The sequence below is a fragment of the Hyperolius riggenbachi genome, chromosome 4 (genome assembly GCF_040937935.1).
Source record: "Hyperolius riggenbachi isolate aHypRig1 chromosome 4, aHypRig1.pri, whole genome shotgun sequence".
NCBI lineage: Eukaryota > Metazoa > Chordata > Amphibia > Anura > Hyperoliidae > Hyperolius > Hyperolius riggenbachi.
The window spans coordinates 316,053,579-316,341,936 of record NC_090649.1 but is presented as its reverse complement, the minus strand read 5'-3'; the positions used below and the strand labels follow the sequence as shown (position 1 = coordinate 316,341,936).

At 43.5% G+C, this 288,358-nt stretch overlaps 2 protein-coding genes across 2 annotated transcripts; one reads left to right on the top strand and one right to left on the bottom strand.

Moving 5' to 3' along the window:
• Positions 1–64,858: 64,858 nt before the first annotated feature.
• EZR (ezrin) lies at positions 64,859–188,106 on the top strand. The gene is made up of 14 exons (XM_068231690.1): positions 64,859–64,967; positions 74,228–74,311; positions 129,706–129,789; positions 140,211–140,306; positions 144,586–144,860; positions 146,584–146,667; positions 149,065–149,211; positions 166,122–166,218; positions 168,710–168,873; positions 171,222–171,352; positions 173,624–173,784; positions 179,776–179,868; positions 184,166–184,408; positions 187,399–188,106. The coding sequence occupies exons 2-14, from the start codon at positions 74,300–74,302 to the stop codon at positions 187,561–187,563; spliced, it is 1,752 nt and encodes a 583-aa protein (XP_068087791.1). The 5' UTR covers positions 64,859–64,967; positions 74,228–74,299; the 3' UTR covers positions 187,564–188,106.
• A 16,433-nt stretch (positions 188,107–204,539) lies between these two features.
• On the bottom strand, positions 204,540–287,158 carry SYTL3 (synaptotagmin like 3). The gene is made up of 16 exons (XM_068279505.1): positions 287,080–287,158; positions 286,016–286,238; positions 260,522–260,737; positions 258,819–258,883; positions 255,358–255,409; positions 254,415–254,481; positions 247,946–248,018; positions 234,283–234,410; positions 232,811–232,948; positions 229,698–229,876; positions 228,301–228,403; positions 225,412–225,582; positions 219,189–219,294; positions 219,001–219,106; positions 218,706–218,902; positions 204,540–205,532 (listed from the first exon to the last, which is right to left on the bottom strand). Exons 2-16 carry the CDS (start codon positions 286,123–286,125, stop codon positions 205,402–205,404), a joined length of 1,842 nt encoding a protein of 613 aa, XP_068135606.1. The 5' UTR covers positions 286,126–286,238; positions 287,080–287,158; the 3' UTR covers positions 204,540–205,401.
• Between the last annotated feature and the right edge of the window lie 1,200 nt (positions 287,159–288,358).

Genomic DNA, 288,358 nt, shown 5'->3' with positions numbered 1-288,358 from the left:
GGCCAGTTGAGCCATCTACCAAGGAATTAATTCTCATGGTAAATAAGGTAAAGGAGGCAGAGGAGATCATCTTAGTAAACAGAAACCAGTACAACAAACATTTGATCTGGTCCACCTGTAGGGCCAGATTTACCAGAAAACACTGTAGACACGTGCCTACAGGCGCCTAATGATTAAAAGGCAGCTCACTCCCCTCCCCGTATGCCTTTTGTCCTCCTTCCCTATGCAGTGTCCTGATGAGAGTGTAAATGAGAGGTTACTCACCCAGCTCTTTGCACCTCTGGCTACTTAATATTGAGGTTCCTCTAGCAACAGAATACTTGGGAGCACCTCTAGCTACTTAATATTGAGAGTACTTCTAGCTACCTAATACTAACGGACACCTGTAGCTACCTATGACGGGTAAGGGAACTAAGGGTGAAGTGACAGCTGGGACAGCCAGCACACTTGCATTGCAGTTTGGTGGGGGTTTATAGGTTCATGGAGGGTGAAGACTAAGGTGCCAGGATATCTGTGCCTATAGGCTCCTGTGAGGTAAATCCGGGCCTGGCCACCTGGATCAATTTCTATTCGTCCCCTGAATACACTGAGCTTTAATCAGACACTGTCCGATTCCCCCTCACTAAGTTGCTACCTGAACACTCTTAAGATCTGCCCAAATTGTTTTTCAATGTTCTTTTATGATGTAAAATTTGATTTAATTGTATATCTATCTATAAAAATATAAGTATGTCATATGCTGTTTCCCATGCCATGAACAAGTATGCCACGCACAAGCTATTATGCAAATTAAGCGTGGATGTCCTTATGCCAGCATGTTTCAGGTTCAGCATTTCTTTCTGCTTAATGGCTGTTCATAAGGATGAAGACCACTATCATATACAGTTGCTTGAGCTTGGATTGGTCCAACATAGTGGATCGCAGCCACCGGAAATGGCAAGGGGATCTGTGTGAGGTTTTAGCCTACTCCTTTGACCCCAGGTGCTATGGGGAGTTTCCTGATCCTTTCTTCTCATCTCCCTATATAGGGTAGTACGTGATGCTCAGCCAGACTTATGAAGCATCAATCACTGCCAGACTGACACAATTGTGCGTGGATGTGGTTTTAGAGGATACACAGCATGCATATGATATGGACAATTGAGAAAATACCTCTATTCTTTCTTTAGAAAAAAAAGTCATGGGCTAAGAAGGTGCAGAGTGGTAGATTTGCCTAATGAGATGCTGTGTCATGTTTATCACTACAGGACACAGTGGCTGTTGTTGTTTTAAATGATTTTTTAAGCAATTACATGCTCAGGAGCTGAGGACAACTAAGGACAGGTAAAGCACCTCATATAAATAGACAGGAGACAATTTAGGTATCCCTCCACTTCAGCATGGATGGATTAGTTGAGATATTTCTGACTGGGCAAAGCTTTTAATCCTATCACTACTTCTAGTACACAGATGTGGAGTAATAGGAACAGACATGACCTCTGATTCGCCAACAGAGCAAGAGAAGCATATTAGATCACTAGAGCATCGCTGGCAGATGCTTCCTAATAGGCATTGGATGAAATCCACATTAACTGCTTTGATCTAATAATCAGTAACTTACTGGTTTGGCCAGTCATATTTCAGCACAAAATGTTTTTACTTGCTCTTTCATGGTGCAAAGAATGATTTAATGTATGATTATAGTTGGTTGACGCTTATTTAAATGCAATCCTGAATACAAACTGATGGAGGATGAGGATGGAGTATTCTGTGACCTGTGAGTGGATATTTTTGGAACTGGGACTATCTCATTAGATCACATTTCAGATAACTTGTGTGTAAGTATGGACTGATGCAGCTGGAAAACTTACAAAATAATTTGAAGGGAAACACTGGCTTTGGGGGTTAAAAGCTATCAAGATGTCATTACTTGATCATTTTAGGTATTTCATAGTTTGAAGATGTAGATAAACAAACATTTCTACAAAATATACCATGTACCATATACCCTTGACAAAAGTTGAAAAATGTAGGTCTGACTTACTAAACTGAAATATTGGGGTGACATCATGAAAAAGTCTTATCTAAATTTCTTGCTCTCCCACTATGTGAATTTGTAGAGCGGCCACAAAGGAGCACTTTTATACATTGCCTCCACATACAGTACGGGAACAAATCACTAAAATTCAAAGAAAACAATCAATAGCACACAGTTTTTTTCCTATTTGCAATGAAACCAGGCCCCATATGAAGAAGAAACCAAGGTGAAGAGGGTGAGCACTGTCCCCTCAGCAGCTCTACTGACAGGCATGGAGTATAGCAGTAGATATTGAAGAGAGCATTTTCCCCACAAGTAATATTTTACTCTTATGTACTAAGGGAGCAATGGAAAGCCAGCTGCGCTGTCTGCAACACACATAAGCATCAGCTTCTTGGTAAAATATTGCAAAACACCGCACAATTTATGACCCAATTTATCACATGCGGTAAATTATGTGGCAAATTATGACTAAAGTTGGGGGGAAAGGCTGCGCGTCCCTAAACACATGTTGCAATTGAATAGTTAATCGCACAGGCATACACCGCCTCTGTCAGACTGAAAAATGCATGCCCTGCATCCAAGACAAGTGCTAACATTTATTAAACAAGCAGGAACTTTAGCTTCCAATATGGTTTGCAAGCAAAGTGTATTATACTAGACACTTGCGCCACGGTGAGGCAAACCTCCGGGCAAGTGACCTAACCTAAATTTAAAACTTTGGGAGCAGGGGGGGCGTGGCTAGCGGCTGCTCGTGATGGATGTTCTCTGAGCGAGCTCCGCACTCCCCGGCTGCATTAGCGCATTTTCAACCGCTCCCACACCCACAAAAGTAGCTCGACTGCTGCCCAATTGACCCCGCAGCGCCCCGGTAACAGATGGGTGGCAAGAAAGGCCGTCAAGAGGAGGATTCCGCCGAGTCCTCACGACAAAAGACGCGCGCACGGAAATCCAAGATGGCGCCCGGCTCCAGCCAGCAGAGTCAGCAGAGAGAGCCGGAGCACGGATAGCGATTCGGATAGAGAAAGCAGGGCCACCAGCCTCAGCGTGTCACAGGCTACAGGTCGCCAGAGCGAGGTAGGATCCAGAGCACCTAAGCAGCTTACAGCCAGGGACCAGGCACTCCTTGATATGTTCCAGGCGATTTTGCAGAGAGAGCTAGAGGAGGCCTCAAGTAAACTAGCCACTCGCCTCTCTAAGGAGATAAGGGACCTAGGCTCCAGAACAAACGAGCTAGAGCGCCGCATGGACAATGTCGATGTCGTGCTAGACGAACATGAGAAGGATCAGGAGGCAACCCAGACAGACCTCCAGGCCGTACACCTACGCATGGAAGATTTTGAAAACAGGGCCCGCAGAGGCAATTTGCGAGTAAGAGGCCTACCAGAGAGCATAGTCGATCTAACCTCTACAGCCACCGCCCTGTTCCAGGAGCTGGTCCCCGGCTTGCCCATTGACAGACTAGAATTCGACAGAATCCACAGGGCCTTAGGCCCTGCTAAACCCAACGGCCTCCCCCGAGACATTGTTATCAAGTTCACTTATTACAGGTCCAAAGAAACCATTTTAAAAGCTGCACGGGATAAAGAGGACCTGGAGTTCCAGGGCCACCGCTACCAAATTTTCGCGGATCTCGTACCTGCTACAATCCAAAGACGGAGGGAGATGAAACCCTATATCCGAATCCTCCAGGCACATGATATAAAATACAGCTGGGGATTCCCCTTTAAAATGATGTTCTCATACAACAACCGAGTCCATGTGGTTTCTAATCCAGAGGAGGCTCAACGAAAGCTGGAAAGGCTAAAACTCTCTCTGCCGGCCTCCTCCCCACCTCGCAGCTCCGGTTCTCCCCGATCACAGCCTCTGTGGGAAAGAGCAAAGTCCCAGCACCAGCCCAAGCATCGAGACAAGGAAGCTCCAGCACCAAGCACCCACTCAGACCCTGGATGAGACATATTGTTTGTTTTTTCCTTTTGGCTACTTCTTCTGCTGATCTTCGTGTGTTGCCCGCACTAGCTGCCCGCACTAACTGATGCAGACATCACCTCAATACTGACCCTGGACCTGAACTGGTACTTCATGGGTCTAACTAGTTTTTCTTTTTTTGTTGTTGTTGTTTTTTTTGTTGTTTTTTCACTTTTTTGCTGAATATAATCTTGTTTCAGTATAACTGCGGCCTTCAGCGGCCTTCCAAACGCTGAGGCCTAGCGCTTGCCTAGAGGTCTCAAGAACGCACCCTGCCATTTATATTTCTTAATTGGGATTTTTTCTTCCATTTATATAATATACCTATGTCTTTCACATGCTCTTATGTTAATTATGCTTATCACTGCTTAATGCTCCTCTAGAGTAAGTTGCTTACAATTGATATTGCTATGGCAATAGGAGGTTGAAACGGGTTGGCGGGCTGTATGTTTAATTCAGTTTCTGTTGCAAAGTTTTTTTTAGTACAAAGGCCCACGGCCATATATCTGTGGGATAGTGTTATTGTTGTATTTGAAGTTTAAGCGGCCATGCAGCCGGGGCGGGTTCATTTTCCCCCCGACAAGCGAAAAACTGTTCGCTTGTGTGCCAGCACCGAGCCTGGTCATACTTGCCCAGACCCGGGCTGAGTTAGGCCATTACTCCGCCGTGTCTCCCTGCGTTGGGGAAGCATGGCGGAACGACCTTAGGTTCTTAACTGTCCTCTTTTTCTTTTCTCTTTTCTTTCTTCTCGCCTCTCCCCTTCCTTTCTCCTGTCCTGAGCCCTCCCTGTGCATGCAATTGTATTTACTGCCTATGGTCAAACGGACCTATGTGATCATGTGGTTGCCACTCTCATGGGCCTTCTCTCTAGACACCGGATATGGTTAACACATTATTGAAAATAGTTTCACACAATGTCCAAGGCTTCAATTCGCCTCATAAGAGAGGCAAAGCATTCCACTATTATAAATCTACTCACACAGACATTATATGCTTACAGGAGACGAGGTTCTCCAGAACAAGCCATCCCTCATATCTAAGTAGGCATTTTCCATTGGCTTTCCATTCATGTGCTAGAGAGAAGGTCCGTGGTGTCTCCATAGCTTTCAGGAGAGGCCTCCCCTTCAAATGTGATTACACACTCGCGGATCCTACAGGGAGATACTTATTACTAAAAGGGACTTTATATGACTCTAGGGTCACCTTGGTTTCATATTATGCCCCCAACCAGTTCCAAGACCGTTTTTTGTCACACCTTCTCCAGGTTGTGTCTCAGCATGGAGAGGGAATGATAATAATGTGCGGGGATACAAACGTGGCCTTGGATGTGGAGTTGGATAAGGCCTCTAAACCTGGTTCTGCAGCAGCTCCCCTCCCCTATACTCGAACTCAAGCGCAAACAGTTTCTCGCCTATTTAGAGGTAGAGGCCTGTTAGATGTCTGGCGCGAACTCAACCCAGTAAAAAGAGATTACACCTTCTATTCAAATCCCCACGGGAGCTTCTGCAGAATCGACCATTTCTTCATGCAAGCCCCATACCTAGATAATGTTACCACAGCTAAAATACTTTCAGCTACTTGGTCGGACCACGACCCTGTGCAAATTCAGCTGTCTTCCCTGATTCCAAGAGGCAGGGACTTCAAGTGGCGACTTAATGACTCCCTGCTCACCAAACAAGAGTGCCTAGGAAAAATACATTCATTCCTTACTGATTATTTGGAAACCAATAGAGGCTCTGTCACCTCCACAGTATCCCTTTGGGAAGCTTTGAAAGCCACAGTTAGAGGGAGAATAATTAGTTACGCCTCCTACCTTAAAAAACAGAAATCCCAAAAAATCTCAGATCTGACTAAACAGTTTGAAGAAGCTGAACGAGCCTGGAAGAATTCCCCAACTACCTCTTCCAGACTTTCTAGAGATAGGCTACGGTCCCAACTAGACGCATTACTTAGCGACGAAGTTGAAAAACAACTTCGGTGGCGGAAAAACTTCTATTACAGATGGGCCAATAAGCCTCATACCCTGCTAGCAAACCGATTGAAAAATCATAGATATAAGCCACCCACACTGCGAATAAAAGATCACTCCCATCCCCCTACCACAAACCCATGCAAAATAGTCCAATATTTCCATAACTTCCTACAGAAGCTATACAAGTCAGAAAAAGCAATTGACAGAGCCCGTCTTGAAACATTCTTCGCCTCAGTACATCTCCCATCTCCCCAAGCGACAGATATAGAATATTTAAACGCTGATATCACGTCTGAGGAAGTTCTAGCGGCCATAAAATCACTAAAAACTACAAAATCTCCAGGCCCAGACGGTTACTCCCCTCTCTTCTATAAGAAATTCGGTCCCTTAGTAGCTCCTCTCCTATCCCAAATGTTCAATGAATACAACAAAAACAAACCCCCAGGCCAAGATACCCTTCAAGCTAACATAGCTATGCTACCAAAAACAGATATAGAGCCCATAGAAATAGTCAATTTCCGCCCCATCTCACTGCTCAATGTGGACATTAAACTCTTAAGCAAGATTTTAGCTACCCGGATTAACCAGTTTCTCCCCCAATTGATCCACAAGGACCAAGTGGGCTTCGTCCCAGGGCGCCAAGCCCCAGACGCAGTCTACAGAGCAATCCAAGTATTCGAGAGCTTGCACTATAGGAAAATCCCAGGTGTCTGTTTAAGCTTGGACATTTACAAGGCGTTCGATACGCTCTCATGGGAATATCTGTATTTCGTATTACAGCACTGGGGGTTTGGGTCCTCCTTTATAGCTTGGCTACAAGCGCTCTATTCCTCCCCAACAGCAAAAATTAATTATGCGGGTTATCTATCCCCCAGCTTTGCAATTGAGAGAGGCACCCGCCAGGGGTGTCCTCTCTCACCAATCTTATTCATTATAGCTATGGAACCTCTAGCCTGTATCATCAGAGACGCAGACAGAGTCCAAGGTTTCCAAATAGCAGGAACTCAACATAAGCTTAATCTGTTTGCGGATGATATGCTAGTGTTTCTGTCAAATCCACAATCCTCTATCCCAGCCTTGATGGAAATAGTGGATGAGTTTGCACAGGTGTCTGGCCTTACTATTAACCCAAATAAGTCCTCCCTTATGAATATAACTTTAGCCAAGCCTGAATGGATGGAATTGACCAACAAAGTCCCCTTCCAGACAGTCAATAACCAGATCTCCTATCTAGGAATCAAATTAACTTCGAGATATAGTTCTCTCTTTCAGGCAAATTACTATGCACTATCCAAACAAATCACCCAATATATCTCCAATTGGTCTGAGATGCATTTGTCCTGGCTTGGTCGTGTACATTCTGTCAAAATGACGTTACTGCCCAAAATTTTATACCATTTCAGACTGCTCCCGGTCTGGGTTCCCCCACACTTTCTTAGATTGTTTCAGCTCAAAATCAACAAATTTATTTGGGGTAACTCCAGACCGAGAGTAGCTAAAGCCTCCTTATACCTACCTAAATATTCAGGGGGCCTAGGCTTTCCAGATTTGCATGCATACTACCAAGCCTCACAAATCGCTCCAATGGTTGGATTGTACAGAGGTCCAGAGATGCCGCAATGGACATATTTTGATATAGCTTTGGCGGCCCCTCTATCGGTGCAGTCCCCAATTTGGCTCCCTCCCAAATCTCGGCCCCCCTTGCTAAGTTGTATTTTCACACATTGTCTAGGGGTATGGGACTCTTCTAAATATACCCGGAAATTGATATCCCTATTTCTTCCATTATTGCCCATCACCGACAATCCCCTCTTCCCTCCAGCATACGATGATCCAGCAGCATTTCGCTGGTGGACTACTAAAAACCTATTAATAGTTTACCATTTGATAAAAGACTCAAAGGTCGTCAGCTGGGACGTTTTAAGGGAAAAATTCCAGATCCCAGGGTCAGAATACTTCCGGTTCCTACAGCTGAGGCACTGGATCAACTCACTGTTAAGAAACACCTCAAATGCAGATGTGTCTTTATCATTGTTTGAAAATGTTTGTTTACATGACACCAAGGGGAATGGGCTAATAAGCAAGCTATATCTAAATTCAATAAGTCCAGCCCCCACCTTTGCACACGGGTACGTTAAGGCTTGGGAGCTCGACCTGAAGAACTCTAGACCTATAGAAGAATGGTCACACGCATGGAATAGCCTTTTTCACCTCTCTATAAACCTAGGCCTAATAGAAGCCTCCCTTAAAGTAATGATGAGGTGGTACTGGGTGCCTTCTAGATTGGCACACGTTGGAGGGGATGGGATGTGTTTCAGGGGTTGCCAGTCCAGGGGAGACATGCTGCACACCTTTTGGTCCTGTTCGATGTTGTCTCGCTTCTGGTCCAAAGTCTACCGCCTAATACAAGCGGCGTTCCACACCCAATTACGTAGAGACCCGTGGTCAGCATTGCTGCATTTCCGCACAGGCTCCTTAAATAAAAACCAGGAGGCTGTGTATGCCTGTGCGATTAACCATTCAATACCCAACTTTTTTTAACTTTGTAACTGTCAGGTTAGCTGCTCCCAGCCCCTCCTCCTGAGTTTCCTGTTTGCATAATAAGTAGTAGCAGATTTGCATATGATTTGCATCTGAATTGAATGCAAAGTGTGCAGAAAATCTATTTAGGTGCTTCACACTGAGCTGGTGGTCATTTCAGATGCAGCCTTAGTAGTATGCGCTGGCGTTCTCCTCGCTGTTCAACAAAATAATAACTAAAACCTACCAGAATAGCAAACTGCTGTTACCGCATGTCGGAAAATATTGTGTATGCGTTAGAATGCATGCTAAGCCTACAAGAATTTTTATATACTGTATATAGTGGCTTGCAAAAGTATTCGGCCCCCTTGAAGTTTTCCACATTTTGTCACATTATGGCCACAAACATGAATCAATTGTATTGGACTTCCACGTGAAAGACCAATACAAAGTGGTGTACATGTGAGAAGTGGAATGGAAATCATACATGATTCCAAACATTTTTTACAAATAGATAACTGCAAAGTGGGGTGTGCGTAATTATTCAGCCCCCTTTGGTCTGAGTGCAGTCAGTTGCCCATAGACATTGTCTGATGAGTGCTAATGACTAAATAGAGTGCACCTGTGTGTAATCTAATGTCAGTACAAATACAGCTGCTCTGTGACGGCCTGAGAGGTTGTCTAAGAGAATATTGGGAGTTACAACACCATGAAGTCCAAAGAACACACCAGACAGGTCAGGGATAAAGTTATTGAGAAATTTAAAGCAGGCTTAGGCTACAAAAATATTTCAAAAGCCTGGAACATGAAGCACTGTTCAAGCGATCATTCAGAAATGGAAGGAGTATGGCACAACTGTAAACCTACCAAGACAAGGCCGTCCACCTAAACTCACAGGCCAAACAATGAGAGCGCTGATCAGAAATGCAGTCAAGAGGCCCATGGTGACTCTGGATGAGCTGCAGAGATCTACAGCTCAGGTGGGGGAATCTGTCCATAGGACAACTATTAGTCGTGCGCTGCACAAAGTTGGCCTTTATGGAAGAGTGGCAAGGAGAAAGCCATTGTTAACAGAAAAGCATAAAACGTCCCATTTGCAGTTTGCAACAAGCCATGTGGGGGACACAGCAAACATGTGGAAGAAGGTGCTCTGGTCAGATGAGACCAAAATGGAACTTTTTGGCCAAAATGCAAAACTCTATGTGTGGCGGAAAACTAACACTGCACATCACTCTGAACACACCATCCCCATTGTCAAATATGGTGGTGGCAGCATCATGCCCTGGGGTGCTTCTCTTCAGCAGGGACAGGGAAGCTGGTCAGAGTTGATGGGAAGATGAATGGAGCCAAATACAGGGCAATCTTTCAAGAAAACCTATTGGAGTCTGCAAAAGACTTGAGACTGGGGCGGAGGTTCACCTTCCAGCAGGACAACGACCCTAAACATAAAGCCAGGGCCGCAATGGAATGGTTTAAAACAAAACATATCCATGCGTTAGAATGGCCCAGTCAAAGTCCAGATCTAAATCCAATCAAGAATCTGTGGCAAGATCTGAAAACTGCTGTTCACAAATGCTGTCCATCTAATCTGACTGAGCTGGACCTGTTTTGCAAAGAAGAATGGGCAAGGATTTCAGTCTCTAGATGTTCAAAGCTGATAGAGACATACCCTAAAAGACTGGCAGCTGTAATTGCAGCAAGAGGTGGTTCTACAAAGTATTGACTCAGGGGGCTGAATAATTATGCACACCCCACTTAGCAGTTATTTGTAAAAAATGTTTGAATTAATGTATGATTTTCGTTCCACTTCTCATGTGTACACCACTTTGTATTGGTCTTTCACGTGGAATTCCATTAAAATTGATTCATGTTTGTGGCAGTAATGTGACAAAATGTGGATGTACAGGGGTTGGACAAAATAATGGAAACACCTAACATTTTGGCATCATAATTCTTGAACATGTTTTAAGCAATCAAAACTTGACATATGTTAAATTTTTTTGTTTATTATTTTTTTATTTGATATGTTTAATTTAAATCATTGTTTTTACAGATATTCAGACCAAAGTTGGTTATAATTTATAAAAATGGCAGATCTCTTAGACTTTTAAAGAGGCCAAATTGTTGGTGCTTGTATGGCAGGCGCTACTGTAACAGAAACTGCCTGAATGTTTGGCATTTCAAGAGGTACTGTCTCAAAAGTAATGACTGCCTTTGAAAGAGAAGGAAAAACGTCTTTAGCAAAGCACAGTTGTGGCCAAAAGTCGAAGTCGTCTGAGAGAGACCGTCGGACTCTAAATCGAATTTTTAGAAAAGCTCGCAAGACCACTGCTCCTAAAATCACTGCAGAGCTGAATGAACACCCACAGAACCCAGTTTCCACAAAAACTGTTCTGCGGGAGCTGCACAAATCTGGATTCCACGAAAGAACTGAAATTAGAAAACCTCTGCTCTCAAAGACAAATGTTTCAAAGCGTTTAGAGTGCTGTAGAAACCACCAGAATTGGTCCTTCGAGCAGTGGAAAAATGTGATTTTCTCTGACGAATCATCGTTTACCTTATTTCCAACCTCCGGCCGAGTGTACGTTTGAAGACAGCCGAAAGAAGCATTTCATCCAGACTGCCTTCTCCCAACCGTAAAACATGGCGGGGGTTCTATGATGATCTGGGGTGCTATTTCTTGGAAATGCGCCGGGCCAATGATTTACCTTCATGGAAGAACTAACAGCCGAGACTATTTAGGAATTTTGGGCGACCAAGTTCATCCTATGGTTCAAGAACTGTTTCCGGAGGGGAATGCCACCTTTCAAGGTGATAATGCCCTTAATCCATACAGCTAGAATTATTAAAGAATGGCACGAGAAACATTCTAATGAAGTTGAGCATCTCATCTGGCCACCACATTCCCCAGAACTCAACATTATTGAGCATTTATGGTCGTTATTAGAGATTCAAGTAAAAAGTCGATTAGTCTCTAAAAGAACTGGAGGGTGTTTTAACTGAAGAATGGGCTAAAATTCCTCTGGAAACAATTCACAATTAATATGAATCAATACCTCAGAGAATTGAGGCTGTAATTGCCGCAAAAGGTGGACCTACACCATATTAAAATATATTTTGTTGATTTTCAAGGTGTTTCTATTATTTTGTCCAACACCTGTATATATATATATATATATATATATATATATATATATATATGTATATATATATATATATATATATATATATATATATATATATATATATATATATATATATCATATTAAAATATATTTTGTTGATTTTCAAGGTGTTTCTATTATTTTGTCCAACACCTGTATATATATATATATATATATATATATATATATATATATACATACATATATATATATATATATATATATATATATATATATATACAGTGGTGTGAAAAACTATTTGCCCCCTTCCTAATTCCTTGTTCTTTTGCATGTTTGTCACACTTAATTGTTTCTGCTCATCAAAAACCGTTAACTATTAGTCAAAGATAACATAATTGAACACAAAATGCAGTTTTAAATGATGGTTTTTATTATTTAGTGAGAAAAATAACTCAAAACCTACATGGCCCTGTGTGAAAAAGAAATTGCCCTGTGAACCTAATAACTGGTTTGGCCACCCTTAGCAGCAATAACTGCAATCAAGCGTTTGCGATAACTTGCAACGAGTCTTTTACAGCGCTCTGGAGGAATTTTGGCCCAGTCATCTTTGCAGAATTGTTGTAATTCAGCTTTATTTGAGGGTTTTCTAGCATGAACCGCCTTTTTAAGGTCATGCCACAACATCTCAATAGGATTCAGGTCAGGACTTTGACTAGGCCACTCCAAAGTCTTCATTTTGTTTTTCTTCAGCCATTCAGAGGTGGATTTGCTGGTGTGTTTTGGGTCATTGTCCTGCTGCAGCACCTAAGATCGCTTCAGCTTGAGTTGACGAACAGATGGCCGGGCATTCTCCTTCAGGATTTTTTGGTAGACAGTAGAATTCATGGTTCCATCTATCACAGCAAGCCTTCCAGGTCCTGAAGCAGCAAAACAACCCCAGACCATCACACTACCACCACCATATTTTACTGTTGGTATGATGTTCTTTTGCTGAAATGCTGTGTTACTTCTACGCCAGATGTAACGGGACACACACTTTCCAAAAAGTTCAACTTTTGTCTCGTCGGTCCACAAGGTATTTTCCCAAAAGTCTTGCCAATCATTGAGATTTTTTTTAGCAAAATTGAGATGAGCCTTAATGTTCTTTTTGCTTAAAAGTGGTTTGCGCCTTGGATATCTGCCATGCAGACCCTTTTTGCCCAGTCTCTTTCTTATGGTGGAGTCGTGAACAATGACCTTAATTGAGGCAATTGAGGCCTGCAGATGTTGTCCTGGGGTCTTTTGTGGCCTCTCGGATGAGTTTTCTCTGCGCTCTTGGGGTAATTTTGGTCGGCCGGCCACTCCTGGGAAGGTTCATCACTGTTCCATGTATTTGCCATTTGTGGATAATGGCTCTCACTGTGGTTCGCTGGAGTCCCAAAGCTTTAGAAATGGCTTTATAATCCTTCCGCCATGGATATGTGCAAAGATGGGAATCTGATCTGGGTAGTATAAAAACTAAAGAGGAGTGGGGAAAGATATGGGACATAACTCCTAAACTCCCTCTTAATCTAGCACTGGTCGAATCAGCCTATAAAGTGATGCTACGATGGTACTGGGTACCCTCCAGACTCCGACATCTCTCCCAATCTAACACTGGTAACTGTTTTCGAGGCTGTGATACTAAAGGTGACATGTTACACACCTTTTGGCAATGCCCCATTCTCTCAAGGTTCTGGTCTCGGGTGTACAGATTGCTCAGATCACTATTCAACAAATCAATTGCTAAAGATCCATGGTCTGCTCTCTTGCACTCCAGACTAGAAACACTTAATAAACCTCAAAACATTCTGGCTAACTTTATTTTCGTGGCAGCTTCTCAAGTAATAGCACGAGCATGGAGGACCCAGTTTGTTTCATTTGAGGAACTGAAGAATAGAGTAACAAATTTTATGATTCAAGAGCAGATGGCTGGAGTACTGGAAGATAAGGTGGAGAGACATTACAAAACATGGAATCCTTGGCGCTCATATATAGGCTTGCCTCAAATTACATAGGCAATCACTGATTACCCTTATGCACATTGCTCTCTTGCAATGGATAGGAAGTTAAAAGAGGGCCCCAGATACCCTCATGTCTTCTTTCTTCTTTTCTACTTTCTTTCCTACTTTTCTGTTTTCTCTTTTCTTCTACTTTGAAGGGACCCTTCCTCTTCAATCTTTATCTGTGCGTTTTAGCGCACGATTTAAAAGTTAAATTTAAAAGTCGATGGAAAACAGCACCTTGTCAGACGATGCTACTTTGGTGTAGATGTGAGCCTTAGGCTAGACTGTTGTGCTGGTCCACCAACTTATAATATGTACATCATTATGTTCAGTTTGTTCTGTGCTAAGTCTGCAACAGACGACATATTGTATTGTGAAAAATTTCAATAAAAATTTTGAAAGAGAAATGGCTTTATAACCTTTACCAGACTGATAGATTTCAATTACAGTACTTTTGTTCTCATTTGTTCCTGAATTTCTTTGGATCTTGGCATGATGTCTAGCTTTTGAGGTGCTTTTGGTCTACTTCTCTGTGTCAGATAGCTCCTATTTAAGTGATTTCTTGATTGAAACAGGTGTGGCAGTAATAAGGCCTGGGGTGACTACAGAAATTGAACTCAGGTGTAATAAACCACCTTTAAGTTATTTTTTAACAAGGGGGGGCAATCACTTTTTCACACTGGGCCATGTAGATTTGGAGGTTTTTTTTCTCACTAAATAATAAAAACCATCATTTAAAACTGCATTTTGTGTTCAATTATGTTATCTTTGACTAATAGTTAACGGTTTTTGATGAGCAGAAACATTTAAGTGTGACAAACATGCAAAAGAATAAGAAATCAGGAAGGGGGCAAATAGTTTTTCACACCACTGTATATATATATATATATATATATATATATATATATATATATATATATATATTTTTTTTTTTTTTTTACAGAATAGGCATTAGACTCAGTATAAAAAAGAAATCTAACAGAAGTATATTAAAACGGTGGCATTTGGGGCTAGGGGGAGGGAAGTTGTGGGGGGTACAGGAATGATACACAATTGACATTTGCAAAGCTGTGGGACTGCAGGAGATAGCTGACAGAACACAAGCAGCTGGACTGGCGGGGACAAGGGTGGGGGCAGGACCAATGAAGAAGCCAATGTGTTGGAAGGAGAGACAGTATGGGAATAAAGGTCTCCTCCTCAGTTTATAACCAAAACCATTTTTACTAATACACTCATAAAAGTGGATGGTTGGTTTATAATATGTACATACAGCAATCGGGATGCCATTCCTGGATAAAACTGTCCTTTTATTTCACAGGTACAGTCTTTGTTGCATATCATGACGTATTGGGCCCAATCCAATTCATTTTTTTCCAAAGTTTTCTCCTAGGTCAGTGATGGTTAACCTTTTAGACAACAAGTGCCTGAACCCAAAACCCACTTATTTACCGCAAAGTGCAACCATGGCAATTTAACCCCAATACTGAAGTTTTACTTTGGTTAGTCATACTTAGATTCTAGTGGGGGTATATAGTGATTGATAGATTAATGGCAGACTGGTGATTGCAATTGCAGGTGATAGGTGATAGGTAATTAGGAAACAAGCAGTTACAGAAAGTGGGTTGACAAGTAGCAGATACTGGATATTATGCCATAAACTATGTTGAAGGACCTCTGTCACAAAAATCTTAAAATTTAAAATACAAATAAACATATACAATTAAGAAGTACTTTTCTTCCACAGTAAAATGAGCCATACATTACTTTTCTCCTGTGTTGCTGCCACTTACATAAACCCTCTGGGCGATACAATTATATCGCCCAGGAGGTGGCGCAGCACTATTTTTTAAATTTTTTTATTTTTTAAATCATGTAGCGAGCCCAGGGCTCGCTACATGATAGCCGCAGCGCAGCGGCATCCCCCCACCCACTCCGATCGCCTTCGGCGATCAGAGTAAGCAGGAAATCCCGTTCAGAACGGGATTTCCTGCTGGGCTTCCCTGGTCGCCATGGCGACGGGGCGGGATGACGTCACCGACGTCATGGACGTCGTGACGTCGTAGGGAGTTCCGATCCACCCCTCAGCGCTGCCTGGCACTGATTGGCCAGGCTGCGCAAGGGGTTGGGGAGGGGGGGGGGCTGCGCGGAACGGCGGGTAGCGGCGGATCGGCGGCGAGCGGCGGCGATCGGAAGTTACACGCAGCTAGCAAAGTGCTAGCTGCGTGTAACAAAAAAAAAATTATGCAAATCGGCCCAGCGGGGCCTGAGAAATCCTCCTGCGCGACATACCCCGAGCTCAGCTCGGGATTATCGCTCAGGAGGTTAAGTAGTAGAACATTACCGACAGATTTTGGACTAGCCTATCTTCTCATGGGGGGTTCTCTGGGTTTTCTTTATTTTTAAAAGCACTTAGTGAATGGCAGTTGCTCCTTCCAACTGCCAAAAAAGTGTGCAGCTAGCAGGGAGGCTGGTCAGCATCTTTGTATAAATCTTTTTTAGAGAATGTCTTTATAAAGAATAAAGGCCATGTTGAGAATCTCCCATGATGAAATGGACCAACCCAAAACCTGTCAGGAATGTCAGATTTCTACTACCTACTGTAAGTAACAGCAACATAGGAGAAAAGTAATGTATTGCTCATTTTACCCTGGAAGAAATGTACTTCTTATTTGTATGTGTTTTAAATTTTAAGATTTTCGCGACAGTTCCTCATTAAGCAGAACTATGTGCTTAAAGTTTTACGTATGATAAGTAGAGCATAATTTATTGTATGTAATGTTATGCATTCTGCTCAACACATTGTGCGGTAAGAATTTACGCACGTAATTCTGTTTAACACAGTTTATTGCATACTCCTGAGTGTTTGATAAGTAGTGGGTAGTGGACCAGTAGTTAGTGGTGAGTAGTGGTGGGTGATAACCAGCAGTGTATGCCAAGTTGCTGTGGTTGCTAAGGTGCAGTGGGAGAGAAATTCCAGTGAGTGCTAAGTCATTGTGGGTAATTAGGAGTGGTTGCCAATTTGCTGTGGGTACAAAACCATTGTAGGTGCCAAGGTAATGTGGATGTAAAGATGCAGGAGTGCCCTAGATTCAGAGTGTACTAAGTTGTGAATGCTACGCAAAACTGTGTACAAAGGTGCAGCACTGGATGCCAAGCTGCAGTGAGTACTAAGTAGCACTGGCTGCTAAGTCGCAGGATTGGTAAATGTTAATCATCCCAAAAAACGGGTGAGCACAATATACCAAAGCACAACCCTAAATGGAGAGCTCAGATTAAATCAATAATTGAAAAATTATGGTACTCATATATGCCACTGCCAGGCTTGAATTTTCACAAGAGCCTATAGGCACAGATGTCCTGGCACCCAAGACTTTGCCCTCCATGAACCTACACAGCCCCACTAAACTGCGCCACAAGTATGCTGGCTGGCCCAGCTGTCACTTCTCCCTTACTTCCCTGCCCATCATAGGTAGCTACAGGTGTCTGTCAACATTGGGTAGCCAAAGGTACTCTCAGTACTAAGTAGCTAGTGGTGCCCCCGAGTGAAGTAAGTTCTCGTCAGTGTAATGCTGAGGGAAGGGTGAGTAACCTCTCATTTACACTCTGCTCAGGACTGCATAGGGAAGGAGGTAGGGAGGCACTAGGGGAGGGGAGTGAGCCACCTTTCCATCATCAGGCGTCGATAGGCACATGTCTACGGTGCCTTATGGTAAATCCAGCCCTGGCCACTGCAGTGTGCTAAATACAACTTGATAAATAATACCAGAGTGTGACTACAAAAAGTAGGGGCAACAAGAACCCTACCACATTCAAAATCAATTAACAAGCTTGTCTTTATTAACCGCTTGCCGCCCGCGTCACGCCACTGGGCGTGGCCGCGGCGGCAGCCCCAGGACCAGCTAACGCCAATTGGCGGAAAGTCCTGGGGCAGCAGTTTACGGGAGATCGCGCGCACGGTGAGCGCGCATCTCCCGCTTGGTGGGCGGAGCTGAGCTCCGCCTTCAGTCTCCGAGCGGCGATCGCCGTGTATTTACATGTGCAGCGCTGCGATCAGCAGCAGCGCTGCACTGGGGACAGCTGTGTGACACGGCTGTTCCTCTGGGGGACAAGAGAGCGATCGGCTCTCATAGGCAGAAGCCTATGACAGCCGATTGCCGTGATTGGCCGGCTGGGAGGAGGGAGGGGATTTAGAAAAAAAAAAAAAAGAAAATAGTAAAAAATATTTTTAAAAAAACAGGGGGGGCCATCAGACCTCACCAACAGAGAGCTCTGTTGGTGGGGAGAAAAGGGGGGGGGGATCACTTGTGTGCAGAGGTATACGGCCCTGCAGCTTGGCCTTAAAGCTGCAGTGGACAATTAAGGAAAAATTAGGCTGGTCACTAGGGGGGTTTACCACCAATTATCCTCAAGAGGTTAAAGTAGGATGAAACTCACTTTATAAAACTCTTGTACCTGTTGCATTCACGGAAGGAGAGACGGGCTATCTCGAACCAACCACCTATATATGTGATAAGGACGGTGCACTTGATGTTACTCAGTGCAGAAATCTTATAAGCGAGTTTATGCAGTACGGGTCCAATTTGCATGGACCATCAATGTAAGTTATTTGTTTTTAATGTATGAAGATTGTGGAATAAAATTGTAACCCCTTGTTGCTGAAATCTACTAAGCCTGGCCTATGGTTTGTCCTTTGGTGGTGGACACTGTGTAGTGTATACCTATTGAGCACTGGGTGACTGCAGGCTGTAGCAGCAGGAGTGGGTGAGGCATCAGCGCTGAGGATTGCATTTACAGTTAACTTAGATTACCCTTCAACCCTTTTACCTTTCATCCAACTTTAACCCTTTGTACCTCCAACCTCCACCGGGACTGCAAGATATTTACAGGAGCAGCAGGCTGCAAGTCGCTGGCCAGTGCACAGAAAGTGTGTCTGTATTGTGTCCAGGGCCGGATTCACCAAAAGGCACTGTAGGCACGTGCTTATGGGCGCCTGATGATGGAACCCTCCCCTAGTGCATCCCTCTCTTCTTTCCCAGTGCAGAGGCCCAAGTTGAGTTTAATGAAGAGGCTACTAACCTGACACTCAGCATTCCACTGATGAGATCTATCTTCAACTGGGGGAGAAACCTCTAGCTACCTAATACGTTGGGTCACCTCTAGCTACTTAATACAGAGAGAACCTCTGGTTACCTAATACTAAATGGCACCTGTAGCCACCTATGACAGGCAAGGAAAGCAAGGGAGATGTGACAGCTGGGCCAGCCAGCACACTTGCGGTGCAGTTCGGTGGGGGTTTGTAGGTTCATGGAGGGCAAAGTCTAGGGTGCCAGGACATCTGTGCCTATAGGCTCCTGTGATGGGAATCCGAGCCTGATTGTGTCAGCCTCTTTGTGAGGTACAATCCTGCTGTCCTGGCTGCTGTTTGCTGGCTCACTGACTAATTTTGGCTGGATTTATGTGTCCTGATCCCGATATGGCGCACACTCGGATACTTCTGTATACCACTGCGAATGTCTGTCTGGTGCTGATATACAAGACGTGCGCCCATTGCCCAGTAGAAAAGAGAAGATGTGTGCACGTTGACCAATGGGGAGGAGAGGGGATGGGCCATGACCTTGGTGCTGTGCACTATGTTCCAACAACTCTCTACTCCAAAATAGCTTGGGGCTTCTCCTGAGATAGCTATGGCAACGGCGGGCGTGACTTGGAGACGGCTCAGAGTGCCACCTCTGGCTTCGCCACCACTGTCCTATGTGATATTTTAATGCAATGTAAGACGTACCTGCCGGCCACAGAGGGTGCTTTATGTCATACGGGGAGTCCAGTGCGGTGAGAGGCCCATCACACCTCACAAACAAAGTCCAATCTGTAGTAGCAATCCACATAGGACTCAACCCTTCAAGGAATGATTTCCATCAAAACATTTATTTGTGCATAGCGATCCTACAGCATATAGATATGCACGTGCGTATCTATATGCTGTAGGACCGCTATGCACAAATAAATGTTTTGATGGAAATCATTCCTTGAAGGGTTGAGTCCTATGTGGATTGCTACTACAGACTATGTGATATTTTCACATGATAAATAAAATGCCTTTTAAACCATCAGCAACCAAGCAAATAATTTTGGCAGTACTTTTTCACCTATTCTTTGGTGCTTTTTCAATTGCAAAGTGTAAAGGTTATTTTAAACAGAAGATGAAAAAATATCTCAGAGGAGAAAACTTAGGAGAAAAGGTGAATTTGATAAGGCCCGTTAGATCTCATCCTCTTTTTTTCAGAGATCTTTTCTGATCTAGTAAACAGTCATGTTTGAATCTCCAAATAGTAAACCACATGATACATATTATTTGTTTGAATTTAGGCTGGTTTCAAAGTGGGACGTTAAAGTCCCACGTTACAGCAGCCAGTAACGCAGCCTAACTCACAGCACTGTAAAATCAATTTGCTGTTTACAGTGCCCACGTTGCGTTACATAGTAACACAGCACGTTTAACCTTCCTGTCGGTTCGGGGTAAGCCGCGCAGGAGGTTTTCTCAGGCCTTTCTGGGCCGATTTGCTTACTTTTTTTTTTGCAGCACACCGATTGCCGCTGCCGCACGCTCGATCACCGCTATCCGTCACGCCACGCCGCCCCCCCCCCCCCCCCAGACCCCGTGCGCTGCCTGGCCAATTAGTGCCAGGCAGCGCTGAGGGGTGGATCGGGACTCCCAATGACGTCGCTGACGTCGGTGACGTCATCCCGCCCCATCGCCATGGCGACGGGGGAAGCCCTCCAGGAAATCCCGTTCTTTGAACGGGAGTTCCTGATCGGATATCGCCGAAGGCGATCGAGGCGGGCGGGGGATGAGCAGCGGCTATCATGTAGCGAGCCCTGGGCTCGCTACATAATTAAAAAAAAAAAACTGCTGCGCTCCCACCTGGCGAAATTAATTAGACCGCCAGGAGGGTTAAACAAAGTGCTGCATGCTGTACGTTATACTGGGCTAAGCCACGTTAGACTGTTTGCACATGCTCAGTAATGTTGGAGGAGGAGGTCTCCCCTCCTCCTCCGCGGCCAGCCACATGGCTAATTAATATTCACTGCACTGTGGTGACTCATGGTGGGACTGTAGTCCTTCATTTGATCCGGATCTTTTTTGTGAGTCCAATCATCCGGATCATCACAATGAAAGATTCGGTTCACAGTGGATGTCTGTCTGGAAGAAACAGGAACATACGGAATGTACAGTGCAGGGAAAGTCCTGTCCTGCTAGTCATTTCACCCAGTCTGCTTCCCTATTAAAATGTTTCAAATGATTTGGTTCAAAGATTCGGATCTTTTCAGTGATCTGATTCAAATGATCCGAATCCTTAAAAAGATCCGGACTTCCTATCACTAACCTAGAGCGGCTGCTTTGAGAGCTGCATAACGCAGCTCAATCTGACGTCCAACTTCAACACCACCATGCATTGCGTTAGGGGCACGTTATGCAACCATAACGTCCCCTAAAACGCAACGTCTTGGTGGGAAAGTAGCCTTAAACACAACCACAATTAGCAAGTTTTTAAATACCTTTTAAATGTTGCCTTTTAAACAGTTCATCAAACATGCAAACATCAAAGCACTTCATTGAGGCCTCGTTTATATTGCGTTCCATTTACTTTAGCGTTCAAATTTGTTGTTTTTGGAGGAGTTTTTTTTTTCTCCTCTCGGTGCTCGGGTGGGTGCAGCGATTTTTGTACAGCGCTTCAATAAGCGCTTTTCAGAGTGATTGCAATTTTTCACTCCTGACGTAAGTCAGGAAGTGAACGCTTTGACCCGGAAAAGAATAAATACAGTGTATTTATTCTTAAAAACGCAAATCGCTGCACAAATCGATTTTGTGAACATTTTGCATTTCTCCTATACCTTTCATTGAGCAGAATCACCTCAAAAATGGTCCACGCACCACTTTGCTGCCCGCACAGCGTACAACTCGCGTGTGAAAAAAGGCCGAAAATGAATCCAGTGTGAATGAGCCCTGAAAGAGAATTCCTAACACTAAATAAACACAATGCTAACTGAATTCAAAGCCAACAATTGTATTACTTAAAGGAAACTTTTGAATTTTTGTATTATTTAGTTCTAAAAATACTTGTAAAGTTATTATACAGTATATATATTTCCTTTGTAAACTCATTCCAAACACTTGTATACTGCATATACATACAGTATATTTTCTATTTTACTCTCTGCAAATAAAGTTCTTCTTGGCCACACACCATGCGAACTGACTGTACAATCAATCATCAATTTGACCACTATCATGTAGTATAAAAGAGACTAACTGAAATATATATCTCAGTCATAGTGAATCTATGAATGTTGGTAAGATTGTATGAAAATTGTACGGTCAGATTGCATAGTGTGTGGCAAAGTGTGATGAGTACTAGATTGAATTCCAGACTAGAAGACCTGTTTGTCCAACTTGCAAAACAAGTGACAACATTATATCGACCCACTTTCTTATTACTGCTTGTGAGCTGCAGGCTTTTTCAGTTTCAGGAACATAAATGCCTGAAACATGTTCAATCCCATCTTCTTGCCCTAAGGCCTGGTGCACACCAAAAAACGCTAGTAGATCCGCAAAATGCTAGCAGATTTTGAAACGCTTTTTCTTCTTTTTCTGTAGCGTTTCAGCTAGCATTTTGCGGTTTTGTGAAGCGTTTTTGGTGTAGTAGATTTCATGTATTGTTACAGTAAAGCTGTTACTGAACAGCTACTGTAACAAAAAACGCCTGGCAAACCGCTCTGAAGTGCCGTTTTTCAGAGCGTTTTTCGTTTTTCCTATAATTAACACTGAGGCGGGAAACGCATCCGCAATCCAAAATCTGCAGCAGCCCGGGAGTATGAGTTTCTGCAAAACGCCTCCTGCTCTGGTGTGCACCAGCCCATTGAAATACATTACCCTAGAGGATCCGCACCCGCAAGCGGATCGCAAACCGCAGCAGAACCGCTCTGGTGTGCACTAGGCCTTACTGAGATAAAAGGTAGGGCTTTATTTCCATTCAGACGAATAGCCAAGATACAGGTAGCTCATGCACTTTCATAACCTATGGAGAGAATGAGGAAGCATACCTCTGATCAATGGGTTTTTTTTTAGCTCTTTTGACCCATAAAGACTGAAATTTCATCCATAGCAATCTTGTTGGAGAACTGGTATTTTGAAAAGTCGTTACCGTCAACAAAGGACTTGACCTGGCCATTGCTTTTGGGGTGCGATGCTCCGCCCCATCGCATTGCACCACAACGCAAAAAACTTAATTCATATGACTCGGTGGCAGAGTGCACAGGGTCATATGCATTGCACCCTCCCCCCCTCTCCACACAACCTTCGCTGACACTCTCCACCCCTCGCCACTCTCCACTCCTCGACGCTTGATGTACTCCCTGCTGTACAAGAAGTACGTCACTGTGATTCCTGAGTTTTCCCCTCCTCCCGTGCAAGCGCACTGCAACACCAACATATTTTAAATTCCTGTGTCACCCATTAACTTCCATTACTTCTGCTTGGCGGCCGTTCGGGCACTTCCGGTACATCGCGACGTGTTAATTGCCTTGCCTTGATTGTCATTGCGATACCCTGCGGTAAAACAGGGTAACGCAATACTCAATTGCAAGGCAGGTGTAAAAGGGGTCTGAAGGCAAATGCATGTTTAATAATTTCCAGTGTTGTTGACCTTCTCAAAGACAGTTTGTTTTGCTGAAGAAAGCCATCCATCCAGTGTTGCGATGCTTTAAATCCTGGGGATGGGGATATTTCTAATTTTGCACTCATGTCACACAGTTACATTAGTTTTGCAATGTATGGTAAATAGCACACTAAGGGCTTGATTCACAAAAGAGTGCTAACTGTTAGCACGGCCGTTTTCGCGTGAATTTTCGCATTGCGCGCGATCGCGAATTTTCGTGCGAAGCGATAACGGTTTCGCGCGCAAATGCGAATTTTCGCGCGAAAACGATATCGATTTCACAGTAAAATTCGCGTTTGCGCGCGAAAACGTTATCGTTTTGCGCGAAAATTCGCGATCGCGCGCTATGCGAAAATTTGCGCGCAAACGGCCGTGCTAACAGTTAGCACTCTTTTGTGAATCAAGCCCTAATTGTGCCTGGGGCTTATTTTTGAGGCAGGTCTTATATTATGATCATAATGAAAAAAATCATGCTAGGGCTTATTTTATGGGTAGGTCTTATTTTCAGGGGAAACACGGTACATGTCTCTCAATTTATACTCAGGAGCTCGGCCAACTGTTTTCAAGCTGCACACATAAACCTTAATTTAATAAAAAAAATATTAACAACAATTTTAAACAATTTTCAGTAATGAAAGAAGAAAAATAAAAAAAACAATATATTCTCACATGTAATGGTTCCCTGAAACGCTAATAGACATAAACTGATTTCTCTGATTGTTTTTAGAAGTTAAAATGTATCTAAATAGATGTCACAAAGTAGTCACTGGAAGTAGCAGCTTAGTTTAATCAGTTGTTTATATAAAAACACATCTAAGCAGGTGATATCCCTTATAGTACTACCTGTAGGTATGGAAGTGGATCCAAACTCTTGCACAGGACAGAAAGAAAACATAAAGAAATGCACCCTCTATGTATTTAAAGAGTTTAGCCTGTCTAATTCACCCTCCTCTGTGTCTGTGTCATAAGTTGTATTTTCAGAATCAGAATCATTTATTTATTCAGAATCAGAATCAGCTGAATTTGATCCTTCAGCTGCCATGGCAGAGAGGCTAATTTGAAAGCACAGGATATTAACAAAATGTCTGCTTCCATGAAAGCAGGAAGTAGATATACTGCAGATTTATTGCAGGATTTGTATCAGCTGTAACAAATAAATGTTTTTCTTTAAAGGTCATTATATGTTGCATATCTTTTATAGCAGAGGAGAAGATCTTGTGTAAACTATATAAGAAAATTCAACAAGCCCCTGCACCTGATAAAGCACACCTGAGGAGCATAGTGTGGGCCTTTGTGTCTTTGTGGAACCCAGCTGATATGTGGATGCGGTGAATCTTATTATACAGACGACATGCTGGGGCACTCACCTTGACAATGACAGGCCGGGATGGCTGACAGGGTAGAGTGTCAGCTTCCTGGCAAGGAGCTTATTGTTCCCAAAAGAAATGCCTTTTATGCTACATACTTTCAATCAGTAAGACTGTTATATGGAAATTAGAAGAGCTGGAGTCAGAGGAATCATAAACTGAGTAGTTGGAGTCAGAGGATTTTGTACTGACTCCACAGCCCTGCTCCTGCTCCTACTGCTTAACACTAATCCCCCTCCTTCCTAATATCTGACACTAACACCCCTCCTAGTGCCTAACAATAACCTTCCCTCCTACGCGTGCATCCAATAAAGGCACCTGGAAATGTGGGCGCCCAGTTATGCCGATAGTAAAATATCGGCGTTAAAAACCTATATTTCACTATAGAAGTGTAAAAAAATCGGTATTAAATACTAATATTTTACTATGACCAAACCTAACCCTACTCTCACACAGAACCTTACCCCTAATGATTAACCCTTAACCCCCCCCCCCCCCCCCCCACACACACACACACACACACACAATACCTACCTAGGCCTAACCCTTAAACCCCTGCCCCCGCGCACACACACACACATACTACCTACCTAACACCTAACCCATAACCCTTCCCCGCCCCCGCACAAACTACCTACCTAATGCCTAACCCTTAAACCCCCCTACACACACAAACTTCCTACCTAACGCCTAACTCTTAAACCCCCCACAAACTACCTACCTAATACTTAACTCTTAAACCTTCCCCGCACCAACTACCTACCTAATGCCTAACCCTTAACCACTCTGCGACCGCCTAACGCAGGATGGCGGCCGCAGAGTGGCTCTCTCGTTCCTCCATGACGCCATATGGCATCATCTCCCGAGACGTGAGATTAGATGGGAGACAGGAGCTTGCACGAGCGTGCTCTCCCATCAATAAGCACAGCAGGGTATGGCAATCAGCCTGCCAGTGGCTGATCAGCCCTGGCAGGCTGCGATCGTTTTATACACAAGAAAATGTATGTATATAGTGCTGCCATCTAAGTATGTGCTTGTCATTTAACTGACCCTCTGATGGGTTCACATTCTAATCCCTATCATAGACATATGCCTAAGTATGTAATGTGTAGTGTATGGATCGTAGTGTAGGGCTAATTTAGGGGGGGGGATACAAAAAAAAGAAAAAAAAATCGCTTTTTTTAATTGAAAAAAAAAAAAAAAAAGAATCGCAGCAGCAATCAGATACCAGCAAAAGAAAGCACTATTTGTGGGAAGAAAAGGAGTTCAAATTCATTTGGGTGCTCAGTTGTATGACTGAGCAATAAACCGTTGCGAAGTGCAGAATTGTAAAAAGTGGCCTGGTCACTAGGGGAGTATAAACCTTTGGTCTTCAAGTAGTTAACCCCCCCCCCACACACACACACACACTACCTGCCTAATGAATAAACTCCCCCACACTAGCTATCTAAGGGCCCGTTTTCTCTAGCCGCGGTGCGATAATGCTTCCAGTAGCTGCAGTGATGATCACACTGCGGCAAAAAAAAGAGAAAATTCAAATTCTCGTGCGCCATCATAGGTCCCTTAAAATATAGGCATTTGGGTGCTCGCAGTTCCCGACATATAGCAGGCGCCCAAATTTCCACATACCGTGCCCAATTACCGATATTTTGCATTGGCGCCTATTAGTCCACTCGCCGCATGCACCCAGATTTGCTGCTTCGCCCTCCTACTGCCAAACACTAACGACCTGGCGCCTGAATAACTGCAAGTAGTAGTTATTAGGCAACTGTAAGTACTAGCCAATCATCTTAAAGTAGCCAATCAGCTATTGTAAATGAACCTTATGTAGTAGCCTTTAAGCTGCTACTGTTGCCAATTGGCTACTAGTACCCGCATCAAGCTCCCAACTTAACCCCTGGCTGCCCAAATACTGACAATTTACATTAGGGTGTTTAAAACACCCGCTGAACCCTGAATCCAAATGAGCTAATTATGTCCTGAATTTTATCTTCTTTTATTTATTCTAATTTTTTTTCCAATCATTGTTAATTTTTTGTTGGTGTGAGATGACTAGGATAGATTTCTGGGGTGCAGATTTTTCTCTACTAAAGGGAGTACCGCAAATATCTGTAAAATGCATAAGCATTTTATGCGTGTATTGCTTTTAACTCTTAGACTGCCGCCAATGTCCTAAGACATTTCCGAAAGTTTTTCCACATATGCCACGGACATCTAAAAACTTTTTTCAGCAAAACTTAATTTGCCTGCCATGAACGTCTTTAGGCATTTACAAAATTTGTATCCCTACATATCTAAAGGCATCTCTGGCGCAGGAAAGTAGCTTTTTTTAAAAAATGGTGCAATCTAAGGGTTAAAAAGTGTTTTATAATTGCAGGAAGTTGTCAGTCTCCATAACAGTGATGTGTAAGCGGCAATGAGAGGAGACAAGTATCATGGGCACCAGACACAATTCGTCAATCCCCTCCTTTTGCACATTTGGATAAACATTGTAATCAGAGACACACATTGGGACCTTACTTTTTGTAAGCTTTACTTGAAACCTGAACTTAACACTTAACAGTAGGTATAGTCTATACAGATAACCTGGTTTTGACAAAGCAGAATGCCAACAATCTCTGTCACATTTCCATAGATCTTGCTCTGCAAGTTGCCATACCCGGAAGTTATTGGTGCCAAAACACACATTCCCTCTGACAGAATAGTTGAATACTTGTCATGCTAAAGAAATGACATAATCTAAATGGCAAACAATACCAGCAGTTTCAAATTGATTATTGACCTGCAGGGCAGCCACTCATCCAGGGAAGTAAATGGAAGGAACACTTGTGTGTGCACATAAATAACTGAAAGTGTAGCTGTAAGGCCTGGTGGATCTCCTGCCTTCTGTAACGATTGGTTTTAGCAAAACCAGATTTTCTGATTATTGGTGATCTGCAGTATCACCAATAATACAGATGTTATACCTGATTATGTGATGATCTGCAGAATCACCAATAATACAAGTATAGCAAGACACAGGACACACAGGTGTAAGATAGTGTTTGGTGCAACAGTAAATATTGATAGAGATACCCATTATCCCAGAGAGGCTGGTAGAAGGGGGTATCTCTAAAGAACACAGTAATCAGTACTCCCGCTGGCTGGAGACACAGAGGAATAGTGACAGTTTCACCCGAGGAGCGGGTGATGCCTGGTGAGACAATGTAGAGTGATCACTCGATGAGCGAGTGATTCAGACTGTACTGCAGTAGGTGATTCCCTGAGGGGCAGGATATCTTAGACAGTATGATATTAGCTAGTCACCTGAGGAGCAGGTGATTAAGACTATACTGCAGCTATCAACCTGAGGAGCAGGTGATGAAGACTGTACTGCAGCTATCAACCTGAGGAGCAGGTGATTAAGACTGTACTGCAGCTATCAACCTGAGGAGCAGGTGATGAGGACTGTGCTGCAACTATCAACCTGCGGAGCAGGTGATTCAGACTATACTGCAGCTATCTACCTGAGGAGCAGGTGATCCCTAAACTGAGAGTCCCTCACCAGGACTAAGCTCCCTGGTGAGGACAGAAGAGTCAGACAAGCAGGTTCGGCAACACACGGACAGATACGGTACAGAGACAGGAAGCTAAAGCAGAGTAGTAGTTCAGGCAGAGTCGGCAACTTATCAGATAGGCAAAGGTACCGAATCAGAGAGAAGAAGAATAGTCAAACTAGCAGAAGGTCATAACAAATAATACAATTCAATTAGTACTTTAAGTTATCAATAGAATCTGGCTAAGTGTGGATCCCCAGCTCCAGCTGGTTCTAGCACACTTTGGGATCTGACTAGGTCTGAGTGCTAACACGTAGCATATGCAACAGCAGACGCGGAACAACTGACAGTCAGGTCCTATATATACTAAACGTGCTCTATAGCGCCACCCTGATCACTCAGCCAATCCAGAGCATAGCTGGAGTCAGCTGACCGAATGATCAGCTGACTCCCCTTCTAGATGCATAAAGGTCCTTTCGCTCGGCGCGCGCGCGTAGCCCTTAGTCTATGAGCGATAGAAGGACCAGGCAAAGCACCAGCATGTAACTGTGCGGCGGAAACCGCCGGCTGTGACGCGGAGATAGCCGCCATGCCGCTTGCTGTTGCGGCGGTATCTCCGCTATCCATTACACCTTCTCTTCAATTCCTTTAGTGTGTCCCAATCTCCATTGTAGTCTTTGCCACGAACGAACCGTGAAAAATGCAATTGCAATCGGTTTTCCGCACTGATTGTGATTCACAGAATTATTGCATCCACCAGGTTGGATGGTCTGTGGGTTGAAACAGATCGGAAGGCATTGAGCAGTCTGGCCACTAGGCAGCATGTGACAGTCTTCAACCTATGTGGCACATCCCCTCTCAGCCTCTGGTGACTATGCATTATCCCAGAATTCAGTTAGAACCAGCCCTTCAGTACGAAAGGTATAGGAACTGAAGATGTGAAGGCTGAAGTACTGCCAGAAGCTCACTAGGCAGGAAGGGTAGTCAAATAGTCTAAATCAGCAACAAATCTTGGAGAAAGTGCAGTACAGATCCATAGAGCAAGTGAGTAATCCAACAAGCCAACGTCATAAATAAACTTGAAGTCAGAGGTTCACAGTATTCAAGGAGCTAGACAAGAGAAGGTATACAATCAAGGGTAGTTTCAAGCGGCAATCAAACTTGAGTACAAAGGTCAGTTTAAGCGGACCCAAACCAATCACTTTTTTAAATTAAAAATATTTAGCTGCACCACTCTGACACATACAAAGATAAATAAACACTGATTCAAACCTATGATCATTTCAGTGCATGCTTTTCACCCTTCTCTTTTCATAACTAGGGTTATACTGGTGGCAGCCATTAGCAATTCCTCCATTGCCGGACACCATCTACTCCACCAGTTTGCAGGATTTTGTCCCGGCAATTTGAAAGGAAGGGAGGGGTTCCTCCAATTAATGTAAAATATTTTATATTTGTCATCATGCAGCTGAAAAAAGGCTGCTATTTATTATTATAATTTAGAAAATAGATTTTATTTCTGAAATCTTGTATTTTTAATTTGGGTCCACCTTAAGGTTGTAACTCAAGGCAATCCGATAATCATACCCTAGCAGTGAGCTAACAGATGCTAATGCCATCACAGGTGGGAATGCACTGAACAGGGTAGAATGTTAGTGGGGCACTGACCAATCAATGTGGGACTACAAGTTATAGCAGCTCATTGGCTGCCTGCAACAGTAAACAAGTGGCCACTCAATCTACATACAAATGAGGTTGATTTTCCCAGATGCGGCTGACTGTGGCACTAGAGAGAATAAGGTGGCCATGTGGCCATGCACACCTGTCAATGTGCCTGCTCGTGAACATGCCCACACTTGCAGGAATACTGGACAGTCCGGAAACAACCTGACCACACCCGACAGAAAAGGAAGGCAGCTGTTTGAGCCAGCTCTTGGAAGTGCTGGCATCATTGCAGGCATGCCAGTAAGGTATGTTTCTTACAAAAGCAGTTTATAATGACAAAACCAATTGGCTAAGGTCTAATCAATAATTAGAGCCATTTCTTCTGGAGATTCTTTTTTATGTAACTATGGCATCTGTTTATTGACTGACAACAATGGTGGCAGTACTGCAGACATCCTCTCCATTGCTGATGTGGTGCATGGCATTGGGGAACACTTTTCATTGGGAATACAATGGAATTTGATGTCCACCCATCAAGTTGCTCCAAGTTCATTCTTGGGGCACCTGCCACAGAAAGGAACATAGGCCCAGTTGTAATAATTTGTCAGCTGTACAGTGAAAGTAAGCACATAGTTAACCCTGCTACTCAGTAGGCCTCACAGTGAACAAATGGCAAAACACTGTCTCCGTTCATATGAAAAATGTCCCGCGCCAAAGTCCTGGCTGGTGCAGGCGCAGTATGTCTGCGGGAGTATGCGCGCACTCCCGCGGGAAGATGTAGCCCGCGCACGTGCCTGCTGACTCGGACCTACTGTGTGCACATGCGCAGTATGTCCGCTTGGGCACCTGGTGACCATGCTCCCCACCGACCTCTAGTCCAGTGCATGCAGTACTGGCTATGACTTACCGCAGGAGTGCACATTTAATCCCGCGGACATACTACGCCTGCGCGGATCCTGCTGATCACTACTTTGGACTGGGACATTTTTCGGATGAACAGAGACAGACGCAGGGCCACGGGAGGTGCGGTAAGCCTATGTGCATCTCCTCACACACACATGACGTCAATTACAGGGTTCTTTAAGGTCTAAGGTATCCTTTAAAGAGAACTTGTACTTACCTCGGAAGGAGGAAGCCTCTGGATCCTATCGAGGCTTCCCCCGTCCTCCTACGTCCCACGGTGGTCTCGCTGGGCCACTCCGAGCCTCGGGCATGTAAATATTTACCTTCTCGGCTCCAGCAAAAGGCGCAATAGCATCAGGTGAAAATAGCAGATCCCAGTCAGGTCCGCTCTACTGCGCAGCCGCAAGTCGCCTGCGCAGTAGAGCGGACCTGATTAGGATCAGCTATTTCAACCTTAGCCCATCGGGGAGCCACTACTGCGCCTGCGCCACAGCACAACAAATTGTCGGCTGTACTTTCGGAGGGGCCCATCAAGACCACCGTGGGACAGAGAAGGATGGGGGAAGCCTCGATAGGATACAGAGGCTTCCCCCTCTTGTGATAAGTACTCCCAGTGGCACTTTTTTTTGTTACAGAGTCTCTTTAAAGTGGATCCAAAATGAAAAACTAACTATAGCAAGTAACTTGTCTATATGTCTTATCTAAAGTTTAGATGCAAACAGCTTCAACAGTATATGATTATTTCTTCTTGTGATCAAAAGAGAGCAGCCATATTCAGCTTGTCATCACTACACAGGCAAGCTGCTCTGCATCTTCACCCCTCAGCCTGTGAAAACTCCACTCCCCACTCTGCCCCCTTGCCTCAAAAATCTCAGCAGCTCTGGTAACGCCTCCTCCTTCACCTTTGAGAAAAGCCTCCTCCTTACCAGATTGAGCTCTAAGGTCTAAAAGCGGTGCAATTTTTTTGTATGCTTTTTTGTGCTCACTCACCTCCCTGGGATCCAGTGCTGCAGTTTACCTCCGTCCTCCGGGTAGCATTGTAACCCTATAGTTAGACTGCCAGCTGTCATCATGACGGCTTCCAAGGGGAAGCAGAGCCTCGCAGTAGAAGAAGAAGAATGGCGGACGATGTTGGGATCCCCTGGGAGGTGAGTTAAAACGCTCGTTGCGAGCATTTCTCTGCATAGGCCTCCCGGCAGCTAACACAAGTTTAGCTTAGGATAACCACTCCAAGCTTGTTTTTTTTCCACCCCGAGCTGAACTTGTGATTACCGCTAAGGAGGTTAAAAAAAAAGTATTTGGCTTGAGGAATGCCTTATAAAATATATGTAAGGGGCACAATTATGAAATGTGTAAAAGTTTACCTCGGATCCACTTTAAAGGACTTCCGAGGTCAAATGCCGTTCCGCCGGGTCCCTGCCGCTCAATAGCCCCCCAGGCCGGCTCCCGACCCCACGGCCCGGGTCGGGCTCTCTCCTGCCTCTACAAACATGGCCGCATGAGCTGGCCGCCTGTAGCGTGGATCGGGGGGTTGGCCCTAGAGCTGCGCAGCCGAACTCGCGGCTATGAGGAATGTGCAGCCCCGGCCAGCTCATGCGGCCATGTTTGTAGAGGCAAGAGAGCCCGACCCGGGCCGTGAGGTAGGGAGCCGGCCCAGGGGGCTATTGAGCGGCGGGGACCCGGCGGAACGGCACGGAGGGCGCGGACGGCGTCCTCTGTGCCTTCAAATATGATGCAAGTATTTCACTTTTTTTTTATTTGGCCTCGGAAATCCTTTAAGGACATTTATATGAGATGTACATATAGGCTTTTAATATCGACATCGACTGGTATCCCAGGTATGGTAATAAATGGCAAACTGGGGTATAACAGTGAAGTCAAACTGATATTAAACTGATGTGAAACTAACATCAATTAAAGTCTAATGCCAAAGAAACAGAGAAATGGAATCTGAAATCAATCAATGGGCCCAATCCGATTCCCTTTTTTTCCTAAGTTTTTTCCTAGGTAATATTTTCACACTTATCAATAAAATGCCTTTTAAGCCACCATGAAGCATGCCAATACTATTAATAATTTTGACAGTGCTTTTTCACCTACTGTTTGGTACTTTTTCTATTGCAGAGTGCTATAAAAAAGGTATTTTAAACAGAAGAAAATAAAAAAACTCTATGAGAAAACTTAGGAGAAAAAGTGAATTGAATACGGGCCAATATTCTGGGCTATGATTAAACAGTAGATCCACTTCTGTTACATATACAGTGCTGCCCATAATTATTCATACCCCTTTGACTTTAAGTTACCTTTATTCAACCAGTAAGTAATTTTTTGACGGGAAATGACATAGGTGTCTCCCAAAAGATAATACGACAGTGTACAAGAGGCATTATTGTGTGTGTGTGGGGGGGGGGGGGGGGGGGGGACATATCTCTGCATTTATTTACATTTGAGCAAAAAGTGTCTAATCCAAAATTATTCATACCCTTCACAATAATCAATAGAATCAATCCCTTCTCAATAATCAATAGAAAATCCTTTATTGGCTATTACAGCAATCAAACGCTTCCAATAATTGTAGACCAGCTCTTTGCATGTCTCCACAGGTATTTTTGCCCATTCATCTTTAGCATTGAGCTCCAAATATTTCAGGTTGGAGGGGCTTCTTGGCATCACCCTGATCTTTAGCTTCCTCCACATATTCTCAATTGGATTCAAGTCAGGACTCTGGCTGGGCCCCTCCAAAATGTTAATGTTGCTGTCTGCTAACCATTTCTTCATTACTTTTGCTGTGTGTTTAGGGTCATTGTCATGCTGAAATGTCCACTGGTGCCCAAGGCCAAGTTTCTCTGCAGACTGCCTGATGTTGTCATTGAGAATCCTCACGTGTTGCTCTTTTTTCATGGTGCCGTTTACTGTGAGTAGATTCCATAGTCCATTGGCTGAAAAACACCTCCAAAACATTAGGTTCCCACCACCCTGTTTGACAGTGGGGATGGTGTTCTTTGGGTTGAAGGCTTCTCCTTTTTTACACCAAATGAAGGAAACTTCATTGTGACCAAGCAATTCAATTTTTTTTTTCATCTGAACATAACACAAAAGACCAGAAGTCTTCTTCTTTGTCCAGATGAGCATTTGCAAAGGCCAAGCCAGCTTTTGTGTTCCTTATCTGGAGAAGTGGCGTCCTCCTTGGTCTGCATCCGTGGAACCCAGCAGTGTACAGAGTACGTTGGATTGTCTGCCTTGAGCCATTGCCACCAGCAGATCCCAGATTTACCAGGATGGCATTGGTGGTGATCCTTGGATTCTTTTTCTCCTTTTGCACTTCCCTGGCCAGCATAGGTGTCACTTTTGGCTTCCAACCACATCCCTTGAGGTTTTTCACAGTGCAAAACATCTTGTATTTTTTTAATAATACGTTGCACTGTAGCCACTAGAACTTGAAAACATTTACAAATGGCCTTGTAGCCCTTTCCTAACTTGTGATCAGCCACAACGCACAGCCGCAGGTCCTCCTCATTGACCTTCTTTGTCTTAGCCATGACTGTCCACAAAGAAAGCTGCTGTTTTCCACCTGTTGAGTTGATTAAAACAACTGCTCACAATTAATCAGGGCAATTAGGATGCTTTAGAACAGCTTGGACTATTTGGAATGGAATAGAACTGTGGATTTTCCCACAGACTGTGACAGTTTGTGAAGGGTATGAATAATTTTTTACTGGACACTTTTTTCTCAAATGTAAATAAAAGCTGAAAAATGTTTTTTTTCCCACAATAATGCCTCCTACACGTCTTATTATCTTTTGGGAGACACTTATGTCATTTCCTGTCAAAAAATTACTTGCTGGTTGAATAAAAGTAACTTTAAGTCAAAATTTGCCAGGGGTATGAATAATTATGGGCAGCACTGTATATGTATACCTTGCCTCCCATTACTGCAGCTCACAGATATTAAGAAGAAAAATACATTATTTGTCAATTATTTTTGCAATAGACAAGCACTGCAGTGACGTACCGCCTCCGACTTCTAGGGAGAATACCCTGCTGCCTTTTTAAAGAAGTGGCTTTAATTGGTTGCTAGTGACCAGGGGTCCAACCCTCTAATTAAAGTAGCCTAAAAGACAACATACTGTAGCTATTCTTACTAACAATGTGCCTCATTGCATCTTCATAAATAGGATTCTGGTATTTTTCTAGTCTTAAAATGAAAAATGATCAGTAACATTAACCGTTACATTTTAAATTAGATGCAAAGTGATAATAAAAAAAATTAAAATATTATTTGTGTTTGAACACTTATGTTTGTGCATTTTTACAAACTGCATTGGAGGTTATGGCATGGCATGTACAGTATATTACAGTATTTGATGACAATGTTATATGACTTCATGTTTACTGAGAAAAAGGATGCTGAATTTAACAACAAAATATCTCTTTAAAGGGCCACTATGCGGAAAATTTTAAAATGTAAAATACATGAAAACACATAAATAAAAAGAACATTTCTCCTAGAGTAAAATGTGCTATAAATTACATTTCTCCCATGTTGCTATCACTTATAGTAGGTAGTAAAAATCTGACAGAACTGACAGGTTTTGGACTAACCCATGTCCTCATGGGGGATCCTCTGGGTTTTCTTTATCTTCAAAAGCACTTAGTGAATGACAGTTGCTCAGTCCATTTGCCAGAACAGTGTGCAAATGGGTAGGTAGGGCAGTCTGCATCTTTGTATAGATCTTTTCCAGGTAGTGATTTGTAAAGAATAAATGAAATACTGATAATCCCCCATGAAGAGATGGACTAGTTAAAAACCTTTCAGATCAATCAGATTTTTTACAAACTACTCTCAGGGCCCATTTCCACTATCGCGAATTCGCATGCGGTTTTCGCATGCAAATTCGCATAGCAATACAAGTGAATGGGACTGTTTCCACTTGTCAGGATTCCTTTGCGTTTTTCTGTGCAGAAAAAATTCGCATGGCAGAGCCATCAGAATTCGCATACCGCATACCGCTATGCGAATCGCATACAATGTATTTAATAGGAAATTCTCATGAGGTTTGGGTATGCGAATTTTCATGCGAATTCACATAGAAACAATGGAAAAAGCACACCAGCACTGCCATGGTTAAATTCGCATACATCGTCATCCATGCGAATTCGCATGAAAATTCGCATAGACACACAAGCGAAATTCGCATCTGCATGCGAATTTTTACCGCGGCGAATTCGCACCGCACAAGTGGAAGTGCAGCCTCAGTGTCAGCAACATAGGATAAAAGTAATTTATAGCTCATTTACTCTGGAAGAAAAATACTTATTATTTGTATGTGTTTACATGCGTTTTAAATTATAACATTTTTCGCTATACTGGTCCTTTAAAATGCTTTCAAGCGTAGACCTTCTTTTTTATAGTCTTGTATTCCTAACCTGTTACAAGGTATGGTAGTGCATGTGTAGAAAGACCAGCTTTTTTACCCAAACATGTAAGAACCTGGGGCTAATTAGGTAAACTAGATTTCTTTGAAGCTTAATGGTTGATTGCCAGTGGTCCTGAGAATTTCAAAAGAAGATTAATGATTGATTCTGTTTCTATAAATTCATTCCCAAGCCATACCTGTTTTCCCACCGCGCCATGTAGGGCAGCACCCCTTTAGGGGTTACAAAATTAGAATGGGATCTTACATCAAAGAGTAAATGGTTAAAAACAACAATATGTCATGAGTGTAGCTAAAAAAGGCAAAAAGATTTCTGGCCATCATGAACACTCATTAAGGCTCTGTTTATCTACAGACTCTATGTATCTGTAGAATCCACTCAAACATGTCCATTTTCAGTGTGTCCATTGTCTCTGTTGCAGTAACGGAATGCAAAAAGTCCCATCTTGTTTGACTTTCATGGACACAACATATGCCATGAATGCTGACTGATGCAATGAAAGTCTATAAGAACGGACTTCATCCATTCACATTTGTGATTGCAAAAGAAATCAGGCATGACTAATTTCCTGTCTGCACTCTGATACCAAGTATAATAAATTAAAATCAGTAGAGAAATCAACCCTATCCAGTAATTGTACAGGATTGATGTTGGTGGTAGAATAAAATAATACAAATATAAAAGAAACCCACCCCAAAAGTTAGGACTCCTCTGCCACAGCCACTCGTACGTCACTGTTGTGAGTGCATAGAGGTGAATTCACCCACAGCTTTCTTGTTGATACGGTCCTAGGTGGCAGACAGACTTTTTACCATTGAGCAATCTTGCCTTGATAAAAGAAACATCGGCTTTGATGTTCTAGTCTAGAAATAAAACTAAGGTTCATGAGAGGGTGCCAGTCTTTTGACAAATAATGTCTCCTTTGCTGTCCGTTGTAAAAAATGCAAAGTGCTTGCTACAGCGGACAACAATAGATACAAAACGTATCTATTGATGGAAACAATAAATCTGTTAATAACGTAGTGTACATCAGATTCGCTGTGACTCTACACATTGCCAATCTACCAAAATGTGGTCCTAACCCTAGTATTGTATCAAGCACCACTTTTAGGGCTTTTGGCTTTAGCCCTCAAAAGGAGGCCAGGCCAAAAGAGGTTGAATATTGTGAAACAGGCTAAAACAGTGCAGTGTCATTGGGTGCACCGCTCCACCAGTTATCATCAGTGCAGTGGTGGGTCTGGTATCAGAGATTAATCAGTAGAGGAAGGGTGGATAAGGCATTGGGGCAGAAAATAAAAATATGATGATTGGCAAGTGTAAGAAAGATGGAGTCAAACATAAATGTAAAGTATTAGGGTTAATGGATAAGGTTTCGGGAGGTACATTTTATCAGAATTAGGGGGTAATGTAATCATTTATAGGGATACATTAGAGTTAGGTGCCTTTTTTAGGGGAATTACCAAATGATAGCACTGGCAATGGCTTTTGCAAGGTTTGTAGCACATTTTTGTTTATCTTATTTTTGGGTGGTGGTGGTGGGTGGTAGTAGGTGGGGGGAATGTAAGGAAATGGATTTCTAGGTCATACACATCAATAATCAGGCCCTGTCAATTATTTGCATTGAAATGAAACAAATCTGACTGGATGTGGCTCCACCCCCTTTCTAAATTTGATCCCCAGTCACCCAATGACCAACTGTACCAGGTTTGAGGCTTGTGCCATTAACAGTGCAAGAATGGCAGCAATTAAATATCCCCCTTGAAATAGGTGAATTTTGACTGGCTTTTGTAGGCACCACCCACTTTTCTGAATATTAAAGGGGCACTATGGCTAAATTCTTCTTATATTATCATTTAATATAAAATATGTGCAATTGTAGCAATGTGTAAGACTTGTATTGTGGCTGAATAAAACTCTGCTTCAATATTGCTTTACCCTAAATCAGTGCTGGAGTCCCGTCGCCAGAGAAAGCTAAGCGACGCTGAACCAGCACATTCCATTCTGCAGGAGGAGGCTGCCTTATCAGTCGTTTCATCTGAAGTTGTAATCTCCCCCTTTGATGTATCGGGAGAGGTTTCACCCAACGTCTAACTGCCCATTAGTGCTGTTACAGCTTCTCTGATCTGCCGTACGTCTCAGGACAATGACTTACGGCTCTGATGAAAACAATGCTCCCCGCTGAGGCCCCCCTTCAGAGAAGCTGACACAGGCAGGGTCACCACTTGTTGTCAGTTGCCATGGAGACCAGCTTCTCTTATGCACAGGATTCCAGCGTCTTGATTCAGCACACGCAAGTGCTGTGTAGCCAGTGTCCTGCTTGTGTCTCTGAAAGGGGGCCTCAGCGGGGAGCATTTTTTTCATCAAAGCCATACGTCATTGTCCTGAGACCTATGGCAGATCAGAGGAGCTGTAACAGCACTAATGTGCAGTTAGACGTTGGGTGAAACCTCTCCCGATACATCAAAGGGGGAGATTACAACTTCAGATGAAACGACTGATAAGACAGCCTCCTCCTGCAGAATGGAATGTGCTGGTTCAGCGTCGCTTAGCTTTCTCTGGCGACGGGACTCCAGCACTGATTTAGGGTAAAGCAATTTTGAAGCAGAGTTTTATTCAGCCACAATACAAGTCTTACACATTGCTACAATTGCACATATTTTATATTAAATGATAATATAAGAAGAATTTAGCCATAGTGCCCCTTTAATCCCAGTCACCCAGTAACCAACTGTGCAATGTTTGAGAACCCTACCATAAACAGTGTAAGAATGGCTGGATTTACATTTTCCTAGTGAAATTTGTATTTGTCTCCGCCCACTGATGACCCAGCGTTGCCCAGGTATGTATTTGGCTGGTGTTGGCTGTGCCCACTTTTTCTAACTCTAACACACAATTACTCATTTACTCAATGACCAAGTTCGTTAGCTTTACAGTCTTTGGCATCAATAATTTGCATTGAATTGAAACAAATCTGATTGGCTGTTTGTGGCTCCACCCCCTTTTCTGAATTTGAACCCCAGTCACCCAATGACCAACTATACCAGGTTTGAGGCTTGTGCCATTAACAGTGTAAGAATTTTGGCTCATGGCAGCATAGGAGATGAGTTGGCACCCAAACTGCATCTATCTGATTCCGCTCATTTTCACCTAAGATGAACATTTGTAGTTTATTTTGTAGAAATGTGTAGAAAATAGGCTCACAAATATGAATTGTATTTTATTATACAGTGAAACCTTGTTTGAACAAAGGGTGTGAGCCATTACTAGGAACAATAATTGTTTCATTTAATCAACGTGCAAATGACTCATACAGGGAATGTTTCCAAGTCTTGCAGGGACAGCTCCAGTAAGACACTTTTTTCTTGCAGTTGTGCAAGGAAATCTCAGAATCTGGTTCTCTGAGCAAAATGACTGTACAACTCCCAATTACAAACGCCAAATGATACACTACAATGAAGACCTATAGGTAAAGTGTTAGTGGTCCAAAATGATTGAGTTGACCTGTATGTGACATCCTATGAAGATGGGAGGAGGAGGGGAGAAGCAGGAAGAACCCATTAGACAACTGGCCTTTTAATAGGCAAAAATACAGAAGATGCCAGTACAGACATCAGACTATCAGTAAGAATTCTAGAATAATTTAGCTATCAGATTTGGCTACCAATGGATCTGTTTCAAAATGACATTTGTGAATGTATCCTATTAATAACATAGGAGGACCCATTGACATGTCCATTTGCTGATCCATTATAACACACACAACAAGTGTTCGTTTTTCAGGCCTAGTGTGAACCAAAACTAATTCAAAAAAGTAATAAGGCTGTATAGGATCTCAGGTTATTAAGCCCTCATAAGATAGAGGGAGGGGCCAACCCTAACACACAATAATACTATAAACATTCAAAAATGGGTCATGAGGCCACCATAAGTATAACAACCAATCGATTTATTAAAGATGCTATAAAACCCAAAGCACATTCCACCAGATATAACCCTCAATATGATATTCCCACCCTCTAATTAAAACCAAAGAATGGTGGAGTAAGGAGCCATAACGTTATAAAACCACTTCAAAATGCAAAGTGATAATTTGTCTCTGGCCAGAGAATAATACCATCATACTAAGCATTTGTCCGCGCATGCATCCATCAATCACACTGCCACAATGTCTCTATTTTTCGGGGGCCCCTCCTTCCTCCTGCTACTCCTATATGGAGCTAAGGGATTCCCTGTATTAACAGCAAGTTGCAGTTCCAACAATGAGGATTTATAATAACCTGCAGTGATGTTCGTCCAGCATTTTATACATCTCACATAACATGGATGGGTCTCACCCGTGGACTGATCTCCTTCTGTGTCTCAGGTTATAGGTGATAAAGTGTCCATGCGTGTGGCAAGTCCAATAGCTATTGAAGCTGCCAGTTCGTATAGCCCCGCGTGTATTTCCGCGTGCACGCCAAACACGCTGGGTGCCTGCACAAGTCTCCCGTGGCTCCGGGATGCTGCGTCATAGGAAGTGACTGAACAACGTCAGCTACTGCTCTGCCCACTTTAATAAGTTGACTAGTGTGAACCAAGCATGACTGAATCCAAGCCTTTAAATACTGAAGAGCTGTAGCCATTCCTGATCACAATCCCTTGTTTGCTTTTCTAGGCATCTTGTTCTTAAGGTGCCCATTACAGGTATAATATTTTCCTCAGATGTGATCATTTGATCATATTTTTTATGATCAAATAGTACAGAAAACCACAGAAACTCGTTGTGAAATGATTCCATGGTGGAATGGAATACAGAATTTTGTCAATCAGAATGTTGGATTTTTATGATCTTATCTGAAGAGAAAAAGTGTCCTAATTGGCCCGTTTATGGGAACAATTGATAATTACCTTTTGATTACTTACTTATGCACATCTGATCAAGTGATTGCTTCTGAGGAAAATATTGTAGCATTAATGCGCATCTTTAAACATTACCCATGCCACATAATATATTTAAAATACATAATGCTGTATGCTTACCATCAGAAACGTTTTGGGTAAGTATTATTATTTTATTATCATTATTTAGTATTTAGCAGTGCTGTACAGAGTATATATTGTCTTGTCACTTAACTGTCCCTCAGAGAGGCTAACGATCTAATCCGAATCCCTAAGTATAAATTCTATGTAGTTACTAAAGCAGCAGCTGATAACAAAATAAAATAAAATATTTTGTAATTATGATAAAGTTCCTTCATATTTCAATATTTTGACATTACTCATTGAGTATTATTATTTTAATATTTAGAGTAGTGCAGTGAACTGATACAGGTTGTGTGGATGATGAAGGGAAGAGTCCAATGATCTGTGACAGTGGTGGCTTAGTACTCTGATTTGCGATTATCCTGTGTATTACTCTGGCTTGTCTTCTGGATCCTGCTGTTCATTCCGCTGCTGCCAGCTCTGTGCCTGACTTATTACTGCTCTCCCTGAATGACACCTGTGCTTAATACTTCTTTATAGACTTTAAAGCTGCAATAAGTGGCAATGAACAATAATTATGGCGCCCGATATATAGCAGGTACCCAGGTGTTCACTGACACTAATTGCAACTTTTACTTTTGCTGCCAGTGGAGGCAGCGGGTTAGTTTAGGGCACGGGTGTCAAACTCAAATACAAAGTGGACCGAAATTGTACACTGGAACCTAGTCGCGGGCCAACCTCTATGTCTACTGGCCACGTTCCTCCCTTATAAAGTTCCCAGGTGTATAATGGACCCCCTTCAGTCCCTATAAAGTTCCCTGTTTAGTGGTCCACTCCACTATACAGTTCCCTGGTGTCTAGAAGCCCCCACCCTCCCCTATACAGTTCCCTAGTATTTAGTTCAGGGATGCCCATTGGGTAGATCACATAGGACTTCATAGTAGATCTCAACCGCACTACATTTTCCATTCTGTATATACAATTCTGCTCCTAAAATTGTACATAGGTAGATCATTTTGACTTGCTAATTTGAAAAGTAGCTCACAAGTCGAAAAAGTGTGGGCACCTCTGGTTTAGTTATTTCCCCCGTATGGCTTCCCTGGTGTTCTAGCGCATCACCTCCTGTATAGTTTACCAGGTGGTCTAGAGTGGGCCAAACATAATGTAAAGTGGGGAAACCACTTGAGGGCCAAATTTTATGGCTTGGAGGGACAGATTTGGCGTGCGGGCCGGAGTTTGACATGTACGGTTTAGGGGGTTAAGGGTTAGGCACCACGGGAAGTTGGCTAAGGTTAGTCAGTGGGGTGGAGTGGTTCCATGTAAGGCACTGGGGGAGTGGTTAAGCTTGGCCAGTTGGGTAGAGTGATTCATAGGCACCGAGGGGGCGGTTGGTTAAGGCTTTACGGTGGGGGTGGAGTCAGTGGTCTTAGGGTTAATTAAAGTTAGACAGCGGGGTGGTGGTTCAGGGTTAGGTGGGGGGTGGTGGTTAAGGTTAGGCAGCGGAGTGGAGTTGTTTTAGGTTTAGGTGCGGGGAGGGGGGTCTTGGGCTTAGGCATAGGTAGAGGGTGGGTTCAGTGTGAAAATATTATAAAAACTTTAAAACATGGGGAGTTAGCAGTGGACTTACCGCCTCAAAGGTTGACACAAGATGCTGTTGTTATTTCAGCAAACAATTTATTTACATACTCCAGACAAGTGCAACGCGTTTCCCGGGCATATCCCACTTCATCAGGCCATAAAAAGGAGTAAAACAACTCATGCCATCTAGTAGCAAGCTTAGCACCTCTGTGCTACTAGATAGCATGAGTTGTTTTACACCTTTTTATGGCCTGATGAAGTGGGATATGCCCGTGAAACGCATTGCACTTGTCTGGTGTATGTAAATAAATTGTTTGCTGAAATAATAAAAGCATCTTGTGTCTACCTTTGGGGAGGTAAGTCCACTGCTAACCCCCACATGTTTTAAAATTTGTATAATATTTTTACACTTCTGGTGCCTCTGTACAACTGTAATACTACTGTGTCCACCCCTGGTGGAGGGGATTTGGTCCCTTTCTTCCGAACTACAGAGAGCAACTTCTTAATCCTGAGTGGGGACAGGTCTAATACTCTCCACCTGCCTATACAGTGGTTACCTGGACGGTAACCCAGATTTGTGAGTATAATCTTGTACTTACTCCTCCACTTCCACATTTCCAGTACATACTACACTATATTGGGCTCTCGGTGTCCCCTCTTCTCGGTGTGAAAATAGGCAGGGGCTTTATCATACATTACCTGCTTCCGGTGATCACATCTCCTCCACTTCCCGGTTAGTTTGCAAGTGTCATGCAGCCAGCCAATCACCATGCAGCTTCAGTCCCCACATGGTGAGTGGCTGGCTGCAGGACACCTGCAATCTAACCAGGACGTGGAGGAGATGTGATTATTATTATTATTATTTATTGTATTTATAAATCGTCAACATATTACGCAGCGCTGATCACCGGGAGCAGGTAATGTATAATAATGCTAGATGCCGGTAATGACATCTTGTTACTAACGTTGTTTAACATGTTACAAATGTCCTAAAACATTAAAATAACCTTGGTAACAAGATTGCATCACCATGCACCATAATTTTGTGGCACTATTTTTAAATATAGCTATTTATTTGCCTAAAGTTGCATTTTAAGTAAGAGAATTTGATGTAAAGGTAAAACCATTTATTGGCTAACTCTCTGGATTGACAAAGCTACTATATGCTTTTGAAATCTTTTAGATTTCTTCATCATGTATAATACATAACTGAATCAGAAGTGCACATATTTGTACCTTAACCACCCTGACGTTCTATTAAGATCGCCAGGGTGGCTGCGCAGCAGTATTTTTAGATTTTTTTTTTTTAAATCATGTAGCTAACCTAGCGCTAGCTACATGATTCCCCCCTCCCTGCTGAATCCCTCCCACCCTTCCGATCGCCGCCGGCAATCAAACCCATCAGGAAATCCTGTTCTGAAAGAGATTTCCTTTAGGGCTTCCCCGTCGTGACGTCAGAGGGAGTCCTGATCCACCCCATAGCGCAGCCTGGCGGTGATTGGCCAGCCTGCGCAAGGGGTCTGCAGGGGGGGCCCTCTTTCACGGCGGGTAGCAGCGCATCGGCGGCGGCGATTGCGTAAGACACGCAGCTAGCAAAGTGCTAGCTGCGTGTATAAAAAAAATAGTGAAAATCGGCCCACCAGGGCCTGAGCAGTCCACCGCGGCAGTCATGGACGAGCTGAGCTCGTCATTACCGCCAAGGTGGTCTTTCACAGGTGGGACGGTGAGTTTGATGCGACGTTAAAGTCGCACAACGTGTCCCTAACACAGCGCATGTAGGTTATGAAATTGGACGTTATTTTGCACTGCGTTATGTGTCTCTTGGTGCACCGTTTTTGTCGCATACTGATGGAATGAAAACAGCGCATGCGTTACATTTAAAAAAAAACAAACCATTACTCATCATGTGCAACACACATAACGCAGCAGATACATTGCTAAACGCACAGCATGCAGTACTGTTTAATAACGCTACACGTTACACACTAACACAACTGTGCACTGTGAATGTCGCACAGACTCTGCATTGCTGTGCGTTACTCTGCGTTAAAGTATTTTATAACGTGCGACTTAAACGCCGCACTGTGAAAGAGGCCTAAACATTAAAAGAAGCACAAAGGCCACATTACTGGTATGCTTGAGAGACTGTTCTTTGGAACTCTGTGATACATTTACTGTAGTTTTTCTTTCCAGTCTCTTCTACTGTGGATGAAAGCTTCTCCTCAGTACTGTAAGCCAGTATTAAAACAGGAACTGTAGTAAAAATAACGTAATGTGTAAAATTGCATATATTGTTTTTTTTTATAATATTTATTTAAAATTATTTATTCATTGCATGCCCATTATAGAATCTTTCTTCCCCCTGATTTACATTCTGAAATTTATCACAGGTGATGGAATCTTTACTCCTGTCAGGTGCATCTCTGCGGAATGTTCGCTTACTGAGAATTCCAAAGCCAGTACAACATATATCTGGTCTTCTAGAATGCTATGGAAGGAGAATGCGGCATAGTTAATCAGCCTAGGCTAAGCATCACTTGGAGGACAGCATTACATACTGTACCAATATACAGCAATATATAGATATAGGAAGTGTTTCTGATGCTAAAACCAGGAAAATTAATATAAAAGTGGCTATCCTGAATAGCTTACTACATTTTGGCCCCCTTGAACTTTACCACATTTTGTCATATTACTGCCACAAACATGAATTAATTTTATTGGAATTCCACGTGAAAGTCCAATACAAAGTGGTGTACACGTGAGAAGTGGAACGAAAATCATACGTGATTCCAAACATTAAAAAAAATAATAACTGCAAAGTGGGGTGTGCATAATTATTCAGCCCCCCGTGGCAATACTTTGTAGAACCACCTTTTGCTGCAATTACAGCTGCCAGTCTTTTAGGGTATGTCTCTGCCAGCTTTGCCCATTTAGAGACTGAAATCCTTGCCCATTCTTCTTTGCAAAACAGCTCCAGCTCAGTCAGATTAGATGGACAGCGTTTGTGAACAGCAGTTTTCAGATCTTGCCCCAGATTCTCGATTGGATTTAGATCTGGACTTTGACTGGGCCATTCTAACACATGGATATGTTTTGTTTTAAACCATTCCATTGTTGCCCTGGCTTTGTTTAGGGTCGTTGTCCTGCTGTAAAGTGAACCTCCGCCCCAGTCTCAAGTCTTTTGCAGACTCCAAGAGGTTTTCTTCCAAGTTTGCCCTGTATTTGGCTCCATCCATCTTCCCATCAACTCTGACCAGCTTCCCTGTCCCTGCTGAAGAGATGCACCCACCGAGCATGATGCTGCCACCACCATATTTGACGGTGGGGATGGTGTGTTCAGAGTGATGTGCAGTGTTAGTTTTCCGCCACACTTAGCTTTTTTGCATTTTTGCCCAAAAGTTCTATTTTAGTCTCATCTGAACAGAGCACCTTCTTCCACATGTTTGCTGTGTCCCCCACATGGCTTGTGGAAAACTGCAAATGGGACTTCTTATGCTTTTCTGTTAACGATGGCTTTCTTCTTGCCACTCTTCCATAAAGGCCAACTTTGTGCAGTGCATGACTAACTTAAACTGTAGATCTCTGCAGCTCGGGGCCTCTTGACTGCATTTCTGATCAGCGCTCTCCTTGTTCGGCCTGTGAGTTTAGGTGGACGGCCTTGTCTTGGTAGGTTTACAGTTGTGCCATACTCCTTCCATTTCTGAATGATCGCTTGAACAGTGCTCCGTGGGATGTTTAAGGCTTTCGAAATCTTTTTGTAGCCTAAGCCCGCTTTAAATTTCTCAATAACTTTATCCCTGACCTGTCTGGTATGTTCTTTGGACTTCATGGTGTTGTTGTTCCCAATATTCTCTTAGACAACCTCTGAGGCCGTCACAGAGCAGCTGTATTTGTACTGACATTAGATTACATGCACTCTATTGCACTCTATTTAGTCATTAGCACTTATCAGGCAATGTCTATTGGCAACTGACTGCACTCAGACCAAAGGGGGCTGAACAATTACGCACACCCCACTTTTCAGTTATTTATTTGTAAAAAATGTTTGGAATAATGTATGATTTTCGTTCTACTTCTCACATGTACACCACTTTGTGTTGGTCTTTCATGTGGAATTCCAATAAAATTGATTCAGGTTTGTGGCAGTAATATTACAAAATGTGGAAAACTTCAAGGGGGCCGAATACTTTTGCAAACCACTGTATATGTCACTACGGTACCTCTTTCCACTAACCAGTCATGGTTTCCTGAATCACTTATGATTTCTCTACTGGTGGTGATGTGTAAAAACCATAAGTAAATCAGGTCTGCGCTGTATTTGAAATGTTAAAATCTTTCACTATCTGAAATTCACTTCAAACTTGATTGCAACATCACACAGCAAGAGACTTTCCAGCAAGTCTGCCGGAGGGGTGATGTAATATTGCACTGCAGTCAGCTTCATAAGCCTACAAAAGGCTAAAGCATCATAAACAAGCTAGTTAGTTAACCCTCAGCTGAGATGATTGCTTTGGGCCATCTTGTCTAATGGTGGCCACCAATGATCCAATCTTTTTCATCCAATCTTACCAAATCTATGTAGTATAAGGGTAAATTGAGTGAATATACTGAATGGATACTTCAGGCAGTTACCTTATATTACATAAAAATGGTAAGATTGGATGAAAAAGATTGCATCATTAGTGGCCACCTTAAGACTCTAGCACTGGGGTCCCCAAACTTTTTTGGTCAAGGGCCAGGTAAACATACTTCACACTGCTGGGGGGCCGGAGTATACATCAAATGATGTAGAAAAACATTACATTGAGCCTACGTATTGTAGACAGTGCCTATTAACCACTTAAGTACCATCGGTCTCTGCCCCCTTAAGGACCAGAGACCGCTGGTACAAGAAACGGGGAAATCCTAACGGATAACGATGTATCGTCGCACTTACCCGTCGCAACCGCCGCACGTCAGCATTTTAGCCCACCCACTCTGCTGTCTCTATGAGGGCAGAGTTCCTTTGAGCTGGTCAGGAGCCACTTTCAATGGCTCCTGACCCTGTCTTTCAATTTAAGTCAATGGGAGCGACTTACATTTAAATGAAATCGGCTCCTCACCCGCTCACAGGGCTATTCCGTCATAGAGACAGGCAGAGCAAGTAAGCTGCGGTGAGAGACATCGGGGTTAAGCGGCGAGATCCGCCAGAGTGACGGAAACAAATTGCGCGCAGCGACGGCTAATTGAAATCTACGCCCTGCTTAAATAGTTCTAAAATAGTTAACATGGGCAGCCCTCATGTCTCCCATTTAACCAGAGCAGATGTTATGCCGCCCAATACAGCATGTGCAGACAGTATCCCTCCAACACAGCATGTGCAGACAGTATCCCTCCAACACAGCATGTGCAGACAGTATCCCTCCAACACAGCATGTGCAGACAGTATCCCTCCAACACAGTATGTGCAGATAGAATGCCCTCCAACTCAGCATGCGCAGATAGTATGCCCTCCAACACAGCATGTGCAGATAGTATGCCCTCCAACACAGCATGTGCAGATAGTATGCCCTCCAACACAGCATGTGCAGATAGTATGCCCTCCAACACAGCATGTGCAGATAGTATGCCCTCCAACACAGCATGTGCAGATAGTATGCCCTCCAACACAGCATGTGCAGATAGTATGCCCTCCAACACAGCATGTGCAGATAGTACGCCCTCCAACTCAGCATGTGCAGATATTATGCCCTCCAGAATCAGAATCAGAATCAATTTATTTTCGCCAAGTAAGTTTGCACCTACAAGGAATTTGTCTTGGCAGTTGCTTAACAAACACAAACAAAAAACAATACAAGGACAGACAGTGTGAATATTACAAGTTAAGGACATTATAAGTATAGTGGCAGTAAGCAATGTGAGAATTGTTCATGTTTAGTTCTGTGCTTATTACTTTCAGTCCTAGCAGCTCTAACGTGGTTCAGCATTAAGTATGGCTACTGCTTGAGGAAAAAAACTGTTCCTGTGTCTAGAGGTTTTGGTAGCGATTGACCGGAATCTTACTCCTGAAGGCATGCGCTGGAAGATGGAGTAAGCTGGGTGAGAGGGGTCAGAGGCAATTTTGGTCGCTCTCTTTCTGCACCTGCTAGTGTAAAGATCCTGCAGGGAAGGTAAGCTACAGCCAATTATCCTTTCCGCTGATCGGATGATGCGCTGCAGCCTCCCCTTTTCTAATGCTGAGCAGGAGCTGAACCATACAGTCATGGATGATGTTATGGTGGATTCGATAATTGCAGTGTAGAACTGCACCATTAGCTTTTGAGGTAGGCCAAACTTTTTCAGCTGCCGCAGATGGTACATTCTCTGTTGTGCTTTCTTGACAATAGTGGCAGTGTTGTTGTCCCATTTTAAGTCGTTTGAGATCGTGGACCCAAGAAACTTGAATGACTCTACTTGGGTTATTGTGGATCCATTTATGGTTAAGGGGAGGTGCTGGGGGGGAGATCTCCTAAAGTCTATTATCATCTCCATGGTTTTGAGAGCATTTAGTTCTAAGTTGTTGCTGCTGCACCAGGAGGAAAGCTGTCCCACCACATGCCTGTATGCAGACTCATCCCCGTTTTGAATGAGACCAACAACTGTTGTGTCGTCTGCAAACTTCAGAACCTTAACAGATGGATCTGTGGAGATGCAGTCATTGGTGTAAAGTGAGTACAGCAGTGGGGAAAGCACACAGCCCTGGGGTGCACCAGTACTGACTGTCAGAGAGCTTGATGTGAGTTTACCAAGTCTAACACGCTGTCTTCTGTCGGTTAAGAAGTCGGTTATCCATTTGCAGAGGGATTCAGGTATGTGTAGCTGGGAGATCTTGCTGTGCAGCAGTGATGGAATTATGGTATTAAATGCAGAGCTGAAATCTATAAATAAAATCCTGGTGTAGGTTCCTGGGTTATCTAAATGCTGTAGTACATAATGCATACACATGTTCACGGCATCGTCTGCGGATCTGTTAGGTCTGTAGGCAAATTGCAAAGAGTCCAGCAGGGGATCTGTGATGGATTTCAGATAAGTCATTATCAGTTTTTCAAATGCTTTCATGACCAGTGATGTCAGGGCAACCGGCCTGTAATCATTTAAACATGTAGGTTTTTTTTTTTTTTTAATTGGTACAATAGTTGCGCATTTAAAACAGGCAGGAACAATTGAGAGTTCTAGAGATGCTTTGAATATGTCTGTAAATACAGGCGCTAATTGGTCGGCACAGAGATTCAAGCATTTCGCAGACACAGCGTCTGGTCCCATTGCTTTCCTGGTGTTTTGTTTTTTAAAGAGTCTATTTACATCTGATTGGCATATTGTTAGAGCATGCACATCTGGGGACAGGTTAGCAGATTGTGTCTGGCCTCCTGTGTTGTGTAGTTGCTGAGGCACCGCAGGGGGTGGAGACATTGGCTGGCAGGAAGAGTGTTCAGTTTGCCTGTGGCAGAGATGCAAATTGACTTGTTGTGTTTGGCTTTTGTTAGTAGTGTCAAACCTGCAATAAAATGTATTCAGTTCATCTGCAAGTTGCAGGTTATGTAGTGAGGGGGGAGGAGATTTCTTCCTGTAGCTGGTAATTTCATGTAGAGATTTCCATATTGTGGATGAGTCTGCGTTAGAAAAATTTTCCTCAAGTTTTTGAGAATAATCTTTTTTTGCGGCGGTAATGGCTCTCTGAAGTTTGTATTTCGCAGCTTTGTAGAGGACTTTATCGCCTGTACGATATGCCCTTTCTTTATCGAGGCGCAGCTTCCTAAGATGTGATGTGAACCAGGGTTTATCGTTATTGTACCTGGTGCACTTTTTTGTGGGGATGCAGGACTCTTCACAAAAGGTAATATATGATGTCACAGCGTCAGTGTATTCATTTAGGTCACTGGAGGATTCTTTAAATAAATTCCAGTCAGTTAAATCAAAGCAACTCCAACACAGTATGTGCAGATAGTATGCCCTCCAACACAGCATGTACAGATAGTATGTCCTCCAACACAGCATGTGCAGATAGTATGTCCTCCAACACAGCATGTGCAGATAGTATGCCCTCCAACCCAGCATGTGCAGATAGTATGCCCTCCAACACATCATGTGCAGATAGTATGCCCTCCAACACAGCATGTGCTGATAGAATGCCCTCCAACTCAGCATGTGCAGATAGAATGCCCTCCAACACAGCATGTGCAGATAGTATACCCTCCAACACAGCATGTGCAGATAGTATGCCCTCCAACACAGCATGTGCAGATAGAATGCCCTCCAACACAGCATGTGCAGATAGAATGCCCTCCAACACAGCATGTGCAGATAGTATACCCTCCAACACAGCATGTGCAGATAGAATGCTCTCCAACACAGCATGTGCAGATAGAATGCCCTCCAACACAGCATGTGCAGATAGTATACCCTCCAACACAGCATGTGCAGATAGTATACCCTTCAACACAGCGTGTGCAAATAGAATGCCCTCCAACACAGCATGTGCAGATAGTATACCCTCCAACACAGCATGTGCAGATAGTATACCCTCCAACACAGCATGTGCAGATAGTATTCCCTTTAACACAGCATGTGCAGATAGAATGCCCTCCAACACAGCATGTGCAGATAGAATGCCCTCCAACACAGCATGTGCAGATAGTATGCCCTCCAACACAGCATGTGCAGATAGTATGCCCTCCAACACAGCATGTGCAGATAGTATGCCCTCCAACACAGCATGTGCAGATAGTATGCCCTACAACACAGCATGTGCAGATAGAATGCCCTCCAACACAGCATGTGCAGATAGAATGCCCTCCAACACAGCATGTGCAGATAGTATACCCTCCAACACGGCATGTGCAGATAGTATGCCCTCCAACACAGCATGTGCAGATAGAATGCCCTCCAACTCAGCATGTGCAGATATTATGCCCTCCAACACAGTATGTGCAGATAGTATGCCCTCCAACACAGCATGTGCAGATAGAATGCCCTCCAACACAGTATGTGCAGATAGTATGCCCTCCAACACAGCATGTGCAGATAGTATGCCCTCCAACACAGCATGTGCAGATAGTATGCCCTCCAACACAGCATGTGCAGATAATATGCCCTCCAACACAGCATGTGCAGATAGAATGCCCTCCAACACAGCATGTGCAGATAGAATGCCCTCCAACACAGCATGTGCAGATAGTATACCCTCCAACACAGCATGTGCAGATAGTATGCCCTCCAACACAGCATGTGCAGATAGAATGCCCTCCAACACAGCATGTGCAGATATTATGCCCTCCAACACAGCATGTGCAGATAGAATGCCCTCCAACACAGCATGTGCAGATAGTATGCCCTCCAACACAGCATGTGCAGATAGTATGCCCTCCAACACAGCATGTGCAGATAGTATGCCCTCCAACACAGCATGTGCAGATAGTATGCCCTCCAACACAGTATGTGCAGATAGTATGCCCTCCAACACAGCATGTGCAGATAGTATGCCCTCCAACACAGCATGTTCAGCTATTATGCCACCAACACAGTGCAGATATCGTGACCCTAGCCATAATGAGCCATAATGTCACCCAATGACCTACCAAAGCCTGCAGCACAATCTCACCCATACACACACGATCTCTGTGCAAACATATGCCGTGCAACCCTCCATTTCCCTTTCGCAAAGAAATCATAACATTTCTGCATAGCACTGACCAAAATATATTTGATTATGCTTGTTACAAATAATCCCATCCACCCAGTAACCCAGAAGCTAGTAAATGACTGCTTTCTGGCTTCCATGTGGAAGGGTGGTGCCAGAACTACTATTCTGTAAATGGACTACCAATATTTAAAGATGCAGCAGACCGCATCTATAAGTAATACATTTTGTGTGAGGGAGGGCTGGTAAAAAAGCCTCAGGGGGCCTCATTCGGTTAGTTTGAGGACCACTTTTCTAGCATATATATATAGCTGCACCATGGCACTATGAACGATTGTGTTACTTTGATCCTGTGCCGCAGGATGCTGCTCGCTCATAGGCAGCCCGTCGAACTTCCTCCCCTCTCCATAGAATAGTACATCCTGCTCAGATTTAAAGAGAACCAGAGAAGTAGAAGAAATAGATTTATACATACCTGGGGCTTCATCCAGCTCCATAAGCCTGGATTGCTCCCATGCCGCCATCCTCCGTTGCCTCTGTCCGCCGATACCGGGTCCCATAATTTCCGCCAGTGGACGCAAGCGCAGTGCGCTCCCTCCGTACAGCGCAGGCGCATGCGTACAAAGCCGGAGGGAGCCCCTGCGCATGCGTACAACTGGTCGCGTCCGGCGGAAGTAACGGGACCCGGGACCGGCGATAGAGGCAGCGGAAGATGGCGGCGTAGGACCGATCTAGGCTTATGGGGCTGGAGGAAGCCCCAGGTATGTATAAAATCTTTTTCCATTTTTTAGCTATGCTTTGTCTCTGGTTCCCTTTAACCAAGCAGTGATCATCCTCAGAATGGTTTCCCTAACAACTGAGTAATGATCATTAACCTCCCTGGCGGTAAGCCCGACACAGTGTCAGGCTAGCCGCCGCAGGGGATTGCATGGCCCAGGGAGGATTTTTTTAAATAGGAACACTGCTAACAAGCAGTTAAACCATTACACTAAACACCTGGTTATACAATACCGCAGCGATCCAGGAGATAATACTAATCTATTTTGTAACACAGATGACATGCACAGCAAATTAAACAGGTTAATATCTTTGCATGGAGTTCATCTTTGAATCACTCATTTTGTTTTAACTAAAATCTGTTCTAGCCATTCACTCATTACATATTTCACATAGCAAGGATACACATCAAGATTTCATAAATGCTCACAAAAAGTGAAAGAGAACATTTGTTTTTCATTACTAATAAAATTATCCATCAGGAAAATATTTTCAGTTTAGAAGCATCATCTCAAAACCCAAGGATTATTAACCATGGTTTGTAATTCTTTGACTGGACTGGTTAACTTGTGATTTCTTCTGAGCTCATGTCAGGTTAATAAGAAATATGGGTGCTGCTACATGTATGCTGTCTCTGTATCTGTATTATATTTGCAGCAGGGTGGACAGGTTAGACTAAGATGGTTGTATGGCCCATTCTGTGTAGAACAGTATACTGCAGTAACTTCCTGGACTTTTCATTTGTATGGTCATGCATTTTGTTAACCGTAGACTGGGCCAGGCTTGCCATTGAGGAGATTAACCTCCTGAGCATTTCATTTCTAAGTTTGGGCACCTTTTCTTTTAACCCAAGGCAGAGTCGGGCTTACCTTCCGATCGTTTTCCACGCTTGATTCTGAGGGTGATTCTCTTATCTTCGGCTCATTTTTCTTATCTTTTCCCATTGTCCTCCATGCAGAATCGAGCGTGGAAATGATCGGGCGCAAGATTGGACATGTCGCAAATTATCTTCCGAGCCATCTAAATGGCTCAGAATCGAGCCGTGCATAATTGTATTCCCAGCATAAGGTTCATATACAATGTACTTTACAATTCCATCATGTGGACAGGCATCCTTGTTAGATGCTTGTCATAAAATATGCACCTTCCTGAAAATCACAATGTTATCTCATTGCCAATAGGGCTGGATTTACCAATAGGAGCTCTAGGCATGTGCCTAGAGCACCTGCTGCTAAAGAGGCGGCTACATTTTGCTAGACTCGCTCTCCTCTTCCACTGTCTACAGCTGTCTGCTCTGTCACTTCCCAAATTAGAGTTTTTATATTGAAGCACACTGATTTGAGCACAATTACTTATTCCTGTGACTGCACATGTGATATGAGGCACATATGATGGTCTTTCTAAAGCACTGTTACCTCTTTTTCTTTAAAGTTAATTTTTTTCAGCATAAGCGTAAGTTCAAGCTTACCTAGAAATTTTGCACATATTTTCACACACCATGTGTGTTTGTATGCGAAAATACATTTGTGTTTGTCCACAGCAGCACAATGTAACAAGTAGCGAGCATTCTGTGCAATGTGCAAATAAAATGCAGGCTGTCCAAAATGTATCTGCATTTACAAAAAAACAAAACAAAAACAAAACAAAAAACACTCAAAATGTGAACTACTGAGAACCATCCATTAATTAACTTTGGGTGTTCAGCGACAGCGTCCAGCGACACGCGACAGTGTTTTACGTTTTAGGAACACCTTCCTGGTGCTCCCTAGGAATCTCACACCAATAAGAAAGCTTTTGATTATTTGTAATGTACACTGTGTTTGCCATTGTGATAGGGTCAAGTATCCTTTAATGTATCAATTTTCCTACAGGAAATAGTGACATTTTGCATGAAGTAATTTAGGTGCAGCAATAGTATGGGTGCACATATTTTTTTTATGGATATGGGTTATTATTATTTTATATTTATGTTGTACTGGCATATTTTCAATTACTTTACAGAGTGCACCGAATAGTTACATCACTACCTCCCTCCCACAATCTATTTTTTTAGGTTCTGAAATGTAAGAGAGCTGCTCATCTCTAAGGCCTCTTGCACACAGGGACGTTACAGGCGCACGTTAGTGCAGCCTGTAACGCTCCCCCAACGCACAGCAATGTAACACAAGTGGGCTGTTCACATTGCCCATGTTGCGTTACATTGTAACGCAGCAAAGTGCTGCATGCTGTGCGTTCTACGCGGCTAAGCCGCGTTAGACTGTTCGCACATGCTCAGTCATGTTGGGGAGGAGGGGAGAGCGGCCGGGCACATGGCTAATTAATATTCACTGCACTCAGTGGCGTGCAGTGTTTACTTCCTGGAGCGGCCGCTCTGTGCGGCGATTGGCCGGGCGGGACCACGTGATGCCGCATGCGTCCAAGAGTACGCATCACGTCATCACGGACGCCAGAGTGAGCTGCACAACGCGGCTCACTCCGACGTCCACACCAGAGAGCACCAGGAGTTGCGTTAGGGGCACGTTATGTGCCCTATAACGTCCCCTAAACGCAACGTCCTGGTGTGTAACTAGCCTTAAGGCATAAGCTGGGCTAAGTAAACACTGCACATGTTATAAAGGGCACTGTATGTACTGCATTGTGATACTTCTGCATTATAACACTTGTACATTCCAGTGTGCATAGTGTGAGCAAGGCCTAAGGGCACATTAATGTAAACCTTCTCAGGTGATGTTAGGTTAAAGTTAGGATTAGGCTAGGCTTTTTCAAGTTTTAGTTAATGTAAGTTTCAGGTTATGTTATGATATTAGAGATAGGTTAGGTTTAGGCATCACTTAAAAGGTGGAGGTTAGTGATAGGCATAGGCGAAAAGTAAGGCTAAGGATAGTGACTTAGCAAGAAAATTGGTTTTCCGGAAAGCAATAATCTATTTAAAAAAATCTGTAACCATCAATGGCAGGGCTGGACTTGAGGCACATGAGCCTAGAAGCACCAATGTTCAGCAAGGAGGTTGTCATGGGTTTGCAAACCTGTGCTTACCATCATGGAGCCAAGTTGAAATACCCTATCCTTCCTGCCCATTCAGCAGCTCTCTATGCTTCCATAATGACAGGCTGGTCACCACCGATGGCACTGCCCATCCAGCCCACTCAACTAGCTCTTTATGTTGCATGCATGGAGCCAGGTTGATCATTGCCATAATCTCTCCCTCTCTAGAGAGCTGGATGAGCAGGCTGGATGGGATTGCCCATCCAGCACGCCCATTCAGCTCTCTATGCTCCCATGGGAGGCTGATGACCACCGAGGGAGCATAGAGAGCTGGCTGAGTGGGATGCATGGGACTGCTCATCCAGCCCACCCATTCAGCTCTCTATGCGTCCATGGGAGGCTAGTCACCACCAAGGGACCATAGAGAGCTGTCTGAATGAGATGCATGGGACTGCTCATCCAGCCCACCCATTCAGCTCTCTATGCTCCCATGGGAGGCTAGTCATCACCGAGGGAGCTCTTTATGTTGCATGCATGGAGCCAGGTTGATCATTGCCATAATCTCTCCCTCTCTAGAGAGCTGGATGAGCTGGCTGGATGGGATTGCCCATCCAGCACACCCATTCAGCTCTCTATGCTCCCATGGGAGGCTGATGACCACCGAGGGAGCATAGAGAGCTGGCTGAGTGGGATACATGGGACTGCTCATTCAGCCCACCCATTCAGCTCTCTATGCTCCCATGGGAGGCTAGTCACCACCGAGGGAGCATAGAGTGCTGGCTGAGTGGGATTCATGGGACTGCACACCTTGCCCACCCAACCAGCTATTTATGCTGCATGTATGGAGCCAGTCTGATTACTGTGTAGGGAGCATAGAGAGTTGCATGTGTGGGCTAGATGAGGAGTCCGATGAGTACGGGCACGCCAAAAAGGGGAAGAGAGGGAGAGGTGATGACTGAGCCATCCAGGCTGCCAGCACACTTGCAGCACAGTTTGGTGGATGAATCCACATTTGTGTCAGAATTTCCAGGTATTCTGAGGTAGGAGTTTAGGGAGCTAAAACTTCTGTGCCTTTAGGCTCTCAAGATGTAAAACTGGCCTTTATTAACCGGCTTTGGACCGCCCATGCAGGAACCTATGCCGCTATTGTGTCTATCTCTGATTGTTCACTGTGGCAGCTTACTCTGCCGTCATGTGACAGCTGAAATTCTGCCTATCGGTAAGAAGCCGTGCAGGCTGAAATGGGTTAATGAAGTGAAAATGTATGTTTTATGATCCATCAATTGGTGTTTACATTCTACATTATTGTATTTTTTTTAAAGCAAACCTGAACTGAAAATAAACTACTGTAATAAGACAAACAATTGTTTCTATACACCTTCTCCTAAAAATGATGATTTTATTTTTTAGAAACACATAATTTTTTCTATATGAAAGCTAATAAAAATGGTTGTTTATTATCTCAGCTAAATGACAAAAAATCTTTTATGCTGGGTACACAGGATTCAATTTCCTGTCCAACTGACAGATAATCTGACGTGAAGTTCAGTGGCGGACACAGCCAGCAGTGGGCCCCTGTGCAAAATTGTAATTGTGGGCCCCCTATGACCTGCGGCGCGCTACGCGCGCCGCGGCAAAATATGGGCGTGGCTACAACCTGCGGCGGCAAAAATTAGTGGATAGATGGGCGTGGCAATGACCGGATGAGGGCAGAGCTAACTGTAACTTAAAGCGAACCCGGGGTGAGGGTTTATTTCCTTTTAAACAATACTAGTTGCCTGGCGGCCCTGCTGATCTATTTGGCTGCAGTAATAAACTGAATTACACCAGCAACAAGCATGCAGCTAATCTTCTCAGTTCTGACAATATTGTCAGAAACCCCTGACCTGCTGCATGCTTGTTCAGGGTCTATGGTTGAAAGAATAAGAGGCAGAGGACCAGCACGGCAGCCAGGCAACTGGTATTGCTTAAAAGGAGAGAAATATGGCAGCCTCAATATTATTCTCACCTCAGGTTCCCTTGAAAAGTGCAACGCAAAGACAGTGGGCCCAAGTTTTGGTGACCCTTTCCCCAGAAAATTCACATAATTGTGCAGGTTTTCTCAAGAAAATACACATATATGCCCAGAAAATACGTGCAATCATGTCGGCAGATATGCCCAGAAAATACGTGCAATCATGTCGGCAGATATGCCCAGAAAATATGTGCAATCAAGTCGGCAGATATGCCCAGAAAATACGTGCAATCAAGTCGGCAGATATGCCCAGAAAATACGTGCAATCAAGTCGGCAGATATGCCCAGAAAATACGTGCAAACAAGTCGGCAGATATGCCCAGAAAATACATGCAATCAAGTCGGCAGATATGCCCAGAAAATACGTGCAAACAAGTCGGCAGATATGCCCAGAAAATACGTGCAATCATGTCGGCAGATATGCCCAGAAAATACATGCAATCATGTCGGCAGATTTGCGAAGAAAATACATGCAATCATGTGGCAGACCTGCCCAGAACATACACCTGCTAATATAAATAAAACAAAAACATTTACTCACCTGCAGCAGCAGACCTCCTGTCCCAGCCTCCATCCGGCGCGCAGCTCCCATGGGTGGTTGGGTGGATAGGTAGCCTAGTGGGTGGGTGAGTGGGTGGGTGGGTTGGTAGCCTGGTGGGTGGGTGGGTGAGTGGGTGGGTTGGTAGCCTGGTGGGTGGGTGGGTAGGTAGCCTGGTGGGTGGGTGGGTAGGTAGCCGGGTGGGTAGGTAGCCTGGTGGGTGGGTGGGTAACTAGCCCGGTAGGTAGGTAGGTAGCCCGGTGGGTGGGTAGGTAGGTAGCCTGGTGGGTGCGTGGGTAGCCGGGTGGGTGGGTAGGTAGCCTGGTGGGTGGGTTGGTAACTAGCCCGGTAGGTAGCCGGGTGGGTGGTTAGGTAGGTAGCCGGGTGGGTGGTTAGGTAGGAAGCCTGGTGGGTGGGTAGCCGGGTGGGTGGGTAGGTAGGTAGCCGGGTGGGTGGTTAGGTAGGTAGCCGGGTGGGTAGGTAGGAAGCCTGGTGGGTGGGTAGGTAGCCTGGTGGGTGGGTAGGTAGGTAGCCTGGTGGGTGGGTAGGTAGCCTGGTGGGTAGGTAGGTAGCCGGGTGGGTAGGTAGGAAGCCTGGTGGGTGGGTAGGTAGCCTGGTGGGTGGGTAGGTAGGTAGCCTGGTGGGTGGGTAGGTAGCCTGGTGGGTGGGTTGGTAACTAGCCCGGTAGGTAGCCGGGTGGGTGGTTAGGTAGGTAGCCAGGTGGGTGGTTAGGTAGGTAGCCGGGTGGGTGGTTAGGTAGGTAGCCGGGTAGCCGGGTGGGCGGGTAGGTAGCCTGGTGGGTGGGTTGGTAACTAGCCCGGTAGGTAGCCGGGTGGGTGGTTAGGTAGGTAGCCGGGTGGGTGGTTAGGTAGGTAGCCGGGTGGGTGGTTAGGTAGGTAGCCGGGTAGGTAGGTAGGTAGCCGGGTGGGTAGGTAGCCGGGTGGGTAGGTAGCCGGGTGGGTGGTTAGGTAGTTGGGTGGGTGGTTAGGTAGGAAGCCTGGTGGGTGGGTAGGTAGCCGGGTGGGTAGGTAGCCGGGTGGGTGGTTAGGTAGTTGGGTGGGTGGTTAGGTAGGAAGCCTGGTGGGTGGGTAGGTAGCCGGGTGGGTAGGTAGGTAGGAAGCCTGGTGGGTGGTTAGGTAGTCGGGTGGGTAGGTAGGAAGCCTGGTGGGTGGGTAGGTAGGTAGCCGGGTGGGTAGGTGGTTAGGTAGCCGGGTGGGTGGCTATCCGGGTGGGGGGCCCGACTCCTATCCTCCCTCCCTCCCTTCCTTCCTCACCTCGGGGGGCCCTCTCCCGATATGCGCGGCGGGAGAGCGAGCGGCAAATGCAGGAAGTCTTCAGGGCTCTCCAGGCATCCGCTAGAGGCCCAGCCGCTGAGTCTCCAATATGTCTCCAACTGGAGACATATTGGAGACCAAGCGGCTGGGCCTCTAGCGGATGCCTGGAGAGCCCTTCCTGCATTTGCCGCTCGCTCGCTCTCCCGCCGCGCATATCGGGAGGGGGCCCCCCGAGGTGAGGGAGGGAGGGAGGATAGGAGTCGGGGGGCCCCCCGGGAATAAAATAATAAAAAAAAAAAAAATATTAAAAAAAAAAAAAATACTTAATGGGCCCCTGAAGAAAACGGAACTTCAGGGGCCCTCGTGCGGCGGCACGGCCTGCACGGCCGTATGTCCGCCCCTGGTGAAGTTGTATTGTGTGTACATGTCCAAACTGCTCTTGATCGATAATAGGATAGATTTTTCCATGATAAGTTCACAAAATCGATCCTGTTATTGAACGGGAACAGATCGGATATGTCGGTCTTGATTCCCATCAATCGGATGTGAAATTGCATGGTGGGTATTTGGCATTGGTGTCTGAGAGTTACAATCTATGATCTATTGACCCTTTTTAACCACTTCCCCTCCCCCGGGACGAGTAACTACTTCCCTACGAAATGCCATAACTGCTTGTAGGGGCGTAGCTACTATGTTCCTCTCCACCGCGTGTTCCCGCTTGCCCCCCCTCCCCTTGCGCTCGTTACCCCCGCCAATCATTGGCCGCTAGATCAATGAACGGGAACACAGTTCCCATTCAATGATCTAAGTCCCCATGTGAATGACTGCAGCTGTTTATGAGACGGCGAAGTCATTAACAAAACCCATCCACGCATTGCTTCCTGCTTGCGTAGTATTACTACGCATAAGGAAGTGAGCAGTGAGGACATCTTGTGGCCAAATAGTAAAATTACATCTATATTTTTTTTTCATGAAAAGACCTATTTTTAACTTATTTTTTACATGTTAAATTAACCCCTGACCCCCCCCCCCCCCCCAATAGTTACCTATATTTGTTTTTTTATATTTTACAAATAAAAAAAACATAAATAGTTACCTTAGGAACTGAACTTTTTTAATATGTATGTAAAGATGGTATATTACTATTACTATATAAATTATGGGCTTGTAATTAGGGATGGACGCAAAACTGAAAAAATGCAGCATTTTTTCCAAATAAAATATTGGCGCAATACATTGTACTAGGGACGCTCTTGTAGGAAACAAAAAAACACAGGGGGACCGGGAGACCGATCTGGCGTATTATCAAAAGGACACCAGAGTATATATGTAGCGGCAGAGAGATATACTCACAATGATGAGTTGCCAGATAAGCAACCTCTCTTAAAGCATGTGAGGAAGTACCGTCCTCACTCGGCCTTGGTTCAAATCAGAGGGGTAGGTCGCAGCTCCAAAAAAAGTAGGCCACTAGGAAACTTCCTAGTGTGCATACCCCTATGTAGGGGTGTGAAAAACTGGGAAAGCGAAGGAGGCGCCCGTGGACGTGTATCCGTGATTCAGATAGAAATTGTGGCAGTTTTAGTGAGGTGCTAAGTTCCTACCTTGTAGTAGTAAGACTCACACGTAAGGTAGTAGGTGTAACTTCTCAAATTTTATTAGGGCACATATGACAACGTGTTTCACGGCTCCAGCTGCTTCCTCAGGTCTGTAATAGTGCCTGATATGTCACGTCTCTCTCCTGAGCGCCAAAGCGTGCTGTGTCAGGAGGGACGCTGTAAAAAGTCGGTAGGGCGCGCTGGGAGAGGGGGCGTGGTGCCCCCTCTCCCAGCGCGCCCATTGTACTAAGGAAAATTTTTTAAAAATTCTTAGCAAAAAGTACCCCCCAAAGAAAGCCTAATTGGTGGCAAAAAAAACCAACAACAAGATATAGATTGTTTTGTTGTGATAAGTATCAATAAAGTTATAGGCAAATTAATGGAAGGAGTGCTGACAGGTGAAAATTGCTCTTTTTTTAAGGCGAAAAACCCTTCGAGGTGAAGTGGTTAATCAATTCCATACACTCAGAAGCTGTTCTCTTCCAGACAAGAGTGTTATGGCTGAAATTAGGTATCAGCATGATGGTGTAGTGGTTAGAGCCCTTGCCTTGCAGTGCTGGGTCCCCGGGTTAGCCTGAATGTTTCACCCTTTCAGTGAGAAAAAAGAAACTATAAGCACCTTCTAGTTATTTGTGGGAATAGCTCTGTACATACACATGTTTATCTCATCATGTCCCATGTCAGCTCAGGTACCCTGCTAGTTATGATATGTCTGATGCCAGTGCCACAGACACAACGGAGCAACTGTGAACAAGGGGGTTCATGCTGCAGAGCATGATGGAGCAGATCTGATGTCACCATCCATGGTACAACCTCATCCTTGTGTGAACCCAGCTAAACTAAATTTGATTGGCCCAGTTTCAAATTGTCTACAATCTGCATTAAATATTCATGCAAGCACGATTTCTATTACCATCTCATTGACCTTCTCTACCTGTCACCCCATTCAGTGAAAATGTACAACTGCAATAGATCATGTTTCCATTTAAACTGTCCAAAATTGATCATAAACTGATTGATTGGAAAGGTGGCAGATTCAGTCAGGCTAGGAACACACTATCCAGAAATGCTAGCGTTGTGGAAAACACCAGTGTTTTTGCCACTAATAAAAGTCTATGGACTGCATGTAAAAACGCATATATGCGCGTTTTACATTGTGCAATTTTGAAAATGCACAATTTGCTGCATATTTTTCAAAAATGAATGTAAAACGCACATAATGTACCTGAATAGGTACTGGCACGTACAGTGCAGAAAGTGCATGGTATTCTGCACTGCCTAGTGTGCTCCCAACCTCTAAGTACTGCAAACTGCTGGGATGCTGGGAAAATGTATGCATAAAGTTGCCCATACACGCATCAACTTTTCCATCTAGTTCCCTGCAGAGTCAATCACTCTGATCAAGTCGGATGGGAATTCATTCACAAAACACTACCAAAAAAGTTTTGGGATAGTGTTCTGTGACTGATGAAACAAAATTAGAACTGTTTGGGCCCATGGATCAACGCTATGTTTGGAGGAGGAAGAACAAGGCCTATGAAGAAAAGAACACCTTGCCTACTGTGAAGCATGGCGGGGGGTCAATCATGCTTTGGGGCTGTTTTGCTTCTGCAGGTACAGGGAAGCTTCAGCGTGTGCAAGGTACCATGAATTCTCTTCAGTACCAGGAGATATTGGATGAAAATGTGATGCAGTCCTTATCAAACCTGAGGCTTGGGAGACGTTGGACCTTTCAACAGGACAATGATCCCAAGCATACCTCCAAGTCCACTAGAGCATGGTTGCAGATTAAAGGCTGGAACATTTTGGAGTGGCCATCGCAGTCACCAGACTTAAATCCTATTGAGAACCTCTGGTGGGACTTATAGAAAGCAGTTGCAGCGCGCAAGCCTAAGAATGTGACTGAACTGGAGGATTTTGCCCATGAAGAATGGGCTAAGATACCCGTAGATCGCTGCAAGACATTTGTGTCAAGCTATGCTTCACGTTTAATAGCTGTTATAACTGGATAACTGGAAAAGGATGTTGTACTAAGTACTAAGAATGAATGTCACTTGGGGTTGAATAAAACTGATAATGGTGTGAGCACAGAAAAGACATTTGTGGTTATTTCATTATAAATGTTATGTTATATTTGTCTGACTTACAAGTGCCTCTTTGATTTAATTGTAAACAAGATGACTGAAATGATCAAAATCAATGCCAAACTGGCCAAAACACTCAATTTCGGTGGGGGTTGAATAATTTTGAACACAACACAACTGTACTTGAGAGAATTTCAATCACAAGTATCGATCAGACAAGATGGAAAATCCAGGTCAATTGAGGGCAGGGCAGGAGGGCAGGTAGGTCGACAACTCATAAGGTGGCCACACACGATACAATTAAAAGATCCAATTTTTCACCAATTCGATAATTTCGATCGGTTGTCCCGAAAAATCAAGAGCTTTTCTTTGTTTTCGATCTATAAATCTGATCGAATTTCCTGTTTTTTTTTCTAGATTTTTGGAGATTGGACATGTTGGAAATTTCACACCAACTTTATCAAGAATTGTATGGTGTGTTATGGATTGTCAATTACTTGATGTACAGTTTCAATCAATTTTTTTTGAGCTTTCAATTATTTTATTCATGATTGGGGAAAACTTGAACTATGTGTGTGGTACATTGGTCAGATTTTTGAATTGTTACAATCAGTCATACAAATGGATTGCTATTCATGAATTGAACAGATATTTAAACAATTGTATGGTGTGTGGCCACTTTATTGTTGCGTTGCATTGAATAGCGCAATGCTGCGCTTCAATCAACTTTCATTTAATTTCCAGCTCGAATGCATTAAAAAGCCATGTGCTGTGTGTGGTAGGAATCTATCCCTTCTAAAAGAACTGATCGTTTTGGAACATTGGCTAGAAATCTATATGAATATTGTCCTGGCTGTAATACTGACTTGCAAAAAAAAAAAACAAGCAAACCAGCGCCATAATCCTACAGTGATTTGCAGCTTCACTCCTCACTAGCCAAAAAAATTAAAACAAAATCCCCAGTTTGCAATGAATCCATGTAGCTGCTTGGTGCACTAGGCGTGCTGCCTGTCCTGGGATTGCTGCATTTTGCCTGTGTGATGTGCATCTCCCAGCAGTGACATGCTGTGGGAGTGGAGGGGATAGGCAGGTAACTTTCACAACAGGTCCCAGCAGAGGGAGTGGCAGGAGGGAGGGACCTGCTGCACTAAGTTGGCAAGTCAGCCATATTGCAGCCAGTGGGGAGTAGGAAGCACCCGGGGTGAGCTCAGCAAGGACAGGGCACCTTGGACAGTAGTTGGCAGGTGGAAGGGGTGAGTATGATGATTGTGTATGCGAAAGCTGCTCCCTCTCTGATGACTGCGTGCTGTGCTAATCTTCTGTATCCTCGGGATGGGGAAAGGGTGACAACAGGTGTCAGTAGGATTAGGCACTTATATTGCCTGTCTGCAGTGCCAGCTGCCAACCAGGGCACAGCTTAGCTGTGACTTGTAGAAACTCCTATTGCTGTTCCTTACAGAGCTCTGAGCAAGTTCCTCCTTTACACGCACTGAGACTGTCGTTAGTGGGTAGAAGTTCCACCTTTTGTGGAGGACGTGATTTGCTCTGTATCCAGTACCTGACAGCAGACATGGCTGTGTGCGACCTGGCCGGATTACAGAGGCTCCCATAGACTGTGCTGTGATTCTCCGTGCGGCTGGGATGTACCAGTCTGGCTCACTCTGCTGCATTCCTGGCCGGGAGAAATCTCCTTCCATATGCCCTGTGTGCTCATGACGGCAAAGAGGGAAGCAGGAGAGACGGCTATTCTTAAAAGTATCTGAAAGCAGCAGAAGTGGCAGAACTAGTTGGGAAGCCAGAGGTGGGGCTGCTGCTCTGTCATTATCACAGCGAGCTTCATTCCCAGCAGAGCTTTCCTCATGCTGAACTCTGAGGGTCATTCACCTGACTGCAGCATTACTATTGGGGAGAATTCTAGCTGTACCCTCGGTGAACTTGCTGTGCAGTAGGGATGTTACACACCAAGAACGTTTACAATGAAATTTTCTGATGGCCAGTGCTTTCTGGTGCTTTGAAAAGCACTTGGATCTTAAATAAAATAAAAGAAAGCAGTTTAACTTACCTGGGGCTTCTTGCAGCCCCCTGCAGTCATCCTGTGCCCGCGCCTTGTTTGGGCAACCCTCCAGTCAGCAGCAGTGACCCCCTCAAAGTTGGTCGGGCACGCGCTTCCTTGTTGCACTCATGTGCGTTCTGCGCATGAGCAGCGTAAAAAAATTGCTACTGTGCTCCTGGCCGCAGGAGTGGCTTACCAGTTTTGAGGGGGTCGCTGCTGATAACTGAAGGGTTGAGGAAGGATGGCACAGGCACAGAATAACTATGGGGGGCTGCAAGAAGCCCCAGGTTAGTTAAATGTTTTTTTTTTCTTTATACCCTTTTAAGTCCTATGGTCTATTTCACATAAGACAGAAGGGCTTTTATTAAAATCACAAATACTATTGCATGTAGCATTTTCGCCAGCGATTGCGATGCTGTAACAAATATAGAAAAGCAAAAGTGCTGTGAAAGGCGCCTGCTAATAATCGCTGTACTCCAGAATCGCTAATTGCAAAGTGCTTTTTGTAGTGAAGGTGTGTGAGGCCAGTGTTCTCCCCAGAAATTTTCTCCAGCCGGGTGGCATGAAAAAGTAGCTGGGTGGCATGAAAAGTAGCTGGGTTTGGCGAGATGAGAGAATGCAGGGCCTGCGCTTCTCTGCACAACCCTGCTTACAGCATAGGAAGAGGTGAGCCGATGACAGCCGGGTGCTCACCAAAGTTAGCCGAGTGGAGCACTCGGCTAAAAGAACCTTGGGAGAACACTGGAGGGTATTCCCACAGCAGCATTTGGATTGTTAGAAAATCATAATCTTGCTACACGTAACATTTTTAGGAGCGATTCTGCTGAAAGGAATGTTTCAAAAATGCTCATTCCTCTAAAAATCTCATTGCAAAACCGCAATTGTTAGGGATTGCGTTTTGCAGTGTGCAGAACTGATTCACACCATAAAGCTCAAGGCAATAAATGTATGGATATTCCCTAGGTTCACAGTCAGATTGCAAAATGCAATTGCCAAACATGGCACTTTTTCTACAATTTTCAGACAGTTGGGCTTTGTGATTCTTGCTTGCCCCCGAAATGCTGCATGCACAGCGTTTGATTGATACAAATCGCAAACACTGCAGTGAAAATGGTCCTATAAGGATACATTGTCACAGCGCATTGCTGAAACTTTCCTAAAAAAAGCCCTAGTGTGGACCTGCCCTAGAGATGTGTGGCACCAGCACGTCTAGTTACTGATAGTCAGTGGAACGGTTTCTCTAGTGAAAATGATTGTGAATGTCCTTTGTTTTGCAGTTGATCTACTGCATTTGTTACATTCTTCTCTTAACACACACTGGGCAGCAGGCTGGTAGTTTAGCACATTATAGTGTGGTACTTAACTGAAGAGCAGCAATTATGGTGGAATTTTGCCAAATACTTTTTTTTCGAGGGGAAGGGGTTAAGCCGGGTACAGACATGTATCCTTTCTTGGCGTAATTAATTGCTCATGATAACTTTGTGTAACAGACTGACCAACAGTCCCCATATACATTTGCATGCATGTCTTTGCCATCTGCTGTTCTGTGTAGAGAGGAGGGACGCAGAACAGTGGACCCCTCACTGCGAAACGTATAGTAGAAATACAAAAGGAATCCAATATGGCCAGTGGCAGAGGCACTCCTGTGAGGCTTTATAGTGTCACCAGACATCAGCATGAATGATTGTTTAGGCAGCAAGTGTTTAGTGCGCAAACCTTAGTTTATCACGCGGAGTAATACTTTGCATGCGCAAAGCAGATCTCGTGATAACTGCTGTGATAGCAGATATCACGCTTTAGTGAATCGAGTTCTATGAGTGCTTTGGGCGTTTGTGATTTTAAAAGGCGCTTTAAAAGACCTTGAGCAATGATGTGAGTGTTTTCACATGAGCGATGAGCTTTCTTTCCAATCGCAAACGTGGGTCGAGCACCATTTTCTGAGCGTTTGCGCTTCAATGGAAGGTAAAGGAAAATTGCTAAGTGCTTTAAAAAGCACTTGAATAAGCAATTTTTGAGTGCTGTTAAACAGAAATTACATTAACAAAATAAAAATGTCTGAGAGGGAAAAAAAGCGCTAATCATCAAACAAAAGCGCATGGCAAAATTGCAAATCGCTAGAAAAACACCTTAAAAATCCCTTTTAAAGGCGCTAACAAAAGCGCTCAGCGCATGCCATTGTGCCGGCGATTTATAATGTGAGAACTAGGCCTAACAGTGGGTGAGAGTTAGACGCTTTGGAAAGATGGCTGTACACTTGAAGTCCACTAGTGTTGATCATAATGAATAATTTTGGTTTCATAAAGTCTTGCATAAGTTACGCAATTATGATTGTGATCCCAATTACCATTTTGTGGATAATCTTGATTTTTGTGTAATTTTCACATAAATGCATAGAAGTCTATGGGGCATAAGAAAGCAAATGTTCGCACATGAGAAAACACCTTTTCGCATAAATGCATTAAAGTCTATGGGACATGGCATTGCAAAATTAGGGATCACAGTTAGGATTACATGTAAAAACTGAAATTTGCAATAGTCTGAATTTTTGCATTATGATATTTGCATTGTATATTAAAATTTCACTTCTAAACAACTATGTGACATTCCAGCTCATCACTAACGGCCACCAGATTGGAGTAACAGATAGATTCTTCTCTGATCAGAGAGGGATCTATTAAGGTAGCCATAGACCTGATGATTACGGGCAGATTTGACAAAGAGACAAATTTATCTCTAATCGAATGTGATTAGAGATAAATTTGTCTCTTTGTGAAGCTGCCCATATATTACAGGCCGATTCCCGTCCAATTTCAGCATGAAATCTTCAGGGAATCGGCTGAGCCCGCCCGCGTCCGCCCCGACACTGCCCCCCTAATGTATAAATGTGCCCCCCCCCAGTATGTGCATTTATACATTACCTGTCCGGTGTCAGCCTCCACGTGGTGTCCGTCCATCTTGCTGGGAGTCACCTTAGAAATATCTGCAACTGGAGCTTTAATTGCAGCTACTGCGCATGCCTGGTCCTTTCCGCACACCCTACGCGCCTCCTCAGTCATGCTTCCATCGCCAGGACTGTTCTGCATTTGTTCTGTTCTCAAAAGAATTGTACTGTGCATGTGCAAAATGTTACCAGTGACAGGAGAGCGAATGGGGAGGTGCGCGGCTAGGACTACACATGCACAGTACCCTCAACTAGAGCTCCAGATGCAGATCTTTTGGAGTGGAGAACGGCACATAGGAGGGAACACAGAGGACACCGAGGGACCTGACAGTCTACGGGGGGCTCAAGAGAGATGGAACAGCACCTCGGCAATCCTCTGTGGGTGTGCGGGAACCAACCCCTTGTACCAACAGGGTGAAGATCCATCTTGTTTGGAGATAATGGTCCACACCACATCCAAGTATAAATCAGCATTATTGAAGATCCATAAAATGCTGTGTAGCAGCTACAGCCCGCTGTTTCGGGTTACATGCCCTTTTACAAGCCGCTCTGCACAACATGTAACCCGAAACAGCGGGCTGTAGCTGCTACACAGCATTTTATGGATCTTCAATAATGCTGATTTACACTTGGATGTGGTGTGGACCATTGTCTCCAAACAAGAGTCTACAGGGGACTGGAAGCAGTCCCAGGTAAGTGAAATTCCATTTTTTGTCCAAGTTCAGGTGTGGTGTAATGACAGAATTATAGGGACTCCGAGCACCTCTCATGGGTATGCCTTTAAGACTCCGACCAGCACTGCAAAGTACTTAAATATGCATACCTTTCTGCTTGTGCTCTCCTCTTTTATTTGATGTATGAATCGCCGCTCTACACCAAATAGTTTTCGTTCGATTTCAATTAAAAAATCGCGGCTACCATCTTTGCTATGTTATAACTTCCGGGTCACCCCTGTCTTCTCTGTTAGAGAAGTACATCACTGAATGAAACAGGAAGAGGAAGTGACACACATGGCCATTGCAAGAGGATCCTCCACAGGGGTCATAGCACGACTTTGTTGGAAGTCGTCTGTCTTAGAGGCATGCCCATGAGAGGTGCTCGGAGTCCCTTTATATAATGCACAGTAACTGCTAATAATGGATTTCCCTCAGGTTGCCAAAATCCCATTAAGGGGGGGGGAGGGGGGGAAAGTACTGTGCCTTCTTACACAGTAACAAAAATTGCATCCTGTTTTTTATCATCCTACAAGTTCCAAAAGCTATTCCAATGTGTTCTGGCTTACTGCAGCACTTTGTACTATCACAGTCTCTGTAATAAATCAACTTATCTCTCTCTTGTCAGACTTGTCAGCCTGTGTCTGGAAGGCTGCCAAGTTCTTCAGTGTTGTGGTTCTGCTATGAACTTCCCCTTATAGGCCCCTCTATGCACACTGCCTGTGTGTTATTTAGATTAGAGCAGCTTCTCTCTTCTCTCTTATCTTTTACAAGCTGGATAAATCGTCCTCTGAGCTGGCTGGGCTTTCACATAGTGAGGAAATACAGACAAGGGCAAAGCTGTTTGCAGGAAGAAAAGCGCAGCCTGAAACTTCAGTGCATGAGAGATGCAGGGGGAAAGAAACACACAAATGATCTCTTGAGATTCAAAAGGAAGGCTGTATACAGCCTGCTTGTGTATGGATGTATTTTCTATGTGTGGACATACTGTACATCAACCTACTTCCTGTTTTGGTGGCCATTTTGTTTGTTTATAAACAAACTTTTTAAAACTGTTTTTAACCACTTTTAATGCGGCGGGGAGCGGCGAAATTGTGACAGAGGGTAATAGGAGATGTTCCTTAACGCACTGGTATGTTTACTTTTGTGTGATTTTAACAATACAGATTCTCTTTAAAACACATTAAAAAGCATATGCACATGTCAGCACTACAGCCCAAAAACCTACCCCACTCCACTCCTCCCAGATTCCCCCCAATATATCACCATACAACGCAATGAGCTCAAGATATCGAATATCCTAACAATGAAAATCCAGATTTCAACAGTTCAACATGGGGCTGCGCAGCTCAGTTTGCTTGGTGCAGCCAAAGCCACATTGGATGAAGTATGTTAGTATGCATTCAAAGATATAAGCATTAGTTGGTATAATCCAGTGTGTTCAATAAGATTGCTGGGGACAAAAATGAATTCTCCAGTTCATGCAGCAACAATAAGCAGTGATATTAGTGGCAGACAACATAAAGCAGACATATGGGGATGAATCTTTCCTCCCAGCCAGACAGAAGTCGTATATATAATGTTAAAAGTTCTAACAAAAATTATTATAAAAAAATTAAATTATCAATTTTTTTTCACCTTTGGTGTTTACGCTGGGAACTTGGAGTTATATGTAGAAAGACTGTAGGTCCTTTTTACATTTTTCGTTGACTGATAATTTCATTATTTATATGTTACAAATATGTTATGTTCGGCTTTATACTGTTGTTTTTTCCTCCAAGCTGTAATCATATTTAATCATGTGCTTAGAGACACCGTATAGGAATGTGTCCCTGGAAGATATTTTCAGATGCTGGCAGGAATGCATTTGTCAGTTACACTAATCTAAAATGTGTTGCTTTTTTGTAATGGGGCTGGGGAACATCTGAGAACTTAGTGATGATATAGTCCTGGCCTGAACTGAATTCCCTCTTAGATGGTAAAAGCTTGTAGCTTTGTCTGTGTCTTGTTGGACGCAGAGAAGGGTGCTGGCAGGTTAGTGAAGTAACATTGGTGCTGTTGCAGTTGCTGTCACACACTTTCAGCAGGAACTATTTATTTAATAAACCTGGGTCTACCTGCTCTTATCGGGGTCTACCAACTTCGTGTCTACCTGGGTCTACCTGCTACCGGCCTTAACACACTCTTATGTGTACTGGTACATTGTTGTGAATAGAAATTCCTCACATGGATGTTTTAAGGACTTATAACATTTAAAGGGACCCTGATCAGATGTTTAAAATGAAAAGCTGCACTTACCTGTGGCTTCCTCTAGCCCCCAATAGGCTGTGAAATCCCTCGGAATCCTTTGGGTCCCCTCAGTGGCCCCGCTGGTGGCCCTGTTAAGCTGGTGACTTCAGGCGAAGTCGTGCGCAACTGTGCATGAGCTGCCTGTTTGCGCACCTGACTCGATCATGTGCGCATCGCCGTAAGCCTACTGCGCATGTGCGGTTCTCGAAAGACTGAACCGCGCATTTGCAGGAGGCTTATGGTGATGGTCACATGATAGTGGCAGCGGCGGGGACAGGCCGCACAGTCGCAGTAGTCCCCAGCTTAATGGGTCCACCAGCAGGACCACGGAAGGGACGCAAAGGATGATGAGGGACTTCGTGGCCTATTGGGGGCTGGAGGAAGCCCTAGGTAGGTGCAGCTTTTCATTTCAAACATCAGCTCAGCGTGCCTTTAAACCCCTAAAAATATCCATGTGAACTTAGACAAGACAAGACAAATAACATTTATATCGCGCTTTTCTCCTGGCAGACTCAAAGCGCCAGAGCAGCAGCCACTAGGGCGCGCTCTATAGGCAGTAGCAGTGTTAGGGAGACTTGCCAAATGTCTCCTAATGAATAGGTGCTGGCTTACTGAACAGGCAGAGCTGAGATTCGAACCCTGGTCTCCTGTGTCAGAGGCAGAGCCCTTAACCATTACACCATCCAGCCACCATTGTCACACTATACAAGTTGCATATTCTGGAATGTAGTTTCGCAACGATGTTGAACAGTCACACACCGCATTACCAGGGCAATGCCACGCATACAGTGGAGTATACAGTCCATAGACGTCTACTTTACTGCACACAACGTCCAGTAACCCACAGCATGCTACTTGTTATGTAGATGCAATTTGTTGCACTGCACTGCTAACATATGACTCACGTTGCAATGTGATTATATTGTCTGTTGCACCAAACCACAATGGATGCAGTGTAAAAGGACCCTGTCAAGAACATTCCTGCCAGGAATTTTGCCCAATTGCAAAAGTGTTAACCGTCCAGCATGTCTTTCTATACGGTGTGATGGTGTAGTCAGCATGACCCCAGCTAAACTGCCTACACTCACCACTTAATAGCAGGCAATTTGTAAGGAGTCCAAGCCAGGTTTTTAAGCAGCAATTTTCTTAGATAGAATCAGATTGCGCCCTCTCTTTGCAATCTAATGATTCAATCAAAGCAGGGAGTATGAAACTAAACTGTAATTTTGGCCATGTGATTTTTAGGTGTAGCACATAAAAATGTCATTTGAGCTGGTTACTAAGTTGTTAGATCCTATTTTATATTTGTGCCCTGAGATGGGCTTTAATTGTGTATAGTATTTGCCATGAAGTAAAACAAAGGGGGAGTAATTGTGTTAGAAGAACTGCCATGGCCAGCAGCATCACATGGCAGTGGTCACTTATCGTAATGATGGTTGTGTTGTAAGACCATTTACAAAATAAATGTATACAGGGGATGGGTAGCATAACAAAAGAACATCCCCTCCCCCCGGGCTACTTCAGAGTGGGCGTTGCACTCCCTGTAAATGTAGGAACGTGTATTGCAACGGAATGGGAAAGTCGTGCCACAGGTTGTATGACCGCTGCATCACATACAGTGAAGCATACAGGCAATGAACAGTATGTTTCACCGTCTCTGCATGCAGTGTGTTTTGTAGTAACGCACTGCATGTAGTGTGTTGGGATGTCGCCATTAGATCGCACTGACCACACTGTAACATCTCACAGGGATGTCATTGCAGTACTACTTTCCGTGGTATGACGCTTCCATTAAGTTGCACCGCAATGCCACACTGTGAATGTAGCCTTATGGTATGGGAAAGATTCCTTGCCTATTCCTATCCAGAGTAATGTGAACTTGTATTATTGGGACTATTACTCCAGCGTATGATCTGGCATCGTATTATTACCTGTATTAGGTTGTTGTATCTTATTTCTTATTACCTGTATTGTGTTGACAGTCACCCCTGTTATCATTGTCTGTAATCTTATGTATTGTGCAGCTCTGTGCATCATTTTATAAATCCAATAAATAATAGTAATAATAATTGTTAGTGGAGCAGGTCAGGTATATCACTATATAACACTAATAAAAGCTACACTTATACATAACCTACCGTACTGTGTTGACTGTATTTTCACCTACTGTACATTAGTGTTTGTTATTTAAAATAAAAAAAGCACTTCATAAGTGTTCAGAACAAGGCCTATGCCATATCTGCAATAAGTTTGCAGGTGTAAAGCCTGCAGAATGATACAGAATATGTTTAGATTTGAGGGTGTGGTGTAAATGACCTTTTTAAAGGTTGCAATTGGACTTTCTGCCACTGGGTGAGACCTTTTTTCTTGATAGCTACTTGAAACTGCTTGTTTTAGCCATGATTCATCCAACTGACTCAAGAGGCTGAGATTAACTACACTTGTAGCATTTTCCAAGAAGCTCTGTGCTTTCCACGTGTCATATTTTAATTTAATTGTGGTCCATTTCTGTTTTAGGATCTGCGTTAAGTCTGGTCCTGGATTTTACATTATTTTTCAACTTGTGGCAGACGTCGGAGAGCAGCAAAGATGCCAAAGCCGGTAAGAGCTTGTATGGTAATTTAGTGTATTGTATTGTAAAGTATGTCAGAATGTATATTGTGTAATCAACTTGCAACATTTATTTGCTTCACTCGATACTCAATGCAGTTTGTTTACATTGTATTTGTTGCTTAGCTCTCCACACATTTCTGTCTTTAACTGCTAGCTTGTGGTTCATTTATTGAAACTGGGGATCACACATGAAGCAGCATAAAATATCTGGAGTTGTTAATGTGTTTGCTATAAGTTGGATTAGTTGGAATAGTTTGGAATTCTGGTCTGTGTCATATCAGAACAAAGACAGGTCTTCTGAAAAGTTTGTGTATTACATTTTGTACTGTTGCAGTCAGATGCAACCCACACAACAAGGGTGTATCTGAAATTAATTCAGGACTGCTTAGATTTATTGGAATACAATTCTAACTACAAATGTGTGCACATGACTGTAATTAAAACATGACTAATCCTTGAGCAATCCTTACCATGATCTGATATGAGGCAGGCAAGGGATGTGCAGACACTTGTCATGTAACCGCAGATATAATCCAGGCCAGGTTTGCTCCATCACTAGCATTCTGAGGTATATAATCCAGGCCAGGTTTGCTCCATCACTAGCATTCTGAAGTATATAATCCAGGCCAGGTTTGCTCCATCACTAGCATTCTGAGGTATATAATCCAGGCCAGGTTTGCTCCATCAGTATCATTCTGCAGTATCCCCACTGTTCTCCCGCCTAATCCATGCCGACATTGCTGGAAAATGTTTGAGTGGCTACTTTATTTCTGGATTAGTTTGGGATCATGTTGGGAAGGATGATTTGCATGTTTTGCTTTGTTTCATAGCATAGCTTTGGCCCACATGTCACACGAGGTGGGAAATCTTTATTTCGTGGAACTCCCACCAGAATTTGTTGTGTCTTGTTTTCGGATACATCATATTTTTCTTTATTGCAGTTGCTGCCCCTATTAGTGAGATGTCAGTCAACTTCCTGTCCTATAATCTGAGACAGGAAGCAAAGTAATCTGTCCCGTCACAGGGGACAAAAGGAATCAAAATCCTTGTTTATGAAGTGTAAAAAGGTTACTTCTTGGTCATGTTGTGACTGTGTATTCACTGAAGAGATTGCATTGTGCTTTGTCATGGGGGGGTCATAATAAAGGCTGACATGTAGACTAAGGGCTTATGCTGCATACACACTTGAGATAAAAGTCTCTGGAAAAGGCAAGATCACAGACCAATTATACCCCATTCCATGTAGTATGAGAGCCATACCTTCACAGTCTATTCTATGGAGCTGCACTCCCCATCAGATAAAATCTTTGCAAGATGCTGCACACAAAGATGCCCGTACACACTCAAAAGATCATTATCTGCAAAAGATCTCTTCCTGCAATAGATCCATTCCTTCAAAATGCATTCATAGTCTATGAGATCTGCAGATCATCATACACACCTTGTTTAGCAGGCAATCATCTGCATATCATCTGCAGATCAGATCCACCAGGATGGATTTTCAGATCTGCAGATGATTGCCAGATATGCAGATGAAGTCTGTTAAACAAGGTGTGTATGAGGATCTGCAGATCTCATAGACTATGCATGCATTTTGCAGGAATGGATCTATTGCAGGAAGAGATCTTTTGCAGATAATGATCTTTTGAATGTGTAAGGGCATCTTTGTGTGCAGCATCTTGCAAAGATTTTATCTGATGGGGAGTGCAGCTCCATAGAATAGACTGTGTAGAGTATGGCTCTCATACTACATGGAATGGGGTAAAATTGGTCTGTGATCTTGCCTTTTCCAGAGACTTTTATCTCAAGTGTGTATGCAGCATTAGTGTTCTTGCTTATCAATCCTGGTTACAGATACAAGATAAAGTTTATATGGTTTCCCTGTATATTTTGTAGTTTTCTGCAGATGTGTTATTCCAAAAGCATACTGGTAGGTTAATTGTCTTGTCCCTTGTCTAGAAAGCATAGGTTTGCTGGTTGAGCAATCATTCATGATTGGTTTAGCAGCTGATGCTCTACCTGAAGCCATTGTAAGGGGCAATGTGAGCAACTTTCATTTTGCTTGAGCTGGATATGCTTGTCTGGGGAGAGCAGGAGAAGAAGGAGGCTTGCTGCAGTACCTGGGGACAAAACAGCAGCTGGTTGAAGTTATCCAGCCTAGGTGATTTCTTGTCGCTCCTCTTAAAGTCCATTTATTTTGACATTAACCTGCGGTAGAAAACATTATACACACCATCCCCATGAGTACTCCCAGCTCCTGTCTCCCTCTTTTTCCTCTGTGTCACTGTCACCCTGGGTTGGGTGATAGAGAGTCTTCAGCTCTGTTCCCACACAGCTTCAAGATAAAAACGAAGAGATCACCTCACCTCGGGAATAACCAACAATAAGTCGGCCAGCCGGTGCTCAGTGTCATGCAGGTCCACCACACCTGCAAACAAACAGGCAAACACGAAAGGAAGACACGGCACTCAGGAGCTGTGTGCAGCAACCAGCTGTATTGAAGCAGGCAGTACACTAGTGTACTGCCTGCTTCAATACAGCTGGTTGCTGCACACAGCTCCTGAGTGCCGTGTCTTCCTTTCGTGTTTGCCAGCTTCAAGATAATAATAATTATCCCAAAATTTGTATAGTGGTTTTCTCCTGTTGGACTCAAAGCACTCAAGAGCTGCAGCCACTGGGACGCGCTCAAGAGGCCACCCTGCAGTGTTAGCGAATCTTGCCTTGAACTCCTTACTGAATAGGTACTGATCCGAACCCTGGTCTTCCTGGACCAAAGTTGGTGCCCTTAACCAGTACACTATCCAGCCACTGCACACTTTCCAGCCACTTGCCACATTGATAATTGGACAACTGCTTTGTCAATCTAGATCAAGGGTTTCAAACTCAAATACAAAGTGGGCTGAAATTCAACACTGGGACCTTGTTGCGGGCCAACCTCTATGTCTACTGGCCACCTTCCTCCCTTATAAAAGTTCCCTAATGTCTATTGGCTCCCCTCCAAACTCTATACAGTTCCCCATTATCTAGTGGTCCTCCTCTCTCCCCTATACAGTTCCCTGGGGTCTAGTGGCGCCCACCCTACTTTATACAGTTCCATGGTGTCTAGTGACCTCCACCCTCCCCTATACAGTTCCCTAGTGTTTAGTGCTTTCCCCCATATGGCTTCCCTGGTGTTCTAGGGCTTCACCTCCAATATAGCTTACTTGGTGGTCTCCATAATGGGCCAATCATAATGCAAAGTGGGGAAACCACTTCTGGGCCAAATTTAATGGCTCTGAGGGCCAGATTTGGCGCACGGGCCGGAGTATGACATATATGATCTAGATGCTGCAGCTTGTGGGCACAGTTAGTGATCTGACTGTATCAATTTTCTCTACAGAGAACATTGTTACTCATTGTTTCTTTGCCGTTCTAAAGAACTGCAGAGAAAACATGTCGGCACTATATACATTTATAGTGAGAATAATAGATAGCAATAAAAACCTTTGAAGAATTATAGACACTGCTAATTTGATCCAAAATGTAAGGGAAACTGAAGTGAGAGGAAAACTGAGGCTGCCATCTTCATTCTCTAATATGCAATGCCAGTTGCCTGATTCCTGTGCTGATGCTCTCCCTCTAATACTTCAAGTCAGTGGCCCAAAACAAGCATACATATCAGATGCCTTGACTCTGGTGTGACTCCACTGGCTGCATGCTTGTTGCAAGTGTGTGACTCAAGATCAACTAAAGCCAGAAGCTCAGCATGACAGCCAGCCACTAGCATTGGTTATACGGAAATGGAGATGGCAGTTTCCACATTCCTCTCACGTTATGTTCCCTTGAAAGAAAATAATGTTTTGGCTGGAGTTCCACAGCGAATAAAAGTGATTATACACTACCCAACAGTGACAAATGGATTTCAAAAGACTGTGCCTAAAATCCTTTATTTCCCTAACATCTGACTGATAATATTCAATTGATTTGGAAGGCAAAATGATTCAGTACAATGGTTGGCAGCACTGGATCATGTTGGCAGGGAGTGGAGTGGAAGAGCAGTGGTTTTGTATTTCAGCAGTAGATAGCTGTTTATGGTGGTTTGATAGAGAATCCTGCTGTAAGGGCTTGTTCACACCTAGGGCGTTTTTGCCCTTTTTTCAAGCCCCGGAGATTTTGAAAATCACCCTAAAAAGCTTGTGCAATGATTCCCTATGAGATTGTTCTCATCTGAGCGGTTTGTTTCCTTTCATTTTTTTGTCTGCCTGTACCATTTTCTGAGCATTTTTGCTCAATAGAAGGTATAGGGAAATCGCAAAGTGCTTGAAAAGGCGCTTTGTATAGCGAATTCCCCAGCGCTTTAATGAAAAATACATTGTATTTATTCATTTCCAGATCAAAGAGTTCATTTCCTGATTGCGTCAGGAAGTGAAAAAATCCGAATCGCTCAGCAAAAGCGCTTAAAAAAGCACTTTAAAAGAACCGCAGAGCCCTTCCCACCAACAAATGGCTTCCCGAGTGCCAGGAATGGGGAAAAAAAAATCACCCACAAAATCGAAAATCGCTGCCGTCAGCGATTTCGATTTTAGATGAGTACAAAGCCTTTGGGTCTATGAGCGTTTGATTTGTACTTATAAGTAGCAGAAAATCTATTTGTGTGTAGCATGCACTAACTTAAAGAAAATCTGTAATGAAAAAAACCTCCCCTGTGAGGTACTCACCTTGGGTGGGGGAAGCTTCCAGATCCTATTGAGGCTTTCCCTGTCCTCCTGTGTCCCACGGTGGCGGCGAAAATCCTCCCGGACCGGCGGTGATATAAATATTTACCTCCTTGGCTCCATTGCAGGCGCAGTATCCGCTCTTCCCACGGAGATAGGCGAAAATAGCCGAACTCCGTCGGGCCACTCTACTGCGCAGGCTCAAGTCGCCTGCGCACGTAGTAGAGTGGACGCGACGGAGATCGGCTATTTCCGCCTATCTCTGTCAGAAGAGCCATAACAGCGCCCCCGCTGGAGCCAGAAAATGTACATATTGCACAGGCCGACAAATTGTCTCCTGTGCGTTCCGTGGGCTGCAGCGAGACCGCCGTGGGACACAGGAGGACAGGGGAAGCTTCAATAGGGTCCAGAGGCTTCCCCCTACTGAGGCGAGTACCCCCCAGGGGAGGTTTTTTTCAGCACAGGTTTTCTTTAAGTAAACCACATAGAATGAGGTTTTGAATGCCTGGTGGGTCAGCTAAGCTGATTTGTAAGTAGCAGCAGTTGATAGATTACCCCCACACCCCTGTTCTTTGCACTGTGTTACTGAATAACCACGCTAAACCACAGAAAGTCAATCCCTCGCCGACCAGAGCTTCTCACCAACAAATGGCTTTTTTTCCCTTCGTATAATCTCTTAGCATTGGAAACACACCAGATTACTATGTATTCCGTCTTGTACACCATAGTTATTTATAAAAACAAGTCTAAAATCTTATGTACTTAAGGTCTTGGCTGCTATGGGCAGATATGCTTCAGTAACGTGATACATGCCCTGTACAATCAGGTGTGCAATGATTTACAGAGGGAAGGTGCTTTCTTCTCACTTTGCTGCAGTCTTTTCTCAGCACACAGTTTCTTCTCGCTCACTAATTAGACCATTATATTAAGGCATACTATGCACTGCTTGGTATGGAGTTGCCATATTTATTGCCATTTAAACAACACCAGTTGCCTGGCAGCCCTGCTGATCTATTTGGCTTCAGTAGTGGCTGAATAACACCAGAAACAAGCATGCAGCTAATCCAGTCAGTACTAACCATAATGTCAGAAACGCCTGAGCAGCAGGATAGCCAGGCAACTGGTATTGTGTAAAAGGAAATAAATATGGCAGTCTCCATATCCCTTTTGCTTCACTTGTCCGTTAAAGGACGACTGTAGTGAGAGGTATATGGAGGCTGCCATATTTATTTTCTTTTAAGCATTACCAGTTACCCTGCTCTCCTGCTTATGCTCTGCCTCTAATACTTTTAGCCATAGACATGAATGTCAGATCTGGCTAGGTTAGCTGCATGCTTGTTTCTGGTGTTAATCAGATACTACTGCAGCCAAATAGATCAACAGGACTACCAGGCAACTGGTATTTGTTTAAAAGGAAATTAATATGGCAGCCTAAAAACGGAAAACAGTAAAAATAAAACAAAAGAGCTTTCCTTTAGGTCCACTACAGGAAACAGAGGTAGTTCTGGTTTTCCATAACTTTATTGAGGCAGGGGTCACACTTGATGGTATAGCACGGGATGTGACAGCCCATGTAATTCCATGGGCTGGTTCACATTTACTGCAGTTCACTCATGCTGGGAAAAAACTTGCTGCCTGCACTACTTTTTGCACATTGCAGGCAGTCTTGCTGCTCTCAGTTTACTGTTGGCTGATGTGCGCAAAAAACATGCATTCAAAATGAAAAATAATCTGTGAAAAACCGGGGCCATTTTTGTGGATACAAGTGAGATCCCTCCCTGAGTGAAGGCCAGATCCTGAACAAGCTGACTGCAAGTCGTATGGCGTGTGTACAATTAGTAAGCTATAGTTGTGCTGTAAAGCGGAAGCTCTGCATGTATACCTGTCTGTCAGTTACATAATGGAATGATTTGCATATTCTACACACTGGCCTGAAATAATTTGTTATGGGTGTTGCCTCACCATCCTGTAAAGGTATTATTTGAGTATACTTTTTGTTCTGTGAAGATAAAACTGTCCTGTGCAAAAAGGACCCATCTTCAGTGTGTGCTATTCATGCAGGGCTAGGTTTTTGCTTCTCCCTTATTATATTCAGCTAAAAAGTATGGTACACGTGAGATGACAGGCCTTGGTTCCTGCAATCATCACACATTTATGGGCAGTCAGGGGTTAAGGTATGTACTGTACAGGATAGTTGTTTTTCCTCCTAGAAGATCCATTGATAAGAGGCTAGCCCACCCTTTTCCTCCTTCTCTAGGCAGAAGCATGTACACGATGCTAAGACAAGCTTACATGTAGTGTGTGCCAACAGGATACATCAAGCCCTTCTTGGTCTGTGGCCAGGATTTGTCCTTGTTCGTAGCCACATAGGGTTGAAAAAGCTGTTAATCTTTTAAATGCGGCTGGTATATTACGATCTTACAACTGCTAGGCACATAGACGTCGCATTTATGTCTGCCATACACTGGCAGACTTTATCCAGATGTGCCTAAAAAATTCCTGTCTGATCAACATCTGATCAGGGACAAATCTATCATTGCCACACACTGAGCCTGAAATCTATTAAAAAACAATCAATACCAGTCCCCCTGGTGTCCCCCCAGCTAATGTTGTTCTCCCTTGGGCACTATGCAGAGTACTAGCCCAGCTAAGCACTCTGGGCCAGATTTATCAAACCATTACCGACAGTTTTTTCTTCTAAAACTGTTCTAACCAGCAGAAGAACAGTTCTGCATGATAGTAAGAAACTTCCCAAAGCCTATGTAATAGCGGCAGTTTAGCGTGGATTTCTAGAGCTACACTACAGTTAAGAAAAGCGCAAATCCATTCCTTAACTGCTGCAGATTAAGAAGTGGTAATTTGCAGTTCTACAGTGTAGGCTAGATGTGATTTGTGAAGGGCTCCTCCCCTTCACTCAGAGCTTGTTGACAGCAGGTGTGTTTGTTACCTCAGCAACAGCAATTCCCCTCACACACTGCACTGCCTGAGAGACCTTCCTAGCTCCTTCTATTCCTTACAGTTTAAGAAGGAATCTGCACTATCTAGTGATTTCTTAGGATGTCGGAGACATTTCTGCACTGATTTCTAAAAACCTCCTAATATTTTGTCTCAGACACTCTTGATAAATCTGGCCCTCTGACACTCACCTCTCCAGTCGGCATGCTACTTCCTCTGTGCTGCATCATTTCCCAGTGCTTGTAGTGACCTGGCGGCATGTACACACTTACAAACACTGCCAGTTCACAGATGACAGAAGCGCAGAGGAAGAAGCACAGAGGAAGGAGTGCGCTAGCTGGAGAGGTGAATGCACTAATACTCAGCGTGGAGCCCCAGTGAAAGCAGCATTAGCAGGGAGGATGCGCCACTGACTCTGGGCCCCCACATAGACCGCCACACCATCCGTGCCCCTGATCGACCAGCCAAAAAATCATGTCTGATCGTTAATGCTGGTCAGATTCTGCTAGAAATCATTCTAAATTATGATTGGGCAGCTTGTTGAGGCAATAATCTTTGGCAGATTCAATCACAGTAATCCAATCTGCCAGAAAACGTCTCATAGTTAATAGGCACCTTTAGATAAACTGAGCAGCACAATCTTCTCACATGCTTGGCCAGTGGATGTCCACCTTAAAATACGTTTGTTTTTTATTTAACTACAGAAAAGTCAGCACCTAGCACTGTACATTGTACAATATTGTTAAATATTTACTAGCAGTGTAGGCTTTACTTATGACTACAAATTGTCAGGAAACTGTTAATAACTCTGTCTTGCATGCACATTTAATACAAATTTTATGCAGCGTGTCATCGTGTCAGTCAAAATCTTGAGGAAGTGCAATTGGTTAGCTCTGTTTTAAGCTGCATACAATTTGCATTACATTTGCATTGAAGCCAGAATTATCTCATTACCCATCTCTACATATGACAATTACATGATAATAAACACAATTCATCTATGACATTCATATGCTGTGTGTTAGATTTTTGTGTATGAATACACACACTAATGTCAGCCATAAGAAGTGCAGTGTTACAGAGTAGGCCTTTCTCGGAGCGCGTTTACATGTGTACATGCTCTGCAGGACATCAGTCACATACAATCCATGCAGAGGTGTATAGAATAGGCCTTTCTCGGAGCGCGTTTACATGTGTACATGCTCTGCAGGACATCAGTCACATACAATCCATGCAGAGGTATATATAGAATAGGCCCTCTCGGAGCATGTTTACATGTGTACATGCTCTGCAGGACATCAGTCACATATAATCCATGCAGAGGAATATAGAATAGATCTTCTCGGAGCGTGTTTACATGTGTACATGCTCTGCAGGACATCAGTCACATACAATCCATGCAGATCTATACAGAATAGGCCTTTCTCGGAGCGCGTTTTGCATGTGTACATGCTCTGCAGGACATCAGTCACATACAATCCATGCAGAGGTATATAGAAGAGGCCTTCTCTGAGCATGTTTACATGTGTACATTCTCTGCAGGACATCAGTCACATATAATCCATGCAGAGGTATATAGAATAGATCTTCTCGGAGCGTGTTTACATGTGTACATGCTCTGCAGGACATCAGTCACATACAATCCATGCAGAGGTATATAAAATTTGGCCTTCTCGGAGCGTTTTTACATGTGTACATGCTCTGCAGGACATCAGTCACATACAATCCATGCAGAGGTGTATAGAATAGGCCTTTCTCGGAGCGCGTTTACATGTGTACATGCTCTGCAGGACATCAGTCACGTACAATCCATGCAGAGGTATATAGAATAGGCCCTCTCGGAGCATGTTTACATGTGTACATGCTCTGCAGGACATCAGTCACATATAATACATGCAGAGGAATATAGAATAGATCTTCTCGGAGCGTGTTTACATGTGTACATGCTCTGCAGGACATCAGTTACATACAATCCATGCAGAGGTATATAGAATTTGGCCTTCTCGGAGCGTGTTTACATGTGTACATGCTCTGCAGGACATCAGTCACATACAGTCCATGCAGAGGTATATAGAATAGGCCTTCTCGGAGCGTATTTACATGTGTACATGCTCTGCATGACATCAGTCACATACAGTCCATGCAGAGGTATATAGAATAGGCCTTCTCGGAGTGTGTTTACATGTGTACATGCTCTGCAGGACATCAGTCACATATAATCCATGCAGAGGTATGTAGAATAGGCCTTCTCGGAGCATGTTTACATGTGTACATGCTCTGCAGGACATCAGTCGCATACAATCCATGCAGAGGCATATAGAATTTGGCCTTCTCGGAGCGTGTTTACATGTGTACATGCTCTGCAGGACATCAGTCACATACAATCCATGCAGAGGTATATAGAATTTGGCCTTCTCGGAGCGTGTTTACATGTGTACATGCTCTGCAGGACATCAGTCACATACAGTCCATGCAGAGGTATATAGAATAGGCCTTCTCGGAGCGTATTTACATGTGTACATGCTCTGCATGACATCAGTCACATACAGTCCATGCAGAGGTATATAGAATAGGCCTTCTCGGAGCGTGTTTACATGTGTACATGCTCTGCAGGACATCAGTCACATATAATCTATGCAGAGGTATGTAGAATAGGCCTTCTCGGAGCATGTTTACATGTGTACATGCTCTGCAGGACATCAGTCACATACAATCCATGCAGAGGTATATAGAATAGACCTTCTCGGAGCGTGTTTACATGTGTACATGCTCTCCAGGACATCAGTTACATACAATCCATGCAGAGGTATATAGAATAGGCCTTCTCGGAGTGTGTTTACATGAGTACATGCTCTGCAGGACATCGGTCACATACAGTCCATGCAGATGTATATAGAATAGGCCTTCTCGGGAGCGTGTTTACATGTGTACATGCTCTGAAGGACATCAGTCACATACAATCCATGCAGAGGTGTATAGAATAGGCCTTCTTGGACTGTGTTTACATGTGTACATGCTCTAAAGGACATCGGTCACATACAGTCCATGCAGATGTATACAGAATAGGCCTTCTCGGGAGCGTGTTTACATGCGTACATGCTCTGAAGAACATCAGTCACATACAATCCATGCAGAGGTGTATAGAATAGGCCTTCTCGGAGCGTGTTTACATGTGTAAATGCTTTGCAGGTCATCAGTCACATACAGTCCATGCAGAGGCATATAGAATAGGCCCTCTCGGAGCGTGTTTACATGTGTACATGCTCTGCAGGACATCAGTCACATACAGTCCATGCAGAGGTATATAGAATAGGCCTTCTCGGAGCGTGTTTACATGTGTACATGCTCTGCATGACATCAGTCACATACAATACATGCAGAGGTGTATAGAATAGGCCTTCTCGGAGCGTGTTTACATGTGTACATGCTCTGCAGGACATCAGTCACATACAATCCATGCAGAGGTGTATAGAATAGGCCTTCTCGGAGCGTGTTTACATGTGTACGTGCTCTCCAGGACATCAGTCACAAACAATCCATGCAGAGGTTTATAGAATAGGCCTTCTCGGAGCGTGTTTACATGTGTACATGCTCTGAAGGACATCAGTCACATACAGTCCATGCAGAGGTGTATAGAATAGGCCTTCTTGGAGCGTGCTTACATGTGTACATGCTCTGCAGGACATCAGTCACATACAGTCCATGCAGAGGTGTATAGAATATGCCTTCCTGGAGCGTATTTACATGTGTACATGTTCTCCAGGACATCGGTCACATACAATCCATGCAGAGGTATATAGAATAGGCCTTCTCCGAGCGCGTTTACATGTGTACATGCTCTGCAGGACATCAGTCACATACAATCCATGCAGAGGTGTATAGAATAGGCCTTCTCGGAGCGTGTTTACATGAGTACATGCTCTGCAGGACATCAGTCACATACAATCCATGCAGAGGTATATAGAATAGGCCTTCTCCGAGCGCGTTTACATGTGTACATGCTCTGCAGGACATCAGTCACATACAATCCATGCAGAGGTGTATAGAATAGGCCTTCTCGGAGCGTGTTTACATGTGTACATGCTCTGCAGGACATTAGTCACATACAATCCATGCAGAAGTGTATAGAATAGGCCTTCTCGGAGCGTGTTTACATGTGTACATGCTCTGAAGGACATCAGTCACATACAATCCATGCAGAGGTGTATAGAATAGGCCTTCTTGGACTGTGTTTACATGTGTACATGCTCTAAAGGACATCGGTCACATACAGTCCATGCAGATGTATACAGAATAGGCCTTCTCGGGAGCGTGTTTACATGCGTACATGCTCTGAAGAACATCAGTCACATACAGTCCATGCAGAGGCATATAGAATAGGCCCTCTCGGAGCGTGTTTACATGTGTACATGCTCTGCAGGACATCAGTCACATACAGTTTATGCAGAGGTATATAGAATAGGCCTTCTCGGAGCGTGTTTACATGTGTACATGCTCTGCATGACATCAGTCACATACAATCCATGCAGAGGTGTATAGAATAGGCCTTCTCGGAGCGTGTTTACATGTGTACATGCTCTGCAGGACATCAGTCACATACAATCCATGCAGAGGTGTATAGAATAGGCCTTCTCGGAGCGTGTTTACATGTGTACGTGCTCTCCAGGACATCAGTCACAAACAATCCATGCAGAGGTTTATAGAATAGGCCTTCTCGGAGCGTGTTTACATGTATACATGCTCTGAAGGACATCAGTCACATACAGTCCATGCAGAGGTGTATAGAATAGGCCTTCTTGGAGCGTGCTTACATGTGTACATGCTCTGCAGGACATCAGTCACATACAGTCCATGCAGAGGTGTATAGAATATGCCTTCCTGGAGCGTATTTACATGTGTACATGTTCTCCAGGACATCGGTCACATACAATCCATGCAGAGGTATATAGAATAGGCCTTCTCCGAGCGCGTTTACATGTGTACATGCTCTGCAGGACATCAGTCACATACAATCCATGCAGAGGTGTATAGAATAGGCCTTCTCGGAGCGTGTTTACATGAGTACATGCTCTGCAGGACATCAGTCACATACAATCCATGCAGAGGTATATAGAATAGGCCTTCTCCGAGCGCGTTTACATGTGTACATGCTCTGCAGGACATCAGTCACATACAATCCATGCAGAGGTGTATAGAATAGGCCTTCTCGGAGCGTGTTTACATGTGTACATGCTCTGCAGGACATTAGTCACATACAATCCATGCAGAAGTGTATAGAATAGGCCTTCTCGGAGCGTGTTTACATGTGTACATGCTCTGAAGGACATCAGTCACATACAATCCATGCAGAGGTGTATAGAATAGGCCTTCTTGGACTGTGTTTACATGTGTACATGCTCTAAAGGACATCGGTCACATACAGTCCATGCAGATGTATACAGAATAGGCCTTCTCGGGAGCGTGTTTACATGCGTACATGCTCTGAAGAACATCAGTCACATACAATCCATGCAGAGGTGTATAGAATAGGCCTTCTCGGAGCGTGTTTACATGTGTAAATGCTTTGCAGGTCATCAGTCACATACAGTCCATGCAGAGGCATATAGAATAGGCCCTCTCGGAGCGTGTTTACATGTGTACATGCTCTGCAGGACATCAGTCACATACAGTCCATGCAGAGGTATATAGAATAGGCCTTCTCGGAGCGTGTTTACATGTGTACATGCTCTGCATGACATCAGTCACATACAATCCATGCAGAGGTGTATAGAATAGGCCTTCTCGGAGCGTGTTTACATGTGTACATGCTCTGCAGGACATCAGTCACATACAATCCATGCAGAGGTGTATAGAATAGGCCTTCTCGGAGCGTGTTTACATGTGTACGTGCCCTCCAGGACATCAGTCACAAACAATCCATGCAGAGGTTTATAGAATAGGCCTTCTCGGAGCGTGTTTACATGTATACATGCTCTGAAGGACATCAGTCACATACAGTCCATGCAGAGGTGTATAGAATAGGCCTTCTTGGAGCGTGCTTACATGTGTACATGCTCTGCAGGACATCAGTCACATACAGTCCATGCAGAGGTGTATAGAATATGCCTTCCTGGAGCGTATTTACATGTGTACATGTTCTCCAGGACATCGGTCACATACAATCCATGCAGAGGTATATAGAATAGGCCTTCTCCGAGCGCGTTTACATGTGTACATGCTCTGCAGGACATCAGTCACATACAATCCATGCAGAGGTGTATAGAATAGGCCTTCTCGGAGCGTGTTTACATGAGTACATGCTCTGCAGGACATCAGTCACATACAATCCATGCAGAGGTATATAGAATAGGCCTTCTCCGAGCGCGTTTACATGTGTACATGCTCTGCAGGACATCAGTCACATACAATCCATGCAGAGGTGTATAGAATAGGCCTTCTCGGAGCGTGTTTACATGTGTACATGCTCTGCAGGACATTAGTCACATACAATCCATGCAGAAGTGTATAGAATAGGCCTTCTCGGAGCGTGTTTACATGTGTACGTGCTCTCCAGGACATCAGTCACATACAATCTATGCAGATGTATATAGAACAGGAGCGTGTTTACATGAGTACATGCTCTGCAGGACATCAGTCACATACAATCCATGCAGAGGTATATAGAATAGGCCTTCTCCGAGCGCGTTTACATGTGTACATGCTCTGCAGGACATCAGTCACATACAATCCATGCAGAGGTGTATAGAATAGGCCTTCTCGGAGCGTGTTTACATGTGTACATGCTCTGCAGGACATTAGTCACATACAATCCATGCAGATGTATATAGAATAGGCCTTCTCGGGAGCGTGTTTACATGTGTACATGCTCTGCAGGACATAAGTCACATACAATCCATGCAGATGTATATAGAACAGGAGCGTGTTTACATGTGTACATGCTCTGCAGGACATCAGTCACATACAATCCATGCAGATGTATATAGAACAGGAGCGTGTTTACATGTGTACATGCTCTGCAGGACATCAGTCACATACAATTAATGCAGAGGTATAACTCATTTCCTCAACAATGGGTTGAAACAGAGGTCTGAATGTTATCAGGGTTTGGAAGCTCACACAATGCACCTGTCATCAAAATAAGAGTTACGATTGCATGCTGACCAATGGAGAATGCGTTGTTTGTTCAAATAACTAAAGGGTTTTTAGACAATGACACAATCCGGCAATTACACCGAGTCACAAGACTTTGCCATAAAAAGTCATGTTCTAGTGCTGGGATTGAATCCAGTAACAGCATAGAAGTGACCCCCCAGATGCTGTCTCTGTACTTATGGGGGAAATGAATGCAGTTTTAGCATCTAGTTATGTGATTCTGTGAAAATGCTATCACTTTAGGTATTGCAAATGCTAAGAGCAATGATGTTTACTGATGACATGTACTGCACACCGCAAAGGACAGGCAAATGTTATCTGCTATACAATGTCATTTTATTGTCCCATCTATCATATGCAGGCAGACAGGGATCACCTGATGTCTGTATGTAGCTTAATGCCCAAGTTCATGTATACACCTCATGTATTGAATAGAGCAATATTTAAATATAGCAGAGAAAAAAAACGTGTAAGGGCTATTTCACAGTGCTCCGTTGCATTGCAGAATAATTCTGCATGTCAACTCGCTTCCCATACAATTCTATAAGCCTGTTCACAGTACTGTGTTGTAATGGATTGCTTTACATCCAACATCGCCTGAGTATCCGGGATGCCCCTGAGTGCATTCTTCTCCCACTCCCCACACTTGTGTTTCATCCCTTCTACCTGCTACATACGTTGTTGGCTTCTAAGCTACTGACACAACTGTTGTCTTGCGGGTGGCAGTGAATGGAAATTAGTACACAGCTTAAACTATTTGCGTTATCTGTGTGGCAGTAACAGGGAAATTACTCTGTAAACCCTATATAGGTACAAGACTGATGTGAATTGTTCAATACTCTCTGCATGTAACTAAGGAATGTTATCTCTTGCAAAAAGAATGTATTGATCTACTTATGCCTGACTGTCATAGATAAAGCTGGAAATGTATACATGTAGTCTCTGGTTAACTAACAAGATATGGATATAGGTTCATTCTTAACCTGAATCTGTCAAGATGCTGTGCTACCTCTGACCCTGTGCCTCCTCTGTGCCCCCCACTATCTCCAGTGTTTCCTCTCTGTGCCATCTCTATCCCCCCTATGTGCCATCTCTGACTCCCTGTGCCTCCAGTGTCCTCCTATTGTCCCCTTGTGCACCCTCTGTGCCACCTCCTAGCCTTCTGTGCCTCCTTTATACCTCCTGTCCCCCTCCTGTTCCCCTGTAACAAATCTGTGTATCTTCCTTTCGATAAAAAACAATTACATCTCCCTATACCCCTATGTACATCCTTTAGTCCCCCTGTCCCACTCTGTGCATCTTTCCATCTCTTTGTACCTCCTTCTGTACCCCCCATGCCTCCGTCTGTCCCCCCCTGTGGCTCCACCCATGCTCCCTATGCCTATCCCTTTATGCTTTCTTCCATCCCTCCTGTGATTCCTTCTTTCCACCCTGTTCCTCCATCCCTGTTCCTTGTGCCTCCATCCATCCCTTTGTGCCTTCTGCTGTCCCCCTTTTGCCTTCATCCATGCCACCTGTGCCTCCATCCACCCCTTTATGCTCCCTTTTGTCTGTGCTTCCATCCCTCCCCACTGTGCCTCAATCCATGCCCTCTAGTGTTGTCTCATGGTGCTCCAAGATTCTCTTTGTAGACTCTGTCCCTGTCACATGCATTGCGAAAGTGATGACATCGGGCCTGGTGCAGCGTTCGTATGTGAGTGGTTTCGATCGCGGAACTTACCTGTACTAATTAATTAAAATTACTGGTGAATCTGTGATCCTATCACATCATATGGCTTCCATTTTTGGGCTTCACTTACAAAAGGAAAGGTAGAGATATGCTTTGGCGCCTGAGCACAGTCCAATGTTGCTGAGTGGCTCAGCATGCAATACGTAAGGACAGAGTATAGACAGCACTGTCTGATAGACTCACTGATGTGCTGTGTAGCATTTTTTTCTGACAATTCACCCTCCCTCCATAGCAACAAAAAGTGTTGCAACCCCGCAATATTCTATCCTTTCAACCCTATATGAAGTCCTACTGTCCTAGTTTGGTCACCTCTCACTTTCAGGGCTTCTTAAGAGTTTCACCCCGACTTTGGAATTCTCTTCCACAACTTGTCCGACACACTTCAAACCATGAAATCTTCAAATGATGTGTAAAACACACCTCCTCTGGCATGCATATAATTTGTCCACCTTCAGAGAAATTGATATGTGCATCAGATGTCAATATTCACCTTGTCCATTAGTCTCTTCATCTCCATACCTATTGTCTCCACGCCACTACCCTTTGGATTGTAATCTTGCCCCAAGTTTCCCTGTATTGCTGGATGCTATTATACTGTACATTCGCTATGTAGTATTAGCTTAGTTTTATGCTTATGTTGCTTGATGTTCTGACTGTACTGTGGGTAAGCTCTTATTGTATTTATGAGCCCAACTCTTGTTTGTTTTTGGCTCTGTACAGTGCCACGGAATATGGTGCTATATATAAAAAAAATAATCACAATTATAGAAAATATGGACTTCTCATTGCTCTGTCTTAGGGGTTGTTGGTTCACTGACTTTCACTATTAAATGATTCATTATTAAATGATTGATCTAATGGTGCAAGCTAAATGAATATCCTGACCTTCATGCCTGTTGGGGGGCAGTGACTAAATAGGTTGTGAAGCTGTCATGATCGCTGCTGCAGCAGGTATTGCTGGAAGTAGTAGTGCTCAGGTAGTTCTGATCTCTTTCCATGCAAGCTGCATAGCTTTGTCTGCCTTTCCCTGCTGTCAGCTTGTGACTGATTATCATTCACCTGTGTGGGAATCTGCATGTCTGCTCCCATTGGATGACCTCAGTATAAAGATCTGCTTCCTGCAGGACTCCTCCGGTTTTCATAGCTTCAGTTTAAGCCTGTCTTGCTGTCGCTTCAGCCCCCGATCGTGTTTCTTGTTCTAAAGATACTTTGCTGGTTTTGCATCATATATTGGTTCATTGCCCATATATATGCATACCAGCACGTTTATTATTTTCCTTGTATTCGTGTTACGTTGATACATCAGTGTCGCTGATATATACGTACACGAACTGTTTATATCCTGTGTTCAGCTAGTCAGTTCTAGCACGTTGATCACCCGTGCTGAGCTAGTTATCCTGTTCCTGGTCCTGTTTGTGGATTGCGTTCATCTCTGCGAGGAGATAACGAATCCTTCTGAATCCTGTCCTGTTACCGTTTGTGGATTGCGTTCATCTCTGCGAAGAGATAGCGAATCCTTCTGAGTCCTGTTCCCTGTATCGTTCCAGTCCTAAGTCAGTGTTCCTGCTTATGTCATATATCGGTTCATTGCCGATATATACATATGTAAGTCAGACGTTACAAATAGTTTCATTGATAGCTGTAATTGTAATACGCTAGGAAATCATACTATTTGTATATTTATCTGTGTTACGTTCATCTATCTTGATCCTGCTAATTCCTGACTATCCTGTCCTGTCTTTGTGAGGCACGCCATTGCTGCAAACGCATTGGCTACCTCATTCCAGTCTGTTTTATTGTGGACGCTTGCTGTCACTAAGTAGTGGCTAGTTAAGCAAGCGTTCATTCTGTCTACCTGTCCTGATCTCCTCAGTCCTGGTTTATGCGCTCAGCGCTACTTTGCGCTGAGACGTTATAGCGAAAGCATTGTTTGTGGCTGTCGGATCTGCACCGGCTCTGTGCGCCACAATCTCCTTTTGGAGTCAGTCCTCCCCTCCACTATACTAGGGATAGCCTGTTTCCTTGTGCTAGTGTGTGTACCTTCTCCACGTCAGCTCATGCGTTGCATGCTGACTGTGGAGAATACACCACCAAGCCTTACAGAAGCCATGTCAGTTATAAATGCCAGTTATAAAACACAGCAATGGCAGCTCTCATATTTCGGCAATGATTTATTGGATTTTGTATTTGTTCTGTTGTCTTCAGTACCTGTTGTATGTGTACTACTGATTTTGGAGACTTTAGTGGAGGATCTAGTTCCATTTAGCTAAATGGAAGTATCCAGTCAAAACAGGAGATCACTGCACAATTTGCCTGGATTCAGACCTGGACAACAGCAATATAAAGATACAGTATGCATACATTTACTCAGCCATACTAAACTGTTGAATCAGACCTACAGGAATAGCTTTTGTTCAAGATTTAATTTATATAATAAAATATAAAGGGAACTAAGAAAAACTTGATAACCTAAAACCGTGATTTGTTGGCTGTGTTTACATAAGCTTGACTACAATAATTGCAGTTACCAGTACACAGCAAACACGCCTTTATTCCTCATGATCAAGTTACCCATAAATACCTCACATAGCTTTAGTAACATCATTCTCTTATCAGTTATGTGTGGCAGTGTGATGGATTCCAAGACAAAGGGCTTGTTGCTAATTAGCTGCGGGAATGCTGATTCATGAACTTGTAGGTGGGAAGCCTGCAGACTGACGCAGTTGTACCTGAGGTGACTTCATGCATAGATTATTCTTAGGACATGAATCACTGGGAGTATCAGGATGTGTCTGTGTGTACTGTACTCCATTAATCACACACCTTAGGTACACAAGAATCCAGCGAAAAAATGTGGGCAATGTCCACTAAGAAGCATTGCTGGAGCCAATTATAGACTTTTCTCAATATTTAAGGGTTCCATTGTTGAGTCAGACTAGACTCCTAGTATGTTCCTCTTGTAGGTACGTGTTGGTTAGTCTTCAGGGCAAAAAGTAAAATATGGTATGCTTTAGATTACAGTTTTTGTTATTTTTTAAATAAAACTTTAGTTTGCATAATTTGAAAAAAATATTGTATTATATGCATGTAAGAACTGGTGACGCTTTAATGGAGGCTGAGAGTTTACAGAAACTGCCATTACTTGACGCCTTCTGAAAAATATTTGCCTGTATGGTATGCTGATCCTCTGATATTACAGGAATATTCCATGAAGTCCTAATGCTGTTTGAATGAGTCTGAAATGTTCCTAGAGAAATGCATCCCTTGGTTGGCTTCAGAGATAAAACTGTTATCTGTAAAATCAATAGAATGGATGGGATCTCCCTGGAAGAGCTTGCACTGCTAGCACAGCAGGAGGCAGGAGGTGAACAGCTTTGTGTAGCCAGATGTCAGAAATCTTTTGGGCTAGTTCACAGTGCTCATTTGCATTGCAGAATAATTCTGCGTGTCCGCTTACTGCCCATACAATGCTATGGGGTTGTTCACAGTACTGCATTGTAACTGATCACATTATTCTAACTCGCTGCATGCAGGCTTTGTATTAAGGCCTGTTTCCACTACACGCAGATTCTGCATGCAGAAAACTGACTCCAACGCGATTTTTCTGATGCAGATTTCCCATAGGCATTAATTGGAGTTAGTTTTCTGCATGCAGAATCTGCGTGTAGTGGAAACAGGCCCTTAAAGTCTATGGTCAGTCTCCATTGCAGTTCACATTCATTAGAACGCATGCTTTAAGCAACTGACCACTACGAATCCAGCCTTTGGCTACATTCACAGTGGTCAGTTGCATTGCAGAATAATTCTGCATGTCAACTCTCTGCCTATACAATTCTATGGGCCTGTTCACAGTGACGGATAACGTTATTCTCATGCTGGGCATACACGGCTCGACGCAGGCTTATCAATCGAGCGGCTGATGGCTCGATTGATAATATCCGATGTGTCCAATCACCGGGGGGATCGATTCTGCGCTAGATACCCTCCTGTCTATCTCGCTGTGCTGTTTTTATTGACGGTTTATGTCATCATTCCCCACTTACATGATTAAACGCAGCAGTTCATTTTCTGATGCCTGAATCTGATCTCTCCACTAGTCCTATTTCTAGATTCCTAACCTCCTGCATTATAATGATGCCTAGACCTGATCCTTCCCCTTGAAACAATACAGCCCTGTTCACAATGGACGGTGTATTCTGATATAGTGCACTGCACATGGTCTGTGATCTGCAAGGAAATAATAAAAAACATAGCTGGCCAGAATAACATCAGTTCTGTGGACTGATTGCATTGCAGTCTCTTTGTACATAGGAGCGCTCAGTACCCAGCAAGGTTCACAATCCTGCTGTATGTGTTACAAAATCCACCACACGGTACAAGCTTAACTGCTATGTCAGACTAGTTCCATGTATTGCTTCTTTGCATGAATGATGCAACATACAGTAATTTAAAGTATCACAGCCATGAGCATAACCAGGCACAACATTGGGGATAGTTTCCCTTCAAAACACCAATGTTCACAAAAATGTATGCAAAATGTGTCCAGTGAGAATGAGCCCTGAAGACCATTCCACACAAACAACTCAATCATAGCAACTGACTTGCAGCAACTACTAGCTGCAACTGGACTTTAATACAATGTAGTAGAGTTGCCAGCAATTGCAACTAGATGTTAAGCACTAGTGACTAGTCACAGCAGCCAGGCACTTGGTAGTGCTCAGTACTGGCGATTGACAGACGGCACCCCCATAGAGTCATGTCCAAGGTATTCTGCACAGAGTACACCACCGCATGTCAAATGCTGCATTTAAATTGCACTCAAAAGGCACTCGTGGGCAGCGGATGGGACCCTGAACTGCTGGAAATGCAGTTCAGCCTCCCATCTGAAAGAGGCCTGACTCATAAATCTAGTTGACTCCATCCTTCCCCCAACAACCCACTTCCACCAGTAGAGATTTCTTGAGCTGCATTCTTTAACCTTCAAAGCTCAGTTTGTGGCCCCTTCTACCCTGAAAGGCAGGATGATGCCAAACAATAGGCAGCCACAATAAACCTGTTGCTAATTCTTTCAGATTGGTGGTTTGGGGTCACATGACTGCATTGTTTTTGAGTGGTAGTCTACTTACAGAGACCCAGCAGTAAACCTTATTGGGAAATTCCATTGATGTGATTGGGTGGACAGCACACTCTCAAACTTTTAGGTTTCAGATAGGTTGTTGCAAACTACACCCACACTATTCAGCCATTCACAACACTTTGTTCTGTAGAGGGTACTGTGATTGGAGAACCGTTCTTTGTGAGATTTCCTGCTGGGCCCCCTCAACTAGACTTTTTTTTTCCAAGAAAAGGTGATTGGGAACACCCCTTACTAATCTAATAGAAGATATTTAGAGCCATTCCTGCAATCTGGATTTAAAGAGAACCTTAATTGAAAGGTGGCTGCCATGTGTATTTCCTTTTAAATAATACCAGTCACCTGGCAGTCCTCTGGTTTCTTTGGCTGCAGTAGTATCTGAATCACACACCTGAAACAAGCATACAGCTAATCATTCAGACTTCAGCTAGAAACATCTGATCTGCATGCCTATTCAGGGTCTATGGCTAAGGCTGCTTACACACCAAGACGTTACAGGCGCACGTTAGTGCGCCTGTAACGCTCCCCCAACGCACAGCAATGTAACACAAGTGGGCTGTTCACACAGCCCACGTTGCGTTACATGTAACGCTGCACGTTCTGTGCAAAGTGCAGCATGCTACGGCGTTGGAGCGGCTATAGCCGCGTTAGACTGTTTGCACATGCGCAGTGGGGGGCGGAGAGGAGGCGGGGAGAGCCAGCTACAGTAGCCGCGCACATGGCTACTTAATATTCACTGCACTGGCGGGCGCTGATTGGCCGGCGGGACCACGTGATGCGGAGTGTCTCGCTCCGCATCACGTGGTCCCGCTGGCCAATTAGCGCCACTCTGGAAGACATTATAGGACTCGAGCCGCCTAACGCGGCTCACTCTACCGTCGGCTCTTGCAGCACCATACGTTGTGTTAGGTGCACGTTATGCGACCTTAACGTGCCACCTAATGCAACGTCTTGGTGTGCAAGAAGCCTAAAAGTATTAGAGGATCAGCGGACAGCTGGGCAATTTGCATTGTTCAAAAGCAAATAACTGTGTCAGTCTCCATATTTCTTTCAGGCTAGATTCACAGTGGGATGTTATTGTCCTGAGTTAATAAAGTCACATAATGCAGGTTATCGCACGGCAATGTTAACCCTACGCGAAGTTCACAGTGTGATGTTAAAGTCGTGTTGTAAATGTTGCGTTTATTGTGACACACTGCTGCAGTGCGTTACCTCCTAATGCAGGCGTTCACAGATACAGGGAAGCATACTTTTAATTGCCTGTATGCTCTACTGTATCTACTGTATGCAATAGTAACGCAGCATTAAGTTGTGTTGCGACTTTTTGGTGCGTTGCGCTGTAATTTTGCATTGCGACCTTAACATTGCATCATAACGCAACGTCCTCCTGTGAATCTAGCCTCACTTCAGATGTGCTTTAAGAAATCCACTGGGTCACAACTATGCTACATACCCATGTGTCAGGAACCTGACTGGTTATTTCAAATTAGCCAGGTTAACCTCCCAGTAACCTTTGCCCACCTGTGTATTTACAAGTTGTTGTAAAGGTAATGATTAGTGAATTATGTAAATACCGATATGTCCTAATTTGTGCATTACTACAGTTTTCAGCCCAAAGCTGTCATTTTGAGTAGAGAATTTGCTACCTCTATAACATTTGAAACAAACCTTAGCATCATTTACATAAAATGTACGCGTTAGAAAGGTTGATGTGAATATACTTTTATATTTGTAATGTACAGCATATTTTACTGTTAATTTGGGAAACAAGAAAGGTTATTAAGGACGTTATTCAGATGCTGCTTACCAAAATAATTAGGTATTGATTACGGTATGTTTAAATTTCTGTTCCAACATGTGTAATTACCGTACGTCCAACATACTAAATAAATGGCCAGCAGCACATAGAGACATAGAGTGTTTTTTTGAGCTTTTAGGGAGCGCTTTAAATCGCTAGTGATTTCCCTTAATGCTCTGCCAATGTAAATAGATGGGACAGATTCCACTAGAGCGATTGCGATTAGGGAAATTGCAATCGCAGGACATGCAGCATTTTGGGAGCATTTCCATTCTAATGGATAGGGGCAGGGAAATCGCTCCAAAAATCGCTTGCAAAACACTATCACAAATCGCTAGGGATTGCAACAGCACTTTGCGCTTTCTAGTGGGTTCCAGGCCTAAGGCCTTGTACAGACATGCCCATATTCACTGATTAATGTTCGATTCAGTCAAAATGATTGTCTGTTAATTGGAAGTGAATTCTTCTGGTGACTAATTGGAAATGATAGATACATTTTTTTTATCAGTCTTTAAGAATTCACCCTGGTAAATATTTATCTGTGGTGCATATGTCGCGATGTGCGGATATGCAAATGGATGATTAAAGTGGATCCGAGATAAACTTTTACTCATTGCATAATTGTGTTCATTTTCTTACATTCCTCATACCAAATACTTTTTTTGTTTTGTTTTAATACTCTAATTCCCTATAAACTAAACAAGCCTCGCCCACAGCTTCTCCAGAGAGCCTTGGCACTCTCAGCCTTAGTAGCAAGGGCTTATGGGAGCTCAGTCTGGGCAGGAGGAGGTTATTAGCCAGAGATTTCAGAGGCAGAGGGGAGGAGGAGAGGGGGGAGCGAAGTTTTCACAGGCTGAGGGCTGGAGATGCTATCAGCTTACCTGTGTGTAATGTAACAAACAGAACATGGCCGCTCTCATTGTATCACAGGAAGAAATAATCATAAACTGTTGAAGCTGTTTGCAGCTATATTTGCTGTGTAAACTATCTAAACTTTAGATAAGATATATAGACAAGTTACTTGTTAGAGTTAGTTTTTCATCTCGGATCCGCTTTAAGGCCACATTTCCAGTGGTGCATTGACGTGCACCACTTATGCGATGTTCACAGTGCGGCGGGATTGTTGCGGTATAACGGGTTGTGGCATTGTAATGCAGTGCGTTACCGCTAAATGCGCATGTTAACAGTAACAGCAAAGCATACTTTTCATTGACTGTACACTACACTGTACCTGACACAATGCAAACGTAATGTGTAATGCTGTTGTCCTGATTCGTTGCATTCCTGCTGTCAACAGGAATGAAATGGCCACTGTGAATGTGGCCTAATATAATGAATGCCACAGTAACAAAAGATTGGACAGAGCATGTGTGTACATTGTTTTGGCGATCCTATCTGTTTGAATACTAATAGGAAAGTGAAATTGGCATGATTAGTTGCCTATTTCCAGGTATCTTCCTGTGTGTTGGAAATGTCATGAAAAACACATGACCAACGACGCAGAAACGACTTTACTGGCGACGTGATTGAAATGAAAGATCTTTTCGACACACACATATAGCAAACGACCAACCCTTTTAAATACTGCACGCACATGTGGAAATGACAGTATGCACAACATGTCCGCATTCAGTAGAACAATGTCATTCAAATGACATTGTACACATGTGGCCAACTGCACAATATCTGCCCAACAGTCGTGTGAGTTGAGGTGCCAGACGAATTGGGCAAAATGCCTGATATTAATTGCTCGTCATGTCATTTGGCTACATTTTTGCACATGATTGCCATCCAACACTGTGAAATCTGTCATTTGTCAAACGTATCAAACGACTTTAGCTGAGCGTCTTAAGTGAAAAAAAAATTATGATATAATGATTTGTATGTGTAGTACTGCTAATAAATAAAACATTATTAGCACAGTTATGAGTCTCATATTGTTTCCAGTACAGGAAGAGTTAAGAAACTTCAATTGTTATCTAGACAAAAGAGCTTCACTGAGCTCTGCGACTTTATAAAGTCGTGGACAGCACTGTTTTTTGAAGCACTTATCTCAACTGTCTCTCATTGTTTCTTCTTTGTTTATGTTTTTTCTGCAGAGAAAAGTTCAAAGGGTTAGTAGCCTGCTCTGTGAAATCATTTAAAATGCTGAGGGTAGTGTGTAAACTATTATTAGAGAATGATGCAATGTTATTAAAAAGCTATACACCTGAAAATACAAATATGACACTATTTTCTTTGCTACTCGTGTTCTATTAATTATCCGTACTACACAACCAATTTATTATATCATGAGTTTTTTTTTCACTTCAATGTCACTTTAAGATCTGAAGCTTAGTACACACTTTCAACACTTGTCACCATGCTTTTTTGAGATAGTTTTGGATGCAGTTACAACACAGACGATATACAGACCTCAGTTTGCTCTGCTCTATGCATACTGTAGAAGAGAGGGAAGACATGTGAGCGGAACCACGCTGCAGGAACTTCTTTTGAAGGTCCAACAGGAAAAAAAAAAGACACTGGGCAAGGTGATCCATCCTAGAACATCTCTGATGCCAGAAGTGTCAAAGGATACCTCTTCACAGTTTTGGTTTCTGATTGTAATAATAAGGAGCAATTGTTTAACCAAGGAAAATATGTAGATGTAGACTGCAGCAAACTGAATTATGAATGATGGACTAGATCCAATTAATGTGATCTTCTAAGTACTAAAAGAGCAATGCAGGGAAGAGCAGCGGAGCTCCACAGTAATCATAGTGATTATTTTTTATTTTATTATTATTATTTAGTATTTATATAGCGCCGACATATTACGCAGCGCTGTACAGTGTATATATATGTATTGTATTGTCACTAACTGTCCCTCAAAGGAGCTCACAATCTAATCCCTACCATTGCCATATGTCTATATTATGTAGTGTAAGTACTGTAGTCTAGGGCCAATTTTTTAGGGGGGAGCCAATTAACTTATCCGTATGTTTTTGGAATGTGGGAGGAAACCGGAGTGCCCGGAGGAAACCCACGGAGAGAACATACAAACTCTTTGCAGATAGTGCCCTGGCTGGTATTCGAACCAGGGACCCAGCGCTGCAAGGCGAGAGAGCTAACCACTACGCCACCGTGCTGCCCAGTAATGATCCAATCATGTTTTTACAGCAGAGACTGCTATATCATTTCCCCTATAGTCAGAGGCATTTATCTTTAAAAAAATAAAAATGGAAGTGGCACATGATCAAGTGATTGACATATATATCTATGATTGTGCCTGTCACTTTCATTATATATACAGTATAATATAAATCAGGAAGAGCGATTGATACCTGATCACGTGAATGATTTATACATCTGATTGCCTGCTGTTAGTCACTTGATAATGCGTCTATTCAAATTTATTTTGCGTATTAAGCATATCATGTTGGAGAAATTGATAATCTCTAGTGCATAGACGTGCCTATATTTAAGTTACTGTGCACCCCTATCAATTTCTGAAATGACATACCTACATCTCCGTTAGTGAACTCGCCCAATGTTTCGCAAAACTCTTATCAGGTCTCATCAGCAGTGAATATTTTGTATGTAACCTCACATATGCACAGGTGGAGTCATTAGTGCGTTAGAAATGTGGTTTGACTACCTGCATGAATATCCACAAGACAGGAAGTGTTGGTTCAACTTGAGGACAGGTTTGAGAAGCGCTAGTCTACTATTTTCAGATTGTTCGGGTGTTTCTGTAGGGAAGATGGGATGACTTCATTTGGATTTTCGGAGGCATGATTTCCTAACAATACATATTCAGGAAGCACTTATCTTTACATTTATTGTTACTTATGAGTAGGGATGGTCAGTGTTATGGGAAAAAAAGTCTGAATTAATGCAGGATTATGCAAATTATGGACCCAAAACAAAACCTAATTGCTGGATGAAGGCCCCCCCCCCCCCCCCGCCTTCCTCTGATTGATTGTGGATTGGATCGTGTTGCATGCTGGGACTGCTATTATACAAGCTCCCAGATTCGAAAAGGGAAACAAAATGAAAAATTGCAAAAACAAAGCATATTTGATTTGTGTTTTTCATGCATTTGTGTTAAGGATGGTGGTAGCCTGAATTTGCTGCAGCAACCCACTTATCAAAGATTTTAATGCTGGAGGAGTAGCTAGGTAATATTGTTATATTTATATTGCTGTTATTCTAATATGGTCCTAGCTTTTTGTAGTATGGCTCCTCTTTAAACTTGGGTTTTGGTGACCATTTGTCATGTGTATGTGCCAGTGGGATGCAGTACTTCCTGTGAGAGAGCTTCTGGCATATCAGGATGCTGTGCACTGTATGAAAGAGTGTGACAGCCGGCCCATCAGTGACAGTCCATCAAAGCCAACTAGTTCATCTATCATAGCAGACCAGTAACCCACCTGACCATTCCATCAAGGGGCTTAATTCCCAAAACGGTGGAAACTGTTAGCACTTTGTGAAAAATGATGTGCGTGAAATTTCACGCGATAACAGTTATTGCGTGCAAAAAATTGCGTTTGTGCGTTGATGTGAATTTTTTGTGCATTAAGGGTCACATTTGCGCGATAAATTTGTGTTATCCCGTGAACGTGAATTTTAACGTGCAACAAAATTTGTGTTAACGCGCGAATGCGAAATTTTATGTGCGATAACCTAAAACGTGCACAAAGCCGTGCTAACAGTCGTGCTAACAGTTAGCACCGTTTTGTGAATCAAGCCCAAGGTCAGCTATCAAACCTACTGGCCAGCCATGGTGAGCCATTTGGCAAGTTCACCAACCAGTCTAATGCTGGGCATACATGGGTCGATCCGGCGGCCGATTCACCGCCGGATCGACCGCGTCCGCGCGTGTGCGCGGATAGATCCCTGCTCGTCTCCGCGGGCGCTCCTAATCAGCCAATTGATTCCCCGCTATTGTCCGCCGGCGGGGATCGAGCGGGGAATCTATCCGGCAGGTCATCGGACCTGTCGGATATTATCAATCGAGCCATCAGGCTCGATTGATAAGCCTGCCCAGTATGCCGTGTATGCCCAGCATAAGGCCACACTGCAAGTCCAGCACAGACCATCAGTTCCTGTCAGTGTTATCACTATTATGTTATCAATGGCAGACTGCAAGCATGCCCATCATACAGCACATCTGCATGTTGAACAGACAACAAAATTAGCAAAGTTATGGCCTTGTTTTACCTAAACACACACACTGTTTTTCAGCAATCCTTTTTCCCTGTGGTCTGCTGCACTAATAGCTTAGGGAAAGTCCTACGTTTTGCCATCACTAAGCTCACTGATGAGTGCAAGTTGCTGCCAGCCCCCTGCCCACATCCCCATTTTGCCTCTTTTTGCTAAACATGACCCATAGAATATACCTCAGAATACTTTTTGGTGTTGTACACTACATGCACTGTTTAAGCCCATCACCATACCTCCCCCTGGATAATTGTCCTAAGCTACCGTATATAGAGAGGATAGTCTAATTTATTCACACTGAAACCAAGGTAAGTTTTCTACACATTAAAAGTACTGCCTTGACGCAGGAGTCACACTTACAATTAGCATACGTTTTTATGCTGTGGTAAAGCGCACTTGCCTGCACAGCTTTGTTATCCTGTTGGCCGTTCCCCACCATTTACATTGTGCGTGTTTTTCTGTTCTCCTTCTAAAAACTGTCAGCTTGTTGCTTTTTCCCCCAAACACTATGCAATCACAGCTAATTACATTGTGCTGCTGAGAAAAGGACACACTTTGTCTGCATATAAAAGCACATGGTCTTACGGAGAAGCATGCACAGAAAAACACGTATGCTTTAATGCCTGCAAGTGTGAACCATGCCTCACTGCAGTCGCCATTTTGCAGGCAACAAATAAATAAGTTCTTTGACTGTCTGCATTATACGGCATCTATCAAAGGTCAGCACATTCCACGGTATATTTCTAGGTAACAGAAACAAACATTAAGACTAATTAAGTAACATTCTCTCTCAGACTGTAGACTTCAGTCATAAAGCTGCTTCTATTCTTATTTTCCTCTCAGTGGGAGCTAGTAATGTGTTGTTACTTGTATGCTTTGTTGCCGTACACGTGATTGTGACATGATAACTGGATTGTGTTCTTACAGTATTTAGTTATATGTAGAGTGAACCACAAATCATCATTTTAGTCTTCTGTAAAAGAAATATGAAATTTGGGAGGGGTTGTAGTGGTGTTAGAATCTGCTTGGATCCCCGTCTGTGGTAACCAATAGATAAATGTACTGTAATGATCCTGACCATTAGCACCAGGTCTTGACTTGATGCCATGGCCTCTGGTTACTAGGATGCTGACCTGAGAGGAGTCTTCAGTTGGAATAAAAACAGATGCCCACAGCCTAGGGCAGTAAGTTAAATACATTAATTTGGGGTTTTAAGTCATGGGACAAAGATTCAAGGTATTGATGCATCTCTTTTGAGCCCACTTATTCTCCCTAATTGTATAAACTAACATTAATGTTGAGTCTATAGTAAAATTGCTCAAGCTAAATTCAACTACTTTAGTCTATAGTAACTGCATGCTCGTAGATAATGTCAGCATAGTATGAATCACTTTACTGAGTTCATTGATCTATTCACATTGCTAAAGCAATCCTGAAGTCTAAAGGCTACTTTTCCACCAAGACGTTGCGTTTTAGGGGACGTTATTATGGTCGAATAACGTGCCCCTAACGCAACGCATGGTGGTGTTGAAGTTGGACATCAGATTGAGCTGCATTATGCATCTCTCAAAGCAGCCGCTCGAGGCTAGTGATAGGAAGTCCGGATCTTTTTAAGAATCCGGATCATTTGAATCGGATCATTGAAAAGATCAGGATCTTTGAACCAAATCATTTGAATCATTTTACTAGGGAAGCAGACTGGGTGAAATGACTAGCAGGACAGGACTTTCCCTGCACTGTACATTCTGTATGTTGCTGTTTCTTCCAGACAGACATCCACTGTGAACCGAATCTTTCATTGTTATGATCCGGATGATTAGACTCACAAAAAAGATCCGGATCAAATGAACAATTCGTTCATGATCCGGACAACACTACAGTCGCACCACGAGTCACCACAGTGCAGTGAATATTAATTAGCCATGTGGCTGGCCGCGGAGGAGGAGGGGAGACCTCCTCCTCCAACATTACTGAGCATGTGCAAACAGTCTAACGTGGCTTAGCCCAGTATAACGTACAGCATGCAGCATTTTGTTTGAACGTGCTGCGTTACTATGTAACGTAACGCGTGCACTGTGAACAGCACATTGATTTTACAGTGCTGTGAGTTAGGCTGCGTTACTGGCTGCTGTAACGTCCCACTATGAAACCAACCTAAATATACGCAACAGTTAAATACTTGCCTCGGTAGCGTGAAGCCTTTGGATGGTCCAGAGGCTGCCCAGATCCTTCTACATGCCATAATTGCAGTGCTGGGTCCTTCATTACCTTCTGGCCTCCAGCGTGGGCGGACACAACCGCATTGGGCATGCACGACTACAGTCCATGCATGCTCGGTAGAGGCAAATGCTTGTACATGAAGGAATTGTTCTCCCGCTGGGTCGAGTAGGTACAGGGGGACTCGGTGCTACTTCTGAGGCATGTAGAAGGACTTGGAAAGTCCAGAAACTTTCTACTACTGAAGTCTCTAACTTTGGCTGTTCAACAATACAAAACCTAATTGCAAATGTAGAAATCACGATTTTTACAATGAGATTCTCTGCATTTTGTCTGGGATTGCATTTTGCCATTGTCCCTGGATTCTAGAAACATAAGCACAAAGGCTCAAAAAGTACTGCAGGCAAAATGGGATCACCACTGGATCGCACTAGAGTAAAAGGGTTCCCATGATTTCCATTGTCGTCAATGTCATACAGGCATCCACAGGTAGGGAATTTGTATGCAAAGAGTAAAGGATTCTGGTACACACAGTGTGCCTTTACATATTTACCACAATGCCCTTGAAAAGTAGAACATGTGGGAGTAGCTGGAGCATATTATTGTCTCCTGGGTTATATGGGTCATGCTGGAAGAGATGGGATTTCTACTTTTGTGGCTTTTACTTCAGCCTATATTTCAAGAATGACTGCATTCTTTACAAATGCAAACATTTCCTGCAGACAGTCAGTCAGTCAGCATTGATCACAATGAGGGTAGACAAATAATGAAGGATTTTCCTTGTCAGTGGTATATAGATAGCTGTGGGACATCTTTGGGTTTATATGAATGCTTAGCATGCTTGCACCATTTTCCCCTGGTGCTGTGACAGTACTGTATGCTGTATGGTAATATTGCCATGTTTGAGGTCAAGTCACTGTATTGTAATGCCACTTTTTCACTGACAGACATTTAGGAAGCGTTCTTGTCCTAGCGGCTTATACATGCAATCTTCAACATTTTATATGCATTTGTATGAGGAATTTTGCATTGTGACTTTTCTGTGAATACCAACTAAGTACATTTACTTCAAAATCGCATCATTTTTGTGCAAAAACTTATTTATGCAAATTTTCTGCATTCCTATTGGCGGGCATTGAATCATGAATTGCACATTCTCATATGAATCCTAAAACAAAAAGAATGCAGTGCCATTGAAGAACATTACATGTGGGGTGATCACATTTTCAAAAATTTGCCAGTCATGTGTGATGCCTGCCTTAAAGCGGTCTAACACCCAGCATTTCAACTTTGCTTTAAAAGATTGCTTACAGCTTAGAAACTATTATGCCAGATTTTTTTTAAGCAGAAATTCACTGAATGGGTTAAACATGACATTTTAGTTTTGCATTTAGCTAGAAATCCGCATCCATGCTGAGGTTTAGATACAAATGTATCTTTGTTTGGAATGCAAATAGACCTCTGGGAAGCCCTCTGCGCTCTCTCAGGGAGGTGTTTGTTTATTTACATTGTAAATAGATACATTTGTATCTAAACCTCAGCACGGAGGTGGATTTCTAGCTAAATGCAACACTAAAATGTCATGTTTTACCCATTCAGTAAATTTCTGCTAAAAAAAAAAAAAAAAAAAATCTGGCATAATAGTTTCTAAGCTGTAAGCAATCTTTTAAAGCAAAGTTGAAATGCTGGGTGTTAGACCACTTTAAGTAAACCCATTACTTTATAAGGGAAGAAATACAGATACTTACCTCGGCAGAGGGAAGTCTCTGGATCCTCCAGAGGCGTCCCACATCCTCCTCCTGACTGTCGGTGGACACCGGACCCTCCAGAAGTTTGTGGCTGCGCTCCCAACCATGAACAAGCGCGACCCCACTGCACTACTGCATGGAGCCACTTGGTACTGCTGAGCCTGAGCAGCTCCATGCTACTGCGCAGGTACAAGGCATCCTGTGCAGTGTGGCTTCACTCGTTCAAGGAAGCACTCTACAACAAATCCTTGTCAAAGAGGTATGGGGGTTTTCTCTGTGCACTCTGGTTTCCTCCAACATCCCAATTTTTTTTAAACAATTGTTAAAAAATTAACAAATTGCCTCTAGACTACAATAAACACACTACATGATACATATACAATGAGGCTTAGGCAGAGGTTGGCCAGGTTGCACTTTTCCTTCCCTCCTTGTCTCTATTGTATATAGCAGAATGTCTTCTGTTCTTTTCTCCTTTACCATTTTCCCAACACAGAAAAACATACCGGCTCAGCTGATGCACTGATTAGTGCTGAAACAGAACAGTGGTTATCATACCATATTAAAGCTTCTGTACAGATTCAGGTTTTGTTGCACTAACGCCTCCTTCCTGCTTCCTCCAGTCAAGTGAGCTTTGCCTATACTATTCAAAATGATTATGCATATCTTTATTTTCAAAAGCTGCACTGATTGTATGATCACCGCTGCTCTGTGGGCTCTTATGGCTTGGTATCCATGAGTTGGGCACAGCATGGACCAGCAGTCATCACGTCACTACCGCTGTTTTCTTGAACATAAATGTATTTAGGAATAGTTTTAGGCTATTTACTTAAATATAACTTATTTGAAAAGTCAAGGAAAGCATGAATTCAACAAAAACTGAAGCTGGACAGGGGCTTTAAAATCACATCCAGTATGTACACCATTGTGTACATTATAAGCTGTGCATATACGAAATTAAATTAGCTACAGTGGCTGACCCGTTTCACAAATATTCTCCTAAAGTATTGCCATTGCTTTCATTGTGGTTCCTCTGTCATCCCACTTTGTAAATTCTGTATCTATGGTCATTATCAACCATATGCAGATCTTATTTGCACATTTGCAAAAGACGTTGAGCTAGTGATGAGCGTTTCTTCAGTATAACAAAAGTCAAGCACATGCCAGGGCTAAAATTGCCAACTTAAATGTATTGTATTGAGTTTTAGGACAATTGAGCCATACTTAGGTGTAAGCAGCCTGACATCATTGTGCTGAAGGTGCTAGTTTGTGCCTGTCTGAGACTTGTATGAAGTCTCTGTAATGCACTAGTGAAGATAGCACAGACCAGTGCTTTTGGAAGATCACAACTATGGGAATGGCCTATGGCACCATTTAGAGGCACAGTAGTGTTTCCAGGACATTCTGATGAACAGTTTCTGCTCAGACTTTGAAAACAAAACAAAAAATTAAATTTTATTAGGCCTATTCATAGTTCCAGTTCTCTAGTACAACGTATTATTTGTTATGCTTGTGACCAATAAAAAGTCAGTCAAACTGGTTTTTCTCTTCTGGTTTTTTTTTTTTTTTTTTTTGGAGAAATATGAAATGGCAACTGCCCAAATCAACCTATCAGTTTCAGATGGGCTGACAATTTGATGATTTATTGGAATCTCAGTATCAGTCTCCATTATGGAGCTGCTGGAGTAGTTCTGATCCCTCACCCTGAACATGGCTGAAAAGGCTGACATCTATTGTACTAGTGGGTGTCTTCTTGGTTCCAGCTACATACAGTGTTCCCCAACCCTGTCCTCAGTACATGTTTTGTGGAAATCCGCAGATTTTCTGCAAAACATGTACTGTCGGTGGGCCTTGAGGACAGGGTTGGGGAACTCTGAGATACAACACATTTGTAGAATGGAATCCTAATTAATATGGTTTTTAGTTTTCCCACTGTATCTGTGTGCTATATAGAAGAGATTCTGTGTGTAACTGTCTGACTGGCAACAGATCTGACAATATACTGATATTCCAGTAACTGTGTTTCTTTGTGAATTTAGGAAAACTTGTATTTCACAGGCCTTCCTGATTAGCAAAGTCCTTTTTCAATTATCTGGGGGCCAACCGTGCAGCCTTGCCATATGTACATAGAGAGGGCAATTACTTCTTATACAGTGTATATATGTATACATTTTACATAATAATACAGACAGTGGTATACACAAAATATAGACACTGATACAGAATTGTTAGGCATAATAATTACAGTGACAAATGTAACATTGCATCAGATGCACTCTGAAAGATGCATAGACTTAGTCCAAGGATCCCCAAACTTTTTCAGTCAAGGGCCGAGGTCAACATACTACAGACTGCTGGGGGGCCGGAACATACAGTACATAAATAAAATGATGTTGAAAAAATGTTTTGTTTTCACCCCCCAGTCTTGCCCGGAGGAGACCTCCCAGCAGCAGTCATTCATTCATTCGGCTCCCCGAAGAATGTCTTTTGTGTACCACACAGTGAAGCATACCCAGGTGTTAACCTACCATCCAGTTGGACAGCAGTGTCACCTGATGCAGAATTGGATTGGAAGCCAGCGAATGACTGTTCGCTGGCTTCTACAGTATTTGGATGGGTGGTGCCAGCACTACTGTTTTATATGCAGGCCAACGATATAGGTGCAGTGGGCCACATCTATAAGTTATACATTTGGTGTTTGGGGGCCAGTGAAAAAGCCTCAGGGGGCCACGGGCCTTAGTTAGTGGACCACTGACTTAGTCCTATGTTCTTTTTTTTTTTTACCGTGCTGCTGGCATTAAATTCAAAATAAGCACATACTTTTGTTAAGAAAAACATTTTTGAGGTTTTACATCTGTTATGTTGTCTTTGTACTAATTTTAATGACATATAGGGTTTAAATGATTTGCAAATCCATGCGTTCTGTTTTAATTTACATTTCCCACAGGTTCCAGAAATGGGGCTGTTTCTCCAGCATTTATCTGCTGTCTCTCCTCTAAGCTCTTTACCTCTTTCTGACTGATATCTATGAATGTGTTATTGTGCACATAAACACTAGGTTGGCTGGGGTGTGCTTATCTTTATTGCATTCACCACATCAGCAGTTAAAGAAAGAAGCACTGATGAGGCATTAGCTGCTGCAGAGTAGGCAATATTTCTTCAATCCTGGGCACACAAAACATCAAACACATTTTAATGCCCATAGATGTTTTATTGCATCCTCCTTTTTTGTTCCTTTACTATGTACCTAATTTGACCTCTTCGTCTTACTAGGATCTCACAGTGGCAAGCCTTGCCCGAATAATAGGCTTCATTTTACAGCACTGGCTCTTTATTCATAAAATAAATTATATCATTTTTCATTTTGCGCATTTCACAGCCTAAATTTCTTAGTTTGATTAGACTAAAGCTGTAAAGTCATAGCAAAAAAATGGAAAAATAGGAAGATCTTTAAAAAAAAATTAAATAACAAAATGTTTGAAAATAAAAACAAAATCACATACATTAAAGACGCGTTCAGGCTATTCGCATTGTGTCAGGTCTGTGTTGCTGCATGTGAATTTCCTGTTGTATAGGCCTGGTCACATCTCTGCATTGTAACAGACCATGTTAGGCTAACTCACTTTCTACAGTGCGTTTCTGAATAACGTGCAAAAACATTACTTAGCAGTTGCCTATGCTGGGGAAATAAGGTGCGTGTTATAAAGGACAGCTGTAGCAAGAGGGATATGGAGGCTGCCATATTTATTTCCTCTTTACTAATAGCAATTGCCTGGAGCCTTGCTGGTCTATTTGGCTGCAGTAGGGTCTGTAAAACATCACAAACAAGCATGCAGCTAATCTTGTCAGATCTGACAATAATGTTAGAAACACCTGATCTGCTGCATGCTTGTTCAGGGTCTATGGCTAAAAGTATTTGAGGCAGAGGATCAGCAGGATAGCCAGGCAACTGGTATTACTTAAAAGGAAATAAATATGGCAGCCTCCATAGCCCTCACACTTCATCTTCATTTATCCTTTAGTGTGCAGAGTGTGCGATAGGGTCCTTTTATACTTTAAATATCAGTTGCTCTCAGATATAACTGAAAGGACAACTGATTTTCAAAGTAATGTCCATGTTTCCCTATGGCTCAGTTCACACTATAAGCGTCTTAAAGGATACCCGAACTGATATGTGACATGATGAGATAGGCATGTGTATGTACAGTGCCTAGCACACAAGTAACTATGCTGTGTTCATTTTTTTCTTTCTCTGCCTGAAAGAGTTACATATCAGGTATGTAAGTGGCTGACTCAGTCCTGACTCAGACAGGAAGTGACTATAGTGTGACCCTTACTGATAAGAAATTCCAACTATAAAACACTGTCCTAGCAGAAAATGGCTTCTGAGAGCAAGAAAGAGGTAAAAGGGGCAATTTCTTATCAGTGAGGATCACACTGTAGTCACTTCCTGTCTGAGTCAGGACTGAGTCAGCCACTTACATACCTGATATTTAACTCTTTCAGGCAAAGAAAGAAAAAAAGGAACACAGCATAGTTATTTGTGTGCTAGGCACTGTACATACACATGTCTATCTCATCATGTCACATGTCAGTTTGGGTATCCTTTAACTGAAAGCTTTTTCATACTGCATTGCTATGGAAAGTTAAAAAGCATCAGTTTTTCATTGTATAGTGTAAAAGTGGCCTAGTACTGAACCCAAACACCCCTTCACACCTCATGTTTACCTACAAGACTGCGGAAGTTGCAGCAGCGACATCATTCTAGAACTTCCATCTGGACTCCTGTTGGTTTTTGTAGACAGAATGCCACATCACTGCAGTGGGTGCCCAGGGGTTCTAGTCAGGGACAGCCATAGATTTTCAGGAAAGGTGTTTGTTTCTTTTCTCCTTTTACGTTTATCAGTTGCTGGTACTTTTATTTTTATTTTTTTATGTGGTTACATAATTATTATTATTTTTGTGTGTGTGTGTGCATACCTTGCAAAAAGGAAGATCAAATGCTCTGATGCCTTGCAGTGCCAATGCAGCAGATGCCATCACAATCAATTCTGCCAACCTCAGCCTCTGACTCCTCACCAATCCTGGCTGCTTCTTACTTGCCATGCTAGGTGGTGCGGGCAAGGAGGCAGAGTGTGTGATGTGTGCAGGGCTTCCGATTCTATTGGTTAGGTGCCCAAGTGTCTCTACATTATTCAAGCATCTGCACTTAAACATATGGCTTCAGGTCACTTTCTAGGCTATATAGCTCTCAAGATGAGTTTATAACCCTGACTTGGGTACACTGTTGCGATGCACCCCAAGCATAGGCAGTATACTGTATGGTGTGCGGAATCCATCTACCAATGAAGCACACACATTTTGTGTGGTATTGTCTGTATTGGTTACTGTCACATTTCTGTTGTCTCTCACCTCTGTAATATGTGCCCATATTTGTATTTTATCTTTGCATAGTGCTAAGAGAGATGATGGCTCTATATGAATCCTTAAAGGGAAGGTCCAAGCAAAAAAAAAAAATGAGTTTAACTTACCTGGGGCTTCTACCAGCCCCATGTAGCCATCCTGTGCCCTCATAGTCACTCACTGCTGCTCCAGTCCCCCGCTGGCAGCTTTCTGACCTCGGAGGTCAGGGCCGCATTGCGTACATTTTTACGCATTCCCGCTAGTGCAGGAACATTAACATATACATTTTTACGCGTTAGTGGTGCAACGCATACATTTTTGTTCCTGCACTAGCTGGAATGCGTAAAAATGTATGCAATGTGGCCCTGACCTCCGAGGTCAGAAAGCTGCCAGCGGGGGACTGGAGCAGCAGTGAGTGACTACGAGGGCACAGGATGGCTACATGGGGCTGGTAGAAGCCCCAGGTAAGTGAAACTCATTTTTTTTTTTTTGCTTGGACCTTCCCTTTAATAACAATAAGTAATATGAAGAAGAGGTGATTATTGTTTTCATTAGTGAGGAGCTGAGTGTAAAGTGTTTGCGTAGTCTGTCTCAGTCTCTTGTCCACAGACTGTCTGTCAGTGACTGTTGTAATTGTACGATGTGTTGACATCATACCTGAGAACACACAATACGGAGGGGTTGGCGGTTGTTTACTGACTGGCTTGTTGTTTCTATAGCTAATCGGCTTCATATGCCAGCCTGCTCAGGGCTTCATTTCACCAGGTTTTAGGAGATTGCTTAGTGCGTAGGTGTATTTAATCCCATCTGCTCTTAAATCCCACTTGCCTGTAGGTTTAACTGTAGTCATCACAGTAAGGCTGTAACTCTTGAGGGTTTTTTTTCTTTCAAACTTGCTATGTACACTTTACTGACATGTACAGTTCTTACCGGTAAATGACTTTTCAAGCAAACTAGTAAATAAATATATGGTTGACACACTACCTTTTTTATTAAGTGATGATAATTGCAGTTTTTTTAATAGCTTTTCTCTGCATATCACCACTAGTTCACAATTGTCCTCTATAGTCATCTATATTCCTACAGGAGGAATACACGTGGAAGAAAAGAATTCCAGAGTATAAGGGCTAGTTTCCACTTGTGCGGTGGGAAGCGCCGCGGGAAAAATTTGCATGCGGATGCGAATTTCGCATGCGGTTGTATGCGAATTTTCATGCGAATTCGCATACGATTTTGCATGGATGACTATGTATGCGAATTTAACCATGGCAACGCCTGTGTGCTTTTGCATTGTTTCTATGTGAAATGGTATGCGAATTCGCATGAAAATTTGCATACTAAAACCGCATGTGAATTTCCTATTAAATACATTGTATGCGAAACGCATATCGGTATGCAAATTCTGATGGCTCTGCCGTGCAGATTTTTTCTGCACAGAAAAACACTCAGAAATCCTGATAAGTGGAAACAGGCCCATCCACTTGTATTGTCTATGTGAATCTGCATGCAGGAAATGCATGCAGATTCGCTCTAGTGGTAATGGGCCCTAAGAAGTAGTGGTATTTACAGCAAGAAAGCATTGGCTGGTGTTTTCTCAATTAACTTGCATTGACTGGGCCCTTTCAGGGTGGTGAAGTCAAGGAAGAACAGTTTAGGCAGTGGAAACTATTTTCCTATATACATGAAGCGGCTGCCAGACTGCTAATTGCAGAGATAATGCGATAAAAATAGAAGGGTGACAATAAGTCAATTTTATAGGTATTTTATATATAGGTCTTTCAAGTGTCTGTGAAATGACGGCCAACACATTTGTGCCAGACTTATAATTCAGAAAACTAGCCAGTCCATCCTTCAGCAGACGAGTCAAGACATTCTGATTGGGCTTTGAAGAAAAGCATTATACTGCCATAATCAACTGTAAGGCTTCTTTCACACGGAATAAACTTCAAAACCGTGTGGCTTTTTTAAAACCTTACACTGCATAAATGGTACTCATTATTTGCAACCTGTATACACTAGATTAGTTCTCTTTTATAACTCATTTCCTTCTGCAGTACTATATCATTGGGTACTCTTTAGGATGGCCTTGGAACCCCACCCACCCCATCCATCTACCACACTTAAACTCTCTCAGCTGAGCACCCTTTCCATAGCCTTACCTTATGTGTCCCTCCCCCTCTACTTTAGATTGTAAGTCTTTCGAAGGGTCTCCCCCCTCCTTAGTGTGTCCTTTTGGATTTTGCAACCTCACCAATGACACCCTTCCCATGGACTAACTTGGACTTGGATTGATGGGTCTCTGTTGATTTGCATGATCATGCATCTCATACCATGTTTGCATGTATAACTTTGTGCAATGTTGTATAACCATGTGCTACCTCTCTGTCAGTCTCCCCTTGTTTACATTGTATGTTTCCCTAATTATTGTCCAGGGCTGCGTAATATGTTGGTGCCTTATAAATACAGTAAATACGGTAATAATAATAAATAATAATACCCTTTAACTAGTCATTACTCATATAGCAGAGCAAATCAATGTCTGCATTGAGGCCTCTAGGCCTAAGGGTTCCTAGATGATGGCTCCACCATGCATCTGGCCTAGACACTTCTCTAGTAATATTACCTTTTCTCCAATTCGACCAGACTTTTTCCAATCCAAAGAACATCATAAGAGATGGATCACATTGATGAGTATGTTTAAAATGGGCTGACAAACTATGACCTACTAGGTCCTTAGCTACGTTGTGGATGTGTTCTCCTACCAATATACTGGTAGCCACAAGGGCACCAGACCATGAATAAAACATTTTTGTCATTCCATTAAATAATTTGCTTTATATTAAAGGTCCTGTGGTTCGAGGGGCCCATGACCTGCTGTACCTTTCCCGTTTTAATTTGTGTTTGCATTGTCTACAAGGATGAAATCCCTGCAACCTGCTTCCCACTTGTTTTAGTTCCGCAGAACTGGGTGATAATTTACTGCTAAGGTTTTTGCTCATTCTACATAAAAAAGTTGGTGCTGGAGGTAATATTTTCCTTAAATCTACATCTGACATAAGTATGCCCCAATATTTACTAACAATATTTTGTAGTGATCTAAATTGTTGATATTATCAGATTTAAAGGATAACTCAAACCTGCCATTTTCACCACTTTTGTGTCTAGAAGGATGAAAAAGTTATGCCCTATTCATGTTTCTCACCTCCTCAAGCCCTCTATTAAAAAAGTCATCTTCATACCTCTTTTCCCTGAATCTTTCTATAAGAACACCACTAGGGCCTCAAAATCCACTATACTTATGCAATTACGTCTTATGCGCATAAGCTGACCTTTGGGCACATTTCTTATCCATTGTGGATAGTGTCCACTTTTGACAGAAATGTACCTGTTTCGGTCTGTAGATTTAAAATAATTTTTAGAGCGGAAAACTCCCTCCACCACGTGCAATGACAAATTAAGAAAAATCCCTGTGTTAGTATTGTTTTCATAGGAAAGCGTGATATTGACCTCATTATCATTAATTTGATCAAAAAATGAAGATAGCTAGAGTGATGTGCCCCCAAATTATAAAAGGTTGTCTATATACCTCCTCCAAACTAAAACGCCTCGTGCATCTTTCAGTGCCAGTACCTCCTTCCTCCCCATAAAGAGGTTTGCCAAACTAGGGGCAATCTCTGCCCCATGGCACAACCCTGGTGCTGTTTATAATAATCACACCAGTGCCAAAAATAATTACATTCAATTGTGAATTTGTGCACCCTCATAAGAAACACAATTTGTTATTCTGGGATTTCCCCTTGCTTCCCCATAAAATACGCAACCGCCTCCACTACTTTGTCAGGTGGAATGTTGGTATAGAGGAAAGTTCGCCATTACCAGCATACTGTCTCCCCCATCCCCATTCCTTCAGCCACTTGCAAAGAGTGCTTGGTGTCCCTACGCACCTGTGGGAGTGCCTCAACCAATGGCTGAAGAAAGCTGTCCAGGTACTGTCCCAGCCTGTGGGTGAGTCAATCCGACTCATGATGGGACATCCTGGGGGATGGACAGGGTCTTTGTGTATCTTCGGAATGTGGTAGATAACCGGGACCCGAGGGGCTGAGGGGAGCAGGAATTGGAATTTTGCCTCTCTCACGTACCTTTAGATTGGCAGCATAGGTGGGAAGCACAAATACCAAGTACATTTTGTATACAGTACAAATATGTACGAGTAGATGGCAGCTATGTGCAGCTGTGACAATATATGTACAGCCACAGTGGATACAATAGGAGGTGTGTCCAGCGATTCCTGGCTCAGGGATACAGATCAGTTCCCACTAAGCAGAGCTGCAAAAATGTATTCATATTCTCATTTGTGACTCAAGTACCATAGATGGTGAAATATCATTTTATTCAGAGTTAACAGGCAAACCTTTATAGCTTGCACGTTACATGTTATTATTTTATTATTATTATTTATTATTGACCGTATATAGTGCCAACATCTCCTGCAGCGCTGTACAGAGTATATAGTCTTGTCACTGACTGTCCCTGAGAGAAGCTCACAGTCTAATCCCTACCTTAGTTATATGTGTATGTATGTATCGTGTAGTAAAAATGTTGTTATCTAAAAAATTAAACTGCTTTATTGTTGATCATATAGTAATTCTACTTAAAATAGACATTTGTACTTGGCAAGATTTCTATCAGGTGGCTCCAGTTTTACACAATGTAACATTCCATGTGTAGCTGTAAATTATCTCACCTCACCCTGCTACTTATTGTTCTCATGCTGGGCAGCTTTACATGGTATTGTGTGATATCATTGTCATGTGACCTCCCCAGTGGAAACACAATGTAGGAATTAAACATTAAACTGCTAATTAATGACACTGGAAGTCATTGATCCTTTTTGGTTATATGCACTTTAAAATCTTTCATATAGGAATGCTTTACTATCCTGATGATATCACCAATGTAGCCCATTATCCTAATAGCCTGACAACTGGGAGAAAGGGAGGAGGGGGGCAGATCCTGAAGAGGAAAATACTTGACTCACTTAAAGAGAACCCGAGGTGGGTTTGAAGAATATTATCTGCATACAGAGGCTGGATCTGCCTATACAGCCCATCCTCTGTTGCTATCCCAAACCCCCCTAAGGTCCCCCTGCACTCTGCAATCCCTCATAAATCACAGCCACGCTGCTGACAAACAGCTTGTCAGAGCTGGCTGTGTTTATCTCTATAGTGTCAGTCTGCTGCTCTCCCCGCCTCCTGCAGAACTCCAGTCCCCACCTGCATCCCTTCCCTCCCTGCTGATTGGAGGGAAGGGATGGGGGTAGGGACCGGAGCTCTGCAGGAGGCGGGGGAGCAGCTGAGACTGACATTACAGATGTAAACACAGCCGCACAGCACGGCTGTGATTTATGAGGGATTGCAGAGTGCAGGGGGACCTTAGTGGGGTTTGGGATAGCAACAGAGGCTGGGCTGTATAGGCAGATCCAGTCTCTGTATGCCGATAACATTTTTTAAACACACCTCGGGTTCTCTTTAAACACACTGGTTGGGGCTACCACTGCTGAGAATCTAGCATGTGCACAACTGCCTTGATGCATCACTGAAAGAGCTTGTGTGTTGCTGCCTGCCCTTGAAGTGTCGCTAAAAGAGTATCGGATCATCTTGGCCAAGCGGGTTGCGCACTGCGCCGTCATCTCTTCTCCCCCCTTCATAGCAACAGGATGCATCACAAGGCTGTAGCCTAGCAACGCATCTTTACAGAATGTGGCCCCTGATCTGGTGGCCAATGGATTGAGTACAGATCCCGGCGGGTGACAACCTCTGTAAATATGTACACACTTTACTAATTAAACGTGCACAAAATAAAGCCCTAATAAATAATGCTATGCACCTGCAATACAGATTTGCTCAGTTTTAAAATGCTAGAAAGTCCCTGCCAACCTTTACATAAAATGAACCTGAACCAGACTTTCATTCACTAATCTCGTCTCTTCCATGGTGTACAAACCTAACTGCCGTCTCACTTCTCTGGCCAGAGCTGAAATGTGCTGTATCTGTGTTGTAGGGCTGCCATCTTGTTGACTCTCAAAGTGAGGAGTTCTCAAGAACAGAGTCATGTTAAATATATGAATTTAATACTGGCAAAAATAAAAATGCTCCTTATTTAAAAAAGACATCCAGAGCTCAGGGGCACTTTGTTTTTGAAAGAATATTTTTTTATTGATTTCCCCCCCCCCCCCCCCTATGAAAATACAGTATCAATATCAGCAGTGGCATAAACATTAACCATGGCTAATAGCAGTTGTGATATCAGGCCACCTGGACAACACCTATCAAGATTAGTTGGGAAAACATCCCAGTCGCCTGAAAGCCCAAAACTGGTCTGGTTGCATATCTTAGGGTCTGGTACAGTGAGAAATTCTGTCATGGAGGGGTTCATCCACAGTGAGGTGTATGTGATATCTGACCTGGTTGTCAGAGTGTCTTATTTACTTTTTCCCATGTTTGAAAAGTCACCAATATATTGTGCTTTTCCCTTGGGATATGCTTAGGTCCCCTAAAGGGAAGGCTAGAGAAAGCGGTGTAAGAGCCTATTATTTCAGCCTCTAACACGGTCGCAGGGTTTTGTGAGGATTGTTTAAACCAACAGCGGGTGGTGACCAAAGAAGAGGACCAATAATAGCGATTGAAGTGGGGCAATCCTATCCCTCTTTGACATTGATCCGTGCATTGATCTGTGCATTCAGTGGCAAAATGACTGACTTGTCCCAGTTTACAAATAATCTTCCATATTTTCTGATATTATTAAACGCCGCTGTGAGTGATGGCCTGAATCTGTTACACTGTAGCCATACTCTGCTCAGATCTGATTTGCATGTGGGTTACATATGTAATCAAAAGACTATTTACAATCAGGATGGGGTGAACAATTCAGAAACAGTGGGGAATGTTTTTTTCAAATAAGGATCGGCACACACTGCAGCTAGTTTACTATAAACATAAGACCAGAGTAACAGCTAAGGGCTGCTTCACACTTAGTGCTTTTGCAGCTCTTTGCTGATCGCTGTGCTACTGCCAATGTATCCCTATGTTTACATTCACACTGCAGCATTTGCAACTGCGATCAATTGCAAACGTGCTGCATGCAGCGCATAAAAGATACGGCCAAAGTAATAAAAAAATAAAAATCCACTTACCTGGGGCTTCCTCCAGCCCCTGGCAGCAGTCCGGTGCCCTCGTCGCAGCTCAGGTGGCTCCTGGTCTCCTCCGCTGCAGATGCTGACCTTGCCAGGTTGGCTTCCGGGTCGGCTTTTTCTGCGCTGCACCGTGCGGCTCAGGTGGTCGCCCTAACTTCATTAGGACTGTACTGCGCATTGATCGTGCTGTGATTCTCATTCTATTGAATGGGAATCACAAGCACAAATTGCGGTAAAACGTGAGATTTGGGCAGCGGAATCGTCACGATCTCGATAAAGCGCCCAGTGTGATCTAGCCCTTATACTTTAAATTGTTGGGGATGACATGCCAGTCTTAGTAAATGCTCTAAAATATCTAAAAACTATATTGTATTATTGATCAAGGACACATTTTAAAGGGGCACTATGGCGAAAAATATGTGCAAACATAAACAAATAAGAAGTACGTTTTTTCAAAAATAAAATGAGCCATACATTTATTTTCTCCTATGTTGCTGTCACTTACAGTAGGTAGTAGAAATCTGACAGAAGTGACAGGTTTTGGACTAGTCCATCTCTTCATAGGGGATTCTCAGCAAGACTTTTATTTATTATAAAAATATTCCCTAAAAAGGATTTGAACAATGATGCTGGCCAGCTTACCTGCTCACTGCACAGTTTTTTGGCAATTGGACAGAGCAACTGCCATTCACTAAGTGCTTTTGAAAATAAATACATCCCTGAGAATCCCCCCATGAAGAGATGGACTAGTCCAAAACCTGTTGCTTCTGTGAAATTTCTACTACCTACTGTAAGTGACAGCAACATAGGAGAAAAGTCATTTATAGCTCATTTTTACTCTGAAAAATTTTTACTTTTTATTTGTCTATGTTTGCACACATTTTAAATTTTACAATTGTTTGCCATAGTGCCCCTTTAAGGCACCACTCAATGCTGTAAAATGTATGTACGGAATGTACAAGAATGTTAAAGCATTCAGGACTGAAATGAATAAACTCAAGGCCAGTCCTAAGCTTGCTAGATAACAAGCTTTAGTAGTTCCGTAATGAGATTAAAAAAAATAGATCATTTTTAAAAAGGAAAGTGAAAGAGATGAAAAGCCCTTCACAGTGAATGCCAAAAACACAGGTTGCTTAACTAAAGGAAACTAGCAGTATAGTGATCCTGTGCTCATCACAAACTTTCTATTGTGTGCAGGTAGTGAAAACCAGGAAGTTGTCTGCTTATTATTCCCTGTACTCTTATTAGGTCACCCCATTTGCAAGAAGACATGACAATCTGAGTGAAGGTGCATACTGTAGAAATTAAGACTATGACCTTCTGTTAGTGAGTGTGATCCTGGTGCCAATGTTCTGGCCCTCAGTGGGGGATGCTGACCCTTAGCTACACAAATTTTCCCCAAAAACTAGATTAGATGATTTTTTTCAGAGTACCCAGAACAACAACCCCAACCAGTGGCATAGCTAAGGAGCTATGGGCCCCGGTGCAAGTTTTGCATTGGGGCCCCCCAAGCACTCTATACATAACTATTGATACTGTTCATCAAAACCAATAGAGGACAACCACAGTGTCAGAGGTGAAAGAAGAGGATGGAGAACAGTTTGTTAATGATTACTACTATTCAAAGCATCTATAGAAGTGATTATTATGAGCACAGGACCAATAAAGAGCTAATACTGTGGTTGAGGGTGGGCCCCATGGGGCCCCTCTAGCCCAAGGGCTCCAACGCAGTCGCTACCTCTGCACCCACTATTGCTACGCCAGTGAACCCAACCCTTCCCTGCCATGCCGAACTTTCAGTGATGGTCTTTATTTTCCTGTAGCCTGCTAATTGCTTAAATTTAATTGCCCATCCTCACTCCCTCCATATGTGATACATAACCCAAACTGGCTACTTTCCCCTATTCCTAACCATAACCTCCCTTTTTAATTAATACCTTACTAAAACCTTTATCCAGATATAGCATTAAAACTATCATGCTCTGATACTTTTCTCTAATGTTAAACGGTAAACCTATCCTAACCCAACACAACTGCTAGGAGGCCCAAAAATCTCTTACCTAAGCTCCCCAAACCCTAACACCCTCCCCCCCCCCCCCCCGTACTTTAGCAACTTGAGAATTTTTTAGGTGTCAGGTCGGTCACAATAGATTATAGCATTTTTAGTGCTGCCATTTAATCTATCTTTGCCCAGATCAGCTTCTCGCTTCAAATGTTGTCACCCTTGAGAAGCTTTGAAGCTCAATTTTACAATGAATAAGATCCTAAACATAATGTATACTTTTTACAGAAATTGCATCAAAAAATACATAGTTGCCCAAAATGTTTGCCAGATATTTGTCGTCTTTAGAATGAATATCTTATCATGTGCAATGGCTACATTTATAAAGAAATATTTTTAGATGTTGTCAAATGCATTCACCTTCCACCCAGTCAGCCTCCTGATTGTTATGAAACTACTTGCCTCATAAACTGCAGCCATGATGTGTTGTGGTAACTGCCTTTGTGTTGTTGCACAATATCTTCACAAATGATCACTTACAGAGAAGACTTCCTACTATAAAACATTAACATAAACATCAGCTATAATTAGCCACAGGCATTACAGAATGGATGGACTTACAACACAGTTTGGTAATCTGAGTACACCTATTTGGTCAGCTGGAGGCTTGAACTTGAGAAGGAAGGTGGAAATGCTTGTCCACATCTTTGGTGCGTGTTTATCTTTGGAAACAGATCAGGAACAGAGAGTGCTTTTCAGCATCACCCTTCCCCTCACCAATCATCACCAATCCCTGTAGATGCAGCTCATAATAATCAAACAAAGGCACTGCTTGAACCTGCACAGTATCACGGACCTAATCGGGCTCGGCTTTTTCGGTATGAGCGGGTCTATGCTACTGCGCATGCGTAAGCTGTCAACAAGTGGTTTGAGTCCCAGAGCTGAAACAGGCTGGTGGAGGTGAACAGGGAAAGCCTCTGGAGGCAGCACGCCAGACCTTTACTGATGATGGGAGATATATCAACAGTTAATGGTACAGTCAGAACGTCATGGTGGTGGTTGTGTACCCAAGAAACCAGCTCTTATTTGTTTGACCCATTTAGATGTACTTTAAACACAGGTGATACGTCTTTATTATGCTCCAAAGCTTGTCTTCTGTTTACAATGGACCTTTATACATCGAAGGCAGGGGACACACAGGGGACAAACGGACATGGTGCGCAGAAAATGCATGCAGAAAAACGCACGCAGAAAACCGAAAAACAAGTATGTCCTCTGTCTAAGCTAAGACAGACCAACACTTTCATGTCTGACTTGGAGCCATGTCCCAGTTCTCTCTAATGGCTGCAACAAACTGTGCTTCATGCAAAGAGCGTGTCAAGGCCTAATTCTTACATCTAGGTCATATGTGTGCAGTGTGAGTCTGAGCATCATTTTACCTTGTCTTGTGCAGGTTATATAGCCCTGCGCTCCCAGGATGCTATGTTTATGTATGAACATTTGGATGTGGATAAATGGTTATGACAGTACGTTATGTCTACTTGAATCTGTTGCATTTTATTACATATTGTTGCATTTGTTACACATTGAATATTGCATGTGAGGAAAGCATGGTGCATAGCCAGGCAAACTATGCAATGTAGTGTGTACATTTACTTTATATGAGGTGTACTGATCTCAGAATTTTAGGGTACATTTATGTTATATGAGGTGTACTGATCTCAGCATTTTAGGGTACATTTATGTTATATGAGGTGTACTGATCTCAGCATTTTGTATCACACATACAAGCTATCTGGAGCCTGGAAGGATTTTTTCCCTTTTAAAGCGGACCTGAATTCAGAACATCCTCTCTTCTCTAAAAGATGCACAACATTATAATAACCTTTAGGCTGGTTTCACACTGAAAACCGGTGTTAAACCGGGGGCCGCACCGCACCTTCAAAAACAGGCCTTTGGGGATTACTGCGTTAGTACACAGTAATCCCCTTCTGGCTAACAGCCAAACAGGAAGTGATGCTGGGGATCACTTCCTGTTATGGAAATGCATGGAAGTGTATTGTTAAAAATACGCTTCTGCGCACCGCAACACCACAATCATTGAAACACAAGGTTTAACTCAACATTGTTTTTGTTTGCATTACTTTTTAAAATATTTACCTAGTTTGTTTTTTTCTTTTTTTTATTCATTTACAAAACATTGAACAGGATTTTTTTTATTGAAGAGTAAAGCTGGCAAGTAGTGTAAGAGAAAGTTGCCTATTGTGGCGAAATAAGCTCAGCTGAAATAGTTGCAAAAATGTTGGATCTTCGGGAGAAACATCACTCCTGGGCCCATATGCAATTAACTTTTTCACCTGAGTTTTCTCCTAAATATTAAATAAAATGCCTTTCTCTGGAAGGGTTATGGCCTCAAATATGGGTAAATACTTTTAAAATCAAAGATCCAAGATTACAATTGACCCAATTTAAAACAATTGGTAGATGGTACATGACACCATCCCGTGTTGGTAAGTTTGCAAACCGCAAGGTGATGTGTTGGAGGTGTGGACAGGGGGACGGAGATACCTTACATATGTGGTGGCAGTGCCCGATAGTCAGAAAATTTTGGGATGATTTCATCCTTCTGGCCAGGAGATTGCTAAAAGGAAAATTTGAACTTACCCCGAAGGAAGCAATCCTCAGTTATACAGTTAAAAAAGAAAGCCCGGGATGCTCACTGATTAAAGAATATGGCACGATTATTGCCAAAAGTATTATCGCTAACAACTGGAAAAATCCGTCTGGGCTAGATATAGGAGAATGGTTTGCCAAGATGGATGAACTGTGTAAGAACATGGAGCTGGGAACCACGAATAAGGTAGAAGAAATATGGAGAAGTCTTGTGGCTAATCTTGGTTAGGTTTACCCTGGGGAGGGAATGAGCTGAGAATTCGGAGTCATCAGAGAGGGTTGTTGGGGTTGGAAGTGGGCGGTAATGGTTGGTGTTGGGGTGGGACGGGGGACCCCGGGGAGAGAATGGATGTCTGAGTGACTATGAATGGTAAGTCTGAGATGCGTATGTTAGTCGCAAGGTACAGATACCCTTTAAGGGAGAAGATGGAGAGATGAGAGGAGTATTTGCAGGCTGTGGATGGGGCCCATGTATAGGATTGTTGTATGAGTAAGATAACTAGATAATAGTCCCAGCAACAGTCAGGTAGTCGGGAGAAATAAGGGCGCAGTGATGAAGAGGAATACAGTGATACCTACTTAACGCTTACCAACTCATGATATTTAAACTATGATGATTACACATTTCAGTTTAGGGGTATGGCAAGAAAAGAAACTGCTAATGCCCCATGTAACTGACTACTCATGAAGCTGGGTATGTGTACTGAGTTTAAAAAAAAAAAAAAAAAAAAAAAAAAAAATAAAAATAAAAAATAAAATGCCTTTCAAACAATCAGCAAGCAAGAAAATACTGAGAATAGTTTTGCAGAGTGCTAGAAAGTTATTTTAAACAAAAGATGAAAAATTATCTCGTATGAGAAAACTGAGGAGAAAAAGTTAATTGCATATGGGCCCATATATCTTATAGGAACACAATTACCCTCATAAGCCAAGCATCAAGTAGAACTAAAGCCAGAAAGATTTTGGTTATGTATAGTATGAGGAAAGTCTGAAACATTTCCTTTGCTCATGTTGTGTTTGGGGTGATTTGTCTACATTTTCAGTGGATCATCTGCAACAGGAAGTTTGGCTTTCTTTCCAATTGAGATGCTGACAGAAATAAAACATGTTTTGTTTAGCAGTTTGGCAAATGTTAAAATATTGTTCAGGTTTATGTTCCCAGATTGTGGGGACTGAGGCTGGCAGTTGTGCTTGCTAATACAGCTTTCTGATTTAGTATGTCCCATCAGAGAATTTCCATAGTTATGTATCTATCTAATGCTTATAGACATATTTTAAAGCAAACTTATCTAATACCTCAGTACATTCCTTAGTTATTTTCCACCTGAGAAATGACCTGCACAAAAGACTATTAACAAGTTAGTAGACCAGTAACTTTTGTTAAGCAGCTTTGGTATTAAGCTTAATGCTTAATGCCAGCAAAAATGCCAAAAAGTAATCACAGCACTAATAATACTTATCTGTGGTGCTGTTTTAAATGTGGTTTTCTACTCTAATGCTAGGTACACATGATCCAATTTTCTGACAGATTTACTGTCACATCAAATATTTCTAACAGGTCCGATCTGATTTCTAATTGATTTTCCCTTCACTTCTATGGAAAATCGATTAGAGGTCCGCGCATGCGCAGAAGACCCTCACTGTCGCGAATGATCCAGTTATCAGGGCTGATTGCGGCTGAACAGCAGACTGCGGGAAGACGGCGAGGGATTCGTGATTATGGTGCTGGAGGAAGCCCTGGGTAAGTATCAAATCTTTCTTAAATCGGAACTGAAATAATAATTAAAAAAAAGAGTTTCACTTACCTGGGGCTTCTGCCAGCCCCTTGCAGCCTTCCTGTCCCATGACGGTCCTCCACGATTCTCCTTTCTACTGCCGCTTTCGGTTCGGTGGACTCGGCAACTGCACTTGCGGCAGGCCACACATCTTTCTCCGCAATAGCGTCCTGTGCTAATAGGACAGGATGCTAGAAAGATACGCAAGACTCGGGGTGCGCAGGCGCAATTGCCGTTGACTTACGACAGAACCAAAAGCAGCTGGCGGTGGGAGAACGGAGAATTGCGGAGGACCGGCGCGGGACAGGGTGTTTGCAATAATAATAAAAAAAAAAAAAAGCGTTTCACTTACCTTGGGCTTCTGCCAGCCCCTGGCAGAAGCCCAAGGTAAGTGAAACGCTTTTTTTTTTTTATTATTATTATTTCAATTCCACTTTAATCTACATCTCTGGTTTACTTTAAATACCATAGAGTCAGCTTTTACTAGGGATTTAATTCCCTGTAAGGCACAGGTTTTGAACTCCAGGCCTGGAGGTCCAGATTATTATTATTATTATTATTATTATTTAGTATTTATATAGCGCCGACATATTACGCAGCGCTGTACAGTGTATATATATATATCTTGTCACTAACTGTCCCTCAAAGGAGCTCACAATCTAATCCCTACCATTGCCATATGTCTATATTATGTAGTGTACGTACTGTAGTCTAGGGCCAATTTTAGGGGGAGCCAATTAACTTATCCGTATGTTTTTGGAATGTGGGAGGAAACCGGAGTGCCCGGAGGAAACCCACGCAGACACGGAGAGAACATACAAACTCTTTGCAGATAGTGCCCTGGCTGGGAGTCGAACCAGGGACCCAGCGCTGCAAGGCGAGAGAGCTAACCACTACGCCACCGTGCCAGTGTTTAGGATGGACTGAGAAATAGAGGAATGTGTTCTACCTGATGACCACACCTTTCCTGATTCAGACCCATCAATTTATTTGAGCTGTGTCAAAAATGTGTGAGGACCTCGGCCCTCGAAGGACCAGTTAGATATCCCTGCTGTAAGGTGTTGGACAAGTCACATGGATGTTTTGTCTTTAAATGGGTATTTATGTATTACCTTGTCAACTATTAACTGTCACAACAATACATAAATACTGAGTCCTGAGCCTATACCAGGAGCCCCTTAGAATGCCTAGACCGCTCGGCAGGCTGCTTCCCCTGCTTGACCATCCAGGGAACCCTGATTCATCATGTGTTAGTACCTCGTACCATACCAGATAGTGTAGGCCGAATCTCCTCTCTTGATACTCCTTTGCTGGCATCATCATGCTGAATTGCCCACCCCTTCCACCAAATACAGCATGCAGAAGAGTGTGGTAAGGGGGGAAGTGTCGGAGTCTATGTGACAGGCTGGGATCCTGGTGCTGGTTAGGCTGAGGGTGAGGAATGCCCACTCCCTCCCTGCAAAGAAGTGGAGATCAGAAGCAGGTCTTCTTATGCCCCATGTTTTAATATATATGAACAGAGGCGCCAAGCAGAATAAAACAATGTTCTAAAAATGATAAAAAGAGGGAAGTCGAGGTGGACTTACCTCCCTCTGGTAGTGGACATTTACTCAAATGCAGAGTAAAAAATATACAATTTATTCACAGCTCCATAAAATCGCAACGTGTTTCGCAGTCAACAGTCCCGCTTCATCAGGCAGTACAGGAGCATATAAAACTGGTTCAGGTCCATAAAGCGTGTGAGCGCCTCTGTCTTATTATGCCCCATACACACAACACAGTTGGTCCTCCTCAGCCCCAGACACACAACACATTTGGTCCTCCTCAGCCTCACAACACATTTGGTCCTCCTCAGCCTCAGACACACAGCAGGAGTGGCATATAGCTCTTGCCCTTCTCTTGGCTACCAGCAGCAGCACTGCACAACGCTGTGGAGAATAGAAGGTAGCCACATGATGAACAGGGGATCCCTGCATGGTCAGGTAGTGCAAAGGATGGGGACACAGCCTGCAGCATGATCTATAGGAAGTGTCACGGTCCTGGGGCAGGCTCAGTACTTATTATGGTGACAGTTAATGGTTGACCAGATAAATGGAAGTACCATTACATTTTTTTTTTGTTATGTTGGGCTCATATTACATGTATTAATACTTTATTGTTGCAACCAATTGTTTGGGCTCCTGTCTCTTCCTGTTGTTCGCCCCATTGTAGTGCATACCTGATACATTTAAGTGCTGACTGTTAATTTTTATTCTTTGCTAAAGTGAATAATAAGATTAGATGTTTGAAGTGAGCATCACTTCACACTTAAAGGGAACCCGAGATGAGAGACATATGGAGGCCGTCCATATTGTTAAACAATGCTCATTGCCTGGCTGTCCTACTGATCCTTTGCCTTTAATACTTTTAGCCATAGACCCTGAACAAGCTTGCAGATCAGATGTTTCTGGCAAACATCTGACAAGATAAGCTGCATGCAAGCAGCTTTAGGTGTGTGATTCAGACACTGACCAGAAAGATGAGCAGGGCTTCCAGGCAACTGGTATTGTTGAAAAGGAAATAAATATGTCAGCCTCCATATGTCTCTCACTTAGGGTACCTTTTAAGAAAACAACATGAGTTATGATATTACACTTATGACGGTTTATTCATGTATAATGGGGCCATTAATGGTTCAGGATTCACAATATAAATAGGATTATGGTGCTTTCAAGAGACTGGCAAATATTATTATTGTTTTTTACTGATGAAATGATGGCATTTCATGAGATATGATAAAAGGCTTGATCAGTTGGAAGAGTAAACTTATCTTTATGAGACTGTCTGCTGATTGGTTGTAAGTTATTTCAATGGTTGTACAAATGGAAAAGTTGTTACAGGAAGTTATTGATAAACTTTATTACTTAGGTTTTGTATGAACATAGATATGGCTTAAAATTATTTCTGTGGTGTTTCAAGTATGAATGAAAATGAAAACGATAGAATACACATTTGTCAGCAAATGGTGCTGAGCGTTTGCAATTTTTCAGTCCATACGTATAGTGAAAGGTTATTTGGTATAATAGGTCAGCATTTTTGGCATATAAATGCTAATTTAAAATAATATATAAAAGAGTAAATTAAATGAATACTTGAAATGAGTGTGGGATATATAGAAATATGTTGGTAAAAGTGTTTAAAGGACAACCGAGGTGACATGATGAGATAGACATGTGTATGTACAGTGCCAGGCACACAAATAACTAGGATGTGTTCCTTTATGTTCTTCTCTGTCTGAAAGAGTTAAACATCAGGTATGAAAGTGACAGTTTCTGTCTCGGTCGGGACCAGGTCGGACTGGGTCAGACTATAGCATAACCCTCACTGATAAGTAATTACAGCCATAAAATACTTTCCTGTCAGTAAATGGCTTCTGAGAGCAGGAAAGAGATAACAAGGGTATCTTGGATGTCCTTTAAATATAACAAATACCCTATACCAAAATACAGCTTTGTTGAGTGATGGGACTGTTGTGTATGGCAATCTAGTTAAGGTGGATGGTGAAGACACTTACCAGCTCAATAGTCTCAGTTCACTGCATGCAAGCCAACTGCATATTTTACAGATTATTTTTACACTGTCTACACAACTGAAATCAAACACATTAAATAGATGCAAATACATCCTAACATATTGTACTGTAGTTTAATAAGACATTTTCTTTCATTTCAGGTCAATGTACGGGTGACCACCATGGACGCCGAGCTGGAATTTGCCATACAGCCAAACACTACGGGCAAACAGCTTTTCGATCAGGTAGGTTTCGTGGGCTATGTATGTGGCTGGTACCAGTGAAGGTATTCAGCAATATAAGCATCCAGGACATATGGGCATAGCAGCAGTGGTTATAATTCTTTGTTGTGCAGCCATTTTTTATCTACAGGCATTCATGTCCAGCTTGTGCTCCTGGCTGGTATGCAGTGACTGTATGCCTGAGCCTCTAACCTATAGAATCACCAGATCATAACCTCATTAATTATGGTATTATTGCTACTTTACGGAATTAGCGCTATTATTAGGGGATTTCATGTATTGGTTGAACTACATCTATTATGTTCTCTTATTTACTGTACGAGTGAACATGACGTATTACAGTAAAAGAAAAACTTAAAAGAATGTGTCAGCTTCAGCGGTGAGTTGAGTATTCCTTCTTGTCCCCCAACAGATTTTAAGATTTGCTGGAGATATGATTCAGGCTAATTTCACACCAGGACGTTGCGTTAGAGGGGGCGTTAAGGTCGCATAACGTCCCCCTAACTCAACGCCTGGTGGTGCTGGATCTGGACGTCAGAGTGAGCCGCGTTGTGCAGCTCACTCTGGCGTCAGTGATGCCGTGATGCGCACTCTTGTGCACATGCGGCATCACGTGGTCCCGCCGGCCAATCGCCGCACAGAGCGGCTGCTCCAGGAAGTAAACACTGCACGTCATAACGTGCAGTGCATATTAATTAGCCATATGCCTGGCCGCTCTCCGCTCCTCCCCAACATTACTGAGCATGTGCAAGCAGTCTAACGCGGCTCAGCCGCGTCCAAAGTACTGCATGCAGTAAGTTGTCTTGTGACGCAGCGTTACAATGTAACGCAACGTCCGCACTGTGAACAGCCCCATTGATTTTTCATTACTGTGCGGTGGGCTGCGTTACAGGCTGCTCTAACGTGCGCCTGTAACGTCCCACTGTGAAACCAGCCTCAAGGTATAGTTTTAGGGCAAACTCTAGGTTTAAGCACCAGGCAGGGTTGGATAGGTGAGTCAAAACCAGATATTGGTAAAAAATTTTTTACCAAACTTCCTGCTCCAAACAGTGAAAATAAAGTAACGAGATAAACAATTATATCTAGTCACCTACGCCTAAGAATTACTTTTAGGTTTCCCTTATTTTATGTTTAAAATCTTAAAAAAAAGATTTATTGTTTTGTCACCGGCGGTTTGAGGTTTTTACCAAGCCGCAAACGTGCCTCTTGCTGCACGTTTGCAGTTTGCTTAAAACCTCAAACCACCGGGGTGCATCAGCCCATAGGGATACATTAGCCACGCTGATGCGGATGCGGCCGGTGAACACCCGGCGGATCGCATCAAGATCTGCTCGGTGTGCACTGGGACTATACTCACTCATCTGCACCCAAAACCGCTAGCATTTTGTGGATCTGCTAGCGGTTTTGGTGTGCACTAGGCCTCAGAGTGCTAAAATATGTGAACTATTGACCTATTTATCTATCCCCTACACCCAGAAGCCAAGTTCTCTGCTAGAAAACTATTTTCTGTCTGTACAGGTAGTTCCCGACTTACGAACGCCCGACTTACGAACAACCTGCCGATATGAACGGCATGAATTCAGTTTTTCCATGGGAACAAGCCAAAAAATATTTTTTTTTTTTCATATTGGACTTAAAAAAAATAAATAAAAGAAAAAATGGCTTTTAAACTTGTATAAGCAGGCACAGAGGGCAGAGGTGACACAGAGGGGGGCACTGGCGGCACAGGGGGGCACAGAGGAGGTACAGGGGACAAAGATAGCACATTGCTCCGACTTAAGAACAGATTCGGGTTAAGAACGAACCTACAGTCCCTATCTCGTTCGTTAATGGAGGACTACCTGTAATCCCTTATCAGTATGGAACACTAGCTATAGTTCACTGTGTCCTACTAGAGAAAACTGTCAATTGCACAGCTGAATATTAACTCTTTCAGGCAGAGATAGAAGAAAAGCAGCACAAAATATTTGTTTGTGTGCTCGGCACATGTCTAACTTATGTCACATGTCAGTTAAGCTTCCCTTTAAGGAGAAAGATTAAGGTGCCCATTAATAGTACAATTTTTAGTGAATGTTAATATTTTTTTATTAGATTATTTCAATTGTATAGTATGAAGACAGAGAAGCTGGTGGGCCCAATTAATTCTCCACAATCCCATTATCGGTTGTTTCCTCAAAGAACTGGTTGATTGGTATGGCAGATTTTTCGAAGATATGGTGGTAACTGGTTTCAATATATAGCAATAGTTTGGATTCTTTAAAGTGCTGGATCGATTAAATGTGATTGTTTGTTAAAAATCACACTGGTAATGGGCACCTTAAAGAGACACTGAAGCGAGACTAAATCTCGCTTCAGCTCCCATATATAGCAGGGGCACGTGTGCCCCTGCTAAAACGCCGCTATCCCGCGGCTAAACGGGGGTCCCTTTACCCCCAACCCACCCCCCGCAAAAGTTGGTCGGAAAGTTGGTCGCTGAAATTGTCTTCCTGGAGGCAGGGCTAACGGCTGCAGCCCTGCCTCCAGTCGCGTCTTCAGACGCGCAGCGCCGCCTCTCCCCCGCCCCTCTCAGTAAAGGAAGACTGAGAGGGGCGGGGGAGAGGCGGAGATACGCGCTGACAGACGCGCGTGGGGCAGGGCTGCGGCGGTTAGCCCTGCCCCAACCAGGAAGTGCTCCCCCGCATTACGGAGGGGGTTTGGGGGGACAGGGACCCCCGTTAAGCCACGGGATAGCGGCGTTTTAGCAGGGGCACACGTGCCCCTGCTATATATGAGGTCTGAAGCGAGATCTATTCTCGCTTCAGACTCTCTTTAAGTCATTTTTGGGCAGTGTGTTGTACATTTCACCATAGAAAACTGGTTTGCATTAAAGTGATACTGAGCAGGTTTTAAAATCACAATTTGTACTTACCTGGGGCTTCCTCCGGCCCACCGTAGGCTGTGAGTTCCCCCAGCATCTTCCTGGCTCCTCTCCTGATCCCGCTGGCTGCTCCGTTAATTGGCGACTTCCACCTGTAGTACCAGTCCACGGCACGTACGTTACACGCTATCATGCCGGCTGGCGTGAGAGCCCTGTGCATGCGTAGTTCGGCTCAGGACTCTCACACCAGCTGACGTGATGACGCGTAGCGGCGGGCATGATGATGCTGGTAAGTGCGACTTGTACTGGTGACTTCAGGCAGAACTCGCCAATTAACGGAGCCACCAGCAGGACCGGGAGAGGAGCCAGAAGGACGCCGGGGAACCTTGCTGCCTATGGTGGGCTGGAGGAAGCCCAAGGTAAGTACAAATTGGGATTTTAAAACCTGCTCAATATCCCTTTAATGCTGGGTTTACACCATACAATTTTCTGAAAGGTGCGTACACACGCACTACTAAAGAAAACGAACGTCGCTGAGCAGATCATTCAGAAACAGCCTTATCAGTCTGCAAACAGACTGTACACACGCACTACTGTCAGGAGAATGACTGCCCAGCAGGAGGGTCTGACGGACCCGTCGTTCTCTTTAGTAGTGCGTGTGTATGCACCTTTAGATTCTTCTGTTAGATTTTCTGTTATGCTGGGCATACACGGACAGGAGGGAGGCTTATCAATTGAGCCATCAGGCTCGATTGATAATATCCAATGTGTCCGATTCCCCGCCGGATCGATACTGCGCTCGATACCGGCAGGGAGAACAATGGTAAGAAATGAGCGGCTCATTAGCAATCGATCCACGCGTGGTGACGCGCCGGCATCGAGCCGTTGGCTCGATACCGGCGCAAAAACGGTCTGTGTATGCCCAGCATTAGAAATGCATAATTACATTATTTTCTGTAGAGAATGGTCATTATCTCTGGTGCATTGTCTTCTGGTTATCTCCTGCTAAATAGAACAATGCCTAATTGCTCGGCAGGTAGATCGTAAGATAGATAAATTTCCAACATGCTGAACTTTATCTATCTGGCAGGTAAATCTAACAGGAAATTGTATGGTGTAAACCCAGCATTATATTCCATTTATGTCTAATTAAAACAACCATTCCTAAACAATTAGCAGTTGATGGCACATATACCACTGACATCATTTGGTATGTTAACAGGTCCAGATTAACTACAGCTCACACTTTTAGCCATATAAATTGAACAGTCAACATCTGCATAATGGGTGCCGTTATACGACAATGGCTTTATTATTACTGAGGAAGGAGATTGCTGTTCACAGCTCCAGTTATAGACTTGCTTATCTCCTCTTCCTCAATTTGAGCTTAGACATTATGGTGCTGGGATTAATATGACTGTTTTCCCTCTGCTTTTTGGACTGGATAAGCCTCTAAAATACACACACACAAACCTACTGTAGCTTTTTAAGGTAATCATCAGGTCATTACTCTCATCTGACCAAGTTCTTCTTAATCCAGTCTCGTCATAAGCAGTACACTTCAATTTGCCTGGTTACTTGCATTAGCTAACCAAAATCTTATTTCTTAGTGAGGGCCCTTCTCCACTATCAGCATTTTGGGATCAGATTCCCACCGCCTGTGGATCACAAAATGCTAGTCACAGTCAAACGAATGGAATCCACAGCAAACATTTCCATTCGTGCGATGCGTTTGCAACATGATTTTTTCCTCTGATTGCACTTATTGCCTTACTGCTGCATTTTTTGTTGTTGCACATAAGCTCTTATACAAGGCCATTACACCACTATGCATTTTTCTTGTGATACTCAAATTATTTTCTTGCTAATTTATTTTTCTTGCAAATGAACCACAACAATGCCGTATTCCCAATGGATTGCAGCAGAATAGAGGTAGAATGCCGGTAGTGGAAGATAGAAAGGCTTGCAATTGCAATCATATTTCTTAGTGGAAAAGGGCCTTGACACATTTTTTTAGTACCATGTGGTGCTCAAAATCACACCCTTGTCATTCTTTTTAACTATAACCCTTATAAAGATGGCCACTGCCTAGGAGAACTCATGAGACACATGTCATCAGTTTGATCAGCTGATAGATTTGTACAGGTACATAAATCATCCAACTCAGACTTCTCAATTTATGAAATTTCTGACTCTAGCTCCGAGTCCAGGTACCCAAAATTGCTCCGACTCCCAGGGCTGTGGCTTTGGTACAAAAATCATCCAACTCCTCCGTTTATGAAAACTCAGACTCCAGGTACCCAAAATTGCTCCGACTCCTCAATTCCGACTCCACAGCCCTGGATTTGTAAGGTTCTGATTCCTGGTTTAATGCATGACCATGACCAGCAAATTGGAGCCTTACAAATCTATCAGCTGATCAAACTGAGTTCTCCTTGGCAGAGCAATCTCTAAACCTTAACCCTACCCCTGGCACTTTATATGTCTCAATAACTACTGATATATCCAATATTGTTAATTTTTTTGTCCACTTTTTTATATTCCCTTGCATGTACCATACAGATTATTTGTCCCTGAGCTTTACCAGTTAAATCTCATTGGATTTTACAGGTATGGATGGAAAAATATGGCCTGTTTTAATTACAAATAGACAGTATTGATGTGATGGCTGGGAGAGATTAAGAACATGTACATCTATTCCAGGTTGGAGAGTACATTAAACTTTAGAAACCCGTGCCATTATATATCTGTAAAACCCAAGCAGCAAGATAATAACTCAGACAATCTGACACAGAACTGTACACTCTACTCCACTTACTGAGGCTGCAGGTAGTGCCTGTTTACTGCTGAATGCTCTGATCACCATTACATAACATTATGCACAAAAAGGAAGGGGGGGGGGGGGGGGGGTAATTGAATGATATGACATGAGACATATTAATTTAAAAATATATGAAATGTACAGACTGCTTGACTTTGGCAGCTCCCTTCTCTCCTTACCACCCGCACCCTTTTTCTGTGCACCCTTAGCTGTTTGTTCTGTTTGTGCATCAAATCACAAGTTACAATATAGGTACATTGAATTAAGGGCTGATAGAGTGCTCAGTCAGTGAGCCATTTACCTATGTACCTATACTGAACAGTAGAGTTCCTATTCAGTTATGTTCTTTTGACTGCTATTTAAATAAATTAGCTTAGTAAGGACATGAGTTAATAAATTAATTGGAAAAAAAATACACCCATTGTATTCTGATAAACTGGTACTAGTTAGTTGATGCATTCCACGAACTGGCGCGGATGAGGAATGAAGATTTTGTAGCTGGAACACTCCTATTAGAATGTGCACATTCAATTCCTCCTGCATGATCCAGTGTTATGCTTCTGAAAAAAGCACACATTGTGTATGGCTAATGAGCCTCTGCACAGGGAACAATAACATGCTGAATGTCCATTTGCAAGGAATCTCAGTGTACCAAAAGTAATTGTTTTACATCTTTGGCTGGATTCCTGATCCGAACTTTTGAATTTATGCCTAACTGGTTGCCAGTTCATATCACTCTTGCTGCCCTCATTTTCAAACCATCGTTAAATAATTAATGATCTTTAAAGCTGCTACTTAATGTTTTTTTTTAACAAACAAAAGAAAATGTGTTCATTTTTCCCTGTAAATATCAGTATACTCAATAAACATCTGATTGTACCCCTTACAGCTCACTAATGGTTATTTAAATGTTTTTCCTTGCTTTCTTATTAATATTTGAAGGACACCTGCATGTTGCAGTGGGAGCTTTTTTGTCTTTCTTTTTTTAAAGAAATGCCTGAAGCTTCTGGTTACCACGGTTTGTTCTGTGTCATTGCCAAGCAGCTGTCATCTGTAGGACCTTAGCTACTCTACTCTGTAACTCTTACATGGTAGATAAATACAGGGCATCATCTAGTTCACACCCAATGAAAGCACTAGTTTAGGCTCCTTGTTTCGTTCTCTTTCATAGGAAAAACGGGCATTTAAAATTGAATTGCTAAAAGTTTTATTTTGTAATATAAAATACAAAATACTGTTGTAATGGATCACTGGTGTCCAACTGCTCTCCTAAAACCATTAAGCTCCCTCCTGGCACGCTGTGCAGGCAAGTATAGTAATACACTTTCTTTTGCATTCATCTGATTTACATCATCTTAAAGTTATAATGTTGCTGGGAAAAAAATGATTTAGAGAATGCTAAATTTCATCTAAATACAATTTCTGATAGCAATCAGTATAATAATTGAATATAAATACATATGTGTACTGAAGCAAACTTGTGAAAAGAACATGTTTTTCATAGGCCAGAGGTGCTTGCCACTGCAGGGCAACTTTTTTCCTGGCTGTCTGGATTTCACCTGCTGGTGTGACCATGTGACACTCAATAAATGCCTATCTAGACTTATAGTGTAAACCATAGGTTTAATTCTAAACTATTTCAGCAAGCTTTGTTACCCCACTAGTAAATTACTGCTGGGTACTGCAGCTTATTGCATGACTGATTCATTCAGAGCCGGATTAAGGCCAAATGGGGCCCTAAGCAAAGTGGCAGATTTGGGCCCCCCCTCTCCCAACCAACCCCCCCCCCCCAGTGACCAAACTGCGACCCAAAATCAACTTATTTATCACAGAGTGCCAACACAGCAATTTTATACTGGGTACGGTGGTGGTTTTAGTTAAGAAAAAACTCCTACATTACAGGCCACTCTACATTTAAAATGCAGCAATTACTGCCATATATGAAATGCATAAATTACCCTCATATATAAAATGCAGAAATTACCTTCATATATAAAATGCAGCTGTTACCCCCACATATGAAAAGCAGCAATTACTACATATGCATGACCGCAATTACCCCCAAACACATTTAAACATGCAGCAATTACCCTACAAACCCCATTTAATTTATCATCTCCAGAAATGAAATGCAGCAATGATCCACATATATAGCTGGGAAGGCAGTAGGGTGGGTAAGTAGCTGGGGCTGGGCAGGCAAATGGAGAGTAGGTAGCTAGATTAGGTAGGTGGTAGGTATGGAGGATAGGTAGCTGCGGTGGGCTGTATTGAAGTTAGGTAGCTGCAGCAGGTAGGAGGGAGAGTAGGTATTGCAGTGGGGAGGTAGACACTGTCTGTGCTTGCTTTAAGCAATGAAATTAAAAATTGACTCACAATTCTTAAATACAGTACAGATAGTATACTTTATATGCTGAAGTATGCCCTTTCCAAATACAGAACACTACAGTGCCCGGTCCCTTGTAGTTTACTACAAAGGGATTTTGGGGGTGTGTGGGTGTGGTGTGGGGGTGTGTGTGTGTGGGGGGGGGGGTGGGTTGTGTTGTGTGTGTGTCTGGGGTGTCAAGTGACAAACATGGTGTGTGCCTATGATATCCACTGCCCATGCTAGCAAGTATTATTGCTCTTAATGAGCAACTACGTACTCGCAGCTACTCGGAATCAAAATTTAAATTACACAGCTGTGACCTGGAAGGAGGTTAATTTACCCATGCGGTCGTCTGATCTGATGAGTTTCATTTGCGACACTTGTTGCATACCACGTCACACTTTCTACTTCCAGGTTGAAGGAGGAAGCAAGGGAGTGACGTGGTATGCAACGTGTGCCGCAAATGGAGCGCATCAGATCAGACAGCTGCATAGGTAAGTTAACCCCCACCCCCCCTCTCCCATGGTCAAAGTTGTCTAATTTAAAGAGAACCAGAGATAAAATAAAGAAAAGATTTTATATGTACCTGGGGCTTCCTCCAGCCCCATACGCACGGATCAATCCCACGCTGCCGTGCTCCGCTGCCTGCAACTACGAGAACCGCCTCCCATCACTGCCGGCAGTCAGAGCCAGTCTAGCGTAGGAGAAGTGCGCTCTTTGTGTATCTCTCCAGCAGCTGCTGGTGAGATACGTAGAGCGCGCACTTCTCCTGCGTAGCCTGGCTCCGATGACGTCAGTGATGGGAGCCGGTTCTCGTAGTTGCAGGCAGCAGAGGACGGCGGCGTGGGAGCGATCCGTGCGTATGGGCTGTAAGGAAGCCCCAGGTACGTATAAAATCTTTTCTTTATTTCATCTCTGGTTCCCTTTAAATCTATATTTCGAATAGCTATAAGTACGTAGCTGCTCGGTAAGAGCAACAATACTAGCAAGTGCCTGGACGATGAACTGGTGCGTGCAGCTGGCAGGCGGTAAGCTCACCATCTTCAGCTGCTCACGGAAGAAGTATCTTAGTCTTTCAAGCATCACTGTACTATATACACATATCAAACAAACAAACACAGAACATTTATATCGCGCTTTTCTCCTGGCGGACTCAAAGCGCCATATGATATATATGCATATACACACACACACACACACACACACACACACACACACACACACACGTATATATATATATACATATACATACTGTACATATATATGTATATAATGATTATGTCATAATTCCACTGCTGAATGGCAGGCTCCTCTGCTCATGTACACTGACCTGCCTCAGCCTGCGCTGTGCACGCTCTCTAATTACTGAGCGAGGAGGGAGGCGGAGAGAGAGAGGGCCAATGACGTCAGCAGCAGCTGACATGATGACGAGGAGGGAATGAGGATGCCGGCGCACGCTGATTCGCGCGCTTGCTGAGGACTGGACTGGAGAGCATCTGTTTGCCATGGCAACGGCGACGCTCAGCCAGCCAGCCTCAGTATTTCTTCTGTAGGCAGAGCGGAGCGCCGCGAGCGGGCACGGCACCGGGCAGGGATAATTGTGCACTCATTGATTCACTGGCTCAGCGCAGCATGCTGATGCTGGTGATGGGGCCATCTGATCCACATACAGCACGGCAGCCACAGCATTCTATGCAGCTCAGAGGGGGGCCCTTTAGACACCGCATTGGGCCCCAATCAGGTGCTTGCAGTGCCTGGTTGATGGTCCGGCCCTGGATTCATTCAAAGTACAGAAGTTTAAGCAGATGCAAGGGAAGCTTTTCAAGATTCTCCATATGTGTTTAGCTCTGCGGAAATCAGGGTAAAAGGACCAGTTTGGCACTCCCTAATTATTAAAAACCCACACTTCCTCACTATAAAAGCTGGTATCACATCGAAAGCAGGTTTAAAAGTCTCAGGGTTTCCCTCAGCTCTGTTAACCAACTCCTATGGCTGTCAGCAGTGGGTAAGGATTTCTTTAAGGAGAGTGGTGACATAGTCTTCCCTTCTTACAAACCCACTCCTGGTGAGTATGGTAAGTCTTTGGACATTACCTTGCCAGTTTGGTGCCTGGTAATAAGGGGCCTTTCTGCTATCAGGAAATGGCATTCAAGCCATGGAACTCTGTTGTTAAAGTGCTCATCAATGATTCAATCTTTATTGTACAAATCCATGTAGTAGAAGGGTAAACTGAGTGAATATACTGTGAATGGATACTTCAGGTAGCCCCTCATATTACATTTTATTTTCTAAATGAGCAATGAATCATGTACTGTAATCCTGATTATCTTTTCTACGGGGCATATATTATTGAGTTACTGACAAGTGTGATGTATTTTTAGGTGGTTAAGACAGTGGGTCTGCGTGAGGTGTGGTACTTTGGACTGCAATACACAGACAATAAGGGCTTCCCAACTTGGCTGAAACTGGATAAAAAGGTAAGCGTGCTGCTCACTTCTACAGTCCTGCAGTCAACTACAAATTCCTGAGATGGTTGTAATTTCTTCACCTGTAGTCATCCAGTAACTGTTTAACTAATGCAAATAGGACATGTTCCAAAAAAGTGCTTTACCTGTGTCATTCAAAAGGCTTTTCAGACTACAGCCAAGTTCATTGATGGTTTAAAACAACATGTTTCTCAAAGCTTTCAAATTGCACTTCCCCTGATAAAGCCATTTTTAATGGGAAAACCTTGTGTTAAAGAGAACCCGAGGTGGGGATCTTAGAATGAAATCTCTACACAGTGCCCAGCCTCTGTTGCTATTTGAATCCCCCCTGCGCTCCGCTCTAGCCCATAAATAACAGCCACGCTGTCGGGCACTGTTTACCTAACTAATGTCACTCACGCCGCTCCCCCCGCCTCCTGCAGAGCGCCGGTCCCCGCCCGCGTCCCTTCCCTCCAATCAGCGGCGAGGGAAGGGACATGGGCAGGGATTGGCGCTCTGCAGGAGGCGGGGGGAGCGGCGTGAGTGACACTAGGGAGGTAAACAGCCCGCTGCGACACGCTGAGTGTCGACAGCACGGCTGTAATTTATGGGGGAGAGCGGAGCGCAGGGAGGACTTAGGGGGAATTCAAATAGCAACAGAGGCTGGGCACTATAGCCAGACCCAGCCTCTGTGTAGAGATTTCATTCTAAGATCCCCACCTCGGGTTCTCTTTAACATTTTTTCATACCACTTAGGGAACCTTTCTGAATGGTATGTCGGAGATGTTGTCTACTGTTATTTTCAGTCCTATGTTAAGGTGCATACCGATGCTAAATTTTCATTGTTAGAAATGACTGCGATCCTATGATCTCCCTTTGGGCTGAGCCACACTGACAAGCGTTTTGTGCAGCGTCTGTGCAGGGTTTTGGAAAACGCTTTCTCATTGACTTGATTTTTCTAAATCGCTGTGATTTTTCCACAGTTCTCATTCAAGTCCATGAGAATACCTTTTTTGAAAATGTAGCACAGACACTGCACAAAACACTTGTCAGTGTGGCTCAGCAGCAATGAATTATTGTTCAGTGCCTCTGGGCTGACAGCCTCACACACCCTCCCCCTTCTCCTTTCCACAGAGCAGTGCAAGGCTGTTTTCCTGTGTTGGTTTTAAATCCTAAAGCAGACATATAAGTTTAGTTTTGGTTGTTTGCTTGCTTTGCCCCCATCTTATTGCCCAGTGGACCAGACCTCTATATCAGGGTTGCTTCCTGGGTCAGGAATCTAGCCGTACATTTCAGATTCATCAAGAAAATTGGAGTGGCTGTGTTGTCAATGGGAGCATTTTTCTTTTTTTATGTCTGGAATCACCCATTCACATGTTGATTGTGCGCACGTGTAAGTAGAGAAAATTGTGATTGAATCGGGCCTACAAAAGTTGAGCAGTTATCCACAGAATCCAATCAAGATTTATCTATTGAATGAAACACGGAGTGAATAATGTGGTCCCAGTCTTGGTAGCAACACCTACTGTTACTGAGTAATAATGGCTGCTACAGGAAGAGCAAGGGGGGCAAAGGATACTATAGTCTATTACATGTATTCCCTTATTTATTAACAGAAATGTAAACTAAAATGTGCAGATCTTCTGTGTGACTGTTAATGTTTATTTGTAATGTATAACATATAAGTGCAATACTTTACAACAGCTTGGTAATTAACAACTGCTCAGCTCATGTGTCGTTTTATTACAAAATAATGAACTCTATTTTTAATAAACCAAAGGTTTTTTTTTTTTAGCATTAAAACCATATTTATTATTGCATGGAAGCTCCATAAATTAAAGAGCAACTATCAAAATCCAGTGTTACCTCAGAAACCCATTAACAAACAAATGCTTTACGTAAATATCGGTAGGTGTAAATTTTTTCTTTTTCGCTTTTAAAGTGTACCAGAGACAAGATGATTAAAAGATTTGATACTTACACGAGGGTTCCTCCAGCCCCATAAGCTCGTCCCATGCTGTCCTCCCGCAGTCTGCCGTTCAGCCGCAATCAGCCCTGGTAACTGGCTCAGTCGCGTCAGTCGGGGTCTCCTGTGCATGTGCGGGTTCCGCACATGCACAGAGGACTCCGACTGACGCGACTGAGCCAGTTACCGGGGCAGACTGCGGGAGGACGGAGAGGGAGCCAGGCGTTATGGGGCTGGAGAACACCCGGGTAAGTATCAAATCTTTTAACTATCCCGTCTCTGGTTTACTTTATAAATCTTTATATTAAACCAAACAACAAATGTTGTGCCATTAGCACACTGATGGATTTGGCACTCTGCCATGTGAAGCGTTTGGAGGATTCATTTACATCTCTCCACCCCCAACCACTTGCTACATCCGGAGAAGAGCTACATAACCACGGCAACAAACTTTGCAGCCAAGCTAGAAGTAACCACTCTCACTCTTGCAATACTCAAAAGTTACATAACATGTATGCATGGCAATGGCATACATCCAAGTAGAGGTGATTGCATTAGCGCATGCATGTTATGTAACTTTTGGGCACTGCAAGAGTGATAGTGGCTGCCTCTCATGTGTCTGCAAATTTTATTGTCATGGTCAAGCAGCGATTTTTTTGGAGTCTTTCAGACGAACCAGAAAACACCACGTTAAATGTGCCATTTAGCCACCCAATTACTGGAAGTAAGTGCTTTCTGGTTGCAGCATAATGCAATTTAATTGGAGCATGTGAAAGAGCCCTTTGTAATGCAGCACAAAGTCCTTAAAGGGACTCCGAGCTGAACTATAAAAATAGATTTATACATACCTGGGGCTTCCTCCAGCCTAATAAGCTCGGATCGCTCCCACGCCGCAGTCCGCAGCTTCGGGAACCAGGTCTCATCACTGCCGTCAGTCGGCTCCAGTCTACGCACAAGAAATGTGACCTCTACGTATCTCTCCAGCAGCTGCGGTAGAGATACGCAGAGTGCACTTCTCTTATGTCAGACTGGCTCCGACTGACGGAAGTGCGGGGACCCGATTCCCGTAGCTGCGGACAGTGGAGGACGGTGCCGTGAGAGCGATCCGAACTTATGGAGCTGGAGGAAGCCCCAGGCATGTATAAATCTTTTTAGTACATTCAGCTCTGGTACACATTAAATCGCCACATACCTGCCACAGAGTCATCTGCGTTACCACATGATTTTTGCTTAACGTACGGTTTATGCGGTAATAGAAGTCTATAGCGACGCAGTGAGTATGAACGATGGAATGTGGTGTGGCATGCATGTGCGGACCAACTGGAATCTTGATGACGTACTTTCTGTCCAGCAGGGGACAGTGGGGAGTGGGCCGATGCACATTACCCTGTCGGCGCTGTCTGCCACAAGGTAATGTGAAAGTAGCTTTGGTGCTTTTCTTCTGTGGCAGGCTCCACCGCAGTGGAAGAATTGCACTGCACAAGTGTAAACAGAGCCTAAAGGGAGAGGAATGTGAAGACCATGATCTCGGTATTCTCTAATAAACAATGCGAGTTGCCTGACTTCCCTGCTGCCTCTAAGGCTCAGTTCCCACAATATCAAATTTGTGGCATGCGCATTGTCAGTGGATGCACTGGAATGTCTGCAGCACAGAAAAAACACTACTAGTTTTTCTGGGGTGTCCATTGGATTGGACGTGTAATAAAACATGTCATACATAACATTCCTCTGATGACATATCTGATTCCATCCAGCGTCTGCATGGCACAATCTGCACCAGACACAGCGGATTCATTGCAAATGGACACGTATGAAAAAATCTATAAATAACATAGAATTCGTCAATATGTCTGTTTTCGGGTGGAAAAATCGGGCTATTTTTAAGTGCACATAGGAATTAAGGTCTTATACTTTAAGCAACTGTCCAAGAATGAACAAGAACATGATCAGATGCTTTTTCTTTGGTCTGACTCCACTGGCTGGATTCTTGTTGCAGGTGTATGACTCAAACAACTAAAGCCAAAAGCTCAGCATAACAGCCTGGCAACTAGCATTATTTATAAGGGAATGAAAACTCCATATTCCTCTCACTTCAGGTTCCTTTTAAGATGGTACAAAATCAGGAAGTAGGCTATTAGTGTCCACTTTTGCTTGAGTCATGTATTAGCCTTCTAAGCACAGGTATTAGGATTTGTGGGGAAGTTGACCATGCAATCTAGGTTAAAAGTCTGTTTAGGCTAAATAACCGTTTTTGTTGGAAATTCTACTTTAATAATACACCATAATACTTTTTCATTCTTGTCTTTATCAATCCATGGTGTCTAGGTGTCAGCACAAGAAGTAAGAAAGGAAAACCCTCTTCAGTTCAAATTTCGAGCCAAATTCTTCCCCGAGGATGTGTCTGAAGAGCTGATCCAAGAAATCACTCAGAAACTGTTCTTCCTGCAAGTAAAAGATGGCATACTAAGTGACGAGGTGTACTGCCCACCTGAGACAGCTGTACTTCTTGGATCATATGCTGTACAAGCCAAATTTGGAGACTATACTAAAGATATACACAAAGCTGGATATCTGAGCTCAGAACGTCTTTTGCCACAAAGGTGAGGGACAAACGTAAGACATGAAACACATTGCATGCTTTTGGAGTCCCAAGAATTCAGGATATTACATGCAACATCTTTGTCAGTCAACACTATTCTGTAAGCATATTTGTTTTGAGGTACTGTTTCTGTGGTAAGGTGAGTCTGTACACTGACATCTGTTACCACTGCGCTTCATGTCTGTTTGAGAAACCGCTGTACTTACTGAGCAGAGTGTAACATTCTAAAGTGAGGCTAATGATCAGGGACTCTTGCACCTGACATGTGACACACTGCCGTATGCTCTAGGACAGCATGGAGGTTGATGCTTAGTTACACAGATGGGATTTGTTTTAAAGCTTTTATTAAAACAGATATTCAACCTGTATTACAAATTTACAGGATCCTCTTCTCCTGTGCAGTTATAATGACGTGCCTGGTCTGCTGCTTGTAAATCAGTCCTGGGGGTAAATTCCGGCACGTAGACCTCCCAACCGGGGAAAAATGGCTTTTGATTTCACTATTTCATGTACAGAAAACAAATGGCGTTTTTCAGAGGGGTTGGTGGGGGCGGCGATACGCAGCGCAAGTCGCATGACACGGATCCCTCAGGACAAGAAGAAGACAACTTTACAGGAGAAGAGGCGCCTGTAAATGTATATTATAGGCTGGATATCTTCTCTGCATTCACTCTACATCCCTGTGCAGAATGCAGAGTGAATTTCCAGCCTTTATCTAGGAAGGCCCATATCCACTACCAGCTGTGGGTGCTCTGTTGTGTTGAATAAGCATCTGCATCCTGTAGAGAAAACATCAGTGTATAGTAGACAATGACAAGAGCAGAGCTGCTTGTTATTACAGACATTGGAAACATTGGTGATCAATGTACCACATTGCATTTTGTTTTGGTAAGCACCGCTGAAAATAGGGAGAAAAAAAAACACATAGGATATGGGAAAACACTCAAGGAAATAAAGGTGCCTATGGCAGGAGCATGGTAGGACTGCTTTGGTGCACCCCTACTGACTGATCTACTTTGGATGGCAGGTTGAATTACATTTAACAATATAGCGTTGAATGCCATGAAAGGATTGACGATTCTCCCACTGTGACCCTTGCACAGACTGAAGCACTGATGTGTTATGTCTATGCTGACTCACCACAACCATTCCACTAATGTCATGTTGCACAGAGTGTGCTCAGACACAGGACTAGTGTGCAATGTAGAATGCTCCATTCCATGCATGGATTACAGGGTGGCTATGAAAGGTACTTCCTCCCCTGCAAGTAGTTTTAAAGCCACAAACCCATGCTTGGCAGCTTGTTATATCAGGGCCAGGTTTGAACACAGTAAACAGGGCTGATTTATTTGTCTTTACATTTTCTAAAAATGCACAAGGCACCGTTTTAAATGAAATGCATTACATTGCTAGGACTATATATACTACATGATACTTGATTAAACTGGCACATTATTATTAACACTATGCATTTATATTATGCGCTTTGAGTCCTATGGGAGAAAAGCACTTTACAAATGTTATTGTATTGTATTGTATATTGCACTGACATTTTCACAATGCGTTGCAGACTGAATCAAACTATTCATGTCTAATGGATTGGGATGGCAATAAATGAACAATCCACAAAGACAGTGTCTCTTACTGTGCATTGTGCTTTAATATACTTACTAATGTGTATAGTTATGTTGTAAACTTCCTGACATTTCTTCATGTGTTTCTAGAGTGTTGGACCAGCACAAGCTTTCCAGAGAGCAGTGGGAAGAGAGGATTCAGGTGTGGCATTCAGAGCACCGAGGCATGCTCAAGTGAGTCTGCTTTTCCTATTCTGTCAATTCCCATTCACTCAATAAAATGTGGTAACAAAATGCATGCCTGTGTGGGCGGCACAGTGGCGTGGTAGTTAACGCTCTTGCCTTGCAGCGCTGAGTCCCCGGTTCAAATCCCAGCCAGATCAACATCTATAAGGAGTTTGTATCTTCTCCCCATCTCTGCGTGGGTTTCAAAGTACAAACAGATGCAAATGCAAATTGTGAAGCACCAGAGGGGGCCTGCTGAAGGTGCAGGTGAGTATGCCTGAATTCCCTGCCAACCTGTGTCTAAATATGCAGAAGGAAACAGAGGCAGGTAGGAGGCAATGTAGAACCCCCTAGCCAAGCCTCAAGTTCAAGCTAATATTTAGAATACTGAACAAATGAAATACAAATAATTTGGTACTGTGATCTAAAATAAGGAAATCTTTTATTTACAGCCAGATTTTTATGATAATCATTTATAGCATCTTTAAGGGCTTCACCCTTACCCAGCTGCATTCCTTGTGGCATGAAAGCCTTTATTGTGGATACCTTCTAGCTGCAGAAAGACCAAAGGTGCAGCATGTCACATCTTTGACCAGCACCAGTGAACAAACCAATTGCAAAAAGTACATTGCAAATGTTAGCAATGGGCAAGAAGCTTACAGTAATGTGATGCATGAAAATACAGAGGTGTGAACAAAGTGTCACAGTGACAAAGGTATAGAAGTTTTGGCTGTACACATAATCTAATAGCACAGTCCAAACATCTGAAAGGCCAAGCCTTCTTCCCTTTTGTTTCCTTATTGACTTATCTGTTGATTTTGCATAACTTACTTGCTTTTTATGTGTTTCTCAAAGATCAAATACAGATATATAATTTGTGCAAGAAGTAGGTACCTCCAGGGTGCAAAGGCAAAGTAATTTTGCAACATTTGCTTAGCTTTTCAGCTCATACAGCTGTTGTAGACTTTTCTAGTCCTAGAACCTTAGCACTACGTTTTAATTCAATGATGTATTTAGTAAAGTGCACAGCTGTTATACTGTATGTACCTGATTATTCCTGCTTACCTCTTTCCTGTTATACTACATGCTCTGTAAAGGAGAGTGGTATAATGTCAGCCAGTCAGTTTGAACTGCACTTTCAGTCAGCAGCCTGTGGGTGGAGCTCCTTTTGGGAAAGGAGTGGGCCCTTATGTTGGTTTATTTTTGGCAGGCATGATTAAATATGTATACATGCACGTGCGTGCGCACACACCCGTCATTCCACGTGTGTTGTACAGTTGCCATCTTTGAAGAAAAATCTGTTCTGACAAAACTAATCTGTAGAAACACACTCCCTATTAGCTGCACGTAGGGCATAGTTTTATAGAAATCAGTGGTGATGATTTATTTAAATGCAGTCCGATTTATTAAAGTTGTTCTTGAGGTTGCCAGCTGGCCACTGTTTTTCCCCTCCCAAACTTTTAACTTGCTAATTGCAAAGGGCCCCACTCACCCCACACAGCTTGTAAATGTCAAGCATTACTGGTTGCATGAGTGCCCTCCTTCCACAGGAACCATGCAGCTAACCTCTCACCTTCAATATTTGTCAGGTATGACCCCCGATCACTTTGTAGTTGGCCTATTACTTGCCGCTTTGTCACTTCTTTATAAACAGCCTTCAGTATGTATTCATTATTAACACTCACTTTCTATTTTCTGTGTACTGGCCAGGTCGGCAAAACACAAACACACAAATGCGCACTCACTCATTTGTGAGAAACAGCTGCTGATATGTAGGCTGACATTTTTTTTTTTTTACCAGTTAAAGAATGCCAGTTGCTTAACTGTGATGCTGATCTATAATGTATTTTGTTTCTGGCTTAAACACCAGGAACAAGCATGCAATCAGTGGAGTCGGAACTTCACACCTGCATACTTGAGCTTTCAGTCTAACAGCAAAGGGACTAACATTTTAAATAAGGAGTCAGCAGTGGTATCATATGTATTTTGTCAGTATGATATTTCTTTAAACAAAGCAAAGGTACATGCCTATTAGTTACACACATCTATTTTTAGTATCTGTATCTTTTAGACTGTTGTTTTGTCATGGGAAGCATAGAGTTTTGCCTCTGCTGTTTTTGCTCTTCTTGGTAGTTTATGTCCCCATTAATTTGCTAGTAAATATCAACACTTTCCACTAGAACATCAACACTTTCCACTAGAACGATACTTCATACTAAATGGTTATACCAAATGGGTCTTGGTACTCTCTCTGATCTAGCATAACTGTACATAATAGCCTGCAGCTGAATGCTGAGACACATGCAACATTAATTATGCATGGTTATTTGTGTTATAAATAGCTTAGTTTGATTTCTAATAAATCCCCCCTTTCATTAATTGTTTTGTCTTTCTATTGATGTACAGAGAAGATGCAATGCTGGAATACCTGAAGATAGCTCAAGATTTGGAGATGTATGGCATCAACTACTTTGAAATTAAGAATAAAAAAGGCACAGACCTCTGGCTGGGAGTAGATTCATTGGGGCTAAATATATATGAGCATGATGACAAGTAAGTAAAAGATGTAACTTCAAGGCATACACTGCACTGTTCTGCTAATCTAAGACTCAGTACTGGCTACTGATATGACATTATGACATGTAACTTTATCAACAGAAGTCTGCCTATAGACAATTTTGAGCACAATTTATAGTGAAAAATCATACTCTTGATCAGTTTATTCAGATTTTATTGAATTAAAACAAAGAAGTGTGTGTGGTTAATGAATCATGCATGAACAGTTGCACTATCAGTTGTTTCCTTAACGAACTGGATGATCGGCATGACAGATTTTTTTCATATGTATATTCGCAACTGATTTTGATATTGGGAAAAGTTTTAATTATTTTATGCTGCGGATAATTTAAATACAATCTTTTCTTTTGATCTGAATAATCAGATTGAAAATACAATCATTCACTACAAATCGGTATGTATTTTTTTTACCATCTACTTAATTACTATTGCCAAGTTCATTTTAAATCGATGCAATGCATGTGCGCTGTTTTCACTGTGAAGCAATTAGTCATTTTGTCCCCACAGTCCTCTGATTCGCGCAGCCCTACCAAGCTTCATACCCAACCAAGGGCAGTCAAATCAAATCAAAGATAGCTTTATTGGCATGACCAAGATTCATACAGGCATTACATAGTTACATAGTTATATGGGTTGAAAAAAGACATATGTCCATCGAGTTCAACCAGTGAACAAAGTAAAACACCAGCCTGCTCCCTCATATATCCCTGTTGATCCAGAGGAAGGCGAAAAACCCTTACAAGGCATGGTCCAATTAGCCCCAAAAGGGAAAAAAAATCCTTCTTGACTCCAGATGGCAATCAGATAAAATCCCTGGATCAACATCATTAGGCATTACCTAGTAATTGTAGCCATGGATGTCTTTCAACGCAAGGAAAGCATCTAAGCCCCCTTTAAATGCAGGTTTAGAATTTGCCATAACTACTTCCGGTGGCAATGCATTCCACATCTTAATCACTCTTACTGTAAAGAACCCTTTTCTAAATAAATGTCTAAAAAGTTTTTCCTCCATGCGCAGATCATGTCCTCTAGTCCTTTGAGAAGGCCTAGGGACAAAGAGCTCATCCGCCAAGCTTTTATATTGCCCTCTGATGTATTTATACATGTTAATTAGATCCCCTCTAAGGCGTCTTTTCTCTAGACTAAATAAACCCAGTTTATCTAACCTTTCTTGGTAAGTGAGACCTTCCATCCCACGTATCAATTTTGTTGCTCGTCTCTGCACCTGCTCTAAAACTGCAATATCTTTCCTGTAATGTGGTGCCCAGAACTGAATTCCATATTCCAGATGTCTCCTTACTAGAGAGTTAAATAGGGGCAATATTATGCTAGCATCTCGAGTTTTTATTTCCCTTTTAATGCATCCCAAAATGTTGTTAGCTTTAGCTGCAGCGGCTTGGCATTGAGTGCGATTATTTAACTTGTTGTCGATGAGTACTCTTAAGTCCTTCTCCAAGTTTGATGTCCCCAACTGTATCCCATTTATTTTGTATGGTGCTAGACCATTGGTACGACCAAAATGCATGACTTTACATATTTCAACATTGAATTTAATTTGCCATTTATGTGCCCATAAAGCCATCCTATCCAGATCCTGTTGCAATATGTCCCTATCTTCCTGAGAGTTGATGATTCTGCACAATTGTGTATCATCTGCAAAAATAGCAACATTGCTCACTACTGAATCTACTAGGTCATTAATAAATAAATTGAAGAGCACTGGACCCAGTACCGACCCCTGTGGGACCCCACTGCTAACAGTCTCCCATTTTGAGTATGATCCATTGACCACAACTCTTTGTTTTCTGTCCATTAGCCAGTTCCCTATCCATGCACACAGACTCTTCCCCAGTCCTGCACCAGACTTCTGTGGGGAACTGTGTCGAAGGCTTTTGCAAAGTCCAAGTATATCACATCTACAGCATTCCCAATATCCACATTAGCGTTCACTACCTCATAAAAGCTGAGCATGTTAGTCAAACAGGACCTGTCTTTAGTAAACCCATGTTGATGCTGAGAAATAAGATTGTTTTCTACTATGAAGTCATGTATAGTATCTGTTAGTAACCCCTCAAATAGTTTGCATACAACTGATGTTAAAGTGAACCTTAAAGAGAGTCTAATGCGAGAATAAATCTCGCTTCAGACCTCATAGATAGCAGGGGCATGTGTGCCCCTGCTAAACCGCCGCTATCCCGCGGCTAAACGAGGGTCCCTGACCCCCCAAATCCCCTCGTTTCAGCGGGGGAGCGCTTCCTGGTTGGGGCAGGGCTAACCGCCGCAGCCCTGCCCCACGCGCGTCTGTCAGCGCGTATCTCCGCCTCTCCCCCGCCCCTCTCAGTCTTCCTTCACTGAGAGGGGCGGGGGAGAGGCGGTGATGCGCCGCTGATAGACGCGGCTGGAGGCAGGGCTGCAGCCGTTAGCCCTGCCTCCAGGAGTGACCAAGTCTGCGACCAAGTGTCGCAGTGGGGGATTTGGGGGCGAAGGGACCCCCGTATAGCGGCGCTATAGCACACGTGCCCCTGCTAACTATGAGCTCTGAAGCGAGATTTATTCTCGCTTCAGAGTCTCTTTAAGTTAGAAAAAAATGAGTTTTACTCACCTGGGGCTACTACCAGCCCCCTGCAGCAGGTCCTGTGCCCTCGCAGCCACTCACTAATCCTCTGGTCCCCCGCTGCTAGCTAGTTCTGTTTTTGCCGACAGGCCCGTCAGGACTGGCCACGCGTAGCCTTTTCCGCAATCCTGACTGCAATTAGCGATATTGCGGGCCGCAACGCGTACAAAAATATGCGTTGCCGCATATCTATGCGTTCGTAATGCGGCAACGGGTATTTTTGCGCTAATCACAGTCGGGAATGCGGAAAAAGCTACGCATGGCCAGTCCTGACGGGCCTGTCGACAAAAACGAAACTAGCTGGCAGTGGGGGACCAGAGGATTAGTGAGTGGCTGCGAGGGCACCGGACAGCTGCAGGGGGCTGGTAGAAGCCCCAGGTGAGTAAAACTCATTTTTTTTTCTGGCTTAAGTGTCCCTTTAAGCTTACAGGTCTATAATTTATTGGATCTGATTTTTTTGCAATTCTTAAATAATGGGAAAACGTGGGCTGTACGCCACTCCACTGGGACTCTGCCAGTTGAAAGAGAGTCACAAAAGATAAGATAAAGGGGTTTATCTATAACTGAACTTAATTCCCTCAGGACCCGGAGATGCATGCCATCCGGGCCAGGTGCCTTGTCTATTTTTAATTTATTAAGTCTTGCCTTCACTTCTTCCTGCGTTAAATATTTAATATTACAGTTAAAAGATTGAGACTTTTCTGCCTCTGTAATTTGCAACAGAGATGTTTCCCTTGTGAAGACAGAAGCAAAGAAAGCATTTAATAATTCTGCCTTACCTTGGTCATCCACCATTGAGTCCCCCGCCTCCCTCATCCTTTAGGAGTCCAATACAGTCAACCTTTCTTTTTTTAGAGTTTATGTACTTGTAAAAAAATGTTGGGTTAGATTTGATATCCCTAGCGATTTGATTTTTATAGCTTCAATCTTTGCCAGCCTAATTTCTTTTTTACAATTTTTATTGCACTCCTTATAAATGTTTTAACGCAGCCTCAGACCCCTTTTGCCAAAGCAAAGGGAAAAGGGAGGTCATGGAAAGGGGTGAGGTAGGGGTACAATAGCTAAGCAGTCTGTGCACAGTTTTAAGTTTACAGTTCATTTACGCTCCTCTCAGTCTGTGGCATGCTGTGACACAGTGTGCAATGATTGCCACTGCGGATTCCTCTTCTCCCAGTAAGATGTATAGTTTTCTATCATCCTCTAATGTGTGAAAGTCTGGAAATAGTTCCATCAGTTTCTCAAAGTAAGTGTCCCTGGTTGCATTATACAGTGGGTTGCAAAAGTATTCGACCCCCTTGAAGTTTTCCACATTTTGTCACATTACTGCCACAAACATGCATCAATTTTATTGGAATTCCACGTGAAAGACCAATACAAAGTGGTGTACATGTGAGAAGTGGAATGAAAATCATACATCGTTCCAAACATTTTTTACAAATCAATAACTGCAAAGTGGGGTGTGCGTAATTATTCAGCCCCCTGAGTCAATACTTTGTAGAACCACCTTTTCCTGCAACTACAGCTGCCAGTCTTTTAGGGTATCTCTCTACCAGCTTTGCACATCTAGAGACTGAAATCCTTGCCCACTCTTCTTTGCAAAACAGCTCCAGCTCAGTCAAATTAGATGGACAGCATTTGTGAACAGCAGTTTTCAGATCTTGCCACAGATTCTCGATTGGATTTAGATCTGGACTTTGACTGGGCTATTCTAACACATGAATATGTTTTGTTTTTAACCATTCCATTGTTGCCCTGGCTTTATGTTTAGGGTCATTGTCCTGCTGGAAGGTGAACCTCCGCCCCAGTCTCAAGTCTTTTGCAGTCTCCAAGAGGTTGTCTTCCAAGTTTGCCCTGTATTTGGCTCCATCCATCTTCCCATCAACTCTGACCAGCTTCCCTGTCCCTGCTGAAGAGAAGCACCCCCAGAGCATGATGCTGCCACCACCATATTTGACAGTGGGGATGGTGTGTTCAGAGTGATGTGCAGTGTTAGTTTTCTGCCACACAGCGTTTTGCATTTTGGCCAAAAAGTTCCATTTTGGTCTCATCTGACCAGAGCACCTTCTTCCACATGGTTGCTGTGTCCCCCACATGGCTTGTGGCAAACTGCAAACGGGACTTCTTATACTTTCTGTTAACAACTTCTTGCCACTCTTCCATAAAGGCAAACTTTGTACAGTGCATGACTAATAGTTGTCCTATGGACAGAGTCTCACACCTGAGCTGTAGATCTCTGCAGCTCGTCCAGAGTCACCATGGGCCTCTTGACTGCATTTCTGATCAGCGCTCTCCTTTTTCGGCCTGTGAGTTTAGGTGGATGGCCTTATCTTGGTAGGTTTACAGTTGTGCCATACTCCTTCCATTTCTGAATGATCGCTTGAACAGTGCACCGTGGGATGTTCAAGGCTTTGGAAATCTTTTTGTAGCCTAAGCCTGCTTTAAATTTCTCAATAACTTGATCCCTGACCTGTCTTGTGTGTTCTTTGGACTTCACGGTGTTGTTGCTCCCAATATTCTCTTAGACAACCTCTGAGGCCCTCACAGAGCAGCTGTATTTGTACTGACATTAGATTACACACTCTATTTAGTCATTAGCACTCATCAGGCAATGTCTATAGGCAACTGACTGCACTCAGATCAAAGGGGGCCGAATAATTATGCACACACCACTTTGCAGTTATTTATTTGTAAAAAATGTTTGGAATCATGTATGATTTTCGTTCCACTTTTCATGTGTACACCACTTTGTGTTGGCCTTTCATGTGGCATTCCAATAAAATTGATTCATGTTTGTGGCAGTAATATGACAAAATGTGGAAAACTTCAAGGGGGCCGAATACTTTTGCAACCCACTGTATTTGGGGCAGTACAGCAGGAAGTGGTTTTCATATTCGAGGGTCTTCTGCTCACAGTGTTGGCATAGTCTCTCCTCCTTGGGTTTATACATCTGTCTGTGTTTCCCAGACTCGATTTCCAGGTAGTGAGCACTCAGTTTGTAGACACTCAGGATTTGCCTCTCTTGAGAGTTTTAGAGATCTTCAACGTATGGGGCAATTTTATATTCTCTCTGAAGGGATTGGTATATAGTTAGTTTTTGTGAGTGTTTTATTTCACTTCTCCATTTTTCCACATAGCCCTCTTTGCTCTTGGCTGTGGTGTGTTTTATCTGGGATCTTGTTAGGACCTGTGGATCTGGGGTCGGCGGGAGCATAAAGTTGGCCATTTCTTTCAGGGCACATGGCTTTTCTTGGTCTTCATTGTTTTGTATTTCATTTCAACACTGCATTTTACATTGGAATAGTCAGCAGGGGTGATGTCTACAGGGGTAGGCATGACCAAACTAACGCTCCCCACACCTCTCAATCAGGGTAGTGCAAGAGATGTTGCCCAAGCTGCTATTCTGACCGCAGTTTGACGGGGTCTGCAATCTGCAATGGAATCTTGCAGCAATGATCATGTGACTGTGCTGCAAAAGCAAAAATAAGCTTACTTTCTAAAACACCCTGTGGTGGACAACTGGCTGGAGTAAGCATACCCGTCTTTATAATTGAGTGTGAACTGGGACTTTAAAGGACACCTGAAGTGAGAGGATGTGGAGACTGCCATATTTATTTATTTTTCAACTATACCAGTTACCAGACGTCCTGCTGATCTTTCATGCATCAGTAGTGTCTGAATCACACACTTTAAACAAACCTGGAACAAGCATGCAGCTAATCTTGGCAGATTTTTGTCAGAAACCTCTGATCTGCATACTTGTTCAGGGTCTATGACTAAAAATATTAGAGGCAGAGGATCAGCAGGACAGCCAGGCGATCTGCACTGTTTAAAAGGAAATAAAAATGGCAGCCTCCATATCCTTCTCACTTCAGGTGTCCTTTACTAGAATTTAGCAGAGTACAAGGAGGCTGTACACTTAACCTTTTCTGTACTGGATCTGTAAATGTAGCTATGTGCCTGAGATTCCACACTAGCCATGTTTTAGATGATGGGTATGGTTGTGAAAGGAAACGGGACTCTTAGTTTGAATGGGAATAATACGTGGAATTTGAAGATTTATAGGGATTTATTTTTAGCAGGATTATTTTTTGTTGGCCATTGTGGTGGGAGTTAGTTCCTGTGGTGAAATGCTTCAGAGCCAGTAGCTCAGTAAGGATCAAGGTGTGGTCAGCCTTGTTCTGCCCTGTCTGGAGAAGTAGAAAGGAGTGCATGAAGTCACTCTTTCGCAAGCTGCCAACCTTGTAGATTCCACCCTCTGGAGAAACAAGGAGTGCCTGTCTATAGGTTACGTAAGAGAAACTGCTGGTACTTTTTTTTCATTATTTGAAGTTCTGGAACCCTACAGTGTCACTATGGAGACACAAACAGGTTTTTCTGGCTACTGCATCCAACAAAGTACAGGACTGAGCAGAACAAAAAAAAGTTTTACTGAGCTAGACGCCCAAGACCAGCTTGCTGTACAAAGTTACCTTGTGTGCAGCATGTGATTTTTTCCCGGTTGCTGTAAGTGGATAGGTCAAACACCTGAATTCCTGGAATGTGTGGCCTAGCAGATACCTCAGGAGTACAAAGGCCTGGTGTCAGAAACTAGCGGGAGTCTAATCTCTGCACATTTTCTGCATGTATTTTAGGAGAAACTTAATTACAGGTCTCTAACATATAATAACTTGGCAGTGTAAGGGTTTTCTGGAAAGTTTAATCTCCACTGTGACTTTCATCATTTGTGTTGCCAAGTACTTTACTGGCCAGTGTCCCAGTTTCACCTGTAAGCCAGATATCATTAGGTTATATGTCTCCTTATTTCTCTGCTTTATCGCTGCAGCTCTGATTCACCTTGCCATGTACTTTGTATTGTAAGTCAGAAATGCAGGGGGATATTTTTGCTAGAAATGCATATATATGTATAAATGTCCTTGCATTTCATACCAGTGTGGAACTTAACCTGTTGAGGCTGGTAGTTCCCTAAGGGATTATTCACAGTTGGACGTTGCGTTGTAATGCGATGTTAAAGTCTCAACCCAGCATTACAACGCAACGCAAAAAAAAAGGTGGTATCGCACATTAATACTGCATTACCGTCGCATACAGCAGGTACAGTAAAGCATACAGGCAATTAATTATTACACGACACTCAGTGCCGTGAGATCTGGACTTTGTCCAACACTTAGAGGGACCCTGAACAGCAGTAAAAAAAAAACAAAAATAAATCTGGACTTAAAGTGGATCCAAGATAAACTTTTACTAATTGCATAATTGTTTTCCTTTCTTATAGTTTATAGGGCATTCCTCAAGCCAAAAACTTTTTTTGTTTTGTTTTAATACTCTAATTCCCTATAAACTAAACAAGCCTCGCCCACAGCTCCTTTTGTACCTTGGCACTGCAGCAAAGGCTTATAGGAGCTCAGTCTGGGCAGTAGGAGGAGGAGAAGGTTCCTAGCCATTGATTTCAGAGGCAGAGGGGAGGAGGAGAGGGGACTGAATTTACACACAGGCAAGCTGATAGCATCTCCAGCCCTCAGCCTGTGACAATGTGACAAACAGAACATGGCTGCTCTCATTGTATCACAGGGATAAATAATCATAAATTGTTGAAGCTGTTTGCAGCTAGATTTGCTGTGTAAACTATCTGAACTTTAGATAAGATATATAGACAAGTTACTTGTTATAGTTAGTTTTTCATCTCGGATCCGCTTTAACTGGGACGTTCTCTAGCTCTCCGTAGCCCGTGAGGTCCCTCAACGTCCTCTGGGTCCCCTCTGTGGTCCTGCTAGCGGCTCCGTTAACCCGGCGACTTCAGCTAAAGTCAGGCATGCGCAGCCTGTCCGAGCACCTGGCTGTCCAAAGACTGAACCGCGCAACACGCCTACGACGACAGGCGCGTGATCATGCAGGAAACGTGGATGGGCCGCGAATGCGTGACTTCAGCCGAGGTTGCCTGGTTAATGGAGCCACCAGCGAGACAATCGAGAGAACCCAGAGGATGCCGAGGGACTTCGCGGGCTACGGAGGGCTGGAGGAAGCCCCGGGTAAGTCCAGATTTGCTTTTTTTTAACGCTATTCAGGTTCCCTTTAAGTGGAACGCCGTGACGAAACCAATCCGACGGCAGCGCCTTTATGATCAGCAAATGTGCAGCTAAATGGCGGGGGAGAAGGCAGGTACGGTGGAGAGGGGCGGCAATGATCAAAGTATCAGATATACTCCTACAGTATGAGCACAGGAAAATGGCGCTGTGGCGGATTTTATTGGCAACCGTGCCATCTAGCAGCAGCCACAATTTCCTATGTCAGACTATGTCTGACATTGAGCCTATAGAAGAAAAGGCCAATGTTGGACTATGTCTGACATAGGGTAGGAAAGGGTTAATACTTTTAGCCAAAGAACCTAAACAAGAATACAGATCAGTTGTTTCTGACAAAAATCTGACAATATAAGCTGCATGCTTGTTTCTGGTGTGTGATTCAGACATTACTGCAGCGAAAGAGATCAGCAGGACGGCCAGGCAACTGGTATTGTATAAAAGGAAATAAATATGGCAGCCTCCATATCCCTCTAACTTTAGGTCCCTTTAATAGTCACATCTTATCCACTTCAGTTTATCTAGTAGAAAAGGTTGTCACTGTGGGGATTCCACGGTCACCTGTATGAAAAGGAAAGACCAGGAGCCAAATGGTGCAGTATTGTGGTGTATTAGATGTTAGATTTTAGTACAAGAGTATTTATACCAACAAAGGTGGGCTGCAGTACCTGCAACCACCGTATGTTGCCAATGGGGAAATAACCGTCCCCGCTCGGTATTCCATGTCCTACTGGACTGGATGGTTGCACTCCTGGTTGGTCCTTCTTGGTTGTAGAAAACACCACACCCAGAAGGTGAACACCTCCAAAGGAGATGTAATGTATAGTACTGGGGGGTCGGAGGCACCCAAAGTTAGGTAATGTGATCAAACAAAGTTAGGTAATGTGATCAAACAAAAAAATAATAATAAGGGGGAGATTTCTCACGCCCCCTAGTGGCCTGACCGCAAAATGTCTTCCAATGGGTTTCAGCACACAGACCATCCAAGCAGCAAACCGATTGCGATGGCGTTTTCTTTTCTCACGGCTCTTCCGTGACAGGAGGGAAGTGTCTTTACCACCTCAGAGTGGTAAGGACACTTCCCTCCCCCTTATTATTATTTTTTGTTTCATCACATTACCTATCTTTGGGGGCCTTTACCCCCTCAGGACTTCAGTTTATCTGGATTACTATATTCCCTCTCCATGCCACCATGGATAGTGGGGAAAGATGTAATTCGGCTCCCAGCTATTGCAGGCTACCGAATTACAGTGGTTTTATAGTAATTTGAGCTCCGTCTTATGACAGCACCAAATTACTTACTGAGTGCCGCTATAGCCGTAATGCCTATTACGGCCTATGGTGGCGCCAGCTGTACCCAAATCTCCTGTGCTGTTTTTACAGCGCTCGCTCCACACAGACTCCAAGCAGGGTCACACATTTACCTGGAATTTGTTTAGTAAAGAAAAGCACATGATTACTGGATAACAGTATCAAATACAGTGGGATTCAAAAGTTTGGACAATCTTGTTAATCATCATGATTTTCCTGTATAAATCATTGGTTGTTGTCAGTTAAATATATCATACAGGAGACACACATAGTGATATTTGAGAAGTGAAATGAAGTTTATTGGATTTGCAGAAAGTGCGCAATAATTGTTTAAACCAAATTAGGCAGGTGCATAAACTTGGCCACCACAAAAAAGAAATGAAATTAATATTTAGTAGATCCTCCTTTTGCAGAAATTACAGCCTCTAAACGCTTCCTGTAGGTTCCAATGAGATTTTGGGTTGTGGTTGAAGGTATTTTAGACCATTCCTCTTTACAAAACATCTGTAGTACATTCAGGTTTGAGGTCTTCCAAGCATGGACAGCTCTCTTTAACTCACACCACAGATTTTCAATTACAGTGGGTTGCAAAAGTATTCGGCCCCCTTGAAGTTTTCCACATTTTGTCACATTACTGCCACAAACATGAATTGATTTTATTGGAATTCCACGTGAAAGACCAATACAAAGTGGTGTACACGTGAGAAGTGGAACGAAAATCATACATGATTCCAAACATTTTCTACAAATAAATAACTGCAAAGTGGGGTGTGCGTAATTATTCAGCCCCCTTTGGTCTGAGAGCAGTCAGTTGCCCATAGACATTGCCTGATGAGTGCTAATGACTAAATAGAGTGCACCTGTGTGTAATCTAATGTCAGTACAAATACAGCTGCTCTGTGATGGCCTCAGAGGTTGTCTAAGAGAATATTTGGAGCAACAACACCATGAAGTCCAAAGAACACACCAGACAGGTCAGGGATAAAGTTAATGAGAAATTTAAAGCAGACTTAGGCTACAAAAAGATTTCCAAAGCCTTGAATATCCCACGGAGCACTGTTTAAGCGATCTTTCAGAAATGGAAGTAGAATGGCACAACTGTAAACCTACCAAGACAAGGCCGTCCACCGAAACTCACAGGCCGAACAAGGTCAGCGCTGATCAGAAATGCAGTCAAGAGGCCCATGGTGACTCTGGACGAGCTGCAGAAATCTACAGCTCAGGTGGGGAAATCTGTCTATAGGACAACTATTAGTCGTGCACTGCACAAAGTTGGCCTTTATGGAAGAGTGGCAAGAAAAAAGCCATTGTTAACAGAAAGGCATAAAAAGTCCCATTTGCAGTTTGCCTCGAGCTATGCGGGGGACACAGCAAACATGTGGAAGAAGGTGCTCTGGTCAGATGACACCAAAATGGAACTTTTTGGCCAAATTGCAAAATGCTATGTGTGGCAGAAAACTAACACTGCACATCACTCTGAACACACCATCCCCACTGTCAAATATGGTGGTGGCAGCAGCATGTTCTGAGGGTGCTTCTCTTCAGTAGGGACAGGGAAGCTGGTCAGAGTTGATGGGAAGATGGATGGAGCCAAATACAGGGCAATCTTGGTAGAAAACCTCTTGGAGTCTGCAAAATACTTGAGACTGGGGCGGAGGTTCACCTTCCAGCAGGACAACGACCCTAAACATAAAGCCAGGGCAACAATGAAATGGTTTAAAACAAAACATATCCATGTGTTAGAATGGCCTAGTCAAAGTCCAGATCTAAATCCAATCGAGAATCTGTGGCAAGATCTGAAAACTGCTGTTCACAAACGCTGTCCATCTAATCTGACTGAGCTGGAGCTGTTTTGCAAAGAAGAATGGGCAAGGATTTCAGTCTCTAGATGTGCAAAGCTGGTAGAGACATACCCTAAAAGACTGGCAGCTGTAATTGCAGCAAAAGGTGGTTCTACAAAGTATTGACTCAGGGGGCTGAATAATTACGCACACCCCACTTTGCAGGTTTTTTTTAAATGTTTGGAATCATGTATGATTTTCTTTCCACTTCTAATGTGTACACCACTTTGTATTTGTCTTTCACGTGGAATTCCAATCAAATTGATTCATGTTTGTGGCAGTAATATGACAAAATGTGGAAAACTTCAAGGGGGCAAATACTTTTGCAAACCACTGTATATTCAGGTCTGGGGACTGAGATGGCCATTCCAGAATGTTGTACTTGTTCCTCTGCATGAATGCCTTAGTGGATTTTGAGCAGTGTTTAGGGTTGTTGTCTTGTGGAAAGATCCAGCCCCGGCGCAGCTTCAGCTTTGTCACTGATTCCTGGATATTGGTCTCCAGAATCTGCTGATACTGAGTGGAATCCATGCGTCCCTCAACTTTGACAAGATTCCCAGTCCCTGCACTGGCCACACAGCCCCACAGCATGATGGAACCACCACAATATTTTACTGTAGGTAGCAGGTGTTTTTCTTGGAACGCTTTGTTCTTTTTCCTCTATGCATAATGCCCCTTGTTATGCCCAAATAACTCAATTTTAGTTTCCAAAATGAAGCTGGCTTGTCCAAATGTGCTTTAGTACGCCTCAAGCGGCTCTGTTTGTGCTGTGGGTGGAGAAAAGGCTTCCTCTGCATCACTCTCACATACAGCATCTCCTTGTGTAAAGTGTGCCGAATGGTTGAACGATGCACAGTGACTCAATCTGCAGCAAGATGATGTTGTAGGTCTGGTGCTGGTCTGTGGATTGACTCTGACTGTTTTCACCATTCGTCACTTCTGTCTACCCGAGATTTTTCTTGGTCTGCCACTTCAAGCCTTAACTTGAACTGAGCCTGTGGTCTTCCATTTCCTCAATATGTTCCTAACTGTGGAAACAGCTGAAATCTCTGAGACATCTTTCTGTATCCTTCCCCTAAACCATGATGGTGAACAATCTTTGTCTTTAAGTCATTTGAGAGTTAAAAGGAGAACATCCACTCACATTTGGGCCAGAGGGAGCCAGGAACCAGTAAGCTCAAATGTCCAATGGAAAAGAAAATTCCGCTACACCAGTGGCTGGGTGCAAAACAGTTGCCTTCAGCCCTTGGTCCAGAGACTCCCTGGCTATCTACGCGATACGACACATTTGCTTAACAGTCTGGACCCTTTGCGGTGGGAGAGTCACTATTCATGGGTTACTATGGATGTGAATTCACTTTACTCATCCATCCCCCATGACAAGGCTCTCCAGGCTTTAGACTTCCATATCCGCAAATACAGTTCCTTCTCTGTGGATCTGGGGAGCTTCCTCATGTTGGCGGTAGATCATCTGTTGACCCACAATTATTTTATGTTTGATGGGGTTTTCTACCTCCAAAGCTGCGGAGCTTCTATGGGAGCCAAGTTCTCCCCATCCCTGGCAAACTTATATATGGGATGGTGGGAGGAGCTCCGCATCTTTGGAGAGGGAAACCCTTTTAGTGAGTTTATTTTTTGGTATGGTCGATACATAGATGATCTGCTGTTGATATGGGGGGGCCCCCCGGATCTTGTCACACAGTTTCTTACCCATTGTAATAATAATGACCTTAACCTGTCATTCACCATTTGCAGTGACCCTTCAGAGGTCAATTATTTGGATTTGACCCTCTGTGGTTCATCTGCATCAAACAGAATAGTCACCAAAACTTATCGTAAGGCCTGTGCCGGCAATTCTTTACTTTTGGCAAATAGCTGTCATCCCCAACACACCTTGAGGGCGATCCCCTATGGCGAATTATTGAGAGCAGCCAGAAATTGCTCCGATCCTAGGGATATGGAGAGTGAGTTGGCATTGGTGGAGCGGCGGCTTCAGGATAGGGGCTATGACCGCAGTTTAATTAATAAAGCTAAAAAACAAGTGTTTGACAAAAACCGCAATGACTTGCTGCACACAGGTTCCGATGGTAGACCGGGACGTAAAAAGAGGGGATTGACCTTCACAACCCCATATAGTCTAGAATACAACCAAATCGTTAACATTGTTAAGAAATATTTACCCATTCTGCACTCGGACCCAAAACTCCACGAAATTTTGAGTCAAGGCTGCGGTTTTTCTGCACGTCGTGCTCCTACCCTGGGGTCTCAGCTTCCCCCAAGCCTTTTCTCCAGTCTAGAGAAAAAGGTTCCTACGTGGTTGACCTATACAGGTTCTTTCAAATGTGGGTACAATACCTGCAGGTACTGCGCCGTACATGGTGCGACCCGCGAGATAGTTTCCACGTCTAATGGGACCAATTTTCGGATTAAGCAATACATTAATTGCAATACGAATTATGTGGTCTATCTTGTCGGCTGTACCATTTGCAGGTTACAGTACATAGGCTGTACCACACGACCTCTACGCCAACGCATCTCCGAACATTTTAACGGAGCCTCCAGATGCCTCAAGAATAAATCTTACATCTCCCAGGTTTCCAGTGTGTCCAGGCATTTTTTGCATGCACACCAAGGAGACATGAGGGGCTTTGTTTTCCAGGGGGTGGAGAGGGTTCTGCGTTCTGCTTGAGGGGGTGACAGGTACAGAGTTTTGCGAAAAAGAGAGGCTTTCTGGATTTGGAAATTGGGGACCAGGATTCCGCAGGGTTTGAATTCTAGGATGGATGTCAATCTAACATACGACTTTAGTTCATAGTGTCATAACCGTTTAGTTAATGGCAGCATCTATGTTTGGACCCTGCTTTTCTTTGCCATGTCTGTGTTTTTAGGGCATCTGGACAATGTGACATAGTTCAGTTACGTATGGTATTATATGTACATGATTTTATGTGATTTCATATTCTTTGCTTTTTGCAATTTTTAATGTGGTGTGTATATATATGTGTCACTTTACGGCCTTTGGCCACACCTCCCTCCCCTTATTGTGGTGGGAGTGTCCTGTACTATTTAAACTGAAGCATTGATACAATGTGCAAGCTATGATTAAGGGGCCATGAGCTCCGATACGCGTGAGCTTTTTTTAACTTTTTGTACCCACTGATGTATTAATAAACAGAGAAATCTTTTTGCACCCAGCCACTGGTGTAGCGGAACTTTCTTTTCCATTGGTCATTTGAGAGTTGTTTTGAGGCCCCCATATTGCTACTCTTTAGAGAAAATTAAAAGAGGAGGGAAATTTACAATTGACTCCCTTAAATACTCTTTTTTACAATTGGATTCACCTGTGTATGTAGGTCAGGGGTCACTAAGCTTACCAGGCCAATTTGAATTCCAATAATTAGTTCTAAAGGTTTTGGAATCAATAAAATAACAGTGCCCACATTTATGCACCTGTCTAATTTTTTTTAAACAATTATTAGGCACTTTCTGTAAATCCAATAAACTTCATTTCACATCTCAACTATCACTGCATGTGTCTCCTATATGATATATTTGACTGATATTTTTTATCATAACAACCAACGATTTATACAGGAAAATCATGACGATTAACGAGGTTGCCCAAACTTTCGCATCCCACTGTAGTCATCCAACAGCAGCCAAATCATAAGCTTTATCAAGTTCCTCTTCTCTGTTATTACACATAGGGCTTGATTCACTAAGACAAATAACATGCCTTATCAGAGTTAACACACCTTATCAGAGCCAACATGCCTTATCAGAGTAGCATAGCGAACGCTTCAAACCTATGCCTGCTAATTGGCAATGACGAGAGCTCCACTCGTCCTGCCCTGAGGCCTGCAAGTCCAATCACTTTAAAGGACATTATCCCTGCACTTTGATTGGCCCAATAGGCTGCCTGTCAAGTTTCCTGTCAAGTGACAGGCAGCCTATAGGGCCAATCAAAGTGTGGGGATAATATCCTTTAAAGTGATTGGACCCGCAGGGGCTCAGGGTAGGACGAGTGGAGCTCTTATCATTGCCAATTAGCAGGCATAAGTTCGTAGTGCTCGCTATGCTACTCTGATAAGGCCTGCTATTTGTCTTAGTGAATCAAGCCCATAGAAACCAATCAGTCTCGGGTACTTCTATTCCATACTCTCTAGACCTGTCTCAGTCACAGCACAATTACTCACTTTCCTTATTAGTTATCACCTTACATTATTAGCCAGCTCACTTTTCATCGGTCCTCTGTGGAATCCCCTTGCTAGGATGTCTGTACAAGTCATCCTTCACCAGCTGTCTCATACAGCTCCACAGACTGCAGCATTGCTGCTTGGGATCCTCCCTAGTCGTATTGGCCCATTGTCAACCTGTATGGTTAGCTTTAGGGATCCTTAGCATGTATTTATCTATTTTATCTATTGCTGTTTCTTCACAGCCTGTAGGAAGTGAAGGAATTTCTCTAACAAGTCATAACTCACAAAGCTCTTAAGCTATGTACTCATGCTAGATCAATCTTGGCCAGTGATGTCGATAATTATCACCTCTGCTGAGAATCTAGCGCGTGTACAGCAGCCTCTTACCCCCTCGGCTGATAGACCAGCAATCAGCTTCGACAAGAGCATTGTTCTCCCTATTCACCCTGGCTCCCACCTGACGTCACACCGACACTGCTTTGTCACCCCCCCTTCCCCATAGCAACAGAACACATTGCTACCCTACTAGCTAGCAGCCTGTCTGTACACCATGCTATGTCGTTCTCATCCCCGCTGAGCAACATGCCTTGAACATGTGTAGGAGGCTTTAGTAGTCTAGGTGAGGATTAGAATTAAGCTAAGTAAATCAATCCCCCTAACCATGAATCATGCCAATATGATTCAAATTGCCATGATGTTGGGTCAGCCAGTCCTCCGGTCTTCTGAGACAGTGAACTTGCAAAAGGGTCATTTACACCCAATACTAGTTAATTAAAAATGTTACCATGCTAACTGTAACTATCATTACAGTTCGTCTAAAATGTTTGCTTTATTGTTCTCCTAGGTTGACTCCAAAGATTGGCTTCCCCTGGAGTGAAATCAGAAATATTTCCTTCAATGATAAGAAATTTATTATTAAGCCAATTGACAAAAAAGCCCCGGTAAGTGCAAAAATAATGTGTGTGACATAAAGCGCCCAACCATGCACAGAAACCATACAGCATGTATCCAGTGTTTTCTTGTAAAAAGTGCTGCTTGCCCGTCAGTCATGCTCTGCCTCCTATACTTATAGTTACTGACTTACATGTATGCAGAAGTCTCAGTCCACTGGCTGCATGCTTCCTCCAGATACGACTCGTTCACATGATCACATGCAGATGGCCGTGCGATCGGAACGCAACACGTATGATTGCAAGCCATCTGCGTTTGCATGCGTTGTGTAGCTGATCCCATTCACTTGTAGTGAATGGGTCAGCCATGCGTTTTGCTAAAAAAATGCGTGCAGCATGCATTTGCGCACTGAACATCTATGCAGTTCTGATGTTCGTGCGTGTCTGCCTCCTGCACGCTTTGCCGAAATAATGATGGAAACGGGTGTAATGTGAATGAGGCCTCACACTCTACTGAAACAATAGATCAGTAAGAGAACATTTCAAGGGAATAAAGAGGGCTCCATTCTAAAAATTCCCTGTCACGTAACTATTTTTGGCTTACTTTCATGGCCTTCACTGCACATCGCACTCTTTCTGTAAAACATCACAGTCAAGATAGCATTATATTTATTAATCCATTAGTCTATGCTGGGTTCACTGCGGTCAGCCAAAGCAGAAAGACAGCTGTGCTGGGTACAGGCTATACAAAGCTGGACAGTGAAGACTGAAAAACATGACCTGGTGAGAGGTATCTTACTCACAGATAATAGGGTCACAAGTAGGTGCAGCAACATAAGTCCATAGGCCCAGCCTGCCTTGTTCCAAAAGCCAGGCTAGTGATGATCTGGCATGTAGTAGAAAAGGAGATTTATAGTATGAATGCGCAACAGGCAGATATGGAGATATTTAAGGTGCCCTTACACTGTTCCCTGGCAGGTTTGATCACTGTGAGCAAAAATCGACACTACTGAATGTACAGGAGAGTTTTTTTAGTGTTGGTTCGGCGGTGTGGCGTTGGTGCGGTGGTATTTATAAGGGGAGGCCTAGAGCTAGTGACGGACTCCCCAGGTGTCCCCCCTACTAATGTCGTTCCCTGGGGCCCCATGCAGAGTATTAGCACAGCGACGCACTCTCACATTCACCTCTTTAGCCAGCGCGCTCCTTTCTCTGTGCTGCTGTCATCTCCCAGGAGCCCCATAGTGTCCTCATGATCCAGAGTGATAGATCCCTCTCAGATCATTCTCTCATCAACATCAATCTTTTGGGTACATCTGGAGGAAGTCTGCCAGTGTATGGCAGGCTTTATTGATACAATTGTTTCAACATAGGCCAGAACGTCAAAGTATTATTTCCAACACTTAGTGTATTCCATGTCATGAAAGGACAAAGTGGTCAATACTCAGTATTAGTATAGTGTTATTAATAAGGTGATCAGTGGCTGTGTAATATCTGATCAGCTTGAAATCACATGGTGAAGTGCCCATTAATGATCCAATTTCCTGAACGATTGACCATCTAGTCCTATCATTGTGATCGATTGGAAACTATTGTTCAGCCCACCAAAGGAGGGGACAATTATAAGCAATTGATCCGACTAAAAGAATCATTTGGAAATTTGGATCAACTGAATGATCCTTCATTGTTAATTGGTACCATTAGCTGTACCCGATCTGATTGACTGTGTGGTGAATCGTTCGGGAGATTGTTCTGTTAATGGGCACGTTTAGGGTGCATACACATGGAATTTTGATTGGTCAATAACTGAACATTTTTATCACCTCCATGTACTATGAGTGCCAATCAAAATTAGCTGTGTGTATGCACCCTATAGGTCTTCTTCATTTATATGCTACCTTTAAAAGGAACACCAGAACAATTTGAACAGATGTTAAAGTACCAATATGTATTTGTGACCTGGAAGAAATCAGGAGTACCTTGAGGAAGCCTTATGCTGGGTACACACGATACGTTTTTCCGCTCGATTTTCCACCCGATCGTTTTTTCCCGCTCAATTCTGCACTCGATTATCTTAACTTCCGCTCGTTTTTCTTATCTTTTTCCATTCACTTCTATGAGAAATCGAGCGCAGAATCAATTGGAAGGAATATTGGACATGACGGGAATTATCTATCGAATCCATCGCGGAAAAAACGTATTGTGTGTACCCAGCATTACAGGCTTGGGGCAAGGCACAAACCATGCATATGGTGTCATTACTGGGTTTCCCACCTAGGCCCCTGTATCTCTGAGGCAAAAGTACAAAGCAATTAGCGACCATGCCCTTTGCTGCTCATTCCTTCATTCCTAGTTAATGAGTTATTAAACTAGAGCAAAGGAAATATGGCAGTCACCTCTTAATCTAACCTGGATTCTGTATGAAGCATAGAATCTGCACAACTGCACTTTTACTGTTGTTTAGTGCCATGCTGAAGCTCAGTTCTTTTGCCAATACTGATGAGAGTGACATGCATGTATTCATACAGTATTTGTGTTGAATTAGGACTTTGTCTTCTATGCTCCACGACTGAGGATCAACAAGCGGATCTTGCAGCTGTGTATGGGGAACCATGAGCTGTATATGCGCCGCAGGAAACCAGATACCATTGAGGTGCAGCAGATGAAAGCACAAGCCAAGGAAGAGAAGAATCAGAAGCAGCTTGAACGGTAAGTAAACGAGCCCATTCATGTAATTTAGGTTATATGGTAAAGTTATTGAACAGGTTATAACAAGCAGCAACCAGGTGCTACAGCTTTGCCCTCTTCAAGCTAAATGTATTCACACGTCATCACTGCTGTCATGAGACATAAAGCAAAACTGCCATAATCGGATCAAGTGAACCTCTAACAACCCAGAACATAGAAACAGCAAATGATGAATAAAAATGCATTATCAGATGATCTCTGACTATGAACCATTATACCACAATATTCAGTAGTCTTACTGATATTGGCTGCTGAATTACTTTTCCTTGTAAAGCTTGAGTTTGGCTCTTTCAACTCTGCGCTAGTTCTGTAATGTCCACGGTACTAGTTCTGTAATGTGAGCACAATGGTCAGTACAGAAAAGCAGGGCTTTAGTTTATTGAGTGGTGATAGGTATGTGGAGGCTGCCATATGTATTTCATTTTAAGCAATGCCAGTTGTCTGGCAGCCCTGCTGGTCCATTTGGCTGCAAGAGTGTCTGAATCACACCAGAAACAAGCATGCAGCTAATCTTGTCATTTCTGACAATATTATCAGAAACGCCAGATCTGCATATGCTTGTTCAGAGTCTATGGCTAACAGTAGTAGAGGCAGAGGATTGGTAGGGCTGCCAGGCAACTGGTATTGTTTAAAAAGAAATACAGTAAATACGGCAGCCCCTATATCCACCTCAACCCAGTTGTCCTTTAAGCTGCGTTGTGGTAAATCTTTTAAAACCAATGACTGTCATATTTTAAAGGGACTCCGAGCAGTGCAGAAACTATGGAAAGATGCATATCATTTTAAAGCTCTCTTTTTCCTCTTTCCAATGATACATAAACCGCCGCCCTACGGCTTTTAGTTTTCGCTATTTTCGCGCTTGAAATTGCTGCGGCCGCAATTTCGATCGCGAAAATAGAGAAAACTAAAAGGCGTAAGGCGACAATTTAGGTGTTGCCAGAAAGAGGAGAAAGAGAGCTTTAAAATGATATCCATCTTTCCATAGTTACATTGTATTACACAGGGCGACTTTTTCCTAAAGTCAGCAGCTCCATTCTGCTGACTTTAGGCTCTGCCTGTTCAGTAAGCCAGCACCTATTCAGTAGGAGACCTTTGGCAAGTCTCCTTAACACTGCTACTGCCTATAGAGTGCGCCCTAGTGGCTGCTGCTCTGGCGCTTTGAGTCCGCCAGGAGAAAACGCAATATAAATGTTATTTGTCTTATTTGTCTAAATGTTATTTGTCTTGTCTTGTCTATGCTTAAAGGTGCCCCTTAGCGGTGCAATTTTTAAAGAATGATCATATTTTCAGTAACATTCATCCAGATTGAAAGACAGGATCATATTTAATCAATTCACATCACTAAAGAATCCAACTTGTGATCATATCTAATCCTGTTATGATCATACTGTATTTATGAAAAAATCTGACATGGGTAATGGTCATTTTTTTTTAAGGATATGATTGTTTATTGTGATCATTCAGGATCGATTAGGCCTATCAGCTTCTCTGTTATCAAACAATACAATCAGAATAATCTGATTGAAAATTCAGTTCTTCACTAGAAAATTGTACTGTTAATTAGGACCTTTAAATTAACCACACCTACCTACATCTCCGATTAACCCCTAAAATTAGCCGATATTCAGAACTCAGCTAATCATAGCCGAACTGCGGAGACTTTACACAATCTCTGGCGCCCAACTAAAGCACCGGCTACCTGTGTAGCCAGCAATAGGATTGCCCAACTGACCTTCTTCCTGTCTCGCTACCGCAGCTTACTGCATACTCCTTTCACACAAAGCACTGGAGGGTGTTGCTTGATGTGTAGCCCAGTTTGCTATAACTAAGGACTTATGCTGAATATGTTCAGCCCTGTGGAAGACAGAAAAAATAAATGAGCATGCCCTGCCTGTTCTCTACTGCCCTCTGCTCTTTTTGCCTTTGTGTTTCATCCCTCTATCCTTCAGACTGATAGCTCATAAAGGAAGGGCAATCCTTCCAATATATGTCATGTTATAGCTGTATATTGCATTTTGTCTCCCTCCAGCCAGCCAGCAATGATAAATATAATCTGCTATATGCTAGTTTATGATAACACTTCATCTTCTTATGTTACTGCCCAATATATCATTATAAGCTGCAAGGTATAAAGACTATGAATAGCTAGCCATAGTCACATGTTTACATGAAGACTCCTCAAGAATATAAAAACTATAGCGGTTATAACTATGGTGCCTGTGCACCATAAACTAACCAGTGACTAAATGAAAGAGGTGAACCTTCCTATTGTAGTAGTGGTTTTATCATGTTCAATATTCTTCCTGCAGGCAGCAACTGGAAAATGAGAAGAAGAAGAGGGAAGCTGTGGAGAAAGAGAGGGAACAGATGATAAGGGAGAAGGAAGAACTTATGCTCAGACTGCATGACTTTGAGGAGAAGACTAAGAAGGCAGAGAAAGGTAAATCACATATCCAATAATTCCTTACCAGAAAACCGAAGTACAGTATACATTGTAAGGAAATTGTAAAATCCATAAATTGTAAGGAAAAAAAATATCAGGTTATATATAATGTTGAGCCTATGACTTACTGTATATTTTAGAGCAGAGAGGAAATTCTAAGTTTAGTTCCACTTAAAACTTTTGGAAAACTGCTGCATGCTTTAAAATTATGTGTGTGGCTTTCCTCAAGCTATGTAGACTGCCATTTTCAGGCCCTTCTAAAAAAATAGTAGTTACCTGGCTGTAAAGTTGATCCTCCGGCTATAATACTCGTATGTTAATAATTTGGCTGAAACAGGTTGGAAAATGGTCCAGCTTTCAGGTGCCTAACTTTCATGATCTGCATTTTGTTCCATAAAAGTAAATCAAGGAATTGTTAGAATCTAGATTCCATTTTTTTTATTTGGATCACATAGAAAAGGGTTAGGACCTTGTAATAACGTCTTTGCACCTGTTGAAGGGATTTTTTTCTCATTTCCTGCCCTGTAAATCTACATGGTTCAGTTTGAACCCTTGTAGCTGAAGGAGGCTCAAATATGTGTATGTGACATTTTGATGCCTGATGTTTCTGCAACTTATGACTTGGAAGCTGGATATTGGTATGAAAAATATTGTGCGATAGTGGAGTAGGGTTCCTCCAACTACCCTACCTTCTTACCATTGCTAATGCTAACTTTTTGGGGAGGGGGGGGGGGGGGGGTGGCAAGGCTGATTCCCAAAAGATTTCATGCCGAAATCGATCGGGAATCGGCCTACAGTGTATAGGAAGCCTAATGAACCTTTAATTATATTTAAGCCAAAGTTCATTACAAAATGCCTTAATTGTACAATCCTAACAAATCTGTGTAGTAGAAAGGTAGCCTGAGTGAATATATGTTGAATAGATATTGTAGGTAATCCCTCATATTACCGTATTTTTCGGCCTATAAGATGCTCCGGACCATAAGACGCACCTAGATTTAGAGGATAAAATCCAGGGGAAAAAAATGTACTAAACCTGGTGCATCCATGGTGCAGGGGTGTCTGGTGGATCTTCCTCCCCCAATGATTTTGTCCCCCTCATGCCTCCCTTGTACCTCTTGAGTCCTTCTTGCGTCTTCTGTCATTCTTGTGTCCGCCACTGTCCCTCTTGTGTCCTCCTGTCATTCTTATGTCCTCCTCTGTCATTCTTGTGTCCTCCTCTGTCCCTCTTGTGTCCTCCTCTGTCATTCTTAAGTATTTCTCTGTCCCCATGTGTCCTCCTTATGACCTCACCTGACATCCTACAACTGTCAGTATCCCCCTGTAAATCAATCAGTATCCCCCTAATAAATAAATCTATTAATGTGAGCCTCCATCCTGCATCTGACTGTCCCCACATCTGCCTCCCCACACATCTGACTATCCCCGCATTCCTCCCCATCCCCCCCTGCCAGACACTTTCTCCCTGCCTGCCGCTTGCTACGCTTACCGATCCGGGTAAGTGGCAGGACCCTTGTGCATTGCAGTCACCATTTTCTTCCCTGCGCTGTGTGAACTTCATCATGGAGACTTCAGGAATGACTTGCAGAGACAATCCTCTTCGCGGCTGGCTTTCCCAGCATCCCTCTGCCTGCTAGCCACTTGCCCCGCTCAGTTCTATCTGCCGAAAGCACGCTAAGGCCAAGCGATGCCGAGAGAAATGAGTCCCGGTACCCTCAGGCACTGCAGCTGCTATCTTCTTCCTTTCGCTGTCCGCACTTCCTAGTCTGCACTGCGTGACACCAGGGGGTATCCGGTTGACTGTCAGAGAGCCCATCCTCTTCGCGGCTGGCTTTCCAGGCATCCCTCCACCTGCTAGCCACTTCCCCCCGCTTAGCTCTATCTGATGCAATCGCTCTGGGGCCAAACGATGCCAGCGGGGGCAGAAGGGTCCCGGTACTTTAGTACACTGCAGCCACCATGTTGTGTGAGGATTCCTGCATGGCAGACATTCCTGGTGTGCATGGAGGCGTGACATGTAAGAGGCGGGGAGACTGGGGAAGCGTGGGAGAAGTGTCAGCGCGATGGTGAACTGCTGTTGCCTGCACTTTTCATTTATTTCTGCTGTTCCCTGCGCTGCATTCGGACCATAAGACGCAGTCACTTTTTCTTTCCACTTTTGGGGAAGAAAAAGTGCTCATTATAGTCCGAAAAGTACGGTATATAAATGCGGCAAGATTGTTCAATTAATAGACACTGTTTTATATACAGTCTTTATTTGTTAAACAGAGTTAAATGAACAGATCAGGAGAGCTCGTGAGCTGGAGGAAGAGAGGCAAAGAGCTCACTATGAAGCAGAGAGACTGGAGGCAGAACGCCTTGCTGCCCTCCGTGCTAAGGAAGAACTGGAGAGACAAGCTGTTGACCAGATGAAGAGCCAGGAGCAGCTGGTGAGACCCTTACTATTTCTACATTTCCTCATAGCTAACATTTGCTGGAGTCTTGTCCTGCATGCCCACACACAGATGAGTTCACTGCACTTCCTGAGTTGTCCGCTCTATGGGAATGCTCAGCTCTTTACTGTATTGGAATTTGATGCCCGCTAGAGAACATTTTATGTATCACTGCCACTTTATATATCCATGGTGGAAAATTATTGTGAAGCTGTCAGCATTACTTCTTTGTGTAACCTGGAAAAATTACAAAGGCAGCAGTATGAGGACCCCTTAACAAGGATTCTGGAATTTTCAGTTATCTCTGTCTAAATGCCCATACACATGCTAGATGGATGTCACCCGACATCGAGACCCGATCCCTCGGGCATCATCACTGGGTCGAGGCTGTACAGGCGGGCAGTTCACTGGAGTGATGTAGACGTGACGTCAGTCGGGGAAACCAAAGCTAGTAGCTGTCGTCATTCGGCCAAACTGATCTGCCTGCCGGATCGCTGGCCAGGCGGGGGTTGCTGTATACACGCCAGATTATTGGCAGAGGCAGTTGTTATTGGCCGCCTCAGCAAACTTTAAAGCACACCTGAACTGGGAGGGATATGGAGGCTGACATATTTATTTCCTTTTAAACAATGCACATTGCCTGGTTGTCATGCTGACCATCTGCCTCTAATACATATAACCATAGACCCTGAACAAGCTTGCAGATCAGATGCTCTAACTGAAGTCTGACTAGATTGGCCACAAGCTTGTTTCAGGCGTGCGATCAAACACTACTAATGCCTGAAATATCAGCAGGATAGCCAGGCAACTGGTATTGTTTAACCATTTGAGGACCCTGGGCTTTAACCCCCTTAAGGACCAGGCACTTTTTTTCCATTCAGACCACTGCAGCTTTCACGGTTTATTGCTCGCTCATACAACCTACCACCTAAATGAATTTTGGCTCCTTTTCTTGTCACTAATAAAGCTTTCCTTTGGTGCTATTTGATTGCTGCTGCGATTTTTACTTTTTATTATATTCATCAAAAAAGACATGAATTTTGGCAAAAAAATGATTTTTTTTACTTTCTGTGCTGACATTTTTCAAATAAAGTAAAATTTCTGTATACATGCAGTGCGAAAAATGTGGACAAACATGTTCTTGATGAAAAAAAACCCATTCAGCCTATATTTATTGGTTTGGGTAAAACTTATAGCGTTTACAAACTATGGTGCAAAAAGTGAATTTTCCCATTTTCAAGCATCTATGACTTTTCTGACCCCCTGTCATGTTTCATGAGGGGCTAGAATTCCAGGATAGTATAAATACCCCCCAAATGACCCCATTTTGGAAAGAAGACATCCCAAAGTATTCACTGAGAGGCATAGTGAGTTCATAGAAGGTATTATTTTTTGTCACAAGTAAGCGGAAAATGACACTTTGTGACAAAAAAAAAACAAAAAAAAAAACTTTCCATTTCTTCTAACTTGCGACAAAAAAAAATGAAATCTGCCACGGACTCACCATGCCCCTCTCTGAATACCTTGAAGTGTCTACTTTCCAAAATAGGGTCATTTGTGGGGTGTGTTTACTGTCCTGGCATTTTGGGGGGTGCCTAATTGTAAGCACCCCTGTAAAGCCTAAAGGTGCTCATTGGACTTTGGACCCCTTAGCGCAGTTAGGCTGCAAAAAAGTGCCACACATGTGGTATTGCCGTACTCAGGAGAAGTAGTACAATGTGTTTTGAGGTGTATTTTTACACATACCCATGCTGGGTGGGAGAAATATCTCTGTAAATGACAATTTTTTGATTTTTTTTTTACACACAATTGTCCGTTTACAGAGAGATTTCTCTCACCCAGCATGGGTATGTGTAAAAATACACCCCAAAACACATTGTACTACTTCTCCCGAGTACGGCGATACCACATGTGTGGCACTTTTTTGCACCCTAACTGTGCTAAGGGGCCCAAAGTCCAATGAGTACCTTTAGGATTTCACAGGTCATCTTGCGGAATTTGATTTCCAGACTACTCCTCACGGTTTAGGGCCCCTAAAATGCCAGGGCAGTATAGGAACCCTGCAAATGACCCCATTTTAGAAAGAAGACACCCCAAGGTATTCCGTTAGGAGTATGGTGAGTTCATAGAAGATTTTATTTTTTGTCACAAGTTAGCGGAAATTGATTTTAATTGTTTTTTTTTCACAAAGTGTCACTTTCCGCTAACTTGTGACAAAAAAGAAAATCTTCTATGAACTCCCCATAGTCCTAACAGAATACCTCGGGGTGTCTTCTTTCTAAAATGGGGTCATTTGTGGGGTTCCTATACTGCCCTGGCATTTTAGGGGCCCTAAACCATGAGGAGTAGTCTGGAAATCAAATGCCGCAAAATGACCTGTGAAATCCTAAAGGTACTCATTGGACTTTGGGCCCCTTAGCATAGTTAGGGTGTAAAAAAGTGCCACACATGTGGTACCGCCGTACTCAGGAAAAGTAGTATAATGTGTTTTGTGGTGTATTTTTACACATACCCATGCTGGGTGGGAGAAATATCTCTGTAAATGACAATCTTTTGATTTTTTTTTACACACAATTGTCCATTTACAGAGATATTTCTCCCACCAAGCATGGGTATGTGTAAAAATACACCCCAAAACACATTGTACTACTTCTCCCGAGTACGGCGATACCACATGTGTGGCACTTTTTTGCACCCTAACTGCGCTAAGGGGCCCAAAGTCCAATGAGTACCTTTAGGATTTCACAGGTCATTTTTGTTTCAAGACTACTCCTCACGGTTTAGGGCCCCTAAAATGCCAGGGCAGTATAGGAACCCCACTAATGACCCCATTTTAGAAAGAAGACACCCCAAGGTATTCCGTTAGGAGTATGGTGAGTTCATAGAAGATTTTATTTTTGTCACAAGTTAGCGGAAATTGATTTTAATTGGCTTTTTTTCACAAAGTGTCATTTTCCGCTAACTTGTGACAAAAAATAAAATCTTCTATGAACTCACCATACTCCTAACGGAATACCTTTGGGTGTCTTTTTTCTAGAATGGGGTCATTTGTGGGGTTCCTATACTGCCCTGGCATTTTAGGGGCCCTAAACCGTGAGGAGTAGTCTTGAAACCAACAATGTCGCAAAATGACCTGTGAAATCCTAAAGGTACTCATTGGACTTTAGGCCCCTTAGCGCACTTAGGGTGTAAAAAAGTGCCACACATGTGGTACCGCCGTACTCAGGAAAAGTAGTATAATGTGTTTTGTGGTGTATTTTTACACATACCCATGCTGGGTGGGAGAAATATCTCTGTAAATGACAATCTTTTGATTTTTTTTACACACAATTGTCCATTTACAGAGATATTTCTCCCACCAAGCATGGGTATGTGTAAAAATACACCCCAAAACACATTATACTACTTCTCCTGGGTACGGCGATACCACATGTGTGACACTTTTTTGCAGCCTAGGTGCGCTAAGGGGCCCAACGTCCTATTCACAGGTCATTTTGAGGCATTTGTTTTGTAGACTACTCCTCACGGTTTAGGGCCCCTAAAATGCCAGGGCAGTATAGGAACCCCACAAGTGACCCCATTTTAGAAAGAAGACACCCCAAGATATTCTGTTAGGAGTATGGTGAGTTCATAGAAGATTTTATTTTTTGTCACAAGTTAGTGAAAAATGACACTTTGTGAAAAAGAACAATAAAAATCAATTTCCGCTAACTTTTGACAAAAATAAAATCTTCTATGAACTCGTCATACACCTAACAGAATACCTTGGGGTGTCTTTTTTTTCTAAAATGGGGTCACTTGTGGGGTTCCTATACAGCCCTGGCATTTTACGGGCCCAAAAACGTGAGTAGTCTGGAAACCAAATGTCTCAAAATGACTGTTCAGGGGTATAAGCATCTGAAAATGTTGATGACAGGTGGTCTATGAGGGGGCAAATTTTGTGGAACCGGTCATAAGCAGGGTGGCCTTTTAGATGACAGGTTGTATTGGGCCTGATCTGATATATAGGAGTGCTAGGGGGTGACAGGAGGTGATTGATGGGTGTCTCAGGGGGTGGTTAGAGGGGAAAATAGATGCAATCAATGCACTGGGGAGGTGATCGGAAGGGGGTCTGAGGGGGATCTGAGGGTGTGGCCGAGTGATCAGGAGCCCACACGGGGCAAATTAGGGCCTGATCTGATGGGTAGGTGTGCTAGGGTGTGACAGGAGGTGATTGATGGGTGTCGCAAGGTGTGATTAGAGGGGGGAATAGATGCAAGCAATGCACTGGCGAGGTGATCAGGGCTGGGGTCTGAGGGCGTTCTGAGGGTATGGGCGGGTGATTGAGTGCCCTACGGGCAGATAGGGGTCTAATCTGATGGGTAGCAGTGACAGGGGGTGATTGATGGGTAATTAGTGGGTGTTTGGAGGAGAGAACAGATGTAAACACTGCACTTGGGAGGTGATCTGATGTCGGATCTGCGGGCGATCTATTGGTGTGGGTGGGTGATCAGATTGCCCGCAAGGGGCAGGTTAGGGGCTGATTGATGGGTGGCAGTGACAGGGGGTGATTGATGGGTGGCAGTGACAGGGGATGATTGATGGGTGATTGACAGGTGATCAGTGGATTATTACAGGGAAGGACAGATGTAAATAATGCCCTGGCGAATTGATAAGGGGGGGTCTGAGGGCAATCTGAGCGTGTGGGTGGGTGACTGGGTGCCCGCAAGGGGCAGATTAGGGTCTGATCTGATGGGTAACAGTGACAGGTGGTGATAGGGGGTGATTGATGGGTAATTAGTGGGTGTTTAGAGGAGAGAATAGATGTAAACACTGCGCTTGGGTGGTGATCTGATGTCGGATCTGCGGGCGATCTATTGATGTGGGTGGGTGATCAGATTGCCTGCAAGGGGCAGGTTAGGGGCTGATTGATGGGTGGCAGTGACAGGGGGTGATTGATGGGTGATTGACAGGTGATTGACAGGTGATCAGGGGGGATAGATGCATACAGTACACAGGGGGGGTCTGGGGAGAATCTGAGGGGTGGGGGGGTGATCAGGAGGGGGCAGGGGGGGGGGAATAAAAAAAATAGCGTTGACAGATAGTGACAGGGAGTGATTGATGGGTGATTAGGGGGGTGATTGGGTGCAAACAGGGGTCTGGGGGGTGGGCAGGGGGGGGTCTGAGGGGTGCTGTGGGCAATCTGGGGCAGGGGGGGGGAGAAATCAGTGTGCTTGGGTGCGACATAGGGTGGCTGCAGCCTGCCCTGGTGGTCCCTTGGACACTGGGACCACCAGGGCAGGAGGCAGCCTGTATAATACACTTTGTAAACATTACAAAGTGTATTATACACTTTGTATGCGGCGATCGTCGGGATAACATCCCGCCGGCGCTTCCGTATGGCCGGTGGGATGTTGCGACGGGTGAGCGGAGACAGGCGCCGGCGGAGGATCGCGTCACGGATAACGCGATCGCTCCACCCATGCCCTTACAAGGGCCGCCGCCTCTGTGGGTGAGCTGGTCCTTGCGGGCTCCACTTCCCGGCCGCCCCTGTGCGTTAGGCGGTCGGGAAGTGGTTAAAAGGAAATCAATATGATAGTCTCCCTGGGCGTGGCCAAGATGGCAGAGTGAAAGGACGTGGATTTGGGAGCTCAGCTGCCTGGCACCTCATTTACTGATTCTTCACTCGCATTACGACACTGAACTCTACCCTGTGCACGTGCATCGTCCCTATGTCTGCACCAGACCTCTGGGAGCAAGAATCGGGCACCGCAGAGGACGCTGAAATATGACAGCCTCCATAATCCTGTCAGTTCAGGGGTACTTTAATCTAGCATATGTACAGATCTTAAATTTTGATTAAGCATTCCATGTACTGTATTTTGTATTTGAAGACTATACATAGGTTAAAGTAAATTGAACTGACATTTACTTGTTCACATAGATTGAGAAAAAAATCTATTTACTAGAAGTGGGTATTGCTTGCTCACAGATGTGTTTGTTCCTTAGGCCATGGAGCTTGCAGAGTACACAAACAGGATTACTCTGCTGGAGGAGGCCAAGAGAGCCAAAGAAAACGAAGCTGGTGAATGGCAGATGAGGGTATGTATGAATATTTTGTTATTATCCAAGAACAGGGCGTCTCTCAAACTGGTGTCCCATGCACATTGCTGTATAGAATTTATATATTGGCTGTATTGGAACTATTGACATTGTATTGTAAACATCCACTAAACTGGATCATATTTACTGACTACTTTCTTTTATTATTTTATATTACCTTTGCATGTTCCTGTGGTCAGTTCACATTGCTTTGAATTCAGCTGGGCTGTGGAATGTTTTAGAGCAGTGTTTCTCGTAGCCCTTTATTAACTAGTGCTCAGGCCAGGTACCACCAGTTGTGAGTACATGATCTTAAAGAGAACCTGAGATGGAGGGAAAGAAAAGTTACATACCTGGGGCTTCCTCCAGCCCCTTCCACACAGATTGCTCCCTCACTGCGGTCCTCCGCCTCTTGGATCTTCGAAAATTGGCCATGGAAACTTCCCCGGTCCGTGGTGCAGTGCACATGCGCCGACTGTCACTGACTGGAGGACTTTTCAGGGCCAGTTTCAGAGAATCCAGTAGTCGGAGGACGGCAGCGAGAGAGCGACAAGCCTGGAGGGGGCTGGAGGAACCCCCAGGTATGTTAAATGTTTCCCCCGTCTCAGGTACACTTTAAGTAAGTATCCCTTGATGCATGTATTTTTTGTTAGTCATACTCCTTAATTATGTATGCATGGTTTATAAACAATGCTTAATGTGTTTACTTAACTATAAAACTTATTCAGGTTTATTTCTGTATGATTTATCTTTCATTTAATCTGAAAATGTACTGAAGCAAAGGATAACGCCAGCACCACCCAGTATCTTTTTGCTCTTTTATTTTTCAAGAAAACATGTCAGCCATCATTCCAACGTTTTAGAGTGCAAAACTCCTTTGTCAAGATAAGCTGCATGTAGTATACATCAATATGAACACAATCAGCGTTTTTATATCAAACATGGATGGTCATCAGCCAACAGCACTACACAGAAGTGTTTAACCAATGACATAGGTCCGTGCTTCGCCGGACCTGATGGGAAACTGCGCTGCTGTATGTCCATTGGATACCTTTTAGAAAGCCCAGCCTCCCACACCTTTGAATCTATTGGTTGCCGCCGCGCTCAGCCGTTAGATGCCCCATCCCTCATCCCCACGTGTTACTGCCCTCCGTCCGCCCATCGTGGACCTGATGGGGAACACCGCAGGGTGACGTCAGCGGGAGCTAGATCTGCTTCCCTTTCTCTGATAATCATTATGTAGTCACTTAGTGTTTTTAAACTGTGCAGAAATGTATTTATGTAGGTGCATATTGCATGATGTATTCACCACTATGTGGTTGAATATAATTCGATCATTATCATGACCTGTATCTTTAAAAAGATGTTGGTAGCTATGACTATTACCCGTGATGTAATCCTGTACTTCTGCCCCTCTATATACTGTATTTATTGTAGTATGGTTACGCATATTAGGATATATGGTTATGTATATTAGGATGTCGCCTGCCTTTGGCTGCCGTCCAGTGTGGGCGGTTGCGGGCGGATGATGCCACTCCCGCTGACGTCACCCTGCGGTGTTCCCCATCAGATCCACGATGGGCGGACGGAGGGCGGTAACACGTGGGGATGAGGGACGGCGCATATAATGACAGATTGAAAGGTGTGGGAGGCTGGGCTTTCTAAAAGGTATTTAATGGGCATACAGCAGCGCAGTTTTCCATCAGGTCCGGCGAAGCACGGACCTATGTCATTGGTTAAACACTTCTGTGTAGCGCTATTGGCTGATGACCCTCCATGTTTGATATAAAAACGCTAATTGTGTTCATATTGATGTATACTACATGCAGCTTAGCTTGACAAAGGAGTTTTGCACTCTGAAACGTTGGAATGATGGCTGACATGTTTTCTTGAAAAATAAAAGAGCATAAAGATACTGGATGGTGCCGGCGTTATCCTTTGCTTCAAGACTTTTACCTGGGGTGCTGCCAGGTCTCGCTGTGGCACATCAGAAGTCAATCCAGAGGGTTGCTTCACTCTACCTTACAATCTGAAAATGTACTATAATGGATTGATAGTGATCAACTCATGTACCCCCTGAAACCTCATGAAATACCCCCAGGGGTACATGTACCATGTGGTGAGAACCTAGGTGTTAGAGCAGGGTTCCTCCACCCCCGGTCCACAGCCTGTGGTGGTCCATGGGCAGCTATAAGTCAGCTAGCAGGCCTGGCCTCTCTCTGTACAAAGTCTGTACAAAGTATGCTGCAGCACAGCAGGATGCTGTAAGGAGAGGACGGTGCTTGCTGCCCTACATCAATGAAATTGGAGTGAGAGCGTCCAGGCCCACCGACCAGTGAACCAACGACTGCATCGTATTGCATAGGAATGTGTAATGCCATATGTTGTTCTGCCACAATGGTTCTCAACACTACTATTGCATGTACCTCTACTATTGCATTGACCAAGCACTCCCCATTGCTGGTAACATATTCTCAACTACACCTTGATGCAATTACTGTATATTTGTTTGGAGTGCTCCATAATTGTATTGTACTATAAATTATTTTTTAAAAATCCATGATGATTTACATCAATTATACTATTTAGCTTTGTTTTTTGTTTCTCAAAACCTGCTATAAATGATTGACTCTAAGAAGTAGGTAGACGTAGCATTTCTGCAAGTTTGGACTCTGACAGGTACCATAGTCATTTGTTCCCAGTATGGCCATTATAACCCCCATCCCAACTCCTGCAACTTTCCCCCAGTGCAGCAGTTATGTACCCATCACTATTGCCACTCACTTCTAGTGCACCATTTTTGTCCCTTACCCTCAACTGCAGTTGCTGTCCTTTATTGTCCCAGCATGTTCCCCCTTGTCCTGGGGTCACTATCATGCACCCCCCCCCCCTGTCAGAAGTGCACAAGACTCTTAATTACCTGTTCTGGCACACAGAATTGTAGGACCTCAAATCGGGACAGGTAGCTATGACAGTAAGCCACTTCTCTGAACTATTTCACCAATGGGCAGGATGAGCCCTGGTGAAAGGTTGTCATGGGAATGCAATGTACCCATCACATTGCTGGGATCAATGAGTAGGTGTGATTGACAGGTGCTGCAATGTAATTTCTTACTTTTTAAAGTCAAGTAAGGTACAACATTACCTTCTTATATCAAAAGGTAGTCAGTAGTCATCATCACTCCCAGCAGGTGTGCAAAAAGACACACCCTAAAGCACCACCTCATGTCATTTTATTTTGCTCTTACGGGCCAAGAATGCATCCAGTGCCATACATAACACAGAAAAACCTTACATTGATGAATGGTGGTTAACCAAAAATATCTGTGCCCAAGTTGGAATAATTTACTCTGTGACTTATTACAGGAGTGGTTTAAACCAATGGCTCTAGATGCATATTTGGCCTACAAGGGCCAAAGAGAATGTATTGGTACATTAGGGTTTGTCCTCTTGCAAAACTGCTGGAAATGATCACTTGGAATTATCTTTTCTTTTTTTTAAGACAGCAATACCAAACTTTGCAGTGTTTTAGCAGAAGTGTTTTAGGTTCCTTCCAGCCCTCCTCAAAAATCTTGGTGTCACCAGTTCTCCATAATTAACTGGTTATTCTGTTGTGAGGTAAAATGTGACAGTTTATATTTTTAAGTTGTATACACACTCCCAATGATTGTTACTTAAAGCAATTGTTCAAGATTTTGTGTGTGACAGTTCTAAACAAGCACCATACAGACATGGTGCTCAGCTCCTGGCCAAACAATCTGTTTAGCTATACAGAACGAGCAGGAGCAGGACAAATGAAAGGCACTGGTGTCTTGATATGTTCTCACAGCAACAAAAGGGGTTACCCAAGAGGAATGTTCCCTCAGATTTCTGTAAGCCAGGCAAACAATGTCTAGGGATAGCTAAACACTCTGGTTTCTCCACCAAAACAACTACAAGCATTTTTCAGAGGAAAATGTAAAATGTGTGTGTAGTGTTACAGTTTGTCTATACTGTCCACTTTCACTCCAGGATTTTACATATCTACCTATACATATATCATATATCTACCATATATACCTAATTCTTCACTATCACTGTGATATTTTGTAGCTGTAGTTTCAAAAAAAATTGTATAATTAATAGTATGGTAACTGCAGTCCATGCTAATATAGTAAGACATATTGCTGCTTTTCCCTTGTAGTTTTGTTTTTACAATCTTGTTATAGTTTTTTGTTCATAGTGTTTGTTCTTTTATAAAGGTTCATAAGTTTGTTGGTATTTCAGTTTTATTTATATTTTTTAATTTTTTTGCCAGGCAAGGGATGCCCAGAATGACCTGATAAGAACAAAGGAAGAGTTGCATATGGTCATGAATGCCCCACCATTGCCACCCCCACCTGTGTATGAACCAGTCAAAGAGTATGTGAATGATCATGTGCAGGATGAAGGAGTAGAGTGCAGTGCAGAATTCAACTATGACAACTTCCAAGATGACCGCAAAGAAGAGCAGCGCATCACAGAAGCAGAGAAGAACGAACGTGTACAGAAGCAGCTGATGGTGAGAACGCTTTGTATCTTTACATGTATCCCATACTACAACACACTAATTACAAGCCAGCAAATGTTTCTAGACTACACTTATTGTTTTGATACAGTCAGAGCACTGAAATGTTTGGTACACAAGAAATTGAGCAAACGATTAGGCATTTGGCTGCTCTACCAACAAAGTGCCAGTACTTCAATGTGTGCACTGAAATATTATTTTCAAAACAATAATTAATTTATCAGTTTAGTAAAGGGTAGAGTTACGGTGAGATTAAGAGATAAATTAGTGTTAGGTTTGGATCCTGCTATAGCGCAAAACAGACTCTTTTTTGTCATGCACTATGAGGATTCGGAGGCGGTATGCATTAAATGCAGCCAGCACTAGGATTTTTAGCCAAAGGGTGCTCAGAGGCCGGCTGACTGTAGACTGAACTGCCCAACAAGTGCATAGTTCAGCCTTCAATGCGAGGCTGGGAGCACAGTAGGCAGTGCAGAAAACCATGCGTTTTCTGCACTGTGCGTTTTTGGATTTTTGGTGCTTTTTGTATGCGATTGCGTTATGCATTTGCATTTTTAATGTGTTTATCATTTGTTTTTCAATTTTGCGTTTTTTTATTAATCTCCCTAATCAATGGAGTTAAATACAGTAACATTTATTTTTTAAAAATGTATAAAAACCTCATGTAAAAACAGATTTCTCTGCATCGCCATTGAAATACATTATGTGCATTTTACATGCATTTTTAAAAACTATGCAGCTTATATGCATTTTTACATGTGGCACATAGACTTTCATTAGACTTTTCATTTAGCTGAAAAAATGCTAGTGTTTTCCACAACGCTAGCGTTTCTGCCTAGTGTGTTCCTAGCCTGAAAGAGGTGCTACAATGCACCCAAAAGTACGCGTTAGTGGTTCAATGCGTAAAAATGTACGCATTGAACCAGTAACGCATAAAAATGTATGTTAATGTTCCTGCACTAGCGGGAATGCGTAAAAATGCACGCAATGCGGCTCGCCAACCTCCGAGGTCGGCAAGCTGCCAGCGGGGACTGGAGCAGCAGTGAGTGACTACGAGGGCACAGGATGGCTGCATGGGGCTGGTAGAAGCCCCAGGTAAGTAAAACTCTTTTTTTTATTTTGCTTGGACCTTCCCTTTATAGGTGGGTACACACGTCAGATCAAAGTCTTTGGAAAATGAAAGATCACAGACCAATTTTACCCCCATCCATGTAGTATGAGAGCCATACTCTACACAGTCTATTCTATGGAGCTGAACTCCCCATCAGACAGAAATCTTTGCAAGATGCTACACACAAAGATGCTGTACACATGCAACAGATCAGTAACTGCAAAAGATCAGTTCCTGCAAAAGATCCGTTCCTGCAAAATGCATTCAAAGCCTATGATATCTGCAGATCTCATACACACCGTGTTTAATGGACCATCATCTGCAGATCAGACAATTATCTGCAGATCTGAAGATCCAACCTGGTGGATCTGATCTGCAGATAATTGTCCGTTAAACAAGGTGTGTATGAGATCTGCAGATATCATAGACTTTGAATGCATTTTGCAGGAACGGATCTTTTGCAGGAACTGATCTTTTGCAGATACTGATCTGTTGCATGTGTATAGCATCTTTGTGTTCAGCATCTTGCAAAGATTTTTATCTGATGGGGAGTTCAGCTCCATAGAATAGACTGTGTAGAGTATGGCTTTCATACTACATGGATGGGGGTAAAATTGGTCTGTGATCTTTCATTTTCCAAAGACTTTTATCTGACGTGTGTACCCACCTTAAGTCCTAAAGGGACTCATTTTTCTTGCAAAACATTTGATAGAGCCTATCTTCTGTGTATACCTTATTACATGTCAAATAAGTGACACGTGTCTTAACGTGACCATTAATAGTACAATTTTGTATTCCAATTGAATTTCTAATCCAATAATTGTCGAAAAGATGAAATTAAATCAATCTGCAGAATTTATCGACCATTGGCAGGGAAACCCACAATATAAACATTTGTTGATTATTGGCAACATTACTACACACTAATTTAAGCCAATCTGATCGCTATTATTGGTTTGGAAAGTCAATTCCTAAGAAAATTGTACCGTTATTGGGCACCTTAAGTCACCTCATGTCTTCAGAGAAAATAATTATCTGCAATGCCATCTAGATTCCCTTTGTGTCTTCCGCTTCATGTGCCCAGGCCAGGCAAATCCTGAGCATTCTCACTACAGGCCATACACAGGCTCTTGCACAATGATCTCCCACAATCCTCTGCGCACTTGTTAAGGAGATAAGTCTGAGGCCCTTTTTTCAAGGAGGCAGAACAATGACCGGGCAGCATAGAAATACAGGACACAGGTATAGATTATAAAAAAAGAAATTAAACACTGCAACTTCAGTGCAGGGATACACTGTAGTATTTAAAAGTACTCCTCAGATAGCAGTAATAAGTAGTTCCCCTACAGATAGTGGGATTAGTATCAGGTAGCCTTCCTTGGATAGCAGTATTAGGTAGCCCCTTTAAGGTGCAGAATTAGGCAGGGCTCCTCAGAGAGTGGGATTAGATGCATCTTCCCACCATTTCAGAGTAAGCACAGTAGAGTATATCTGTACCACTGCCATGATCCCTTCCCCAGGGCCTCTAGCTGCTGCTCCCTGTTTGTTCCAGCCACCATGTACAATCTGACATACATGTTGGCCGATCAGGGGCGGAGAGGTGAGGCTGTAGTGTGAGAGCCATGGAAACAGGACACTGAAGGGGAGGAAGGAGGGTTACACTGGTGGGCAGGTGAGTCAGCATGCTAAGCTGCCAACTCTGCATTTGAGCCCCAACACAGGCCTAGTCCCTGCTACAACTGCTGTGACCCCTGTTCCTACACCCCTGCATTGTACCCTAGTTCTCCTTTAAATATGAAAACATTTTGTATCCAGTGACCACCAATATTCTGGTTATATTTCTCAGTTGAACCAAATATTCTTTCTTTGACAGGCTTTGACGAGTGAGCTATCTCAAGCACGGGATGATACCAAGAAGACTCACAATGACTTGCTGCACACAGAGAACTTGCGAGTGGGCCGTGACAAGTACAAGACCCTACGGCAAATCCGACAGGGCAACACCAAACAGAGAATCGATGAATTTGAAGCAATGTAATGGACGTCCAACATCAATGGCAACATTCCATCTCCTTCAAAAAATGTTGAAAGTCTCTTTGCGAAATAATAATGTATAGTTGACCTTAATGGCAGCAAACACAGCTTGAAAATATTGTATATTCTCCACTTTCTGATATTTAGAGCGCTACAGGCAGATAGCATTGTAGCAAAGAGAAGACGTTTGCTATAATGGGGGCCAAAATGCATTACGGTTGCCACAAACAGCCGCAGCTCATTTTTGCACCATGCAATTATTTAAGTATTTAGTTTATTTGAGATTATGTTTATCAGACTTAATCATTAACAGTTGAAATTACAGTGCCAAACGGCTCTCTGTCCTTTTACTGGGGACAAAAAGGAAAACAAATATACATATATATTTTTAAGGCTTGATTTTGATTTGATACGGTCACCTGTTTGGCTAGAGATTGTATACACTGATGCAGATGGGTCATTTTGTTTTTATTTTATTTTTTTTCACTGTAAATCGCATTGGTGTATGCCTCTGATTAAAGATTTCCTGGGTAAATACCGTGCCATATATTCTGTGTGCAATTTTTCTCTGTAGATGAAACAATATGTATTTCATGTTTATGGCTAACACATAAGCCAGATCAAATCTTCAAGTGTTAAGACGTTTAAAAACAATAAAGTGGTGTTGATTAGTTTGTTAATAAGGCATTGTGGAATAATTAAGCTTTCACACGTTTGTATTGTGAGCGTAGTTGTATATGTTCCAAAAATTGCAGCAGCTACCGTATCTGCTTTTCTACTGCATGACAGTTAAAGTGGACCCAAATTAAAAATACAGGATTTCAGAAATAAAATCTATTTTCTAAGTTATAATAATAAATAGCAGCCTTTTTTCAGCTGCATGATGACAAATATAAAATATTTTACATTTATTGGAGGAACCCCTCCCTTCCTTTCAAATTGCCGGGACAAAATCCGGCAAACTGGTGAAGTAGGTGGTGTCCGGCAATGGAGCAATTGCTAATGGCTGCCACCTGTATAAATCATCTAGTTATGAAAAGAGAAGGGTGAAAAGCATGCACTGAAATGCTCATAGGCTTGAAGGAGTGTTTATTTATCTTTGTATGTGTCAGAGTGGTGCAACTAAATATTTTTAATTAAAAAAAATGTTTGGTTTGGGTCCGCATTAAGTAAAGCTGGGAAATTGTGTTTGATATCTGTAGGTGGAAATCTAGTTGTCCCTCTGACTGAGTGGAATGTACAGACATGTTAAACCATTTCACTTGTTTAAATAACAGGTACTTAAGGCAGATTTGTGAACCAAAACATTATTTTTAGGCTCCTTTTACACTGATGGCTGCCAGCTTTGGCTTCCATGTCATACAGCCGAATGGCAGTGTTTATAAGGCCACGCTTGTCAGCATTTGACATGTGGTAGTGTTACCTTGTGGCAAAACCCTGTGACTTGTCATCCCTGGGCACAGTTGTGGCCACACTCTCATGTGACTCAATGGGGGGAGTCTGCCTTTCTAACGCCATATACTGACAGCTAGCAAGCATCTAGCCAGTGCATTGTAGCAGCTGACAGGCAGAGAATTCAGATTATTGACAACCTTTTTATGTCAAACTAGTGTGCCCTTTCTTAGATATAAGAGTTTAATGTGTAAAAGAGTTCCATTGTCCCTAAAAATGTGCTAAAACATATTTCAGTGCTGCACAAATGTTTTATAATGTAATATTATCAAAAATAAGCTCTCTTTTGGAGCTATAAATTACCTAAACTGACAAGCTCAAGTTGTATTAATTTTTTAGTTCGGAATCTGTATTCTGTGTTGTACTAGTTTTCACAACACAACAGATAGCCCACATTTTCTGTTCCTTCCTGCAGGGGTAATCAACTGCTAAGGTCAGGAACAATTGGTGCTTGTTTTCCAATCCTGTCATGCCTGGTATACACCATACAATTTCCCCATCAGATAGACCGGTCAAATTGATAATTTCTGACAGGTCCGATCTGATTTCTAATCGTTTTTTTCCAATTTCTTCTATACAAAATTAATCCGAAAAAAGATGATTGGAAATCAAATTTGCCCTGTCAGAAATAATCTATTCGACCGGTCTATCTGACGGGAAATTGCATTGTGTGTACCAAGCATTAGTGATCGTCAGGTAGCTCCTAGAGATGGCCCGAACGGTTCGACCGTGAACAGATTTGCGCGAACTTCATTGTTTCGCGGTGAACCGCAAACTATATGCGAGTTCGACCCGCCCCACTATACTACATCATTAGGCTCAACTTTGACCCTCTACCTCACAGTCAGCAGACACATGGTAGCCAATCAGGCTACACTCCCTCTTGGTGCCCCCCCCCCCCTTACAAAAGGCAGGCAGTGTCAGCTATTCCCCTCACTCGTGTGGCTGCAGTAATTAGAGAAGGGAGAGTTGCTTCAGAGACATAGGGAAAGCTTAGTTAATCTCTTGTTAGCTTGTTCCTTGCTGATACTTATTGCTAAAAAGCACCCCTCAACAGCTCTTTTGAGAGCTAATGTTGTTCTTGTGATCTATTTTTTTTTGTGTGTGTGTCCCACTGACACTTGCATATATAGCCTTGCCAGTCAGTCGCAGCTGGCCCTTGTCCCCTTGCGAATTCCTACTGTGCCACTGCCAGACTCAGCACATTCAGTGCCTACCTTTTCACTGCATGTGTGTGACAGGCAGCTGCACATTTGTAATACCAATCACTGCCTACCTGTTCATGTTTACTGCACCTGCGTGACAGAAGCACGCAGTGTTATATACCATTCACTGCACCTGTTTACGGTACCTGTGTGTGTGACAGCTGCACATTGTATTGATACCAGTCACTGCACCTGTGTGACTGCACATTGTATTAGTCAAGGCAGTGCATACCTTTCACTTCATCCCCCCAATATGGGCAAAACAGGCAGAGGCAGGCCAACCGGCAGGTCTGTTCGAGGTCGTGCTGTCGTGACTTCGTGCGGCCCTGGACCAAAGTACAGTGTTCAGAAGGCACGTGTCATCAACCCCCAAGATTGTCAGGACGTAGTTGACTATTTAACACAGAACACCTCATCTTCCTCAGCTTTCGCACGGATCCTCCTCCTGCTCTGATTCTGGCACCCCACTTAACAATCAGTCGGCCGCCACCACCAAAGTGCCATCACCCCAGGGCTCAGCGGTGTGGACATTTTTTTGTGTGTCTGCCTCAGATGAGAGCAATGCCATCTGTACTCTCTGCCACCAAAAATTGAGCCGTGGAAAGACCAAGACCCGCGTAGGGACAACTTCCTTACAAAGGCACATGATGACAAAGCACAAACTGCAATGGGATGACCACCTGAGGAAAAGCAACACATAAAAGCAGTCACACACCGCAGTGGAAGATACCAGGCCGCAATTATTTCTCAAAAAAGGTGATACCCAAACTGTACCGTGATGTTGAAAGGCAAGTGGTGTCATCTGTGGCACACAGCGTTGGGTCAAGGGTCCACCTGACCACGTGGTCTGCAATGCACGGTCAGGCCTGCCCGAAGACTAAGTCAGTCCCCACACACAGCATCTCTGCCTGCACGCCGTGTGACTGCCTGCCCCAAGACTAAGGCGGTCCCCAGTCCCCACACAGCATCTCTGCCTGCAGGCGGCCGCTTGACTGCCTTCTCCACCACCACCAACAGGGTCCAGGACTCCAGGTAGATTCCTGAATTTTTAAGGCGGCTGCTATAATAATTTTTCTGGTGCGTGTACATGCCTGCCTAATTCTTCTGGCTGCAACAACAAAACAAAAGGCATGTACATGTGTCAATTCCCCTTCGTGATCGTTACCTTGCCGCGGTGAAGGGGCTTGCGTATCACAATGAAGAAATGACCGAAGGCTATACGAGTGTGTCGGGGGGGGGGGGGGGGGCACACCCAAGATAATAAGGTCATTGCTTCATTGTGGACAGACCAAATTCGATCAGCTGGACAGTCACTGTTGTTCTATCATTGAGCTACCACAGCCTGGCGACAATATGGGCTTGAAAACCGCCATGGCCTGCACTCTCGCCATGGTGCGCACCAGTCCAGCACGGCAGTCACTACACAAACAGCTGTTTGCGGCGCATTACACAGTGAGTTTGGTCTGTCAGTGTGAAGCAGTACACTAATTACACTACCTGATTAATGTAAGCACATGCAAGATGTTTTAACCACTTGAGGACCCACCCTTTACCCCCCCTTAAGGACCAGCGCTGTTTGTTGTGATCTGTGCTGGGTGGGCTCTGCAGCCCCCAGCACAGATCAGGGTGCACGCAGAGCGATCAGATCGCCTACCTTTTTTCCCCCCTATGGGGATGATGTGCAGGGGGGGTCTGATCGCTCCTGCCTGCAGGCATGTTGCGGGGGGGGCACCTCAAAGCCCCCCTCCGCGGCGACATTCTCCCCCTCCCTCTCCTACCTTTCCCCCCGGTGATCCGGGCTGCACAGGACGCTATCCGTCCTGTGCAGCCAGTGACAGGACGTCCCCTGTCACATGGCGGCGATCCCCGGCCGCTGATTGGCCGGGGATCGCCGATCTGCCTTACGGCGCTGCTGCGCAGCAGCGCCGTACAATGTAAACAAAGCGGATTATTTCCGCTTGTGTTTACATTTAGCCTGCGAGCCGCCATCGGCGGCCCGCAGGCTATTCACGGAGCCTCCCGCCGTGAATTGACAGGAAGCAGCCGCTCGCGCGAGCGGCTCCCTCCTGATTAATCAGCCTGCAGCTGGCGACGCAGAACTGCGTTGCTGGTCCTGCAGCTGCCACTTTGCCGACGCACGGTATAAGCGTGCGGTCGGCAAGTGGTTAAAGCACTTTAGGCCTCCAATTTGCAATAAAATATGTTTTCTGCCCTTAAACCCTGCTATGCGTAAAATCCAGATTTTTTTCCCCGGGACTTTTGGCATGTATCCCACTCTGCCATGCCCCCTCCAGGTGTGTTAGTCCCCTTGAAACATCTTTTCCATCACTTTTGTGGCCAGCATAAATGTTTGTAGTTTTCAAAGTTCGCCTCCCCATTGAAGTCTAATAGCGGTTTGCAAGTTCGCGCGAACCCGAACTTTTGCGGAAGTTCGCTTTCGGGGTTCGCGAACCGAAAATCGGAGGTTCAAGCCATCTCTAGCAGCTCCACACAACAATGTACATGAATTTATGTGCAATCCTTTGCCCACAACTTGATTTGTACAGTATTATACACAGCCAGGGTTGTTGCTAGCCTTTTTGTCACTCCAGGCAAGAAGTCACCACCCAACCCCCCCCCCCCCCCCCCCCCAAAAAAAGCCCCCACACACTAGAGAATATGAAGCATGTGCCATATAGGGTGGATGCATACAGAGAGTCCCTAAGATACAAACAACCCGGCGATCATGTCGCATTTTGTTGCACACCCCTTCCTGCACTACCCCAGCTTAGTGTGTAAATGCAGAGTATAGTGCAGCAGGAGCTGTGCTCTCACCTCTATGCTGGAGTCCAGTGCTCTGCTTCCGCCTTTCAGCTCATCACTTGCCCTAGTGCCCAGCATCTCCTACCGCATGATTACACGCTACATGAGGAGAGCCAGCACTAGAGGGAGCAGAAAACAGACAGGGCGGTCACACAGGCACAGCACTGGACTCCAGAAGGGAGGTTAGAGCACAGCTTCTACTGTGCTATGCTCTGCCTTTACACACTGGAATGGGGGGAGCGCAGGAGGGACGGAACAGATAGTGGGAAGGGGACAGAGGTAGGCACAAAGGGGGACAGAGGTATGCACACAGAGCCGGATCATCCACAAGGCAACTTAGGCAGGTACCTAGGGCCTGGAGAGACGCTAGGGGCCGGTTTATGTTAACCCTCAACAAATCTTGACAAAAAAAACTAGGTGGCCATCAAGTGTGGGCCCAAAATCGTTGCTTGCTTAGGGCGCCATTTCACTTTAATCCATCTCTGGACACACGGGGGCAGAGGTGGCACAGGGGGACTGAAGGAGGCACAAGGAGACAGAAGGAGGCACAAAGGGAGAGAGAAGGCGGTACAAACACTCTTGGGGGCGTGGCTTCATTCGAGAGGCATGGCTTAGTGCAGGGGGCGGTGCTTAATCAGGGGCATGGCGCCCCCCAGGACCAATGGCACTCCAGGCAGTGCACAGTTGAAGGTAAAGAGGCGCCCTGGTTGAAATAAAAGCATCTAAAAACAGCTTAAAATCGAGGAAATAATATGAGGTGGCTTACCTCAATAACGAAATCCTTGTATATGACAAAAGATTTTTATTTAGCACAGGCAACGCGTTTCGCGGGTCCAAGCCCGCTTCAACAGGCCAATAAAAGTGCCAAATGAACAAGTCGATATGGCATTATGCTTTGTGAGGGTGATATTTGCTTTTAGTAATTATGCTATTATCTGTGCATTTTAAAGGGAAAAATGAGAAAAAAAAGAAAAAATACACTATTTCTCCATTTCCATGCACTATAGTTTTCAAATAAACAATGTTACCATAGGTAAAACCCACACATTGTATTTGCTAATTTGTCCTGGTTATCTCAACATTTAAATAATGTTCCTAGTACAATGTATGGCGATAATATATTAGTTTCTGGTTTGTGTTTTTTGTTTTCTCATTGTACTCTATCAGTAATTAAAAGCCCTTATCTTCATGATTAACAGTAATACACTCTCATGGCATACATATTTTAAAAGCTAAGTCCCTAGGGTAACTATGTATTCTCTTTTCAATGCTGTCACTTTTGTTTTGTTTTTACAAGTATTTATTTAGGGGTATAGAGTACATGACAATAACAGTTTTATTGCTTTTCATTCCGTTTTCTGGTAAAAAAAATCACATGACTTAGCCCTCAGTTGTCAAACAACACAAAATCTATTCTCTCACTTGTCACGGTTAAAATGATACCCTATATACATAATCAGATAGCTTATTGGGCATACAGCACACTGTTTACCACAAGTACGCCTATCTACTCCCCTGAGCTTCAAGTAAAGTTTTGTGGGGAGTAGATAAGCGTAGCAAGGGAGGTGAAGTGGTTAAAAAAAAAGGAAACAAATATTTATAAATAAACAAAACATCCAAGGAGAGATCAGAGCCCACCCACAAAAAGCTCTGTTGGTGGGCAGAAAAGGAGGTGGGGGGATCACTTGTGTGCTGAGTTGTACAGCCCTACAGCGAGGCCTTAAAGCTGCAGTGGCCTAATTAGCAAAAAATGGCCTGGTCTTTATGGGGGTTTAAGCCCAGGGTCCTTAAAGGGAACCAGAGATGAAGCACCCTCATGTATTTTACCATATAGATCAGTGGAAACATTAGAGAAAACACCTACCATGCTTTCTGTTTCATTCTGCACTGCACAGCTTGTTTCTTACAGACCTGATAAAATCCCAGACTGAGCATTCAGTCTGGCTTTGCTCAGGAATTCTTATAGCTCAGGCTGTGTTCTCTCATGTCTTTTCAAGCCCAAGCCCGCAACCTGCTGGCTCTGCTCAGCAATCATTATAGCTGAGTCATTATAGCAAAGCCAGCCTGAATGCTCAGTCGGGGATTTTATCAGGTCTGTAAGAAACAAGCAGTCCAGTGCAGAATGAAACAGAAAGCATGGTAGGTGTTTTCTCTAATGTTCCCACTGATATATATGGTAAAATAGATGAGGGTGCTTCATCTCTGGTCCCTTTAAGTGGTTAATGAAGCTTCTTTGAGCCATACTAACCCTCAGAAATCTTACAATACTGCTGAAAGTTCCAAAATTAAGTAATTAGGTGAAAAAAGAGGCCCTATTAAAACAACCTAAGCGCCATAGCAAAATTATCGGGGGACTCTCACCTGAGTGATTAAACCCTTGTGGTCACCCTACTGAAATTGTCAGCTTGTTAAAGTCAATGGGAACCATGCTGAAAAAAAAAGCCAGATACCTTCCCAAGGTTAGGGAAGGCTCTGGGTCCTAATGAGCTTCCTCTCCTCTCCCAGTGCCCATTCCAGCGCAGGATCCCCCGTAGCAGCATTCGACCAATTGAGTCAAATGCTGCTGTCTCCACCGCCGAAGGGAGGGTTCGGGAGCCTGAGTGCTCACTCACGTGTGCGCATTGTGGAGCAGTCTGTCTTCGGGAGGACTCGGCTCTCGAAGTCCCACTCAGTGGGGGATTTAAACATGGGAGCCAGTGCTGCACTGAGGGCCCCCGGGAGAGGAAAGGCTCATTAGGACCCAGAGCCTTCCCTCTCCTAAGGTAAGTATTTGGTTTCTTTAAAAAAAAAAACATTAGATTTAAGGTGCATCATGGCCCGCTATCAGCCTCTCCAGTCAGCAGGACTTGTTGTATGGTGTCCAGTATTACTGTTACCTACAGTTGTGCAGAAGGGAAGAGTAGAAGCATGCGAGTTGCTGCTTGCTTCTTTTGCAGTCCTCCAGTTAGCAGGTGCTTGCCTGCATGTTTTTCGGTTCCCTGTATTACTCTATTCCAAAGTTATGCAGGTGTGTTGCCAGGGCCGAGGCAGAGGCAGGAGAGGCTTCAGCCTCAGGGCGCAGTGTAGGAGGGGGCGCACAATTCACTCAGCTGTCATTCCCCATTGTGCTTGAAGCAGAAAGAAATAAGAAAAGGGGATACATGGCAATGACTGCAAGCCAGATAACTAAAGATTAAGGGGTTGGGGGCACTGGGGCACCTCTTAGCCCAATAGCAATCAGTGTGTGATGGTTGGGGTGGGAGGGATGGAGGGGCGCATTTTGGTGTATCAGCCTTGGGTGCTGAAGGGCCTTGTCCCGGCTCTGTGTGTTGCTGCCATCTAGTGGTGCCTTTTTGTCTGAAGCCGCCAGAGATCACTTGCATGAGATCTGAGATGTAAACACATGAATAAGTACATCTCTCAGCATGCATTGCGGCAACCATGGAAGTTGCATATCGTGGCATGCACTAGCGGTCGGGGACGTTCTCAACATTATGGCCACTTCAAACCTCAGTGTCTGCAGCACTGACAGCAGGAAAATGGATGCCCTAGTATAGACAGTGGAGCTACAGAGCAGCCCCCATAGGTAAGTATATCACTGCTGCCCCCCACAAAGCACGCATAGGAGGTGCTCAGTTCACTTAAGGAGTTTGAACTTGAATCAGTGCAGGCCATGGCGGTTTTCAAGCCCATATGGTCGCTGAGCTGTGGTAGCTCAATGATAGAACAACAGTGACTGTCCAGCTGATCGAATTTGGTCTGTCCACAATGAAGCAATTACCTTATTATCTTGGGCCCCCCCCCCCCCGACACACTCATATAGCCGGCGGTCATTGCTTCATTGTGATACGCAAGCCCCTTTACTGCGGCAAGGTGATGATCACGAAGTGGAATTGACACATGTACATGCCTTTTGTTTTGTTATTGCATCCGCAGTTCAGCCAGAAAAATTAGGCAGGCATGTACACGCACCAGAAAAATTATTATAGCAGCCGCTGCTAGCAGCGGCCTTAAAAATTCAGGAATCCATCTGGAGTTCTGGACCCTGTTGGTGGTGGCGGAGAAGGCAGTCAAGCGGCCTGAAGGCAGAGATGCTGTGTGGGGATTGGGGACCGCCTTAGTCTTGGGGCAGGCAGTCACACGGCGTGCAGGCAGAGATGCTGTGTGTGGGGACTGACTTAGTCTTCGGGCAGGCCTGACCGTGCTTTGCAGACAATGTGGTCAGATGGACCCTTGACCCAATGCTGAGCGCTAGAGATGACACCACTTGCCTTTCAACATCACGGTACAGTTTGGGTATCACCTTTTTTGAGAAATAATTGCGGCCTGGTATCTTCCACTGTGGTGTGTGGCTTTGCTTTTGTGTGCTACTTTTCCTCAGGTGGTCATCCCATTGCAGTTTGTGCTTTGTCATCATGTGTCTTCGTAAGGAAGTTGTCCCTACGCGGGTCTTGGTCTTTCCACGGCTCAATTTTTGGTGGCAGAGAGTACAGATGGCACTGCTCTCATCTGAGGCAGACACACAGAATATTTTCTACACCGCTGAGCCCTAGGGTGATGGCACTTTGGTGGTGATGGCCGACAGAGTGTTAAGTGGGGAGCCAGAATCAGAGCAGGAGGAGGAAGATATGTCACGGTTCCGTGCGGAAGCTGAGGAAGATGAGGTGTTCTGTGTTAAATAGTCAACTACGTCCTGACAATCTTGGGAATTGATGGCACGCGCCTTCTGAACACTGTACTTTGGTCCAGGGCTGCACGAAATTACTACAGCACGACCTCGAACAGACCTCCTGGGTGGCTTGCCTCTGCCTGTTTTGGCCATATTGGGGGGGATGAAGTGAAAGGTATGCACTGACTTGACTAATACAATGTGCAGTCCCACAGGTGCAGTGAACAGGTATGCAGTGACTGGTATTAATACAATGTGCAGCTGTCACACACATAGGTACCGTGAACAGGTGCAGTGACTGGTATATAACAATGCATGCTTCTGTCACGCAGGTGCAGTAAACATGATCAGGTATGCAGTGATTGGTATTACAAATGTGCAGCTGCCTGTCACACGCGTGCAGTGAAAAGGTAGACATTGAATGTGCTGGGCCTGGCAGTGGCACAGTAGGAATTAGCAAGGGGCCAAGGGCCAGCTGCGACTGACTGGCAGGGCTATATATGCAAGTGTCAGTGGGACACACACAAAAAAATAGATCACAAGAACAACATTAGCTCTCAAAAGAGCTGTTGAGGGGTGCTTTTTAGCAATAAGTATCAGCAAGGAGCAAGCTAACAAGAGCCTAACTAAGCATTCCCTATGTCTCTCCAGCAACTCTCCCTTCTCTAATTACTGCAGCCACACAAGTGCGGGAAATGGCCGACGCTGCCTGCCTTTTATAAGGGGGGGGGGGGGCTCCAGGAGGGAGTATAGCCTGATTGGCTACCATGTGTCTGCTGACTGTGATGTAGAGGGTCAAAGTTGAGCCTAATGATGTAGTATAGGGGGCAGGTCGAACTCGCATATAGTTCGTGGTTAACGGCGAACGCGAACCACCGAAGTGATTAGGTTCACGGGCGAACCATTCGGGCCATCTCTAGTGCTCTTTTGTGATATCAATATAAACTATTGTTTATCAGTCTCAGTAACCTGCAGAGGGGATAAGGAGCACTGTGACTATGACTGCAATTTCATCTTGAAATAATTGAAAAATAGCAAATCAAAACACCATACAACAGCAGTCTCATATGCATATCTTGCCAGACAGTTTAAGGGAAATAGACTGCACTGTTTGTCACTAAACAAGATAAATGGTATAATCCCAAACACCTACTTTATAGTTGCAAATACCGGTATTTACATTTTTTTTTTACTACTATTAGCAGTAATAGAATGTATTAGTACATTTCTGTCACCAATAATGGACTATCTAGATGCATGTTATGGTTTTCATTTTGCCTGATTGGAATAAAGTGAAAACAAACCAGTCGTATGGTTGTTCTGGCTTGTAGCTAATGTTTGGTTTAGTTATGGAGCAGTTTGTCACGCTGGCAGCCTGTGAGGCTGTGACTTGCATTATTAATGGCGGATGCCTTTTGTTGTCTATCTTGTCTCCATTACGTGCAACATGTTCCCTAAGTGGCCAGGCATGGCCTGCAGGCAGCTTCTCTGTAGACTGTGCAAGTTGAGAATCATTCTGTATGCTTCTGTTCTAATCTCAGTGAAATGTAGGACTTACTTAGCTAAAATCATTTATAAAAGAAACTGAACACCTTTGTCAGATCATGTTTAGGGCCAAAATGGTTTTTAGATTTTGAATGACATTTTAAGTGGCCTCTTGTGTGAGAGTACTAGACTAGATCTGAAGGAGGCAATTACACTAGTTTTTCAGGGAATATTAAACGCCAGGTTTACTAAAACATATCCAGAGAAAGGCAGCAAGTTCAGCTTAAGTGTTTTGAGCATCTCAAATTACCTGTAACTACCTGCTTTGATTGCGGTGCAGTAGATTTGGTATCAGAGCTAGAGCTTAAGGGTCAGGCAAAGATGAAGAGAGGTGAGTATGTGGTAGGTATAGGTGTCCATTAGGGGGGTTCTGGGATAGGGTAGTGAGAGGTTAGCTTTATTAGTTAGGGCTCGTAGGCTAAAGTGTAGGCATCAGGAAGGTTTTTGTTGGTGGGAGGTTCCGGTGTTAGAAGGAGGTTTTTTGTGGGAAAAGGTAGCATTAAGTGTGTAGAAGCAAGCCTGAATTAAGGAAAAGCCCACTACTGAAGACTTGAAGCATTTACAGCTGTGGTGAAGCTTACTTCTGTGTACTGTATGCTTCACCTTATGCATCATGTGCAATGCGACAACACCATTGTAATCCTGATTTTCAGCATGCACAACGCAATGTGTATAGTGTGAAAGTACCCTAAGGCTGGAGATTCCCAAAGTGCTAGGCTAATGCAAGCCTATGGCGGAGATTCCACAGGAGCAGTTGCAGTGCCTGTATCATTTTTGGAGCAATTTCATTCAGGGATTGCAGGGACCAAAATCAAATTCCCTGAAATCCCAGAGCTACAACTTCTTCATGCACAAAAGCTGGACCCGTCCCACACAAACTCTGGACCCGTCCCCCAGCGCTCACTCCTCAAAAGTTAACAGTCCCAATTAGTGCCTATAACCAGCAGTCCCATAAAATCTTCAACAGTTGAATCCAATCACAAGTAATGCAAAATACTCTCACCGACGTTAGTGGCTGATTTAATTACAGATCCTGGGCGGAACTTCAGGCGGCAGATGGGAAGACGCTGAGCGGCGGTGAGGACGTCCAGGACTTGGGTGATATGTGCATTTGTTTTTTTGCTTTGTGAGTGCAATTTTATGGTCTATTTTATAAGAATAAACACAGAGTTATGCTATGGGAGCCATCTGTTTTTTTTTATAGCCAACAAAGTCTGAAGACTGTGAAAGTGTTTGCATATGATCAAAACGCTGAACGCTGGTCTGGTCAGGTCAGCAAACTGTTGGGGTGAGCTTGCATGTTTACCACAGTAGTGCTGGTGATCACTGCGGAGGGGTGCACTCACTTCTGAAAAGGGATGTGGAGGTGTACACACTCTCACAGTTCTAGTGAATGGTGATTTGGACATAGTGTTTGAAATGGATTACGCTATGTTTTGTCCTGTTTTCTTTTGAGGAAATATATGAGCGGAAACCTGAATGCTGGGATCCAAGAAGGATCACAATAAGCCTGTTATGCTGATCTGTGGTTAAATCAGCGATTTAATCTGGTGAGCCTGTATTCTATCTGTTGTTCAAAGCACGGTGTGCGTAATACACACGGAGAGTTGCACAAGGAAGGTGTTGGTGAAAGGGATGTATTCTGTAGGGAAGACTGGATTACGCTATGTTGTGTTCTATTTTTTCCTTTTGAGTTATATACAGGAAGAAGGGAGATCGTTGGAGGGAAATTCATCTAAGAATACCCGTTTTGCTGATCTGAAAATCTGTTAAATGAGCCACTAACATCGGTGAGAGTATTTTGCATTACTTGTAACTGGATTCAACAGTTGAAGATTTTGTGGGAGTGCGGGTTGCAGGCACTAATTGTGACTGTTAACTTTTGAGGACTATTGTATATATGATTGCTGAGGGAGGTCACACCCTCTAATCTGTATAGCGATCTGCCCAATAGTAAATAGATAAGCATTATATACAATCAATTGGGAGGAGCTCTCATACACATGTTCCAACATGCATTACCGGTCTACACTCAGACCCCAAATCAGGGATCTGATATGACAGCCCATGTAGCAATGTTGGTAATAATTTGGCTTGGAAGTGGCAATAGGACTATGGTTGGATCTCACCAAAAGCCAGGCCACATGATAGCTTGGTGTCTCCTGACCTATCAATCCCCACCACAGATGTCATTCTAGGCAACTGGCTGGTTTGCTTATCTAGAAATCAGCCCTGCATGCGCAGGTTGACACTAATGGGAGTGTAATTGGCACAAGCCTTGCACAAATCAGTAAAAATTAAGCTGTTACACAGATTGTGTTTTATGTTGCATCTGTTTAGTCATAGATTTAATGTTCTTGCAGTAATATATAAACAGCAATTAGACAGTTGGTACAATGGTAATATCTGCACAATATTAGACTTGTGGACATTGTCAGCTCTGTAAATGATTGAACAGACTTATATTGAATGTGCCTGCTGAATTTTATAAACCGACACATATAAAGGTATACATACTAAATGCATAAAGAAAGCATGAAACCTGTATGCATATCATTAGCTATTGAGAACATCGCATGAATATGTATGCACTGAAATTTGGTATAAAATAAATGTGCATAGACCTACAGAGTAGCATCCTCATATAAAGAGTCAATGTGGAATGTAAGAATATACAATAAGTGCTCACTGTTTCCCAGAAAAACCTGGGGGGGGGGGATTTCTGTATACAGCATGGGCAGAGGCTGTTACACAGCTCTTCATGTAGAGATCATTTATATATTTATTTATTTACACTTGCGTATATGCCTGCTCTGTCAAATGACATATGATATGTAGGATGTCATAGTATATGTACTCCACTATTAAAAGTCTAATTATCAGACCTGTGAAGACAGTGGATCTAATAAGTCAAACAATATTAATACTGTACAAAGTCTGCATAAATCGTGGAGATTCTAGGAAAAGACTATCAGTACAAGACTTAAGGTACGCAAACACAATGTACTACTAGATTTGATTCTGGATTCAGTGTAAACATCGAATCTAATGAAAATCTACTAAAATTATGGCATTTGAAATTGAGATTACAATTTGAATTTTCAATAAGATTTTGATTGGACAGGCCCATTCTTTGCCCCGGAGTGCAGAGGAACTGCAAGCAGAAGCATCACTGGAGTAATGACTGCATAGCTTTGTATGTTCCACAGTACAAAGCTAGCATGTCTGGCACTCTGATCAATATTAGTAGGGCGGGATTTGCACCTTAGGAGCTTGGAGACACAGATGTTCTAGCGCACTAAAGTTTGCTCCTCAACACAGGCTACTCCCCCAATTCCCATCCATTTTCTCCTTATATCCATTAAATGAAAACTAGTATGATGGAAAAAAGGAGACTTACATACCTGGGGCTTTCTTCAGTCCTCCAAAGTCTATCAGGTCCCACGCTGTCCTCCAGATCCACACCATTGTGCTGCTTTTGCCCTATGCACTTCCCCAGCCGCGCACCTCTCCTAGATCGCACTCCCATGGCCAGGAGCATTTTGAGGCTGCACTGTTTCTAAAACTTGCATCTTCACAAGCGCAGGACTCTCCCTGCCATGAGAGTGAGAACGAGGTAGCACGTGGCCGGGACCACATATGCTCACTAGTTTTCAATTGAGCCAGTGGTGGACTTTAACGGGGGTCACAGTGGCACAACATTTTAGTCTCGAAGGACAGGGAGGGACCTAATAGACTGCGGGGGGCTGGAAGTAAATCTCAACTTTTTTTCCTCACTTAAGGGTTACTTTAAAGCAGAGTTCCTCAACCCTATCCTCAAGGCCCACCAACAATACATGTTTTGCAGAAAACCACAAACATACACAGGTGTGTTAATAAGTGTCTCAGCAGCAGAGCTGATTAACTACCTCTTGGATTTCCACAAAACATGCACTGTTGGTGGGCCTTGAGGACTGGTTTGGGGACCACTGCTTTAAAGGACCAATATTTACTATAGCTTCCCTGAAGGTGTTAGTGTCCCCCCCCCCCCCATAAAGCTTCCCTGGTGGGGTTAGTGCCCCCCTCCCTCTCTTCCCCAATCAATTCCTTAGTGGTGTTTTTGGACCCCCTCCCTGCATTGTTTCCCTGGTTGCTGCCCCCTCCCTCCCTCATATAGGTTCCCTAGTCCCCCCCCCCATATAGATTCTCTGGTGGCATTCGTGGCCCGCCTTCCCCATAAATAGTTTCCCTGGTGGTGATGTTGGTGGACCCCTTCCCCATATAGGTTCCCTGGTAGTGCTAGTGGCTTGCCTTCTCGATATAGATTCCCTGGTGCTTTGGTCCCCCTCCCAATATAGTTTCCTTAATGGTGTTAGTGGCCCGCCTTCCCCATATAGATTCCCTGGTGGTGTTAGTGGCCCCTCTCCCCCATATTTACTGGTGGTGTTAGTGGTTCTCCTTCCCCATATAGATTCCCTGTAGGGGTTTAAGTGCCCCTTTACCTCCCTCTCCCATATTGCTTCCCTGGTAATGCTAGTGGCCTCTCTCCCTTGTATAGATTCCCAGGTGGTGTTTATGTGCCCCCCTCTCCCATATAGACTTACTTGTGGTGCTAGTGGACCCACTCCCCCATATAGATTTCCTGGTGGTGCTTATGTTTTCCCCGCCCCCAAATTCCATATAGATTACCTTGTAGTGCTAGTGGCCCCGCTCCCCATATAGATTCCTTGGTGGTGTTTAGGTGCCCCCCTTTCCCTTATAGATTCCCTTGTGGTGCTAGTGGACCCTCTCCCTCATATAGATTCCCTGGTGGTGCTTATGTGTCCCCGCCCCCAAATTCCATATAGATTACCTTGTAGTGCTAGTGTGCTAGTGATCCCTCTCCCCAATATAGATTCCTTGGTGATGGTTAGGTGCCCCCCTTTCCCACATAGATTCCCTTGTGGTGCTAGTCACCCTTCTCCCCCATAGATTCCCTGGTGGTGTTTAGAAGCCCCCTCCCTCTCCCATATAGCTTCCGCAATGGTCCTTATTTTAGATACCTGTAAGGACTTACAGAGAACTAATTGTTCCCAATGGGATATGATCTAGTGATATAGGTAAACTGGGACAGAGAACACTCACTAGAGGGAATGCCCAGGAGGTACTGGAAGCTGTTGGGACCTGGACCTGAAGTTACATCTGAAGTATACCTGACCTGAAGCACAATTACCTAAGGCAAGCACAGGGGTATATTTGTGCTGGATCCACATACCATTGTGCATTGTCCGCTCTTCTCCTGGTTCCCCTCGGCCTCCAAAGTCATTCCTTGAAAATTGTGATTTTTAGCTAAAGTCAAACTATCAGACAGGCTTCCCGTGATGTTCCCTCCTATTACCCTCTCATTCCCTCCTCTTCCCTATCCCATTCACTCCCCAGAGAACTGGAGGTTGACGGGAGGGGATATCGCCACAAGCCTGCCTCTTCCTGTCAGAGAATTTGACTTTGGTCGAAAGTCAGATTTTTCATGGAGTGATTACAGGGAACAAGGAGATTAAGGGACAATGCACAGAGGTATGTGGATCCAGCATGACAATATCTAAGTGCTTACTTTAGGTAGCTTTACCTCGGGTCAGGTATCCTAAATTGGGGAGTCACTGAATAGTTTGTACCTAGACACTTTATGATGTGTTACAACATGGAGAAATTAATCTTTCTGATCCCCCTGTCCAGAAGAAGTGATTGCCTCATACTAGGTACGGTACATGCAATGCAATTTGTGGAAGATTAGATAAATGATCTATCTTTTCTACCACTTTGCGTCATAAAGGGGCCCATCAGTGATACCACTTTGATTATACAATCTTACTAAACATATGTAGTAGACAGGTAAACTAAGTAGTTATACTCTGAATGGACACTTTAGGTAATCTCTCATAATGCATAGTAGTAAAAATGTCTGTATCATTAATGGGCACCTTGAGACAGATGTCAATAGAAACCTTGGGTAATATTGATCATGCCCGCAAGCTTTGTTCTGCCCGGGGCTGTACAATGCTACATGTGATAATAACACCCCTGTTTCTAACAGATTTTCATTAGACCTGCTGATGTGTATATTGAAAAGAATAATAAAAAAAACATTGGGTAGTGTATATCTAGCTTAAGTCTCCTGCTAATAGGAGGTCAATAAACCTTCCACTAATAAATTACTATGATTCTAGCGTGACAATCAGAAATAAAACGAGCCCTTATTTGGATCTAGTAAAAGAGAATCTTCCATCCATTCATTAGATGAAGTGAGAAGTTGTTGCCACAGGAGCTGGGCAGGTTGGTGGTAAACATTGGAAGAGGCTCCATTACCTATGGAGAAAATAAAAGATTGGTCAGTATTGTAGATTAGGCTTCCAAATAAAGTGTAACACTGGTCATTTTTTAAATTTAGGATATTGTGCCCCCCCCCCCCCAAAATTTTTTTTTTTAAAAAATAAACGTATATAGATTTTATTGCTGTGTTCGCTTCTGCGGGTGAAATATTGACTAATTCATTGCCAAGTGGCAGCTGGCATTCAGGCACAGAATAAGATAAAGTCATGAATGTTACAGTCAAAATCAAAACAGTAACTGGGGATAAAACTCCAATGGGGACTCCAGCCAGAAGTATAACTTTCTATTCAGAGATTTTCTCTCACTTACTGTTGTGTCTTTGGTAAATGAAGTGCAATGTCAGGTATTAAAAAGGCACACCTTACCGTGAGTGGTTGGGTGCTTAGCCTAGATGCAAAAGCAACATCAGTCCATATATTGGTAATCCAAGTACGGCTAGCACACCAATGTAAATATTCCAGGAAATGTATTCCTTATTGCATGCACAACATGACAATTCTTTCGGGATTACGGAGGGTCCCCTTCCTCAGATACAGTGCAGACATACCACTGCACTGTATCTGATGAAGGAGACCCTCCGTGGCCCCGAAACAATTGTCATGTTGTGCATGCAATAAGGAATACATTTCCTGGAATATGTACATTGGTGTGCTAGCCGTACCTGGTAAAGGAAGTGAGGAAAATCTCGCTATTAAGGCAGGGATCACCCTAGTGTCTGCAGGTACTACAGACAATCCCCTGCAAGTGTTTTGTGTGCATTTTTGTACAGTAGCCAGTGATTTCAATGTGGAATCGCATGTGTTGTGCGGAAAAGTAGTGCAGGTTGGCTCCTGAAAACACTGCAGCACCATAGAAAATCATTACAGAGAAACGCTGCTAAACTGCACAAGTGTGATTCCTGCCTAAAGCTGTGTACACACTTGAAAGATTAATGAAAGATCACAGACCAATTTTACCACCTTCCATATAGTATGAGAGCATACCTACACAGTCTATTCTATTGAGCTGAACTCCCCATCAGATACAAATCTTTGCAAGATGATGTACACAAAGATGCTGTACACATTCAAAAGATCAGTACTGTATCTGCAAAAGATCAGTTCCTGCAAAATCCATTCATAGTCTATGATATCTGCAGATCTCATACACACCTTGTTTAACAGACATTCATCTGCAGATCTGACAATCATATGCAGATCTGAAGATCCATCTTGGTGGATCTGATCTACAGATGAATGTCTGTTAAACAAGGTGTGTATGAGATCTGCAGATATCATAGACTAGGAATACATTTCGCAGGAACAGATCTTTTGCAGGAACTGATATTTAGCAGATACTGTTTTTTTAAATGTGTACATTGTACAGCATCTTTGTGTACATCATCTTGCAAAGATTTTTATCTGATAGGGAGTTCAGCTCAATAGAATAGACTGTGTAGCATATGCTCTCATACTACATGGAAGGTGGTAAAATTGGTCTGTAATCTTTCAATAATCTTTCAAGTGTGTACACAACTTAAAGAGACTCCGTAACAAAAATTGCATCCTGTTTTTTATCATCCTACAAGTTCCAAATGCTATTCTAATGTGTTCTGGCTTACTGCAACACTTTGTACTATTACAGTCTCTGTAATAAATCAATGTATCTTTCCCTTGTCAGACTTGTCAGCCTGTGTCTGGAAGGCTGCCAAGTTCTTCAGTGTTGTGGTTCTGCTATGCACTCCCCCCTCAGGGAGGAAAGAAACACACAAATGATCTCTTGAGATTCAAAAGGAAGGCTGTATACAGCCTGCTTGTGTATGGATGTATTTTCTATGTGTGGACATACTGTACATCAACCTACTTCCTGTTTTGGTGGCCATTTTGTTTGTTTATAAACAAACTTTTTAAAGCTGTTTTTAACCACTTTTAATGCGGCGGGGAGCGGCGAAATTGTGACAGAGGGGAATAGGAGATGTCCCCTAACGCACTGGTATGTTTACTTTTGTGCGATTTTAACAATACAGATTCTCTTTAAGGCTTTGGCAGTACTAAAAACTAGACAGAGGTTCTAATCTCACCCACTCTATCTAAAAATATCAAAGAGTTTTGGTCGAAAACTTGCTTTATGGCTGAAATTTTGTCATGCAAGACATGCAAGTTATGCATAATCATGTGCCCTGTAATTCAAAAATAAGCTGAAATATATGGAAACTATATATGGGATGAGTAATAAGCACAGATAAATGACTGTAACTGACCTCTAGCAGATGTACCTCAACTATTTGTTGTTTTCCCCTGCAGTAATCTCCCCAGACAGACCTCGCAAAGACAGCAAGCAAGACAATGGGATGCTAATTGATCCAGCAGACAGGCTTTTACTTTATACATGAAAAAAATAGTGTATTAGTGACTTTTAGGCTACCTTTACACATACTGCATCACATCACGTCGTGGTACGCTTCCCCACCGCATTGGCCATTAGTCTGTATGAAACTGACCACGCTATCTGTGGTGCGATGCAATGCGGCAGAAGTGTTCACAATGAAGCAGAGGCAACACAGACTCTGCACTGCGTTGACCAGCGGTACGAGTGACACAGCACGGCAGGCATTTTTGCATTGGAGTGTATGGCACCGCAACATTTTATTTAGATTGTTTTGGTGATGGTGCAGCGTGCAACCGCCCATCAGGGGAAAAACAGTGATGTACTTCCTGTCCAGCAGGGAGCATGTCACTGTCTGGGGGGTGGAGCGATGCATATTACCATGTTGGAGCAGTCTGCAGCATCTAGTGTGCATGGGGTAATGGTGTGGTGCAATTGTCCTACTCTGGGCTCTCCTGCAGCAACACAATCACACCGCACCATATGTGAAACTAGTCTAAAGACGCGTTCACACGCTGTACTTTTGCAAACGACGGTTCCCTCAGACCCTCCCATGGGACAGACTGATAAGACTGTTTTTGACGTATCCACCGAGCAGGAGGGTCTGACGGACCCGTCGTTAGCAAATGTATGGTGTGTGTACGGGTCTTAAGTGTATGACTTGGTGTATTTAAGGGCTGAAGTGATGAGCATTGGAGTAATGTTGTGGCTGTCCTTCACTCATTTAAAGGATACCCGAGGTGACACACAAATAACCCTAGCACACAAATAACTATGCTGTGTTCCTTTTATTCTTTCTCTGCCTGAAAGAGTTAAACATCAGGTATGTAAGTTGGGTAGGAAGGAAGGATCCGCACCGATGTCCCCACAATCGATAGCTATGCGGTTTTAAGCTGTATTGGCATATGTCCTAAATAAAGTCGATTGTGGAGACATCGGTGCGGATCCTTTCTTCCTACCTTGTTTCTGTTGGGTCTTGCCGCCGGTGATCCACCACTGTCCCTCAAAGCGCAGTGGAGCGGTTAACCTCGCTAGGTATGTAAGTGGCAGTTCCTGTCTGAGTCAGGACCCTCAATGATAAGAAATTACAACTAATTACAACTAAATTACAACTATAAAACACTTTCCTTGCAGAAAATGGCTTCTGAAAGCAGGAAAGAGATAAAAAGGGTCTATAGTTCATAGATTTGAGCTCTGCCATGCTTCAATGAATTTGTCATTGAGCAAAAACAATAAAAACGGTAAAAACCTAAAAAGTAGATTTAAATATAAAATAAAACTGTGGAATATCTTAAGAAGTCATTTTTAGGAGAAGGAGGATAGATACAATTGTTCATTTTATTAGTTTATTTTCACCTCGGGTTTCCTTTAAGATAAGTTCTTGCTGCAGCTGTTTGTATGGAACTGACATAGCACAAACTCTAATTCTCTAAAATTCCAAGATCATCACCATGATCTGACATTAATTACGTTTTCATAAACAAAATCTAAATGAAGTCTATGGGAAGACAACACTCTCCACTCTTCTCCTGCTTAAAGCGTACCTGAAGCAGCCCCCCAAAAATAAAAAGATACTTACCTCAGCAGAGGGAAGTTTCTGAACTTTCCAGAGGCTTCCCTCTACTAAGCTAAGTGTCTTATCTTTATTTTGCTGATTGTCCTGTGGTTTATCGAATCAGAGCTGGGTCCCTCTAAGCATATTAGCCAAGAGCTTGTCCAATATGATTTCATGGCGGTGCTCCAGGTCATATACGAACATTACCATAATTTACCCTGTGATTAAATACCTCTCAATATAGGGCCACAGTCAAATGGGAGTAAATCAACACAAAATATACAAAAAATAAAAATTTCTTTCATGCATAATGCCAACATATAATAGTAAAAAAAAACAAAAAATAGAGAATTGGCTCTTTGCTGCATGAAAAATTACTAATAATACTTTATTAACTATATTATAATAGAAAAGATAAATTCATATACAAAAATCCCCCCATAATATACTATAAAAGCTCTGTTCAGGCAACTGATAATGGGGCTGCAGTCCCCAATAATCAATAATGAAGTCTCACTCTGCAAAATGTAATTCCATAATGCATCAAAAAGGTGATATCCAATTGGATGATAACTTGTACAAATGCTAACTAATCCACCAGGCAAATAAGAAATAATGTCCTTGTGTGAATCCACACACAAGTGTGAATGCACTCTGTCCACTTAGTAAGAAGGTCCCTAAGTTCACACTTGTGCAAAGTAAACTAACCCCCACTCACAGGGTCAGCTAAACTGGAACATAGGTAAACATATACACAGCTTGTATGAGAACATGGATAGGTATCAGCAAACATCAAGAACTCCAAGCAGTTGTGTAAGTTCATGGGTTAGTATAGCCAGGCAACAACGGCTTTAAGCAACTGCACATATATGATGATGATGGAACAGATAGTAATGATCGCATAAGCAGTCATGTAGCAGGGCTGTTTTGTGCTGGATTAGCATAAGCAAGCTGAGCACATAGAGTTCCACATGAAGCCGTGCATAGATGTGAATTGTCAGGCATATTCCATTATAGTTACTAGTCCAATGAACAAATGATGCCGAGTCCAAAGGATGCAAAGTGACTGATGAAGGTTGCCGGAAGGAGCTGAAGGCTGTCACAGATTGCCTGACATGTTTCGCTGCACTAGCGGCCTTTTCAAAGGAACGACAGCAGTAGAATGCAAGCGTCTGGACGCCATAATGGCGTCTTTAAGATACCCTGTGTTCGCACCAGTCACTGCTCCGCCCCGCCGACGTCATCGCGCACGCCCCCAGAACACAGCGTGCGGGGGCGTGGGCAGCGCGCCATTGGAGCGCAACATATCGGAACAATAAGGAAGCATGTCAACGTCTCCCCTGGATGCCACAAGTGACACGTCAGCCCATGGCGAAAGACAGGGGAGGGGCAAAGGTCAGGGAGAGGGGGACACCACAGTATATTCTTTCCAAAGTTAGCATCTACACAATGCATCTTACTTTAATTAAACGCCAGGGCCGGATTTACAGCTCAGGAACCTATAGGCGCAGAAGTTCTGGCGCCCTAGACTCCACCCCTCAGCACAGGCCACACCCCAATTTTTTTTTAATATAAAATAATACCACTCAGGGTAATGCAGATGAACCCATTCCACCAACACAGACCCTTATCCCCCCCCCCCCCAATAAATCCACACACAAACACAGGCAAAGACCCCCCAATAAATCCACACCACCAACCAACCCAACAAAGACACCGACACCCCCGCCCCCCAATAAACCCACACCACCAACACTGGGCACAGACATTTCCCTCCCAATAAACCCACACCACCAGCACAGGTACTTCCTTCCCCCCAATAAACCCACATTACCAGCACAGGCACTCCCCCCCCCCCCCCCCCCAATAAATCCACACCACCAGCACAGGCACTTTCTTCCCTCCCAATAAACCCACACCACCAACACAAGCTCAGACCCCCCCCCCCCCCAATAAACCCACACCACCAGCACAGGCATTTCCTCCCCCCCCAATAACCCCACATTACCAGCACAGGCACTTCCTCCCCCCCCCCCCCAATAAACCCACACCATCAGCACAGGCACTTTCTTCCCTCCCAATAAACCCACAACACCAACACAAGCTCAGACCCCCCTCCCCCCAATAAACCCACACCACCAACACAAGCACTTCCCCCTCCCCAATAAACTCACACCACCAACACAGGCACAGACACTCCCCCCCGCCCCCCAATAAACCCACACCACTAACACAGGCACAGACACTTCCCCCCACCCCCAATAAACCCACACCACTAACACAGGCACAGACACTTACCACCCCCCAAGAAGCCCACACCACTAACACAGGCACTTCCCCCCCACCCCACAATAAACCCTCACCACAGGCACAGACGCTTGCCCCCCACCAACACTGGCACAGACTATCCCCCCCCCAATAAACCCACACCACCAACACAGGCAGAACCCCACCCCCCAATAAACCCACACCACCAACACAGGCACAGACATTCCCCCACCCTCCAATAAACAATAAAACCAAACCATCAACATAAGCACAGACCCCCCCCCCATAAACCTAAGCCACCAACACAGGCACTGCCCCCCCCCCAATAAACCCACAACACCTACACAGGCACAGATCCCCCCCCCCCCCATAAACAATAAACCCAAATCACCAACACAGGCACAGACCCCCCCCCCTCAATAAACCCACACCACCAATTCAGGCACAGACACATGCCCCTCACCCCCAACAAACCCACGCCATCAACACTGGCACAGACCATACGCCCCCCCCCCCTCCCCGCCAGACATTCGATTAGCAAGCAAAAGAAAAAGATACTTCACAGCAAGTTTCTATCACAGGTGCCAGTATATGCAGCGTTGGGACGCCAGCCCAGGGAGAAGGCAGCTGCAGCGTAAGCTTCTGGGTTCATGCAGACTCTTCGCAGCTCCCGACCGCTGTAGTTTGTGTGCCTCTTTCACGATTCAGGGCAGGCGCTGTAGCATCAGTGGGTTGAAAATGAACTGTGCAGACTGAAGAGTGGGGACTTGGGAAGCTGTGTGCCGAGTGCTGCCACTAGTTTGCGTGCACAAGTTACATGTGCTTCCTCTTCAACGCACGCGGCACACAGTGGAAGTGTTGTGCTGCGTGCATGAATAAATACAGCCGCTATCATAGACACTCACGATGTGGCTGCTGACTGCAGGGGGAGACCCGGCAATCGCACTGAGAGCGGGTGGGGCCAGGGGTGAGTACTTGCACTTGCCGCTCTTACTATACATACAGGGTGACATTTGGGATGCCGCCTTTGCGTGCCTACAGTGCCTTATGGTAAAACCGGCCCTGTTAAACACACAACAGCATCATATATATATTAATAATGAAAAGAAAAAGAAATATTGGATGGCATAAAGATCAGTCGGGATTCATACCAGGAAAGGGATGGGATATTAACTTACGTAGACTTTTTACGCACCTCTTTATACAACACGCTAATTCTGGGTCAAGCATCCCTGGATGCTGAAAAGGCCTTTGACACGGTCGAGTGGGCCTACCTATGGGCAGTTCTCAGGAAATTTAATATAGGTGATAAATTTATCACCTACGTTAAAGCATTATATAATTCACCTAAGGCCAGAGTACGCACGGGTAATTATGTTTCTTCTTTCTTCCCTCTGGGCCGGGGTACTCGTCAGGGCTTCCCCCTGTCTCCAGCCCTTTTTTTCTCTGGCCATGGAGCCCCTGGCGCAGGTGCTCCAGTCTAGGGAGGATATCGTTGGTCTACAGATTAATAACGTAAATGAAAAAGTATCCCTATATGCCGATGATATGCTATTATATCTGACCGACCCGCAAGCGTCCCTATCCTCTGCACTGGAATCAATCAATACTTTTGGCACTTACTCAGGCCTAGTCATAAATTGGCATAAATCTTTACTCATGCCCATTGATACCCCCTGTGCTTCTCCTACACCTAATACCTCCTTACAAATAGTAGATCAGATAAAATACCTTGGTATTCAAATTACTCCAAAAATTAAATCCTTCTATGCCCTTAATATAGAGCCACTACTCATTAAAGTTAAAGATAAACTTAAAGCCTGGGCTACTCTACCATTGTCTCTCATTGGTCGAGCAAGCCTCATAAAAATGTGCATTCTTCCAAAATTTGTCTACCTGTTTAGACAAACCCCTGTTAAGCTACAAGCCGCTCTATTTACTTCCCTTGATGCAAATTTTTCCTCATTCATATGGAATAACTCCACTCCCCGAGTTGCTCTCTCCAGTTTGCAGCTCCCAGGTGATCAGGGGGGTATCGCCTTCCCTAAGCTTAAATTCTATTATTGGGCAGCTGTCCTCTCCACAATATACTGGTGGTTTGAGCAATCTCCTTATAATCCAGCCTCTGTTCTAGAAGCAGCAATCATTGGCTCGCCATTGGCACTTGCCAGCTTACCATTTCGCAGTCATAAAGCTATTTCAGTCATTACTGTCCCTATGACTACTACTGTCCAGGTGTGGGATGAGGCAGGCAAGTATCTTTCCTGCAAGGAGCAGTAGTCCCCTTTTACACCCATGTGGAATAATGCCAGACTTAAAGAATTTCTCACTATTCCTGATCCGTCAATCTGGGTCGAACGAGGGGTTGTGAAACTGAGGGACATAGTTGAGGGAAATGAGCTCATGCAGTTTGATGCTCTTAACCTCCCTGGCGGTTTGTTAAAATCCGCTAGGGGGCAGCAAATACCTTTTTTTTAATTTTTTTTTTTTCATGTAGCGAGACAATGTCTCGCTACATGATAGCCGCTGCTGAGCGGCATCCCCCCAGCCCCTCCGATCGCCGCCGGCGAACGGAGATCAAGAGATCCCGTTCAAAGAACGGGATCTCTTGAAGGGCTTCCCCCGTCGCCATGGCGACAGGGCGGGATGACGTCACCGACGTCATCGACGTCGTGACATCAAAGGGGAATCTGATCCACCCCACGGCGCTGCCTGGCACTGATTGGCCAGGCAGCGCACGGGGTCTGGGGGGGGGGGGGCGGCTGCAGCGACGGGTATAGCGGCGGATCGGCGGGCAGCGGCGGCGATCGGAGGTTACACGCAGCTAGCAAAGTGCTAGCTGCGTGTAACAAAAAAAAATTATGCAAATCGGCCCAGCGGGGCCTGAGCGGTGCCTCCCGGCGGCATAGCCCGAGCTCAGCTCGGGCTTACCGCCAGGGAGGTTAAGACTCAATTCTCGCTACCAAATTCAATGTACTTTCCCTATTTGCAGGTGCGTCATGCCTTCCAGTCTCAATTTGCTTCTCGGGGGCTGGTTATTCTCTCCAACCCGATTGAAGAGGCTTTGAGCCGCTCTGGTCAGACCGGTCTCATTTCCCTCATGCATGGTATTCTCATTAGTACAGATGCCCCGATTAAACAAAAAACCTACTTGCTCTGGAAAAGAGATATAGCTGACCTTACTGAGGTGGAGTGGACCGAGGCTATTCCATACTTAATCTTTACTCCAATAGCTGCTCGCCATAAGCTGATAGCACTTAAATACTTATATCAAGCCTATTTTACTCCATATCAGCTTTCTAAGATTTATTCTGATCACCAAGATAGATGCTGGAGATGTGGCAGCTCTGGTGCTGCCTTTCTTCATATCTTTTGGGGCTGTCCTGCTATTCAGCTGTACTGGGAAGCAATATATACACTGATCACTGACCTCGTGGGACCCTCTGTCCCCTTCACCTCTAAGAGCATGCTATTAGGTATTTTTAACACCAAAAATCTTTGTGAACGCAAGTTTTTTCTGGTTAGGTTATTATTATTCTACGCTAGAAGACAAATTACGCTGAATTGGAAAAATGTTAAGCCTCCTAAGCTACATGATTTTGTATCTTCAATTAATAACGACTTGCCAATATATAAAGGTGTTTATGAGAACAGGGGCTCCAAAAAGAAATTCTATAAAATATGGACTTGTTGGATCTCTAAATTTAAGATTGATCTGTAATCCTTCTGCATGGAAGGATATATATAATTTGCACTGATTTGTACTTTCACTGATTGACTACTTTTAATATACTTGGCTATGATGCTCTTTGATGCTGTTCAAGAACTATGGGCCTTGGCCCGGGACTTAAGACTGATGGGTTGAGGGTGGGGAAGGGTACGGGGTGTTGTATGTTCTGTATTGTTTTTCTCTGTTATAAAACAATAAAAATTGTTTACTCGAAATATTGGTTGGATTAAACCCTGGCGAGTAGGCCCCGAATGCAACCAATGAGAGATCAGAGTCATCGCCATAGGTAACCCATGAATTATCAATAAGACAATATAAAAAACTTAGCATATAGTATTGGAGTGAAAAAAAAAGCTCACCAAATAAACAAAAGATCAAGGTGGCAAACAAATACCCACCCAGATAATATAAATAGGGCCCTAAAAAAAGCGCCGCAATGGGAGCAGAGGAAATGTTATAAGCAGCAACAGAGGGGAGGAGTGTGCAGCAAGACCAGGGGGCAGAGGAGCAGAGCATAGCTAGCCATATCTATCTAGATAGGAACACTCGATAATTAATGCTATCGTTCAGCCCCTTCGTTCAGTTGCCTTTAAATCGAAAATCCAACGGGATTCCAGTTGTAACAAGGACTTGTCCAAATATCCACCTTTTGGGTGCTGGTGGACCAGGGGTCGAGTCCTGCGTGGACGCGGGTGAACGGCGTTCACCCACTTTTTCTTCAGAGTGAATGCCGTTCACCCTGGCTTGTGTGGAGCGAGCTATGGGGACAGTGGGGATGGGCGGACATCTCCCCCCCCCCATCCCTCACCTTTGTGCTCCCCTTCCTGCCTCTCCCCTCCAGCGTTGTTAAGTGTCGGGCCCGGCGGAGAAAGTGGGCGGAGACTTTCCGCCTTCTTCCAGCCACAAGGGACGCTCCGCTCTGTGTGCGGCTAGAAGACCAGACTAGCCGCACACAGAGCGGAGCGTCCCTTGCGGCTGGAACGAGGTAAGTCTCCGCCCACTTTCGCCGCCGGGCCCGACACTTAAAGGACAACTGAAGCGAGAGGGATATGGAGTCTGCCATATTTATTTCCATCTAAGCACTACCAGTTCCCTGGCTGTCCTACTGATGCTCTGCCTCTAATACTATTAGCCATAGCCCCTGAACAAGCATGCAGCAAATCAGGTTTCTGACATTAATGTCAGATCTGACAAGACTAGCTGCATGCTTGTTTCTGGTGTTACTCAGACTCTACTGCAGTGAGATAGACCAGCAGGGCTGCCAGGCAACTGGTATTGATTAAATGGAAATAAATATGGCAGCCTCCGTATACCTCTCACTTCAGTTCCCCTTTAACAACGCTGGAGGGGAGAGGCAGGAAGGGGAGCACAAAGGTGAGGGATAGGGGGTGGAGATGTCCGCCCATCCCCACTGTCCCCATAGCTCGACTTCTCTGCTCTGCTCCCTCCGGGTGGGGGCACACCTGGGTAACCTGGGCACATATACCCCTGCCTACATATACTGGGGACATATACACCTGCCTACATATACTGGGGACATATACCTCTGGCCACATATACTGGGGACATATCCCACTGGCTACATATACTGGGGACATATACACCTGCCTACATATACTGGGGACATATACCCCTGCCTACATATACTGGGGACATACAGTATACCCCTGCCTACATATACTGGGGACATATACCTCTGGCCACATATACTGGGGACATATACCCCTGCCTACATATACTGGGGACATATACCCCTGCCTACATATACTGGGGACATATACCCCTGCCTACATATACTGGGGACATATACCCCTGCCTACATATACTGGGGACATATACCCTTGCCTACATGTACTGGGGACATATACACCTGCCTACATATACTGGGAACATATACCCCTGCCTACATATACTGGGGACATATACCCCTGCCTACATATACTGGGCATATATACCCCTGGCTACATATACTGGGCACATATACCCCTGCCTACATATACTGGGCACATATACCCCTGGCTACATATACTGGGCATATATACCCCTGGCAACATATACTGGGCATATATACCCCTGGCAACATATACTGGGCATATATACCCCTGGCTACATGTACTGGGCATATATACCCCTGGCGACATATACTGGGCACATATACCCCTGCCTACATATACTGGGCATATATACCCCTGGCTACATATACTGGGCACATATACCCCTGGCTATATATACTGGGCATGTATACCCCTGACTACATATACTGGGGACATATCCCACTGGCTACATATACTGGGCACATATACCCCTGGCTACATATACTAGGCAACTATACCTCTGGCTACATACACTGGGGACTACTATACTCATAGCTACTTATACTGGGGACACCTATAGACCTGGCTACCTGGGGGTACATATTTTGGGGGAACTGCTGTCAGATTATCTGCATTTTTCTGGAACCGCTGTTATGTATTTTGGGGAACAGCTGCCAAATTATGTGTATGTTAGGGGAACGGCTGCTGCCAGATTACGTGTATTTTGGGGAACTGCTGCCAGATTGTGTATGTTTGGGGGACCACTACTGCCAGATTATATGTCCTTTGGGTGTTACGTGTATTTTGGGTGATCCGCTGCCAGGTTTCGCGTATTTTGGGGAACTGCTTCCAAATTAGGTGTATGTTGGTGGAACTGCTGCTGCCACATTGTCTATTTTGGGGGAACCACTTCCATATTATCTGTATTTTGGAGGAACTTCTACCAGATTATGTGTCTTTTTGGTGATGCTGTGAGATTACATCTATTTTTGGGGGATACACTACGGCAGAGCTCAAACTTCCTCGGCAGACCTTTTACATCACTGCTAAGGTCATGTATATTTGGCCCCACCCATGACCACGCCCACGGTGTGCTTGACCACGCCCATTTTTGGTGCGCAAGAATTCTCTGAGTGAGTCCACTCACTTCTTTTCCCAGGACTAGACCCCTGTGGTGGACCCTATCTAGGCCTATAAATTTGATAAAATTTGCATTTCCTCTATGTTCAAGATGTATATGTCTAGAGATGGGAGATTTAAAGTTGCAACCCTCAGCGGAGAGCCTTACGAAACCTGCCTAAGGCCTGCTATGAATAAATTACACAATGTGGAAGTACTTGGTTTGATGATTGTGGAATAATATACAATATGGCAGCTGAGAATCCTAGTACTGCTGGCAACATTTGTTAGACTGGTACCTGCACTCATACTGATCCCACCCAGGAAGTGCTCGCTCAGTCCCTGGTCCCAGACAGTGACATCCAGTCGAGACCTCTTCAGATCATCTGGGTTCATTATGTTATAAATGATGGTGTGATTCCATTCAGGACATGTCTGTCTTCTGAGAGTGGGGGTCCTTTGCTTCACTTCTGGTTTGTTAGGCAGGACAAGGCAGCTTATAAAAACAAAAAGGGAAAAAACGCTTAATTCTGAGACTGTAGACACCGGTTACACATCAAACACCATGGCAATAACAGCATACTGCCACCTCACCTTTTCACAAATGGGTGTAAAGCACCATCAGGTTTTGAAGGCAGGTTCTTGGCACTTTTGATTATGAGGTGGAGCTGGATCACTCCTAAATGTTTACCTTCTGTGTCTGTATGGAGGAAAAAAATTAACATCAAAGGTTTTGTGAGACTTGATGGTGAATAAAACCTCTCCCGCCTTTCCATACATACCATATGCAGAATACTGAAATGTTGAGGGAACCGGAGGGATTTCCAGTCTCATCCTCACAAGCAGCTCCCCGTGATATTGCACTGTGCTGTCTTCTGGCTTTTGCGGCTGTTAAATGAAAGAGCCATCCATAGTTTGTATGAATCAAACAGTCATTGCGTTATTACAGTTATAATTATTCAGATTTCAGAGAAGCTGCTATTTATCAAGACAAACTAAGAAACTCAGACACTGATAGTTTGACGTATACAAGAGCCAAGTGATACAACTTCCCACCCAGCACAAACAATGGGCAACATTAATGTCTCACTATGGCTCTCTTTTTACTGGACAGTGTTTTAGCTGATGCACAATGCATACCATAAATAAGGAGGTAGTGGATGATATCATTTTGTGGTGCCTGGTGAGCACATTTTCTTTAGCTGTTGTGCACGTGTACATGTGTAGTGTATTAAAATGGGAAACAAACAAAATTGATAGCAGAATAGCCCCCCCCCCCCCCCCCCCATAGATGCATCTCTAACCTTCTGTGTAGTCATGCAGGCTATATTCCGACAACCAAATTCCAAAGCCACATTTCCTGGCGTTTTTAAATGACTCACTTTGTATAAGCAAAAAAGATAGCCATTGCGCAAACTCTACTTTTTCAAAATACCTAAAGGGACATTATGGCGAATTATTGTTTAAATTAATGCAGCATAAAATTAAGCCAGCATCCAAACGAAGCTGCAATAAAAAAATAATAAAAAACAAGAATAACAGAGGCGCCAGCAAGTATAAAATAATTAAAATCCGCTTAAAAGGAGGGGTGTAGGTGGACACACCTCTCAGGTACAAAATAGACCAGCCAATACGCTGTTATTTTATAACAGTAATATTTATTGGGGATTCTCCAGGTATGCAACGCGTTTCACGGGCAAAGCTCCCGCTTCATCAGGCACTCAGATAGGAGAAACACAGTAATAGGTCCAATTCTGGATCAAGCGCCTCTATTCAGAATCCAGATCCAGAATTGGACCTATTACTGTGTTTCTCCTATCTGATTGCCTGTTGAAGCGTGGTCATGCAGTGAGTGGGCGTTGCCATGGGTGGGGCCAATCGTACATTACATTAGGACAGTGGTGACGAACTTTTTGGAGGCCCAAACTGCAACCCACAAGTCACTTATCTATCGCAAAGTGGCAACAACAATTTAAACTAAATACTATACAAACATTTTAACACATACATGAACATTATGGAAAATCCAAGTTGAAAAACTGAAAAGATAAACAATTTAATCCATCCTACTCCTGAAAAAATATATTCATTTTTTTAGAACCTCTCAGTTTTATTTTCTGTTTTAAAAAGCTAAAAAAGTAGGTTTAAAGAGAACCCGAGGTGGGATTATATTATGCTAGTGGGGCACAGAGGCTGGTTGTGCACAGTAACACCAGCCTCTGTTGCCCCATGGTGTGCCTCAAAGACCCCCCTGCGCGCCGCTATACCCCCGCAGTGCTGGCGACACGCAGCGTTTCGCCAGCACAATGTTTATCTAAGCGCTGTCTGTCAGCGCCGCTCCCCCGCCTCCTCCGTATCGGCGCTACCCGCCGCGTCACTTCCCTCCAATCAGCGGGAGGGAAGGGATACAGGCGGGTAGCGCCGATAAGGAGGAGGCGGGGGAGCGGCGCTGACAGACAGCGCTTAGGTAAACATTGCCGCCAGCACTGCGGGGGTATAGCGGCGCACAGGGGGGGTCTTTGAGGCACACCATGGGGCAACAGAGGCTAGTGATAGTGTGCACAACCAGCCTCTGTGCCCCACTAGCATAATAAAATCCCACCTCGGGTTCTCTTTAATGCTATTGTCTCATATGATGATGATTCAGCTTTTCCCATAGTCTCGCAGTTAGCAATGATGTGACCCCCAACAAGACAAATTCAGCAATCATGAGGCCCCTATCAAGACTAATTCAGAAATCATGAGGCCCCCAACAAGACAAATTCAGCAATCATGAGGCCCCCAACATGACAAAGTCAGCAAGCGTGAGGCCCCCAACAAGACAAATTCAGCAATCATGAGGCACCCAACAAATCATGAGGCACCCAACAAGACAAATTCAGCAATCTTGAGGCCCTCAACAAGACAAATTCAGCAATCATGAGGCCCCCAACAAGACAAATTCAGCAGTCATGAGGCACATAAATAGACAGCATTTCACATAAATAGGCAGAATGCCCCCTTAATATGGTAGACACATCTCACCTGGCTTCTGAATTCTCCTCTACTGGCTGCTGTACCTGGCAATACTGTTTTTGGCTGGATTGGGGATGATGTGTGAGCTGAAAGGCCTGGCAGTGATGCTGTGGCCTGGCTGGCGGTGATGCTGTGGCCGATGTTGTGGCTGGGTTGGCTGGCAGTGATGCTGGGCTGTGCTTGGCTGGTTGAAGTAAATGCTGGCCTGACTGGTGGTGATGCTGTGGCCTTTTTGATAGTGATCCTGAGCTGGTTGGCTGGTGGTGATGCTGGGCTGGCTGGCCTGGATAGTTTAGGTAGCGACAGGTGCCCCCTAGTTAAGGTAGCGCCAGGAGTACCCCAGTTTAGGTAGTGACAGGAGCCCCCCGTTCAGTTAGTGACAGGAGCCCCCCAGTGTAGGCAGTGACAGGAGCCCCCAGTTTAGGTAGTGACAGGCACCCCCCAGTTAGGTAGTGACAGGCACCCCGCAGTTAGGTAGTGAGTGACAGGGACCCCCAGTTGGGTAGTGAGTGACAGCAGGGACCCCCAGTTGGGTAGTGAGTGACAGCAGGGACCCCCAGTTGGGTAGTGAGTGACAGCAGGGACCCCAGTTAGATAGTGAGTGACAGCAGGGACCCCCAGTTAAATAGTGAGTGACAGCAGGAACCCCCTATAGGTAGTGAGTGACAGCAGGGACCCCCGTTAGGTAGTGAGTGACAGCAGGGACCCCCGTTAGGTAGTGAGTGACAGCAGGGACCCCCGTTAGGTAGTGAGTGACAGCAGGAACCCCCGTTAGGTAGTGAGTGACAGCAGGGACCCCCGTTAGGTAGTGAGTGACAGCAGGGACCCCCATTAGGTAGTGAGTGACAGCAGGGACCCCCATTAGGTAGTGAGTGACAGCAGGGACCCCCAGTTAAATAGTGAGTGACAGCAGGGACCCCCGTTAGGTAGTGAGTGACAGCAGAGACCCCCGTTAGGTAGTGAGTGACAGCATGGACCCCCGTTAGGTAGTGAGTGACAGCAGGGACCCCCAGTTAAATAGTGAGCAACATCAGGGACCCCCGTTAGGTAGTGAGTGACAGCAGGGACCCCCGTTAGGTAGTGAGTGACAGCAGGAACCCCCATTAGGTAGTGAGTGACAGCAGGGACCCCCAGTTAAATAGTGAGTGACAGCAGGGACCCCCGTTAGGTAGTGAGCAACATCAGGGACCCCCGTTAGGTAGTGAGTGACAGCAGGGACCCCCGTTAGGTAGTAAGTGACAGCAGGGACCCCCGTTAGGTAGTGAGTGACAGCAGAGACCCCCGTTAGGTAGTGAGTGACAGCAGAGACCACCGTTAGGTAGTGAGTGACAGCAGGGACCTCCAGTTAAATAGTGAGTGACAGCAGGAACCCCCGTTCGGTAGTGAGTGACAGCAGGGACCCCCGTTAGGTAGTGAGTGACAGCAGGGACCCCCGTTAGGTAGTGAGTGACAGCAGGGACCCCCAGTTAAATAGTGAGTGACAGCAGGGACCCCCGTTAGGTAGTGAGTGACAGCAGGGACCCCCGTTAGGTAGTGAGTGACAGCAGTGACCCCCGTTAGGTAGTGAGTGAGTGACAGGGACCCCCGTTAGGTAGTGAGTGACAGGCGCGCTCCCCACCCCACCTACCCTGCCGCGTCAGACCTCAGGATCAGCGGGCGACCCGACCAGATAGAGCGGGCGCCAGGCACAAATATGCGGAAGTGATGTCACTTCCGCATATCAGCGGTGTCCGCTAGGTCCTAGCGCCCGCTCTATCTGGTCGTCCGGCGCTGATCGAGGTCTGAATGGCAGCGGGGACAGCGGAGCGGAGCAGGGCAAAGCGGGGCAGCGGCGGCCGGGAGATCCGTGGCACCCCAGGACAGATTGGGGGCACTGGCCCCCCCAAAATAGGGCTAGCGACGTCTCTGTCTACCATTTACTTTCATTTCATCTCCATTTGATTACTGACATACTACACCATATTGGGCTCTCGGTCTCTTTGTTTTATTTGTCTTTTCAAAGCTACCTGCAATAAAAAAAAGCTTTAGTTTAAGAAAAATAAACAGAGCTTCTTCCTCAATCACTTTACTTTTCAGTATCCCGTCATTTGTATTGTAAGTGACGGACTAAACAGACCAGTACATTATTTACAGGGGATCATCTACGGTAGTATGACTGTTTATTTTTTTCAGACGACTTCCCTCTCACCTTGTTGTTCTTGGTTTCTCCACACCCACCAGCCGAGCCGCTATAAACTGTTATGCTGGGTACACACTATGAGATTTTATGGTTGATTTACTGTAAGATCGATTATTTCCAAAATGTCCGATTTGCTTTCCGATCGATTTCTGAGCATTTTCCAATCGATTTCAGTTAACTGTAAGGGCTTGCTTCCATTTGTGTGGGGTGCGTCTCGCAGACGCACGCCGGCACTGAGCGAGCGGGCGGACGGGATCGCAGGCGAATCCCATCAGCCGTGCCATGCATGGCTATGGGAATCGCAGCCTCTGCTGCGAATTCTGCAGGGGGGTTCCGGCCGAATCGGTACCGCAAGCGATTCGTCCGGCGGCGCCGTTATACCCTATGGCAGAGTTTCCCCGCGCGATTTGCCTGCGGGGAAACTGCGGATTCGCGACGGAAACCGCGATAGTGGAAACGGGCCCTAATAGGAAATTGCTCGGAAAATGCTCAGAAATCGATCGGAAAGCAAATCGGTCATGTTGGAAATAATCGATCTGACAGTAAATCGACCATAAAATCTCATAGTGTGTACCCAACATTAGTCATGTCTGCTAATGACACCGGAGGGGGGCGGATAGACAGCCGAGATAAGGTGGCTGATTTATTGCCTGTCAGAGTGCAGGGGTCTTTCATAGCTTCAGTCTACGCTGTAACACAGTTTATAGCGGCTCGGCTCGTGACTGTGGAGAAACCAAAAACAACAATGTGATATGACTGTTTATTTTTTCAGATCTGACATCCATACCAGATGTTCCCCCCATAAATAGTGTACTGGTCTGTTTAGTCCGATGCTTAGGATACAAATGATGGGATATACTGAAAGCTAAAGTGATTGAGCAGAGCAAGCAGCTCTGTTTATTTTTCTTAAACTAAAGCTTTTTTATTGCAGCTTCTTTATGGATGCTGGCTTAATCTTATGCTGCATTAATTTAAACAGTAATTCGGCATAATACCCCTTCAACTATATAAACTATGGAATGTGCAGGAGAGTGAGCTATCTAGCAGTGGATCACTAATGACGAGAGATGGTCAGTGCGATGTTAATTTTGGGTTAATGCCAATTCATGCAGTTTGAAATTGGACCAATCAGATGCAGCAGCTAATGAATTTGATCCAAATTGGTCCAGATTGGTCCAATTTCAATCTGCACAAATGCAAAATTAGCATAACATCTGCATCACCTTAGCATCTCATTTGCCATGTCTAGTAATGACATTGTCAACAATACTGTACAACACCTGCAGGCAACCTACATTTTTCCACCCTAGATAATCATGAATGATTTGTTCAGGTACAGACAATGTAGCTCGCTTTGTTAGATGGCAGGGTGTGCATTGCTGAGTAACAGGAGATTAGGCAAGAACAAGATGGAAAGCCCCAGGTTCTACTTGCTTGAATAGCAGAATTTTCAAGAGTTGATGTATTATTCTAATACACACATTTCAGTTGTAATCATTGGATAAACACTTTTGATTTGATAAAATTATTGCATCTATTCAAAATTGAACTTACAAGTTCAGAAAGATTACCGTAATTATGATCATTTTATCAAATGGTAGAGATAGAACATTTTCTGATCACATTGGAACAAATTGATTGTTTCAAAACATTAAAGCAATTGCTTTAGATTATTTTGCAATGGTTTACAAATGACCATTTAAAAAAGCTGCATTAGTGCAAGTGGATTGTGCGTAGTAGCTGCAGATGAGGGGGTAGGCTCATCTGTTGTTTTAGCCCGTACTGCAGCTAATGTGAATGTTGCTTTATACCTTTGCTTTTAGCTGGTACCAGTTAAAAGATTGTGTAAAACTGTCTTCAAAGTCCCATAACTCCAGAGGTAATGATACTTCTCCAAGGAAGACTTTTCTCTTCAAAGTTCCTGAATGCCACACAGACACTTGCAGAGTTCTTGTCTCCAGCTGTGAGCGCTCAATAACATACTAATAAAGGAAATTTGACAGTTAATATTCTAGGATCTCATACATGTGAACTCCATAGAACAAAAAATATTAGATGAATCTAGCCAACCAATATATTTTATATACATTTCTATATCATATGTATTCATATACTGTATACTTTTAGGGGTTTCTTTTGATGCTATTTTGTAACTCATCAAGTTTAAGTTTTTTTAGAAATGGGAGAAAATTATAACAAAAATGAATTGTACTTTTTGACTAGATAAGATGTGAAATGAAAATTAGTTTTTTCGGCAATGGATTTTTCTATTTCTCTAGAATGTTATAGAACTGTAATGATCCGCTATGCTGTCTGCACAGACAGACAGCTGTTTGACCATTCCTTAGGTCTGAGTGCTGCAGGTCTCTGGAAAAGAGACCTGTCTTCACTTGGCAAGTTTCAGAGTTACTCTGCTGGTGAGGAATTTGCATACACTTGTCATGCAAATGGCTTAGCTGCTTCCTTTGATGGCTTGCAGTCTAAATACCTTTTGCTCCCAGAATTCCCTGCTGGTCATAGAGGTTTGTTCCTGCTAAACTCACCTGGAGTGTCAGCCATTGCTATCTTAGTTTAGTTAATTCTTGGGGAGTGCTCCTCCTATTTAGTGCAGTCAGTTTGTGTATAATTTGTACTGCCTATTCTGTCTTGTCTTGTCTGTGCGATTGCACGGTCGCCAGCGGTTGGCGATAGTGAATCGTTCTGTCTTGAACTTAGATCGTATTTGCCCTGGCGTTAGAGGCGGTGGATCTTTCTAGTCCGTATCTTGGAGTATAACCTTGCCTGCGGTTGCTACTGGTTACTCCTTCTGTCTTGCGATTGTCTTGTCGTTAGCGCGGTCGACAGGAAATCGTTCTGTCTGTTGGGATCGCATTCGCCCTAGCAGTAGTGGCAGTGGTTCCTTCTGTACTCTGTCTGGGAGTGTAGGCCAGAGCTGCGGTTGCTACTTGCTACTCCTTCTGTCTGTCTTGTCTGATACGAATGCTTGCTGTAGGCTCGGTGAGGTAACCGTTTAGCAAGAGTTCACGTTCTCTATTTCGTGTTTGTGCTTCTTTGGTTAGTTAGGGTGGCACGCGTATCACTGGGCGCCTAACGCACGTTGATCGTGTCTTAAACGCGTTCGCTGTTGCGAATGAGTGCGGTATTCGCGTTTAGCTTGGTCTTTCTTGCTACACTTCTTCTCTGTCTAATTCGGTCTTGTGTCACTATTTGACAATCGCCACTCTTGCGATTGCGTTCCCACTTAATTTCCTTTGTTGTGTGTTCACCGTCGCTGGGTGGCGACTAGATTGGTGGACACACATACATTCTGTCTCTGTGCTCTCTCTCTTTAAGGGCTATCTTGCCCTGCATTGCTTCAACTCGTACAATTCCCATCTGCCATCTGTGGCAGTGCAGAGGCTGTGTTCGTCTGCACTCCACAGCTCCATCTGCCGGTGGGCATTTCCCTCTACAGGTGCATAGCACCATAGTTGGGTTCTGTTAAATTACACGCTTATGGAGAATTTCCGCAGTGTCAGCGCGCATCCTGTGTGCTGACCACGGAAATAATTCCACAATCGTTACAAGAACCAAATGTGTGTGTTTTATAACATTTTTTTATAGATTCCTCTAACACAGATTTAATGGTACCTTTTTGGAACAGAGCAATATGTACACTTCCTCAAAAGTATACAACCTACATACCATAACAACGTTTGCTACAACCCCGTATTCCAAACCCCAAATTCCACTATGTACAGAAAAACAGAATAGGCAAAAATGATGGAGTATATTAAAAGCATTTACTTTTATGTCTTTTCTATAGCCATGTAGACTGTGCAGTTCATATGTCTTTGTTTTGGAGAACTGTGTACAGGCCTGTCTTTATGAGCAACCACCAAGGGTTATGATGACAGATACCTAAGCAGTCATGGAGACTGGGACACCTCACAGGAAGATGTATCACTTTCATCCAGCACTGGATTATGGCAAGTAAGTCACTTCACCCCTCAGCTCCACTGTGCACTCTACATGATGGGGGGCTCTGGCTGCCTAATGCTGGGGGAAGGGTGGTCTGGCAACTTACTGTAATAGTGGGGGCTCATCTGGGTACCTATACTGGGGTTCACATCTGGCTACCTGTACAGGGGGAGTTACATCTGCCTCCCTAATATGGAGGGGCTCCTCTGGCTACCTATACTGAGGGTCAGATCTGTGTACCCTGGGAGCGGGGGAAACATCTGGCTATATAATGCTGGGGGACATACATCTGGCTACCTAAAACTGGGGGCTCTTCAGGCTACCTATGCTGGGGGTCATTTCAGGCTATCTATACGGGGGGGGGGGGGGCTATGATTGGCAACCTTATACTGAAAGCACCTCTGGCTACCTAATACTGGGAAGCTAGCACTTGCTACCTATATTGGGGGAGGTCACATCTGGCTACCTATCCGGAGGGCTACCTAGTACCAGGAAAACCTGAATATGATATCAGGTATAGATGCAATAGCCTCTCCTAGCTGGACTGTGATCTTGCACTACTTCCTCTCTGTAGCCAGATCCACTTTTGAAAGGAGGAGGAGGAGCAAGGGTGAAAAATGTTCTTCTCGATACCCTTTAGCCAAGAAACTGCAACTGCCTGAACTAGGTCAACCAGGTGGAACTCCAAACAAATGTTACATTTATTTTTCAGATAAAAAATACATTAATTTAAAAATTACCTTTAAACTTTCATTGAATAATGGGTCCAGTGTATTCTTCTTAACACTTGTTTTCAGTTTACTTGTGGAGGATTTGTCTGGAAGTAAGTATGCTTTCACATATCTTAAAACAAACAGAGAACAAAAATGTTATTTTAACTGAATTGTGGAATCAGTTCTGAAAAATCAATGTTATTTTAGTGTTAGAATCATGATGTGTTAAAATGCTGCTGTTATCTTATTTTCCATCCCCCAAATTGTAAAAGGGTCTACTTGACCCCCTACCAGTTTACAGAATCCTCTGCACAAAATGGAAACAAGTTCCATCCCACAGGAAGTAATTATGGCAAACTCAATATGCGCATTTAAAGAGAATCTGTAATTTAAAAAAAAAAAACCTCTGGGGGATACTTACCTTGGGAGGGGAAAGCCTTTGGATCCTAACGAGGCTCCCCTCGTCCCTCCGTTCAAGTGCCAGGACCCCCCAAACTGCGGCAAGGTAAATATTTACCTACCGGGATCCTGCGCAGGCGCACTAGCAGATCTTCCTTCGGGCTAAGGCGAATATAGCTGAGCACGATCGTTCCGCTCTACTGCGCAGGCATGAAAAAGGATTCGTGCCTGCGCAGTAGAACGGATACAATCGGGCTTGGCCATTTCCACCTTTGGGCCATTGGGACCCTGAGGCTTCCCCTTCCGGAGGCAAGTATCCACCAGGGTTTTTTTTTTTTTCGTTACAAAGTCTTTTTAAAGAGAGCTTGGATGCTTTCCTTGCATTGAAGTCCATCCATGGCTATAAATACTAGGTCATTCCCGGGAGAGTTGATCCAGGGATTTATCTGACTGCCATCTGAAGTTGAGAAGGAATTTTTCCCTTTTTAAGGCTAATTGGCCCGGGTCTTGTAAGGATTTTTGCCTTCCCCTGGATCAACTGGGATATGTGCGGGTTTAAGATGGTGTTTTTTTTTCCTGGTTGGACTTGATGGACGAATGTCTTTTTTTCAACCAAACTATGTAACTATGTAATATATGTTTGAACTGAAACCTTGTTTATTCTTATTGGCACATCATAAAATACACACCGTTGCAGTGAATAAATACTATTGTTGAAGAAATACCTCTGCATGAATATCCTAAAATGTGATGCACAAGCTTTTAGGATATTCTGAAAGACCTTCATCAGTTATTACTGAAGTCTGTAAATAGCTTTGAAATGGGATTTGTAATTTTCCAGTTAGCTTTTATCACATTCTTGCCTTTATCCTAGTAATGCCATAAGTATACATCATCTTTCATTACATCAGACGTGAAGGGTTTTGTTTATCACATAAAGTACAAGAACATTTTGCTTTCCAATACAGCATTACATAAAGAGAGACATCTAAAGCAAAATGAAACACATAAAGTACAAGTCTTACGGGTTACATTTCTTTTTCTTCTCGTCCCCATAAGTTAGGTTTCTGCATGCCTTCACTGAGACTTCTAGGGTTGAGGTCTTCAGGTTGTATGCAACAGCAAATTCGATTTCTCCAGTGACATTCTTACTGTCTGCATTGCCCAGATCAGTGCAAATGCTGTTGATACTAATTATGCTAGGCTTAAAACAAACATGAAAAGATTGGAATTCAAAATGTAGGCAAACATCACTTTTGTGACTTGTGGTGTCACATAAATGCACTCAGAAAGATATGGATTCATAAATGGAAGATAAGATGACAAGAGAAGGTCAGCTGTACTTTCAATGTATACCCACCCCAACCTACATCAAATACGTTTGATTCAAATTTTCTTCTATGGTTGCAGAATATATATTTGCTTGTCTCATACCTGACCTGAGGCAAAGCTACCTAAGCTAAGCACAGAGGTATGTTCATACGATATCCACATATCTCTGTGGGTGGTCCGTTCCTCTTAAGGGGAATGAATAGGGCTGGAAAGAGGAGGGAATTGGTGGGTGATAGGAGGAAACATGGCAAGCCTGTTTCTTCTTGTCTGGAAATTTGGCTTTAGCCGAAAATCACATGTTCAATGCATAATAACGGGGACCAGGGGGAATAAGGAGAGGAGTGGGCAACACATAGAGGTATGTGCATCCAGCATGAACATAGCTCTGTGCTTACCTTAGGTAGCTTTGTTGCAGGTCATGTGTGCTTGAATGCCAAATAGTATGTTTAAATCAACAATATCACAGTGAGTACACCTTGTATTCTCAAATATATCAAATACATTTCTGTACATCTAGGGGCTCCTGGTGTACACTTTATATGTAGGCCTTGGGTTTCTGACTTTGAGCTAGCCCTTGCACTTACTGGATAAAGCAAAGTTCCCTCCTGATCAAAGCCCCATTCTCAGTTCCCTAACAGTCCAGCATGAGCCTGTTCTGGCCACCGAAGCTCTGTACTCCTCTATGCTCTGTACTCCACTATATTCCATACTCAACTTTACTCCGTACTCAACTACACTCCATACTCATCTATACTCTGTACCCAACAACACTCCGTACTCAACTACACTCTGTTCTCACCTTATCTATGCTCCGTAGTCAACTACTCTCCGTACTCAACTATGCTCGGCGCTCAACTACACTCCGCACTCAACTACACTCCGTACTCAACTACACTCCGTACTCAACTACACTCCGTACTCAACTACACTCCGTACTCAACTACACTCCGTACTCAACTACACTCCGTACTCAACTACACTCCGTACTCACCTCATCTATGCTCCATAGTCAACTACTCTCCATACTCAACTACTCTCCATACTCAACTACACTCCGTACTCAACAAAGCTCCGCACTCAACTACGCTTCGCGCTCAACTATACTCGCCATTCAACTACACTCCGCACTCAACTACACTCCGCACTCAACTACACTCCGCACTCAACTACACTCCGCACTCAACTACACTCCGCACTCAACTACACTCCGCACTCAACTACACTCCGCACTCAACTACACTCCGCACTCAACTACACTCCGCACTCAACTACACTCCGCACTCAACTACACTCCGCACTCAACTACACTCCGCACTCAACTACACTCCGCACTCAACTACACTCCGCACTCAACTACACTCCGCACTCAACTACACTCCGCACTCAACTACATTCCGTACTCAACTACACTCCCTACTCAATTATACTCCGCACTCATCTATACTTCTTACTCAACTACACTTTGTACTCAGCAGTAAAATCATTTATCGAAACAAGGGATGGAACTTAGGACACGACTAGGTGTATTCACTAAATATCCGTAAATGTATCTGCGCAGACAGTCCCCGTCCCCATCATTTGATTTTAGCTGTTATTGATACAGGATACCCACAATATCTTTCAATGTAGAGAACACTCAAATATTTATCAGACTAAGGTAAAACTCTTATTGTCGAATTGTATGAAGACATAACACATAGCAATTTGAACAGAGAACAAGGATGCGGTGATATTTGCTTTTATGTTAATGCAAGTGTATGATACTTCAGTGTGCAGGTTTTATGTTTTTACTAACATAAGCAATTATATTATTCTAAGGTTGCCTTATAATATACCCCATCAGCTGAGGAGAACTTCTGGCCTCAGAAAGCAGACAACAGAATATGAGGGTTAATTCTAATGAACAGTGGCAGAGATAGGTAATTAGGAGCTGTAGTGGGGCGCAGATGCTGGGCTGATAGCAGAGACCCTACAGGAATATTGGAGGGAGCTCAGTGCCTGAACTCAGTCTGGCAGAAGGAACAATTGCACATGTGTATTAGCTTAACAGAGACACCTTCTGGCAGCATTTGGTGTGTGTAGTTCCTGTAGGGATACAGAGGACTTTACAACAAATTTGTAAATGGAATTACAGTAACGTGGTGTACCTGGGCTTAGACTTTCTCTGTATTTTTCATTACAGATCAAGGTTCCATTTAAAGGGAATCTGAAGTGAAAATAAACTTCTGAGATAATGATTTGTATGTGTAGTTCAGCTAAGAAATAGCACATTAGTAACACAGATATGAGTCTAATATTGTTTCTAGTACAGGAAGATTTAAGAAACTTCACTTGTTATCTATGCAAAAGAGCCTCTCTGAGCTCTGTGACCCAACTTGGGTCGCTGTTTTCTGGAGCACTTACACATTAAAGAAACAGTCAGAGACAGATTTAGATAAGATTTTTACTGCAGGGAAGTTGAAAGGGTCATTAGCTCTGTTTGTTGTATAGTTTAAAATACAGATTGTGGCTTGTAATTGCAAATATGACAGAATTATGCAACGTTATAAAAAGCTATGTATCTAAAAATTTAAATATGAGACTATTTTCCTTGCTGCTAATGTTCTATTAATTATCAGTACTACACATACAAATCATTACATCATATTTTTTTTTTTCACTTCAGTGTCACTTTAAGCACCCTCAGCTGTAAGCCACTGTTCAGAATGATGTCAAGTACATTTAGACTGATCCATATGGGCATTAGTCTCTCATTACAAATGAATTTTTATTTATTTAACATTTAGATTTAACATTTACAACATACCTGTTTCACTTTTCCAAAGAATGCCCTTGGCTCTGCACCCTCAGCTTCTTCTGCGCTGTAACTTTCACCCCGTTTAAGCTGAAGTTCTTCCTGCTTGGCTTTGTGAATCAGTTCATGTAAACTAACAGACTTTTCCAGCTGCCCAGAAGACAACATTATTATTAGAGCCTGTTTTTAAATGGGCTATGGTCAACTAGTGTACAAATAAAATGCAACAATATATGGTATAGGTATATCACAAACCTAGATGTCTATAATGTAGGTATTTATATGAAATAATGCATATAACCCTTATAAAAATCCAAATATATATATAATGTAGCACAAATGTAACCCAGTAGGCAATATAACTTGCACAGGGAACCAAACAACAAGATAATGGTAGTAAAATTATTCTTCATAAGGTAGTTATGATTAGGGATGGTCAAAAGGACCAATCGAATTCCACCTTGGTACATTTTCAAGCTGACATTTCCATGCAGAATTAGTATAATCCTGCATTTTCATCTCATTGACCATTCCTAGTCCTGACGTAATATGTGGACAGAGACTCACTTCATCAGAGAGCAATTAGAAACCAGTGTAAACTAGCAAGGGAGACAGCGTTAAAGTATGCCCAGAGCTATACTAATAATAATATCACATGGAACAGTAGTGTCAGATAAGTGTGGCGGTACCATGGGAGACTTGTATTGTCTGGGTTTAATCTAAGATTTTTGTATTTACAAGGTTTTTCTTTTAATCATAACTGGTAATTTTAGTGCCAAGAATGTTGCTATTATGAACACTGGCAGAGCTAATTACAACAGTTAAGTATGTATGTATAACCAGGTCAGGGAAGGTTAGGGTTAGTAGCAATTAGTGTCTTGGGGTATGTTGGGATTGGGTTGTGATTAAATGTACGATATGGTTAAGGAAATATCAGATAAGCTAGTGTTTTAGGGGTTGTGGAAGAGTAATTTAGGATTGGTGAAAGGTGAAGGATCAAAGTTGGGGTTTGTAGTACAGGGGATAATGGTAGTATTAAAACATTGGTCAAACACTTTTCTCCCATAGTACTCAAAATGCATAGTTGTGCCTCAGATCAGTACATAGTTGCGGTTTTGAATGAGTTACAGGGGAAAGTTATGTGATCATAAATGCCAGACTAAACAGGTGGCTGCTCAGTTTTCTTTTAAATACCTCCAAGGATGAATCTGTCTTCATTAGCTGTGGCAAGACATTCCAAAGTGTAGGGACAGCATGACAAAAGGCTCTGACTCCGAGGTTTTTGAGTTCGATTCTGGGAGTAGTCAGGTTATTAGGCACAGGATGGCAAAAAAATTAAGTAGGAGATGAGGGAAGTCAGGATAACCCCAATATTCATTGTTAGTGGGATGTGTTCCTCATCCTAATAAATATCTTAATTATGAGCATCTACTCCAAGTGCAGTCACTTCTAGAACCTTATTATGTTTTCATGGTTGTCTTCACCTGAGAAGCTATATTGATGGCGGTGTCTGAGTGACTCCTCCTTTCCTTCCTTCTCTCGGCAACACCACCATAGTCTGTGGTCAGGTGAATCTTCCCACTCAACATATCATTCTGTGATCTAGACATTTCTAATACAAAACAGAATAATAGATTATTATTACCTTTTGAAAACACAAGAACAGACTATGTGTGTGTGGTCTGTGGTTGCATTATCTTTATTTTATTTGTATTTATTTTTTTGCAAGAAAAGAATTTTAAATTACATACAATGTTCCCATACAAAAATATTACATCACAACATACCAAACCACTAAGGGCTCATTTCCATATGTGCACTTTTAGCCACGCTTATGGAAATGTGATCGCAGGTACATTAGAGAGTGCATAGACTGCACTCTCTGAGGTTTCCATTCACCATTGAATTGCAGCGCATGGTTTGAGGGCGATTGCGACTGCGATCCAATAATCCGATCAATTATAATGAATGGGATCACAAGCCCCGCCCCCGGGGGAGTCACGTGCAATGCAGAGTTGCGCTGACGCATAGTTCCTGAGCTGCATTAATAAAAACGAGCCCTTAGAGATTCTCCCTCAAGGAGGTACAAATATTAATTTCAAGAAAAAAAGAAAAAAAAAACACCACGGGGTAAAGAAAAAACTCGGAATAATACAATACAATACAATACAATAACATTTCTATAGCGCTTTTCTCCCATAGGACTCAAAGCGCTTAGGCTCTCTCAGATTCAGTAATTAGTAGTAGGATGAAGTATTCACACAACAAAAGTTATATTTCTGCAAATGCCAAACTGAACAGGTGGGTTTTCAGTCTGGATTTAAACATGGATGGAGCTGTCCTGATCTGTTGAGGTAAGGAGTTACAAAACGTAGGGGCAGCATGACAGAAGGCTCTGGGACCAAAAGTTTCCAAGTGGACTCTGGGTATGACTAGATTATTAGAACCTGTTGATCTGAGAATGCGGGGATTGCTACGCAGCTGCAACATATCTTTCATGTATCCAGGGCCTAGATTATTCAGGGATTTAAATGTCAGTAGGCCGATCTTGAATAGGACCCTCCATTCTATAGGTAGCCAGTGAAGGGAGTACAGGACTGGCGTTATGTGGCAGTGACGGGGTTGGTTGGTTAGCAGTCTGGCAGCAGTATTCTGTATCATCTGTAGGCGGTACAAGACCTTTTTTGGAAGGCCAGTGTAGAGAACATTGCAGTAATCCAGTCGGGATGTGATGAAGGCGTGGACTAAGGTTGGCAGATCTTCTGGGGGTATGAGGTGCTTGATTTTTGCAATGTTCTTCAGGTGAAAATAGGATGATTTCACCACAGCAGAGATTTGAGTTCTGAAGTTTAAATCCCCATCAATTAGAACTCCCAGGCTACGCACATGATCAGAGCTGCGTAGATCCGTGCCTCCTATTCCCAGTGGTGAAGACTGCAAGTTAAGTTGTTTTGTTATCATGCTCTGCCCTCCAATCAGAAGGACTTCAGTTTTGTCTGCATTTAGTTTCAGCCAGTTGTCATTCATCCATTTCTGTAGTTCACGTAAGCAGGCGTTTATAGTTGGAGTTGGGTCTGTCACACCAGGCTTGAAGGAAAGATATAGTTGGGTGTCATCTGCATAGCAGTGGTATGTCAGGCCATGTTTTTGGATTAGTTTTCCCAGCGGTAACATGTAAATCGTGAAAAGCAGGGGAGAAAGGATTGAGCCCTGGGGCACCCCATACTTAAGTGATACAGGGGTGGACAGGAAGGGCCCCATAGACACTTTGTGGGTTCTGCCACTCAAGAAGGATTGGAACCACTGAAGAACTATGTCATCAATGCCGCAGTATTCCTGTAGCCTGTTTATCAAGATGTCATGGTCAACTGTATCAAAGGCTGCAGAAAGGTCTAGCAGTATGAGGATCGAGCACTCTCCTCTGTCTCTTGCCACGAGCAGGTGGTTGCATATTTGGATGAGGGCAGTTTCAGTGCTGTGGTGTTTCCTGAAGCCAGACTGGAATGGGTCATAACTGTTGTTTTGTAGGATTTTGGCTTCTAGCTGTAGGTAAACAGCTTTTTCAATTAGCTTGCCCAGAAAGGGGAGGTTAGAGACAGGTCTGTAGCTGGTCATTGCATCTGGGTCCAGGAAGGGTTTTTTTTGAGGAGAGGCCTGATGATTGCTTCCTTCAGTAAAGCAGGAAATATCCCTGATTTTAAGGAACAGTTAACAATTTTGAGGAATACCGATACGAACAGGTCGGGGCAGTTCAACATGAACTGTGTTGGGCCGGGATCCAGGTCACAGGTAGTTAGGCGGACGTGAAGGAGAATGCTTGATGTGACTTCTTCATCAATTTCTTTGAAGTTTGACCAAGGTGTTCCATTGTCTCTGCTAATGGTCTCCGGCGCTATATTAGGCTTAGATGCTGTAAGTTGGATGGCGGACCTTATAGCGGAGACTTTGTCTGTGAAGAAATGGGAAAATTGGTCACAGAGGTCCTTTGAAGACTCGATATTAAGTTTTTGACATGCCGGGTTGCAGAGTTTTTCCACTGTGCGGAACAGTTGGGCTGGTTTGTTAACCACATTTGCAATCTCTTGTGATAGAAAGGATGATTTTTTTCCCGCATAAATTGCCTTTCTCCCCATATTTCACTTCCACTCTCACTACTCTACTAAATCTTTAAATAGTTCTATATATATATATATATATATATATATATATATATATATATATATATATATATATATATATATATATATATATATATATATATATATATATATATATATATATATATATATATATATATATAGTGGTGTGAAAAACTATTTGCCCCCTTCCTGATTTCTTATTCTTTTGCATGTTTGCCACACTTAAATGTTTCTGCTCATCAAAAACCGTTAACTATTAGTCAAAGATAACATAATTGAACACAAAATGCAGTTTTAAATGATGGTTTTTATTATTTAGTGAGAAAAAAAACTCAAAACCTACATGGCCCTGTGTGAAAAAGTGATTGCCCCCCTTGTTAAAAAATAAGGTAACTGTGGTTTATCACACCTGAGTTTAATTTCTGTTGTCACCCCCAGGCCTGATTACTGCCACACCTGTTTCAATCAAGAAATCACTTAAATAAGAGCTATCTGACACAGAGAAGTAGACTAAAAGCACCTCAAAAGCTAGACATCAAGCCAAGATCCAAAGAAATTCAGGAACAAATGAGAACAAAAGTACTGTAATTGAGATCTATCAGTCTGGTAAAGTTTATAAAGCCATTTCTAAAGCTTTGGGACTCCAGCAAACCACAGTGAGAGCCATTATCCACAAATGGCAAAAACATGGAACAGTGATGAACCTTCCCAGGAGTGGCTGGCCAACCAAAATTACCCCAAGAGCGCAGAGAAAACTCATCCGAGAGGCCACAAAAGACCCCAGGACAACATCTAAAGAACTGCAGGCCTCACTTGCCTCAATTAAGGTCAGTGTTCACAACTCCACCATAAGAAAGAGACTGGGCAAAAATGGCCTGCATGGCAGATATCCAAGGCGCAAACCACTTTTAAGCAAAAAGAACATTAAGGCTTGTCTCAATTTTGCTTAAAAAACATCTCAATGATTGCCATGACTTGTGGGAAAATACCTTGTGGACCGCCAAGACAAAAGTTGAACTTTTTGGAAGGTGCGTGTCCTGTTAAATCTGTTGTAGAAGTAACATAGCATTTCAGCAAAAGAACATCATACCAACAGTAGAATATGGTGGTGGTAGTGTGATGGTCTGGGGTTGTTTTGCTGCTTCAGGACCTGGAAGGCTTGCTGTGATAGATGGAACCATGAATTCTACTGTCTACCAAAAAATCCTGAAGGAAAATGTCCGGCCATCTGTTCGTCAACTCAAGCTGAAGCGATCTTGGGTGCTGCAGCAGGACAATGACCCAAAACACACCAGCAAATCCACCTCTGAATGACTGAAGAAAAACAAAATGAAGACTTTGGAGTGGCCTAGTCAAAGCCCTGACCTTAATCCTATTGAGATGTTGTGGCATGACCTTAAAAAGGCAGTTCATGCTAGAAAACCCTCAAATAAAGCTGAATTACAACAATTCTGTAAAGATGAGTGGGCCAAAATTCCTCCAGAGCGCTGTAAAAGACTCGTTGCAAGTTATCGCAAACGTTTGATTGCAGTTATTGCTGCTAAGGGTGGCCCAACCAGTTATTAGGTTTAGGGGGCAATTTCTTTTTCACACAGGGCCATGTAGGTTTTGAGTTTTTTTTCTCACTAAATAATAAAAACCATCATTTAAAACTGCATTTTGTGATCGATTATGTTATCTTTAACTAATGGTTAACGGTTTTTGATGAGCAGAAACATTTAAGTGTGACAAACATGCAAAAGAATAAGAAATCAGGAAGGGGGCAAATAGTTTTTCACACCACTGTATATATATATATATATATATATATATATATATATATATATATATATATATATATATATATATATATATATTACATTACAATACAATACAATAACATTTCTATAGCGCTTTTCTCCCATAGGACTCAAAGCGCTTAGGCTCTCTCAGATTCAGTAATTAGTAGTAGGATGAAGTATTCACGCAACAAAAGTTATATTTCTGCAAATGCCAAACTGAACAGGTGGGTTTTCAGTCTGGATTTAAACACGTCCAGGGATGGAGCTGTCCTGATCTGTTGAGGTAAGGAGTTCCAAAACGTAGGGGCAGCATGACAGAAGGCTCTGGGACCAAAAGTTTCCAAATGGACTCTGGGTATGACTAGATTATTAGAACCTGTGGATCTGAGAATCTGGGGATTGCTACGCAGCTGCAACATATCTTTCATGTATTCAGGACCTAGATTATTCAGGGATTTAAATGTCAGTAGGCCGATCTTGAATAGGACCCTCCATTCTATAGGTAGCCAGTGAAGGGAGTGCAGGACTGGCGTTATGTGGCAGTGACGGAGTTGATTGGTTAGCAGTCTGCCAGCAGTATTCTGTATCAGCTGTAGGCGGTACAAGACCTTTTTTGGAAGGCCAGTGTAGAGAGCATTACAGTAGTCCAGTCGGGATGTGATGAAGGCATAGACTAAGGTTGGCAGATCTTCTGGGGGGATGAGGAGCTTGATTTTTGCAATGTTCTTCAGGTGAAAATAGGATGATTTCACCACAGCAGAGATTTGAGTTCTGAAGTTTAAGTCCCCATCAATTAGAACTCCCAGGCTACGCACATGATTAGAGCTGCGTAGATCCGTGCCTCCTATTCCCAGTGGTGAAGACTGCAAGTTAAGTTGTTTTGTTATCATGCTCTGCCCTCCAATCAGAAGAACTTCAGTTTTGTCTGCATTTAGTTTCAGCCAGTTGTCATTCATCCATTGCTGTAGTTCACGTAAGCAGGCGTTTATAGTTGGAGTTGGGTCTGTCACACCAGGCTTGAAGGAAAGATATAGTTGGGTGTCGTCTGCATAGCAGTGGTATGTCAGGCCATGTTTTTGGATTAGTTTTCCAAGCGGTATCATGTAAATCGTGAAAAGCAGGGGAGAGAGGATTGAGCCCTGGGGCACCCCATATTTAAGTGGTACAGGGGTGGACAGGAAGGGCCCCATAGACACTTTGTGGGTTCTGTCACTCAAGAAGGATTGGAACCACTGAAGAACTATGCCATCAATGCCGCAGTATTCCTGTAGCCTGTTTATCAAGATGTCATGGTCAACTGTATCAAAGGCTGCAGAAAGGTCTAGCAGTATGAGGATCGAGCACTCTCCTCTGTCTCTTGCCATGAGCAGGTGGTTGCATATTTGGATGAGGGCAGTTTCAGTGCTGTGGTGTTTCCTGAAGCCAGTCATAACTGTTGTTTTGTAGGATTTTGACTTCTAGCTGGAGGTAGACAGCTTTTTCAATTAGCTTGCCCAGAAAGGGGAGGTTATATATATATATATATATATATATATATATATATATAAATCCTCAGAGTCTCCCCATACAAGAACAGGCTGTTATTCAAAAAAAATCACTTGTACTGATAGTCCTACCTTAGATACTATTGCTAACTCTTCTTTTATCTACTTCTTAAAAGACTTTAGCAGATTTCACATTATCTCATGATTCTTTAACATTCAACGGCTTTGATTTGTTTTCCAGTGTGGTGTTTAGATATTTGGTTAAATGATATATAGCAATACTGGGAATACAGAATGGAAATTATAATTATGTAAAGTTCTGGGAAGAGGGGTTATTCTTCCTAATTTCATTATTTTTGATGACACAAGCAGAATATCATTGCTTAATATGAACTAAGGATGGAACCAGAGTTGCAGAGTGCATTTTAATTTAATGGTGGATACTATATACAGTGGTGTGAAAAACTATTTGCCCCCTTACTGATTTCTTATTCTTTTGCATGTTTGTCACACTTAAATGTTTCTGCTCATCAAAAACCGTTAACTATTAGTCAAAGATAACATAATTGAACACAAAATGCAGTTTTAAATGATGGTTTTTATTATTTAGTGAGAAAAAACCCTCAAAACCTACATGGCCCTGTGTGAAAAAGAAATTGCCTCCGGAACCTAATAACTGGTTGGGCCACCCTTAGCAGCAATAACTGCAATCAAGCGTTTGCGAAAACTTGCAACGAGTCTTTTACAGCGCTCTGGAGGAATTTTGGCCCACTCATCTTTGCAGAATTGTTGTAATTCAGCTTTATTTGAGGGTTTTCTAGCGTGAACCGCCTTTTTAAGGTCATGCCACAACATCTCAATAGGATTCAGGTCAGGACTTTGACTAGGCCACTCCAAAGTCTTCATTTTGTTTTTCTGCAGCCATTCAGAGGTGGATTTGCTGGTGTGTTTTGGGTCATTGTCCTGCTGAAGCACCCAAGATCGCTTCAGCTTGAGTTGACGAACAGATGGCCGGACATTCTCCTTCAGGATTTTTTGGTAGACAGTAGAATTCATGGTTCCATCTATCACAGCAAGCCTTCCAGGTCCGGAAGCAGCAAAACAACCCCAGACCATCACACTACCACCACCATATTTCACTGTTGTTATGATGTTCTTTTGCTGAAATGCTGTGTTACTTCTACGCCAGATGTAACGGGACACGCTCCTTCCAAAAAGTTCAACTTTTGTCTCGTCGGTCCACAAGGTATTTTCCCAAAAGTCTTGGCAATCATTGAGATGTTTTTTAGAAAAATTGAGACGAGCCGTAATGTTCTTTTTGCTTAAAAGTGGTTTGCGCCTTGGATATCTGCCATGCAGGCTGTTTTTGCCCAGTCTCTTTCTTATGGTGGAGTCGTGAACACTGACCTTAATTGAGGCAAGTGAGGCCTGCAGTTCTTTAGATGTTGTCCTAGGGTCTTTTGTGGCAACTCGGATGAGTTTTCTCTGCGCTCTTGGGGTAATTTTGGTCGGCCGGCCACTCCTGGGAAGGTTCATCACTGTTCCATGTTTTTGCCATTTGTGGATAATGGCTCTCACTGTGGTTCGCTGGAGTCCCAAAGCTTTAGAAATGGCTTTATAACCTTTACCAGACTGATATATCTCAATTACAGTACTTTTGTTCTCATTTGTTCCTGAATTTCTTTGGATCTTGGCATGATGTCTAGCTTTTGAGGTGCTTTTGGTCTACTTCTCTGTGTCAGATAGCTCCTATTTAAGTGATTTCTTGATTGAAACAGGTGTGGCAGTAATCAGGCCTGGTGGTGACTACAGAAGTTGAACTCAGGTGTGATAAACCACAGTTAAGTTATTTTTTAACAAGGGGGGCAATCACTTTTTCACACAGGGCCATGTAGATTTGGAGTTTTTTTTCTCACTAAATAATAAAAACCATAATTTAAAACTGCATTTTGTGTTCAATGATGTTATCTTTGACTAATGGTTAACGGTTTTTGATGAGCAGAAACATTTAAGTGTGACAAACATGCAAAAGAATAAGAAATCAGGAAGGGGACAAATCATTTTTCACACCACTGTATATATATGCGATACAGAGAAGAAGCATACTGTATATATGCACAACACAGAAGAAGCACAGGGGCTTTTCTTTCTTTTTTTTTTTATTTTATTTATTTATTTATTTATTTTTGCTTCTTCTCTATTCCTCTTTTGGCGATTGTGTATCATGCAGCTTCGGTATTATTTATTTATTACTTTTCCTGTATATGATCTTCATTAATTAGCCTAAATGTGATTAAATTTTGATAAGATAATCTTTACTAATGAATGTTGTTAACCACCCGATGTGGCACAATGGTTAGGTAGGAGAGGAATTACATGGATAGAGAACAGGCAATTGCTAAATGTATTTTTCTCTCTTCCTAGCTATGTTAAAGAGGAACACCAGTGAAAATAACATAATAAAAAAAGTGCTTAATTTTTACAATAATTATGTATCAATGATTTAGTCAGTGTTTGCCCATTGTAAAATCTTTCCTCTCCCCGATTTACATTCTGACATTTATCACATGGTGACATTTTTTTATCACATGGTGACATTTTTACTGCTGGCATGTGATGTCAGTGACAGGAGATGCTGCTTGCTTTTTTGGCTGTTGGAAATAGCTGTAAACAGTAAAAAAGCTGTTATTTCCCACAATGCAATGAGGTTCACAGACAGGAAACTGCCAGGCCCATTGTCCTGACATCACACTGTGGGAGAGGTTTCACCACAATATCAGCCATACAGCGCCCCCTGATGATCTGTTTGTGAAAATGAATAGATTAGTCATGTAAAAGGGGGTATCAGCTACTGATTGGGATGAAGTTCAATTCTTGGTCACGGTTTCTCTTTACCTGCCTCTAGCTAAGGAGGCTGTACTCAAACAAGTTTTCTGTTATAGAGACAATTGACATTCCTGTTTTTTCAGCAAGGTAGACATTCAAAGCCACCTTCAAGGATTTTTTTTATATAAGAACCTGGATAGCTGGATGGGTTGGTGAAGACATCTGTGTCTTCTCCAGGCAAATAAGTGTCCCTATCCCAACATGGTGGGTGAGTTGATACCATAAATACACTTTGTATTATGACTGAATGTTCAGGGTGTAAACCCAGAAAAGAGTAGTAGCAGTATTAAATGACTAAAGAAGGGACACAATTAAGGCTTAGATAATTTAAGAAACTCATCTTGAAAAAGGTAGAGGTAAACAATTAGAGAATAATATTTTTAATTGGCAATGGCAGATATAATATGAAGATTGTGTTTTAGTGAAAATATATAGCTACTGCAGTTTATGCTCTGAATAAATCACAAAGAAAGTTTTGTTGAGCTATTTTGGAAGTCTGGTAGGTTTTAGAGAACAGACAGCTATTATTGGTATGATTTTAATCTCGCAATAGATCTGGCATTAGATTCTTCATCAGAATGCATCTAAAACTGGGAAAGTTGTTGACGAATGCTCAACTCCAAGATGTGTGCAGGGTGCTTAATTCAAACATTAGAGATCATACTTACTTTTCAGAACTTTATAATTCATACATTAGTATTCACTATTTACTTACATTTCATGATGTTTTGCTGGATCTCAAAGAAACCTTGGAGAGGACCTGAAACTTTATCAATGAATCATTTAAAAACGGGCTCTAGGTCAGTCCTCGTCGTAGCACAAGAGCGCGCTTGCACGCGCCCACTCGACCACAAACGCCTGCTTGGCCCGCCACCTGGCCCTGTCCTGCGTCCTGTCCCAATGGCTGTCAGTGCTTGACATGCACAGTAGCGCAAAAGCACTGACACACGGACAGGACGCAGGCTGCTTAAAGGGAACCTGAAGCGAGTAAAATTATTTAAAATAAACACATGACGTAATTGCAAATGAATATTACATACTAACCTCACCGTCAGTTCCTCTCAGAAGCTCACCATTTTCTTCTTACAGTGATCCCTTCCAGTTCTGACAATATTTTGTCAGAACTGAAATATACCAGTTGCTGTCAGTTATATATCAGCAGCTGTCAGTTACAACTGGATGTGCAAGGTAATGTCCATGTTTCCCTATGGCTCAAGTGGGTGGGTGATATTACAGTTTAACAGTGTGCTGACCAGGAAGCTGTTATGGGGTAATGGCCATTTTTAAAATGGAGGATGGGGAATTTCATTGATCATAGTAGACAAATGGGACGCAGGAGAGAAGAAAGACATTGAGAAGTAGACTACACAGCATGTAAGTATGACCTGCATATGGTTATTTTGACTTTTTATTTTCAGTTCAGGTTCTCTTTAAAGCAGACCCAAACCAAACATTTTTTTTAATTCAAAATATTTAGTTGCACCACTCTGACACATACAAAGATAAATAAACACTCCTTCAAGCCTATGATCATTTCAGTGCATGCTTTTCACCCTTCTCTTTCCATAACTAGGGTTATACAGGTGGCAGCCATTAGCAATTCCTCCTTTGCCAGACACCACCTACTCCACCAGTTTTCCGGATTCTGTCCCGGCAATATGAAAGGAAGGAAAGGTATTTATTATTATAATTTAGAAAATAATTTGATTTCTGAAATCTTGTATTTTTAATTTGGGTCCACTTTAAGTAATTTTATCTATGTCAATTTGAGTGGCAGACACATCTGGAGTTTGAAATTAAATAAATCCTTTGGGGATGATGCACTAGACTGCAGTAAAGTTGCTGTGCACAGGAAATGCATGGCAATTTTAACTTTACTAATGCCAGGGGAACACCGCACAATTAACCCTTTGGCTGGGTTAACGCATGCATTGCTATAGTAACACGCTGTGAAACGCTGTGACAGGTACAGTTTAAACTAGACTTTGCATGCCCATTGCATGTTCAATTACATACATTGCATGTTCAATTATATATATATGTATAGGGATTTCTTATTTACTGATGTAGCATCAATAATAGCGCTTAGAACTCTGGTTTGAGCACTTGTTGGGAAGAGTATGTACAGGGGTGATGGGACCATTGTAACACATTTTAGATATGGTTGCATTTAGTATGGATACTGGTGGTGATGAGGTTGAGACATGTCAAGAGCTATGGTGTGCTACTACATATATATGGTGGGTATGAAGACTGGGTGATTTTATATGTACCTGCACCAGTCAGGTATATATGGTACATGTTTATGATTACTTACACATAGGGGACTTTTTGGTAGAGCACTTATGGTTAGGAGATATGCAGGTGGTACTATAAGTAGGGTGCACTTCTGTATTATTTTTTGTGTATGTAGTGATAAATATGGACACTTTGACATCGGGGTCCTCTGGTGCTTATGGAGATGACATTCCATCTGCATGAGCAGATTGACCGAGAGACAGATCTCTCTCTGATCGAATCTGATCAGAGAAAGATGTGTTGGCTGCCCATACACTGCAGGCCAATTCCTGATCAATTTCAGCATAAAAATGTTAAGGAATCGGCCTTGTGATGCCGTGTCCGACGACTTCATCACTGCCCCCCAAATGTTAATGTGCCTGGTGCCCCTGCATTAAAATCTCTCATCTGTTCAGTCGCTGCTAGTCCAGCTGCTCCTTCTTCCTCTTTTGCCTCCCATGTGGCTGCCGTCCAATGGCGCCAGTGCAGCCGCCACACGAGAGGCAAGAGAGAGATCATCTAGAATCAAGGTGGCCAGACAAGTGAGAGATTTTAATGCATGGGCACAGTAACTTCTGGGACAAAAGCGGCAGGGGGTTCTGGCGCTCACTCCAATATTGTACGCAGTTACTGCTGCACACCTGATCAACCCATGATTTTCCAGCTTGCTTGATCGATATATTAGACTGATTTCGGGCCATTTGATTGACATACTTGTTGCAGCAGCAATTTTCATCAGTTATATGATTATTAGCGGAAGAAGATAGTCGATCAGCCGCAAAATCGCTAGATGTATGACCACTTTAAAGTATACCTTAGCGCAAATATAAATGTAAAAACAGGGGAGAGCAGGCATGTGTAGTGGGCTCTCTTCACGCCCACTGCTCCCCCTCCGTTACTCTGTACCAACCCCCCCCGAACTTACTTCCTGTTCGGGAGGGTTGGAGCGGACTGCACAGGCGCTGTCTGGCGACGCGCATCCTTGATCATGCGCCCGCGGTCGGGAGCGCTCTGCACATGTGCACCATGTAGTTGTGACGTAGCATGCATGCGCAGTGGGCTCCTGGCCGCGCGATCAAGGACTTGCTTCACTGGGCATCGTCTGCGCAGTCTGCAAACACACACAGAGAATGCATTGGATAACGTGCCTTTCACATTGTGAATCAGTGTTTTAGGGCCTGTTTCCACTACACACGGTGAGGTGCGATCCTCGCATCCCACCGCCTTGCATCTAAACTGCCGCTAATGTTAGTTAATGAAACTGGGAATATGGATAGCATGCTGCAGTTTCCCGCAGTTGGTATCTGATTTCCATAGGGATAGTATTGGTCCGCATTGCATGTCGCACAGAAGCAGCTGCGGCTGTTTGTGGTGTGATGATCGCATCGCACCGCAGCAATGCAGCTAGTGGAAATTTGCCCTAATGTTTAACCCATTCAGGTTCCGTGGTTTTCACGAGAGAAATGTTCACCTCCCATTCATTAGCCTATAACTTTATCACTACTTATCACAATGAACTGATCTATATCTTGTTTTTTCCGCCACCAATTAGGCTTTCTTTGGGGGGTACATTTTGCTAAGAGCCACTTTACTGTAAACGCATTTTAACAGGAAGAATAAGAAAAAAATGGAAAAATTCATTATTTCTCAGTTTTCAGCCATTATAGTTTTAAAATAATACATGCCTCCATAATTAAAACTCACGTATTGTATATGCCCATATGTCCCGGTTATTACACCGTTAAAATTATGTCCCTATCACAATGTATGGCGACAATATTTTATTTGGAAATAAAGGTGCATTTTTTCCATTTTGCATCCATCACTATTAACAAGTTTAAAATAAAAAAAATATAGAAATATTTCATCTTTACATTGATATTTAAAAAGTTTAGACCCTTAGGTAAATATTTACATGTTTTTTTTTTTTTTTTATTGTAATGTTTTTTTTTATTTATAGTAAATATTTTATTTGGATAGTTTTGGGAGGGTGGGGGGTAAACAATTGATTTATAATGTAAATGTGTGTTGATTTTAATTCATTTTTATTTTCAGGTGTAGTATTACTTTTTGGCCACAAGATGGCGGCCATGAGTTTGTTTACATGACGTCACTCTAAGCGTAACACATGCTTAGAGTGGCGCATCAGGCAGTGAATGGCCAGAAAAGGCGCAGCTTCCGAGAGAAGCTGTCGCTTTTTCAGCGGGGGAGAGGAATCAGTGATCGGACTTCATAGTCCGATACATTGATTCCTTGACTACCGAATCCGCGGCCGGGAGTGCGCGTGCACGCGCGCGATCGGCCGCGGGGGCGCGCGGTAGCGCACATGGTTTCTGGACGTAGTTTCTACGTCCAGAAACCAAAATAGGTTAATGAATTCTTCCTCTTTAATATTCTTTCTGTATTTAATTTATTATGTTATTTAGTTTTTATATAAGTACTTAAAAAGAGAACACGTGTTCTGAAAAGATTGCATTTGTAAATACATTTAGTCAGAGGTACCTCTTCTACTATATATAGCTTACACATACTACTGCTAAAAAAGCAAGTAACCTGCAAACATGAGTTAAACACACTTACTTTTGACTTGTGTTGTGAGGGAGAGGAAGATGTTTTCCACTGATTTATGAAAACCTTTTGTCTTGTTGAGCTCCTATGAGAGAATGACAATTTTACATTTCTGCTATTTTTTACTTCTATGTCAAATATCTTATCTGGATTCTAACAAGGTTAGGTTTTCTTTGTTCTACAATAAAACTCTCCTGGTATGTACCACTGACTAATTAGCTTTGGAAGGTTAACCACTTCGCATTCAGTCGTTTTCACTTTATGCATCCGAGCAATGTTCACCTCCCATTGATTAGCCTTTATCACTACTTATCACAATGAACTGATCTATATCTTGTTTTTTCCGCCACCAATTAGGCTTTCTTTGGGGGAGTACATTTTGCTAAGAGCCACTTTACTGTAAATGCATTTTAACAGGAAGAATAAGAAAAAAACTGAAAAAATTCATTATTTCTCATTTTTTGGCCATTATAGTGTTAAAATAATACATGCCTCCATAATTAAAACCAATGTATTGTATTTACCCATTTGTCACGGTTATTTCACCGTTTAAATTATGTCCCTATCACAATGTATGGCGACAATATTTTATTTGGAAATAAAAGTGCATTTTTTCCGTTTTGCATCCATCACTATTTACAAGCTAATAATTTAAAAAAAAAAAAAATATTTCATCTTTACATTGATATTTAAAAAGTTTAGACCCTTAGGTAAATGTTTACGTTTTTTTTTTTTTTTTTAATTGTAATGTTTTTGTTTTGTTTTATTAAACATTTTATGTGGGTATTTTTGGGAGGGTGGGATGTAAACTGTAATTTTTAAATGTAAATATATGTGTATTTTATTATTTTTTTATATTTAGGTGTAGTTTTACTCTTTGGCCACAAAATGAGTTTGTTTACGTGACGTCACTCTAAGCGTAACATGTACGCTTAGAGAGACGCATGGGGAAGCTAGAGCCAGAAAAAGCGAAGCTTCCGAGAGAAGCTGTCGCTTTTTCTGCGGGGGAGAGGAATCAGTGATTGGGCACCATAGCCCGATTCACTGATTGCCTGGCTAACGAACCGCGGGCCGTGAGGCCACGGGAGCGCGCATGGCCTCCTGGATGCAAGTTTTACGTCCAGGAAGGTTAATTGGTTAATGACTAAAGGTGGCCATACACCATGCTTTCTTTATTGCACACACTTGCCACATCTATGTAATATATGAGTAAACGGATGGTTACATAGGCTCTGAAGGAAGTTTTTCCTGATTTACCACTGCTTGCTTTCAGACAACCTCCTAATGTGAGACAACTTATTATCAGAAGTACATTATCTACACCAGAAACTCCAGGCACATTACCCTGCAATAACAAAAGGTGTGAGATCTGCCCTTAAATCTTGTGCACAAGCCAAATACAAATACCAAACTCACAGAAATATCATCAAATACCAGACCAATTTTCCCGTGAGTCATCCAATGTTGTTGACGCCGGTCTGGGATGGTGGGATGTTATTATTTTGTTTGGCTTTTTTGTGACGTTCGGCGTCTGGCCACCGCTTTGGCTGGCCGCCAGACACCGAGCGGAAGTTTTTTGTATATTTTTTTCCTTTTTCTTAAATTATTTTTCTTATTCTGCATTGTTTATATTAAACCCATTAAGGGTTAGAACATGTCCACTTTTTTGCTTGAAAAGGCAAATTTTATGCGTGACCGGTATAGGCGATTGGAATGTCTATGCCTAATGCCGTGCATACACAGCTCGTTTATTGCGCCGGATCGAGCCAGCGGCTCGATGCCGGCGCATCCCCGCTCGTGCGCGCATGCGCACGGATCGATTGCTGCTTGTCCCTGCTGGCGCTTCCTTATCACCGCTCGATTCCCTGCCATTGTCCGCCGGCGGGAATCGAGCGGGTGCGGGTTGAGCGGAATGATCGGGCCAGCTGAATATTATCAGCTGGCCGGATCAGCTGGTCGATACACGGTACAGAAACGTACCGTGTACCCCCAGCATTAGACGATTTACGCTTCCGGGTGTTTTATGCATACGCATTGATTTAGCCGCATGCAAATTTCCAATGTGGATTTTCGCGTGCGTCGGTTATATGAATTTTTTCATTCATGACATGCTCTGCCCTTATTGGTCAGCGCTCCACCGGCCATTTTAAAGCGACCTGGAGCATAAAAATAGAAGCAGTTCCCCATCAGGTCCTCCTCCAGATGGGAGGGTTTACATGTAGGAACTTAGCCTGATTGGTTCATGACAGGGCGTCTAGACCATTTTGATTGGCTCCCTAGTGGAGCAAGCATTATTTAAAGCCAATTGAACTTGTATGTATTCAGAGGGCTTGTCAGCTTGAGAAAAGAGAGGAGGCTCCTCTCGAAACGTCGCACAGACTTGCTCTTTTTATGTCTTTTGATGCTTTAAACAAATAAAGAGTTTGAAATACACTTGAAGATGGTGCTGGGTCTCTTCTCTTGGAGATCCAATGTTGTATACATGATATGCTGCATTAAATGCCCCTCAAGCGTAATCTATATAGGAGAAACAGGACAAAACCTGCGCACAAGAATGAACCATCACCGCTTTAAAATTAATGAGGGTAAAATGGACACACCAGTGGCCCAACACTTCTGTGAACCAGAACACAGCATGCAAGATTTCAAAGTACTTATTCTTATGGGTAACTTCATAAATGAACAAGCAAGAAAGATTTCGGAGTACAAATGCGTGAAAAGGTTTAAGACATTAACAGAAGGTTTAAATTGTGGAATGGGATTCATGACTCCTTATGTAACACTAGCTCCAGCCTTCTGATCACCTGACATCTAACTGCTAAACAGTAACCAGCACAACTGCCATCTACGTGTTAACTATTTACCTGCATCAGTGTTTTACTTCAGCTAACATCTGGAAATATGCCTGAAGAAGGGGACTAGATCCCAGAAAGCTTGCATAATTTAACTTTATCAGGTAGCCATTAAAAGGTATTATTTTTACAAGACTTTTTTTTTTACCTGCACAGGCTCTTTTAACCAGTTCGGCCTTTCTGGACGAGCTTCCCTCGTCCAGAAAGGCACTGCTGCTTTCCCTGCGTGGTGCGCGCGATCGGGCACGCGCCTGTGCGCGCACCCGCCGCTAGCCCCCCGATCAGTGAATGGGAATATAATTCCCATTCACCGATCTAGCTTCCCCGCAGAAACACCGACGCTTTCTATCCAGAGAGCGTGGTATTTCTGCCCCCAGGAAACATCTCCCCTGCATTTAAGTTCCTGGATGCGAGATCGTTCGCATCCAGGACTTTTTTCACTGTGGCCATCTTGTGGCCAAATAGTAAACTGCACCAACATACATTTTAAAATAAACAATTATACTATTTTACATTTAAAATAGCCAGTTTCCCTCCCACACCAAAAATTACCCACATACATTTTTTATTAAAAAAAAATAAATTAAAAAAATACAATAAAAAAAAAAAACATCATAAATAGTTACCCAAGGGTCTAAACTTTTTAAATATGCATGTCAAGAGAGTATGTTATTATATTATTTAAAATTATAAGCTTATAAATAGTGATGGACGCAAATTGAAAAAATGCACCTTTATTTCTAAATGAAATATCGGCACCATAAATTGTGATAGGGACATCGTTTAAACGGTGTAATAACCGGGACAGATGGGCAAATAAAATACATGGGTTTTAATTATGGTGGCGTATATTAATTTAAAACTATAATGGCCAAAAACTGAGAAATAATGAATTTTTTTCATTTCTTGAATGAGATGCATGAGATTTTCGGCACTGCGGTGCTGAACCGGTTAATAATACATAGAAGTGGTAAGATTGAACAACAATGATTGTATGGCATATGGTCAGCTTAATGTTGAACAGCTAGACAATGAATCAGGAAATTATGTTTTCATGTGGTAAAAATTTCAGTCAAAATTTACCAGATCACTTATTATATCATTGATATATACTCACTGGGGATGGTTGGAAATGAGGTAGTAAATCAGGTCCATATTAGTGACATGATTATGATCGGTTAGTTACAGCTGCAAATCAATGTGACAACATGTGTTTTTCTTGCTGACTAGATAATCAGCGATGGCTGGACTTGTTCTGACTGCTTCCACAAATGCTACTTCACCAAAAAATACAAAACGGCACTGCTATCTGCCTAACGCTGAGAAAATAGTTATTTTCAAAAGCTTGTGCATTACTGTTGCCATATTACTGGGTTACTAATAATCATCTATAGACGCTAAAGACAACATATTAGAAAACGTCTACTTTTTAGTATATGCATATAGCTGAGGGGTCAAGATGCTGGTATAATGTAGGCAGGACTTCTAATGCTCAGGGAAATGACTGCATCATGAGGCGAAGAGTCCAGGTAATGCAGACAGTAGGAAAGCTGGAAAGAAACAGATGTGTGTACTCTGTCCAAGTTCACCTGACTATATACTGGCTGCCTGATTGTCAGGGCCGTAGCTGCCTACCATAGGAAAAAATAGGCAGTTGCCCCAGGGCTCCAGAGCCTGTAGGGGCACCCAAGTTGTCCCTCCCCCATCTTAACTGTTGCTCCCCAGGGACTCTGCAGAGTCTGTAAAGTTGGGAGGTGATTGGGGTCAGCAGCCAGCTCAGGGGCCCAGGAGTAAATTTGGCTGCAACAAAAGGCCTCTAATGACGCTTTTTGGTTGGGGGGTGTCTGGTGGGGGGCCCCCAGGCTAATTTTGCCCTAGGGCCCAATTGTTACTTGAACCGGCCCTGCTGATTGTCTATAGGTTGCACAATGAAGACCCTTCTTTGAACAGATATAACATTTGTGCAGTTAAATTTCCTACAGAGTTTGGTGATCTTTTCATAGACAATTTAACACAATTAACTCAATGGCAATTTAAAAAAGTAATATATAAAAATGAATAAAATAATACAGGACAGGAAAATAATGCTTGAACTTAGCCGCAGATAAAAAAAACAACAAATCTTACCAGAAAATCATTAAACTTGGGAGAAACATGAGTAAAAGCTGTACAACGCTGTAATGTCCCTAACAGTGCTTATTGTTGTAATGTTTACCCTATCTATTGTGCAGCGTAAAATGTTATCGCTTTATTAAAGTTTAATAATGAGGACAACACTGACCAGTTTTGCCGTGCAGGCATTCTAAAACATACATGTAAAAATTCAGGAATCAAGGTTTTGACCAAAATCAGTAGTAGGATAGGTGTATGGAGTGATACTTTATCAGACCAATCAACATCACTTAATTTGACTAAGCAGTGGATTATGTCTATGGCATGTTTAACACTTCATCAGCAATAGGGCTGCTGGCCATACACTGCTGCTGTGCATAGCATCCAGTAAAAAGCCCTAGAAGAGAACAATGAATTATTCTTGGTGGCACACCAGAGTAAATATGGGTGGGAAAATGTGGCAGCTAAAACTTTTATTAGAAAAGTATTATTCTAACGCATGTTTTCTTCAGATAGTGCAAAGTGTACAAATATACCATGATGTAAGCTATCTCTATTTGTCTTTTGATTAAAAACAGCAAAAATATATACATTACTGTAACAAAACAACCTTGATTTGATAAGAGAGTCATTGGGCCATATGCAACTCACTTTTTCAGGGAGTTTTCTCCTAGGAGATATTTTGAAATATTGTTAATAAAATGCCTTATAAGCCACCGGCAAGCAAACAAATACTCAAAATTATTTTGACAATACTTTTTCACCTACTTTTGGTACTTATTTCATTGCAAATTGCTAAAAAGTTAATTTGAAGATGAAAAATTATCTCCTAGGAGAAAACTCAGGAGAAAAAGTGAATTGCATATGGGTCATTATGAGAGGCTGTAATCACTACATCACTACGACGTGATTTTTCCAGAGATTTTTCCGATGACCAGCGGTACTCTGAGCGACAAGTGATTGTTTCTGTAATCTAGCGACGTGGGTACAGCAGCCACACCCATGGAGCTTGAAACTAACTTCCTCATCTCAGCTGCTTATCCTTCCTTCCTAATCCTCAGCTTATCTCAAAACTTTAAAGCCTCATCTACACGCTGCGATCCGGCGGCTTGATTAGCCGCCGGATCGCCTCTTTCGCTGTTTCTGCCTTATCAGTCTGCAGACAGAAAGTACACACGCTGGACTGTCGCTGGGACGCCCGCCCAGCAGGAGGGTCCGACGGACTCGTCGTTCCATAATATCAAGTGTGGGTACGAGCCTTTAGGGCCTGATTCACAAAGCTTTTATGTTAAATTATCTCACCTTATTTATTAACTCACAATTCATCCCTCCTTAAATGACTTAACTCATGATTTACCTCTCCTTATCTAACTTAACTCATGGTTTAGCTCTCCTTATTTGGCATAACTCATGGTTTAGCTCTCCTTATTTGACATAACTCATGGTTATGGAAGGATAGAACATCAAAACTGTTTTGCATTTTCAAGAAATAAAAGGTAAATACTGTTATACATTACCCCAGCGTTATAGTCATGGACAGCTTCAGAGAAAGGAGGAGGCGTGGGAGGCACAACAGAAATCTTACTGTGACATCAAAAAGAAAGCAGAATCTTATTGAATTACTTGTTGAAATACCATTTTACAGCATGGGAAGACATTTCAAGCAGACTTAGTTTTATTTCAGATTTCAGAGATTCCTAACCGTCCTCCCTCATTGTAGCAGGCAATAGCAAGGACAATACATTGTCAGCCTGACCACACTCATGGCATCTTGAAATTGACATGTCTTCTGTAATTGAGGTGTTACATCTGCACAGAATTATGTGTGGAGGAGGGAAGATTGCGTTAGGCGGCAAAACATCTAGTCCTTGCCCTGCTAGCAATGCATCTGCACAGAGCTTGGCCCTGCACTTTCAGTACAGTAATTGTACTCACCTATCATCTGCCACACATATTTGCCCTAATGGTGCCCATACATGGTACAATAAAAAGGTTCGATTTTCCTGCTTATTTCACCAAAACACTTGAATCGAACAATTATCCTGTTGTTTCAATAAAAATCTGATCGGACATGTTGGAAAAATCATTATATTCTATCTAACGTAATAATTGAACAAAATTATCTAAACGAAAAAGAATGAAAAAATTGTACCATGTCCATGTATGGGCACTCTCAGACAGATTGATCCTAATTCATTGTTATTTCTTCAGATACCATTGATTTTCTGAGCTCTTCTTATTACTATCCATTTATAAGTTATTTATAAATTAGATCTTGGATGATATCTCTATAATATTTAAATTTAAGTAACAATATTATCACCAAATATATTATAGTCACAATATAATCACCAAATTCTTGTGGAGAATGAAATCCACAGTGTATAAGGTACGGCAGATATCAAATATCTGAATCATGACATGAACAAGACAATAAAATAGTTGTTTATTATTACATACTTCATTTTTTGGAAGGTTTTCAAAAGCTTGCCACCAGTTGTTTCATGTTTCCCTGCAAAACAAAATACGCATTTGCCCCTTTAATTATATGCATTAAAACCTAAAACCAAAATTCAAGAAATCTGGCTGCTGTGTTGTCCCTCCCCCTTTCAAACTCTCTAAATACTAATACTAAATACAATATTCCTCAATAGAGATGCTCAATGTGATGCAAATAGTTCTGACTAGAATGCAAATGTAATGCTAATTGTATCCAACTTGTATTTGGGCCAATCAAATGTACTTCCTGTTGATTTCAATTGGCCCATTTAAAATTTGATTGAAATTTACATGCAAGCCATAATTATTTGAATCTCATTGACCGAATATTTTCTTTCCATTATAACCTAAAGCCTTATTTCAGGAGAATATTGTTTGGTTTTGCAAAGGGTGTTGAAGTTAGGGCATAATTCATACTATTGGATGTAAGCAAAACCAGAGAAACAACAGGCACTGCAGTTCCTAGTGTTTTATAAGACAACGGTTTGCTGGTAGCTGTAACAGGGATCGGGTATTGGGTAGCAGGAATAGCGTGCTCAAATCCAATGAAGAAACATAGTAATCAGTGTATGGAGTAGAAATGGTCAGATTGGCACATGCATCTCCTTGCTTAAAAACCGCTTTATTTGCACATTATTTGCTGTATAGCACAACATAAAAAGTTCCAGTAACAGCAAAAGTTCCCACCCGATCCTCTGGTCAGTGGGGTAAAGTGGGAGCGGTGGTTAGCGAGCGGTGGTTAGCCTGCATGTGCCAATCTGACCATTTCTCCTCCATACAATAATTCATACTATGTGACGCCAGTGGCTGTCTGTTTATATCATAAAGCAGGGCACCTATGTTACTCTCTCCATTGCTGTACGTTGTGTCGCTGATCTTATGCACTGACACTGAATGTGACAGCGATGCATTCTGAGAAAAATGCATACAGTGATGCACAGTGTATAAGCGAGAACATCAGACAGTCTATACACTTCTGATCTCCTTGCGTATTGCACATTATACTCATTGCTGAAATGCGCACAAAAATGTGTATACTATACTGTGAACAAGGCCTAACTGCTTTCTGACCCCATCTGTGAGAATTTGTTGCCCCCTTTAACCATTCTTGGGAATATCAATTTATATATTAAAGCGACAAGACTCCAAAAGAGTCTCAAAAACAGGAACTTAGAGGGGAGCAATCTTTTTAAGTGACACAGACAGGAAAAAAAAACATTTGAAACCCTTTTTCACGCTATTTCATTTTTTTTCTTAGGTTTTGGCTTTAATGTCTGCTATAGTAAAATCTAGAAGGAAAATTCAGCACTTGTGGGGAACTATGGGATAACATTCCATCATTTGCATCATCCTATACAATAATCCCTAACTGTCCCTGCATCATCCTCCTCCTGGTTGTGTATCAGTGGTTTTCAGCTACTGCACATGTGTAGCTGAATGGAGGAGGACGGGGACAGAAGGAGCGGGCGGCCGTTGGGTAGTGTTGCCATGCGCTTGCAGCGGGGAGTGCGGCGATGGCTTATGAGGAAAGCCTAGCTCCCGTTTTTAAAAGGGCATTAGGCCTAGTTCATTAATATTTCACTCAATGAATAAAGACTTAATATGGTTATTAGTATTGGTGGTCGAATTTGGCACCACAAACACATCCCTTCAGCACCATTTCAGGAATGAACAGCTGGACAGGATGCATTTCATTTAACTCTGATACTTCTTTCTTCCAAGCTGAAAGAAGGAAGTATGGGTGGGAAGGAGCATCAGTGTTAAATGAAATGCACCCTGTTCTGCTGTTCAGTCCTGAAATGGTGCTGAATGCTTATGTTCAGGTTCCAAACCACGTGGTGTCAAATCTGAACACCACCACTTATTGTTATATAGGAAATGTTATAGCTTTACATAGTTACATAGTTATTTGGGTTGAAAAAAGACATATCCCTGTTGATCCAGAGGAAGGCGAAAAACCCTTACAAGGCATGGTCCAATTAGCCCCAAGAGGGAAAAAATCCTTCCCGACTCCAGATGCCAATCAGATAAAAACCCTGGATCAACATCATTAGGCATTACCTAGTAATTGTAGCCATGGATGTCTTTCAACGCAAGGAAAGCATCTAAGCCCCTTTTAAATGCAGATAAAGAATTTGCCATAACTACTTCCTGTGGCAATGCATTCCACATCTTAATCACTCTTACTGTAAAGAACCCTTTCCTAAATAAATGGCTAAAACGTTTTTCCTCCATGCGCAGATCATGTCCTCTAGTCCTTTAATAAGGACGAGGGACAAAAAGCTCATCCACCAAGCTTTTATATTGCCCTCTGATATATTTATGCGTGTTAATTAGATCCCCTCTAAGGCGTCTTTTCTCTAGACTAAATAAACCCAGTTTATCTAACCTTTCTTGATAAGTGAGACTTTCCATCCCACGTATCAATTTTGTTGCTCGTCTCTGCACCTGCTCTAAAACTGCAATATCTTTCCTGTAATGCGGTGCCCAGAACTTAATTCCATATTCCAGATGTGGCCTTACTAGAGAGTTAAACAGGGGCAATATTATGCTAGCATCTTGAGTTTTTATTTCCCTTTTAATGCATCCTAAATTTTTATTAGCTTTAGCTGCAGCAGCTTGGCATTGAATACGATTTAACTTGATGTCGATGAGTACTCCTAAGTCCTTCTCCAAGTTTGATGTCCCCAACTGTATCCCATTTATTTTGTATGGTGCTAGACCATTGGTACGACCAAAATGCATGACTTTACATTTTTCAACATTGAATTTCATCTGCCATTTATGTGCCCATATAGCCATCCTATCCAGATCCTGTTGCAATATGACACTATCTTCCTGAGAGTTGATGATTCTGCAGAATTTTGTATCATCTGCAAAAATAGCAACATTGCTTTCTACTGCGTCTACTAGGTCATTAATAAATAAATTGAAGAGCACTGGACCCAGTACAGACCCCTGTGGGACCCCACTGCTAACAGTCACCCATTTTGAGTATGATCCATTGACCACAACTCTTTGTTTTCTGTCCATTAGCCAGTTCCCTATCCATGAACACAGACTCTTCCCCAGTCCTTGCATCCTCAAGCTTTCTCACCTCTAGGATGGAACACATACACTAACATATTCACAGAATGTCTGTAGCACACCTCGGGCAGCTCACATTAGGAAAAATTACTTTTTAATTATTTTTTTTTTGTATAAAAGGATAAAAAAAAAAAATTATGGTAGTTATGTGCCCTGGATATGGCTACTGGGGTGAATAAGAAATTCTATCCCCACCTATGTTTAGAACTGATCAAAGTTTCATATAAATATAAAATAATGGAAGCTAACAGACTGATGTGGGTAGAAAAAATTACAACTCCAAGCCCTGTAACAGGCATAGTAATTCCTCACACTTCTCAAATCTTGACTATTACCTGCAGATGGAAATTTCTTCCCTCTTTCTTCAAAGAACCAATCACCAGTCTTCAATTTTGTTTCTCTAAAATAAAAATAAAAATATCAGTGCTGTATAGTGTGTGTGTATACTGTATATATTTAATGTACTTCTGTTGCAACCTATTGCATCCTGATTACAGGTGCTTAGTGTCATAATGTCAGTACAGTGGAGGAGACGGTGTGCTGAAAGTTGGCTGTGCATAATGACATTCAGTCATGTATGAAGAGAGCTGGGGCTCTAGGGATATTTTCTGTCAGCTAACAGAGTATAATATGTCTTGTTTGTACCTATTGCCATTAGGGAAAGAACAAGAAACTGATAGAAATATGGTATAATATCCTTATCCATTTATACATACAAGTGATATCTATTTATACATACAAGTGAACGCAAACTGATATGGTTAAATCAGATAGACAGCAATCCAGTCAGCAAATGGAATATTACCAGTATGCCCACAGATGTATAATACTTTATAAAAAATATTAGTCTAAAGGTGAGGGCGAGTAGGATGTCCTGACACACATCTTGTGAGCCCAGATAGTGCAGTATATTCTGAAGTCTTGCTGATGTGAGCAACCAACTAAATTAGCAGGTGGATAATTTTTGCCCATTTCCACTCAGGCGACCTTGGGAAAAAAATTGTGTGTGGTCATTGTCTTAGAAAAAAAAAAAAGGAATTCGGTACAACCAAGGTTGCAATAAAACTGGGTTAAAACAAATAAAACATAAAAAGAACAGTTGGCTTATCTCAAAGAATGACACTAGATCTAAAATAAGGAATTTTATTTGGACAACTGGCAAATAATGGAGCCACATTTCGTGGACTCGAGTCCACTTCCTCATGCCAAGCTTTGACCACTCAAAGCTCGGCTGCATTGTGTACTGGCATAAATTATTTTTCTCTTCTGGAGTTGGGCTTTTATTTGTGCCAAAAAAAATAGAATTGTATTACAAAAATATGGTCATAATTTATTTATTAAAAAATATTGATGCTATATAAAAATTCATGCTTAATTCATTACACAGTACCAATGTGCTCCCCTAGTAAAAACTGGACCAGTGAGTCCAGTCTGCGAGAACTCTGACATTTACTAGCTACTATATCGCAATGCTCATATGTATACCCTAGGAGTATAAGCCACCTTAGGCTAATCTCCTTGGTAAATTATTAGTGCACAATTACCAGGCCTGGTTCAAATGAAATGCAAAAGTCCATGAATGACTCTGTAATTATGATACTCCTGCTGTGAAGTGTCATCAAAATACATAAACTAAATCAAAGGTGCAAATGTCCCTTTAAGACACCGGTTGCATATATTATATTATAATACTACAGAATAATTTTGCTGTTTCACTTGAATGTCCCAAACATACTGAGATACTTAACAGCCTGTTGAACTTTCCTTTCTGTACATCGTGTTGATTCACAAACCAAGGTGCTTTCTGTAACTTGTGTCAGATAATTTTTGCAGATTCCTCCACTTGAGTACAATTATGAGTACAAAGGTGGACCAAGAAAAAGAGGTTATTGACTTGTTTGCTCTACTTTGGAGAACAGGGAGGGAAGTACTCGATGGACGTATGTCTTTTTTTTTAACCCAAATAACTCTGTAAACTATGTACACTTGATTTATCAGATAAATATATGGTAATAGCTGGTAAGAGGAACATAGTTACCCGTGAGCACTGCAGACTGTACACTTCCACACAAGGTAGTAGTGGTAAACCTGGCACTCATGGCAGACTCTGTGGCTGCAGCCATTGCAGACAGCACCTCGGTTGAGAACTCTTCCTAGAGCTTTCTGGCAGCGGGCACACGATCTTTCTTGGTACTCCTTCCTGACACTTTTTGCACCTTTCCATCTCAGCTGTTGTAACTGTGCCTTCAGTTTCCTGTATCAAGCAGAAATTACCAGAAAAATAATAAACTTCACAATGAAATCCACTGATGACCAACTTACCTTACAATAGCATCAACTAATACTAATGTAAATACAGCTACAGTACTTATGGCAGAAGTGAGTCCCTAATATTCAGTTCTTCTCTCATGTAGGAAGTAGGGATGAACAACGAGATGAACATTTTTATCCTTGCATTTAAATGTCATGTAAATATAATGGAGCTTGAACTCAGACCAATAACAATTGACAAAGAGGTATTCTGATTGGTCCAATTTCAAGATGAACATAATTTAAATGAAACTTGAATGCAAGGAGAGATTATTTGCATTTCATAGCTTATCCCTACTAGGAAGTCGAAGCTGCATTAGCAAATAAAAGCTATAACAGACAGTCCCTTACTTACAAATGACTCTAGTTACATACTGTACATCTCATACATACAAACAAAAGTTGTAATCGAGACAATATAATGTTATAATAATATTGTAATAATATACTGTTGGCTATTACATATTTTTGTTGTTACAGGTTGCAGTATTGCAAAATCTGCTGAACGTAAAATACCTAGCTGCTTGGTGTCCAGAGTCAGGAGACATTTTTCTTGCTTCTCCCCCTAATGTCTGAGAATAAATCAGACACTAGAGCTCCTAGACGCTAGGAAAAGAAGTCTTCAGACTAGGAGAGCAGACTGAGGAGGTGAGTAGTTCCACCTGCTGCGCTACTCTGCCAATGGGGTCCGGGGGACATCCGGGGCCATTCTAAAATGGGGGGGGGGGTCCTGGGAGACATCCTGGGGCTACTCTGCTATGGGTGATGAGGGACATGAGGCGGTTTCTCCTGGAAAAGAACCACTAACACTGGCGACCCACAAGGGTGTGTACTGTCCCAGATGATACATCATCTGCTGACTCTGTTAAGGTCAATAAATTTGCGAATGATAAGATCATCTTTGGTATCAGCAGAGAGGGTGAACCCGCCTACCGCAGTGAGATAAAGCGAATCTGCAATTGGTGTAAAGAAAACAAGCTTGTCCTGAACACTGCTGAACCGAACTGTTGAAATGACTGTGGACTTCATGAAGTGCCCTCCCTCACTCAATCTCATCTGCACTGAGGTCACCAGGGTACCAAATTTTCGGTTCCTGGGTACAACCATCACCAACGACTTGAGATGGGTTGAAAACACCACCAAATCCCCCAAAAAGCTCAGCAAAGGCGGTTCTTCCTGAGACAACTGAGGAAGTTCACACAATCCAGTCTTTAACTGCATTGAGGTCACCAGGGTACCAAAAGTTCGGTTCCTGGGTACAACCATCACCGACTTGAAATGAGACCAATAAATCTCAAAGGAAAGCTCAACAAAAGCTGTTCTTCCTGAGACTTCCTGAGGAAGTTCGGTATGCTTTTAAACACAATTCTGAATTACATCAGTAAACACAATTTATGCTTGTTGTAGGAGATGAATCAATAAACCCAACCTTTAATACTTTACTTAAAACAGATATACAGTAGCCTGCGCTGCCTATCCACGTTTTTGTATTAGAGAAATGATGGGGGGCTATAAAACTAAACATACTTTAGTGGCAACTGAATCTACAGTATTGTCAGGTAGCGATGGCTCGAACCTCCGATTTTCAGTTCCCAAACCTCGAACGTGAACCTCCGCAAAAAAGTTCGGTTCACGCAAACTTTCGCAAACCGCAATAGACTTCAATGAGGATGCGAACTTTGAAAACTAGAAACATTTATGTTGGCCACAAAAGTGATGGAAAAGATGTTTCAAGGGGTCTAACATCTGAGTTTTTGCATGAAGCATTTTAAGGGCAGAAATCACAATGCATGCTAAATTGGATTCCTAAAGTGCTTTAAAACATCTTGCATGTGTATACATCAATCAGGGAGTGTAATTAGAGTACTGCTTCACACTGACAGACCAAACTCACTGTGTAATGCACCGCACACAGCTGACGGCCATGCTGGACTGGTGCGCACCATGGCCAGAGTGCAGGCCATGGCGGTTTTCAAGCCCATATGGTCGCCGGGCTGAGGTAGCTCAATGACAGAACAACAGTGACTGTCCAGCTGATCGAATTTGGTCTGTCCACAATGAAGCAAAGACCTTATTATCTCGGGTGTGCCCCCCCCCCCCCCCCGAGACACTCATATAGCCGTCGGTCATTGCTTCATTGTGATACGCAAGCCCCTTCACCGCGGCAAGGTAACGATCACAAAGGGGAATTGACACATGTACATGCCTTTTGTTTTGTTGTTGCAGCTGCAGTGCATCCAGAAAAATTAGGCAGGCAAGTACACACACCAGAAAAATTATTATAGCGGCTGCTGCTAGCCTGAAGTCCTGTACCCTGTTGGTGGTGGCGGGGAAGGCAGTCAAGCGGATTGCAGGCAGAGATGCTGTGTGGGGAGCGACTTCTCTTCTCAGTGACAATGCCTCCGGCTGCGCTGAAGGTCCTTTCTGACAGGACGCTTGAGGCAGGGCAAGACAGAACTTGGATGGCAAATTGGGACAGCTCTGGCCACAGGTTAAGCCTGCGCACCCAGTAGTTCAAGGGTTTATTGCTGCTCACAGTGTCTACATCCACACTTAAGGCCAGGTAGTCAGCTACCTGCCGGTCCAGGCGTTGGTGGAGGGTGGATCCAGAAGGGCTAAGGCGAGACGTTGAACTAAAGAATGTCCGCATGTCCGACATCACCATGAGATGGCTAGAGCGTCCTTGCCTGCGTGGGCATGGGAGGAGGAGGATTACTGGCAGTGACACCTTTATTCCATTGTGCTGTGACATCACCCTTAAACGCATTGTAAAGCAAAGTTGCTAGCTTGTTCTGCAAGTGCTGCATCCTTTCTGCCTTCTGGTGATTTGAAAACATCTCCACCACTTTGTGCCTATACCGAGGGTCTAGTAGCGTGGCCACCCAGTATTGCTCATTCCCCTTGAGTTTTTTTTATACGGGGGTCCCTCAAGAGGCTGGACAGCATGAAAGACGCCATCTGCACAAAATTGGATGCAGACATACTATCCATCTCCTCTTGCTCTTCCTCAGTGATGTCAGCTAAGTTCTCCTCCTCCCCCCAGCCACGAACAATACCACGGGAAAGTTGAGCAGCACAAGCCCCCTGCAACACCTGCTGCGGTTGTTCTTCCGTCGCCTCCGCCTCCTCCTCCAAAACAACACCTTCCTCATCATCTGGCTCCTCTTCCCTACCCGACTCTTCCTCCTCCTCCTCCTCCTCCCCCCTCTGTGCTGCCGCAGGTGTTGAGGAATCATCTGCTTCTGCTGAGAATTTATCCCACAACTCTTCCTCCTGTTCCTGTTCACGCTCCTCCACAGCTTGATTCACCACTCTACGCACAGCATGCTGCAGGAAGAAAGCGTATGGGATCAAGTCGCTGATGGCACCTTCACTGCGACTCAACAGTTTTGTCACCTCCTCAAATGGCCACATGAGCCTGCAGGCATTTCGCATGAGTATCCAGTACTGCGGCCAGAACATCCCCATCTCCCCAGAACATGTACTTTGACTGTAGTTGTAGAGATACTGTTTGATGGCTTTCTCCTGCTGTAGCAGGTGGTTGAACATCAGGAGGGTCGAATTCCAGCAAGTCGGGCTATCGCAAATCAAGCGTCTCACCAGCAATTTGTTTCTCCGCTGAATATCGGCAAAGCGTGCCATGGCCGTGGAAGACCACCTGAAATGCCCACACACCTTCCTGGACTGCTTCAGGACGTCCTGTAAGCCTGGGTACTTAGACACAAATCTCTGAATTATTAGGTTCAGCACATGTGCCATGCAGGGTATATGTGTCAACTTTCCCAAAATTCAAAGCCGAAATAAGATTGCTGCCGTTGTCACACACCACGTTGCCGATCTCCAATTGGTGCGGGGTCAGCCACTGATCCACCTGGTTGTTAAGAGCAGCCAGGAGAGCTGCTCCAGTGTGACTCTCCGCTTTGAGGCAAGACATGTCTAAGATGGCGTGACACCGTCGTACCTGACATGCAGCATAGGCCCTGGGGAGCTGGGGCTGTGTAGCTGGAGTGGAGATCACAGCACCAGTAGAGTAGCACTGCCACTCAGCCAAGGAGGACGACAGTGAAGAGGATGTAGCAGGAGGAGTAAGAGGAGAAGGAGAGGAAGTGGAAGCAGGCCAGGCCTGCCTGCAAGCCGTGGTGGTGTCACAACTTGGACCGCTGCAGAGCCACGTACTCCCTGCTTGCCAGCGGTCACCAGGTTGACCCAATGGGCTGTGTAAGTAATGTACCTGCCCTGACCGTGCTTGGCAGACCATTCTTCCGTGGTCAGGTGGACCCTTGACCCAACGCCGTGTGCCACAGAGGACACCACTTGCCTTTCAACTTCATGGTACAGTTTGGGTATCACCTTTTTTGAGAAATAATTGGGGCCTGGTATCTTCCACTGCAGTGTCCCAATGACCACAAATTTTCAGAAGGCCTTAGAGTCCACCAGCTGGTATGGTAACAGCTGGCGAGCTAACAGTTCCGCCAAGCCAGCTGTCAGACACCGGGTAAGGGGGTGACTGGCAGACATTGTCTTCTTCCGCTCAAAGATTTCCCTCACGGACACCTGTCTGCTGCTGTGTGCAGAGGAGCAGGAACCGCTCAAGGTGAGAGGCGGAGTGAAGGAGGGTGGCTGTGATTGTGAAAGTGCAAGGGAGAAAGCGGCTTAAGATGATGCACCTGAAGGAGGAAGAGGAGAAGGAGGGTGGCTTTTCTTTTGTGTGCTGCTTTTCCTCTGGTGCTTTTCCCATTGCAGTTTGTGCCTTTTCTCCATGTGCCTTAGGCAGTTGTCCCTACACAGCTGTTGGCCTTTCCATGGCTCAATTTTTGGTGGCAGAGAGAACAGATGGCATTGCTCTGATCTAAGGCAGACACACAAAAAATGTTCCAAACCACTAAGCCCCCCTGGGGTGAGGGCACTATGGTGGCCTCAGCAGCTGACGTTGAAGGGCATGTTGGCTGGCTGTCCATAGGTGGCGATGCATCTCGCCGGACACTGCCACCAGCTGTTTCTGAAGACGAGCTCCCTCTGCTTCTTTCAGCCTACTCCATTCTGACTCCCCCTCTGAACTGTCCCCTTGGTCATCTTGTCTCTTAGGATCCCACGTGGCATCCGTATCATCATAATCATCCTCCCCAGCTTCGCTTGCCTCAGACACCTCATAAACTGCACCAACAGCAGGTACTTCATCATCCTGCTCCTCACACGTTACGCCCATAGTGTTGCCTAACTCAGGCATATGAGGTGGTGTAACTTGCTTAGCACCTTCATCTTGTTGTAACAATAATGTCTGGGAATCAGTTTATTCCCCACCAAATAATTCCTGCGAAGTGTCAAATGCAGCGGATGTGGTTCTTGTAGTAGCGCTGGTGGCTGAGAAAAATGAGGTGTTCTGTGTTAAATAGTCAACCAAGTCCTGACAATCTTGGGAGTTGATGGGACGTCCCTTCTTCTGAGCACTATACTTTGGGCCAGGGCCGCACGAAATCACGTCAGCACGACCTCGAACAGACCTGCCGGGTGTTAACCTCTTGAGGACTGCAGGGCTAAACCCCCCTAGTGACCAGGCCATTTTTAGTAAAATTGGCCACTGCAGCTTTAAGGCGAAGCTGCAGGGCCGCACAACATAGCACACAAGTGATCCCCCCCTTTTCTCCCCACCAACAGAGCTCTCTGTTGGTGGGGTCTGATCGCTCCCCCCATGTTTATTTATTTATTTTTTTACAAATATTATTGTTGGTGCTTTTCTTTTTTAAAAAATTGTTTCTTTAATTACAGTCCCTCCCTCCCTCCCCACAGCCAGCCAATTACGGCGATCGGCTGTCATAGGCTTCCGCCCATGAGAGCCAATCGCTCTCGTCCCCCAGGACTGATCGCAGCGCTGCACAGTGTAGACAGCGATCATGCCGTCTAACAGTCTGCCGAGCGGCAATAGCCGTTCGGAGACTGAAGGCAGGGCGGAGCTCCGCCCCCCAAGCAGATCTCCTGCAAAACAGAGCCCCAGGACTTTACGCCAATCGGCGCTAGGCAGTCCTGAGGCTGCCGCCGCAGCCACGCCCCACGGCGTGACGCGGTCGGAAAGTGGTTAACAGACACCCGGCATAAATTTATTGGTATACGCCACAAAGTGTTGCAACACGTTTCACAGGTATAATCCTGCATTTTCAGGCAATAAAAAAGGGAAGCACACAATTGAAAACCAGAGACAAAAGGGGTGCATCAGATCCATACACTGTAAATGTTCATGAATTTTGTTCACATATTGCATGGTTATAATTCATCAGATTTATAAACTATTATTGTGATATATACTGGTAACACTTTATATAGCCTGTAGTATTAGTGCTATGGTATGGCTGTAACTGGCTAATATGTTGTGCAAAATGCATATAGGAATATTGGTGAAATAAAGGTTATGGTATTGCCAGGTATGTGGGAATATTGGTGAAATATAGGTTATGGTATTGCCAGGTATAGGGGAGGGAAAACAAAGATACTCCAGTGTTCGTGTTCTCCATTACTGATAAGGAGAAAAAAAATGTCCAGGCTATGAGCATCTTAAAATGGACATTGAGTGTAAGGTATTAGGAATTATACCGCAAATTCAAAATGAACTTCCGCACTTCGGCCAGAATTAGGCAACATACGACACTGGGCTACCTCTACGCGGTGTATGTGACTACGCAAGAGAATTTAATTTTGTAACGAAGACCCCAGCTTTTAACTTAGCTGTAGGGACAGCATTGATTGCTGCATGATTTTTATTAATGGATTCGCATGAGGATTAGCATGAGTGTGTTTTTTTTAAATTGTATTTGATCCTTTGTGGCTAGGATTTTATTTCACGCTCTCCCTCTTCCCCTATTAGTGATCTTAACACACAGCTTGCTGGTGTGTTCACATGGTACACATGTAGATACTAGCAGCTCCGTTGCAGGATTAGTTAGATGCACTATCTGTCCCAGGGAGGATGTTAAGGATATGTGCTCCTATTCCTTAGATAGGTTTTGATGCGCTGAATGCGTGCATGCTTGTGCTATGCATGTTACAGGGCCAGAGTTAGGACACATACGACACTGGGCTACCTCTATGCGGTGTATGTGACTACGCAAGAGACTTTATTGCCTGAAGAAGCAGGACTATACCTGTGAAACGTGTTGCAACACTCTCCACTCTCCTTAGTTTTGCAGCAAGTAGGCCTGCTCTGATCTGCACTACGAGTGAAAGTAGCCTGTACTGCGCTCCACACACTACCAGGAGCGTCATTGCTAACAAGGGTAGAGATACCCAGGAATGCATACAATACCGTGGGAGGTCTGTAACAATAATTTTATCAGTGACTGCAAAGTGTGAGTGGTAACACTGCATTCCCTTTTGTTTATATTCCTATTATTCCTGGTTTTCCCCAGGTTGCTTATTTGTACAGTACTGTATATCCAGTGCCAGGGCCTTTCATCTTGTCTTACAATGTTATTAGGCATCAACTCACTTGCAACCAGCCTGAAGAGAGCAGCCGACCATGGGTTTCACACTGATTTATGACGCATGCACCGCCCACTGTTTACTAGATCTAGAGTCAGCATCACGTAGGGGCCAAAAAAAATGTTTACTATAACAGAAGTTTTATTATATCATAGTTTACTATACCAGGCATTGCACCCATAGACTTATAATGGAGATTGGCCGGGACCTGGAGAGGTAGTTTACAAACAGAGTTTACTATAATGAGATTATACTGTATACAAGCTAGCTGGCTAGCCTGACAAGCTAGGTGGCTAACCTAAACCACACCCTATTCTCAGACTCTATCGGATCTAGCTGGTTACCTATATAACTGCACTTCAGCACTGGTTCTGAATAAAATTTCCCCTGCAATTTGCCGTTTTTCCTGCCTTACTTTATGCCCAACTGTGGCACAAGACGGAGCTGAAGTTACTTTTAAAACACTGTAATTTTGCCTCTAGCAATAGCTGGAAGCCAAATTACATCATTCCCCACTATCCATGTGGACCTAGAGGGGGAATAGTAATCAACGCCGCCGGGACTTGTACAGCAACAGGATAAGCCATATATCGGCTGTGTCCTACGCCCAAATCTCCCGGCGGTGATTTTATATGTATGCCTTCCCTGCACTGCAGTCAACTCACATCTTCCCAAGCATCTGAGCAATGTTGCCTCTGCAATTGAATGCCTTTTCAATTCTACATTCCCTGCCTCTGCTGTTACTTTTGTCCACCCAAAACACGACCCCTGCTTAAAAACAAAACAAAACCGAAAAAAATGCCAACACAATCAGATGTGATATTTCTACTCATCATGCTACTCACATGCTACATACCCCAAGCTAGAATTATTTTTGTTTCACTACTTTTATTTTAGTCCTTCAGACAGTGATTTTACCACCTCCATGTAGTAGTATGAAAGCAAACTGATTTTGAATACTATAAATAGATTGTGTAGGTCAGCTCTCATACTACATGCAAGGGGTAAAATTGGGCAATCATTGTCCAATCAAAATTGGATGTGTGTACCAGGCTTTAGGTTAAAGGGACTCCGAGCTCACCCAAAAAAAGAAAGTTGTACTCACCAGGGGCTTTCTCCAGCCCAGTGCTGGTCGGGAGGTCCCACGCCGGCGTCCTGGCTCCTCTCCTTCTCCCCGCTCCGGAATGGCTGACAGGCCGCAGCCCGGGCGACACTCGGCAGAGTGTCGGGCTGCTCCTTCCGCGTATGACGCGGCTGACGTCACACGCCGGCCGCCTCGCGTCATCACGGCGGCCGGCGTGAAAGTACTGCGCATGCGCGCTTTAATCGCGCATGCGCAGTACTTTCACGCCGGCCGCCGTGATGACGCGAGGCGGCCGGCGTGTGACGCCAGCCGCGTCATACGCGGAAGGAGCAGCCCGACACTCTGCCGAGTGTCGCCCAGGCTGCGGCCTGTCAGCCATTCCGGAGCGGGGAGAAGGAGAGGAGCCAGGACGCCGGCGTGGGACCTCCCGACCAGCACTGGGCTGGAGAAAGCCCCTGGTGAGTACAACTTTCTTTTTTTGGGTGAGCTCGGAGTCGGAGTCCCTTTAAGTAAGAAAATTCTGTCTTCTACTTGGACAGTGTGAAAATTACTGTACACTATGCCACATGCCATGGGCTGAGTGAAGTATAAATGTAGACTGATATTTAAAGAGAAAGAAAACTTCTATTAATTTTGGTGAAAGTCAATCTCGCAACACATCTGCAAAGTAATTTTGCTCTTTTAGTGATGCTGAGGACCCTGGCATTACTGATTTTCCAGAAAGGAAGTTGGTGGGTGAAAAATACAGTATTTTAATCGGGAAATGAAACCACTGCATGCATGCTAGCAGCCCTGGTAGTCTGAGGATACAATAATTCTTGTGGAGTTTGGAGTCAGGGCGATCCAGACATAAGAAGAACAGGAGTTGCGGGTGGAACAATCTGACAATACAGCAGTGGAACTACCAGAGACTTCACAAATATACATATTTTTTGTTGCTCTCTATCCCCAACCTGTGGACACTGTTATGTTACGGCCTGATCCCTCCACCTTGCTGCCATCTTGTGGGCTTTACAGAACTACATCTGAAAAGTACATGTATTCTAAATCACATGCGGTGAGCACACAGCTAAACTCCTTTATTTTTAAAGGATACCCGAGGTGACATGTGACATAATGAGATAGACATGTGTATGTACAGTGCCTAGCACACCAATACCTGTGCTGTGTTCATTTTTTTCTTTCTCTGCCTGAAAGAGTTAAACATCAGGTATGTAAGTGGCAATTTCTGTCTGCGTCAGGACTGGCTCAGACTACAGTGTGACCCTCACTGATAAGAAATTACAACTATAAAACACTTTCCTAGTAGAAAATGGCTTCTGAGAGCAGGAAAGAGATAAAAGAGGTCAATAGTTCATAGATTTTAGCTCTGGTATGTGTCCTTGAGCAAAAACAATAAAACAGTAAAACTTGAAAAGCACATTTAAATATAAAATAAAACTGTGGAATATCTTAAAAAGTAATTTTTAGGAGAAGGAAGATAAATACAATTGTTTATTTCAGTAGTGTATTTTCACCTTGGGTGTCCTTTAAATTGAGTGAGAAAGGATTAAACATTTGTTAGGTTTTCATTTTTATCTTTGTCCTGGTTATGGAATTTTCCTTCACTTTCTAATTTTCTGAGACTTGTCATCAGGATGAATTCTTCTAACTTCTTGTCAGGTAACAGCCTAACCAACTGAGACTAACGGTGACCACATATAGCAAACTTCCAGATAAACTGAAACATTTTCAATAATGAAGAATGAAAACAATTGTGTTGCTATAAACAGGGATGCTCATCCGGATCCGGGTACCCGGGTAAACCCGGGTACCCGACCATTTTTACGCTATCCGGGTCGGATCCAGATCCAGATACCTGGGCCAATATCTGGAATGGCTCTATGCGGGTATCTGGCCGCATAATCCAGATACCCGCGGGTATCCACGGTTACCCGCGGATAGGGTCAGAGCCGGGACAAGGTCCTCCAGCACCCAAGGCTGAGACACCAAAGTGCGCCCCTCCATCCCTCCCACCCCAGCTGTCACACACTGATTGCTATTAGACTAAGAGGCACCACAGGGCCCACAACCTCCCCAACACCTTAATATCTAGTTATTTGGCTTGCAGTCACTGTCATGTATCCCCTTTTCTTATTTCTTTCTGCTTCAAACACAATTAGGAATGACAGCTGAATGAATTCTGCGCCCCCTCCTACACGGCGCCCTGAGGCTGGAGCCTCTCCAGCCTATGCCTCGGCCCGGCCCTGGATAGGGTACTGTAACAAGGGAGATTATGTCATTGAGCCAATCAGAGGGCTCCCAGCCAATCAGAGGGCTCCCAGCAGAAGCCCTAGCAACCAATCACAGAAGGGAACCCTGGCCAGCCCCCCTGTGTAATAAGGAGGGCTGGCATGATGAGACAGATCGTCATTGCTTGTGTGGCTGGCTGGCTGGTCACTGACAGACTTACTCCAGTGCTGTTGGCTTAGCAAGTGCTGCCTGTATAAAGTGATAAATCTAAAGCTTTGAGTGCTAAACACCTTCACTTCACTATTGTTATATTGTTTTTTTTTAGCTAGCTAGTGTAATTGTTTGATTTCATTCACTAGGGCTGCACGATTTTAGGGAAAAATCGAAATTGCGATTTTTCTCTCAGAAATTGCAATTTTGATTTTTCCCCGATTTTGTGTCTGGCCCCGCTGTGCGCGGATTGGCCAGAAGCAGTGAATATGTATGAGTGTTAATGAGCAGGGGCGGATCCACTCGAGCGAGCGGCTGGGCACATACAGCTTTACCAATCACTGGATAGCGATGGAATGATGGCAGCAGTACAGCTCCACCTACCGCTGTCGTCATTCCATCGCTATCAAGTGATTGGTAAAGCTGTATGTGCCCGGCAGCTCGCTCGAGTGGATCCGCCCCCCGCTTATTAACACTCATACATATTCACTGCTTCTGGCCAATACGCGCACAGCGGGGCCAGACACAAGGTAAAGACAGCGGACCGAAAAACCGAGCATACTGACGATCAGCAGATAGTCTTGCTACAAACCGCGGTTTCGGTTTTAAACCAAAAAACCGTGCAGCCCTATCATTCACTCAGTTAGGTCCTGTCTGTGTCTATGTGTGCTGTGCAGGCCAGCAGGACAGTATAGGTTAGGGAATAGGATTACTGTGTTATTGTATTATATAGTTAGTTAGTACTACAGTTAGTTGTTAGAGAGAGTAGTACTGTGTTAGCTTACTACAGATTACTGCAGTGCTGCTGTGCTGAGCATTGTCAGTGTGACAGTTAGACAGATAGGGCTTGATTCTCAAAGCGGTGCTAACCTACTTAGCACGTCTAAAGTCTTTAGACGTGCTAACCAGGGTGCTAAGTAGGTTAGCACTGGATTTCTCAATCAGATCGCGTGCTAATTTTGCGCGCGCAACGCTCTATGCGCGCTAAGTCCCAAAGGCTTTAATGGGCACTTTGCACGGAGCGCCCTGCGCTCTGTGCAGTGCGCGCGTAAAGTTTTACGCGCATAAAGTTTTACGCGCGAAAAGCTCGTTTAGACGTGCTAAGGGGGTTTTCACAGGCGTGCTAACAGTTAGCACCGCTTTGTGAATCAAGCCCATAGTGTGCACTGTCTGTACTCTACTCTGCGGTCTGTCACTCCGTGATGATTTGATTTAAAGTCCAAACCCGATTTCATTAAAATAAAAGTACCCCACATCATCTGGTGACATCATCACGTATAAGTTGTACTATGTCTGCTGGCACCGGCAGCCGGGGGAGGGGCAGCAAGGGCAAGAGGACAGGGAGCAACATTACAGCCACCCTCAGAAGGTCTGCCGTGTCAGTGTCGATCCCAGCGGGCAGCCTACCCTCAGTCAGCGAGCTTTTCACTCCAGGCGCCGCGATTGAACTCAGGGCTGTTAGCCGCAAGGAGTTTGAGGAGGATGTTCTGGGTTTTGAGGAGGGGGAGTATGATGTTGATGATGGGATGAAGGACCGTGACTACCATCCACAGGATGGGGATGTCAGCTCTGACTCTGAGGAGGAGGATGCATCGGTGGGTTTGGCACGGAGGATCAGCATTGCAGACAGTGGCCGTGGAATGCGGGACCTACCACATCCTTCTGCCGCTACCACCAGCCGCACCACTCAACCCCCAACCGCCACAGGGAGAAAAGCCGCAGCATCCCATTCAGGCCGCAGGGGAATCTTCACCTCCCCAATCTGGCGGTTTTTCACTCTGCCCTCATTGGACAGCAAGTTTGCCATATGCAATGTGTGCAAACTACAGATGAGCAGAGGTTGTGACCCCTACAAGTATGGCACCTCCAGCTTCATTACCCATCTGTCCAAAAAACATGTTGTTAAGCATGAGAAGTTGGCTGGCTCCCACCGCCACGGTGCCACAGGCCACTGCTGCTGATACAACCACCTATATTCAACCCAAAGCACAATTGCGGTTTCATTTTTTGGAGGTGTCTGGGCTGAAAACTGTCATGTCCCAGTTGTGCGATTGGACTTTGGACACAATGTGGGCTGCACGACCGCTGTCTGGAACCTAGTCCTGATGTTAATTGACAGCTTTTTTTTTTTTTTTCATTTTATGTCCTCCAAATAATAAATTAGTGTTTCCCTTTAAAAAAAAACATGATGCTACATGCATCATTTACCCTAAAACCACTTTTTAAAGCTATTTAAAGGGCACTTCTGGTTTTTCTATCCAGATACCCGAATAGGTCGGGTACCCGCGGGTAATTTGGTCAGATACCCGAATTCACTCGGGTATCCAAATCGGATCCAGATATCTGGGTACCCGGATCCGGGTGGGTATTAAAAAGTACTACCCAAGCAACCCTGGCTATAAACAATACACACCTTTAGGTATTTCATTAAAAGAGGTCAACATTACCCATCCATTCCCCTTTCAACAACTGACTGAAATGAACTGAACAGAACAAATAACAATTAAAATATTCCATTTGTGTTGATTCAATAAAATCATTGAATACAATTCACTAGAAATTGACTTTTGGATTGCTATTTGTGTAAAAACAATGTTAACACAGCATCCTGGTTATTTTCCTTAAAGAGAACCCGAGGTGTGTTTAAAGAATGTTATCTGCATACAGAGGCTGGATCTGCCTATACAGCCCAGCCTCTGTTGCTATCCCAAACCCCACTAAGGTCCCCCTGCACTCTGCAATCCCTCATAAATCACAGCCATGCTGTGAGGCTGTGTTTACATCTGTAATGTCAGTCTCAGCTGCTCTCCCGCCTCCTGCAGCGCTCCGGTCCCTGCCCCCGTCCCTTCCCTCCAATCAGCAGGGAGGGAAGGGATGCAGGCGGGGACTGGAGTTCTGCAGGAGGCGGGGAGAGCAGCAGACTGACACTATAGAGATAAACACAGCCAGCTCTGACAAGCTGTTTGTCAGCAGCGTGGCTGTGATTTATGGGAGATTGCAGAGTGCAGGGGGACCTTAGTGGGGTTTGGGATAGCAACAGAGGCTGGGCTGTATAGGCAGATCCAGCCTCTGTATGCAGATAATATTCTTCAAACCCACCTCGGGTTCTCTTTAACTAGTACAGGAAAAAAAAAAAGCTAAAAAAGCTTCTTAAGATATTGCATGTACATTACTGCAGATTTTTCTGCAGAAAAAGCCAACATTTTCAATAAACTGTTATTCAACAAGCTGAATGCTTAACAAATATGGAGATGTAGTCAAAAATGTACTGTAACGTTGCAATATGCAGGAAGCGCACAGCAATTTTAGCAGTACTTCTGTCAAGACCCGCATTGGCATGGTAATGTGCACAGTGCTACGGTACTGTGCCCTATCCAGGTAGCATGCCGTGCGGTTCCCTGGTAATGTACGCATTACCAAGATAACATGGGTTGTGCTAATTGCGCAACGTGCGCTACCTTCCTGTTGGAAGTACCAGTAAAATTGTTATGTGCCTCCTGCGCACACCGCAACTATTGTGAGTGCATGGTGTCCTTGATTCAGAACAATGTTTGAAAAACAGAAGGATACTTAGCTTAGCTGGTGTAACGATTGGTGAAGCACAGAGAGGATCTGATTACTGGTGATCTGCAGTATTACTGGGAATACAGATGTATACCAGATTATAAGTGATCTGCAGTATCACCGATAATCCGATATACCAGCTAACCTCTGTACACCTGAGTAGAGTGTAGTGTTTGGTGTAACAGTAACACTTTGAGGACTAAGCCTCAGCGCAGTAAGGTATACTGCACGGATTCCTTCCCGAAGACCTGGACTCTCCAAGACGGGAGGAGTCAGGCTGCGAGTAGGAAGGATTGTCTAAAAGTAACACTCTGGAGGAAGTGTCACTGATAGAACGGGGAACCGCCTCCAACAGTGAGGTCGGTTCTCGAGGTCGGACAAGCCAGGTCGTACACACACGGACAGATAAAGTACAATATCAAGAGGCAAAGGCGGAGTCAGGTACAGGCAGGGTTCGGCAACAGGGTATCAGAAATATCGAGGTACAAGATCAGTAGGCAGAAGCAGAGTCTAAGGACGAGCCGGGGTTCGGCAACAGAGTATCAGAAATATCGAGGTACAAGATCAGAGTTCAGGAGGATAGTCAGGCAGGCAAAAGGTCAAAACAGATAATCACAATCAAACTAGTACTTTAAGCTATCAACAGAAACTAGCTAAGTGTAGGATTACAGCTCCAGCTGGTCCCGGCACACTTGCGGATCTGACTACGGATCTGGGTGCTCCCACGTATGTGATCGCAACGCCAGACAACCAGCAACTGAATAAGCAGCAGAATATATAGTTGCTGGACTCTGCTGCCCCGCCCGAACCATTCAGCCAATCATGAGTCCTGCAGAAATCAGCTGACCTTCCTGATCAGCTGACACTTCCTCTGCAGGTATAAAGGTCCTGAATTCAGGCCCGCGCGAGCATAGCTCTCCATCTGCCTAGGTGCACTAACAGACCCAGCCACACCAAGCACATGCTGCTGCATGCAAACAGCCGCTTTGCTGTCAAGACATGCGGCGGCTTTTCCGCGTTCCACCACACCACCAGACGCGTGCAAACCGCCGCGTAGGACGCGGAGTCAGCCGCCTAGCTCTTGGCACACGCGGCGGCTTTTCCGCGTTTCCTCACAGTACCCCCCCCCCCCCCCCCCCCCGAGGAGTGGACTCCGGACAACTCCTACCAGGTTTCTCGGGATGTAAAGCGTGAAACTCTTTCCTTAATTCGTCCGCATGCATGCGGTTCCCAGGTACCCATTGTCTCTCCTTAATGCCATACCCTTTCCAATGCACCAGATATTGTACTGAGTTCTGTACAATGCGCGAATCTAAGATTTTCTCTACCTCATACTCGGGTTGGTCCTCCACCATCACAGGAGGAGGAGGAGTAGGACCCACATGAACCGCAGGTTTGAGTAGGGACACGTGAAACGACCTTACGCCCCGCATGCTGGCAGGAAGATCAATGGCATAAGTGATGTTGTAGATCTTCTTGGTCACAGAAAATGGACCCACAAACCTGGGGCCCAGTTTGGCAGATGGCTGCTTCAGGGTCAAGTGACGTGTGGACACCCAGACTAAATCCCCTGGCTGAAACTTCCATTCCATGGAACGTCTCTTGTCCACTTGACCCTTTTGACTTTGGAACGCTTTCTGCAAATTCTCTCTAACATTTCCCCAATTGCCCCTGAGTGACTTCTGCCAATCCTCCAGTGCGGGAAACGGAGAAGAGGCAACTGGCAGCGGGGAGAACTTGGGCGACCTCCCTGTCACAATCTGGAACGGAGAAAAACCAGAAGAAGAACTCTTCAAATTATTCTGTGCGAATTCTGCAAAAGCTAGAAACTTTACCCAATCATTCTGTGTCTTCACAACGTAACATCTTAAGAACTGTTCTAAAGACTGATTAATTCGTTCGGTCTGCCCATTGGTCTGTGGGTGGTAGCCTGACGAGAAAGACAGCTTCATGCCCATTTGGTGGCAAAATGCCCTCCAGAATTTAGAGATGAATTGGACTCCCCGAGCGGACACAATGTTTTCCGGAATGCCGTGCAGCCGGAAAATGTGGACGATAAATAGGTCGGCCAATTCCTGGGCCGAGGGGAGTCTTTTCAAGGGCACGAAATGGGCCATTTTGCTGAAGCGGTCGACTACCACCCAAATGACCGACATGCCTTCAGACCTGGGGAGTTCACCCACAAAATCCATGGACAAGTGGGTCCATGGTTCACTCGGGGCGGGCAAAGGCTGCAAGGTACCGACAGGTGCCTGCCGGGAGGGTTTACTCTTGGCACATACCGCACACTCCCTGACATACTCCTTGCAGTCTGTTGCTATAGAAGGCTACCAAGCACACCTGGCGATCAGATCCTGCATTCTGGCAGCACCAGGGTGACCAGCATTCTTGTGGGTGTGAAACATTTGTAAGACCTGTAGACGAAAAGGTAGTGGGATAAACAAAACCCCCTCTGGTTTTCCCTCAGGGACATCCTGCTGAAAGGGACCCAAAGCTTTTGTCCAATCCTCCCAGGTCTCTGTGGCTGCTAATACCAGCCTTTGCGGGATGATGGACTCAGGAGCGGGGGGCTGTGCTGTCTCTAATTCGAAACATCTGGACAGGGCATCTGCCTTGATGTTTTTGCTGCCTGGAGTGTACGTGATAATAAATCTGAATCTCGTAAAAAATAAAGACCAACGGGCCTGTCGGGGACTTAGTCTCTTAGCCCTCTCGATGTATTCCAAATTTTTGTGATCAGTATAAGCCGTGATCGTGTGCTCTGCCCCCTCCAACCAGTGGCGCCATTCTTTAAATGCCAATTTAATGGCCAGAAGTTCCCGGTTGCCTATGTCGTAGTTTTTCTCTGCCGGAGAAAACCTACGGGAAAAATAAGCGCATGTATGCAATCTGCCTTGTAACCCTGACCGCTGAGACAGCACCGCCCCTACCCCAACCTCCGAAGCGTCAACCTCCACAATAAAGGGAAAGGACGTGTCTACATGTCTTAAAATAGGCGCTGAGCAAAACAGTTTTTTCAAGTGCGAAAAGGCTGCCACAGCCTCAGGAGACCAGTGGGTGGTATCTGCCCCCTTTTTTGTGAGACTGGTGAGAGGGGCAATTATCATGGAGTACCCCTTTATGAACCTCCTATAGTAGTTCGCAAAACCTAAAAATCTCTGCAGGGGCTTCAACCCCACTGGCTGTGGCCATTCCAGGACAGCTGTGACCTTGGCAGGATCCATTGACAAGCCTGAGGTGGAAATCACATACCCTAGAAATGTGACAGTGGTCACCTCGAAAATACATTTCTCCACCTTGGCATACAGCATATTTTGCCTCAATTTGTCCAACACGAATTTAACGTGGACCCTGTGCTCGGAGAGGTTGTTGGAATAGATCAGTATATCGTCAAGGTATACTAGCACAAATCTACCCAACACCTCCCTGAATACCTCGTTGATTAATTCTTGGAAGACGGCTGGCGCATTGCACAACCCGAAGGTTGTATGCACCCCTCAGATCTAATTTTGAAAAGATCTTGGCGTTCGTGACCTGCGTAAATAAATCGTCTATCAATGGTAACGGATATCGATTCTTCACCGTGATTTTATTCAGACCACGGTAGTCGATGCAAGGTCGAAGCCCTCCGTCTTTCTTCTTAACAAAAAAGAAACCGGCCCCTGCAGGCGACCGGGAGGGGCGAATGAACCCTTTGGCTAAATTGTCACGAATGTACTCCTGCATCGCTATTTTCTCTGGTCCAGATAAATTATACAGGTGACCCCTAGGGGGCATACAACCGGCACGGAGATCGATGGGGCAATCGAAAGGGCGATGAGGAGGTAACTTGTCAGCAGCCTTGGGACAGAATACATCCGAGAACTCGGAGTATTGCTCGGGAACACCCTCCACATGAAACTTGGTCTGACCTAAAGTCACCTTCCCTAGACACTGTTGGGAACAGAAGTCTGACCAACTAGTTAATTGTCCAGCAGCCCAACTAATCTGTGGCGAATGGAGCTGCAGCCAGGGCATACCCAAAACAATTGTGGAGGTGGTCATGTGTAATACAAAGAAACTTAGACTTTCGTTATGCAGAACCCAAATAGTGACTTCCACCTCTGGTGTCTGAGACAGCGGACGGTCCCTTTGCAGCGGGGAATCGTCCATAGCAGTAACCTGGATAGGTGGTCTTACTGGGGTGAGTGGAATGCCCAAATTTTCTGCGAACTCTGAACTCATAAAGTTAGCCGCAGAGCCTGAATCAAGAAAGGCCTCTGTGGCTTCAGATTTGTCCCCCCACGTAATCGTACAAGGAAGGAGTAAACGTCTTTCTTTTAGGGGTGTGAGTTGGGCGCCCAGGGTGTCACCCCTTACAACTCCTAGGCGGTAGCGTTTCCCGGCTTATTTTTATCCGGTTTAATGGGACAGTCTCATACTCTATGCCCCCCTTCACCACAGTATAGACATAATTGCTCAGACATTCTCCGTCTTCTCTCCACTTGGGTCAACTTAGACCGACCGATCTGCATCGGTCGGTCTAAGTTGAGACAACAGGAGATGGAGTTACTAGGGGTGCAGCAGGAGGTGCTGCGTAGGAAGTCACCCTGCCACGATGACTGCCCCTAGTTTGTCTCTGATGGCGTAGCCTACGGTCGATTCGAATGGCCGACGAGATGGCCTCATCGACTGTCTTGGGCTCGGGTTGGCTTAACATTAGGTCGGAGACCTCATCCGACAACCCAGACAGGAAGTAGTCTAACAGGGCATAGGTGTCAAACCTGGCCGTAACTGATCACCTACGAAATTCGGCCGCGTAATCTTCGACTGGACCCCTGCCTTGCCGCAAAAGCTTAAGCTTCCGCTCAGAGGTCGCAGCAAGGTCAGGGTCATCGTAAATCACTGCCATGGCTTTAAAGAATTCCTCTACCGAGGTAAGGGCTAAGTCACTGGCCGGCAAATTGTACGCCCAGGTCTGGGAGTCACCAGTTAGTAAGGTCTTAATAAATATGACCCGTTGGGTCTCAGTTCCCGAGGATCGGGGTCTCAGCTCAAAATATGATAACACTACTCTTAAAATTCCGAAAGTCAGACTTGTGGCCGCAAAATTTAGCAGGTACGGGCATACGTATGTCATCACTAGGAGGGGATCGCACCGAATCAACTGACGTCTGAAGGGTTCGCACAGAGCCTGATAGGGCATCAATTAAGGCTTTGTGCTGGCCCAGTGCTTGATGGATGCTATCCACCGAAGTGGCAAGCACAGTCAGAGGGTCAGCGCGTGCGTCCATCTGTTTTTTGGTCTGGCGTTCTGTAACGATCGGTGAAGCACAGAGAGGATCTGATTACTGGTGATCTGCAGTATCACTGGGAATACAGATGTATACCAGATTATAAGTGATCTGCAGTATTACCGATAATCCGATATACCAGCTAACCTCTGTACACCTGAGTAGAGTGTAGTGTTTGGTGTAACAGTAACACTTTGAGGACTAAGCCTCAGCGCAGTAAGGTATACTGCACGGATTCCTTCCGAAGACCTGGACTCTCCAAGACGGGAGGAGTCAGGCTGCGAGTAGGAAGGATTGTCTAAAAGTAACACTCTGGAGGAAGTGTCACTGATAGAACGGGCAACCGCCTCCAACAGTGAGGTCGGTTCTCGAGGTCGGACAAGCCAGGTCGTACACACACGGACAGATAAAGTACAATATCAAGAGGCAAAGGCGGAGTCAGGTGCAGGCAGGGTTCGGCAACAGGGTATCAGAAATATCGAGGTACAAGATCAGAGTTCAGGAGGATAGTCAGGCAGGCAAAAGGTCAAAACAGATAATCACAATCAAACTAGTACTTTAAGCTATCAACAGAAACTAGCTAAGTGTAGGATTACAGCTCCAGCTGGTCTCGGCACACTTGCGGATCTGACTACGGATCTGGGTGCTCCCACGTATGTGATCGCAACGCCAGACAACCAGCAACTGAATAAGCAGCAGAATATATAGTTGCTGGACTCTGCTGCCCCGCCCGAACCATTCAGCCAATCATGAGTCCTGCAGGAATCAGCTGACCTTCCTGATCAGCTGACACTTCCTCTGCAGGTATAAAGGTCCTGAATTCAGGCCCGCGCGAGCATAGCTCTCCATCTGCCTAGGTGCACTAACAGACCCAGCCACACCAAGCACATGCTGCTGCATGCAAACAGCCGCTTTGCTGTCAGGACATGCAGCGGCTTTTCCGCGTTCCACCACACCACCAGACGCGTGCAAACCGCCGCGTAGGACGCGGAGTCAGCCGCCTAGCTCTTGGCACACGCGGTGGCTTTTCCGCGTTTCCTCACAGCTGGGATACCAAATGTACTATAAAAATGTAACTACTGCAAAATCAAAATAAAGCCTTGGATATAAAAGCATAACATGGGTATTGTTAAAGTGCTATTTCAATTACAGTTCTTTTCCTAGTTCTATGTAGAGAGGCATAATGAAATATGCAAGATGACCTTTTTGAGATATTTGATACATACGCTAAATGTGTAATGTGTAATACCGTAGGATCTTACAGTTAGATTCTACGTGGAGGTTTCTAATTAAAGCGGATCCGAGATGAAAAACTAACTATAACAAGTAACTTGTTTATATATCTTATCTAAAGTTTAGATAGTTTACACAGCAAATCTAGCTGCAAACAGCTTTAATAGAATATGATTGATTATTCCTGTGATACAATGACAGCTGCCATGTTGTTTGTAAACATTACACAGAGGCAGGCTTATCTGCATCTTGAGCAAAAAACCTAATTCCCCCTCCTCCTCACCCTCCCCTCTGCCTCTGAAATCTCTGGCTAGTAATACCTCCCCCTCCTCCTGCCCAGACTGAGCTCCCATGAGACCTTGCTACTGTCTGAAAGTGCCTTGGCTCTCTGAAACCCTGTGGGCGTGGCTTCTTTAGTTTATAGGGGATTAGAGTATTAAAACAAAAACAAAAAAGTATTTGGCTTGAGGAATGCCCTATAAACAATAGGAAAGGAACACAATTATGCAATGAGTAAAAGTTCATCTCAGATCCACTTTAAGGACATATATTTTTGGTGTAAGGTAACTTTGCTCCTTAAAACCTCTGTCAAATGCTCTGGGTAAGTGAATACGAGTATAAGGGAATCTCAGAACTCTTAAAGGGAACCTGAAACGAGAGGGATATGGAGGCTGACATATCTATTTAATTTTAAACTATACCAGTTGCCTGGCAGTCCTTTAAGTGCAAACAAAGTAATACTGAAGCTAATAGTTAAAGTCTGTCAGCAAGTTTTAATGATTGAAAAATGATATCTGAGTAGATGCCAACCTGATAATGCACATATCAGCTAATTACTGCTGCATTTATGTACCGGTTATGAGCTGCAGTTGTTGGATTATCAAATTTTAATTGCCATCTTACTTGGCATTAGGCCACACATGAAAATAAATCCCCATCGCTACCCCCCTCTAAATTGTCAGTGCACTGTTGTAGAGTTGAGAGTTAAAGTAAGTGTGACGCTGGGTATTAGATGTAATCACTGAATAGATAAATCGTGGTCAGATCGTCAGCTAAAGTCATACACGTGTAGTCAGAAATACTGCGGTACTATAGGACTGAGGCAAGGCTAGGTCAATAACAGGCTGATATCATACACAGGTGGTCAGATGTCTATAGTACAGAAGGCTGAGAAAGAGACAAAAAAAAACTCTCTGAAAACTAGCTGACTAGGCACAGTAGCAAGACAAGGTCCAGCACTCAGCGAACTGATAGCTATAACGGACAGCAAGTAACTGAATGCCCAGGGCTTATAAAGCAGGAATAGAGCACAGACCAAGCCCCCAGGAAAATCAGACCAATTACCAACATCCCTGCAGCAAGTGACACACCTCAGACATGCCTCCTTAACCTATAAAGGCAGCTCTGAGCTGTGCGTGTCCTCCTAGGGAGACTGCCAGAAACGACACGCTGACCCACATCTACAGAGAAGCCGGGGATGCGAACATGCTGATTCACATCTACAGGGGAGCCGGGGATGCGATTGAACAAAGAGGAAGAGGAAGCTTCCTCCAGCTGCTCCACACTATCAGAGCAGCCTCCAGAGACAACACCAGATAAGTTTGTTACAGTAAGACAGTCTTCTATGGATAAAACTGTAAGCTGTTGGTGTGGACTGGAGGTGGCAAAGCATCTTCTGTCACTGAAACCCTGGATATGAATAAACAGAATTATTGGATTAGTGTGTCTGTCTACCATGGGCCTCGGTGTAGGCAGCCTTAGTGAGGGCCTAAGCCAGGCACATGCACGGCCTGTACAATAATATGAAGAGGCAATAATAACTTCTAGCAGGAAAACCAATATGGCTGCTCCCATAACAAAAATGTCACAAAACCAAACAGATTATTTTTAAGCTAGCAGGCCAGCCAGGATTATTTTATGGACAGTTAGGTTTCTTGTAAACTGGGACTGTTTAGCAGATGTAATTTATTTTTTGGGGGGTGTGGATGGGGGGGGCTAACAACTATGATACCGTGCTGCATAGTAGTTAGCGCTCTTGCCTAGCCGCGCTGGGTTCCCAGTTCAAATCCCATGCACTATCTGCATGGAGTTGTATGTTCTCCCTGTGTCTGTATGGATTTCCTCCAGGCACTCCAGTTTCCTCCCACATCCCAAAAACATACAGATAAGTTAATTGGCTTCCCCTCTTAATTGGCTGTAGACTACGATACATATAATACATGATACATACAGTACATATACACATGACTATGGTAGGGATTAGATTGTGAGCCCCTCTAAGGGACAGTTAAGTGACAAGACAATATTCTCTGTACAGTGCTGTGACAGATGTTGGTGCTATATAAATACTAAATAATAATAATATTCCACAAGAGGTGGTGCCACACAGTATCAATGTACACAGTCAGCTGCTGTAATAAACTTTTCATGAGTCCAATAACAAACCTATCATGTCAGTCTATATCGGATTCAAAGGGGCACCTGATGAGTCACAGAGTGACGAAACATGTCAGGTGGAGTTTGGATGCAGAAGTGAGTCTACATGTTAGCACACGGAGCGGCTAGCGTCCTGTTGGGAGATAGTGTGGGAGCTGTGTGTGTGGCAACAGCACGCCCACCGGGGACCAGGAGACAGCATGGAGACCAAACCTGCCAGTGGCCAACAAACGAGCCGTTTGGAGTGCCAAATTGTGATAAGATCCCTCTTTAGGTCTTAGTGGATGGTGAGTCTCACACAGAGGGTGCAGTGGAGGCTGTCCTTTCTCATAATAAGTTTGCTATTGGACTTTTGAAAAGTTTATTACAGCAACAAACTGTGTACAGTGATGTTGAGTGGTGCCACCTCTTGTGTAATAATGGATAGTTTTTAAAGGACACCCAAGGTGAAAATAAACTGAGGAGATAAACAATAGTATCTATCCTTCTCCTAAAAATAACTTTTTTTTAGATATACCACAGTTGTATTTTATATTCAAATCTAGTTTTTAAGTTTTTACTATTTCATTGCCTCTACCCAATGATACCTTCATTTAAGTAACCAGGAACCAGATTTCAGTAGAAATGTGGGTGGATACTGATCACACTACGACCAGTGTTAACTTTCTACTGCTCAGTGCAATGCAATGCTGGGCAGTCTCCAATATGCTCTGCTCCCCCCTCACAGGCACTCCTACTCACACTGGGACAATTAAGGGATGTCCTTTTTCAGTTAAAATTCTGAGCAATGTTTTCATCAAAAATCATTTGAGAGGACCCTAGTTGTGTTAAGATTTTCCTTCAGATAATCTTCTTCATTATTCAACTGGCACATCTCCTTGGTAGTATGTGAAAATCTACTTTTGTATACATATTTGTGGGTACCACAGTTGTCTCTTGTTTACAATGTGTAGTGAAAATAACAATGAATAACATTTCTTATTTTTTACAATATCCATTTATAGATAATTTAATTAGCATTTGCCTATTGTAAAATCTTTCCTCTCCCTGATTTACATTCTGAAATGTATCACTGGTGGCAGCATATTTAGTCTTGTCAGGTAATATGTACAGAATGTCCTTACTGAGAGTTCTATGCACAGAGGGCATTATTGATTGCTTGGTAGTTGGAAAAAGACGTCATTTCCTACAATACAATGAGGTTAACAGACAGCAAACTATCAGGAGCAAGGTCATAACATCTCACTGTAGGAGGGGTTTCATTACAATATCAGCCATACAGACCCCACTGAGGACCCATTTGAGAAAAGGTAAAGATTTCTCATGGGAAAGGGTGTATCAGCTACTGATTGAAATAAAGTTCAAACCTAGGTGAAAGTGTCTCTTTAAGTTATGACTTGGAATTCTCTAGCTATTGTTTCTTGGCACTGCTGTGAGATAACATTTATATGCTTGATAGTGTGCATTTATATGCTTGGTAGGTAGCATTTTCTAGCTGCACATGGTACGTTAAATGACTTCATTGTAATTTTTTCTTTCCATAAAACTTTCACAATCCACCACATCAATTTTACATACATATATTGCCAGATATATACTGTATGTAAATACTGTAAATTAGATGTTTTTTTTTTTTTATTCACTCATGCTTTCTTGCTTACAACATAAATGGCTCTGTGAGCTCAACACACGCAGATTAGAATATAAATATCCACACTACCGTATTCTTTCCTCCTCTGCTTTCTGAAGTCTCTGATCCCGATAGAGGACATCCAACACCTTCTCCCTCTCCAGCTCCATCAGAAAGCTTAAATCGAAATCAACAGCCATTCTCTGTGAGGTCTAGCAGTATCCCGGCCTGTGATTTACCACTTCACATGTATCACAGCTCTTCTGCATTTGACTGGAGTTACTCCTCTGCTTAATGTGCAATTATCTAGAGACTGAAGAAAGCATCCACTCAGAAGAAAAGCACTGTATAATGATGAAGCCCAACTTTCACAACAGTCATAGGAACAATATAGATAAAGCAAATAAATCTATCATTTGACAGTCCTGTCACGAGGGATGATACTGGACTAATCTACAGAAAGATCTTGCCTAGCTTTGCTCATACCATAACAGTTCTTGGCCTACAAAAGTACTGTAAAGGATTTCTTATCTGCTTGCTGTATTCCATATTTTAGAAAAGTAAAATGCTTACCTGATCAGAAGTAAAACATATAGGTTCTAAATGTTATTTCTAGCCTTATATATTGCAGTTGAGGAAAATGTAAGCTCTTATCTGTGATCATGTGCCAACAGTACAATAATATAACATGCAGCAATTAAGTGGAGCCATTCACCACACACAGCTTGCAGAGCCAGTAAAAAGGCTTTGCTATATTGTGCTGATCTTGCACTGTAAATAGATGAAGATTGTCTCCTCCAGAGTCACACTCTGCACAGCAGCAAAGGTTTATTGTTCACAGGGCTATGAAGAGCTGCAATCATTTCACTGTAGTGTTCATACAGAATGTGTTAACCGATTGTTCTCTTAAAACAAAATACCTGCTTCAAACCAAATTCAGATTTACATGGTGACATTATTGGCATTTTTGAATAATTTATACAAAGAAGAAAGCATTAAAGTAGAACCACAGGCAGGGCTGAGGAGTCGGTACAAAAATCATTCGACTCCAACTCCTGACTCCTCAGTTTTTGAAACCTCTGACTCAAACTCCGACTCCAGGTACCCAAAATGGCTCCAACCCCTCAACTCCGACTCCTTAGTCTAATACTTACCAGAACTAAGGATTTGGTACAAAAATCATCTGACTCCTGGCTCAGACTCCTCAGTTTATGAAACCACCGACGCCGACTCCAGGTTCCCAAAATTGCTAGAACTCTGACTCCTCGATTCCGACTCCACAGCCTTGACCACAGCTAGAACTTTTGTTGTAGTTTGGAATAAAGTTCAGAAGGGTGAAGATTACTACCAAGCAACACTAGGTAATCATTCTAACAATAACACAGGCAGCATTATAGTGCCTAAAAATGGTTATAATAACTTTGTCATACAATGAAAAAATGTTTTATTGAGGCTGGTACAAACTACACACGGGCCTTTTGCAATTGCCAAACTCGCCAACATTAAAGTGCATCTCTGGTGAACATTAAACTACTTGATCCTCTAATGTAGAAGAGTTAGAACAGGCTGGCAAATCACATTTAGGGCCCTGTCAAACAAAGAAGCATTTTGCAGGTTGTTTTTTAAAAAAAAATGCTTCCATTGACTTACATTAAAATCGTGGTTAATCGCTGCAAAATTACAGCGATCAATATATATATTTTTTTAAATCACTTTCACAGATATTTTGCTGCGATTTTACCATGACTGTAAAGTAAGTCAATGTAAGCAGTTAAAAAAAAAAAAAACCAACCCTTTTCGTATTTTCAGCGCAGGCAATACAGGAAGGCTGAGGTCCTTTTCCTCGAGGAACTATTTAATTATCCCTGTTGTGCACCTGGAATTGATATCCTGTTGGTGAATATGATTCTGTGATCATCTATGATTCATACAAGTACATACTGTATGGTTCTGCTTTGTGGTCATTTAGGAGCAGGAAGAAGCCTGTGCTAGGTAATCTCGGGGTATATAACACATATATTCCTCTACTGATTACTTACCTAAGCTATAGAGAGGAATGGAGAAGCAAAATGGGTGTGAGCTACCAGCATTTTGGAAGTCTATTATAGTATATACTATAGAATATAGTTATTTAGTATAACATTTTTACATTTACATATTTCATATAAATAGAAAGAGGTCAAAAACAACCCCTTTTACCTATATATTTGGGACAGGGTAGACATCTGGTGGTCACCTTATTGTTAAAGGGTGCTCTCAGATTTCATCACAATGTATCTTTTTTTCCTCTGCAGAGAAGATTTTCCAGAGCAGGCTAGTGAACTTTTTAACTCATTTAGAATGCTGAGTAGTGTGTAAACTGCAAATATTAGAGAATGATGCAATGTTATAAAAAACACTATGTAACTGAAAATAAAAACAGGAGAACATTTT

Coding starts and splice junctions, on each gene's coding strand:
- EZR (XM_068231690.1), top strand. Junction 140,307..144,585: donor GGCTGAAACTGGATAAAAAG/GTAAGCGTGCTG, acceptor CATGGTGTCTAG/GTGTCAGCACAAGAAGTAAG. Junction 173,785..179,775: donor TGAAGAGCCAGGAGCAGCTG/GTGAGACCCTTA, acceptor TTTGTTCCTTAG/GCCATGGAGCTTGCAGAGTA.
- SYTL3 (XM_068279505.1), bottom strand. CDS start 286,125: ATGGCTGTTGATTTCGATTTAAGCTTTCTGATGGAGCTGGAGAGGGAG. Junction 248,019..254,414: donor TCCATGACTATAACGCTGGG/GTAATGTATAAC, acceptor ATTCTCTCATAG/GAGCTCAACAAGACAAAAGG. Junction 229,877..232,810: donor TCTTTGGAAAAGTGAAACAG/GTATGTTGTAAA, acceptor GTTTGTTTTAAG/CCTAGCATAATTAGTATCAA.